This window comes from Natrix helvetica (genome assembly GCF_964273705.1).
Source record: "Natrix helvetica genome assembly, chromosome: 1".
Lineage (NCBI taxonomy): Eukaryota > Metazoa > Chordata > Lepidosauria > Squamata > Natricidae > Natrix > Natrix helvetica.
Genome location: NC_138548.1, coordinates 338,605,507 through 338,820,199, shown reverse-complemented (window position 1 = coordinate 338,820,199; position 214,693 = coordinate 338,605,507). Strand labels below are relative to the sequence as shown.

At 41.8% G+C, this 214,693-nt stretch overlaps 4 protein-coding genes across 12 annotated transcripts; 1 reads left to right on the top strand and 3 right to left on the bottom strand.

Annotated features, from left to right (window-relative positions):
• The first annotated feature begins 1,309 nt into the window (after positions 1 to 1,309).
• On the top strand, positions 1,310 to 23,560 carry KCTD6 (potassium channel tetramerization domain containing 6). Of its 2 annotated transcripts, none has more exons than XM_081939111.1 (3): positions 1,310 to 1,380; positions 19,314 to 19,421; positions 22,042 to 23,560. In XM_081939111.1, exons 2-3 carry the CDS (start codon positions 19,395 to 19,397, stop codon positions 22,726 to 22,728), a joined length of 714 nt encoding a protein of 237 aa, XP_081795237.1. In that variant the 5' UTR covers positions 1,310 to 1,380; positions 19,314 to 19,394; the 3' UTR covers positions 22,729 to 23,560. The 2 variants fall into 2 exon arrangements, with proteins under 2 accessions (XP_081795237.1, XP_081795238.1); XM_081939112.1 differs by lacking the exon at positions 1,310 to 1,380 and adding an exon at positions 17,961 to 17,992.
• A 3,554-nt stretch (positions 23,561 to 27,114) lies between these two features.
• ACOX2 (acyl-CoA oxidase 2) lies at positions 27,115 to 57,015 on the bottom strand. Of its 3 annotated transcripts, none has more exons than XM_081956475.1 (15): positions 56,788 to 57,015; positions 53,007 to 53,183; positions 50,647 to 50,809; positions 49,569 to 49,720; positions 46,932 to 47,039; positions 46,488 to 46,607; positions 44,471 to 44,586; positions 42,993 to 43,165; positions 40,811 to 40,973; positions 38,151 to 38,341; positions 37,078 to 37,239; positions 35,489 to 35,594; positions 33,774 to 33,991; positions 31,124 to 31,256; positions 27,115 to 30,166 (listed from the first exon to the last, which is right to left on the bottom strand). In XM_081956475.1, the coding sequence occupies exons 2-15, from the start codon at positions 53,164 to 53,166 to the stop codon at positions 30,104 to 30,106; spliced, it is 2,028 nt and encodes a 675-aa protein (XP_081812601.1). In that variant the 5' UTR covers positions 53,167 to 53,183; positions 56,788 to 57,015; the 3' UTR covers positions 27,115 to 30,103. The 3 variants fall into 3 exon arrangements, with proteins under 3 accessions (XP_081812601.1, XP_081812600.1, XP_081812599.1); XM_081956474.1 differs by having other exon boundaries at positions 56,804 to 57,014; XM_081956473.1 differs by lacking the exon at positions 56,788 to 57,015 and adding an exon at positions 56,668 to 56,763.
• A 7,149-nt stretch (positions 57,016 to 64,164) lies between these two features.
• Positions 64,165 to 150,478, bottom strand: FAM107A (family with sequence similarity 107 member A). 4 transcript variants are annotated; one of them, XM_081937223.1, is made up of 5 exons: positions 150,011 to 150,478; positions 110,438 to 110,501; positions 77,240 to 77,414; positions 67,861 to 68,011; positions 64,165 to 65,963 (listed from the first exon to the last, which is right to left on the bottom strand). In XM_081937223.1, the coding sequence occupies exons 1-5, from the start codon at positions 150,032 to 150,034 to the stop codon at positions 65,865 to 65,867; spliced, it is 513 nt and encodes a 170-aa protein (XP_081793349.1). In that variant the 5' UTR covers positions 150,035 to 150,478; the 3' UTR covers positions 64,165 to 65,864. The 4 variants fall into 4 exon arrangements, with proteins under 4 accessions (XP_081793349.1, XP_081793350.1, XP_081793351.1 ...); XM_081937224.1 differs by lacking the exons at positions 110,438 to 110,501; positions 150,011 to 150,478 and adding an exon at positions 104,099 to 104,334; XM_081937225.1 differs by lacking the exons at positions 110,438 to 110,501; positions 150,011 to 150,478 and adding an exon at positions 104,154 to 104,334.
• Positions 150,479 to 160,470: 9,992 nt separating this feature from the next.
• FAM3D (FAM3 metabolism regulating signaling molecule D) lies at positions 160,471 to 202,707 on the bottom strand. 3 transcript variants are annotated; one of them, XR_014173688.1, is made up of 12 exons: positions 202,444 to 202,707; positions 202,241 to 202,353; positions 194,314 to 194,387; positions 189,185 to 189,295; positions 184,843 to 184,866; positions 182,655 to 182,778; positions 182,472 to 182,530; positions 172,713 to 172,763; positions 172,000 to 172,084; positions 166,968 to 167,094; positions 164,619 to 164,916; positions 160,471 to 160,599 (listed from the first exon to the last, which is right to left on the bottom strand). XR_014173688.1 is itself a non-coding variant. In XM_081934367.1 (11 exons), the coding sequence occupies exons 3-11, from the start codon at positions 194,324 to 194,326 to the stop codon at positions 164,827 to 164,829; spliced, it is 684 nt and encodes a 227-aa protein (XP_081790493.1). In that variant the 5' UTR covers positions 194,327 to 194,387; positions 202,241 to 202,353; positions 202,444 to 202,707; the 3' UTR covers positions 164,492 to 164,826. The 3 variants fall into 3 exon arrangements, 2 of the variants coding, with proteins under 2 accessions (XP_081790493.1, XP_081790494.1); XM_081934367.1 differs by lacking the exon at positions 160,471 to 160,599 and having other exon boundaries at positions 164,492 to 164,916; XM_081934368.1 differs by lacking the exons at positions 160,471 to 160,599; positions 202,241 to 202,353 and having other exon boundaries at positions 164,492 to 164,916.
• Between the last annotated feature and the right edge of the window lie 11,986 nt (positions 202,708 to 214,693).

Below are 214,693 nucleotides of genomic sequence, written 5' to 3'. Positions count from 1 at the left end.
TCCAGCGGGGCTTAAAATGGCGCGGGAAGCGCGGGGATGAGTTGGGACGGCGGGTCGGGCGCTTTAAGGGAAGGGGCGAGAGAGAGAGCCCCGCGCTCTTGGAGAGCGGGGTGGAGGGCCAGGCAGGAGAGGGATGTGCAGCCCGGGCGCCCTTTTGGAGACCAAGGGAAAGGGAGGTCGGAGCTCCCGGGCTCTTCGCGGGGAGGGCGAGTGGGGGATTGAAACGGGGCAGGGGGAACTCCGTCCCTGGGCTCCTCTCGAGGAGAGCGAGGCGGGCTGGCTCTTTTCTTTTGCGGGAGGGCTAACTTGGAGCGTGGGAATGCGGACGGCGTATGAAAGGGCGAAGAGGGAGTTCTGCAACCTTGGATGCTGCTGCTGCTGCCGCCGCCTGTTAATTCCCCACCGCCTCTCGCCCTCCTTTCCCCATAGGGCGCTCGCTTTTCGGTGGACTTTCTCCTCCCTCCCCCGTTGAGGAACGCGTGAACCCGTCAGGGCGTGTGACTTTCCTACCTGTCACTAAAGAGGGATCCTAAACTTGCTTTTCAAGAAATAAAAAGTGCTTGAGCGAGCGCGGTTAGGAGAAAAGCAAGCCATCCATACATCCAGCGGGAGCCCTCCAGATGCGTGGGGGCTACCCCTCGCATTGCAGCCATCTGCCCCGGCGAGGAAGAGTCAGCCATGTACAGTATTCCCCCTTTGGGGACTAGGTAGGGCTAGCAGAATATGTGTCTATAAAGTTTAAACTTAAAAAAAAAACAATAAAGGAGAGCGTTTGAAAAAAAGTGGGTTGATTGCCTTGAAATAATAGGGTTGCCTGGAGGTTTGGAAGCTGGTGAGGTGAGGTGGAAGGAAAGGATGCATCCGCAAGGAATTAGAATCCGTGGTGTGCTGGCAGGAGATGTCTCAAGAATGTCTAAGCAGGGAAAGATGTGCAGAAGAAAAATGTGTGTTTTTCTTTGCAAATCCAACTTCCTCTGTAACAATCCTTGGTGCATTCCTTTTAAAGTCACAAGGTAGCCCATTATTACATTAAGTAGCTTTGAAGATAAAATAATAGGTTTTTTTTTAATTTGTTGCTTGTCAGTTGTGGTTTCCCCCATCAGAATATTTATTGCACTGCAGAAAATCCATTTAACATTCAAGTGCAGCACTCTTCACTTACATTTCACTTTCTTTTCTGCACTGATTGTACAATCTTGAATGTATACACCAACCTAAACTTGGCTTTTGTGATACAGGATTTCAGTAGTCTAATGCAGTCAAGTTATTTTTTAAAATGATCTAGCTTCATTTTTTATTTGCTTCATAGGAATAAAGCCTAAATCTGAGAAGAGCTAGTCTGGTTGATTTGTACATCAAAATAGAGGTTCAGATTGTGCAGTAAGTACTGATAGGAAAAGATCAGTTTCAAGCAAATCCTGATGCCTGGGTCAGAAAATTCAGATGGCAGCTCCTGTTGTGATGATATAATATTTAACACTAATTAATAAATAAGCAGCGAGTTGATTTTCCTGATGATTGACCTGAGTCAACAGGTGTTGTTTATTTCTGCTTAATGATAGGTTCAGACTTCTCAGGAAGAGGATAAGTAGATGTTGCAAATTGATGGATAAATTGGGAAGCTTTCATAGGTGTTGGATGACCAGAGTTCTTAATCAGTGACATTAAACTAATTTCGGTAATTCTATCTAAAATGTAGCAGCTTGGCATAAATTTTAATGGTCTAATAGTTTTCATATCATTCTCATAATTTTGACTTGGAAGCTTTAGTCCATTTATGACTCTCTTATGGAATTTGAAAGAGTGATCAATTTATTATTGTAATTTCTTTGTTGTGAACTGTCCAATAAATTGAGAATTAGGCGTCATACAGGTTTATTGATGCTAGAGGAATGATAAATGATAAACAGAAGGAAGTGAAATGTAGGAATTATTAATAGTGGTCAGTCACAAAAGTGTTTTTAGGTGTGACACAGATATTCACACATTTATGGCTGTTTATTTCACAGTTCATTCATTTATTATTCCCTCCCTATCAGCCATGTCCATACATGTTCCTTGTTCAGCATATTCTATGTATCCCTCATGCAAACTGCGTAAAAAGGTATATTGTAAAAGTAACAGCTATGCCCCTCAAATTATTTTGAATTTAAAGTACATTGAATTGAGGCTAAAATTGAAATATTTCCCTGAGGCTCATGCATGGCTAAACTTAGAATTTCAAGCAAGTTCCGATGCCTGGTCTTAGTGTTCTGTTAGACAGTTCATGGTTGCCTGCCAGTTAGAATACTGTTGAAGGTTTATAAACCTCTTTTCAATCAATGAGCTGTAATTCATAATTCATTTATGAATAAAAGATGTTATGGGTTTGTGAGATTCCATAAGTGATTGCTGCATATTCTACCTACCCAGGACTACTCTTTGGTGTAGGATTGCTAAATGCAGAAGTAGTAATGCATCCTGAAATACAGTGTTGAATAGCTATTAGCAATAGAAATATTGCAATTTTCAGTTCTCTCTCTTGGTTTTCCTTTCCTCTTTTCAAAAACCAACCTCTTACAGTTACTGATCAGCTAATAGGTTGTCGGAAAATCTGTGAGGGGTGGCACCATCGATGAAAGATTTTTCAGGATAACGTAAGGAGGAATTGCTACATACACGAATAATTGAGTATATCTAATTATTTTAAATGTACATGATCAAAAATAAAATTTGGGTTTCGTTTTGGTCTTCCTTGCTCTGTCAATAATTTTGAGTGGTTTTGCTTTTTTGCCTTGGGGTGGTTAGTATACTAAGGAAAACTCCCCCCCTCACACACACACACAAAAGCAGGACCTCTGATATATCTAGAGTAGCTGATTTTCTGCTAGTGATAATGGATAATGGTAAGTATAGCTGGAGGAACACTATCATTGCTCCTTTAGGAATATTAAATGTACCCGTCTCATTCCTCGCACCTATTGAAAAACAATCATACCTCAAACTATGAATCTTGGTATTTTTCCACAGGGATTTTATCAATTTAAAGCTGTGCGGCTTGTGAGCCAGAAAAAAATTCCTGGTGAGGCTATATGCTAGGAAAGACTTCACTGAGGAAAGAGTAGGAACATTGGGGAAAACTGACAATATGTAATTTATTTATTAAACCTACATGCTATCCTTTTCACTCTGCAAAGTGACTCTGGTTGACTTACAATTTAAATAATATATTTAATGCTTAATTTTAAGGAACCTAAAACTTAGTGAAACCACAAATGTATTCTAAAAAATTTAAATAAACAGCAGTTAAAAGTAGGATGCCCTTGAAAGAAAAACTGCTGGAAAAAGGAGTTTTAAAGATGGAGGTATTAAAAAGAAATTAGAAATAATTTACTGAGATGAAAAAATAACAGGAGAAGAAGCCAATGTAGTTACACGAAAAGCTTAGTGAAAACATAAAGCTGTAAGAACAAATATAGGAAATGGAAAGAGGTTTAGGTCACACAGAATTATGCAGACTCTAGAACTGTGAAGTTGGTACCAAGACAAATAATAATACGAACTGAGGTTAGGGAAGGAAACCAATGGAAAGAGCTTATTTTGAAATGTTCACATTAAAAGAGAAAAAAGAATTCATATATTGCCAATATACTGATACAACTGATGGCAATTGCTCAGTGAGTACAACAAAATAGTGACAAAAAGGCAGCACTAGATAGCTCTTATTTTGGTTTAGGTATTTTCTAACAAAAAAGTATGTCTTCAGAAAATCTGAAGCGCTAAATGAAAAGACAGATTTGATGCTTTGGAAAGGATAACAACGTGGCTTGGGAATGGCTTTTTGCTCTGAATGAATTGAATCTGCAATACAAATGTATTAGCTGCTGATATGAATAAAATCAGACAAATTCCAAGTTTGATTGCTTATTTGATTTGGAAGGTACCTGGAGGGGTAAATAAATTGTACTTATGAAAAAGATGTAAGAGTTGATTGTGAACTGAATATGAACCAACAGAATGATAGGGCTAAAAAAAAAAGCAAACTTAATTTTTGCGCCATATTCTGCTTTGATTAAATATCTATTTCAAATATTGCTTCTTATAAGAAGGATTCAGAACATGCAGCCAGAATGATCAGGAGACCAGAAACCAATATTTACAAAGAAAGATGGAAACTTTTGTATATTGGTATCAACATTTAACCTTGAGAAAAGATGATCCTGTATTTTTCAACCTCCATGCTTCAAAAACATCATGAAAAAAAAGGTCACGATCAGAATTTTTTTCTGGAATAGTGGATTTAAGCTACAGGAAAGCAAAATTTAACTGAACGTTAGATGCAATTTTCCAGCAGTGGTGAGATGACTTTCATTGGATGAGTTCAGGGAGAAGCTAAACAACAATCTACTTGGAATGCCAGCACTGAACAGGAGGCTGGCGGCAATTAATTCCTTCCAACTCTGTGACTTTAGAGAGACTGATTCAACCTTTTTGTGTCTGGGTAAGAAACACCTTCAAGCGATTTCCACAGCCAAATGCTATCTAGATCAGTCATTGGTCCTGTGTGGTTGAATGTTACCTGAGCACGAACCTCAGTTTTTGGAGAATAGGTCAGAAGGAAGGGCTGAGGATTAAAGCAGTGAACTGGCCAGTGGAAATCAGAGAGAAGTTATTTCTTCAAGACTATGAACAAATTGTTTTTGTTATTCTGAGTCTTGTTTACACATGTATGCCCTACAGTAACCCTTCCTTTCCTGGCTTTTCATCTTGTTGTACTCAATCTATCCTTGTACTGCACAGGTATTTCCTGCATTAGATACATGATGGGTTTTTTTTGCTGTCCATTTGTACTTCATAGATAGAAGTCGTGTCAACAAAACCTTGCTATTTCATATCCTCCATGGCCCCAGTGGATTTACAGATAGTGTAAACTATGTTGCTGTAATGATATGCAAGGTAGAAATAGTAGAATGGAGCTGAAGTCTTTTGAATCCTGAAGATTTAAATGTCTTGCTTGGAAAGGAATATTGTATTTTATTGTGAGGCAAGTTTATTGTGAAGAAAGAGGGTCACATTCCAAAATGTGGGAATGGCCACAAAATCTAAATCTGACTTCATTTCATTTACAAAAGAAGGGTTGCTTAACTATTACGGCATAGCTGGAATGTGCCACTACTAATTTTTGCTTCAGAGTAGATTCTGCTGCATCAGAATGAAGTCTGGATTGGACTTCTCCATCACTGCAGGCCAGGGAACATACGCCCCTGTCGTTCAGAGAGCTGGCTGTTGCATTTATACATCTGTGAATGTTAGTTCTGGCTAGGGAGTGCTTAAACAGCAAAGCACAGAACAGGAAGTCAGATCAATCAATCAGCATATAGGATGCACACCTTCTCACTATTTGCAGGTGCTGTTTGGGAGGTGTGTGCATCGGTCCATGTGCAGCCATCTGCAAGCTACTGTATTTTTCAGACTATAAGATGCACCTTTTTCCCCCCAAAAAGAGGGAGATAATCTGGGTGCATCTTATACATTGAATACAACATTTTTGGCCTCCCGAAACCTCGCCCCATCTGCAGAAATGGATGTGCACAGGGTTTGGGAGGCCTGCAAAGTGCTCCTGGGGGCAAGGGAGGGCAAAAACGAGCAAAAAAATGGGCCATTTTTTGCTCATTTTGCCTCCCCCCCCCCAAGCCTCCAGGAGCACTCTATAAGCCTCCCAAAGCCTATGCATGCCCTAAAAACAGGCCCGTTTTCACAAAAAAATGGGCCAGTTCCCCCCCCCAGCCCCCAGGAGCAGTTTGCAGGCCTCTAAACTCTGCATGCCCTGTTTTTCACAAAAAATGAGGCATGCAGAGGGTTTGGAAGGCCTGAAGAGTACAAAAACTTTTTTAAAAAATTTACCTCTTCAAAATCTTGGTGCATTTTATACTCTGAAAAATATGGTATGTTGTGAAAAATGGTCATAAGTCACTTTTTTTCAGTGCCGTTGTAACTTCTAAAGGTCACTAAACAAACTCTTGTAAATCGAGGACTACCTGTATTGTAACTTAAGGTTTTGGTGGTATATACCTTTGGTAGTAGAACACTGTTGCTGGTAGAATCATGTCTTTTGTTGTATGCCTGGACAGTTTTTTCAGTGTGTCTTTCAAATTTTACAGTCTGGAAGCCTAACAAAACTTCTGCCAAGTTCTAGGATCCCTCAGTAGTGAATCTCTATGGTTCTGCTAGTTAGCATTCTTTGCCTAAAATCAGCAGGACCTGGATAATCCGAGAGAAGGGGATCAAGGAGTAAGCTGTGATTTACTTCTCCCATTTGTGACCTAGTAGATCAATAATGCCACAGTATGCCCAAAGTCACCAGAATACTTCCTCTGTACTATTATTATATTTTGTACTAACTTTGATTCCTCTTGCTTTGAGAAGCTCTTTAAAAATACCTTTCCTCCTCCATCTCCTCTTACATTTTTCTCCTTTCTGTCTTCTTTCTGCCAAATTCTGTTTTGTAAGGGAAGAAATTCAGCAGAAATAGCACTGTAGTTCTCCTTGAAGCTAGGACACATGCTCCATCTGTTAGATATATAAAACATTTCAGTGCCAGAGGCAGGAAGCTTGGTATAATGGGATGTAATTGTCAGTCTGGGAACAGCTTGAGGGCCTGACAGCGCTGAGTTGTATATGAAGGTTTCAGCCTCTTGTAGGGTAAATTCTTTTAAAACAGACCTTTTGAACTTTTGGGTTTTATCAAGACTAAAAAGTCAAAATGCTTTCAATGTCCTAGATGGGTAGAAAACCTGCCCATTGGTGGCAAAATGGGAAGAACTATGCGCCTTGTGCATTCCATTTCAGGGACTTTTGGCTAAAAGGAACTTGGATAAAAAATATGGAAAATATCTTGCTTGAAATAAACCAGTGCTCTGAATTTACACTGTGTAGTAAACCATGGCTTTATGGTGTTGCCTGATCCAGAAATCACTTACAAACATGACGGGCACAGAATGCTTGAAACTAAAAAAACCACATTATGTCTTAGGAGTGTGAAAATACAGATGTAGTAATTCTTGCTTATTTCCCTTAAGGTCATTTCACTGATCTTTTACAGGTAATGAAAGAGACATTCTTATTTGTTTGGCCCTATATTTGGACGTATGAATTCATTCTTAACCTAAATCACATATCTATTTAACTTATTTCTTGAAGTAAAGGAGAGAAGAAGGACAATCTATCATTCCTAGAAACCAATAAAAATGTTTTGTTTAGAATTGTCCAAAAATATATAATTTTACTCTTTGTTATTATAATGAATAATAATAATCAGACCTATTGTTACTTTTATGGAATGAGACTTGGCACGATGTGACAATGTCAAATAAATATGCATTTTTGTATTACAGGAACCTGGTACAAGCAATTTGCTTTGTGCTGTGTTGTTCATATTAACATACTAACATAATGAAATTCAATGGTGAAAAAAATAAGGTTCTACATTTAGGCAAGAAAAACAAAATGCACAGGCACAGTATACGTGGTACCTTGCTCAATAGTGGTGACGGTGAGAGGGATCTTGGAGTCCTAGTGGACAATCACTTAAATATGAGCCAGCAGTGTGCTGCAGCTGCCAAAAAAGCCAACACAATTCTAGGCTGCATAAACAGAGGATTAGAACCAAGATCATGTGAAGTGTTAATATCACTTTATAATGCCTTGGTAAGGCCACACTTGGAATACTGCATCCAATTTTGGTCGCCACAATGTTGAGACTCTAGAAAGAGTGCAGAGAAGAGCAACAAAGATGATTAGGAGACTTGAGGATAAAACATATAAAGAACAGTTGCTGGAACTGGGTATGTCTAGTCTTATGAAAAGAAGAAGTTGGGTGACATATCTCAGGGGTTGCTACAAAGAAGAAGGAGTCAAACTATTCTCCAAAGCACCTGAGGGCAGGAAGCAATGGGTGGAAATTAATCAAGGAGAAGAGAAACTTAGAACTAAAGAGAAATTTCTTGGCAGTTAGAACAAATAATCAGTGGAACAACTTGCTTCCAGAAGTTGTGAATGCTCCAATACTGGAAGTTTTTAAGAAGATGTTGGATAACAATGAAGTGGTATAGGGTTTCCTGCCTAAGCGGGATTGGACTAGAAAACCTCCAAGGTCCCTTCCAATTCTGTTTATTCTATTCTATTCTATTTTATTCTTGTCCTATATGTACTATTCTTGCACTTCTACTCTGGAGACTGATTCTGCGTATTTTTCACATTTTCGATTTTAAGATGGCTATAGTTTATGTAGAAATAAGGCCTTTCAGGAATTCTTTTATTGAAAGCTGCAGGGGAAAAAAAAACCCAGGTGAAACAATGCCATTTCTAAATGCAGCTTTATTATTTCCAGATTAAAATTGTTGATCAGAATCAGCAGCCCTGCTGTGTTTTCTTGTACAAGATAGACTACTTGGTGCTTTTTTAGCTTTATGCTGCATTTTAAAACAAGGTTTCTGCACAGTTCTGGAAATCTACTTTAATCAATAAGGCTGTGTGTGTGTGTTTTGTGTGGGGCAGAGCAAATGTGTCCATGTGTAAAAGGGCTAGGAAGCGCTTGCCTGAACCAATTGCTTTAATAAATTATGCATTCTGATGCTGCACAACATTATTGTGATCAAAAGCTATCTCGTCTGCCACAGAGAAGACGGGAAGATGTAAATCTTTTCTACTTCCCCCATAGTTGTTGTTTATTCATCAATTTAAGGCCTTGGGGACATTAAAAGTAATGAAAATTGGTCAGTGAATTTAAATAGATTGGTCAGACTGCTCTATGTAGGCAAGGAGTGTACATGGGATGTCGGTGGACTTCCAAGGCCATCCCGTCCCATACAATGAAACATCAGTGAAATTCTATGATAGTTTCCAATAGGATTTTTTTTTAAAAAGAAAATATTGTTGCTTGTGGTAACCTTTCTCATGAATATGTAGTAGGTTCCTCGGTTTTGAAAGAGAGAATGAAGGCTACTAGCAGCTTCTACCAAAGGCCCCATTTGTTTTCCATTATGTGTTTATGTAACTGAAGGGATTTTCACATCGTCCATTCATTTGTTGTTTCTTTCAAGAAACAGCCTATTCTTTAGAAAGCATTTTTGAAGCATAGACTTAGTTGTTCTTTTCCTGTACGTATTATTGATCAAGTGAACTAACCAAGTAGTCAAATGTGATTGCACCTGAATTTGATTTACTGCCTTGAGAAAAATTAGGCGTTTACATGTTCAGGCCTCATAAACTTCTTTTCATATTAAAGGGAATTGAGAACTGAGATTAACCTCTGCAGTTGGCAGTGGTTTGTCCAGCCTAGTCAACAGATTTGTTTGAAAAAATATATATACTGAGTCTTGTCTCTGAAAAGCCCTAGATGGTTTATACCAAATCGTAACTTAAAAGGATCCTTCCAAATTATAGCATCGTATGAAACACAAAAACCCAGCAATCAAAATATTTGGAGTATTAAAAAGAGCTGGGTTAAAATGGTAACTTATAATTATGTTTAATTCCTTCTTATATAAATAATGTTAATTTTGGAAGATTATTGAGTCTGAGCTCCCTTCAAATGCAAGCAAGAATGGCTCCTTTATATATACATCTTATCACACTTTCTAAGAGGGTAAAATAGATGAAGGGACCTAACTAGATTCCTAATTCCTAAAGCTTACAAATAAATGGATTTAAATTAATAGTTGGGGTACAGTGAGAGTGAACAGTATAATTTGCAACTAAGTAGTTTCTTAACTGCTTTACTTTATTTTTTATGGGGTTTTTAAATAGGTATTTTTTCAAACAATGGCATTTATTGCATTTCATAATTTAATTATAATTTATCTTGTATTCTATTGCTTTTGGTATTGTATTTTGTGTAATTTAATCACTTATTGAAATATTAGAAAAGTTAATTTATTAGTAATTTTAATACATCTCTAAATCCATTGTTTATTTATCTGGTCCTTCACTTTCTGGAGTCTTTTTCTTCTTTTTATGTACATATATTTTCCTCAAGATCTTCAGTAAATAATTTATATACTACCAAAACTCTCATTGTATTTATCTGTTTGTTTTCCAGTAGAGTGGAGGGAGGGGTCACAGCAGGGTTTAACACAGCCTGATTGGTCCATTTGACTGAGAGAAAACTTCTTAACCTTCGCCTTCTCCCGTTGGTTCCCAGTTTCCTCTCAGTCAAGGTCCAAGACACAGGTTTGGTTCCTAGTAGTAGAGTTTTAGTGGGTTTTATTAGTCAGTGTTAGTGTTGTTGGCACCTTGAATTTGGAGTTTTTATTTAAAAATTTTTTTCTAATGGTCCGCCTTGCAGGGCTGTTGTTCGATTGCCCTCAGGAGGCTGAGATAGTCAGTGGGGGGGGGCGCTTCCTCCCCCTCTCTTAAGGGATCGCTCCGGACTGGTACCTGGGGTCTCGGGTGTGCCGGGCGATCCTACGTGCTTTAATTTGTCTTCTTAAAACTTTCCGGTGAGGCTCGCAGCGCGCTGGGGCTTTTCGGCGCGAAAGCGGCTTTTCGGCTTCTAATTTGAACCGCTAGCTTCCCGGGCCGGTTACAGCCCACGGCAGCAGCGCGGAATCGTTTTTCTTGGTTTGGAAGGCTCCTAGGGGCTTAGGAGCTCAGCGGTGATTTAGAGAGTGTTTTGGGAAAGCGAGCTTGCAGCTGCAGGCATTGGCAATAGGGGCGAGGTGAGCGGCCATTTTTAGGCGCGCTTTTGAAAGCACCGCCCAAAAGAAGCCGGCGGCCATTTTGAGTCACGTGTTTGGGGCTTGCAACACGGAGAGGCTGTAAAAAACGTGGCTGTGCTGTTTGCAACTTTACCGGAGGCCCGGAGCAGGCGATTCTCACCAGCTGAAGGGCAATTCCTACCAAAAACCTCGTTCTGGAGCACGTGAGTGGGGATGGCAGATAGAACTGAGTCCCAGCAGGCCGCGCCAGCTCAGGCAGGCGAAGATCAGGTTGAGCCCACTCCCCCAGCTAGGCCTCGGGTTTCTAGGCCTTCAGCTGAGGACAGGCCTTCGAGAGCTCTGCAAAGGGATGAGCTCAGGCGATCCAGGGCCATCGAGAAGGTCATTGAAAGGGCTGAGAAGAGACAGGCCAGGGATCCTAGGCCCAGATCCAGATCCCCACACGTGGCGGCTTCATGCCCTCCCCCACCGGTGGCTAGGGGGTTCAGCCCTTCCTCTTCCTCTTCCTCTGCTTCCCCATGCAGATCTGTTAGGAGTCAGGAGCGGGGGGCGCCTCGCTCTCCTTCTGCTTTCCCGGGGATTAGGGAAGAAGATAGGGGGGATCCATTGGAAGGTACCTCTGCAGGTCCAGTTAGGGGTAGGAGATCCAGCAGGGCCTATGTGGCACCAGACTATGATTCAGAAGGAGATGAGGAGGATCTCGAAAACCTCCCTGAGAATCTCAAAAGGCTTATTTCTGCAGCCATTTCTAGGGGCATTTCCCAAAGGGACAGACCTTACCACCACAGTCGAGTTACTCCCTTTAGTAGGTCCAGATCTAGGGCTTCTTCGCCTTCCCTCATGAGTGAGGTCTCCTCTAGGGGGGAGGCACGGAGGGACGATTGGGGGTTCTCTGAGGAGGAGGATGCGGCTCCTGAGCCGCCTCGCTCTTCCAATCTTTTCCTCCAGGCCATGTTCAAACCATTGCTTAAGAAGGCTAGGAGGACCACAAAGGTGGGCACGGGGGACCCCACGGTCCCACCGCCCACGGATCCGGACATGGTCATGTTCTCAGCGACGGCCACCAATAAGGAGGAGATTCCTGCCCCTCCTCTTTTCTTAGAGGTAGCTACTAGCCAATGGGCCCGTCCTTCTAACTTTTCCCCACCTGGCAGCAACGACCGTCGCGCCTACAACATGGAAAAGTCTTTTGTGCAGGCTATTCAGCTTCCAGTTATAGATCAGCCCATAGCAGCTTTAGTTTCCTCCTCTCCAGTAGTTTTGGGGGACGCGGCTGACAAACTTAAGGCAGAGGACAAGAGGGCGGAGCTCACTTTACGTAAAAATTTTAAAGCCTCAGCATGGGCGGTGCGGGCAGCGGCTGCTGCCTCGTACTTTAACCGTACTACGGTCATGTGGCTCCGCCGGCTCCAGGAGCGCATTCCGATCCAGGAGGAGCGCGCTCACCAGGATTTGGCTAAAATAATGGCAGCGTGTCAGTATTCGGCTGATGCGACCCTAGACGCAGTTAGATTTGGTTCAAGTGCTTTGGCCACCTCTGTGGCCTCTCGTAGACTTTTGTGGCTCAGGAACTGGCAGATGGACTATAAAGCCAAGTGGGACCTAGTAGCTGCCCCCTTTGAGGGTCCAAATTTGTTCGGGGCTTCCTTAGACCCGATTTTGGTGGAAAACAAAGATAAAAAGAAAGTTATGCCTACATCCACCAAGAAGGCGGAGTCCCGTAGTCATCCCTATCGCAGGCCCCAGTTCAAGTCTTATGACAGGGATCAGGACCAGCGATACCAACCGTACAGGCAGGACAGGTCATTTCATAGACAGAGTTTTCAGGACCGTTCTAGATATCAACCGCAGTCCAAGCGGCCCTTTCGTGGGGGGGGCGGCCGCCCCTTCCGCAGAGGGAAATGACTCGAACCCGAGTCATCCCATCGGAGGCCGCCTGGCACTGTATGCGGACGAGTGGGATCGGATCACGTCAGACGGTTGGGTCAGGGCGACCGTTCGCCACGGCCTAAGGTTAGAATTCCTCTCCAAACCCCCAAGTTTTTTCAAAGTTTTTCCCCCGGCTCGGGACCCGAAGCGTCGTCGTCTCATGGACCTCGCGGTCGCCCATCTTCTAGAAATCAGGGCAGTGGAGGTCGTTCCGGAGCCGGAGAGGGGTCTGGGCTACTACTCCCATCTGTTCGTAGTTCCAAAATCCTCGGGGGGTTGGAGGGCAATCCTCAACCTGAAACGCCTAAACCGCTACCTAGTATACAGGCGGTTCAAGATGGCGTCCCTGAAATCCATTCTGCAGGGCATTCGGAAGGGGGATTACATGGCCTCAGTAGATTTGACGGAGGCCTACCTCCACGTCCCCATCCTTCAGTCTCACCGGTGTTATCTCAGGTTCTCTCACCGGGGCAGGCATTACCAGTACCGGGCTCTCCCGTTTGGTCTGGCCTCAGCTCCGCGGACGTTCACCAAGGTCCTGGCAGCACTGGCGGCTTACCTGCGTTCCATTCCGGTGAGACTTCAGTGCTACTTGGACGACGTCCTCGTTCAGGCAGGGTCCCTCCCCAGGGCCAAGTCGGATCTTCGGCTGACGATCCGTTGGCTTCAGGCGTTGGGGTTTTCAGTGAACTTTCCCAAGAGCCACCTGTCCCCATCCAGGCAGATTCTACACCTAGGGACAGTGATAGACTCTGAGTCAGGGAGGGTCCGTCTGTCTCCAGAGCGCTTGTCCAGCCTTCGCCAGCTGGTCTCCTCTGTACAAAAAAGACGGTCTGTTTCCATCCTGACCTTGTCTCAACTTCTGGGGAAGATGGTCTCTTGCATAGGGATAGTGCCCTGGGCCCAGCTCCACCTGCGACCTCTCCAGTGGGCCTTGATCCCGGTCCAGAGAAGGATGATGAGCAACTCCTTGCGTCCAGTTCCTCTACCGGTGGAGGTGAGACTCTCGTTTCGGTGGTGGTTGTCCCCAGCACTGCAACAGGGGGCTTGTTTTTGGGAGCCCGAGAGAGTCACAGTGACGACGGATGCCAGCCTCTTCGGCTGGGGGGCCGTGATGGACTCCGACATGACCCAGGGACGTTGGTCTGCCTCGGATCTCCGCCACAACATCAATTGGCTGGAGCTAAAAGCCGCGCGGCTTGCTCTAAGGACTTTTCGTCATCACCTGCGGGGGCGCCATGTCCTCCTGCTTACGGACAATGTGGCGACGAAGGCCCATGTCAATCGCCAGGGGGGCACCCACTCACGTTCTCTCTGGCGAGAGGCGCAGTCGTTGGGCTTGTGGGCGGAGAGACACTTGGCCTCCATAGTGGCGGAGCACATCTCAGGAGTGTCCAATCTTCAGGCGGATTGGCTGAGTCGCACAACCCTAGACGATGGCGAGTGGCAACTGGGCCCGGAGTTGTTTCGGAAGATATGCAGCAGGTTCGGCACACCTCGGGTGGATCTGTTCGCCTCCCCCGACAACGCTCAGCTGCCCCGGTTCTTTACCCGGTTCCAGTCTCCGTCGGCGGAAGGAGCGGATGCTCTCAGGAGCCGATGGCCCCCGGGTCTCCTTTATGCCTTTCCTCCCCTTCCCCTCGTTCCCCGTACGATAGGGAAGATAGTCACAGAGAGGGCTCTCGTTATTCTGTTAGCACCATACTGGCCGAGGAGACCCTGGTTCGCGGACCTGGTCCAGCTGTCGGTAGCAGACCCCTGGAGGATTCCCCCGGGGGAGGTCGTTCTGAGTCAGGGGGCTTTACATCACCCAGGGCCTCAGTGGCTCCATCTGACCGCCTGGCTCTTGAACGGAGGATCCTGAGGGGGCAGAGACTTTCGTCAGGAGTCATAGCCACCTTAGAGGCGTCTAGGAGGCCGTCCACGGTTAGAATTTACAATGCCACATGGAAAGCGTTTGCGAAGTGGTGCATTCCTTTGGGGTTGGATCCTTCTAGGGCTACCGTCCCAGACGTGTTGGAGTTCCTCCAGAAGGGGTTGGAGGATGGCTTGTCGCATAATACGCTCCGGCGTCAAGTGGCGGCTTTGGCCACCATTCTGGGGGGGGAGGGTTCCCCCGTCCTTTCCCGGTCTCCACTGATTAAGCGTTTTCTGAAGGGGGCGGCTAACATCCGTCCGCCTCCGGTTCATAGGTTTCCGACCTGGGATCTGACCCTGGTTCTCCAGGCTCTGACGAGCTCCCCGTTCGAACCACTTAGGACGGTACACATGCGTCTGCTTACCCTTAAGGTGGTGTTTTTAGTGGCCATTACATCGGCCAGGCGCATTTCAGAGTTGGGGGCCCTTTCTTCACGCAGCGACCTGTGTGTAATACACCAGGACAGGGTGGTCCTTCGCTTGGATCCTTCGTTCATTCCGAAGGTGAATTCACAGTTTCACAGGGCCCAGGAGGTCGTGCTCCCGAATTTTTGTCCCAATCCCTCGAGAGAGCGGGAGTTGGTGTGGCATAAGCTGGACGTTCGCAGGGCTGTTCGCATTTACCTAAAGCGAACTGAGGGCATTAGGAGGACGGAAGCGTTATTTGTTTCTTTTCGTCCAGGCTCGTTAGGATGTAAGGTGTCTTCTTCCACCATCGGACGATGGATTAGGTTGGCCATAGTTGAGGCTTACGGGGCTTCTGGGAAGACTCCCCCATCGGGGATCACTGCGCACTCCACCCGCAGTGCGGCTACTTCGGCGGCTTGGGCCACCAGGGCACCTTTCGAGGATATTTGTAGGGCGGCGGCCTGGGCTTCCCCCACACCTTTTATTAGGCACTATCGTTTGGATACTTATGCCTCGGCTGAGGCATCCTTTGGCCGGAGGGTCCTTCAGAGGGTGGTGGCCGATTCTTCACCTGGGACCCAGTCGGCCCGCCCGGGGACGTAGCGTGGGTATGTCCCTGCTGTGACCCCTCCCTCCACTCTACTGGAAAAAGAACGTTGGTCTTACCTGAACGTTTTTTTCTGGAGTAGTGGAGGGAGGGGTCACATTTCCCGCCCTAGTTAGTTAGTTAGACAGGGTCCGGGAGGTGTAGAATCGGGAGGCCCCGGGGGGGCTTGTTCTTGTTTGTGTTTGACTTGCAGTTGTTGGCCGTGACATCGCGGAAACTGGGAACCAACGGGAGAAGGCGAAGGTTAAGAAGTTTTCTCTCAGTCAAATGGACCAATCAGGCTGTGTTAAACCCTGCTGTGACCCCTCCCTCCACTACTCCAGAAAAAAACGTTCAGGTAAGACCAACGTTCTTTCTTTTTAGTTAGCCCAAATGGTGTATTATACCGCAGCATTTTTTGTCTCAATGTATTTAAAATCCGCTAATATAAATGTAATGTAAAGAAGTAAACAATTCAGGATCCATTATACCCCTGTGGAATTGAAACTACAATGATATTCAAACCAGTTGTGGCTGTTGTAGAACTCCAGCAGTCATATTCCCTGCTGGTTTCCCACAAGCAAAATCAATGGGGAAGCCAGTAGAAAGTCATAATTGGACCACACATAGTTATTCTGTTTGGTCTGTCCATGCTAATTCTTTTTATCTCTTTAGGTTAGTAAATATTGACTTGTTATTGAAGTTGTTTTGCCACTACAGTATATATTTTTTATTTTTTAATTTTGTTTTGGGTTTTTTTTTTCATGGGCATTGGGGTAAAAAAAATACGAATGTTTATTTTCGTCATATCATACTACACTACTTTATCTCAGAGGATTGGCCAATGGGCCACAGGGTTGTCAATAATACATTAAAAAAGAGAAACGGATTACCAAGCTTAAGTGAGTCACCAAAAAGCCATGCCTTACGAGTTGTTTGGTCATAGAAAATATATGCATAGCAGAGGATCTCAATAGACAAATACTGTGCTTCCCTAAAAATAAGACAGGGTCTTATTTTCTTTTGATCCCCGAAATATGCACTTGGTCTTATTTTTGGGGAGGTCTTATTATTTTTGAGGTGCAGGATGTGGCGAGCATGGTCACCTCATGGCTGCTGCTGTGTTGCAATATTTTTGAAGAGGGCTTATTTTCGGGAAAGGGCTTATTTTAGCGCATGCGCTCAAAAGCCCAATTGGGTTTATTATCTGGGGAGGGCTTATTTTAGGGGAAACAGGGTAGGTAACTATAGAAGATGAATAAGGGGCATGCCTAAGCGCACCAACGTGCCTACCATCTCTGTCCTAATGTTTCTTTTTATTCGCATCCATTTCATGGATCCAAAATCATGTTTATACTTACATATGTTGTCTAATACATGTTTGACGACATAAATAAAAAATAAAATACATGGGAGAAGATAGCCATTTAAGTATTCTGACCCTAAACAATTTAGTGGATCTTAGCACTTAGAAATAGGGAGTCAGTTTTTTCAAACAAGGGAGCCATCATGCTCCATGACTCAATCTTGCTTCGCAATTGGGCTACTACACTATGGATCAACCGTAGTTTCTAAATAAATTCCAGTAAGGCACATGTGATGAAACTGAGACCTTGGTAAGATCTGCATCTTTCAGAAGTAAGAATAATTGGTAATGGACTTAATGACTTAAAACACATTTTCTTCTGCTGATACAACTTGCAACTTCGGATGTTAAATAGGCAGTACCAGAGATATGGGATGGTGCAAATGTATTGTACTGTGAATAGACAATATCTAGAAATAGGTCACCATTTTTAGATCTGGTTTAGCGGCTCTCTATTCACTCTTTTTTTCCTTTATCCTCACACTTTTTCTATGAAGATACATTTTAACTACATTTTTCAATATAGGAAACTTGTATTTTGGGGTATAATGAGATTTCTTTTTAAAAAATGAGTGTGACACTGCTGTTTTTAACTAAGCATTAAGCTTTCATTGATCTTTCGCTAAATATTGCAGAGGAGTCTTGTTCTGCTGTGGGCGTGGGTCACCATTTGGGATGATTTATAATAATTCCCCATTGTAAGAGGCAAAGAATGATATATGTGAACTTCTTTTTTTGCTTATGCAGTGTAATGAAAGGCAACCCATTACGTGGTACTAGAAACCATGGTTTTCCATAATAATGGCCAATTCCCAGCTTGCTATTTATTAGAGAGCAAAATTTTAGCTTTGGAGAAGAAAGTAACACCATCCAGAGCTGTAGCTTGGGAAATTTGTTAGGGATGTAGCCCTAGTATTGGGTTGGCTGTGTGTGTGTGTGTGTGTGTGTGTGTGTACATACATTATTTGCTATGATTGAAATAATGTATCTTCCACTTTAAATGCTCAAGTGAGATGTGATTGGATGCTGTTGCTTTAACCAGCCATAAAAGGGAGTAGGAACTACTATTGTTTGTTCCTGGTTGTTCCTGTATGTTCTTCGTGCTTGTTATTGGGGTTGAATACTGTATATTGGATGGTGGCTACACTGTATGTTAGTTACCTGTCTACATGGTGAATCGTGAGTTGAGCATCTGTAAACCAACGTGTTGTATCATAGACTGTGTATATATTTCAAGACTACTTATCGCTTGTTTTGGAGAATGTTTATCCTACTTTATTTTAGTTAACGCAAGTAAAGGTATCCTTGTTTTAACTTCGGCAGATGTGATTGATAGAGTGACTATTCAGCGGCACATTCCTTGCTACCTTCTGCTACTCAACTCTAGTCTCCAAAAGGAGATATACTTAACAAAATTAAAAAAAGTATTCTGGGGGAAGATAGGAATGATAGGAAGATAGGAAGATAGGATTTACTCAGCTGTACAGTTCTGTTAAACCTTTTTATCCTCCTTCGTATCTATTTATCTATTTAATTTTAATTGCTTAATTTTATAGTTATTTATATGATGTATTTTCGATATGGACTGTACACCGCCCCGAGTCCCTTTCGGGAGAGGGGGCGGTCTATAAGCGCTCAGTAAATAAATAAAATAAATAAACCATTTCCATAGAATATTGTTGCCAAGAAAAATATACAGACCATATTATTACCAGGAATTGAGCTCTACTTGAGATGGACTTTAGTCTTGCCCATCTCACTTAAACTTGAATGAAAAATAAAAGTTGTAGTTATTTTTCATATCAAAATCTTCTCATCTCTTATATGTTAGGCAGGAATGGCATATTGAATAAGAATACTAGTTCGTACTAGCATTCTTATTCCTATAATATTTTTGGGGATAGGAGTTTTGAAAAATCTGAATTGTTTCAAAAACCTTATCTGTGTTTGTTTCTAGAACAACCTTTTCCAGTAAAAACAACTAAAAATGTTTTAGACTAAAAGATATTATTGCAAAATCTTCTTGTGGACTTTGGACTCAAATCCATAAAAATGTACTTGATAATAAATGCTTTAGTAATTCGGGTGCTGTCATCTGGATTAGAACATTGTTAAAATATACGCTGAAATAATTTGTTTTATTATTAAAAAATCAGGCTGAAAACACATGCATAGTTTATGTTGAAATCTTTCTGTCTTTCCATTTCTCAGCCAGTTGTCGTATTTCCTGGGAGGCTGTATAAGGTTCAGAATAGTCAGGATGCAGAAGGGATTCTATCTTATTTGATTTAATTTGTGTTTCTTTGTAGCTGCCATCCAAGATAGAGACAACTTGCTTTTTATGTTTATTGTTAGTGCTCCTAATGTACAATGCTTTCTCTCCCCCCCCCCCCCATTCTCCACCAAACAGAGTAAGAGTAAGTGGTGAATTCTACATCTTTTCAAAAACACCAGATAAATCTAGATTTGTGTAGACCGTGCATTGGAACAGATGGATAATGGAGACTGGGGACATATAGTAAGTATTTCTATTGTTCAATAACATACATTTTTCAGAATATAAAAAAATTCTCATACAAAGTGGTGCTGTTATAGTTATTTTAATCCTAAAGCTAGGTTTAAAATATTAAAGATGTCACAGACCTATAGCAAAAGTTAATGTGCTAAGCTAATTAGAGGGAGAATTCAGAGATCCTGTTTATGCTAATTGGAAAGCCCTTTTTATGCATTGGATGAAGTTAGGTTATTTTGAAATGGTTAATCTGAGAGCACTCAGACTCTGTCAGTTTATATATAAAAAATTCTCGTTTCTCCCCTATGAGTGGTCTTCCTCAGTTTTGGATCCTCCATCAGATGCCTCGGAGTTTTGGGGTTTAGCACAGTATCTTTGTTGTTCCTAACTCTGCCATTACCAAACATTTGAGAACCAGTTTGGTCTAGAAGGTTAAGTCACTAGACTAGAAAGCAGGAGACCATAAGTTTTAGTCCCACCATAAAAGCCAGCTGGGTGGTTTTCAGCCAATCACTCTATCTCGGCCCAACTCACCTCATGGGGTAGTTGTTATGGAGAAAATAGGAGGAGGAAGATTTATTGGAAATGTTCACTGCCTTAATTTAGTTGTAAAAAATGATAAAGATAGGATATAAATAAGCAAATTAACTTCTAACTCACAAGAAGAATTGAAATGGTATGTGGGCGCACATGCACATATATCTAAGGTAAGGAGAGGACTAACACAACGATGCTTAAATAGTGGAGGTAACAGAAATTAAATGATATTAAGCTGAAATGGAGGTTCAAGAGGAGAAATTTCATGCAACCATTTTTTTCAGCAAAACTGACGTAGTGATCCTATTTTCAATTAATCTCTGCCTGCTAGAATGGCTGTTGTGAGGTGAAACCTCATTCAGTAAAGCTTATATTGGAGAATTTCTCAGTTGTCCTTTGGATGTTCTAGTTAATTCAAGTGAACATCTCTAGTTTCACAGCACTGTATTCCAAAAAATGTCTGTGTACTTTGGATTCTGCCCCATGTTCTTTCTGCATTATTGCTTTTTCAGTGAAGCAGTAACAAACTGCTTTCCAATTGTGTTTTAAGTAACCATTGCTACTTCAACTATTTCCTCCAATAAACAAGGAAATGTTGCAACTTGTTTACCTTTTCTAGAGCCTGTATGTCTTATTTAAAAGAACCTTACACGCCAGAAGCAATTTATACTTTCTCTGATGCACATTTCAGAATCACTGTTTTTCAGTGGTACAGTTTTTAAAATAAATTAATTGAGTGAGGGGTGGGTTTTTTTTGTTATTTTGAATAGAATAACAATGAAAAGGACCTTGGAGGTCTTCTATTCCAACCCCTTGCTTAGGCAGGAAACCCTATACCAGTGATGGCTACGTAACCTTTTTCTCTTTGTGTGCTAAAATCATGCGAGCGTGCCCACACCCATAATGCAATGCGCCCATGCGCATGCATGCATTACCCCGTGCTCCGGGCATGCATGCAACCTCCCCACGCTTCTACGCATGCACATGACACCCCATGTGCCCTGTTTTGGTCCTAGCAGGCCTCTCTGAAGCCTCCTGGGACCAAAAATGGGGCGCAGGGGGAGCACAGCACTGTCCCCCCCCATATGTGCATGCATCTCCCACATGCAATGCAGAGACCTGAAAATCAGCTGACCGGTGGGAGGTGCGCGCACATGCGTGGTGGAGCTGAGCTGGGCAACGGCTCGCATGCCTGGAGAGAGGGCTCCATGTGCCACATGTGGCATGCGTGCCATAGGTTCGCCATCACGGCACTACACCATTTCAGACAAATGGTTATTTGATTCTTCTGAAAGCTCCATTCAAATCTGATACATTGATCCTTCGACATTGCAGTCTTTTTAATATATTATTCAATTGGGTTGTTGTTGTTAAGCTATCCTGGAATTCAACCAACAGGGATACCACTTTAAATTGTGATCTATTGTATTTGCTTAGCTTTTTAGATATCTGAAAGAAGGTCAGTTAGAAGGTTAAACCTGTTTCCCATTCCAGAGAGATGGAATAATGGGTTAAAATTACAGAATGGCAATTTCCACTTAATGTTTGAAAAATACTTCTTAACAATAACATTAGTTCAAACTGATAAGGAGTTGTTGTTTTTTAATATGCAGATGAATTATGGTGATTTATTAAATAAAGGTAGTCCTCATCTTATGGCTACAATTCAGCCCAAAATTTATGTTGTTAAGTGAGAAATTTGTTACGCGAATTGGTTCCATTTTACGATTTCTCGCCCCATTTGCTAAATGAATCACTACAGTTCTTAGATTAGTTCAACGTTTGTTAAGTGAATCTGGTTTCCCCATTGACTTTGTTCGTCAGAAAGTCAGAGAAGATGATCACATGACTCCGGAACACTGCAGTTGTCATAAATGTGAGTCAGTTGTCAAGCATCCGAATGTAAATCACATGACCTTGGGGATGCTGCAGTGGTCACGTGTGAAAAATGGTCATAAGTCACTTTCTTCAGTGCCGTTGTAACTTTGAATGGCCACTGTTGTAAGTCGAGGACTACCTGTATTTAAAACCAGGTAACGTGCTCATATGAGAGTAAAAGAGTTCTGAAACTTACTTTTTCCTCCCTAAGATGACTGAGCCGATCACTCTAAATGTGGGTGGACACTTGTATACGACATCGCTTACAACTCTCACGAGGTATCCTGATTCAATGTTGGGAGCCATGTTCAGCGGCGATTTCCCGACTGCCAGAGATTCTCAGGGCAATTACTTCATTGACCGAGATGGGCCACTTTTCCGGTACATTCTCAACTTTTTACGAACCTCAGAGCTAACACTACCTTTGGATTTTAAGGAATTCGATCTGCTTCGGAAAGAGGCGGATTTTTACCAGATCGAACCCTTAATACAATGTCTGAATGATCCTAAACCTTTGTATTCCGTGGATACTTTTGAAGAGGTAGTAGAGTTGTCTAGTACACGCAAACTATCAAAGTACTCCAACCCGGTGGCAGTGATCATCACACAGCTAACCATCACAACCAAGGTCCACTCATTGCTGGAAGGCATTTCCAACTATTTCACCAAGTGGAATAAGCATATGATGGACACCAGGGACTGCCAAGTTTCTTTCACATTTGGCCCCTGCGATTACCACCAAGAAGTCTCTCTCAGAGTCCACCTGATGGAGTATATAACAAAGCAAGGCTTCACCATCCGAAACACGAGGGTCCACCACATGAGTGAACGAGCCAATGAAAACACAGTCGAGCACAACTGGACTTTCTGCAGGCTGGCGCGGAAATCAGATGATTGATTTTCCGTTCGTTCTCTTGTTTTTAATTTTCAAGAAGATGACCCGGCATCCTTAGAACAATGCATTAGGAATGGGTCAGGCTTTGTCTAAAACAGTATTGGAGGCTTTCTGTTCTTATTTTGCTATGAGTATTTATTATTGGTTTTTAAAGACTGAAGAGTGGACATGTGCTGGACTCTTCTGTCTTTTGTCTCGTGAGAAACGTATGCATGTGGCTGCTCTTAATATTATGACTTTTTGAAAACAAGGGATAAACAAGAGGACATCCTTTAAAAATATGGCAGATGATCACATTATAACATTTGTCTTTTGTTATGGTCATGGACCACAATATAGAATGATAAAAATCAGCCTCCAGGTTTAAACTGTTTAATCCATCTCCTTACTATTACAGTGTCTGGGAACAAGAGTTAAAGAGTTAAATAAGGAGTTAAAACTGGAGAAATTCCTTCTGGAATCTGGATTGTCCCCAGAAATGGCTACGGTTCTTTTGGAGATGAAATACTACCATCATGTAATCTAACCTTGTTTTTCCTTAATCAGCGAGTGAACAGTATTATAACAATTTAGTTACCAACAAACCTCCATTGCTTTTATTTTCCAAAATGCAGCATTTTGCAGTTAAGGCAACTGTTCCTTTCTATGCATTATAAATCAAGCAACCAAATATTATATCTGCAGCTATGAAAGTACAATTAGAAGTATTTATACTGGATTCTGAATGCAAATCCATCCTGTGGTAGAAATCCTTATTTTTTAATGCCATGTGCAATATTATGTCCAAATGTAATGCTTTTCAACAAAACGCTAATAAAACACAGTCTGGAAATTATATTTGCAAGCTGTTTGTTCCTATCTATTTTCCTACTTATTTGTTTTATACTCTAGGACATGTAATAATGGCAAAGGAAAGAACATTTAAAATAGAGACAGAACTTAAAATTATTGGCTAGGCTTTTCAAAGCACTTGTAAATGGAAAATAGGCTGGACAATGCAAATGACATTTTCTTAGAATAGGAGCCAATATGCCGTACCTCCTCTTCTGATCTCTGCCCCATCTGATAATTAAATAAGTTGGCATGCTATACAAAGCCCTACTCTCTAGTGTAGCGTTTGTTCCCTAGGGGAGCCTTTGGCCTCATGTAAGGCGTTCTTTGAAAATGAAGTGAGTTGGGGTGCAGGGAGCAAAAACTGGTTGCAGAAGCAAGTTCATCATTTTGGTTCTGATAAATTGCCTTTTTGCCTATGCCGTTTAGAGCAATTGTTTCATGAATAAGTATCTTTCCATGGCAATCCTTTGTTGACAATCTTCCCAACATGATCTCAAAATTCCAAGGATCCGTTCAGATACAGGCATATTATTCTTTCCAGTATAGAGTCTGAATACTTGGTCCATTTGGCCCAGAGCTCTTTAAAATTTCCAGTGGTTTACTTTTGCTTATGAACCTTGCATTACACTTTAGAACTAACCTTGATGAATATTTAAACAACTTGTTGATTTTTTCATAGTTTATAGCCAGAAAGCAAGAACTATGGAAACTGAAATCTTTCTTGTCTTCGTGGCCATATAGAGAAGATGGAAGTTTTCCTTGAGTTTGTCATGACTCATATATAATATTAAATCATAGTTTAATATGCGCAGATGTAGACAGTAAGTCTGTATGCATGTACTTTTCATATGGATTTGATTTCATAGTCATGTTTGCAATTTGGAACAGAAAAAGGCTATTGCTGACCGGCATCCTTAGGGAATTAATCTATGTAGCTATGAGTCCAAGCCTTTCTTATATATTTCCAAAGCTTTTACTAACTTGCCTAAATGTTCCTGACTTGAATACATAATTTTGAATCCTGGAACAATATTTTGACAACTATATAGAGCAGTACAGAAATTGCTTTAAAATACATTTAAGAGTATGCTATTTTAAGAGATGCACACTCAAGTTTAGCTGTTTCCTAAGCATGCTGATTCTAGGCTATTTAAATTGATGCACCAGATCATGGCAGATTGCCATGAAAAGTTAGTTTAATTTATTTTACAGAGCTTATAGGCTACAGGGCATTGGGTGGTGGCCGGAGACCCATAAATCTACCAAATTCAGACTAGCCTGGGACAATCTTGAGAGGCAAATACCGGTAGGAAGAGGGCATAAGGGCAGCTGCCATGCTGAAAAGCAAACCTCAGATTCTCTGAATGCCAGCAACTATTCCCATTTCACCTCTGTAAGTTTAGAAGGGTCTGGTTGTGACACTGAAACTGCTCAGGCTACATCCACTGTGTTCAATTCCTACCCCCAAATTGCAAAAGACACTTTATTGGTAGTGGAAATAGAAAAGAGGATGGAGACCTACAACAACTTATTATTTCAGGCCTACACCTTTCATGTTTTGAAACAGGAAACTAAAGTATCAGGTATCCTGGTATAACCTAACCATGCTATGTGCCGTTGCCAGCATTGCATAAGGAACAAAGCAAGAGCTATACTTCACTGAAAAAAACACGTTTCTCCTGAAAGAGGTGGCATCCATTCCAATGTGATCCCTAATCACAAAACGATGCGAAACAAGAGGGATGCATCATGCACAATGTAATTGACTATTGCAGTGTGCTGTCCTTGAAAAACACCCAGAATCTGTCAATTAGCTCAAAATGCAGTGGCCTGCCTGGTTTTGTGGGAGTCCAAATTTGCATTTGTGCCACTTCTTTTGCAGGAGCTGCACTGGTTGCTGATTTGCTTCCAGGTGTAATTCAAGGTGCTGGTTTTCAACTTTAAAGCCCTAGGTGGTTTGGGGCAGGTTAATTGACAGAGTGATTCTCCCCAGTTACATATCTCTGGCCCAACAAAACAGAAAGACAGGGCACATTGCCAGTCCCAACTATCAGGAAAGTACATCCGGTGGAATCTAGGAAAAGGGCCTTTTCTTTGGTGGCTCCCTCCCTTTGGAACATCATTTCCCTCATAGATAAGATTGGCCCCCACCTGGTTGCTTTTTTGTGAGGCCTTGAAGACATCCTTTTGTCAGTGGGCTTGGGGATCCTACTCAGAGCTGATCAAGTGGCTTATCTGGTTCTGTTGTCACTACAACACGGTGTGTGTATGTGGGGGGGGGGGGTTAAATTGTGGGTTTGAACCCCCTGGAATCACTATGTATTGAGCAGCTATGCAGCTAGTCCTCGACAAACAATCATTTGTTTAGCGACTGAAGTTATAACAGCACTGCTATAGTCACTGAAAAAAAGTGACTTATGACCAGTACTCACACTTATGACTATCACAGCATAATCACAGATGTGATCAGAATTTGGATACTTGGCAGTGGGCATGTCTTTCCGACAGCTGCGTTGTCCTAAGGTCATGTGATCACCATTTGCCAGCTGGCTTCGCACAAGCAGTCTCAATGGCCGGAAGCCAGATTAGTGATAGCTTTGGAAGCCATATTATCACTGGAAGCTTAATGATCCAATGATTCACTTAGCAACTGCAGTGATTCAGTTAACAACTGTGGTTAAAAAAAAGTTCATAAAATCAGGTATGATTCGCTTAAGCCAGGGGTGTCCAAACTTGGGAACTTTAAGACTTGTGGACTTCAACTCCCAGAATTCCCCAGCCAGCCATGCTGGGAGTTGAAGTCCACAAGTCTTAAAGTTCCCAAGTTTGGACACCCCTGGCTTAAGTTGTTTAACAACAGAAATTCTGGTCCCAATTCTCATAATTTGAGGACTACCTCTACAAATTAGCTTAAATACATAGATAAGAAAGACAGACAGACAGACGCATGCATACATACAGTACATATGTACGTATGTATAGAGACTAAGTGGGAGAGATCATACATTTCTGGGACTGGATCTATTCTTAGGAATTTTTACATAGAGAGCAAACGTTAAGTTTAAATATTAATCCGATGCAAACCCTTAGCACTTGTACTTTAATTGCATTAGAAACAATTTAGTATTTTTAATAAGATGAAATTCATAATGAATCTGGGCAAACAGTAATGTTTTGTACCAATTAAGCAGCTCATTTTAGAATTTGCAACATGGTACACAACTCTCAATGTTATTGGATTTGAGAAAAACAGCAGTTTTAATAAGATTTTTGTAAGCACTGAAATATGCAATGAAAGACAATGGTTTGGTTTTTGTTGTTGTGGCTGACATTGCAGGAAATTGTGCCTCTACTTCTGACCGAAAAGAATCTTTGTGTGGATAATTATTATTTTTGCCATTTCTTTTCTTTTGCTGGGGAGGGAAGATTATCTCTAAAAAAGGAATAGAAACTTTGAAATAAATGTTAAATGTTGTAGAGCAAAGTAAATCTGATAAAGGAAATGACTGGAGCAAGCTAATTTTTATTGTCTGTAAATCACAGGAGTCATTCATCTATGCCCAGCCCAGATCATAATTTATTAATTAAAATCTTTTATAATAAAATACGGTTTTTATTATTCATAGCACTTTGTCAAGATTCTGAAATATCACCTCTTGAACTTTAAAATTTCAATCCCTCATGACTATAGTAATTAAATCTTTACACTTGATTGCCAAATTTTAATTCATCATTTGATCTCTGTCTTTATTTTCTGTAATTCAAGGCAGCATATCTAATGCTTCTGATCCCTATTTGCTGCACAGCAATAGCTTGCAAGGTGGACTCACCTGAGAGAGAAAGTGGCCCAAGGTCACCTAGCTGGTTTTGGTACCTAAGCGGGCACTAGAAGACACAGTCTCCTGGTTTGGGCTTCTGGTTTCTAAGCCTGCACCTTCAACACTGTACCAATCAGGTCCTCAGTTGAGTGCGTCAAGAAACATTTTTAAATAGCTTTATGAGGTGAATTAAGCTGCCTTTATAACTTTTAGCAGCAGCCAAATGAGCCCCCTGGTTGTGACACCTGATCTGCCCGAATCCATCCTTTTCACCTGGTTGCTAGCCTTCAAGGGAACAAACCTAAGGCTGCTTCTCTAGGTATGTATTTTGTGATACCCATTAGATTTTTTTAAAAAGGAACCTTTTCACTCCTAATTTAAAATACATGCCTGATGAGCAAATGCTTTACACAGTGGAATGTTAAGAGGAGACTGTTTTATATTCAAAACATTTCAAGCTTGAAATGGGTTAGTCTGAGATGGTTGGAAATGTCCTGGATGTTCCAAGATGTTCAATGCTTGATTTAGAACTTGTAACTTCTCCAGAAAAAATAAAACACTATTGGAAACTTTCCAGAAAGTTCTGAACAATTGTCTCCAACTTGAAACAGGGCATGTTGAACACAGTTAAAAATATATATATAATGGCTGTCAGTCATTTTATTCTTAATTTAGCTAGATAACAAATATAACTAATCGTGTATTGTGTTCTTTTGTCCTTCAAAAGCTCCTTCGTAAATGGGATTGTAGGACGGAGACAAATATAATGTAACTGCCAAGCAGTAGCAGACAAATCCCACATTCCAGTTTAAATTTACTAGCTCATCACACAGAGGTTGTAAATGTCTTTGTAATACCTCTGGCTGTACCTAATTCCTTCTTTTATTCAATTCTCATCTATGTTTCAAGGTCACTATATTTCAACATATTCCTTTTAACTTCTCGGTGATTTTTTGTTACTTTATATGTAGAAGATAGAGAAATAGCAAATGTCCAAAACACAGTTGAGATGAGATCCAGTTTGAATACAGATCTGAATCCAGTGTTAACAATCGCAAGATAAAACGTCAAACATTTGTAATATGCGCTGTAAGAAAAAGCATCCCAAGTTTTGAGATTTTAGAAGGGATGGAAGGGAGGGGCAGCACAATATATATGATGTGTTTGGTTCTGAGAACGCACTCAAGTAAAGCAAAATTAGATTTGAGGTGAGTGTGTATTCAATCGGTAAGGACAGCTGGCGTAATTTTCTAATTGCCTCCCAGCGATACTACCTCAGGGTCATTTTGTGAAATTGATTTGGTCCATAACTCTAGTAAGCCTCCAATGGGAGTTTCACTAGGAACTTTTTCAAAAATTAAATAAGCCTTAAAACTTTTGTGTCATGATTAAGGCACCAGGCTAGAATCTGGGAGACTTGTGAGTTCTAATGCCAATGCAGGCATAAATCCAACGGTGGCCTTGGGCCAGTCCCTCCCTCTCATCATTGAGAGAAGCAGTCTAGAACTAAGAAGAAATTTCCTGACACTTAGATCAATTAACCAGTGGAACAACTTACCACCAGAAGTTGTGAATTCTCCAACACTGGAAGTTTTAAAGAAGAGATTGGACAACCATTTGTCTGAATTGGTATAGGGATTCTTGCCTGAGCAGGGGGTTGGACTAAAAGACCTCCAAGGTCCCTTCCAACTCTGTTACTATTATTGTTGTTGTTGTTGTTGTTGTTGTTATTATTATTATTATTATTATTATTATTATTATTATTATTATCCCAACCGCAAGTACTAGTCTAGGCAATTTCTAGAAATCAGCACTGACTCAAAAGCACTACCCCCAACTCAATTCTATGAACCCTTTCCTATTAGCACCTCATCACCACTGTTTTAAGGTAGGGGTCCCCAATCCCTAGACCTTGGACAGGAATCAGTCCACGAGATGCCAGAAGCTGGTCCATGCAAACAAGTGAAGCCCCATCTATAGGAGGCAGGCAGCATGTGAAACCACACCCCCTCCGGCCCATGGAAAAACCTCTTTCCATGAAACCGGTCTCTGGCACCCAAAAGATTGGGGGGTGCTGCTTTAGGGCATCCTCTTCTAGCTTACTGGCTCCCAAATGACTTGGGCTACAACTTCCCTGTGGATAGTTGCAGTCTAGTATATTTGAAGGGCATCAGGATGGATAAGATTCTTTTGGGGAATATGTATGACTTTTTCCTAGTTCTAACTGGATGGACTTCGTTTGACTGTATGCAAAATCTGTGAATCACTATCCGGTGGTGAAACATCTTTTGAAACATCCCACCATCATATGCTCTTTAGGAATCAGCTGCCTGCCTTTTGTATGACAAAAGAACTCTGCTGTTTATAGGGATTCTCAATCATCCAGGTCATGGTTGTCCCAAAGGTGTTTTTTCCAAAAGGCAACCGGATTTTTTTTTGTTTTTGGTTTTTTTTCCCTTTGAAAATGTTTTGCTTTTCATCCAAAAAGCTTCTTCTCTTCAATTCTAAAGAAAGACGCCTCTTGGATGAGAAACAAAACATTTTCAAAGGGAACCCCACCCCAATGTCCAGTTGCCTTTTGGAAAAAGCACCTTTGGGAGAATGGAGTCTGCTGCTTATCCAGCTTAAAGGCAGTCTGCAATTACATTTCATGTGCTTATTAAGGAAAACAAGAATGTTGCTTGGAAGGCAGTTTGGAAAAGAGTTTCCCCGTGCCAGACCCCTCTTCAAAGCTTGGAAAGAGCGTTCTGGAAAAGTGGCTTTAAGTATGTCTTGAAGACCCGATCATCCTGTTGGAAAGGGAGAGGGAAAGGGAAGGGAAAGCATTAGGCATATGACTTATTGGCAAAGACAAGGCAGAACATAATAGCTTGATTTTCTCATTACAGCTTCATAACTAACTCCATGTTTATGTTGTCACTGTGTTAAACTAAATGTAGTGAAACCAGGGCGCCTAAGTTCTTAATAGAAAGTAAAAATTTCCCCTCTCCAGTTCTGTCTAGGGAACGGTGCTCATTTCCAATTCACAGTTGAAGAGCCCATCATTGTCCAAAGATGCTTCTGTGGTTATATGGCCAGCATGACTATATGCCAAGGTGATGGAATGCTGTTACCTTCCCACTGAAGTGGTACCTATTTATCTAATTGCATTTAGATGTTTTCAAACTGCTAAGTTGGCAGGAGCTGGGGCAAGACTGGGACCCCGTCATGCAGTGCTTGGGTCTCAAACTGCCACCCTTCCAGTTGATAAGCCCAGCTAGACCAAGTTCTTATCCAAAACAAAATAGCGGTCTGCAAATAGTCCTTAAAAAACTTAAGACAAAGAAACCAATGCCATATAGGTCAGGAATCAGGACTGCTTTCACTGTAACAGTAATAGAATCCTACAAGTCAGGCTGTGCTTTCCCCTCCCTCGTTTTATCTGCGTGATCTGGGGAGGTTGTGTTTGATGCTTTTTCAAATTACTTTTTGGAATGGACACAAGCCCACTTATCTGACCATTGCTTTGGTAGTTCTTCCTCTTGTCCTTCAAGGCCATTCTCTATGGCCACTATAGCAAGGTAGCCAGGGCTTGAGTGAACGATTCCCCATCAATTATTTGAAAATGGACAAAAAGGTTGTATGCTACATTCTGAGAACTTTATAATAATTGTGGAATAAACCACTTAGACAGGGCTGGAAAGCCCTGTGAAGCAGTATATAAATCTAAGTGCTAATGCTACTGTTATTTCATTGATTCTTCTCACCTGGTGATTGGTTGGTGACTTCTTGGCCCACTCATAAAGCCTCTGATAGACATGGCCATCATAGCTTCCCAGGGCTGAATTTAACAATGCATCAGAAAAGTCAAAAGCATCCACCAATGGCACTGCATCTCTCCTGAAAGAGCACGGAAAATACTTTATGAGTATAATATCATCACTTTCATTTTTAATTCCATTCATTTTACTGGAGGCTGCTTTTTTACCCTTTCCACCCACTCATAAAAAACCTCACCTTCTAATTTCCCTCTACATTTTTTCTTAGTTTGCTGTTCGATTACGGTACATTCTTTGAACTTATACACATATCACTTCAACAAAACTAAAAATATGTGCCATAATTGTCTGCCAATATAACCAGGTTCTGCAAGCTTTATAAATTATATACACAGTCCATGTGTTTCACAATATGAAACACAATTCAGAGTTCTATTAACTCTGAAGATAAAGCAAGAAGCTTATTGGAGCTATGCCCTCTTATGACCACTGGAAATTTTTCTCAGCGGTTCCATTTACCCTGGTTTGCTCCCAAAACAAATCAGCCTTTTTACAATCTTAAAAGACTAGGATGATTTTCAGACCCCCAAAAGACATATAATCCTGTTTTACAGAGGAAAGGAATGGGTTTGGGGGGTGGGGGAGAATACTAGGATAGTATTTCAATGGTAGCAATAGAACACAAAATGAAAAAAATAAGTAATTATGGTTTTGTTTATAATAAGTCAAGCACATTAGACCTAGGCTGCTTTTTTACACTCTGTAAAAATCAATATGTCTTATCTGCTGCCAAACAGATGTTGCTTCTCCCATTTATTTTCACTCTTGTCAAACAAGATTTATATACTGCTAAAACTCTTATGTCTGTAACCTTTAACAGGGCAAAATATTGCGTCATAGGACAAAACTTTGTCAGCAAAGGTACAGTACTGGGCTAACTTATAGAATGCCAGGCCCCATTATTCCTGAGGGAATGAAATGTGGGAAAGTTGTGGCTGCTTCAGCACTGCTGGGCCGCTGCTATGGTCATGTGATCCTTTTTTAACAGGGGTGTCAAACTGGATTCCTTCAAGGGGCGGATCAGCATTGTAGTTCTCCTCTGTGGGCTGGCCAGGGGGGTGCTTAAATCTTAAAGAACCCCACGTCCTGTTTTGGCCAGCAGAATGCTGCAGTAGGCTGCCCAGGCTGAAATACACACACACATACACACACACACACCCTGTTTTGGCTGCCAGAGGCACCAACAGGCCAGTCTTTTGCTATTTGCAGGCCAGCTCCACGGGCCAGATTTAAGCATCCCATGGGCTGGATTCGGCTTGATTTTGACACTCCTGTTTTTTAATGTTCTGTGACAGTTTCCCAGCCATTTGTCAGGCCTGTAATTCTGTTCCTTTTAGGATCTTTGGCCTGCCACATAATTAAAACATATATATATTATGCTGGTATAGTAGTTGGGAGGGGGGAATAGAAAGGAGTAGGATTGTAGAATGTATTGTTATGAATTTCTTAGAAGCTCAAGGTCGTCTTTTGTCTCCGCACCTCGACACCTGGCCGGAAGAGAGGGGTGTACATGCCAGCGTGGAAGATGAAGATTGGACCATGTGATGAATTAGGGGGTGTGGGGATAGATGATGAACTTTTAACTTGGTGAATTCACCGGATGTACCTTAGAGTTGAAATTTCACCAGCTTAATGCCAACATGCCTGTCTTATTAAATTGGAGTTTTAAGGACTACTTTGCCTTGGACAATGATTTAATTCTGCATGATATTTGGAACGCTGACACCAGCCTACTGGGGAGGGGAGGGAAGTCAGTAAGTAAGTTTTCTGTTTTTCTGTTCAGGTAAGAAAGTATAGAGGAGGGAGGGAAGAAAAGGAAGGAACAGGGAGGAAGGGAGAGAAGGAAAGAAGGAAGAGAGAAGGAGAAAGGAAGGAAGGGAAGGAAAAAGGAAGGAAAGAAAGAGGAAGGTGGGAAGGAAGGAAAGGAATTTTTAACACTCATTGCCAGGTTCCCACAAGGAAAATTCAATGAGGAAGTCAACCAGACGTTTGAAGAGGCTGATCTACTGTGGACCTAGTGTGTTCCTCGGTGACTGTGGTCTAGAGCCAGTCTGATTTAGTGGTTAAGGCTATAAACCAGAGACATTGAGCTCTCGTCCCACTTTAGGGCACGAAAGCCAGCTGGGTGACCCTGGGCCAGTCACTGTCTCTCAGCCAAACTCTCAGCTCACCAACAAGGTTGTTATGGACAAAATTAGAGGATGAAGGAAGGAAGTATGTTCACCCCCTTGAGATATTTATAAAATAATAAAGGCGGGATACAATTAAATTGTATAAAAATAGACATTTCTTGGGCAAATTGGCTTTTGCTCAGACTCTGCAAGTAAACATTAACTCCATTTTCATATTCACTCACTCATACAGTGCCCACAGAAATGTCACATGATACAGTGAGTCTTGATAGAGAAGCACATGCAAAGTAGGTTTATGGAGAACAATAAGCAATATCAGTGCTTCTCGAAGGATCCCTGAAATGTGCCAACCTCCCTTTTTTGTTTATTCAAAGATTAGGCAATTTGTTAGATTTGCAAGATACACAATTAAATGTATTTTTGCAAAGAGAAGAAAATCACCTCACCGAATGACTGCTAAGAGGTCCAGGTAAGTTTCAGTCACCGTGTCAATTTGCTCTGTAGAAAAATACGCATCCTGCATAAAATCTCCTGCATTAGAGAAAATCCCATGTAGTGCAAAGAGATCACAGAGAGTTTTGAGAATCCTCCTGATGGCAGATCCTTTTGCATGTTTCCCCAACTCTTCAGTAAATTTTTGTACCACGATGTAATGGCTATGAGCCTGAAAAAGTTAACAGAGAGTCATATCCCTGATCTTATAAAGTTTGTATGTCAAAGATGGTGGGAAATATATCCATTGGAGAGATTCTACTTCTACACAGTGGAGTTTCCATTTCAATATCTGCAATAGCTGATCAAAGTGATTTTAGTAACTGGAGTCAGAAAATTTGTCTGGAAATATTTTTACATATCTGCGAGGTACATTTGAAAGGCATGTTTTTCCCAAACTGGTTAATGTCCCTCCATATTTGGCCAGTTTGAGATTGAAGGTGGGTGGCTCTAGACAAATCCCTATGTTTTTATTAGTAGGCCTGTTAAGCAGCATTAACATAAGTAATCGTTTGTGTCCCCCATTTTGAATTTACATTCACCTAACTCCTTAGAGAAAATATAACAGACCTTAACACATGCCGTGAGCTATTACTACAAAAAAGGAAAGTCAACAGAAAACTTAAGAAAGAACAAATTGGTGGACCATGCAGGAAACAGCTGGCCCTAACAGCTGCTTACTATAAGGTAGGACTCTGTTCTTCTAACACACACATACAGACACACCAATTTGACAATTGTTATAAGTCATGATTCACAGTCTGTCTTTGACCTAGAACAGGCATCTCCAACCTTGGCAACTTTAAGCCTGGCGGACTTTCACTCCCAGAGCAAGCTAGTTGGGGAATTCTGGGAGTTGAAGTCCGCCAGGCTTAAACTCCACCAGGCTTAAAGTTGTCAAGGTTGGAGACCCCTGCCCTAGAATATGACAATGCTACTCCAGCTGAGCCTGTGCTTCAGGATTATCAGCTTCAGAAATCAGTAAACCAGGATTCAGTGGAATCATTCACAAGCTTCTCCTGTTCAGCTGAATAGTCAGATGATAAGGCACAACCCCAAAACTCAGGTTTAGATGCCTATGGAAGTGAACAGAACAATGTTTTTCAGTGAGGCTTCTTGCTAAACAAAGGGTAAGATAGAAGTAAAAGCAGCCAGCTGACTCCAGATAAATTTTGTTAGCTTGTGTGTTTTTAGTCCTTGTTGGAGACAAACAGCTCTTGAATTATGTTCCTGCTTCATGTTTGTGCCTCTAGATGAAACTTGAATTAGGTAATGCTAGATGTAGTTAAAAATGTATGGGAATGTTAGTGATAGGATGAAGAGTGGAACTGAAGCAAATGTTATAAGTCCAAAGCCTACTAACTGCATAGAACCTGACTCAACTAATATATCTCTAATTTTGGATGACATATTTTGGGTCAAAAATTAATTTTAAAAGTTTCTTTTTAAAATAGGGAGAAGGCAGATTAGGAAAAAAAACTGGCACAGCTTAAAGCTTAAAAAATCAATGCCATCTTTCCCTTCCATTCTTCCTACACGAAAGGTGCTTTTTCAAAGTGTGAACGGCCTTATTTTCCTTGGCTTCATTGCCTGAGCCTAATTTAATTGGTGGATTCTCAATTCCTGGCAAAATAACTAATTGGGGGAAAAGCACAACGTAGTTACCAACCATTGCAGCTCTTGCTAGTTGCACAGTGCACTGGTTCCAGGCTTCATGTTGTGCTTTTCCTGCCTGAACCAACTGCTGAAGCTTCATCGCTGCATTTCTTATAAACCTGAGAAGAGAAGAATACAAATAAATATTAACGTTTGGGGGCGGTGCTCATCTCCGTTTCAAAGCCAAAGAGCCAGCGCTGTCTGAAGACGTCTCCGTGGCCATGGTTACATTTCAATTTGGGTTGTTTTTCTGTACCATCTGTGTAAAGTTCTGACTATGTGAGTATTTGGTCCAAGTGTTAATCAATGGAGATGATTGTGATGCTATGGGTAAAATATCTCAGTTGAGGTGTTTCATCAACAGTCCTGAAGTCATGGAATCTAAAAATATTGTATCCAATGACCTTCCCAGAAAGTAAGTTCAATAGAATCCTCTTCCGGCCAATTATTTATGAATGAGACAGGGGCATCATTTTGAAAATAGAGGCTGCTAGAAACAAAAGGATCAGCAGGAGACCAAATTGACTATGAACAGCCCTGCTAATAAAACTGGAGCCTTTGATTCTATTTACTCGGCTGGGAAAGCAGGCCTGCATGGAATCTGTTTGCTAAAAGTATCAGAAGGAGAGAGTAAACTGCATGCATGGCCATGCATGCATTCTTGTTTATGAGGTAAAGTGATGAATGATGGGGTAAATCACTTAATTTTATAAAGGGGAATCTTAATTTACTAGGAGTTTATGTTAGTCACTAGTTAACATTTTACTTTAATGGGACAATGGACAGAAATATGCACCAATATTTTCAGTATGGATTCAGCTGCAACTGGCATCCTTAAATGGACAAGGCGGGAAAAGGAATTTTACACAAGATTTCTATTTTTGAACACACACACACACCTCGGTTTATTCTTCCTTTGGAGATGAAGAATCATCCTCCTTTGGTAAGTATAGTACTGAATGAGAGGGTTTTTTTTAATGATGGTGCGCCATTAGCTGGTGTCAACTCTTAGTGACAACACAGATTTTCTCCTGCTATTATATTCATATGACCAATTTGTTTAATCCCAAGAATTAGGGGAACCAACTGAAAAACATATGAATTCTGGGAAGAAGCTTATATTAAGAAATAAGACCTTAGGCTAAAGTCTTCTGCCTCATCTTTAATTTTCTCTGATCTTTTACCATCCTACTATTGGATTGGCATGTAATAGATGTACCTGCAACATTCATTTACTGACGGTTTGAAGTTAAAACAGCACTAAAAAGTGTCTTATAACTGGGTCCTTGTATTGAGCAAGCATCACAGCATCCCTAAGATCATGTGATCAAAATTCAGGTGCTTGTTACTGGAATGTATTTACAACAGCTGCAGCATCCCAGGTACATAACAGATAAATCATCTGCAACTTTCCCAGCTGGCTTTTGACAAGTAAAGTCAGCAAGGGAAGCCAAATTTGCTTAATGGTGTCTGCATGATTCACCTAACAATTGCAGTGACTTGCTTAAGGACTGTGTAAAAAAAGTCATAAAATCAGGTGGAATTCACTTAGCAAAGACTACCTGTATATATTGAACCCTATTCCAGTTTCTTTATACCAACCTGAGGGCTCTATGCTTATAGGCATCTGTGTAAATATCAGGATTTAAGAAATCATTTTTTCCCTGGGCCTGACATTTTCCAAAAACCACTGAAGAAAAGTAGGCAACTGATGAAGGAAGTGGCTGGCCCATTTGTGCCATTCCATAGCATTTTATAAGAAATCTGAAAATAAAGAAGAAAAATGAAAACCAAGACACATCCTAAGACGAGTTGAATGATGACAATTATTTTCAGAGATGAACGATAGGGATGCAAAAAAAGATGGCTTTTGGACATCAGAATACAGAAAAGAACTTTACTATGTAATCTGTGCTCACATTATTTGCCCTGTTTCCTTATGAATGCTACACCACTATATTTCCTTAGCTCCTTAGTTCAGCCCTGCCCCTTTAAAGATAACCGCAACATTAAAAAGAAAGGGAAAAGTATTCTTTTCTGGAACCTTAGAGAGAAACTCAATCCAGCCAATTCCCCTCCCCCCTTCGTCACAAAAGCTGTAATTCAAGTATTCTTGCAGCTTTGTCTCCTAAGAAGTGGGAATGTTCTCGGATATTCTGTTCCTTAAGATATCTGGAGCCAATGAGCAGTAATAGCTCCCCATCTTTAAGTAAAGGAATATACACACTTAGAAGTAAGAATGCAAATGTAAAAGTTCTCCCTGCAGCATTTTCCTGCAGGAACTTCTTTCATAATATGCAAGTGCTGGACTGCTAGAGACCCCTCGTTTTATAAACAAGCTGCAGAAGTGCTTGTAAAAGGTATTCTGGAAAAGCTTTAGAATAGAATAGAATGGAATGGAATGGAATAGAATAGAATATTTGGGGGGACATTGGAAGTCTTCTAGTCCAACCCTCTGCTTGGGCAGGAAACACGCATTTCAGACAAATGTTTATCCAATCTCTTCTTTAAAACTTCCAGTGTTGGAACATTCAGAACTTCTGGAGGCAAGTTGTTCCACTGCTTAATTGTTCTAACAGTCAGGAAATTTATTTTTCGTTCTAAGTTGCTTAGATCTAGGATGTTTCTAGCAAGGCTTCAGAGATGAAAGTTAACATTTTTTTAACGGAGGTTACCTGGCTGTTTGCAGCAGGAGGACAGTATTTTCTCCCTCATAAGTACACGATGGGACCACTTTCATATAAATAGAAGGCAGGCCACTGAGAAGAGAGTAGCCGTGTCCCCCGCAAGCCCTTCGACATACTTCCACTCCAGCTGAGCAATACTCGGTAGTGATCACTTTTAGGCCTGCTGCCAGGGCGTGAAGCTGCGAAATGGCAGAAATTAAAATGGTAAGATAGATCCGGTTTGAGGTAGTGGTGAATTCATCAGACTAGAACTGGGAGATCATGAATTGTACTTAGGCACAGAGCCAGAGGTGGTATTCAGCAGGTTCTGACCAGTTCTGGAGAATCGGTAGCGGAAATTTTGAATAGTTTGGAGAACCGGTAAATACCAACTCTATTCTCTGCCTCCCGAGTCCCAGCTGATCAGGAGGGAATGGATATTTTACCTTCCCCTGCCACACTCACCAAGCCATGCCACGCCCACCAAGCCACACCCACAGAACCGGTAGTAAAAAAATTTTGAATCCCACCACTGCACAAAGCCATCTGGCTGACCTTGGGCCAGTCCCTCTCTCTCATCTTAAGGAGGAGGCAATGGCAAGCCACTTCCAAAATCTTGACAAGAAAACTGCAGGAACTTGTCAAGAGTAAACACAGACTCAAATACATTTTTAAAAAATGGTATATAACTCCAATACTTCCATTCAGAGTATGAAAAATAAATGATTAAGCAAGAACACTTTCTTTTTCTTATGTACATTTATGAGGTTTTACATCTGTTTCTATTTTAAATTCACATTTCATATGGTAAATTCAGACCAGGGATTAGAGGCTGGGAACAAGTACAGTATAAATAAATAAACATTATTTAGGTTAGTCTTCTCTAGCCTTCAAAAGTCTTGCACAGTAAGTCTGAGAACCTCCTATTGGAATGACCCTCACATCTGGAGGACATCAGCTTGGAAAATATTTTATTCGCTCAAATGTAGGCAAGAAATACTTACCAGTGGTTAGATCAAGTCCCACTGATTCATACTGGAGAGAGTTAAGCACACCCTTAAAACTCTCCCTACCTTCTTAAATCAATATTGCATCTATTAAAAAAGCACGACTGCTATTAATAACAGCATCCATACTGGACAACAGGTTTAAAAGCTCTTAACATTACTTGGACCATGCCCGAAGCCTTTGTTTTGTGGTTGTAAAACAGGCCAATGCACAAATATCTCTTGAAACCACAACTGTCCATTGAGCCAAAGTCTTCTGTTTCAAACAAGGAAAAAGCTCCAATCACATTCCTTCTGAAACTCTCTCTTTGGATTGCTTTTAAAATTCATTTTATTAGTGAAATACAGAAAACAATAGAAAATACATTTCAATTAAAAAGTCTAAATCAATCCTGCTCAAACTTGGCAACTTTAAGACATGTGGACTTCAACTCTCAACATTTCCCAGTCACATCTTAAAGTTGCCAAGTTTGAGAAACACTGCTTTAGATCTTACAGTTGATAATGTGTATGCACCAGTGGTGGGTTGCAGGCGGTAGACCCCGGTACGGGTGTACGGGATCCTGCCCGGAGCACCAGATACCGTTCCCGTACGGTGCTCCGGAGGGCCCACCCGCCCGCCCACACTCCTTACCAGTGCTTTATGCTGTTGGCGCTTCCGCGCACGTGCATGGCGCGTATGGCGCCTGCACGATGCTCTGCGGAGCAGCTGGAACATTGTGGAAGCTTGTGGAAGCGTCATTTGATGCTAGACCACATGTTTGTGCCACGCGCGTGCCTGTGGGTAACTCTGGGGCCGTTCCAACCGGTACGGTTGGAACGGAATCCAGAACCCACCACTGATATGAACTAAACTAAAAGGAAACTAAACAAAAGGGAAAAAAAGGATCCATATAATAATAGCAATAGCACTTAAGACTTATATACTGCTTTATAGCACTTTACAGGCCTCTCTAAGCGATTTACAGAGTCAGCACATTGTTCCCAACAATCTCGATCCTCATAATGATACAAATATAGTTAATGCCTAAGCTTTTAAATGTAGACCATATTGAAGCATATTGTTCCATCTTTTCATCTTTAGATATACATGACATCTTTAAAATCTATAAAGAGCACATATCTTGAACCTACAGGAATTGCTGCCGGAGTCTGAGTAATAGTGCCTGCATTAGAATTTGGAGTATATGAGGGTTTTCTATTTTATACTGTTTTAATATTTTAAGCATCCTTATTTGGTTTCTCAAGACATAGGACAGAGCTCAGTTCAACGGCAACTGACATGTAATTTTTACTGAAGACCATGAGATAGTTTTTCTGAGTGGATATGTGAAGAATAATTTTGCTGACTGATGAAACGGGCCAAAGGTTTTATAGCAATAGCAATAGCACTTAGACATATATACCGCTTTACAGTGCTTTACAGCCTACTCTAAGCAGTTTACAGAGTCAGCCTATTGCCCCCAAAAACCTGGGTCTTCATTTGACCAACTCGGAAGGATGGAAGGCTGAGTCAACTTTGAGCCTGGTGGGATTTGAACTGCCAGATTGCAGGCAGCCAGCAGGCAGCAGAAATAGCCTGCAGTACTGCACTCTAACCATTGCGTCACTGTGGCTCATTCTAAATACATGAAAAGATGCTATATGTCTCTTTCACATTACCTCTGGAAGCAAGTCAAATTTTCCTTCTTTGGTCTGGTTGTAGCATCTTTCGAAAGTCTCCTGCAGATAGTCACAACTAAAGTGAAAGGCATAGGCAGTGGCCAGCTGAGGAAATAGCTTCTGCTGTTGGGTCTGATAGTCCAAAACCTTAGACTCTGGATCACTGAGGAAAGGAAATATTGAGGGTTAACCATGATGAATGGAAACTTTGCCCACATATCTTCAAACTATCTTCAAAACAGAAGGAGCTTTCTACTTGATTACACTTTTGGCTTCCATTAGCAAACTTAGTGTAAACCACAAAATCTCAGCTTCTTTTCCCTCTTTTTCACAATAGTTATATTTCTTTATTTCATCTGAAGACAGCAGATTAGCATGAGACATTATAGCCATGGGTGATACAGTTTGGTCCTCCAATAGACTTGCCTCATCCCAAACTCAAACTTGAGTGTCAAACTCACGGCCCGCGGGCCGGATCCAGCCCTTAGGGTGCTGAGATCTCACGTGCGGGGCCAGCCTGGAATTAGCAAAGGACTGGCCTGCAGTGCCTCTGCTAGGAAAAATGGGGCATTGGGGGGGGTGCGTGCACACACACACCCCACATCCCATTTTCAGCCTGGATGGTCTCCTGTAGCACTCTGCCAGTTAAAATGGCTCACCAAAGTGCTGCAGGAGGCGTCCGTCCCATCTGCCATCCGTTCCGTCCCGTCCGTCCCCCCAGCTGGTCCATAGAGCACAACTACAATGCTGATCCAGCATGGGACCCTCCTGAGTTCCATTTTCACTGGCAGAGGATTGCAGGAGGCAGTCCCAGTCGAAAACGGAGATTGGGAGCCCATTTTTGCTGGCAGATGTACCTCAGGTTGATCCTTCGCTGTTTCCAGGGTGGCCCCATGGGCTAGATCTAAGCAACCTGTCGGCCGGATCCGGCCCGCTGGCCTTGGGTTTGACATACCTGCCCTAGACATAGATATAGTAAACTGATGTCCAGCATAGACAAATCTGAACCAAAGCAGGATATGCTACAAAGGGCATTAATAATAAATAGCCTTTTAATGGTAGATTCTTCAATTTCTATCTCATCCATAGCAATAAAATCAAATATTGCATTCAATTCTATGAAGTCTGCAAAAAAAAAAGCCTTTAAGGCTTCTTAGTATTTTTTATGAATTGTAAGAGTATAAATAATGATTAGGATTGAGCAATTTTCTCCAAATGCTACCTAAGGGTCAGTGAATACATCTCTGTCTAAGAAAAAATTGAAGCTGTTATTCCCATGATTGACAGCAAACTGTATTTATATTTTCCTAGCTCATTGACTTTTACTTACTTAAAAATAAAAAAAACGACTGCTTTGTTTCAGTCAGAAAGAATTGTATCAAAAATTACTTCCTGGAATACATAATCAACAACAGAACCCACCAATGTTGATTGAATTAAATAAATTAAGTTATCAATGCCAGGTGACTTCCTGGATTTATGCTAATATATTGTGGAAAAGATTTCTTTGGTAGCAGCAACATGGATCGAAGTTGGGAGAGTTGAGCTGTGACTATGGCATCCATGGGAAAATCAGATTGTACGGCATCTGGACCCCCCCAAATATTTCTAAAATAATGTTTTCCTACTTGAGCAGAAACATAGCAATTCTAGGCAATAGTGTTCAGAATAAGTGCTGACAATTGTAGTCTAGCAACATACAAAACAGTACCAATTTCCTACCCCTGCTCAAAATAAAAAACAATATTGTAAGAAGAGATTAGCATTAGGTGTATGTGTGTTCCCCTCGTACATATGTGCTAGTCGTTCCCGACTCTAGGGGGTGCTGCTCATCTCAGTTTCAAAGCCGAAGAGCCAGCGCTGTTCAAAGACGTCTCCATGGTCATGTGGCCGGCATAACTAAATGCCGAACGCGCACAGAACACTGTTACCTTCCCACCAAAGGTGGTTCCTATTTTTCTACTTGCATTTTTTACGTGCTTTCGAACTGCTAGGTTCGCAGAAGCTGGGAGAAGTAACAGGAGCTCACTCCATTACATGGCGCTAGAGATTCGAACTGTCAACCTTTCTGCTCGACAAGCTCACTATCTTAGCCACTGGGCCACCACGTCCCTTTTGTGGGTGTGTAACTATGGGAAATTAAGCATTCAGACAGAAGCATTTCTCTCTTTTCATATCATACCCTGGCTTTAACTCAGATTGCCGACGCACCACAGAGTATCGGATAGCAATAGTACAAGCCTTCATCAGACAGGGAATAATTGAACCCCGAAGCATGGATACCCGAATCACAATCATAGTCAAATAGTTGATTTTCTTAGATCCTTGTTTCTTATACTGACCATCTGGTAGAACCTGTAAGATCAGATTTTAAAGACAAAGATATTGGGGAACAGAGCTGATAGGCATTAAGAAAAAAATAATTGTCAGAATTTATTCTTAAATCCTGCATGTTTTGTGTCAGAAAGAAAGTGTAACATTGCCAGTGAAGACTTAGGCTGAGAAGCAAATATAGGCCAATTTTGCTTCTTCATCCTATATAAAAATTATGGGTGAATGCAGTATATTTAATGTGAACCAAAGTGTACTTCGGCTAGAGCAGGGGTGTCCAAACTTGGCAACTTTAAGACTTGTGGACTTCAACTCCCAGAATTCCCCAGCCAGCAGAGCTGGCTGGGGAATTCTGGGAGTTGAAGTCCACAAGTCTTAAAGTTGCCAAGTTTGGACACCCCTGGGCTAGAGAGTAATACCCCTCCCCCAAATATCCAAGGAGATTCTCAACTATCTAGGTCATGGTTGTCCCAAAGGTGCTTTTTCAAAAGGCAACTGGATTTTTTTTTTCTTGAAGACATTTTGCTTCTCATCCAAGAAGCTTCTGGAGAAACAAAGTCTAGTTGCTTTTTGGAAAAGTACTTTTGGGACACTCCCCCCCAAATAACACCGAAAAGGAAAAATCATTACAAAAGCTGAATGATTTGAGCATTCCTTTTTAAATGTATGTTTAAAAGGAAAATCAAAACTAGTTCTTCCACAAAATATTTCTGGTTGATAGGATGCTGTCTAGATTGAGTGTGGCATTGATATATATTTAGTTGATGATTGACTCCAGAAAGAATTGGAGAAAGTAACAAAATGCAAAGACCTGTTTGTAGAAGTAGAATGACTGTGGCAACAGAAAACAAAGATAGTACCAATAATAATAGGCGCCTTGGGTGGAAATCCCAAAAACCTCTGGAGCACTATTTGAATACTTTCGTCATTGACAAAATCTCCATCAGTCAATTACAAAAGGTAGCTTTGCTAGGAACCGCTTACTCCTGAAACAATGCCTTTAACACTATCAAACAACGACATGTCTTGCCCAGGTACTTGGGAAGGACGATAGGTGGATAAATATGCCAAATAAAGTCCAAACATCTGGCTGATTGTGCAAACAACAATACTAGTAGTAATAGTAGGTAGTGTATGCAGGGCTCAACTTTTTACATTTCAACCTTCTGTAGCCCTGGCTACTACAATTTCAGAGAGGAGAGGGAGAGGGGTGGGGAGAGGAGAGGAGAGGAGAGGAAGATTTATTAACATTCTGAACCAGATATCAGAATTCTGTGATCTTTGGTGCTCTGAAACTCATTGGAATACGTGAGAATTATCTATCTATACCTGAGAGAATTTGGCCAGCATGTTTTCTCTTGGAACATGGACGTTCTTCAGGATGAGAAAGCCATTGTCAACATTTTCAAAGCCCATTTTGGGACCTATATCCCCTAAAGTTATTCCTGAGGAATAAAAAAAAAGCAATGAGTAACATGATTTCATAAAATGGAAATCTTCCATTGCACAACGAGGATACAAAACTAATCTGTTAAAAGAAATGCAAAAGGGGGGCAAGTATGGGAAGGCTTTGTGGGGAAGACCTTAAAACCACCACTGAAAAAGTTGAAGAGGTGGTTTGGAGAAAGAGAGAAAAAATGTTTCAAATAAGCTTCTTTCTCATTTTTCTTTAGGTGTGGAAAGAATCTATATGAGAAGAAGGAAAAGTGTGGGTAGTCCTTAATGTATGACCAGTTGCTTAGCAACCATTTGAAGTTAGACCCAAAAAAAGGGAACTAATGACCCAGATCCAAAGTTTTAACGGTTGCCCCTCCTCTAGTCACATGACCACACTGGGCGCTCAGCAACATGGCCACATTCATGGCTATTTGCAACATCCTGTAGTCGCATGGTCTCATTTTATGACAGTTTCGCCCAAAATGGGCACTTGTAGGTTTTAGCCAAATTATGTCATAGTGAACAATGGGTTCCCTTAATGACTGCTGCAATACAATTAGATTGGTCACATGACCAACTATGATTTACAATTGTAATGGGCAGGCTCCATAATAGTCATAACTCAAGGACGACCTGTTTAGGCATATAATCTTGAACAATAGAAATGGTGTCGGGAAAGCAAAAAGCTCAGAATGAGCTGAGGTTAGAAAAAGTTGCTTTGAAGAGCAAAAAGGGCTTTTTTAGATGCATTCAAAATAAGGGGAAACATCATCATCATCATCATCATCATCATCATCATCATCAGGCAGAGCTATTTAATTCTTACATTTGTTTAGTCTTTCTCAACTAAAGGCAACTAAACCAAAGAACCCCCCCCCCAAAAAAGCAGAGTGTTGAGGCAAGATCAAACCTTTGAAATTGCTAGAAACATGGTAGGATGTACCTCTTCATTTAAGTCTCCAAGGTGGGATGAATTACACTTTAGGGCAGTGAGGGTGAACCTTTTGTGGCTCCCGTGCCAAAAGTGGGGGGAGAGCAGGGGGGTCATGCGCAGGTGTGCTACACCCATAATGCTATGCGCACAGCCTCAGAGCGCATGCACGCACAACCAGCACTCCTCCCCATTTTGGTGTGCTTTTTTTCGCACATCAAAGGCTTCAGAGGCTTTATAGGAGCCTGAGGAACCTTTAAGTGACTTCCGGTTTGCTCATAGGGTTGTTTTTTGCCCTCTGGAGCCTCCATGGAAGCCTCCGGAAGGCCACGGAAGGCTCCGGAGGGCTAAAACTAGCCCTACGAGCAAACCGGAAGGGTCATTTTTTTGCCTTCTGGATCCTTCAGGGAAGCCTCCGGAGGGCTAAAACTGGCCCTAAGAGCAAACCGGAAGTACGTTGCCGAACTTCCTGTTTGCCCGTAGGGCCAGTTTTTCATGCTCTGGAGGTGTCAGGGAAGCTCCTGAAACCTCCAAAGTGTGAAAAATGGCCTCAAAACAAGGCTGAAGTCAGCTGGCTAGCGTGTGCATGCACGCTGGCCAGCTAACACAGCAACGCCTCATGTGCGCAGAAAAATGGCTCTAAATGCCACCTGTGGCATGCGTGCCATAGGTTCAACATCACAGCTTTAGGGTAATGAAGGAATTAATCAATGGTTTGGCTGAACCTATGAATAATCCAGGAGAAATGGTGAAGTGCAAGATGTCTGAAGGAGAGCCCATCTTGACTCTGTCTTCAGAAAAGGGAAAAACAAAGATCTAGGAAATTACAAACTAGTAATTGGTATCTAGAAGATTCTCCAGAGATCAAAAAGAGAATATGGCATTCTTTGGTTAAGGGTGGCTTCTTCTTCTTCCTCCAGTGCCTGGCAGAATAGAAAGACTAGCTTACTCTTCTCAAGAGCTTCATAAAAACCTCACCTTGAAGTGGAGAATGGTCCCTGAGACTGCGGATTTGTACGATGAATGGATGCATGCCATAACAACGTCCTTTCAGATAAAGTTGAGCAAAAACAACAGCGTGACTTGCAGTCCGGCCCACTGCAAGAAGATGAGAAGAAAAGAAATTATCATTTGGTTAAAAATAATGGTCCAGAATATCCGTATCTTACTATATCATCTGGCTAACTGTTCAATTTAATTGTTAAAGTCGTCATAAGGAAGACAAGACCCAAACACTTGAAACTGACTTGAAAAGCTCACTGCTTGGTCCTGACTGATTTTGGAATGTGTTCAATGAACAATGATTCTACCAAGAAAGTTCTAACTTTCACATTAAAAAAAGGCTGGAGGGAAAAGAAAGAAGAAATGAATCTAGCCGTTCATTCCATTTAATTCCAATTCATCAGCATGCTTGGTACTTACGGTCTCCTGGCCACCATTTCATGGCAGAGAAGGTTGGTGTGTTTAGGATAAACTCCTGAGTAGCCACGTCAAATGTGGCCGTGGTCTCCAAGCCTTGAAGATTAGATCCTTTGCAACAAAAAGATAAAAGAGACCATTTTATGCATACCCGACAACTAGCAGCAGATTGAATATTTACTAACTATTCCCAAAAGTGCATTTTCAAAGTCCAGTTGCCTTTTGAAAAAGCACTTTTGGGACAACCATGACCTGGATGACTGAGAATCTCCATAGATGTTTGCTAGCAAGATTTAGCAATCCTAGCTGGTCTTTCCTCAAGAATGAAATTTGCGCAAAGTTTCTCTTGTCGTGAGCAAACTCCAACTTTGTAAAGATTTCAGTTAAAAGTAAGGTTGTAATATTTTAGACATATTTAATATTTCCTAACATGATTTTGGGAGTAGAGCTGACTTCGGTATAAGAACTCATTGAATGATCATCTCATTTTGTCTGGACTTCTAGGTTCAACTCTTAAAACACATGCACACATACACCAATAAATATGAGGTTTCTAAAACATCTATACAAAATCATAAAACCACTGTGGTTGGATTTGTCTAACAGCTTACTATGACTAATTTTTTCATTCCATCCTTCAGAGATCACAGCTTTGACCTAAAGATCGGCTTCAACCTTTGTGACAAAATTAGAATCATTCTGCACCTACTCAGGGGTGTCAAACTCAGGGCCTGGGGGCCGGATTCGTCCCATGGGATGTTTAGATCTGGCCTACAAGCCTGCCCTGGAAATAGCAAAGGATCGGCCTGCAGTGCCTCTGTCAGTGAAAATGGAGCTCGGGAAAGCCACACGCGGTGCTCCTAGCTCCATTTTCACTGGCAGAGGGTTGCAGGAGGCTGTCGCAGCCGAAAACGGAGCTTGGGAGCCTGTTTTTGGTGGTAGAGCGCTCGGGCCACCCCAGGCGACCCTCATACAAGTGACATTGAATTGGCCACACCTACCCTGGCCATGTCCCCCTGACTCCTCCCCCGAGGACAAACACAACCCTGATGCGGCCCTCAATGAAATCAAGGTTGACACCCCTGCTCTAGTTATAGGCTGGAAGGCTGGGTGCCTATCCAGGTGGACTTATAATGTAAGTCCCCAAATCACTTAGGGACCAGACAAAATAGATAACTGGAGAAAAGATTCTGCTTTCATTTTTGTTGACAGACACTGCCTCATACTACTCAGTGACTGTGAAGGACAACTGAACTGAAGGACTTTGTACTAAAAGTTAACTATGCAAAAGATCTTCTCTGGCAGTATCCAGAATGTAGAACTACTTTATATATACACTAGACTTGTATTGGTTTGGTTTGGTCAATTGCTAGGCTGCTTTACCTAAGCATTAGGTTATTCTCAAGCGCTTATGGCCAACTGGCTGGAAGATATGGAGGTATGAGTATTTCTTTCTTGAGTATTGGGTTATTCTCAAGTGCTTACGGCCAACGGGGTGGAAGAATGGAGGTTATGAATATTTCTTTCTTTAGGGTTAGGGTTACATTCTATTTGTATAACTATTTTTCAGTACAAAATTTGCATTGCAGTTGATTGTGAAGAATGATGATGATGATGATGATGATAATGGGATACTATTTGGCAATGGAAGTGGCCCTACAACAATGGAGAAAATCATAAATGAAAACCAATGAAAAATGTTCATGTTGATTCTGCAAATCAAAAATATAACCACTAACAATAACCAACTAAAAATAGTCATATTCACAAGAGCTTCAATTAAAAGAAGCCCACATATCTTAAACCCAAAGTTGCTTTTTTGGGAGGCAACTGGACTTTCTTGTTTTTTCTTTCGAAGACATTTCGCTTCTCACCCAAGAAGCTTCTTCAGCTCTGACAGGATAGTGGAGAATGGAAGGATTTATATTCCTTACAGACAGCTGGTAATTTGCATCCTTTTAGAGGGACATTGAAGTACTTGGAGGTTTATCTGTATCTCCAGGGTCACCTGAGCAGTGCTCCTGATTCCTGTAGTCTGCAATTTTTTCTCTGTAAATCCATTCCTACTCCCTCACCATTCCAAGGGTATTCATCCCAAATTGTAAACCTCTGTAAAGATTCTCTGTGATCCTGGTCATGGTTGACCCAAAGATAGAGAATCTCTAAAATTTTCACATATCTTAAAGTTGCCACCATTGAGCAAACCTGATAAAATCATTTTTTGGCTGCTGCTCTCCTACTTTCCATTACAGAATCACTAATCATTATGCTTACAGCCTCCTCCATAAAATTTCAGTAAACAACTTAGATATTAGCGCACTTGATTTGCATTTAGGTCAGCCTCTTAATCCAACCTTATTGGGTATGTGAAAACAAGAGAAAGCACTCAGATGACGATGCCACAAAATGGAGCAATTTCTCCTCCCTCTTGCTGTTCAGTAAGACCCAATAAAAGTCCTACTGGAAAAAAAAATCTAGCTTCTTTCAGCCTTCCTGGGTGTTGGGTGAAGAGTGTGTGTGTGTGTGTGTGTGTGTGTGTGTTGCAATTAGTTCATATCAAGTAATGGTACTTTATGACTCTTTGGCTTAGAGTTTATGAAATCAGAAATCTGGATCACGATGCCAGCCAAAGATACTCACCATGTCCCAATTCAGTCTGGGCGTAAGTCCCTATGATGAAATTCTTTTTTGCTAAAGGAACCCATTTGTCAATCTGTTCATCCGTGCCTAAAGCCAAAATGCTCTTCATAAAGATTATGTTTATGTTAAATGCCAAATCGTCACTAAGAAACCTGCAAAAACACAGATGCCATTATATCCCCTAACAATGACTCACAAATGTGTATTCAATATACTGGTATTTGATTATTAATGTAATAACTGCAGCTAGAATTGTATTTGCACAAAATTGAAAGATGGAAAAAATCCCTCCGGAGGGAGAGGTAATTAAGAAAATATTAGGGTGTGCAGAAATGAATAGATTAACATTGGCAATTAAGGGGAAGGAAGAATCAGAGTATTATAATATTTGGAGGAGTTTTTATCACTGAATAGAAAACAAATATAGACAAAAAGAGATATAAAATTAAACTGGGAAGGGAAGAAGATTTATAGGGGAGAAGCTAAATTGAAATGTAAATGAAATGTAAAGGTAAGCAGAGAGATAAAATTATATTAAAAATGATAGTAAATGTTAAATACATTGACACAAAACTGTACTCAGATGACTCACTGTTTGATTAATGATGTATGATTTGTTTAAATAAAAAATGTTTTTTAAAATGTGTATTTAATATACAATTCATTAGTAGACAGTGAGAGGGCTAGATGTTTAAAATTTCAGTGGATCAACCTTGTTTAGCCTCCATAAGTGAGATCTATTTCTAGATGTTGTTTTCTCCTTTCTGAAAATCATAACCCAAGCCACTTGATAAATCTTGCTAACCTTTTTCGAAAGCCGCATCTGCCTCTTTCATTATCTCTGCACACAGCCTCCAAGAAAATACTCAGAGCAGAAAGCAAAATTAATTCCTAATTGCTTCCAGTAAATCAATTAGTTTTACATTTCCACCCTAGGCATGCAAGCTCTACTGCTTCCTATAGGTCTCGTGGCTTGTAACATGGGGTTACAATTGCACTTCTCCAATTCTGTTAAGGAATACAATGTGTTTCTGAACCCGCTGGTTTAGAAAAAAATATACTACCGAATTAAAATTACTTAAAGCAGTAGCTCTGTTCTGGGCTATCTTCAATCCATCCCATTTTAGCCATCTTTTGTGAGAGGTAAACAGATTTTCGGACTGCACTTTCATATCTTTCATTCTGGCTCTGGAAATACCGGTTTTCTTGGCTAAACTCTGGATCAGCCTCGAGCACAGCCTCTGTTGAATATATAAGCATTCTTTTAACACATGATGACATGGGAAGAGCATTACAACATCTTCAATTATCTCCTCAGATTTTGCCCTAAAGAATTCCCAGGAGCATTGCAAATGACTGTAGGAATTTCAGGTTGTTTCTGCTTAGATGTTACTTCCAAAACAGATGCCTCTAATAGATAATGTTTTTATGTTGACCAGTAAGTACTTTTGAATAGAAAAAAGAAGTCCAATATAATGGCAAAGAAGTCACAAAATGATGTAACATACAATTTGTCAGTTTTATTTATAATGCACCACTTAATACCAAGAGTAAGCAGTGAAGAAGACATAAGCTACAACTAAAAATTATAGTATCTTTGACTTTAATGAGATCCTGTTGGTGTAATGGTTGAGGCATTAAGGCTAGAAAGTTGGAGATTCTGAGTTCTAGTCCTGCCTGAGGCTGAAGTTACCTTGGGCCAGCCATTCTCTTTCAGCCCTAGTAAGAAGGTAAGGGCAAACTATTCCCAAAAATCTTGCCATGTAAACTGCAGGGACTTGCCAGTTCCTGTTTCCAGGAGTCAAAACTGACTCAGAGTTAAACAGAGAGAGTCAACTACTGTATTACAAAAGATTACACTCAGAGTTAAAGAGAGATGAATTTGAGTCATGTGCCAAAAATATTGACTTAATTTATTTTTAAAATAATAGTTACAGTGACTTACTAAAGAATAAATTAAAAGTTATTACAATAACTGGCTCACTAAAGAATAAATTACCAGTTTCACAATGATATATGAGAGTCAAGCCAACTACTGTATTATAATGCACCACTTAATACCAAGAGTAAGCAGTGAAGAAGACATAAGCTACAACTAAAAATTATAGTATCTTTGACTTTAATGAGATCCTGTTGGTGTAATGGTTGAGGCATTAAGGCTAGAAAGTTGGAGATTCTGAGTTCTAGTCCTGCCTGAGGCTGAAGTTACCTTGGGCCAGCCATTCTCTTTCAGCCCTAGTAAGAAGGTAAGGGCAAACTATTCCCAAAAATCTTGCCATGTAAACTGCAGGGACTTGCCAGTTCCTGTTTCCAGGAGTCAAAACTGACTCAGAGTTAAACAGAGAGAGTCAACTACTGTATTACAAAAGATTACACTCAGAGTTAAAGAGAGATGAATTTGAGTCATGTGCCAAAAATATTGACTTAATTTATTTTTAAAATAATAGTTACAGTGACTTACTAAAGAATAAATTAAAAGTTATTACAATAACTGGCTCACTAAAGAATAAATTACCAGTTTCACAATGATATATGAGAGTCAAGCCAACTACTGTATTACAAAAGATTACACAAGTTTTCAGGACTTTTCACCAGGTGACAACATAAATAAAAAGGCCCTAAATTAATTTAGATGTGACAATTAGGTATCACATGAGCTATTCTTCAACCTTGGTCTAAGAAGGACAAATAGCAGACTGAAGGAATTTGTTACTATTAGATTTCAGATTCTATTTTATATCATAGGGCAAAGAAATAACTATTACCACTAAGAATTCCGTGATATTACATATCTCCCTCTTGAAAATATGAAGATAATATGTGTAATGATAATTTGTTGCAAAGCTCATAGGTTTAGTAAGGAATACTGAATCAGAAGATTGACGTAACTAATTTAGGTCCGATTATTGTGTATCCTCAGAATTTCAGAACAAGGTCTTTCTGGCTTAGACTGAACTTGGAATCTTCTGAATGTAAAATACATTTTCTAATGTGGAACCATGTTTTTATTTTTAGCAAGAGAAACTTTTCAGAACATAAAAATTCTTCCCTCAACTCTCAACCAAGTTACGGTTTCTTTCTGAATTCTAGATGCATGCTTTTTTGTGTGTGTTTTTCTCCTTAATCAAGGGACATATTTTTTTTCCTATTTTAAAACTGATAATTTCATGAACCAAGTTCCAAAGACTACACAGAATGTAGTTGGCCTGATTTTAATGTTTGCTGCTTCTTTTGGCTTCTGTAGCTTAAAATCAAAGAGATGATTCCAGTCTTAAAACAAACAAAAAAACATAAGCAATATTGCAATGGTGGAAGATGCCCACAGGATAGAGAAAAAGAAAGACATTGCATACAAAGAGACACAGAGGTATAGGAGTCAAATAAAAATAAATAAATAAATAAAAATTTAATTTGTCACGAGTTCTTTTATCTACTAACCAACTTCCCTCCGGAGCTTGGTATTGTTTGCTCCGCTGTCCAGTATATTAGTAAGATGCTCAATGGGGAAAGAGATATTTTTCCGTTCAATGTCGAGATCAGGGTTCACATTTTGTCCCAGAGGATTTGGAGAAAATATATTTGCCTTCTTTGCTTCCATTTTGAATACTTTAGAACCTGCGAAAAGCATCCAAAATTAGTTATCTTAGATTCTGAGATCTCATAAAAATATGTAACTAAGCAACGATTTGACTATAGAAAGGAGGCTTTCTTAGAAATGGGTCTAGGAGAGTGTCAAAACAATTTTATCTCTACTTTCCTGCTGGGTATAACCAATTTCAAACACAGTGGGATTTATTCTGAACAATTATTCTCAAGATTGTGCTATCAGTGCAAGAGTCTATTTGACTTGATATATTCTACTTAACTCCCGGGAATGAGCTTGTTCATTGTGATTACCAATAGCATTGTTATGTTCTGTTGGCAATGTGGAGCCACAGTTGCTAAATTTTTATATGCTGTAAATAAATAATTTTTAAATGGTCAAGATTTCAGTGATCTCACCCCTTAGAATTGCTTTCTAACCTTGCAGAAAACTTCAGACAGCTCAAGGATGCAATAACTTGCCACCAAGTTTATACTTTGCAGATATGAAGGTGTTAAAAGATGTGATAATTTTTCTGCAACAGATCGATACACTTTTGTAGCTCCACCTGTACAAAGCCTTTGGTGAGAAGCTTGTGAAGCAATTGAATCATTTCTCCAAATCTACTACCTGAAGATTTCACAAGCCACAACTCTTGAAGGGTTGGAGCCACCATTTTAGGGCTGTCTCCATGACTTCTGAGAAAACCTCTGAAAGCACGGAAGGCAGTTCCACTCAGATAAAGCTGTTGAAGAAATTCTTCGTATGCTTTAGATGATGTGGTGAGAACCCGAAATGACTCTCAGTATGCTGTGTTTTTCATCATATAATTCAGTACACAATGTCCTCAATTGTCCTTGGTTAACAGTGACAGTTGACTAAGTCAATTAGTTGTAAAGCATGTAAAGCATGAAGTCATTGATTATGCCAATTTATGGCAAATGTTTTGGCACTTTTGATTGTTAAGTATGACATCACATGGTTGCCATTTGCAACCTCCTGCTGGCTTCCCCATTGATCATTTATGACCTCCAGCCGGCTTCCTTGGCAGAGAAGGTTGCCAATGTTGATCACATGATGACAGGGACCTGTCAATGGCCACAACTTCCAGGACTGGTCATAGATGTTCACTGCCATCATAAATTCAAACAGTCACTGAATGAATAGTCATTAACCAAGGACTACCTTTACTGCATAAGGTCCTGAGTTCCTGTATCTCCTTTGAAAGTGTGTGTAAGTGGATTTATTACTGTAATAAATTCCACCATTACCTCTTCATGCTGGTCCAGAGTATTCACTACTAAGTCCCTAGACAGGACAAACAGGTTTCAAGGTAAGAGACCTTCACATGTGTTTCAGACCTTCATGTGTTTCGTAATCTGTAGACCAGTTCAAATGTGTTTTTGGCTTCTATGTATGTCCAGCTATAAAAATGTTCTATTTGGCTTGGCACTCTATGTGGATTTGTTTAATTGTGGATTATTTAATAAATGATTATTATTAATGAAATTCCAGCTTATTCTTTACCTTTAGGAATCTTTATATAATTACATACTGGTATTTCTTTTAGGAAGTTTCCTAAAATACATATTCACATCCCACAATGCTATCTGATAACCTATATAATTTTAGAAAAACATTTCAGTTCATGCTTTCTGTGACATCCGAGTAGAAAATATTATTTCCTATAAAAGCATATTAGAAAGACAGTATTATGAAGGATAGCCACTGAGAAATCTGTCATTTTTAAGTGGTTGTTTTTTTCCATCAGCCATCTCTTTCCACTTGACAACTAACAAGTATTGCACTGCACAAATTAACCTTTGCACTGTGCTATGCGTGACACATTAACAGAGCACTAAAAGAAAGACAAATGTTCACGGTAAAAGAAGAAAAATAAAGCCTTTTGTATATCACCTTCTGCTCTAACATATGTCAGTGAAACATGGACGCAAACATCAAAATCTATACAAAAGCTACATATGGTGCAAAGAATCATGGAAAGATAAATGTTCGGCATCACAAGACAAGACAAAAAGACCTAGATTAGAGAAGAAACAAAAATATATGATGTTATCAAGTGAGTAAAAGAACTGAAAGGGAAATGGGTTGGTCACATGGCAAGAAGAACTGATGGCAGGTGGACCAAGGCAGGCATAGAATGGATCCCACTTGACAAAAATCATCCACAAAAGAGACATAAAACAAGATGGATTGACGACATCAGCAAATATTGTGGGCCCAATTGGCAAAAGAAAGCTCAGGACTATATAAATTGGAAACATGTGGAAGAGGCCTTCATCCAGCAGTGGATAGACGATGGCTAAAATGATATCACCTACTTTACATTCCAAGACATACTTTATTTTTATTTTCATCATTACATGACTTCAGCAACAAGATCTCAACTAAAGCTATTTTTTTAAAATTGCAAAGTCTCTATTAAGAAGGTAATTAATCTAACTACAACTGATAATTTAATTGTGTATCATTTATCCAATCTATCCTTCACAGGAACCTTGGAATCCTTCCTTCTAACAGCCTTCTTGTAAAATTGCAAATTAGGAAAAATGGAAGGAACTAATGAATGGAGATGTTAACTTAGATGGTTCAATTTCTAGCCTAAGGCTAGTACCCTGACAGTACCCTGACAATATGATCAAAGCTCTACCAATGTTTAATGCAGAGGTCTCCAAACTTGGCAACTTTAATATACGTGGACTTCAACTCCCAAAATTCCCCAGCAGGACATGGCTGGCTGAGGAATTCTGGGATTTGAAGTCCACAAATCAAGACAACCTCAAAAGAGAGGAACACGTAGGTCAAGGAGTGTGAAACTTATCTCAAACACCTTAGATGACACAGAATTGAATGAGGCTTACTTACAGGAATGAAGCTTAAGCCCAGAGGAGAAAAAGCCTTTGCAAGGCCATCTTTCAACTTAGTAGAAAAGATAGGGTGGCGGGAATAAATTTATTAAACTAAAACAAACTCGAAGAGTCAAAAATAAATGAAATGAAGATCACAGGCAACCACCTATGGGAGGTTCAGTTATGAAGTTGCTACCTCAGCCACAAATTCATGGGAAGGTTTATCTGCCTAATTCGAATCAAAACTTACAGGAGTTTTCTCTGAATGCATTCCATCAAGTTAACTGGCCTTGTCTCTCAGCAGGCAAAACATTGCGTTGGCTCAGCACAGACTTCTTATTCGGGAGTTAAATCTCCAAAGATACAAACTATCAGGGAAGTGTGCCTCGAATCGCAACCCTGGTAGCATTTCCCCTCCCTCCCCCCCCCCCCCCCCCCGCTTTGAAGCCGGAATGCCTTCTTGGCAGCTTTACGCATAGCAAAGTGTTGTCAACCTTGTGTCGGTCAAACTCCGGCCAGCGAGCTGACAGCTCTGCAGAAGCAGATCCGTTTGCATCTCTTCGAGAGAACTCAATTCAACCTCATCCTAATCTTAGAAACCTAGGCAGCCCACCCAGAAACCTCAGAAAAAAGAGTCAACTTGGACAGTCGGTATCCTTCGCAGAAACTTTCAAGGAACTTTCAAGAAGAAAATAAATCGTTTGCATTCCTTTCGATCAGCGAACGGCGACAGACGCGTCCCGCTTGGCTTGGCTTGAATGCTCACCTCGGACCCGACCTACCTTGCAGGCTTTCCAAAAAAGGGATCCTAGCACGCTGCGGTTATCGAACTTCTACACTGGAGTAACCCTTCCAGACTTCCTTCTCTTCTCTATGATTCCCTGCTTTCTCCTTCTTTCTCTCTGGCGGAGTCGCTACTGCTTCCTTCTGGAGGGGAGGCAAGTTACAGTAACTGGTTGGGAAATCGAATTGGCTGCTTTGGGGAGGGGAGAAAAGAGAGCCGGTTTTTTTTAAAGGCAGGACAGAGAGAGAGAGAGAGAGAGAGAGAGAGAGAGAGAGAGAGAGAGAGAGAGAGAGGAGGAGGAGGAGGAGGAGGAGGAGGAGGAGGAAGGGAGGGAGGGAAGGAGGAAGGGAGGGAAGGAAGGAAGGACTGGTTTAGCAGATAGTACCACATGGGAGCCTTACATAGAAAAGTTACAGAGTCACTATAGAGGCAAAAATTGGTAGTCTGGTAATATCTTTTCAGACTAGTGTATCTTACATAAAAGGTGTAGGCTTTTAAATAAAAATCTAAAGGACTGGACTTGTTTGAAAAAAACGCAGCAGCACTTTTTCATGCGGCTGTTGATAAAAATAGGATCGCCAACATGATCTTCAACAATGTCCAATGAGGGATATGGCACAAGAAGAAGAAGGCTTTTAAAGGGGGAAGGAGGAAAGAAGAAAGGAAAGAAGGTGTTGAAAGAAATGTCCTCCTGGGTTCGGCTCCAAGTGGGGAAAAGACACTGGAGACCTGGAGGCAATCAGTGGAAAATTCAGCTTTCCTCCTCCAGGTTAGGGGCAGGGGGAACCTTCCACTCAGGTGGTTCGCTCCCTGTTGAAAGCTCCTGCGCGAGCGAACACGTGCAATTGATTTTTATTCCCTCTTTTGCCCAATCTAGTTTGCAAAATGCTTCTTCAAGGCAGGCTGATATTGTTTCACCTTGTTCTATCTTAATTTCCACTTTAAGTTCATTAAGGCAAAATGTCGTCATTGTTTTTTCATATATTGATTGTAATAATTTTACTATGTAAGCAGTCCACCTTGGTTGAGCATTAATTATTGCTTGCTGGAATGCTGAGTCAAATGCCTTTTCATAGTCAATGAAAGCCACGCACCGAGGCATCGTGTACTCGTTATGCCTTTCAATGACCTGCTGGACTACCTGGATGTGATCCATTGTGCTGTAGTCACACTGTAGCCTCCACTGAATCACCATACTATATTAGGAAGTAAAAAATAAATCTCGGAATAAGGTGTTCTTGCATGGCACGTAAGAGTCAAACTCCTTTAGAGGGAGTCTTCCTGCTTTCAAGGAGAATCCTAAAGCATTATTTTGCTAGCATATGAAATTAAAGATATTTTGCAATATTTTTCACAGTCCATTAAGTCTCCTTTCTTTGCTTTCTTTGCATGTAGACCCACTTTTTCCAACATGTTGCCCACTGTGACATTTTCCAGATCTGCTGGTATAATTTGGTTAAAACCTTTATTCCTTCCATTGGTTTCTACTGGTTCGCACCGGTCTGGGTAATTTGGCCTGGGTCACAGAATCGGCAGTGACCCAGGCTGGCCACCCTCCCGAACTTGTTCCCTGGTCTCCACTGCCATTATGTTTTTATTAGCTTTTCATGGTCTTTGCGCATGCGCATAACAATTTACAGTGAACTGTGCATGCAATGCACATCTGGCTCGCACGCAAGTGAAGCACGCGTGCAGTGGTACCAACGCCATTAGGAACCCACCCCTGCATTGCTTGCTATGTTTCTCTTGCTCAACTTTAGTGTACACTTCCAGTGTGCTTCACTCCTCTCTCCTAAGAACAACCCCTGCCATGAAGAAACAGCACAGCAGGATAGGGTGTAGATGTTCTGCAGATACCTGTTAGCCTATCTGAAAGACATGTAACTGGAGAAGGTGTGTTAGGTGGAGAAATCATTTGATTTTAAATAAGCCTTCTTCTGTTGGTTAATAACACTGCAGGGCTTTGAAACCTGAGTTACACGTCCCACTAAATTATCATGTGGCCTAGTTACAGAAGTAATGTATTTTGAAGATTCTCAAATAATTGATCCATGAACCAATTAAACATTAAGTTCGTTTAAATTCTAAGCCACAAACAAAACCCTTCATCTTAGTTATTTATCATCAAGTATAGGATTGTGTACAAATAAAGTACCAGGTCTTCAAAACTGAACTGGGTTAGTATATTGTATGGACGCAGCTGCTTCATTTAGTTGTATGGTCCCAGCTATTGTGGTTTCTTCTGCAAGTTCAATCATGAACCATTGTTTAGTGCTATGTGTAAACTTAGCCCGGGAAACAAGATTGGTTGTAGATGTTCACTATTAGTTGCTTCCTCTGTTCTTTCATGAAGATATATTTGAAGCAGAATGGCCTGCTTGATCCCAGGGTCTGGTAGAATGCGGGGAACAAGAATTTGTGCCAAGGGAAGACAGACCTTCCATAAGAACCAGAAATGCAAAAGACAAAACCACCTCCCCCAAATGTTATATGATCTAGTGTAGAACCAGGAAAAGACCCATTCAGCTTTCAGGTTATATTTAACAACAAGAAGCTACAATACTTTCAGGTAGCATATATAGCAAAACTCTACCCATTCAGAGAAACAGTTCCTTACCATTATTTTTACCCTACTTTGATGAGTTTTCTGAAGTCGGATAAATTTATAATCTGACCCTTTTAACCACCCAGGTTATATCTCATATTTTTTTCTCCCCTGTAATTGGATCTGCTGCATAGAGAAAGTATAACCACCTTTTCTGGTGGTCCATTGCCGATTAATGCCAACTAGCTTAACTGTGATTGCCTTGGACGATGAGAGTTCTAGCCCAAAACATAGGAAAAAACAGTAGGGTGCATGTCAACTCGTGAAGCTTTCCTGACCTGGTCCCGAGTTGCCATAGGCAGAGGGATGGGAAATCATGCCTCGCAGCTGCACCAAGGAATTCACACCTCCGTCAAAACAAAACACCTCCTAGCCAGCCAAAGTCAAGGCCATGGAGACCCACAACAGCCGGCGGGAGTGACTTCTACAACCTGTAAAATTGCTTCGTTGGGGAATGTGACTGGTGACATACCTTGGGGGGAAGGGGAAATGGGGTCAGCGGCAAGGTGTGAACTGGTTGAAGTCAGAGCTGGCTTCACCTAGATTGTGCTGACATGGCACTCCTAATAAACAACTGGATTTTTGTTGCACAATGGTTTGAGGCTCCTGATTTTATTAGGGCATTGGTCAGAACCCTGACATTGCACAGGATTGTAATCTCCAACTGCAATTGATGTGGAAATTAAGATAACTTCTTAGTTGTGTTTCCCTCCCTGTCATTGTCAAATGAGGAGAATTGTTTTCAAGAATGATGATCTGTGCTTAATTGTCATAGGCCAAAGGTCCAAGGGAAATATTTCTCAGGATCAAAACTGAGGATACATTTACAGAATCTTCTTAACTTTAACCAAAGAAAATCCTGTTTGGTCTGTGGTGAAACCAAATGGTGAAACCTTGTGGTGAAACAGCAAACCTCAGGGCATGATTCCGATTGTCTATTTATGACAATCTATAATGAGCTGCAGTGGTGCAGTGGTTAGAGTGCAGTACTGCACGCTACTTCTCTTGACTGCCAGGTGCCTGCAATTTGGCAGTTCGAATTTCACCATGCTCAAGGTTGACTAGCCTTCCCTCCTTCTGAGGTGGGTAAAATGAGGACCCAGATTGTTGGGGGCAATAGGCTGACTCCGCTTAGAGAGGCTGTAAAGCACTGTAAAGCGGTATATAAACCTAAGTGCTATTGCTATTGACTTGTATAAGCCCAGTTCCATCATTTTAGTTTTTACAGTGAAGTAGGGTTAAGCCCTGGTGGTTCACCATCAAAAGTGCAGTCCTGGGGAAACAACAGACAAAGGAAAGTGCAATGGGGGTCAATAGGATAAAGCCTAGATGTCTCTTACGTTTCTCACTCTCTCTGGATCCATTGGGAATACAGTAGGAAGGAGGACAGTGATGAAAGAATACAATTAATCAGGGGTGGGATTCAAATTTTTTTACTACTAGTTCTGTGGGTGTGGCTTGGTGAGCGTGGGTTCGTGGGTGTGGCAGGGGAAGGATACTGTAAAATCCTCATTCCCTCTGGATCAGCTGGGACTCGGGAGGCAGAGAATAAATGAGGGCGAGGCCAGTCAGAGATAGTATTTACCAGTTTCCAAACTACTCAAAATTTCCGCCACCGGTTCTCCAGAACCAGTCAGAACCTGCTGAATACCACCTCTGCAATTCATGTTCTCTGATGACTTTGCGGTCCTCTGAGCATGATAAAAATTGTAGACCTTAAAAGACATACTAGTAGGAAACTTTAAATGCACCCCAAAAGCAATATAGCTGTACATTCGGATTGTAATGTGTTTGCAATGGCCTAGAAGAAAAAAAATCTTACACAAAGTTAGGGGCATTGGAGATGTTCAGCCTAGAAAAGTCTGCAGAAAAACACAGTAGCTGAATGGCTGTTGTGCAGAAGATAGGGTGGAGTTTTCAGAAGTGCCCAATTGTATGACTTTTTCTTGGCACCATTGCAGTGGTGGGTTCTGGATCCCGTTCCAACCGATATGGTTGGAATGGGCCCGGCGGCATCCACATGGCACAGTAAGTGCATGCATCTTAACGCCTCCGTGAGCCTCCACGATGCTCCAGCTGCTCAGCGGAGCGTCATGCAGGTGCTGTACACACTATGCGTGTGCGCGGAAGCGCCGAAGACTTAAAAGACCGGTAAGGAGCTTGGGCGGGCGGGCAGGCCCTCTGGAGCACCGTACTGGAACGGTATCTGGTGCTCTGGGCAGGCTGTGGTATACTTGTACTGGAGTGTACCGCCTGCAACCCACCACTGCACCATTGTTAAGTGAATCATTGCATTCGTTATGTTAGTTGCACGGTGGTTAAGTGAATCTGGCTTCCCCATTGACTTTGCTTGTCAGAAGGTCTCAAAAGCTGATCACGTGACTCCAGAACGTGCCAACTGCCATAAATATAAACCACTTGCCAAGCATCTGAATTTTGATCTTGTGACCACGGGGAGGCTGCAATGGTCATAAGTGTAAAAAACCGGTCATAAGTCACTTTTTTCAGTGCTGTTGTAACTTTGAATGGTCACTAAATGAACAGCTGTCAGTCAAAGTCTACCTGTAGTGAATTTATGTTAGAGGGAAATTGATTTTACTTGGACATCTGGAAAAACAGCAGCCAGGAACTATTGGAGGTGCGTATTTAGAGATTGGCTCCTGGACTTGCAGTGAACAGTGGGACATTAGGAATAAAGAGGAATTAAGCCTTCATTCCGGCTGTGTTGCTTCCATGCCCAGCCCTGGATCATCACACATCTTAAGTTCACTGAGGTTGAGAAACATTTCTCTGAAGAAATGCAAAATTCATGTTACTTCCTTCCCCCAAACATTTCCAAAATGCTAAACTACCCACGACAGTGGGAATGTTGGTGCATCTGTATCCTATTTCTAAGCACTCCTGCTTACATACTGAATTCATTGAGGCGGGATCTAATAGCCCAATATGCATGGCATCTAGCTAGCCAATTCAATGTGCTTGCTTCCAGTTATTTAAAGAGCATTCTGCTTTTGTTCCTTTTACACTGGAAATGGTTTTGGATGCTTGACTCTCTACATTGTGCTATGCTACAAATCAAAGGCCACATATGGCTCAGCGTGATTCATAGATCTTTGCAAAAATCCAAAGGATCATGAGACAGTAGCAGAGAAATATAGAAAACACACCAGCTTTCATTGTCTTTTGAACTCCTTATTTTTAGTAGTCCAGATACGATAGGCCTAGTAAGTTAGAAATGTATTCATTGTGTTTGCAGAGTATTTGCTGAGCGAATAACCTGGCTAATTGTGGCTTATTCTAAAAGAAATATGTATAAGAAAATCATGCGTGTACCCATCCACTCAAAGTAAAGGCTATTTTATATACGCAGAGCTTCAGGTCAGGTAGGAGGGGCAAATCTAAAGCCAGCAAACCTCAGGGCACACTTGACAATTAAATCAACAGTTAAGCAACCACCAAGTTTCAAGGCCATAGGCACTAGACCTGAAATGCCCTAGAACAGGAGAAAAAAAACACAGCAAGGTTCTGACACAGTGCTGTGTGTTTTTATACAGCTTCATCGCAGTATCCAATCAAGATCCCTGCTTAACTCTGCCACATCACACCTGTGAGGTTTTAGCTGACTTCAAGCCTGGTAGCTCTGCAACTTGAAAATCCAGGAATTTCTTCTTCTTGTTATGTTCTGCTTGTTTTTTCTCTCTCTCTGGAGCTCATCTTCCTATAATCCCATTTGATAAGTGGTGCTCCAATCTTTATAATCCTATCACAATCAGCTTCTCAGATTTCTTGCCATGATGTTGTGGTCCCAACACATCTCCATCAGAAGTGGGATTCACTTACCTTCCCTACCGGTCAGGGGTGGGTTCCTGCCAGTTGTAACCTCTTCTATAGAAGAGGTTCCACAAATCTACAGTGCCGTTTAGAACCGGTTCCAGCTCCCTCCCCCCGCCCATCTGCACATCATCAAGTTGAAGAGCGAGAGAAGGAATTCTGGGAGTTGAAGTCCACAAGTCTTAAAGCTGTCAAGTTTGAACACCCCTGGGTTTTTTTTTCTAAAGAGTTAGGGGTGCAAGGGTCTTGTAACTTGACAGCTTTAAGACTTGAGTGCTTCAGTGCCAGAGTTCCTGAGCCAACATGACTGGAGGAGGAATTCTGGGAGTTGGAGTCCACAAGTCTTAAAGCTGTCAAGCTTGAACACCCCTCGGGTTTTTTTTCTAAAGAGTTAGGGGTGCAAGGGTCTTGTAACTTGATAACTTTAAGACTTGTGTGGTTCAAATGCCAGCGTTTCTGACCCAACATTTTGGTTGCTCAGCAAGAGCGTTGTTAAGTGAATTTCACCACATTTTACAAGTTGGCCACTCCCACCCAGTCACATGTCTGGCAAGCCACTCCCACCCAGTCACATGTCTGGCAAGCCACTCCCACAAAGCAGGCCACACCTACAGAAGAGGTTCTAAAAATGTTTGAAACCCACCACTGCTACCGGTTCACAAATGTGAGCGTGCTGATCCGCGCATGTGCACCACCTGCGCATGTGCAGTGCTCACGCATTACATCAGGGTGGGTGGGCTGAGCCTCCTGCAGCTGCTGCTCCCGGTTCGCCCGAACTGGAAAGAACCGGTTGAATACCACCTCTGATCTCCTGGTGTCTCAAAAGCAACACGGAAGGCACGAGAAAACAAACTTGTTCCTCTTGATACCTCTGAAGGTGTAACTTTTTAAAAATAAAATCACAAATCACAACTTTATTCATTTTAAACAGTAAAATTAAGTTTATTTGGTTGTTGCCTGCTTCAATTCACAGAATATAGACTTCACAAAATATACAACTGCTCTTTATTAATAAGCCCCCCCCCCAAATAAAATGTGTGGTTACAATCAAGTCATATATGAATTCTAGATGATACATATAGATAATATGTGTTATATATTATTTTGGCTGGTCCTTCCCTGGTGGTCTTCTGCATCTCAGAGGGTCCACCCTACCAGAAAAGCTGACCATAATCTGTAATATAAATTGTGAAACTAAGAAAAAAAAACCTATTGTGGCTTTTGGTTATCTTCGGTTCAAGACTAAATGAATAATAAACGAATAACAAAGGCTTTAAGAAGTCTTTAGAAGAAGTCTCTTGTTTTTGGTGTAAAAAACACAGCTATCCTTCTGAAACCAAAAACGAGTGGTCCTCCTTTGGATAGACATGTGGCCTATTTTTGACTCCACCTCCAGAAAGCAGAACTGAAGAGGGATTGGCAACTCACCTTTTTTGCCTTCCTGTTATCATATATTTTAAAATCCATCTAAAACAGTAAATATCTGTATAGTATGCATATTCAGGATTTTAAAAACAGGGATGGGCACCTGGGAGGAGTAGACTTCATGTAGCTAAAGTCTATAAATAATCTTCAATTTTATTATATATGTATTTTAAAAAAGAATCTTAGTTTAATGTGTGTGCAAAATTCAGACGACCCTACATCTGCTATTGTTCTTTGACTTTCTCCCTAGAATTCTTTGCTGTTTCCCTTGCAAATCCCTTTTTTGTGTGGATTTGTCACTTGCTTTTTTGAGACATACATATAGATGTATGCTTTTTGTGTCGCTCTCATTCAGAGATCCTGCTTTCTCTGCAGCTCTTAAGGATCCTTTCCAGAAAGTATCTTATCTTATTACTGCTTCTCATTCTGGGCACAAGAACTAAATGCTGAAAGACTGGTGGACAATCCCACTATTTGGAAATAACTCAGAATCTAGTTGTCATAGTAAACTTGACTATATAACTATCATGGATGTTAATTTGTGACAAGAATCTTAAACATCATTTCATGTCTGCTAAATCCCCATAACGAAGAAATACGTATATTTTTACTGGTTATTGTTGATAGGATACAGCACCTAAGATGCCAGCCTAAGGTTGCTAAATCTTAGCTAGTACTTTCCTTATTGATTGTAACTTCTCTTTTTACCACCCTTTTTAGTTTCCCAACTTGCTCCTTCAAGCATTAATTTAGCTAAACTGAAGATTTCAACACCAGCAATAGAACCGCTCTGCTGTATAAACATCTGAATCCCAAATGTTTAGTAATTTCTCTTCAGACAACATCTCCCATTTCACACGTGCGCCTGTCCTGCTGAATCTCAAAGGATTAGCCAAGGGTTAGTGATGGGAAAGGGCACCGTATTATCTCAGTACTTGAAAGGAAGGTGAGGTCTCTATTACCTTCCCTGTCTTTTTCTCATCTGAGGACTCATGTGAACGAAAAGCCACCTTGTTTGGATGTTCTTCTTTTCCCAGATGTGAAAATGCCCCATTTTTTAAAAAAAAATTGGAGCAAGCATTAATGTACAGTAAGTAGCCCCCGAGACAAAACTTTGAATGTCCACTGTTTACCAAAATGTCAGCATGTAGGTATTCAAAGCAGAAGGTCTTAATCTATTTTGGTCTTAGCTGATGCTTTACTCTGCCCCAGGTAGCGTAGATGTTCTCCTCAGATTTTCTTTGACTTTAATAAATTCTGGTGCATTCTCTTCTTGCTTGTCATCTTCCCTTTCCAGCTGATTAAAAAATCAGGCAGAAGAAATAATTAGGTGATTTTTTTGGTATTTTTTAAATAATCCATGCAACATTTATGAGTTATAGAAATGGGAGATCAGACAAAACTTTTAAGGGAAGTTAATAGGCTATGTGATTTGTCACTCGGTGATGCTTAGACAACTGGCCTTAAGTGTCACCATCTGCATCCAGTCACCAAAACAAACATTTGTTTTTTGTTAATCACAGTTTAGAACCTAAAGGGTTATTTGAATTCTCAACCCTATATCAGGCAACTAATAGCTTATCAACTCATCAGCTTTGATTTTCAGTTCAATCCATATCTTAAGGTCGCTTCTATTTTCTTGATGCAATAACTATTGTAAAATGGAAAACTTTCACAGTTCAAAATTTGTCTCTAATTGTGCTCAGTAATACATAATCCTCAGGTAGCTGCATGCATGTTTCAAACTCTTTCTTTAAAAAAAACATCAATTCTTTCCTAGTGTTTAATTCTTTTTCTTCCAGACATGTATTAAATTAACATGTGTGCTATATTGGAAAATGTTGCTTCTTTTTCCCTCTTTTCTCAGCAATTTCATCCACAGCTCCTAGTCAAAGATATAATCTATCCTATCTATCCTATCTATCTATCTATCTATCTATCTATCTATCTATCTATCTATCTATCTATCTATCTATCATCTATCTATCATCCATCTATCTATCATCTATCTATCTATCTATCTATCTATCTATCTATCTATCTATCTATCTATCTATCATCTATCTATCTATCTATCTATCTATCTATCTATCATCTATCTATCATCTATCTATCTATCTATCTATCTATCTATCTATCTATCTATCTATCTATCTTCTATCTATCATCTATCTATCATCTATCTATCTATCATCTATCTATCTATCATCTATCTATCTATCTATCTATCTATCTATCTATCTATCTATCTATCTATCATCTATCTATCTATCTATCTATCTATCTATCTATCTATCTATCTATCTCTTTTTCATCATCATCTCTCCACCCCCCCCTCTTTGTATCCTTTTTTATAAAAAGGATTTTTTGTATCCTCATTTTTATAAATAATTCATGATCATGAAATATCCAGCACACTTTCCTCTTCCTATATTTTTCACAATAACAACATGTGAAGTATTGGGGTGAGATAGAATGACTAATTCAAAGTTACCCAGCTGTCTTTCATGGCTAAGGTGGGACTAGAACTCACAATCTTCTGGTGATTGGCCCAAAGTCACTCAGTCAGCTTTCATGGCTAAGGCGGGACTAGAACTCATGGTCCCCTACTTTCTAGCCTGATGTCTTAACCACCAAATTACCAAATGGACTCTATCTTCCTACCTGGGCAGATATTAGCTTTTAACTGATTTCTACAATACTTTAGTCCTGTTTCCTTCAAAGCCACCTCCCTTGCTCTCTATACTATAAGTAGTTCTCGACTTATGGCCACAACTGAACCCAAAATTTCTGTTGCTAAGCGAGATAGTTGTTAAGTGAGTTTTACCATTGTACAATCTTTCTTGCTGCAGTTATTAAGTGAATCACTGCAGTTGTTACATTCGTAACATGGTTAAATCTGGCTTCTCTGTTGACTTTGCTTGTCAGAAGGTTGCAAAGGATGATCCTATGACCACGGGACACTGCAACTGTCATAAATATGAACCAATTGCCAAGCATCCAAATTTTGATCACATGACCACGGGGCTGTTGCAATAGTTGTAAATGTGAAAAATGATCATGTCACTTTTTTTTCTGTGCTGTTGAAACGGTCACTAAACAAAGTTTTTTAAAGTCAAGAACTAATAGTATTGGAAAAAACCTCTCTGTCTTTTAAAGGAATTTAACCTAGTAGAATCCACAATTATTCCTACCTCATCAAGCTTCTGTTGCCTTTTCAAGAGCTCCTGTTCAAATGGAGATTTTAATTTCTTTGCCTCGTCTTCTTCTTTCCTCTGTTTCAACAGCTGGTTTCGTCGGCGATGTTCCAGGACTCTTTGCAGTTCTGGTTTACTCTCAACTCCTCTAAAAGATAAGTTAGACAGTGAACTTGAATGCCAAAAAGATAAATACTGCAGTAAAATAACGACCAGGGTAATCCTATGTATCTCTTCCCCCCTGTAAAATAAATTCAACTTTCTAGATAGGTTTCTGTTCCTAATCCACCCTAGTCTTAGAATAGAATAGAATAGCAGAGTTGAAAGGGACCTTGGGGGTCTTCTAGTCCAACCCGCTGCTTAGGCATGAAACCCTACACCTCTTGAGACAAATGGTTATCCAACATCTTCTTAAAGACTTCCAGTGTTGGAGCGTTCACAACTTCTGGAGGCAAGTTGTTCCACTGATTGATTGTTCTAACTGTCAGGAAATTTCTCCTCCTTGATTAGTTTCCACCCATTGCTTCTTGTTCTACCCTCAGATGCTTTGAAGAATAGCTTCACTCCCTCTTCTTTGTGGCAGCCCCTGAGATATTGGAATACTGCTATCATGTCACCTCTAGTTCTTCTTTTCATAAGACTAGTTATCCAGTTCCAGCAACTATTATTTATATGTTTTAGCCCCCAGTCCCCTAGTCATCTTTGTTGCTCTTCTGTGCATTCTTTCTAGAATCTCCACATCTTTTTTACATCATGGTGACCAAAACTGGATGCAGTATTCCAAGTGTCCTGCCATGCTGCCTCATTGTAGGGGGAAGATGTTCCTTGGAGAAATAAGCAAACTGCAGCGGGAATGTATGCCAAGAGCACATACTTCACACTCAACTCAAACCAACAGATGCTGGAGGTGGGTGATCATTTTAGTGACATCCACAAAGGCATCATTTCATACTGCATAAAAGAAGGCATGGGAAGCCATTTGATTGAGAAAATCAAATGGGTAGTCAAAATGTAGTAAATGTTGATATAGGCCTTTCAGGTTGGGTGCCGCTCAGCAGCCTATTTAAGATCTTTCAGAATGATAATGGTGTTATGACACTGCTAAATGAAAGCTTTCCAGATGGTTGCTAATGTAACAATGCCAGTAAAAAATAACCCGAAGCTGTAAAAATAGAATTATGGTGGGAATATGGAATACAAGAAGCTCAATACTTTGTCTGCATCTTTTTTCTTGGGGGTCATTCTCCATGTCACCCATTGGCAGGTCAGTTTTTGATGATGCTCCAGACAAAAAGTGAAAAAGGAAGTGAACGGAAAGACATAAACAATTGAACATAAGGAAGACCCAAGAAATGACAACAGGTGCAACAACTAGCCTTAGAATTCACAAGGAGGAAATTAAAGTGGTGGATAGCTTGTACATTTAAGATCAATAATCAACAGTAAAAGCTACCAGCACTAAAGAAATAGCCCACAGACTAGCACTTGTAGAGTAGCCATGAAGTCCTTGGAAATTATTTAGGGAATGTGTCTATACCTACAAAAATAATAATCATACAAGATATTCCCCGAGACACTCCATGAAAGCATAGGTTGGATTCTGCAGAAGTAGGATAGGAATATATTGATGCTTTTGTACTTTGGTATTGGAAAAGACATTTGAGAGTGCCAAGGGTAACACAGAAAACAAGCAAACAGATCAATGTCTGTGGAGATTCTCAGTCATCCAGGTCATAGTTGTCTTTTCAAAATGGCAACTGAACTGTTTTTCCAAATCAACTCAGAGTTCTCACTTGAGAAACAGATAACCAGGGTCAAATAATCATATTTTGGACAGATTATGAAAAGACCCAGCAGCAAAATGGATGAATTACAAAGCAATGGATGTAGAACTGAAAGTCTGAATAGGCCAAGTTGAGGAAAGGTCACTCTAGAAAAAGTTTATTTATGTGTAGAAAGTTTATCTACTGTATGTCTAGAGGAAAAATATCTATGTTTCTAAAAACTGACAGAATCAGCAGAATCCAACATAGAAGTTGAGGTTCAATGGAACGTCCAGGAAAGTAAACATCAGAATGTGTAAAGTCAAAGGACACATGAAAAACTGCTGGGATAAAATAACAAACTTCTTATAGTTTGTTATAAAATAACAAAATTTACTCAGGACCTTGGAGGTCTTCTAGTCCAACCCCCTGCCTAGGCAGGAAACCCTATACTGTTTCAGACAGATGGCTATCCAACATCTTCTTAAAGACTTCCAGTGTTGGGGCATTCACAACTTCAGCTTGCCTCCAGAAGTTGTGAATGCCCCAACACTGGAAGTCTTTAAGAAGATGTTGGATAGCCATCTGTCTGAAACAGTATAGGGTTTCCTGCCTAGGCAGGGGGTTGGACTAGAAGACCTCCAAGGTCCCTTCCAACTCTACTATTGTATTGTATTATTATTGTATTGCTTCATTAAAAGATCATTTCTTTTCATATTCCTAAAACGGGTTCATTTCCCCATTTTTCCATCCCCTTATGGTGGAGTAGAAGAAATCTGAAGCCTTGAATTTCCAAATGTCTCCAGATATTTTTCCCCCATTGAAGTTTGATAATTAATTGCAAAGAGCATAATCAAAATGGGTATCAGAGCACTAGAAGAAAATGTGAATGTGTACATTAACATGTTACTTTTATTAAATCTCTTTTTCTCCTTAAAAGCAAAACAAAGTAAAATATGAAACTAAACACAGATAAATAAAAATGCATAGTGGCCCACCAATTTGATTAAGGTATAGAATTGATAATACTGCCTGATGCAGGGTTGATGCAGTGATAATTAAAGGGTTGCTCTCATCCTTTTCCTTCCTTAATGAAATTTGTACTAACTGCCACTTGCTGGCTGACCCTACAAAAAGGCCAATTAGAAATCACTGCCTGAAGGATGCTCCTGCTATCTTCACCTGCTTGGGATTTGCACAAGAAGGCTTGGCTGGGGTAGGATGACATTGTAGGAAGCAGAGCAAAATAAGGCTTATGATCTTTTTTCTCACCTGAGGCATTCTTCTAGGTAAGGCTCATTGTCATCATTTTCACCCTTTAACCTTTTAGAAAAATCACTATTGATGCCTCTGGCTGCATTCAAGTGAATGTGTATGCATGTATGTGTATGTGTATATGTATATATATATGTGCTTTTATTGTACGCTGCCCTGAGTCCCTTGTGGAGGGGGAGCGGCTAACAAATTAAATTTATTAAATTTATTATTATTATTATTATTATTATTATTATTATTATTATTATTATTATTATTATTATTATTATTATTATTATTATTATTATTATTATTATTATTATTATTATTATTATTATTATTAATTTTTCCCCCTTAGTTCCCAGGAAACTTTATCTACTAAATTTATTTGCTGACCACACTGAAATGACTCTGGGTGGCTTACAGCATTAAAACATCAAAATCCTAATTATAAGTATTTCTAAAACAATAAAAACAGAATTAAAGAATTCATAGAATTCTATAGAAGGCAGGGGTGGGATTCAGTCAGCTTGGACCGGTTTGGGTGAACCGGAAGGTTGTTGCAAGGACCGGATGGTCCCACCCTGCCCCTCCCAGGAATCTCCACGTGGCCTGTTCATCATGCCAGTAGGTGCAGGGCCTGTGCGGAGACTCTGTGAGGGCGAAAAATGGGCCTACCGGAAATTCCAGAAGCGGGACCGTTTCTGGCTTTTGGAGGGCCTCTGGAGCCCAACAGAGGCCATTTTCGCCCTCCTGGAGGCTCAAGGAAAACCTCCAGAGCCTGGGGAGGGCAAAAATTCCCCCCCCCTACCATGAGGAGGCCACGCCCACCCACCAACCAGCCAGAGAACCAGTTGCTAAAAGTTTTCAATCCCAACCCTGATAGAAGGGCATATTGAAAATCCCTACTTTAGACCATTCTGAGTCAGATCATAACACTGAACAAGACAAGACCGACTTGGTAAAATATATCAAGCAAGGGTCCACAGTAACATTCCATGGAGGGAAAGCAAGGACAACTGGAGCTTCACATAATATGAGCCGTGGTGGCACAGTGGCTAGAATGCTCTGCTGACTGCCTGTTGCCAGCAGCTCGGCAGTTCAAATCTCACCGGCTCAGCCTTCCATCCTTTGGAGGTCGGTAAAATGAGGACCCAGGTTGTTGGGGGGGGGCAATATGCTAACTCTGTAAACCACTTAAAGAGGGCTGTAAAGGACTCTGAAAGGGTATAGAAGTCTAAGTGCTATTGCTAATATGTTTTGAACGGCCAATGTTAGGTTACAGAAAACAGAAAAGAGGAAGTGTTTTGCCCTTGATGAAAAACTCATCATCTTTCTAGTTTTCTAACTAGTAGAAACTAGCCTTTGCGGTAGCGTGAAGCAAAGAAGCCTTCAGTCTGCTTCCAACCAGCATTCCAATATAATTTAGGAAGTAGCCTTTGAAGAGTTGAATTTTTGACTTCTCCATCCTACTCTGTATTAGGAATACCTTCAGATTTTTCCTTGGATGTTGACCTATTTGTCTAGTCTGGGATTTAGTCAATTATGCTTGAGCCTTGGACTATTTTATGATCCTGTTACATTAGAACAGTGTCTCTCAACCTTGGCAACTCTAAGATATGTGGATATCAACTCCCAGAACTCCCTGGCTAGATGGCTGGGGAATTCTGGGAGTCGAAGTCCGTACATTTTAATGTTGCCAAGATTGAGAAACACTGTGTTAGACTATGGATCCCAGCAAACTACCGTGTTTCCCCGAAAATATGACAGGGCCTTATTTTCTTTTGACCTCTGAAATAACCGCTTGGCCTTATTTTCAGGGAGGTCTTATTATTTTTGAGGTGCAGGAGGCAGCGAGCATGGTCACTTCATGGCTGCTACTGCATTGCAATATTTCAGGGAGGGCTTATTTTCGGGGGAGGGCTTATTTTAGTACATGTGCTCAAAAGCCCAATTGGGCTTATTATCCGGGGAGGTCTTATTTTCAGGGAAACAGGGCACTTTGGAGCAGTATTGCACATGTCAAAAACATACCATATGTGCTATTTCCAAAAACACAATCTGTGCTTAACAAATTGTTACATCATCCTCTGACTGAATTGTTATCCATCTTGGTTAATGTTTGGGTCTGCTGCTTTACATGAGCTATATAATCTCAATTGCAATGTTTGTTTTTACCCTTTAATTTCATGTAAAGTATAGCACCTAAACATTTCTCATAAGCTGATTGGCAGCCCTGAAGTGCCAAGGAGGAAAACGGCTTATTTTGAAATAAGATTGCTAAAGGTCTGAGCACTTCTTCACGCGAAAGAGTGAAAACTTGGCGGAGTAGAGCTTCCTTGTTTCCATTTCAGACAAATGCATAACCTGCTGAATGTTTATGTATAAATACAACCTGCAAAAGTGCAGGAGAAGCCCAGGCAGAGAAGAAAGTACTTAGGTTTCAAAAATATATTGTTTCTTTAGAATTAATTAAAAGAAGACAAAAAAAATCTTCCCTATTTCCCCCCTTTTCCAGCAGGGGGAGTAATATAACCAACAATCTCATGACTGAATTTAGCATTAGAAGTTCTGGTGTGGTTTCCACCAAGGAAGATCTCAACTTTCACTACTGTATTTGCTAGAAGTGCAGTGAATTAATGGGCTTTCCAATTGCTGGCTTTAGTCACAGGGGTCAGATGAAAAAAGTTGGTTTTCTTAACGGGTTTCCTAACAACTAAGACAAACTATATCTTTTGGGGTTGTGTCCCATGTGGGACATTTCACTATCAATTACTGGGTTAACTCTTTTTATGTTTTCAAGCTCAGAGATTCTCAGTCATCCAGGTCACGGTTGTCCCAAAGGTGCTTTTTCAGGAGACAACTGGATTTTCTTGTTTTTCTTTTGTTGGAAGTTAAAACCCACCCCCTCTCCTAGAGAAATGAAATATTTTGGGAAACATTAAAAAGGCAAAATATTTCCCCTAAAAAGAGAGGTAGAAACTCATGAGAGGTAGGAACTCATCTCCCCCCACACTTTTGTCAATAGGCTATTAAGGCCTGAGCCAATCTATTCTACATAACAAGGGTAGGATTAACCCTCTGCTGATTTCACCACAGGGCACCTGGGAAGAAGCAATGCTCAACCAAACATGGACTCAAAGCACAACCTACAGAGTTTCCCCTGCATGGCCTCATGGGAGTCTGACAACCAATCAGAATACAAGATCAAGATCAAAGGCCAGAGAGGGCATAAAACCAGGGACTTTCAGCATCTCGGCCTCTTTTCTTCTTCACCCAACATCTGGAAGCATATGATTCCCCCCTTTCTTCTCAGGAGCTCAAGCCATGTGATCCTGTCCACCGTTAAAACCATCTTTCCAAGCAGCCTCCATGTTTCCAGTGTCTTTTTCCCCACTTGGAACTGAACCCAGAAGGACATTTCTTCCAGCACTTTTGAAGACGTTTCGCTTCTCATCCAAGAAGCTTTTTCAGCTCTCTCATCAGAGCACTACGAATTCCAAAGAAAAACCAGAAAGTCCAGTTGCCTCCTAGAAAAGCACCTTTGGGACGACTCAGAGCTTGATAATTTGATGGATAGCAAAGGAAGGATTCTATTTATAATTCCGTGGCCAACACTTTTTTCAACCTCTTTTAGATCAACCTAGGCATGTGCAGGACAGATTTTTCAAATCTCATCCCTAATCTTCCCAATTACAATGTCCCTTCAAGGCACAGGGAACTGTAACAAGCTACTTGAATTTTTTTGAAAACATCAACCTATTATTCTCAAAGGACAATTTCTTGTGGGTTATATATAACCTGCAGGGAGCCTGATGGAACCAGCTAGGACAAGAACTTTCTTATGGAGCACTTGATTTATGGGGTCCCTTTCTTGCAAAGTGCAGTCTAATCCCTTCCTGGCTGAATTCAAGAGGAGAACTGAAGGTTCAATATCACATTCAAGCCTTAGGATTTTTGTCTTTTTGCACAGATGTTTCACATGCCATACTGTAGCATGGTTTTGAGTACTGAGCTAATTTAAGGATTTTATACTGCAAAGTTTAAGATCTTGTCGAATTTTACTGATTTACTTGCCTCCAGAAGTTGTGAATGCCCCAACACTGGAAGTCTTTAAGAAGATGTTGGATAGCCATCTGTCTGAAACGGTATAGGGTTTCCTGCCTAGGCAGGGGGTTGGACTAGAAGACTTCCAAGGGTCCCTTCCAACTCTACTATTGTATTGTATTGTATTGTATTGTATTGTATTGTATTGTATTGTATTGTATTGTATTGTATTGTATTGTTTTGATTGCTCTTTTCGATTTATTGTGTTTACCACCTCGGTTGGTTAAACGTGGATGGCTTATAAATATGGCAAACAAACAAACAGCTGTGTGATTAATTATTACAGTAAAGTTAAGTAAGCAGTAAACAAACAGAAGGGTTCAGATATTGTACGCTGCCCAGTCACTTTTTGGGTGAGATGGGCAGTCATATTCCCATCATGTCTCCCCTAACTCTTCTTTTCATCAGACTGAATAACCCAGATTCCTCCAGCCTGTATTTATAGTTCACAATGTGCTCCATATACCATTATTTTCCCGATCTTGTATCTAGATTTTGTATACTTTTATATTTGCATTTCAAAATGCTGTAAGCTGCCTTCTTGAGGAGGTGGTATATTAAACTAGTAGCTGTTGTTAAAGTACAACTGTTATTAAGAAGATATAGATCAGCAGCCCTCCTTTTAATTTCAGAATTGCATTTTTGAGATTGTATTTTTTAATCAAACTCCCACCACATCAGGCCTTCTTTATTAGGTCTGGATGACTCACTCCATCTCCTACCTTTCTACTCTTTGCAAAGAAAAGTTGTGTTTCATAAAACTAATAACGCTAGCAGATATGGCTGAGAAACCAACAGGATATTGGCCCGATCGTCTCTCTCTTTTCATCTAGATAGCTCTTGACGAGTCCATCATTTGCCTTTCATCTACAGATTTATAGTATCTACCTTTCTGTGAGGCTTTGGGAAATCTCAGCTCGTTTCTGGTGTTCTTTGATGTTGCAGGGGACCAAATGAGGACAAAATGTTATCTGAATCACGAGAGAGCTTTTTTCCCCAGGATTAAGAACCTATGTATGATCTTTAATTAAAAAAAAAAAACTTCTTCAAAGTTTTATGTGGAGCTAAACAATATCATCACAGATACATGATTCACAAAAATGTTGGCATATGTATCTTATTTTGTAACAAATGCTGCCTTTGCATGATTAGCTGAATTATGCTTTTCTCAATCCATTTTTTGAGGTTCACAAAAGGCCTGGAAGCTATATCATAGGATGAACATTTGATGGTGAACCTTTTTGACACCAAGTGCCAAAAGGTTCGTGTGAAAATGTCGCGTGCGCGTTGCTCACGGGGGGGGGGGCTGTACTCTGGAAAAGCTGAACTTCTGGGTTCTAGAGCGCATGCACCCTTGACGATCAGCTGGTTGCGCAGGTGAATTTTCGGCACTGCCGTGCACATGAAGGGATGGCGCTCCAGAAAAGTTGAGCTTTTGGGTTCTGGCATGCATGCGCACCCAACAATCAACTGGCCGGTGTGCATGTGCACCCTGGTTTTTGGCACTGATGTGTATGCAAAGGGCTGCTGATCATCGCGCGCAAATGTGCGCCAGAAACCCGGAAGACAAACAGGCAAGGCCATTTTACAGAAGGCAAATTCATTAGACCGAGTGACATAGCATCTATTCAAGGTGTAAAGGCAGGGCTCTGAGAATCAAAATATAAAAATACTTATTTGAACCTAAAAGAATGGAAAGATAACTCCTTAATCAATTTCCAAACAAATACAGGCATTCAAAAACAACATAGAACACAGTCGCCCCAACAAATGTAACCTGTTTTGCAAACTTCTTCTACCTGTAAGATTGTCTGTACCTCATCTATGGCATAGGTGTCATCAGGTTAGTATTAATTTTTAGACACCATGTGTAGACAGATTTTCTGCAGATCAATTTATCACCAATGTGATATATTTCAGGGCCAAAAAAGGACATCCATCACTGCTTTAATTGCTGCTGGTTGTTTTCTTTGAAATATAATAATCTGAGCCTGGATATTTGAGTTTCAAGTGAGAATTCTGTGTTGACTTTTTCCATGATACATTGGGTTAATTTCTTTTGGTTCCCCTGCTATACTCAGGGGTTATCTCCAATGCCAAAGTATTGATCAAAGTGTCAATATTCTATCCTACTTCTTCAACATTCTTTTTCACACAATGTCTCAGACAAAACCACAGATGTCACAGCACACCTAATGCAATACCCACTCCATCCCTCCTAAGGAAGCCTATGGCTCCAACCTTCTGCTCACCTTCTGTGATTCATAAGTAGTTCCCGGTGAAGTTCTTGGTGGCTTTTTGAGGCTCTTACAGGATTGAGCAGCTTTTTAGGTTTGATAAGATCAGGGTTTCCATCAAGATAATCAGGATGAGTCATGATATTCCCAATATCAGGCCGCTCTGATTGTATTTCTGAATACATAGATGCTGGGGGAGGAAGAGACATCAGACAATGCATCACAATAACTGAAAGAAATTCTCAGAAATCAGGCATACGTCAAACTCAAAACCCTCAGATTTTAAATTCCTATCTCTGAAGAAAGTCACTCATTTATATTGGCAATCTTACACTTTAATTTAGAATTATTTAGGCCAGTGATGGGATTCATTTTTTTTTACTGGCGGTTCTGTGGTGGTGGCTTGGCGGGTGTGGCAGGGGAAGCATACTGTAAAATCTCAATTCCCTCCCCACACCAGAGGAAGGTTACTGCAAAATCCCCATTTCCTCCTGATCAGCTGGGACTTAGGAGGCAGAGAATAAATGGGGGTAGGGCCAGTCAGAGGTGGTATTTACCGGTTTTCCAAACTACTCAAAATCTCCGCTACCGGTTCTCCAGAACTGGTCAGAACCTGCTGAATACCACCTCCGATTTAGGCCCAAAAGACTAATTAAGTTAAATACCATTTGAACCCCTGTGATTTTGATTAGTTCAAGTGGTAGATGTGCAGGGACACTGTATTACTACTAGAATTTTGGAGAAGCAATCAATATCAGTTTCTCTCATTCTCTAATTTGTGTTAATATTTCAGTAATCAAAGTAAATCAATCTCTTCCATGCCTAAAGTCTCTCATGTACATAGTCATAAACGAATGATAATAATTCTAAATTGAATAAAAATTCTTCGGTTTGCAATTGGTTCCAGAAATACAAATTTGGAATTGCTTTCCTTCAAGTGCATGCTAAACAGATTTCTCCCCTCCCCTAGTCAGTACTGAGAGCCACATCTACCTGTAAATGACTTCTTTAACCTGGAAGCAGATCCTGCCTAGCTCAGGATCATTATGCACAAAGGTTTGTACGCTCATCAAAAGGCCACACTAGCTTCCTACAACCTGAAGTCCCCTTCATAAATTGGAATGACAACACCTAGAATCCCTGACCGGCGTGGCGAATGGTTGGTATGCTCATCTATTTATGTTTTCATCTGATATGTGAGATTTATGTGACAAGATTTAAACCCCATCTTTCCCCTGAGAGTTTATACATAAATTGAACAAACAAGAGGCAGAAAAAGTGCCAGTTTAAAAAAAATGTTTTGGCTTGATGCATGTTGAAAAATGTATTCCTTTTTAAAGAGTTCATCTGGAATGCCCACCAAACATTTCCTCTTCCTCTTCATTGCAAGTCCTCCTCTTTCATCAGTCTCCCATAACTGTAACCATGTGGGGTGGACCAGACTCTGCAAGTTAAGCAACTCAGCTAATCTATGGCTGAAAGTGGACATGGTTTTGAGTCTTCCTGGACAATCGAAAAGCTTTAATTGTCTGACTCCTGAAGGAACGATGCTGGAAAAATATACTTCAGATGGCCTTAGATATCTGGTTGACATGGCCATGGGATGACTGGGAGGCATTTAACAGAGGGAGAGAGAGGGCGGGAGAGAAGGAGGGAGAGAGGGAGGGAGGGAGAGGGGGGAGAGAGAGGGAGGGAGAGAGGGGGGGAGAGAGAAGGAAGGAGAGAGAGGGGAGAGAAGGAGGGAGAGAGAGGGAGGGAGGGAGAGAGGGAAGCATATTCAAGGAATGTTTATTTTGAAAACCTATACAGAGCTAAAGCAGCATTTGATCCACTTCCATGATGCTCTTCTGTTAGATATCTACAACAGTAACTATGGTTTCCACCAAGGTCCTCTGTTCCGGTGGGAACAGAGGTTTGATTTTATTGGTTGAGAGTCTGACAGCTCCCTATAAAAGGGCTGCTGTCAGATCCAGACTTTGCTGGATTGTTCACACTTGTTGTTGTTGTTAATAAAGAGCTGTTGCACTGTTAGCCTGTGTCTGCCTATCCATTGCCCGATCTAACATCTTCTACCTCTCCCTTTCTGATTGCTGGACTTGTTCTATTTTTTATTAAATATCTCCAGAGCCCAATAGGAAGCTGAAAGGGAGATGGGCACATTTAGTACTGAAAAACAGAAAACATTCATAGTTATTTTTTCTTTTGTAAAAGGAGAAAGTGAATTCATACCACCACAACTGTTCCCTCCTGCCTTGGTACAATGACAGGTCTCTGATGGCTATGGAAAAAAGACCCAAGCAAAGCCAACAGCCATGGATTACATCCCTATAATTGGGGTGAAAAGTTCAGTGCTACAATTAAGCACCACAGGAGGAGTAAGGGGGTCTTGTGACTCCTTTCACCAAGTACGAGTAGGTTTTATTACCATTTTGGTCCAAGGAAATTGCTAACGGTGTGGAAAGCCACAAGGGAGGTTGCCTATTTATCTCACTCCCATTTTTTCAAGAAAGATTTTCTGGTTATGCTTTGAAATGATGCGGACTATTTCTGTAACTTGGGAAACTCAACTTGGTTTGGGAGTCCACAAACTATAGGGGAGGGTAGCTGAGTCTAATATAGCTCCTGGAGAGTTACAGCACTAAGACTGAAGAATTTGCATTAAAAGCCTTGTGCTGTCAATACCTGGGAATAGCATTGAACTCCCAAGGCTATTTTAGAACAATTAAAACCAGAATTTTGCCTAGTCAAAACAAGCCCATTAATAAAATACAGGAATCAGGGCGGGTGTCCTGTGTCTTACCAATTCAAGATTTAGAAATGTTTGCCTAAGGAACATGTTTTATTTGCTTTTTCAGGCAGATGGTTATTTTCAAGATGTTGCAATACCTGATATTTTAAAGACCATGAGTTTGGGACACAGGAATGGGAGAAGAAGTTTGCAAGGGTAATACGGAGGAGACAAGATTCATTATACGAATTGTCAGGCCTGCAGCCATATTTACTTGTGGATCTTAGGCCTGCCACACCTTTCTATTATTCTACTATGCATTTTCTATTGTGGGAAAATGGGAAGGGGGATTGTATTTAGTTAGATGCTATGTAGCCATAACAAAATTCTTTCTAGAAAGCCAAGGTCATCCTTTGTCTTTGCACCTCTGCACCTGACCAGAACTGGATGGGTGGAAGCTGCCAGCATGGGCAGTGGGAGATTGGATCATGTGATGGGCTTGTGGGTGTGGGGGCAAGATCTTGATCTTTCAAGTGGGTGGGAAAACTGGGAAGCCTTCAGATTCGGGTTTTCCCAGATAAGCCAACATGGCTCTCTTAATGAATTGGAACTTTGAGCAATACTTTGCCTTGGACTCCGATTTACTTTTGAATGCTATTTGGAACCCTGACATGAACTTGAGTATGTAATACCCAGGCTCAAAACAATAGAAAAGTGAAGGAAAGCCAAACTGAATGCCATTTATGATGTATATCAAATAAATGATTCACAGTTCCACAGTTCATAGCAAACGCAGATGATGAAATGCTGCCTACCTCAACCTGGTGCCCTCCAGAGACCTTGGATCTGCATGAGAGGTTGCCACGTTAGTATAGTATAGCCTTTATTGTCATTGTACGTGATGTATACAACAAAATTGGTCAGAGACAGATTGTACACTGTATTCACTTTCCAACAATGGAAACATGCTATTCAGCCATCCATGGCTACTTGATGAAAAAGATGAGATCCCTTTCTTGGATCAGGCACGTAACAAAACTTGATGCAGAGGGCCAATTGCTCAAGAGGGAGGCTCTTTCTCCTTTAAATAACACGACTCCCATCATTCTCACTTCTGGGTAAGTGGGGTGATTGCACCCTTCTCCAAGAAGAAAAAAGATTCATGTACAGGCAGCAGAAAAACATCTGTGATGTTCTCCCTCAAATATGTGGGCAGCAAGTGAGGTGGTATGATTAGGGAAGGACTGGTAACTCAGCGATAGACCCCACTCTTTGCCCATGAAGGATTCCATTTTAGTTCCCAGAATTTATTTTTATTTATTTATTAAATGTATATGCTGCCCGTCTTGCCTAAGAGGCAACTCTAGGTGGTTTACAACAAAGCATCTCAACTTCGAAGTATTTCAGTCCGATATCCTAGAGCAGTGGTTGGCAGCCTGGCACGGGGGTGAGGGTGGGGGTAGAGCAGATGCTTTTGCATGAGGGGCAGGAAACACATGTGCGTGCATAGCTTCCTTTGAGTGAGTGGCAGGTGCACGTGCCCGCCGCTTGTGTGAGTGGGGCTGCATGCAGGAGCTCCCAGGGCTCAAGTGAGTGGAGCTATGCATGCGTGTGCCCTCACCTGTTGTTTGCAGGGCCTGGGTCCCAATGGTCTGTGGCCCACTCCTGGGCTGTGGCCTGGGGACCCCTGTCCTAGAGAGCTCCTGCCAACATCATAAATCACCATAAAACAGCTGAACCAGATAAGCCATGGAACTATGTTACCAAGGACTTTTGAGGCAGAATCCCTCAAGCACACTGAAAGGGGACTTTTCCTTCTGTAACTTACATTAGATGGTCTTCCTGAACCTGCAATTTGTTTCTTCTTTCCCAATTTCAATACATTCACCCCAGCCCTTCTGCAAGAAATAGTCTTCTTATGCTTCACCCTCGTTTTGTGTCCTCATCTCTGCTCTGAAAGGTAAATTGGGTTGAGATGAAGTCAGGAGTGGGCTTCAAAAATTTTAGCAAGGGGTTCTCTGTCCAGTTGGTGTGTGGGCGTGGCCATGGTGGGCGTGGCCTAGCCAGCCTCCTGCACCACAATTGGGGGGGGGGGCGTTTTTGCCTTCCCTGGGCTCCGGAGGATTTCCTCGGGCATCGGGGACAGCGAAAATGGCCTCCTCAGGTTCTGGAGGCCCTCTGGAGGCCGGAAATGGCCCATGGTAGGGCCATTTTTTGCCCGCTCCGAGCCTCCCTGCGCTTTCCTGCATCCAAAACGGGCTGCGTGGGGACTCCTGGGAGGGGCGGGGTGGGTGGGCGAGTGGGATTTGGGGGTTCTCCAAAGTGCAAATAATCTTAGCTAGAGGTTCTCCCGAACCCCCGTGAACCCCCAGCAGCCCACCCCCCGGATGCAATACTAGGTGTTCAGGCAGCCTCATGCCTGGAGATGTATATCTTCTGGGCTTAATCTGATGCTGTGATCAACATCTCCTGTCATCTCTCTCTTTTACACAAAAGCGCCTTTGGCAAAGGAAACTGCCTTTCTGTTAATGCACTGTTTGTCCTTGAATTATAGTCCTAGGGTTGTTTCAGACCAGATACTGCTATGGACAGAAATAGGGAGCGTGCTATGTTTTTCTCTCCCTGTGTGTGCATGTGTGTAAAATTAAGTCCCATTTTGTAAACATGAGATGAAAAGCAAAGTGACAGAGCTGAGGAATGTTTTTATGTTCCCTTGTTGCTTGCGATAACCAAGAATTTCTATTAAGACCTTTTCTTGTAAAATGAGAGGTACTGAAAGACCCAGTTCCTGGTCAGCTTGGCAGGAGAAGAAAGGAATAATTCAGACCACTCTTCTGTAAACTTTTTTCTAATAACTTTTTATTAAAGTTTACAGTTACAAAGATTAAAAGAATTAATACAAACTAAGAAAAATGTAAGAGAGTTAAAAACAAAAAGAAAAAACATAATAAAGAAAAAAGGGATATATAAAAAGATGACTCCCCCCCACTTCATCATAAGAACAAAGAATTTCATTAACTTACAACCACTGATTAGCATCAACAACAAAATATCTCTTCTGTGACCATTTTGTTCCTCAAAAAGGAGAAATACTTTTTTTTGCAAAAAGAGGTTGAATTGGTTTGTTACTTGCTCAGGATCTTTAAAATCACACGGCTTAAGGCCACATGAGAAAAATTCAGGGCTGGCATTTGCAGCTCCTTTGCTTATTGAAATGACTGCTTGCTAATTTGAAGCCGAATGAAGCAATTTTTATTTTAATGGTAGAGATGTCTCATCTTTCAGCTCCGGTTGATAACACTGGGGTTCAACCAGAGAACCTGGTAGCAAGACCAGGGGTAAGTAGGCTATGGGTTATATGTACTGTAGTTCCTGGTATCCACGAACAGATTCTTGGGAGCTTTGGTATCCCAACAGTGATGGAAAAAGAAATCCAGCTAGCCATTTTAGTGGGAATCAAGGGACCCAAAAGCCCAAATGAGGCCCTCACAAAGTGTTTCTCAACCTTGGCAACTTTAACATGTGTGGACTTCAACTCCCAGAATTCCCCAGCCAGCTGGCTGGGGAATTCTGGGAGTTGAAGTCCACACATGTTAAAGTTGCCAAGGTTGAGAAACACTGTCTTCATGCCTTACTTTCCTCAGAATTCCGACCAATTTATCTGGGGAAGAAATTGCTATGCAACCACGCCTAATTTTTTTTTTGATCTAGAACAGGGGTGTCAAATTCACGGCCCACAGGCCGGATGCGTCACAAGGTGGCCACGCCCACCTCCATTTTAATGAAGGGGGAAAAGTCACGATATGACACGTGACACTGCGAGTCTGACACCTCTGATCTGGATCTTGCCTAACTTCTTACACCACTTCACGTGTCTCTGACATAGTCCTACTCTGGATTTCAATTGCCAGATTTTTTTTTAGGCTGTGACATTTCTTTCTATCTTGACGTATTTTGAACTCCACCACCTCTGCAGATGACAGTTCTGGATGGGCACACCTTTCAGAGAATCATCCTTAAATTTTGTTGGCATTTTTTAACATGGTGAGACAAGGTCTACCACCAACAGACCTACCTTCTCGGCTTTTCTCACCTATTTGGGTGAGAAACCACCCCAACGAGGCTATCGAAGTGATGTCCCGGTGTTTGGAAGCCGTCGGGGTCTGGATGGGGGACAACAGACTCAAACTCAACCCCTCCAAGACCGAGTGGCTGTGGGTACCGGCGCCTCGGTTCAGCCAGCTGACACCATCGCTGGCCATAGGGGGCGAGCAACTGTCCCCTGTGGAGCGGGCGCGGAATTTGGGCGTCCTCCTTGACGCTCAGCTGTCAATGGAGGACCATGTGGCAGCCGTGGCAAGGGGGGCGTTCCACCAGGTTCGCCTGGTGCGCCAATTGCGCCCCCTACTGGACCGGAGTGCCCTGCGCACAGTCACTCATGCGCTGGTGACGTCTCGCCTGGACTACTGCAATGCCCTCTACATGGGGCTTCCCTTGGGACGCATCCGAAGACTGCAGCTAGTACAGAATGCAGCCGCGCGGGTTATCATGGGGAGTACACGTTACTCCCACGTAACACCGCTCCTGCGCGAGCTGCACTGGCTACCTGTGGCCTTTCGGGTGCGTTTCAAGGTATTGATTACCATCTTTAAAGCGCTCCATGGCATAGGACCTAGTTATCTGCAGGATCGCATCCTACCACACACGTCCCTGCGACCTATCCGCTCACACAGGGAGGGACTCCTCCTGGTGCCGTCCGCTAGGCAGTGTCAGCGGGCGACACCTAGGAGTAGGTCCTTCTCTGTGATGGGCCCAACCCTCTGGAATGACCTCCCCCCCGACATTCGAACCACCACCGACCTCCGTTCCTTCCGTCAAAAGTTAAAGACTCACCTGTTTCAATCAGCTGGCCTGGCACTCTCTTAGTTTTACCTCCCGGGGATTTATTTTAATTGGGTTTGGGTTTTAATTGGGGATGTTTTTAAGGTTTTAACTGCTTTACTTTAAGATACAGTCTTCTAACCTCCTCATTTAATTTAAGATTTGTGTATTTATATTTATTCCTATATATTTGTGTTTTAATTTGACTGTACACCGCCCCGAGTCCCTTTCGGGAGAGGGGGCGGTCTAGAAATCTAAATAAAGTAAGTAAAGTAAAGTATTGAGCAATACAGACGTAAGGTTGATGTAAGTAGGTTTAGCTGAAGCAGGAATCTTCTTAAAATAGGACCCTTCTTGAGGGAAGGTTTGTAGGCTCAATTTAAATACCCCCGTAAAAGAGGCACAGAACATGCAGAGGAAATTGATAGACATTTGAGCCTTAGAACATTAGGAGCTTCACATTGTATTCTGCCCCATTTTCAGTCTGCTGTTTTGCAGATTATAAATTCCAGATAAATCCTACAAAATTGTAGTCTGAGAGCTGTCCTAGTTCCTATATTCAATTCCAGACCTCCAGTTTTGATTTTTTTTTCCCTGAGAGAGAGAACAATTATGTAGCCGATAAGAAAAACCCAGAGTCTACTATTACTTCCCCCACCATGGCATTTGCTGCTCATTTTGCTTAATGGTAGGCCTGAACCTATTTTTATACAAAATCCCTTTCTGCTGTCCTATTTACTGCAACTGATTGTGTGAATTCTGCACCACATATTATGCATTTTTCCTTGCTCATTAATCATGTTCCAAAGAGCAGGAAATAAATTACGAATCCTATTACACCGGTATAATATTACATGTTCTCTTGTGTAAGGGAACAAATTTTTAATGCTCACAATTCACGTGAAGGTAAATCTTTACAAAATACCAAAAAGTTGCTAGTTAGAAAAATGGCTTTTACTTCCTTGTACTGCTTCAGTCACAGAAGGAACAAGTTCTCAGCTTTTCCACTTGAAAAGATCTCTAAATTTACAAAGTTTCTCAGAAAGAAATGTAGCTTGGTTTTAAGGCTTGGATACCCATTTCAAATTAAAAGAGTTTCTGTGTATTAAGGCTTCATCTGTCCATCTCCTAAGAAATTAAACATGGCTGCATTAAAAGCTGTAAAATCTCTATGGATATGGCAGTTCATATGTCAAGATAAACATTTACAGCAGATACTGAAGGCAGAACTTATGGCTGTCTATATCTTTCTGAACTATACATATTCTTTACAATTGGTCCAGTGGTGGGATTAAATTTTTTTTACTACCAGTTCTGTGGGTGTGGCTTGGTGGGCATGGCATGGCTTGGTGGGCGTGGCAGGAGAAGGATACTGCAAAATCTCCATTCCCTCCCTACTCCAGCAGAAGGTTACTGCAAAATCCCCATTCCCTCCTGATCAGCTGGGACTCAGGAGGCAGAGAATAGATGGGGGCGGGGCCAGTCTGAGGTGGTATTTACCGGTTCTCTGAACTACTCAAAATATCCACTTCCGGTTCTTCAGAACTGGTCAGAACCTGCTGAATACCACCTCTGAATTGGTCATGTTGGTTGAACAGCTGGAATTTGTAGTGCAGTGACTATTAGGTCAATAGTTCCACACCTTTAATTTAGAGTGTCTGCCATCTACTTGATGGATATCAGCTTGCATTTATTCATTTGTATCTCACCTTTATTATTTTTAGAAAAAACTCAAGACAGCAAACATATCCAGCATTTCTCCTCTTATTTTCCACACAAAAAAAAACCCACCTTTCCATGGCTAAGGTAGGACTTGAAGCCCTTTTTACCATCTCTGACTTTCTAGCCTGGTGTCTTGACCACTAGGTCAAACCGGCTCTCTGACATTATCCCTGTATCCCAAGGGTGCCAAACTAAAGACCCAGGAGGCCAGATCCAGCCCACGGGGTGCTTAAATCTGACCCCAGGGACCACCCTGGAAACAGTGAAGGACCTGTGGTGCCCATGCCAGCGAAAATGGAGCTTGGGGGTGGGTGGGTTGTGTGTCACCCTCCCGAGCTCTGGTTTCACTGACAGAGGGTTGCAAGAGGCCGTTGCAGCCAAAAATGCAGCTCGCAAGGGCTGTGGGCGGCACACTTAAGCTCACTTTTTTGCTAGCAGAGGGTTGCAAGAGGCCATTGCAGCTGAAAACGGAGCTTGGGAGCCCATTTTTGCTGGAAGTGCACTTGGGCCACCACAGCCACCCCTGACACGAGTGACGTTGAGCTGGCCATGCCCATGCCCATCGTGGCCATGTCCACCTTAGCCCCCCAAGGTCAAACACAAACCTGATGCAGCCCTCAATGAAATTGAATTTGACAACCCTGCACTACCCTGATGGTCAGTAGATTGATAAGAGTTTTAGGGATTTCTGGGAACTGGCCAACCAAAAATACATTAGAGCTTTATAAATGTTTTGATTCATCCATGTGTTTCCTTTGTGATTTCAAGCAAAAGCACCAGAACTTGCACACTTTACACAAGGGCCTTGGGGGAATATTGTCAGTAATGCAAATCGATAATCATTATATGCAAAGGCCAGAGTACATCAAAATACTATTAAAATGCTATTAAAAGATTGAAAAAGGGCAGAATCTTGATGCTAAAATTCCTTGAACGATTTCTTGAAAGATTGACTGGATCCCTGAAAGTTCACCGTGATTAAAGTATGTACTCCTACAACAGGTTGAGCAACAAATTTACTCTTGAATTGAAGGTGGGGCATCATAGCCTTTTGCTGGCGTGCACCTGCTCTGTCTCAAAGTTCATGGATCTCATTCTCCTCTTTAAATATTTTAAATTTCTCAAGAGCAGTGGTGGCGCAGTGGTTAGAATGCAGTGTTGCAGGCTAACTCTGCCCACAGTCTGAAGTTCAATCCTGATGAGCTTGAGGTTGACTCAGTCTTCCATCCTTTTGAGATCAGTAAAATGAGGACCCTGATTGTTGGGGCCAATACGCTGACTCTGTAAACTGCTTAGACAGGGCTGTAAAGGTGCGGTCCCCAACCTTTGTGGCTTGGCAGCCCGAGGGTGGTGGTGGTGGTTTGGGGGGGAGAACTATATGTCTCCAATAGCTGGGTAAGTCCACATGGTAGAGAAGGGTTCTAGAACTCACATGTAGAGAAAACCAGGTCAAAGGGCAAATCTTGTACTCCTTTTCCCACAACTGCCCCGCCCTTTGGAATGCTGATCCCGGTGCTGAGATATGTTAATTAGCAAAAAAAGAAGTTTATATTTACATTCATTGAAGAGAAAGAGATTGCAAGAGAGTAAGCAAACACACTGTGGGGAAATATACATGAAAGGCAATGCAACAGCACCGGCTGTTTGCCTAAGGTGCTTGCTGCCAGCCTTTTAGGAAGCAAACAAAGGTCTTTAATGTGAATCTGTTTAGGGTCATGTCAGTTTCAGCCAGCAGCTTCCAAGCACCCAGCTTCTAATCAATTAAGATCACAGAGCTCAAGTTAACTTTTCTTAACCTGAGGTGGAGAAAAACAGCTCAGGAAGAGAACTCTTTGTTCTGTGAGGAAGCCCCCCCCAAAAGGGGGGGAATATGCCTGGGCCAGGCACAGGACCAGAGGGGGGTTCCTACCAGTTTGGACCAGTTCGGCTGAGTAGGTAGTAACTTGGTCGGCCACGCCCCTGAACCGGTTCTATCAGCAGCGCCCTAGGTGGCACCATTGTTTTTTTACCTACAGGTTTTTACCTACTGCGCATGCACCTGTAGTGTGTGTGCCCCCAAAGTGCGTTCCTGAACGAACCAGCAGTAGAAGAAGCTGGAACGCATCCCTGCACAGGACAATGGTACTAACAGACTTTGATTGTGAACATGAGAGAGGCATTATTTGCAAAGTTACTTCTTTATCATTGTAATTGCAAACACTAACTGTTTGAGGCAATTGCTAACCGAGGACTACTCATCATGCAAATCATAAGTACTCTCTCCTGTGAACACTTTTAAAATCATGACAAGCTAGCATGTATTGTCAACAGTACCTTTTGCCTGACATCTCTTGATCCAAGGTGCTTCCGTTATAGATTGTGGAAATGCTGACGTAATATACCTTGATTTCATAGAAGTGTTTGATGCAGTACCCCATGACATTTGGATTCTCAAGCTACTTGGCTATGGTTGTGTAGCATGACAAGGAAGTGGCTATATATTACTGGTTGAAAATTGTGCTCAGAAATATTTATCAACTGGAGGGCGATACAGAGAACGTCCTATTGATTTCAGTTCTGGACCTTGAACATTTCAACATTTGTGTTTATAACTTGGAGGAAGAGATGGAGGGAATGCTTATGAAATTTGCAAATGACATAAAATTTGGAGGGATAGCTACCATAGTACTAGAAAACAGAAATAAAATTCAGAATCCTATTACTGTATTTTTCGGAGTATAAGACGCACTGGAATATAAGACGCACCAAGGTTTTGAAGAGGCAAATTAAAAAAAAAGGTTTTGGAATTCTGCAAACCCTCCCAAAAACGGCTTGTTTTTTGCGAAAACGGACCCGTTCCCCCCCCCAAAAAAAGGGTATGAAAAGCCTTTAGGAGGCTTGTAGAGTGTTCCTGAAGGGGGGAGCAAAAAACAAGCAAAAAATGGTCTGTTTTTCGCAAAAACGGGTCCGTTTTTTGTCAAAAAGAAAGGACAATAGAAAGCTTATAGAGTGCTCTTGGGGGCTGGGGGGGGGGCAAAATTGAGCAAAAAATGCCCTATTTTTGCTCATTTCTGCCCTCCCCAGCCCCCAGGAGCTCTCTGAAAGCTTCCTACAAGGTATGCACAGCCATTTTGGTGGAGGGGCAGGGTTTCTGGAGGGAAAAAATGCTGCATTCAGTGTATAAGACGCACCCAGATTTTCAGCCTCTTTTTTGAGGGAAAAAGGTGCATCTTATACTTTGAAAAATACAGTAATAAGTTAGGACAGTGATGGTGAACCTTTTTGGCACCGAGCCCTCAAACTGGAACGTGTGTGCATGTGTGTGCATGTTCACACACTGGAACATTGGAAACCCAAAGACCAGCTGCCCAGCGCACACATGCCTGTTTTGGGGGCCATTTTCATCCGATTTTTTGGGCTGTTTTCAGGCCGTTTTCATGCCATTTTTGTAATGGTCTTTGCGGGCCCCGGAGTGCCAGAAAACAGCCCAGAAAACAACCTGGGTTTTGGCAGTTTTCAGGCCATTTTTCTGGTGCTCCAGCGCCCATGAAGAGCAGATGGCGGTGGCGCGTACACACAGAGAGGGCTGTGTGTGCCACCTCTGGTAAGTGTGCCATAGGTTCGCTATCAGAGAGTTAGGATATGGACTGAAACTAACAAGAGTTCCATTTTATAGAAATTAATGCAAAGTTCTTCCCCTGGGAAAAAGAAGTGAAATACATAAGAATGGTGAGACTTGTGCTTGTGAAAATATGTAAGTATGGTGAGACCATGCTTGTACTTGTGAAAAGTCTCAGAATAGTAAATTACAAATTGAGTATGAGTCAGCAATGTGAGACAAACAGGCAAGAAGAAGTTCAGGACCTGTTCAGAGGACATGGCACAGAGACAGGGATTTAAGTTATAGGAAGACAGATTCCAAATAAATGTTGAAAAAATTTCTTTCTGACTGTAAAAGAGTTTGATAGGAGAATGACTAAGGGAGCTAATAGCCTCTCCTTAATTGGATGTGTTCAATTGGATGCTAGACATCTACCTGTTAGGATTATTTAATTTGGATTTCTTCATTGAGAAAAGCTTTGGACCTGAAGATCTAAACAGTGGCTCCCAGTTACAGGTAGTCGTCAGTTTAGTACCAGTTGCTTAGTATCTGTTTGATTTATGATAGACTCCCCAAAAGATTTTTAACTAGGTTCCAAAGTTCACGTGACTATATTTTGGACACTCAGCAACCACCCCACATTTTTACAGCTGTTTGCAACACCCATGCTCACATGACTACAATTTACATCTTTGCTGAAAATTACTTCCAATTTTCAGAATTTACTTCTGATTCCCAGAAAAAAAATGCTCATAGTTAACAATGGATATGCTTAACAACCATGGCATTTGCTTAACGACCTCTGGAAAAACAACAACAGGTCAATCATCATCATCCAGTCAGAGCTAAAGAAGCTTCTTGGATGAGAAACAAAACGTCTTCAAAAGAAAAACCAACAAAAGAAAAAGAAAACCAAGAAAAGTCCACCTGGATGATTGAAAATCTCCGTAGAATTTTAGCAAATCACTTTGGGGTGAGCACCCTTTAAATGGTGCAGGAGCTTGAATGGATTGCCAGAAAAATTGCAGACTACAGGAACCATTTGCACTTCTGTTTGAGATGCAGACAACACAGACTCATCCCTAACAGGCTGTGCCTCTCTTCAACAGTGAAGGGACACAGGCAGAAACCATCTGCAGCCAAGAAGGCTTCACACACATTTGCACTACTCAGGTGACCCTGAGGACACAGATAAACCTCCAAGTGGCCTCAATGACTCTGTAAAAGGATGCAAATAACCAGCTGTGTGCAAGGAGTATAAATCCTTCCATTCCCCACCATCCAGTAAGAGCTGAAAAAGCTTCTTGGATGAGAAGCGAAAAGTCTTCAAAAGGAAACAACAAGAAAGTCCAATTGCCTCCCAAAAAAGCACCTTTGGGCCAAATCAGTCTTGTGATGACTTGCTTGTACAACCCTCATGACTGATGATCATAATTGCCAGGCTCAATTACAGTCGTACGTTGAGGACTATCTATGTGTCTTCCCATTCTCATATTCTTCTGAAGGACTTGAAGATTTAGTCTCACCATTCACTCTCCATCCTCAGTATCCACCACCTCACTCTCATGTTGAAGGAAACAGTATAGTCACAAAGGTTAGAATGCTTTCTGAAGTGGGAGCAAGAGAGTGAATGCAGTCGCTTTGTGGAGGTGGCCTTAATTTATCCTCCTGAATTTGCATTATATAGATAGACTACTTGAGAGCCACAGATAAATATTTCATACACATTCCCTGAACCACACAGACTGACCACTGCATAGTTTTCTAGTAGTAGCCATAGCACTTAGACTTATATATATCTTCATAGACTTATGTTTATCTTTCGATCTTGTGCCCATTAAAGATCCCATCATCCTATAAAGGTCTCAAATCCATTCTCCCTGCAAAAATTGTACTTTATTTCAACGAGCAAATATAATACGTGCCTGGGAAAAGTAGCATTTCTCATATTTTGCTACCTTTACTCATGGCAGTTGCTACATCAGAGAAGCTGACATCATCATGGTCCATTAAACAAAGCTTATAATTTTGCTTGCCAAGTACAAATATCAAATACAAAATAGGGTTGCCATACCAACTCAGTTTCTCCCTTGTTAAGGTTTCATTCCCAAGTCTGATCTTTGACAAACTCTTGTGTAACAGGAAGTTGAGTAGTGGTAGTGGGGAAAGGCTACATAAAAATATTTTAAAATATTTTTTTAAAATTCCACGCAAAGCTAGTCCTTTTAAAAATGGACACTATCTTTCACGTAGATTTCCTCTTAGGTTAGGAGGGCTACAGTGAAAGAAACATGTTCTTTTTTAATCATTTGACTTGAAAAGATGGGGCATTAACAGGATAAAACAGTTCCTTATCTAATTCTGAACTAACACTAAAAATAGGCACTATGGCGATTGCTGGGGTGAAATATGAAGGCGTTTGAGGAGGATTTCACTATTTTAAAAGTCTTCTAAAATCCAGCCCAACTAACTGTTAGGAACGGCTGATTTATTCTTTTGATGTTGCAACAGGTTGATGTGGTGATCCCATTGCGTAGACTAATTGGTTTAAAAGCTTTATCGCCCCCACATTACAGATCTGGTAGAAAGCACTATAAATGTGGATGACTCAAACTTTTTTGCTACCAATAGCTTTGAAAGAGAACTGGGTTCTTAGAAGAGTTTATAGGAGGGGTGTTCAACCTTGGCACGGTTGGTATGACTGGCTGGAGAATTCTGGGAGTTGAAGTCCACAGGTCTTAAAGTTGCCAAGGTTGGACATCCCTGGTTTATAGAATTAGCTTGAGAATATTGCAGCAAGGGCTATATTCATGTTACTATCATGGATTTGAAAAAATATCAATTTAACTGAGAAGCATATCCAACCACTATGGCATATCAACTGTCTACTTATCTAATTTTATAGGCCCAGCCTAGATATTGTGGGGTCTAAGGACACTTAGTGTCAGTGGACATTTTCCTTGGTGCCCACCAGACTATCTAAAATCTCTGACTTCACTGCTTTTTGATACTTTTTATGGCATTTAACAGCAAGCCTAACTGGTTAATTAAAGGTACAATGACTTACAAAATTTATAAAATGATAAAATCCTCAATGTGATACAAATTATTCCTTCAAGTTATCACAGCAGTTCGGGAATAGAATAATATCTAAAAATGATCACCTGTATGGTGGAAAATGTCTATACGGGAACTGCATGGTCAAGTTACTCGAGAATAGCAGCTCCATGTGCAAAACCGACTTAAGCACATACATGGGAGAGATTTTTAGGTTTAGATGAAGGACAAACTGCACGTCATATGCTTTAGAAGAAACAATTGAGGCAGCAGAAGCAAAGAAAGAAGATAAGAAATAAACATTGTTAGCAGTAGATAATGAGTATTCTTTGGGAAGGGGAGAAACAATGTCTTGAATGCTCAGTCCACCCAAATTCATGGAACTTCCTGAGTTGCAAAATGACTTCTGGATGAAATGGTACAATATCCATAATACAGCAAATGGTAACCAGCTAAATATTTTAAACTATATGTCTTATAGTTATAGGTTGGTTGAAAGAATCTCAGGCTTAACTATCATGAGAGGTTTATGACTAAACTTATACCTGATTTCTAAAGTTATCAGAGTTGATGAATCGCCTTCTTTTTCAACATATCAATTTCCTCCAAAATTACGCAAATTGAAATCTCATAAGAATATTTTACTAGTCCACATGACAAGTGAAATAAATGTAGAAATCATATAATTCCCTGTAAGCAATTTTGCCATAATTTTAATCCAATTGCACTGCTTCAAAAAACATGTGAATTATTCAGTCTTGTACATCCCTCTCTAAAATCTTTTGCCCTCCTAGCTTTAGCAGAAGTGCACCCTTCCTCATTGCTTTATAGATATAAATAATAGTTGTTGCAATTTGAATGCTTCTCACGTATAAACCGTTTGTGTGAGATGATAGCTGTGGTTGTACAATACAGTATGCTTATCTGGAAGAGAGTATGTGACGTTTTACTAGTTTTAACCTTCATTTTGGCCATATTTGATATAGCATGTTGTATTATGATTAATTTATGGTTCAAGGTATTTCACAGATTCAGAAAAAAAGATTACTCAGGTAACCAGATTAAGTGAGTTAAGTAAAAAGGATATATATGCATTTCACTAATTTTTAATGCTGTTTTCTTGCCTATTTGCTAGGAACCTTTTGAAAGGAGTGGTTTGCAAAACATACTGGCATAGGTAAGGCATCTTTCTGATAAGTACAAAAGTAGCCACTTTCTCTGGAAAGTTCAGTGTGACTTCTTTGTAGGTTACCCCCAGTTTTCTGCCCTTTTGTGGCTATTTCATGTCACAAGGAGTCCCACTGATAGCTATCAAAAACAGTAAGCAGTAAGCCAAGAATTCCTTCCTTGAAACATTACAACACAAGCTATGTCCACTAGAATTTGCACTGCACTAATTGCAGTCTCACAGTAATGCAAGGTGCAGACTTGTTTTTGTTTTCCATCAGCTTGTCACATCAGGCTTTGTTTTCCATCAACTTGTCACGCTCCTGATGCTGAGTTTGGGCTGAGAGGGAATGACTGGACCAAGGTCACCCAGCTGATTTTCATGCCTAAGAAAGGACTATAACCTGAGTTTCCCCAATCCCACTCCAGCATCCCTACACCACACCGATTCTCTAGGTTGAGGTTAAATGAGCCAGAATTGCTCCTCAACATGGAAAGCTGAGAAGTCCCTTGGTGAGGGAGATGGGCGGTTTCCAAATTGGATAAATGAAAACAAGCAAAGAAACAAAACTTCCAAAACTTCTAATGCAGGAATTAGAAATTTCTAACTAGATTCATCTTGGGACACTTAAGTTAAGGATGGCATAGTTAGTATATTCATATTATAAAATGCAGAGTTTACATTTCATCAAACCAAAAAGCATATTTATCAGTGGTGAAATTCAAATTATTTTACTACTAGTTCTGTGGGCGTGGCTTGGTGGGCATAGCTTGGTGGGCGTGGCAGGGGAAGGATACTGCAAAATCTCCATTCCCACCCCCCTCTGCTGGATTTCACCCCTTGTATTTATCCTCAGGCAATAAAAACAGCACAGAGAAGGAAAAGGAAGGTTAACCCTGACAGAAGACTCCCCCTTCCAAGTTTTTTATTTTTTATAAATGCATCAAATCAATGCGCGAACAGTGTGGCACCTGGGTGTCATACATTCTAATACAAATAAAACAAATAAAGTTAATCATAATTATTACATTCAGCCAACATATATTTCTAATAATAATACGCATTTACATTAGGTTGCAATCATTGTTCAGTTATTCTACATTTTTTATTATTACTTTTATTATTACTCACCCTTTATTAAAAGACTTTTCCTTTCTTTCCTATCTAACTTCTAATCACGTCAACTACCTAAAAAAAGTGATAAGCAAAGAGAGAAAAGGAGAAGCAAATCAAAACAACAAAAAAGAGGAATCATCCATCATCTCTTGCCTGCTTCAATACTTTTAATTGCTATGCTTTAAGAGAAAGAGAGGGAAAGGAAAAAGAAAATCAAAACAATGATGGGGAAAAAATCATCTATCCATCATCTCTTGCCTGCTTCAATACTTTAATTGCTATGTTTTTTGACTTGCCCTCCAAATTCCCCTCTTAGCTCTTTATCTCTGTTTACGTCTGCTTCTTGGATGTTCAATCTAGGTATTCCACCCACCTCTACCCTCTTCCATTGCCTAATTTCTAAGATTTCTACACAGATCCCCCTGAAAGAAGACTCTTGTGATGAGTTTCTTCTAGGCTATTTAGGATTTCTCCTTCCTCCACTGTTGAAAAATTGGAGAGAAAATCTCTCTGGGTCTCTATGCTCCATGGAACCTATAGAGCATTTAAACTTATTCTCTGAATAACCAGTAACCTCACCATCATTGTCTTTAGAATGCTGAGATACGTACTATAATATAAGGAGGGCAACTAGGAGACCCTCTAGTTTGGTATTGGTGCTATGTATGTTAAAAATAAATACATTATTTTAGGCCTGAAATATCTAACTTACATCAACTCTTGTCTCTCCCCAAAGCCCCAACCATAAGAAAAAAGTCTAATAGAAGAGAATATATGTAGTTTAGGGTTGAACTGTGGAGTGCTTGGTGCTATCTGGACTTGGTTTACAAAGTAACTAGAAGCTCTCCGGGTTTGATTGACCATTGATTTTGATTGACCATTGACCATTCTTGGTTATGTATTTAGAACATCCTGGCCAAAGATACCTGATCCAATTCTTTCCTAAAACAGGGAAATCACTGCCTTTCCATACATTCTTCCACTTGAATTGAAAGTATTCTGTCCTCCAATTTTTCTACTTAAAATCACCTTGACGTGAGAAAGATGGGAGGCCCAATATCATCCCATCAACCTCTGACTGAATATGGAGTTAACTCTGAGCCTTCCTGGTCTTGGTCCAACATACTAATTCCTACCTTATTTTGGATTATTTGTGACAGTCACTGTCAGCTTATCTGTAGGATGGTTTTGAGCAGGGGGAGATTGTCCTAAAGATGAAATGTGCTACCTTTAGCTCTTTGAAGAAGGAATAGGATCATGAATGGTTTTTCTTGCTTTGTAAAAGAAGAGTTATATCACAAAGCATTGTCCTTGGCCATCTAAAACTGCAGAGTTAAAAAAAAATAAGAGTAAGAAATCAGACACCAGCTCTTAGCAGTATTTTTAGCATGGAATTGTTCCTGTATCCCTGTTCCTGTATACAAAATCATGTGGTTTTCCTTTAATGAATGATTAGAGAATGGAACATAGAGCAGAGCGCATAGATTTTGATAAGAAAATCTCTAGGTACAACCATTTACATCATCAAATAAAAATAGGAAGTTTCCTGTCTGGAAGTAATTGTCAGTCAGACTACAGACTAGATGACTAGCTCTAACTCATATGAAGCCTACTTTTATGTTGCTAAAATGGGATTCAGAAAAAGAGAACAGTCAACATTTCAACAGAGTTGGGTTTATTTAACAACAAGAATAAGGTGGACATTTGAAGAGTTTTCACACCTGACCTTAGTAGAGAAGATGACTAAGCTACCCCTACAGAGCTTGTTGGAAGTGGACTAGATGACCTTTATGATTCCTTCTAGCCCTATGATTCTAGTTGGACAATCACACTCAACACGTCTACATTATTGACTAACCATGAGGTTAGAGGAAAGCCTTGGATGGATTTCTTTAAACTGATTTACATATGGATACATGACTTGGGTGAAGGCTTGGTATTTATGATTATCAAATCTGAAAAACTCTTATCAAAGATCAAATGCTTTAGGGCAGGGGTGTCAAACTCAAGGCCTGCAGGCCGGATCCATCCCATGGGATGCTTAGTTTGCGGGGCCGCCCTGGAAACAGTGAATGACTGGCCCACAATGCTTTTGCCAGTGAAAATGGAGCTCGTGATGGCTGTGCACGGTCCTCTTGGGCTCCGTTTTTAGCTGTGATGGCTTCCTGAAGCCCTCCGCCAGTGAAAATGTAGCTCAGGACTCCCAGGCTCAATTTTCACTGGCAGTGGTTGCAGATGTCAAGCTGGCCATGCCAACCCCAGCCATGCCCACTCAGCCCCCCCCCCAAGTTCAAACACAACCCTGATGTAGCCCTCAATGAAATCGAGTTTGACACCCTGCTTTAGGGTCTACTTTGACTGATTTAATTAAAAATTTATACTTGGATAAGCTTCCATGAATGCTCCACAAATGATAAGTGTTATGAGTGCTAACAAGTATTTGAGACACTGAAACAAATGTGTTGGTTATTTATTTCCACATAGTCACCGATGATTCAAATACAGAGACAGGTGCAATGTTGTTACAGGAATATGACAATTTTTTCATTCTTTTTAGAAAGAGTGCGCTAAGGGTGAGTGAGACTGGTTTCCCATTAAAAAACTTTTCCTTCCATAAGCCACACTAAACCACCACGCACCCTAAACTGCTACACAAAGGAATTTTGTCTCACCGATGCTATATTACTAGATTGCCTTCTGTGATTTTTGGAAAAATTAGGCAGTTGAGTTGCAGGTCCCAAAACCCCTTAAATATTGCCCACCTAAACTAAACCTTTCCAATGCTGAATCTGGTGAATAGTAGTTCCAACATATCCAAAGGGCTTCATAACAGCAGGGGTGAGCTGCTGGGGGTTTGGGAGAACCTCTAGCTAAGATTCTGTGAAGTTCGGAGAACCCTCAAATCCCACTCCTGGCTGGCTCTGCACACCCCTCCCCTCCCAGGAGTCCCTACATGGTCCATTTTGGATGCACATAATACAATACAATAATACAATAGCAGAGTTGGAAGGGACCTTGGAGGTCTTCTAGTCCAACCCCCTGCCTAGGCAGGAAACCCTATACCATTTCAGACAAATGGCTATCCAACATCTTCTTAAAGACTTCCAGTGTTGGGGCATTCACAACTTCTGGAGGCAAGCTGTTCCCCTGATTAATTGTTCTAACTGTCAGGAAATTTCTCCTCAGTTCTAAGTTGCTTCTCTCCTTGATTAGTTTCCACCCTTGCTTCTTGTTCTACCCTCAGGTGCCTTGGAGAATAGTTTGACTCCCTATTCTTTATGGCAACCCCTGAGATATTGGAACACTGCTATCATGTCTCCCCTACTCCTTCTTTTCATTAAACTAGACATACCAAGTTCCTGCAACCGTTCCTCGTATGTTTTAGCCTCCAGTCCCCTGATCATCTTCGTTGCTCTTCTCTGCACTCTTTCTAGAGTCTCCACATCTTTTCTACATCGTGGTGCCCAAAACTGAATGCAGTATTCCAAGTGTGGCCTTACCAAGGCATTATAAAGTAGTATTAACACTTCACATAATCTTGATTCTATCCCTCTGTTTATGCAGCCTAGAACTGTGTTGGCTTTTTTGGCAGCTGCTGCACACTGCTGGCTCATATTTAAATGGTTGTCCACTAGGGACTCCAAAATCCCTTTCACAGTTACTACTATTGAGCAAGGTACCACCTATACTGTACCTGTGCATTCCGTTTTTGTTGCCTAAATGTAGAACCTTACTCTTTTCACCATTGAATTTCATTTTATTAGATAGTGCCCAATGTTCAAGTTTGTCAAGATCCTTCTGTATCTTAAGCCTATCTTCTGGAGTGTTGGCTATTCCTGCCAGCTTGGTGTCATCTGCAAATTTGATTAGTTCCCCATTTATTCCCTCATCCAAATCATTGATGAAGATGTTGAAGAGTACTGGGCCTAAAACAGAGACTTGGGGTACTCCACTGCATACTTCCCTCTATATAGATGCAGTTCCATTGAGGACTACATGTTGAGTGCGGTTGGTCAGCCAGTTACGAATCCATCTGGTAGTGATGCTGTCTAACCCACATTCTTCTACTTTATCTAGTAGTAGGTTATGGTCTACCTTATCAAATGCCTTACTGAAGTCCAAGTAAACTATATCGACGGCATTCCTCTGGTACACTAATTTTGTCACTTTGTCAAAGAATGCAATAAGATTAGTCTGGCATGATCTGTTTTTGACAAACCCATGTTGGCTTTTGGCTATTACTTTGTTTACTTCTAGGTGTTCGCAAATTCGTTGCTTGATTATTTTTTCCAGAATCTTTCCTGGTATTCAGGTCAGGCTGATAGGTCTGTGGTTTCCTGGATCTATGTTTTTCCTTTTTTGAAGATGGGAACCACATCAGCTGTTTTCCAGTCCTTTGGTAGTTCCCCGGTGCTCCAGGATCTCTGAAAGATATAGTTCAGTGGTTCTGAGATCTCGTCTGCCATTTCCTTCAGAACCCTGGGTGTAATTCATCCAGTCCTGGTGATTTGAACTCATCTAAGTAAGTGCAAGGTGTGCGCGGAGGCTTGGGGAGGGCAAAAAACGGGCCTACCCGAAGTTCAGAAAGGCCGGAAACTGGCTCATTTCCAGCCTCCAGAGGACCTCCAGAGCCTGGGGAGGCCATTTTCGCCCCCCCAGAGGCCTGAGGAAAGTCTCCGTAGCCTGGAAAGAGCAAAAACACCCCTCCCGTCATTGTGCAGGAGGCTGACTAGGCCATGCCCACCATGGACACGCCCACCCAGCAACCAGGCAGAGAACCCCTTGCTAAAATTTTTGAAGCCCTCCCCTGCATAACAGGGAAGACTTGACACTATGCTGTCCCTCGTTCAGAGGTTTAATAGTTGAGTCTCACTATCTCAGAGAGAAAACTAGCAAATGTTCAATCATAAACAAGAATCTAAACTTCCCTGCAGTCAGAATAGTCCTAGTTCAGATTCATGGTACCTTTGCAATAGAGCTGCAGGCATTTAAGAGATCTTGTATCTCCCACTGCATCCTTGTTGGAGATGGTTTGACTTCTAGGTTCACTTACATAAACTTTGCAAAAATCCTGTGGACTATTTTATTCAATGTATCACCATGTAAGCTACTATGGACCACAGCACAATCCATCCAATTAATTGAGCATGTTTCCAAGAAAGGACTATTGCAGGAACTCTTGGTGGCAAACAGTTAAAACTGAACATTGGACTTCATGTCTGAATGGAATAATTGATGCTGCCTGCCCATTACCTGTTGGACACTGGTATTGATCCTTCAAGCCCTAATGGTTTAGGACCAGACTATTCCAGACAAGGCCCGACAAGGAACAATGGATGGAAACTGATCAATGAGAGATTCAACTTAGAAATAAGGAGAAATTTTCTGACAGTGAGAACAATCAACCAATGGAACAGCTTGCCTTCGTATGTTGTGGGAGCTTCATCAATGGAGGCTTTCAAGAAGATACTGGACAGCCATCTGTTGGAAATGATATCTGTCAGAATGATATAGGGTCTCCTGCTTGGGCAGAGGGTTGGAATAGATGACCTACAAGGTCCCTTCTAACTCTGTTAATCTGTAATCTATCCGAGAGACCACCTTTTTCATTACAAGCTTGTTTGGTAATTTAGACCAGCAAAGGAGATCATTTCTAAAGATGTCCCTGTAATCAGAAGCTCACTTATAGACCACACAGGAAACAGCTTGCTTCTGTGCAGCTCCCACTCTCCCAAGCTTTCAACCAACACTTGATTTTAAATTCAATTGTACTGATGGTATTATGTTTTATATACTGTACCTTGGCTTAACTGTGGTAAGCTTCTTGAGTAGTTATGCAACCATGAAATTGCAGTATATTTAATATTGCTTAAAAATGGAGATAGAAGCCAAGAGAAACAACCCAATTTATTCTTTTCAAACTACTGCACCTACAGGAGAACAATAAAGAATAGGTGGCGCAAACATTCTCTGCCTACTGGATTTTGACATATCTATTTTTTTTTTAAAACAGACCAGTTAAAATACTTCATTTCTTGCTCACAACAATGGTATAAGCTGGATTCCTAGGAGATTTGCTCTGTCAGGTAGCTTATTTTTGTGAAACGAACCATGAAGACTTGAATTTAGTACAGGAGCCTCTCATGTTGTGGCTTTTCCAGCCGCTTTTTAGGCAAAACAGCTTCCGGCAAACATCTGCATTATTCCTAATAATGTAAATATTGCAGCACTCTTGGCACCTTCCAAGATTGTGGGAGCTTCATCACTAGAAGCTTTCAAGAAGAAACTGGGCTGCCATTTGTCAGAAATGGCGTAGGGAAGTGGTGGCTAACTTTTTTGTCCTCACGTGCTGAAATTGTGCGCACGCCTCCATCCACAATGCAATGCACTCTCCCTGGACACGCATGTGCAACACCGCCCCGTGCAAGACACTCAACCTCCTGCACCAGCCTTGGGGGGGATGTTTTCATCCTCCCCAGGCTCTGGAGGCTTTCTTCGAGCCTCCGGGAGGGCAAAAATGGCCTCCCTGGGGCTCCACAGGCCCTCTGGAGGCAGGAAACAGGCCCGTTTCCGGACTTCCAAAACTTCAGGGAGTCTTATTTTTTGCCCTCCCCAGGCTCCAGAGGCTTTCCTCGAGCCTCTGAGAGGGTGAAAACAGTCTCCCCTGGGCTCCGGAGGCCATCCTTGAAGCCTCCTAGCACCAAAAATGGAGGGGGGGGGGCATGCCATAGGTTTGTCATCACGGGTATACGGTCTTCTGCTTGGGCGGGAGTTTGGACTAGAAGACCTTCCAACTCTATTAATCGGTTATCTGTTAAAGATGGATTGGGACCACAATTCAGGCGTTGGAGTTCTTATTAGATCAGGGTTAGACTGACTCCAGGACTAAGCACAATTCTTTCTCAGTAACAACTATCACAATTGATTGTCTAGCCAACTTTTGCCATACCCGTTCCATAGTGTTCTCTCTTTAAGCACCTGGGACATAGTGCAATTTCTTTATCCGTGGTATGTTTGCTTCAAACCTTTGGCGCGTGCGGCAATTCCAACATCGTGACTTTGCTTACCGGAACCAAGCATAGCATAACTTTAGATGTTGCTTTCTTTGTTTGTCTATTGCCCAGAGATGGGATTCAATTTTTCTTACTACCAGTTCTGTGGACGTGGCAGGGGAAGGATGCTGCAAAATCCCCATTCCCTCCCAATCAGCTGGGACTCAGGAGGAAGAGAATAGATGGGGGCGGGGCCAGTCAAAGGTGGTATTTACTGGTTCTCTGAACTACTCAAATTTTCCGCTACCGGTTCTCCAGAACTGCTCAGAACCTACCACCTCTGCTATCGCCCATCCTCATGCAAGGCACCTGGAAGCTGATTTCATCTTGGGTATTCAAACGTCTTCCTCAGATTTCTGGAGTCAATTCGCATTAAATTCTACAGATTATGGAGCTCTCCAATGAATCTCTTTGCTACAAAGACTCATTCCTGATCATGTACATAGTAACCCACCTGGAAATTAATACAGAGGTGCAACTCAATTTTTGATTGACTTAGTGGAGCATGCCCTGCTCCAAAATGAAACTGAATTTTAAAAAGTGGTCAAAAGATTGTAGCCAAGTAAGTATCATGACGCACATTTATTCCTCTCCCCAGTAAACTATTTAAATTAAAACTATTAATTAAAATGCCTTGCTAAAGGGTTAAGCACGCTACAATTCATTACTCCAATAACAAATTACCTTTCTAAAAATTATTGGGGGAGGGGAAAGGAACAACAATGCTGATTTCCCCCCCACCCAGCTGTAAGTATTTAAAAATTATTTGTGGGAATCCAATAACTGGTGCATACATATTATATTTTGTAAATAAAATCCTAATGAGTTTAAATAGTGATAAGCGCTGTGAAACTATGTTATCACCACACATCTTTAATCCTCTGCCTCCTCATTTCATTATTAGGTCATCATTACCCACAGACTTGTCATAAAACAGCCCCCCCCCCAGTTACACAGTTTACAATGTGAGACAAATGTCAAAATGTGGGTTAACGTCTTGGCTGCCTTTCCACTGAAAAATGTCTTGCAAACCTCAGCACAACTCATTTCACAGCTTTCAGATTTGGCCATGGAAGGGAAGGGAAGGCAAGGGAAGGGAAGGGAAGGAAGAATAGAATAGAATAGAATAGAATACTTTACTGTCACTCTGAATATAAACTAATCGGCATAAATCAAAACGAAATTTCTATATGCATACAGCTCTCAAAGGATCATCACCTCTAATGTACACTACATAAACATGACAAAATAAATAGAAAATTGTGCATATGTCCACATAAATTATATGACAGAGAAACAACACAGTCTAGGAAGTGAGGAAGGAAGGGGACAAAGGGGAAGAAGGGAGAAAGAACGGGAAGGAAGGAGCATTAGGAAACTCAGCAGTGAAAGCTCAAGGATGCATTGGAGGTGCAAGGGAAAGAGCACACACTCCCATACGCACATCTGCAAAGAAAAGGGGCGCACCACGTTGGACTAGGTGGGCAAGCTCCACCTTGCAAAGCCAGCATTGGCTTCTCCTGCTGTTCAGTCAATACTTCGCCCCCCCCCCCCCCGGGTAAATCCTTACCTGATTTGACTAGCACCGCTCTGTACAACCCCGTCGCCCCAGGTGGGATTCTCACCTGGTCGCCCCTCCTCTGGCTCATCACGCCGGCAGGTGGCTCTTGGCGGGCTCCCTAACTCTACTCCGGCTGCGCCAAACCCCTCTCTCTGCCTTCTGCGTTATTGCGGCGGGGTTTCTAAGTGGGCATGACTTTGGGGCAATCGGCGGAGAAGCCCTCTCGCTCCCGCACGGATCTTTTTCTGAGGCGGCGAGTCACGTGAAAGGCGCCAGCGGCCGTTCTGTACAGCCGCCGCCTCCCCCTCCCCTCCCCTGCGAAACCTTTCCCGCCCCCCCTCGAATCCTGTAACGTGGCATGAGTCGCTGTGAAAAATCTGTGCAAAGCTCGCACTTTGGGGAAGGTTTGGGGGTGGGAAGCTCGCAGACGCGTTTTGTGCCAGGCTTTGCTCACTCCTGCTGGGAACTTTGGTGACAAACGCGGTGCGTGCAACTTTCGGTATTAAGAACGAAGCTTTGTGTTTCTTTCTGGGAGGTCTACCCTTCCCCCCCCCCCCCCATGCAATGTTAGCAATTAGCCAGCACTTTGACGAGAAAAAGAGACCTATAGAAAGGGACCTCCTGCTCCGACGAGCTGAGCGTGGAGTTGGTACGAAACGGGAGTGAAGGCAGGCAGGAACATTTGCTCTGCGCAACTCCTACGCTGCGAACGGCAGGCGCCAAATCAAAGCTGGCGTCATCGCCATCCTCAGCGCTCAGGTTGCAGCGCCGTTTAGAAATGCTTGCAACCCCCCACCCCCCAAAAAACCCCACGCTGGGCACTCAGGTGACCCTGAGGACCCAGATCAACCTCCAAGTGCTTCGATGACCCTCTAAAAAAAGAGGATGCCGGTGACCAGCTGTCTGCAAGGAATATAAATCCTTCCATTCCTCCGCCGTCCAGTGAGAGTTGAAGAAGCTTCTGGGATGAGAAGCGAAGTCTTCGAAAGGAAAAAGCAAGAAAGTTCAGTTGCCTCCTGAAACCCCCACCCCCACGCGTTTTGGGACAATCTGGTTGACTGAGAATCTCTACAGACTTTTATGCTTAGCAAAACCCAAGATCAGAGGTGGTATTCAGCAGGTTCTGACCAGTTCTGGATAACTGGTAGTGGAAATTTTAAGTAGTTCCGAGAACCGGCAAATACCACCTCTGACTTTCCCCACCCCCATCTATTCCCTGTCTCCCGAGTCCCAGGTGATTGGGAAGGAATGGGGATTGTGCATTAACCTTCCCCTGGAGTGGGATGGGAATGTGGTTTTACAGTATCCCTCCCTTGCATGCCCATCAAGACATGCCACGCCTATTAAGCCACGCCCACAGAACCAGTAGTAAATTTCTTTTGAATCCCACCACTTCCTAAGATCCTTTAAGAGCATCAGATAGGGTTCTATGGAATCCCGTTCCTCTGATTTTTCTTAACTCCCTACTGATTGAATGAACTGCAATTGGGGGGGGGGGGTTTGTCATGTCACAGGCAGGCAGGATTCAGTCAAAACGCTGAGCCAAATGTGTGAATGTTAGTTGCAGAGATTTTTGTTCCTTGGTGGTTGTTCTGGCTTGCTCCTTAGGTTGACAGAGCTCGGTTGCCCAAGGCTCACTCACATGACTCATAGATCTTAAAGAATGATATAAGACTCCAGCAAAGATCGCAAGCGATGAGTAAGGAAACTTTAGCTTTAATGGAACTCCGTGCGATGAATTTAAGAAGAGGAGGATAAAAAACAACAGTGGTGCATTTGTGTCATTAGTGTAACAAGGCTATTTGGGCTAATGTGCACATGCGATTATGTCATTTGCACAAATTGTATCCCCGGTGCGCATCGTACATTCTGATTTTAACAAGACAATCAAGAATGATGGATTCTTCCTTCCCCAATTAGTCCATTAAGTGGACAACGAGGACAATCCATAAATCTAATTAACAAACAAGCCGAACAAATAAATCAAGATTTCATGGTAGAGGAAGAAACATTTCTTCAGATATTATCCTGTTTCCCTGAAAATAAGCCTCCCCAGATAATAAGCCAAATCAGGCTTTTGAGGTCATGCGCTAAAATAAGTTCTCCCCAAAAATATTGCAACACAGCAACAGCCATGAGGTGACCACACCCGTTTCCTTCTGCACCTCAAAAATGAGACCTCCAAAAAATAAGGCCAAATGCTTATTTTGGGGGTGAAAAGAAAATAAGACCCTGTCTTATTTTTAGGGAAACACGGTATGATTTCCAAGGGCATTTTTTTATATCAGTGTCAGCCGTTTTAATGGGGACTGGAAATGAATTGGGAGCCAATGCAGTCTAGTCTTTGCATTACAACCACAATTGGGACCAGAATTTCTGTTCTTAAGCAAGGTGGTGTAGAAAGTTAGCACCCACCCCTCTCCTAGAAGAATGAAATATTTTGAGAAATAAAAAAGCAGAATATTATATTTCTCTTGATTAGAAATGAAGAAACATGTTTTAGAGGGAGAAAGCAGCCCCGCCTTTTCTTAGTAGCCCACAGCAGATGTCAGCAGTTAAGACATAAAGAGATAGATTAAGAGATAAAGAGATAGATAGTTCTATTCATAAGCAAATACCCCACCCAAGATCCAACACAAGAAAAAGCCATTAAGCCATAAATAGGAATTACTCAACATCAGGGCTGTCAAACTCCCGGCCACACCCATGCCTGGTTTAGTCAGGGGGAAAACGTCCTGATGTGTCACATGACACCGCCGTGCTGACGTGAGTTTGACACTCCTGTCCAATACCCTTTAAGAACACAAGCCTCTTCAGCCTCTTCATTGCATCATCTCAGTGGTCCAAACTTCAACCAAACTTGGGAGCTCAGACATCCTTTAGAGCCAGCTATAGCAATAGCACTTAGACTTATATACTGTTTCACAGTGCTTTATAGTCCTCTCTAAACGGTTTACAGAGTCAGCATATTTCCCCCAACAATCTAGTTTATAGCCCTCTCTAAGCAGTTTTACAGAGTTAGCGTATTGTCCCCAACAATCTGGATCCTCATTTTACCCACCTGAGAAGTTTGGAAGGCTGAGTCAACCTTGAGCCTGGTGAGATTCGATCTGCCAAACTGCTGGTAACCGGTGATCAGCAGAAGTAGCCTGCAGTACTGCATTCTAACTAGTGCACCACCACGGCTCTATGTAGCTCTATATAGCTATGACCCCTACATAACCCCTACAACAGTCAGAATACATGTTCTTGCACAGGAACAGGAAGTTCAAGTGCAAAGCCCAAAGAAGGTATAAAATCCACCCACTCTTAACTCCAAGTGGTCAGATGAACCCGAACCACAAACATATGGTTCTGTTAATCAATAAATGGACCCTCTTTCCAATCAGCTTCCAGCCTCCATTTTGTCTCCAGTGCCTTTCTCCTGACTTGGAACTGAACCAGATGGATATTTCTTCCCACGGTGGTTAGGTGAGTTGCTCCTGATTTTATCTTCATCCAAGATATCTGGTTCTAATTAACTGTCACTTGTTTGAACATTTTGTCCAGGAAAGGAACGTTGAGAAGCTTATACATATTCAGAACTTCTCCGTCCGAGTATGTTATGTTCCAGACTGTTCACATTATGATTGGCTTTAATGAAAATGAGATCATTTTTTAAAGGAGCCATTTATAAGCTCCTTAATCAAGGTGAATATCTCTGTCATATTAAATGTAATAAGCCAAGAAGAGAAAGATTGAGTAAATAGGTAAAATGGCCAAACTCTATTAAACTAATCTGAAAGGTAACAAAAACAAATCAGATTAGCAGGTATCGTAGACATACTTTAGAAGATCAACTGCCAATACTATAGAATGAGGCATGATTAAGATGATTAATTTTACCCTGAAAGTGATATGTTTACCCAAATGTTTGACACCAAGCTCCCAAGGGTTCTGAACCAGCACCTCTCAACCTTGGCAATTCTAAGGAATATGGACTTCAAATCCCAGGTTACCCCAGCTTGCAGGCTGTCTAGGGAATTCTGGGAGTTGAAGTCCACAATCTTGGAGTCAACAGATTTGAGAAATATTGTTCTAAATGGTCATGTTGGACCACTTCAAAGGGCTTTGTTGGGCAAAATTCACTGGGAGAGAAAATTATTGGCTTCGTCCCATTCACTACCTCAGAATAGTCTTATGAATCCTCTAGATCAGGGGTGTCAAACTCATCACAGCAGCATCACGGACTTCCCCCCCTTTACTAAACTGGGCATGGGCGTGGCCAGCATGTGACTCATCCAGCCTGCGGCCCAGGAGTTTGACAGGCGTGCTGTAGATGATTAACCACTTGACATCATCTCCCACCTTGGGATTTAGTCTTTCTCTGTGGATCTCATAGAACTGTTCTAGCATTATTTGTTGGAAATCTGTTGTATGTCAAAGTCACAGAATATAAGGTTACCAAGTATTAATACACAGTGTGAATTGGCAAAGACAAACACGGGAAATTATCTCACAAAATGGAGGAAAACATATCCCAGATCATTGGTAGATGGGGAATAATATCAGAAACTTACTTTTTGAAAAATCTTTATATGTATGTATGTATGTATGTATGTATGTATGTATGTATGTGTGTTACAACCCCTGGTATGCCTAAATATGGGAGGAAGGTCACTACTCCCTCTTTCTATCCTTCGGCTCATCACAGAAGACCATGCAGGCAGAAAACCATATTTTTATTTTTAATGTTGCCTTTTTATATTTGTGTTGTATTTGTACTGATAAATAAATAAAGGGAGACTAGTATAGATCTATTTCGAGCTAATTAGCTCTCATCAGCTAGCCATACCCTTACTGGGATTTGAACCTGGGCTGTATTATATCTTAGGCAGGAGTCTTAGCCACTAAGCCACAGGCTCGCCTCCTTATCAGTTGAGCCAGGGAAATAGGTATGTATTTGTGTTACAACCCCTGGTATGCCTAAATATGGGAGGAAGGTCACTACTCCCTCTTTCTGTCCTTCGGCTCATCACAGAAGACCATGCAGGCAGAAAACCATATTTTTATTTTTAATGTTGCCTTTTTATATTTGTGTTGTATTTGTACTGATAAATAAATAAAGGGAGACTAGTATAGATCTATTTCGAGCTAATTAGCTCTCATCAGCTAGCCATACCCTTACTGGGATTTGAACCTGGGCTGTATTATATCTTAGGCAGGAGTCTTAGCCACTAAGCCACAGGCTCGCCTCCTTATTAGTGACCTTCCTCCCATATTTAGGCATACCAGGGGTTGTAACACAAATGCCCGCAAAAGCCCACCCCTGTTCCATTCCCCAGCATTCAGTCAAAACTGGGGATGCTTATTGGATGAGAAACAAAACATCTTCAAGAAAAAAAAAAATCCAGTTGCTTTTTGAAAAAGCACCTTTGGGAACAGCCATGACCTGGATGACTAAGAATCTCCACAGACATCATCATCATCATCCTTCCTCCCAGAAGACTGGAGTGTGTGATAAAATAATTGAAATACAGTTTAATTGTACAAGAGTTCAAAAGAATATTTGTTTAACAAGCAGTCTGTTCCTGGAACATTGGTCATCATGTGGCTGTCAATTTCTGCATGAATAAACATATCTAATGCCATTTTGGACTAAATAGTGGGAGATCCAGTTGTGTTTCCCTGCAAAGAGAATTCCACAATCAGGCATCATACCTGAGAAGGTCATAGTCACCATACTTTGAATCAAACCCAGTAGTAGGATCAAAAGCAGAGCTGATCTTATCATATGTCATTTTTGCTTACCAAAATGTCTACATTTAAATGAGACAATAAAAAAACAAACAAAAAGGAAACCAAAAGACCAAAACATCTCTTCAGCAATAATCAACACCCAGATGAATATAGGTTAACACCACTACCACCATAGACGAACAAGCGAATAGTAAACAACAACTTAATCAAGGAACCACCAAGACCATTCCCACCAACACCAACAGGGCAAGCCACTAGTATATATAATGAGAAAAAACCCTCTCCCCTCTAGCATTGATGATGTTACCTAGTTGGGTAATGAAATGTCTTCAAGAAAACAAGCCAGCTCGGACAGCACCAAGGACCCCACATAATATCAAAATTAATAGATTTCAAAAATGAAATCCCCAATTGCAGCCACTTACTGTTGATTGCAATTGAGAGGGAAAGACAAGAGAATATGGTTCTTCTTTTGTGAGACATCTAAGGAAAAATATTTATTTGTACCTCATATTTTTCTGCTGCCAGAATCCAAAATTATAAAAGAATTTCAGCCTGAATATTGTTACAGTTTTCCTCGCTAGGATTTGTATCATTTCAGAGACTCACCTGTGTGACTGCTAACATGTTTTCTATTTCTCTGGCGACAGTTGGACCGAGGAGAGTATTCTTTCTAGGAAAAAAAGTGGGAAACAGAAAGGGCCATGAATTCACAATTTATCATTATTTCAATTCCTAATGCTTGTCTAAAGCTTACAATTTTTTTTTGCCAACTTGAATACCATTTTTCTCTTTGTTTTGTTATGGGATGTGCTCCAGCCTTAGGTTGTGTAACCAATGCAACAGCCAATAGGAAGGTATTATTTGGATAAAGCATCTCTCATTGACCGGCAGTTGCATTTTTGCGCCACTTCTGGTTTCTAGGTAGTCTTCAAAAATGACTGCAAGTGTGATGCAGTAGTCTATCTTTGAGGTGTTAAGGACATGAGTTAACATTGTCAGGTCTTACTGTTCCAACTAATATATCAGCTTGTCTGTTGCTTTCACCTCTTGAGGAATCATGGGCATAAATCTGAGAGGACCCTCAATTTACAGTCCTCCTTCTGGGGTAGTATGATCCCACCCAGAATCAGCCAAGGACCCAGGATCAAGCCAAAATGGTTATGTAAGAACTGTACCCAAAGGTAAACACTTTCACTGCATCTCCGATTGAGCTTGTAGTGACAATGTATCATCAGCATATTGATAGTACCTCACCCCAACCCATGCACAATATCACTTAGCAATTTCACGCACTGTAGATGCTGAATTGCACGAAGGTGGGAGTGAATTCTTAGACCAACAGTGAGAGCAACAATTTTTAAAGCAATGTGTATTCAGAGGTCTAAGCATTAAATCCCACAACGGGAGAAAGATCTGAGTCCTATAGAATTCACAACAAAGAAGCCAGAAGTTTACTGTTTTTCTTCATTAACTGTTCATTGAAAATGTTCAGTCAAGAAAGAGTGGAACTATCATAAAACAGCGTCTCCCAATCTTAACCCTTGCAGGATGTCCAGAACACACGCACACACGCCCACACGCACGCACACTTACACACACACTTTTAGAGATCTTATAGGCAATTCCAATTATGTATACAATTCCCACTCTGTAAATTGGATGAATACAACTGAAAATACAATGGCTACAAATTAGAGAATATGTGGCAATGAAAACATCCACCGTGTAGCAAAAATCTAGCCAAATTCAATATGGAAGGATGGAGGCATAGCTGAGTCAAGTGATAAAGTAGTTATACCATTGCTACTTTTAAGGAGGATGGCAGCACAATTTCACTCAGTGATGATTTTACTATTGCCTTAATTTGTGGTGTCACATATTGCTGAGAAAGGTTTAATAGGATTACAACTTAATAGGGCTTGTTCCATCTAGGGGTCATGAACGTCATCCACTAATGATTAGTGCTGTTTCAGTCTCTTTTCCATATCTGAAATGAATCCAGATAATCTACTTTTATGTAGGAATCTATGCTTCACTACCATCTTCTGAATTTCCCCCCTACAACCTGCTCAGAGAAGAGATGGCTCAGAGTAGAAACTGTCTAATGAGATTGGACCGAAAGAAGACCTCTTCAGCAGAAGGTGCATCTTCTGCTTAGTATATTTTCTCCAAAAGAAGAGTCCAAATACACAGTCACATAATGGCTGCCTGAAGAAGCTCTGCGGATTGTGGATTCATCTCAAAGCTTTGCCTATTACTATTGAGAGTTATTCTGGAGACTCCACAAGTGACTTTTTATGTTGTTGTCCTAGTCTCCTTATTTAACTCTGTGCAAATAATGGCTAAGGTGAAGCCAATGTGATTTGATCTGCCAAATATCTGGAAAACAGGTCAGCAGTCTAATAGAGTCTTACTGAATAGGCTTAATGCTGCTTTGAAAAAGAAGATGACGGGGAAAAAGGATCTGATGTCATGACGGTACGATGTGCGATCTCGGAGCTCCAAGATCGCAGTCAACACTTTTGCCGCTGGATGGTCCATTTGGGCCTAAACCGTCCTGAAGAGACGGTGACAGGGAAGAGTACGTCTTGCTGATCTCAGGGACACTGCAAAGTCCCTAATTGATCCAAAATAATCTCTTCTTGCCAGCGACAATAAGCACAGCCTCAAGCTGCTGAAGTTGGGACAACTCTGCAACAGGAGGAAAGCGGAAAGAGAAAGTGTGTCCATCTGGTGAGGAAATTTTATTTTTATAAAAGACTGCCCAAAAAAGATTGAAGTTAAATTAAACAGGTAAAGAAAAGGAAATAAGCGGCAAAATTAAGCATTGTTGGACAGTGTGTTATCTTTTTTTACTTTATTTTTTTCTATGGATGGAAGTTTTGAAAACATTTTTTACTTTTTAAAGTGAAAGTACCAGATTTTCTTCTTCTACTTCTTTTTTTACCTATGGATTAAATCTTTTCCTTTATTTCTACAATACTGGTTTGGATGGATTTTTCTTTTTCTTTTGTTCCATTTAAGAATTTTGTTTCTTCTAAGCCTGAAATATAAAGAAGATATAAAAGGAATATAAAGAGGGTAGTAATCTTAGAGGGAAAAGAAGTTACACTGCCACTTGGAGGTTGGAGGTTGAGACCTGGAAACATTGCTTTTTCTTTTTTCCTTTTGATCATTTTGACCTTGCACTTCAAAGGCTTCAGCTTGTTTATAGAGAAGAGCATGGGTTGTTTACGCAGGTGCTCTCTGGATGGTTGTTGCTAGCTGGAAAGAAGTGAAAACAAGAGTGGCAGTGTTTACTAATTGGAAGGATGGCACGACATCAAAAAAAACCCCATAACACTACAACAGGTTATGTCTGGAATTCAAAAATTATTAGAAATAACAGAGAGAATTGAGAAGAGATGGGAAATATTGAAAATATAAATTGTAATGTGGTAAAACCTGATGGAAAAATGGAAGATATCCAGCAAATGGAAAAAGTGGAGGCTAGAGTCCTAAAACCCAAGGGAAAAATGAACAAAGAGGCAAGATAACCGTGGATATTGACAGTGAACTGAGTGTGGTTGGAGATGGAAAGAATGGAACAAGGAAAGGGAAGATAGATGGAAAAGTGCTTTACCCCAGATTTCAAGGTATAGAAGAAGAAAAAAGAGAAGATTTGATGGACTTTGGAGAGAAACTTTGACAAAAACACTACTGATAACCAAAGATAAGCTGATTAAAGAAGCTGATGGAGGGTTTCGAGATTTTACAAGATATGTAACAAGCAACAAGTTACAAAGAAAAGTCCAAACAAATTTGATTAAGGAAATAACCAGAAGTTCAATTCCACAAATGGCAAAAGAAATAGGACTACACTATTACTGGAAAGACACATGTTGAGATATGAAAATTAATAATAAAACACTAGTTAAATTTAGAGCACTAGTTAAAATTAGAGCATTATGTTAAAAATGTAGTGATAATGAATAAAGTTAGATAAATAATTGATAATGATAACAATGTATACATATGCATTGGTTTGATAAGAGGAAATTTGGTATAAATTTTAAATGGTGAAAAAAGGGGAAAAAGTAAGTTAAACTTAGTCAAACTATTGTTGAATAAATGACTGATAATGATAGTAATATAATAATTTGTATTGACATGTTAAAGGGGAAATTGGATATAAATTGTAAACAATGATTAAGAAAAGAGGTCTAAAAATTTTGTTATTAAACATAATTAATTTTTATTTTGAATGTGTTATAAAGATATAATGTGGTTGGATGATATTGAAAATAGATAAGGGAATGCCACTATGTGGTTTTGTTTTAAATTTTGGAATGTTTGTTATAAAGGGATGTTAAAACAACTGTAGTCATATATATAGCAATATATATAAATATATTTGATGTAAAATATATAACTTGATATGAATCATAGGTGATGACTGTGGAAGAGATGCACGAAAGTTCTTTGTAACCAATTGACACACTTTCTACAATTTGTAATGGAAGATGATTTTAAGGTGTTTGTGTTTATTCAAAAAATATATATATATGCTGGTTTTGTTGTATTCGGGTCTTTTCCCCTTACACGGGAAAAGACCCGAATATAACAAAACCAGCATACCTACACCCGTGAAAATCTACGAAAACAAATATATATATATATATATATATATATATATGTATGTATGTATGTATGTATGTATGTATGTATGTATGTATGTATGTATATATATATATATATATATATATATATATATATATATAATGTGTTGTATTTGTGGTGATAAAATAAAGGGAGACTAGTATAGATCCATTTCGAGCTATTTAGCTCTCATCAGCTAGCCATACCCTTACTGGGATTCGAACCTGGGCTGTGTTATACACTAGGCAAGAGCCTTAACCACTATGCCACAGGCTTCTCCTCCTTTATCAGCTGAGCCAGGGAAATAAGTATGATAAAGGAGGAGAAGCCTGTGGCATAGTGGTTAAGGCTCTTGCCTAGTGTATAACACAGCCCAGGTTCGAATCCCAGTAAGGGTATGGCTAGCTGATGAGAGCTAAATAGCTCGAAATGGATCTATACTAGTCTCCCTTTATTTTATCAGCACAAATACAACACAAATATAAAAAGGCAACATTAAAAATAATAATATGGGTTTCTGCCTGGATGGTATTCTGTGATGAGCCGAAAGGACAGAAAGAGGGAGGAGTGAGCTCCCTCCCATATTTAGGCATACCAGGGGTTGTAACACAAACACACACACACACACACACACACACACACACACACACACACACACACACACACACATATATATATATATATATATATATATAAAAGAAAAGAAAAAGAAGATGACTATAAATGGTTTTGTTGGAAGAAATGTCCTTCTGGGTTCAGTTCCAAGTGGGGAAAAAGACACTGGAAACATGGAGGCTGCTTGGAAAGATTGTTTAATGATGAACATGACCACATGGCTTGAGTTCCTGAGCAGAAAAGGTAAACACATGCTTCAAGATGTTGAGTGAAGAAGAAAAGAGGCCAAGATGCTGAAAGTCCCTGGTTTTATGCCCTCTCTGGCCTTTGATCTTGATCTTGTATTCTGATTGGTTGTCAGACTCCCATGAGGCCATGCAAGGGAAACTCTGTAGGCTGTGCTTTGAGTCCATGTTTGGTTGAGCATTGCTTCTTCCCAGGTGCCCTGTGGTGAGATGGGTAAAGGGCTAATACTATCATGTCTTAATTCCATCACTCTGGAGCTGAAGGGGGGTCTTTGTTATGTAGAATAGACTGACTCAGGCCCTTTAATGGACCATTGACAAAGGTGGGGGCTATTGAGAATGAGTCTGTTTCCTGCCTAAAAACATGTTTCTCCATTTCTTATCCAGGGAAATACAATATTCTGCCTTTTCAATATTTCTCAGGATATTTCATTTTTCTAGGAGAGGGGTGGGTGCTAACTTCCTATAGCCTCTCCCTGTAAAGCTAAAAAAATTTTCTATGTCTAATTCAGTCAAGTATCTGGGGCTACTCTTGCCAATCCAGGTATCATGAAAAGTGGACAAATTAGCCTGTGTATATATCAGATTAATTCCATTGGTTTGCACAAAATAACCATGTTAAAGGAAATGAGGTATCCTGGCCGCTTTAATCTTGGGCACCAATTAATGGGATGACTTTCACATCGAGATCCAGTTTTCCAAAAGTTATTTAGTTTAGGCTTTAGCTTGGCATCAGAATTAAGAAACAGTCCCAACCTGTCCTCTTACAGATTTCTGCACAAAAAGGCTTTGTTTTTCTCCATGGCTCCCTGAAGGTTACCACATGTCAGTATAACTGGTTGCTAGGTGATGGTTATCTGGAGCTGTTCCTTTGGACATTGTGTCTTGTGGTTAAAAAGAAGACTTTTCCTCCCACAACTGTACTTACAAAAGTGAAATTCCTGCACGTGACACCCTGAGATGATGACATTTGCACACATCTCTTCTCCAAAATCAGTTTTTGCAGCATTTTAACTCCCAGTGGACTTATCCAGCATGGTATGTTCCAAGAAAGTTTCATTCTAAATCAGAAGAATCCTGGAAATCAGTGGGCTATCATGTAGTATGATAATTCAAAAATAATGCTGGCCCTAATACCTTCAGAAGTTCTGGACAAGGCCCAGTTCATTTCTCCGAGAACAGGGCTGTTCTTTCCTCCATTTATTTTGCCCGGTTTTTCTCAACTTGCCATTCCCCGGATGAATGGGTACCCATAATTCTTGAATTCTCAGCCAACATCCACGGAGAGGCTCAGCATATGTGTGGTGGGGAGATGAAGATGGGAGGGCATATGGTTGGTGGGTGAGTGGCAGAGGAAGCTGTTTTCAATTATTAACCTATTTGATGCAATTTTATTCTAGTCAAGTAGCAAAAAATCCTAAAATTAAGGCCATAAAAGGGTTGAACTTTAAGCAGCAGGTGGCTACTGATTTATCCAGATGCCCAAATCCCATCTTTATAACATAGCTTATTAGTTTGATGAAGTTTGATAAAGGTTGGCAGGCAGTCTTTCTTTGTTTCCCTATCTGCTGTTATTCAGTTTGGTGAAAGAGAATTTGATTAAGAAAATGTTCACATGAGAACTCTGGAGAAATTATCCCGGGGAGGAATCAATCAATCACAATAGAACTAGAAAAGACCTTGGAGGTCTTCTAGTTTGATCCCCTGCTCAATCATTTCAGAAAGGTGGCTGTCCAGTCTTTTCTTAAAAACCCCCAATGATGAAGAACCTACAACATCTGAAGGCAAGCTGTTCCACTGGCCAATTGTTCTCACTGTTAGGACATTTCTCGTTAATTCCAGGTTGCTTCTCTCCCTGGTTAGTTTCCATCCATTGTTTCTTGTCTTGCCTTCCATGGTGCTTTGGAAAATAAGTTGACTCCCTCTTCTTTGTGGCAGCCCCTCAGATACTGGAATAGTGCTATCATGTCATCCTTAGTCCTACTTTTCTCTACCTTAGCCATACCCAATTCATCATATTTTTTCATATATCATTGTACTATTTTTGTACTTGTTTAGTTATGAGACTGCCAAGAGGTCTGGGTCAGAATGCTCAGTTCTTGATAGTCGTTTCTCCAACAATCTGCAGTTTTCTTGGCTTCCAAGTCTTCTGCTGAATTTCATGGATAAACACTATGGTGCAATAAAGCCGACGGATCTCATCCTATTGGTAATGTTTCTTCTTCAACTCTGAAGCTGGCCTGACTGAGGCCATCTTGGAGGCTTCCATGTTGCCACAATGGTGCTGAGGGATGGGGGAGGGGGATAGAGATAGTTGGGGTTTTATAGCCAAAACAAAATAGCTTCCCCTGAGAACCAAGGACATTCCCACAGGTGGCTGAAAGACGAGGAGCAACCGGACAGCACCTTGATTGGACCATGTAATTGATTGTTTGGGAAAGGGGGAAGAAGTTTTACATTTAATTAGGTGAAAACTGTGGGAATCTTTAGAGTCAGTTTTCACCAGTCTGTGCCAATATGATATGTCCAATAAACCTGTCCTTTGAGGTATCTACTTGCCTCAGAGTTCTGCTTGCTCCCGGCATATTACTTGGAACCCTGACAAAATGCTGCTCTTAAAAAACGTGTAGAAAATCTCCATCCACCAAGAAAAATTTGTAGCCATTATATGTTTGGGCTGAAATGTCAGCCATTTTGACCTTGTTTTAATTTATAAGTGGATAGCTGCTGAACATGCTTTTTTGTGATTTTTAAAAACACATCAAGTGATGTGACAAAGCACAAGGGCCTAATCTAGCCTTAGAATATAATGGCTCAAAGGACTTTATGTAATGTTTTTTTTTAGCAATGTTGTATCTTCACTAAACATCTCAGCAAAAGGATATTGAACAAAAGGATACTCTCTACTAAAGATGGCACATAAAACACATTTATCATTTCAGGTCACATATGGGATGAAATTAAATCAATCCTTCTTCGCCAGAGAATCTTATTTTTAAAACATAGGAACATTGTTCTTGATCTCAAAAAGTTTAATTGTGGCTTCTTTTTGTGCCTTAAATGTTTGAGGCGCCTGTGTTGAAGACCTGAAAATCTAAATTTCTCACACACAGAGGGGTACAGAAAGAGAAAAGCAAAAATCTCTTGAACAGAGACAACTTTATTGTTTTAAAACTTTTCCTATTTTTTTTTAAAAAAACAACAAAGGTAAAGGTTCCCCACACATATGTGATAGTCGTTCCTGACTCTAGTGGGCAGAGCTCATCTTCGTTTCAAAACCAAAGAGCCAGCGCTGTCCAATGACGTCTCCATGGTCATGTGGTCAGCATGACTAAATGCCGAAAGCACACGAACGTTGTTACCTTCTTACCAAAGGTGGTCTCTATTTTTCTACTTGCATTTTTACATGCTTTCGAACTGCTAGGTGGGCAGAAGCTGGGACAAGTAACAGGAACTCACTCCTAGGGATTTGAACCGCTGAACAGCTGACCTTTCTGATCGACAAGCTCAGCATCTTAGCCACTGAGCCACTGTATCCCTAATAAAAAAACAATACAACCATCTTTTTCTTAAGAAACATTTTCTTTCTTTTTATTCCATAAACTACTTTGTGGCTGGTTCTTTTTTTCTTTAAAAAGTCAAAAGGTAGCTTTTAAAAAAACCACTTGGATCTAAATCACAAGGGCCAAACTATGATGAAATTAATAAAATATAAAGCAGGAAGAAATACAAGCTGTGTGGGAGGCCATCCAACCATTTTATTATTCCCTTCTATCATCCCTATCTTGTAACCTTGTTTTTCTCAGAAAATTGACATTTCAGATTTCCTTTGCAGAGTGGTACAGCGTGACACTAAGGTGGCATGACACCACCGAGCCATTTTGCTGAAAATAACGCTCCAAATGACATTTGGTTACGTGTCTCTTGGGAACAAGTTAATCAACTGCCTTCCAATCAGGATATTACATAGAATGTAATACAATAAACTCCCAGGATCAGTCTATATGTGGTCATCGTGTATATTTCCTGTTAAAAGCAGAAAAAGGAAATGAAAAGCATATTATGATTTGGAGCAGGTATTAGACACCCCTGCTTTTGCCCTGAAGGATGGACTCATTTAATCAGTACCAAATAACACAGATCAAGCAGACTTTTTTTTTTAATTGGGGTTGACATTTGTTCAACATTAAAGTTCCCAGGTTCTTTCCAGCCTCAGTTCAAGATGCTGGTCATTTTTTTTAATGCAATGCTAGTTACGTCTTTAGAATAAATTTTGGGATTGCATCCCAGGCACCTATTGCTAGAGGTGCTGTATTTACTTTCTTTTTACCATTGTCCTTGCAGGTCTTTCTATTATCTGGTTTTCTCCTGTTGTTTCTCTTTTGCTCTGCTGATTCCAGGCACCACAACATCCAATATCCAGACCCTTTTTGTCTTCCATATCAACAATTGCTAAGTCTAGGGAGTAATAATCGGGTGCTGGTTTGTCTGAATTCTAAGGCTCCAAGACACTTCGCTTCTTCATTTTCTGTCAATTTTGGGGATCCCATCAATTCTTGCTTGTAGGCAAATGGCATTTCTTATAGATGTTACACTGCACCATTGTTGCTGCTTTGTTAGGCCGCCCTTTGTAGTCAGTATGTGTGATCTTACAGCATTGATTAGGAGATCCACTGTTTCTTCAGCTTCTTTGCAAACAGAGCATTTACTGTCTGTTGCTGTTTTCTCAATTCTAACCGAGTATGCATTGGAATTAGCCCCATCTCTTCAACTTTCCTGCTGTTAGCCATTGCCTGGTCTTGTCCTTATCTAGTTTTTGGTGAATTGGACATGTAATACTTTGCCTTGTCACGTCTCTTTTCTATTCTTCATTTGGTCTTTCTCATAGGCCACTTTGATCTCTCCAGTACCCAATAAGCCTTCATGGTGTACTAGTTTCAATGCCATCTTCTTCTTCACCATCCTTCAAATATTATTCTAATGCCCCTTTCCTCCCTTCCACTGACTGGTATTCTTGTGACATTCCACTCACCTTGATCAAACAAATTGTTATTATGATCATAGACCACCCTAGGAAGGTTCTCCATTATCCCCCCCCAATAATTCTGGTGACTAATTCTGTCAGAATTCTCAACCGTACTCAGAGTTCCCGAGTAAAGAGAGTGGCATTGAAATGGGTGACATTGAGATGCCCTTTGACATTTGATCAAGGCTCCTGCTATTCACGGAACAAGGAAGCTCCATTATTCTGATCCAGCTCACTGATCCATTGCGCTCTTGATGACTGGCAGCAGCTTAGAGGAGAGAGAAATCTTTCTCTGTTTGGAGATTTCTCTCTTGGCAGCTCTGAAGGCATCCTTTCTTGCCCTTTCAGTCCACCCTCAGCATACCTCAAACTCTAGTAAGGATCAGGGGATTTTAGCCTATCCTTCCTAGGGGTCCACAAATGGGATGCATATATGAGCCCCCAAATGGGGTGCACGTGTGAACCACAAATCTGAGCCACAGGTTTACTGGCTTAGTTTAATGTATAAGTCAAGCCACTTAATGGTTTATGTGACATGTGAATCCAGGACTTAATACTTAGCATCCCAACTCAATACTCAATCGGAGATGCCAATTCATATCATGCTTTGTTTCCCCCATTCATAATCAAATCTTATAATCCTTGTCTTATGTCTAATGTCGCCATGTATTTCTGTCCCCTTCATCCCCTTCATTTTCATCTTAAACTCTCGGAATCTTCTGCTCAAGAAGCTAAATAAATCTGAGATAAATGATTCTTTTCTCCATATAATCCAAACCTTAACACAAGAAATAGAGGAGCAATTTGGCAAATTGTTTACACTAAATAAAGTTTTTTTTTAAAAAAATATTATTTTAGAAGTTTATTCTAACTTATCAGATTTTAAATTAGCTTTATAGGATATGTTCTTCCTAAAATTATCTGCTACAACGTCCTACCTGTCAATGACTCCTTCAGCTTCAATCACAATAATATATGGGCAAACAATAGATACAAACTCAAGGCAAACCGCTCCAAACTCGATTGCAGAAAATACGACTTCAACAACAGAGTGGTCAATGCCTGGAATGCACTACCTGACTCTGTTGTTACATCCTCAAACCGCAAAAACATTAACTTTAAACTGTCTACTGTTGACCTCACCCCATTCCTAAGAGGTCAGTAGGGGCGTGCATGGCTAACATCTCTGTCCTAATGTCCCAATTTATTTGTACCCATTTCCTGTATTCTTATTCATGTTTATTCTTATTCCTGTTATCTTGTACATGAGTGACAAAGTAAATAACTAAATAATGAAATAAAGAAAGAAAAGGAAGGAAGGAAAGAAGGCAGGCAGGAAGGCATTGACTGGGTTTATCCAGATTGTTTAATACAGTTTATGTGGTTTTGACTTATGAAAACTGCATTACTTCAAAACCAAATGACTGACTGTGGCATTGTTAATGTTTGGCAGATAAGCCTATTTATTTTCTGGCTCTGTAAGTATCCAGGATGGCCCTAAAAATGATATCCCAATTGAAGCTCTGCAGAGATTGAGGGCTGCCTATTTTCTCCTCAGTGGGAACTTTTTCACCTCCTTATTTCTTGGGCTTGAGACATTTCCCCCCTATCTGTAGAAGTTCTGCTATTGTATTTTATAGGTTTGTAAATACAATAGCAAAATTTTTAAATACTGCTGAGGAAGGCGGCAGTGATATTTCTGCAGCTTCTCTTGTCGTAGCCATTCAGTAGGGCCATAGTGCTTTGGTGTGCCTTTGAGATGACTGCCTGGATAAATCTCTGCAGTTTTCTTGGCAACATTTTCAGAAAGAATTTGCCACTACTTCCTTCTCAGGATGGAGAGAGAGGCTCAAGGTCATCTAGCTGGCTTCATGCCTAAGGCAGGATTAAAATTTATACTATTCTGGTTTCTAGCCTGGTGCCTTTAACCACTACTCCAATTTACTTCTGGGGCCTGACAGTTTCTGCAGACCCTTTGCAGGTCATCTGGATTTTTGCAGCAAAGATATGGTACCAAACACCCATCCAGTTGTTGGGAGAAATCACCAAAGGAAGCAGGTTGCTAATTAAATCTCCTACTTGGAGGCTAATTTTAACGAAGGTGGTTGCTACTCAGCTTCAAATTGCTTTTGATTTGGGATTGAAAATCATACTGTTGCAGGAGTGATAAACTATGTGAATCTAGATACTGCAACTTCTAAATCATAGCCAATGTCTCAGCATGTTAGGGGATTCCATCAGTGGTGGGTTTCCAAATGTTTTACTACTGGTTCGATTGCACACTCTCATGCACTTGCACTTGGGTGCAATGCTTCTGTGCATGCACATAAGCTTCTATGCATGTGCAGAAGCATCCGGGTGGGTGGGAGGAGCCTTCCTCTGCCGCTACTATCGGTTTGCCCATTTCGGGCCAAACCGGGAGCAACCCACCTCTGGATTCCATCCAATTGTGGTTTAGTCAGTAAGACATGGTTTGTTTCACTATGGCCTCATCCATGGAGCACACTAAACTACAATAGTTTGGGCTGAGAATGATGAGTGGATTTGGCTATTGTCTCAGCTTTCCTCACAATGATGCTTTAATATTCGATTTATTCTTTGGCTAATATGCTATGACTTTTTCTATTCGTCCTCCCTGTTTCTTGGACAAATGGTAGGCAAGAGATTGGCTCATTTTTTAAAGCAGTGGTTCTCAACCTGTGGGTCGGGACCCCTTTGGGGGGTCGAACGACCCTTTCACAGGGGTCGCCTAAGACCACCAGTAAACACATATTTTTGATGGTCTTAGGAACCGAGACACCAATTTTATGGTTGGGGGTCACCACAACATGAGGAACTGTATTAAAGGGTTGCGGCATTGGGAAGGTTGGGAACCACTGTTTTAAAACAATACTCAACTATTAGATTACCTTTGTTCCTTTCCCTCAGCACAGTTGGTTCCAGTAGATATCACATTGCATCTTAAGAGGGATGAGTGCTTGTGGTTGTAACACTGCCCTATTACTATTTTTTTTTAATTTTTAGAGGAAAATCTTAGCACAATTTCCATGCTGGAAAGAGAGAGGTGCAGAAAGTACGGAGTGGGGATATTTATGTAAAATTATATTTTGACTGACCATAACAATGACGATGAGTTCTTAAATTAAGATTTTGTGTCAGCATCAGTCACATTGCTCATTAATATGGATATTATCACAGGCTTCTGTTTCCATGGTGTAAAAAAATGAGCCATGAAGAATGCAAACCATATGCAATACTGACTTGGCAAAACTTCAGTAAAATTAATTATATGAAGAATTGGCCTTCTAGTGGCGTTTTGAGAATTTCTAAAAATGATTGTGTATTATAATATGGCCTTTGATCTTATCTTAGGGACTCAATTGAATGTGTGGTGCTTCCGGCTCTTTTTATTATATTTATGCACACATGAAAATGAGAATCACACTGTAATAATATATGAACCATTTTCCTGTCCTAAAATTATCATTTCTGGAAAGCTGCCAGATTAACACATTCCATTGGGGGGAAAAGTGGAATATTCTCTTAGTGAGCTGCTGAATTTGGCCTACAACTACGATAACCATGCCAATAAGTATCAACTTAGAAAATTGTAGCATGTTGGGAGCAAGATTAACACAGAACATTTCTTCCTTTGAGATGGGGCTGTGAGTTTTCCCCCATATTCACATTTAGTCTAGTGAGCCCCCTATTAAAGTTTGAAATAGAACAATCCAGGGACAAATTTACCTACTCAAGGATAATATCCTCTCTCCTACTACTTGAAAGAATGTAGACCAATGGTTCTTAATCTTTTCTTCACCCTCTTTAAATAACTTTTGTGGCCACGGACCTTCAAGACTTAACTCATTGGTGAAGTTCAATTTTTTTTGCTACTGGTTCTGTGGGCTTGGCTTAATGGGTGTGGCAGAGGAAGGATACTGCAAAATCTCCATTCCCACCCCACTCCAGGGGAAGGATATTGCAAAAATCCCCATTGCCTCCTCAATCCTAGGGGAAGGATACTGCAAAATCTCCATTCGCACCCCACACTCGGGCCAGCCAGGGGTGGTATTTGCCAGTTCTCCAAAATACTCAAAATTTCTGCTACCGGTTCTCCAGAACCGGTCAGAACCTGCTGAATTTCACCCTTGACTTAACTCAAGATTTAAATCATAATGTTCCTCCCAGCCTTCACAGACCTCCTGTGATGACATCATGGCCTAGGAGGGGTCCACGGACCACAGTGGTTAAGAACCACTGATGTAGAAGATGTGCCTGAAATGAATGAGTAGGCAACTTGGTGTTCTTCCAGAAGTTTTGAACCAAAAACTCTCCAATGTAGTGGCAATGTGGAGGACCATTGCTATTGCGAGGAGTTAGTGACAGATTTTGACTTCTCCTCCATATTAAGAAAAGTCTGGGGAGTTTAGAGCTCATTCTGAGCCACCCTGTTTGTTTTTCACCCTTGCTTGCTGAACAAAGGAGAAGGTGAGGGAATCTTAATGTAGATTCAAAGTTTTTTTCTTCTCACTGTGAGGTCTCAGACTTTTAATTCCTATCCCAGAATCACATGCCAATCATTCAAGGTCAGATCTTGCAGTCTCCTGTGTCAGGGGAAATTTCACCCTGAGCTGACGAGGTGTGAATCGACGGCTTTCCAAACAGCATATCTTCAGAAGAAGCGAAAATAAGACCTGATAACATGTTCTAATTAAAAACAAAATTTAATATGAAAAATAAGAATAAACAAATCTATCTAATTGTTACATTTTGGCAAGAGCAATTGTCGTCCACCTTCTTGGCAGACGAACAGAAGAACAAAAGTACAGAAGTCTCTGGAATGTGTGATGTATTAAGAAACGTGTTAAGAAGCATGCACAGTAAATCATTGTCAGATAAGGCCTATGACCTGCGCAGTAACTATTCAGTTCAGCTAGCAAACAATTAACGCAGTGACATCCTGACCATAACAGGATCATGAGAAGTTATGGTGCCAGGTTTTGATAGAAATGGTGGGGTTGTTACTGTTATAGCGGGAGCTTCTGCACAGAATCTAGCATTAGGTACTGTGTGGAAACTGGCCATCCATGGGGTATCTCTGCTGTCATTATTAAGGAGCTCCTGGCAGCTTACAAGAGATTTGGGTGACATCTTGCTTGGTATGTATGTTTTTTATGTTCTGCTTTAACTCCGTTTGCTTGAGCTAATAGTACAGCTTAAAATCCATTTATTTAAAGGTGTGCTTATTATTGTCTCTAGTTTGGATCCAAAAGAACCAATTGCCCAGGTACCTACCTGATCACTATACTGACATCTGGCAAAACACCAACTCTCTTATCTTTGATCATGCTGGCCAAGGCTGATAGCAATGAAAGCTCAGAAGGATGCCAAGCTGCCTTACCCTGTTTGCAGCTGGACTTTTCTACCTTTCAAACCGAGGAACAGTGGAAGAATTAGAATTAAGGCAAAGTTTGCATCCTCACAATTTTTTTTTTATGTGTACAAGGAACGCAGTATTGCAAGTGGATCCTGGAGTTCGATCCTCATGGAGCTTAAGATTGACTCAACCTTCCATCCTTCTGAGGTCAGTAAAATTAGGACCCAGATTGTTGGGGGCAATATGTAAAGAATGCGTACATGGTAAACGGCCCAGAGAGTGATGTAAAGCACTTTGGGGCAGTATATACTGTAAGTCTAAATACTGTTGCTAATGCTCTATTGCTAACTAGCACAAGCGGTGGGATGGGTTGGGATCGGAACAAGGGAGCGTTGCCATTTTGTCTCTACCATTCTCCTAATTTCAGTTTTTCCCAAGACAGTTTTTTCCCCTTGTGTGATCACTCTGCTGAAGATCTAATTCCCACAGTACTGTCTTATGTCTGAAGATATTTATTCATGTAGTATGGCTGTGTTACTACTATCCTTCTCATCTTTTGTACCACCTTCTCCTATTGGTATCTTATGATTATATTACTTTGTTGTTTGTCTGTACGATGAGAGCTTATGCACCAGAGAAAAATTCCTTGCAGTTTCCAATCACATTTGGCCAATAAAGAATTATTCTATTCTATTCTATTCTATTCTATTCTATTCTATTCTATTCTATTCTATTCTATTCCATTCCATTCCATTCCATTCCATTCCTATTCCTATTCCTATTCCTATTCCCTCTGATCAGTGGTGGGATTCAAATTGTTTTACTATTGGTTCTGTGGGCATGGCGTGGCTTTGTGGGAGTGGCAAGGGAAGGATACTGCAAAATCCCCATTCCCTCCACATCCCCCACTTACCTGCTTCTCAGCTCCATTCTCCTGTTCAGGACAACAAAAGAAGATCAGCTGGGAGGCTGAGAGGCAGGGAGGCAGCAGGGGCGGGGCCAGCCTATTTGCTGGTTCTCCAAACGACTCAAAATTTCTGCTACCGGTTCCCCAGAACCTGTCAGAACTGGCTGAATGCCACCTCTGCTTCTGATTTCCTATACTTGCTATTTAAAAATGAAAGAAAGCCTTAAACTTTTGCTCCCACCCTTGTTGCCCTTGGAATTGCCAAATGCCTACTAAAATTGCTAGTGCCAGTGCACATTCTCCATTGGAAATACGTAGTAAATGTGAATGACAGGAGGGGAGGAATTCTAGCTTGGATTTTGCTCTTGTGCTAGAACTCCCTACTCCTCATAGGAGGACCCTAATCAAACTAACACTCCACATTCTCTCTTTTTGCAAAATGGAAAACCAGAGAAAATTATGTTAGAAGGGACACACTGTAATAGTATCCTTTTTTATTCTTCGATATGTAAACGATAAATTGGCTACAAACAAAGAATATTTTAACTGTAGGAGGTTTTTCCCCCATAATTCCGTTATTTACATACAATGTCTACACCCCACAGAACAGCCTTTTTAGTTTAGTATCATCTTAACCTAAACACATTTTCATTAATGCAGAAATGGTAAGTTATCCAAGCTAGCTAATTTAGGCAGGCTGGCCACAAAATCATATTTAATCCAAGGAGTAGGAACACCTGTACAAATGTGTTTTGTGTAATAGTACCAGCGTCCAAGAAAACAAACACATGGATTATGAAACAAATCAATCCAGAGTTCTCACTCAAGCCACAAACGACCAGGCTCAAATTATACTATTTTGGACATATGATATTAGGATCCAGTTCTCTTGCTGGGAAAGATGGAGGAAAAGAGAAGACCATCAGCAAAGTGGATGGACTCAGTTAGTGGCCATGAGTGTACCATTGGGAGGAACACATCACCATGGAGAATATCTATGAAGTTGTTAACAGTTGACACTGTTGTGATGGCACACAATAAAAATAATACCAGAGTGGAACATGCTGAATTCAGAGGACTTGAGTTAACAAGAGTATCATTTGGAACAGTGGTGGGTTTCAAAATTTTTTAGAACCTATTCTAAAGGTATGGCCTGTTTTGTGGGAGTGGCTCGGCGGTCATGTGACCAGGTGGGCGTGGCCAACTTGGAAAATGTGGTGAAACTCACTTAACAATGCTCTTTGCTAGCAACCAAAATTTTGGGCTCAATTGTGGTCCTACGTTCTCTTTCTTTCTTTCTTTCTTTCCTTCCTTCCTTCCTTCCTTCCTTCCTTCCTTCCTTTCTCTTTCTCTCTCCTTCTCTTTCTTTCTCTCTCTCTCTGTGTCTTTTTGTCTGTCTGTCATTCTCTTGCTGTGTCTGTCTGTCTATCTCTCTGTCTCTCTCTCCTCCCTCCCCCATCTGTTACTGTGTGTGTGTCTGTCTGTCTGTCTCTCTCTCACAGGCACACAGGCACACATACTGTGTTCACCTTGTGTCCCAATCACAGGTTAAAAGTACCTGGCAGTGGCATTTTTCTTTTCGGGACAGGTCCTCTTCAGAAGGACGAGGCCCTGCTGGTCGCCCTCCCATTCCTCGTCTTCCGGCTGCGGCTCCACGCCATGGAAAACATAGGTGCGCACACGCCCTGCACAATTACAGCCCAGAGCAGGAACAAAGCCCCTCTCCCAACTGTTTCCTGCCATTACAAAGTCTTCGATGCTGTAATTTATGGGGTGTGCACATGCGCCTATGTTTTCTATGGCGTGGAGCCACGGCGAGGCTCTGCACGGCTGGCGATGACTCCGGACCCCATCCGGGAAGATGCGGAGGGGGACCTCTCCCCCTGCGGATGAGCTCTGGGCCAGCGGAGCCTCGTCCTTCTTTTTAACCAGGTAACTGTCAAGAGAAAAGGCTTGTGATAAAGCACCTTCAGCCTCGACTATTGCATGCTTCCTTTCTCCACCCGCCCGAACTAGCAAAGAAGGTGGGCCACTAAATTGCCTGCTCACCTGCATTCAAACCAGCCCGCCTCCTCTCTTTCGGCATGGACTCTCTGGAGGGGGACAGAAGGTCTCTCCCAAGACCTGCTTCCCTTACCTCGCAGTGCAGTTCCGGGACAAGTTCAGACAATTGGGGGGGGGACCTTTCTCGCACATCTTTGGAGAAAGAAAGAAGGAGTGTGAGAAAGCCCCCACTCCACTGCCCGAACATTTGAATGAAGGAGGCTGCAGGCTCCTTTGCCCTTGGCTATGCGATCTCCTTTCGTTCTCTGCTGCCCGAACGAGTGAATGAGACAGACGGAGAATGAAAGGAGATGGCGTCGGGCGGGGGGAGCGAGCCAAGCATTCCAACTGGTTCTAAATGGCATGGTAGATTTGTGGAACCCCTTCTACCGAACCGGTTAGAACCGGCAGGAACCCACCCCTGATTTGGAGCCACGGTGGCACAGTGGTAAGAGTGCAGTACTATAGGCTACGTCTGCTGCCTGCTGGCTGCCTACAATTTGGCAGTTCAAATCTCACCAGCTTCCCATCCAAGGTGGGTAAAATGAGGACCCAGATTGTTGGGGGGAATCTGTTCACTCTGTAAACTGCTTAGAGAGGGCTGTAAAGCACTGTAAAGCAGTATATAAGTCAAGTGCTATTGCTATTTTGTTTTCATTTTATATTTTAGCAAACAAGGAAGTCTTTTAAGCACTGAGCAACTGAAGTGCCTTTTGTTTCTAGCTGCCATTTGAGAGGTGACATTGAAAACAGCAGTGAGGTGTTTATGTTTGTTTCTTATTTGTCAATCACATTTATTAGCCATCTATATCACCAGAACAGATGACACCAGCGTTACAGTAACATTATATAATTCTAAGTTAATTGTTAAACATAATTGATGCTTTCTGGTTCTGGTAACAGGTTGAATGAAGATAGACCAACTGAAAGGTAAGTTGGTTGGATCAACAGAAAGTTTGCTGGTATTCAGGAGGAAGTGTTGGGAAGGAATCAAGCTCCCTAATAAATTTTATTTTTTATTTTAGGAAATCATTGCTGCTATTAAAGAGCGGATTCAGAGACTCAATGAAATTTGGCGCCCCCCCTCCACTAATCCTCCTGACCACTGAAAATATGTTCCACAGAAATGGGGAACTGCTGGAAGAATGGAGAGAGGGTGGTGCGATGGAAGTTTAAGAAACCAAATCTGAGATACTTCTTCAGAATGGAAGGACTTCTTTGCATATGAAAGGTACAATGTAAGAATGTACAAGAGTTCCCTCCTAATAGGAACAATGAGGAGAAGTACTTGAGGAAAAGCCTGTTGCTTAGTAGTAAAACATGCTTTGCATACCAAAGACCTCAACTTCGGGGAGGAAGGGAAAAATAGAAAAGTATTAAAATACAAATATACAAGTAAAAAAAATGGTACAAGTGGATTTATTATTGGAAAGTAAAATGTTGAAGAGAAAATTATTTTTTCATGTAAATATACAGTCGGGATCACCGGAATGCCACCCCGGGAACCCATCAGAGAAAGAAAATAAGTAAGGGCAACAACGGAAAGGAGGGAGGATGAGGAGGGAAAGGAAGAAAGGGCAAAACAGAGAAAGTAAGGGAGGGGAAACAAAAGGAGAGGAGGAGTGGGAGAAAGAGAGGGGAAGAAGAAAAGAGTAAGGAGAGGAGGAAAGAAGAAGGTAGAGAAGGGAGGTTGAGAAGAAGGAAGGAGTAGGGTTATTGCAAAGATGGAGGTACCCGGTGGCAAGAAAGTGACCCCAACTGTGTCTCCTATATTTGTAAGAAGATAGTGATAAATGATAAATGTTAATATTAGTAGATACATGTTAACAGTATTTACAAGAATGTATATTTGTGAATGTATATAAAAGGAAAAAATAAAAAACTTTATACCAAAAAAAGACCTCAAATTCAAGCTCATTCTGGGCTCAGGATTTCTTTTTTTGTCAAATCTGTAAGAACTCCCAGAAAGGCTTCCTTCTGAGTCCTCCTCTTCTCTAAGAATCAAGTTGTATTTACAAGGAACCAGGTCTTTCTTATGGTTACTCCGATTTTGTGGAATCCATAGCTAGCAGCATTTCCAGTTGTCAGGTGTAAGGTGAAGACTTGGCTCTTTTTAGCTTTTCCTGCTTGAAATTTCATTGACCTTCTAGCAAGGTCTTGTATTTTTGACTGACGTATTGAATCGATGCATTGTATGTTTCTGTGCCTATTTCAATGTAACCTTAAGTGTATTTTCAAGGTGAAAAGCAAGATAAAATAGAATTAAATTTATGATTACATATTGCGACTGCTCCAAGATTTCTTTCCCATTTAATTAATGCAAAAGTTTAGCAGAATTTCTGTGGGAAAGCATTTGATTTTTTTTAGTGAATTGTAAGCAGCCATGTAAACCTGTTGTAGGAAGGGAGGAGTTTTTTTCTGGAGAAATTCTAAGTAAATTTATTCTTATTATTTCTGCTGCTTGTCCTAGAAGCGAGGGGGGTCAAGTATTTGAGTGGAGTTCTTTTTCAAGAGGCAACTGGACTTTTTAATTTTTCTTTGAAGATGTTTTGCTTTTTATCCAAGAAGCTTCTCTAGTTCTGACTGGATGTTGGGGGGTCCTTCCTTTCATTCCCCATCATCCAGTCAGAGCAGAAGAACCTTCTTGGATGAGAAGCGAAACGACTTCAAAGAAAAACTAGAAAATACAGTTGCCTTTTGAAAAAAGCACCTTTGGGACAACCATGACCTGGATGAGAATCTCCATAGATATTTCAGTTGGAAACTTATTCTCCTCTCTTTGAAGGATGTACACCCCAAATCTAAAATTACAAAAAAATAGAGAAAAAGAATTTCCATAATAGCAAAGTATAGCATCTTCTAACTTTCATCCAACTTTCGTTGTGATACCGATAACAGATGTGCAAAGAAGGTTGCTCTAATTTTAGCCATGGTTGGGCAATTCCCTAAATATGCTATAGGCCACTACTGTAAAAATGACTCAAATGTCAAATCCTCTTTCAGGGGGAAGGCAATTCCTCTGGGCCCTACAAATACAGAGAGTGATCCCATTCAAAATATAGTTTGATATTTTAAGCTGTCCGACGAATTGATACTTTTTAGCTGATCTATTAACATGTAATTTTAAGAGTAGAATTATAATTAATTATAATTCTAAATATAAAAACAGTCAGTTAAAATAAAATTCTGAATTTCTAACTTACATCATTGTTGTGGCCCAGCAGGAGCCGTTGCAGCTGCCACCAGACTCCGAGAGTGAGGGTCCCTATGAGTCGGCTCAGGAGGATGTGGAGGACCCTGGACAGGGTTCCGACTCTGAGCAGGGATCGGAGAGTCTGGTCGGCCACCAGGAGGCGCCTGAGGCATGGAGCAGCGGTGAGAGCCAGAGGAGGGGGGCTCCTGATGTCATGCCTTGGAGCAGTGGGGAGGAGTCATGAGACAGTGAATCAGAGATCAGCAGGGAGTTCTTGGACGCCCGTTATCGCCGCGCCCATAGACGCAAGGAGTGTGGGCGTAATTATCGGCGGTAAGGGCTCTCAGCTGCTGATCAGTAGACTCCTCTTCAGGCTATAAAAGGGTTGATTGAGCATACGCTTTTTGCAGCAGTCAACAAAGAACTCCTGTAAGAAGTTTTGGTCTGGAAAACGTAGCAAGCTGGATAGCTGCTTTCGTGTCTTGTCTTTGTGAGCTTTGTCGTGGTGGTTTACTGCCACGGAACTTTCTGTCTGTCTGTGAAATAAACCCCGTTACTTCGTATTGTTCCGGAGTGTGTTCTGTGTGGGCGAAGGAGGAAGGGGGGTCAGAACACATAATTAAGTTCAAAATCAAAGGATTAAAAATACAGACTAGAGCTACCATACTTGGACTTTCAGTAAATGACAGGAAAGAGAAACAACCTAGATCAGTGATGGTGAACCTATGGCATGCATGCCACAGGTGGCACACGGAACCATTTGTCAGGGCACGCGAGGCGCTGCCCTGTCAGCTGGGCAGCGCGCATGTGTGCGCTGGCCGGCTGAGTTCACCCTTTTTTAAAGCCATTTTTCGCCCTTCCCAGGCTCTAGAGGCTTTATAGGAGCCTGGGGAGGGTGAAAAGAGCCTCCCCCGCCCCTCCAGAGGCTTCATGAGCTTCCCTGAAGCCTCCAGAGCGCAAAACACCAGCCCTACGGGCAAACCGGAAATTCAGGAACGGACTTCCGGTTTGCTTGGAGGTTAATTTTGACTGCTCCGGAGGCTTCAGGGAAGCGTCCTGAAGGTCCCTGAAGCCTCCGGAGGGCTTGCGGGGGGGAGGGGGGAGGGGGAGGCTGTCTTTGCCCTCCCCAGGCTCCTATAAAGCCTCTGGAGCCTGGGGAGGGCGAAAAATGTTATTATTAAATGTTATTGTTATATTAATTGGGGTTTTTTGGGGGGATATTTATCTAATTTCCTTTTAACTTTTGTGTTATGTGTTTTTTAATGTTGTACGCCGCCCTGAGTCCTTTGGGAGAAGGGCGGCATATAAATCCAATTAAAAAAAGCATGCAAAAATGGGGGAGGGTCGCGCTTGTAGTGTGCGCATGCGCACTGGGGGGAGCGCATTCCGCACACGACCCTCCTGCGCTCCTCCCACTTATGGCACGCGAGCCAAAAAAGGTTCACCATCGCTGACCTAGATCCTCTATTTAATTGCAAAGTAATGTTTATCCAATGAAATATCCAGTAATATCTCCTTGCAAAGAAAGTAGAGAAAGAGTATGAGAGTTCATATGAAGCCATATTATATTCCCCACTAATGAAGATCTTGGAAAAAAAACTGAACAAGCAAACTAAAGTTGCCCAGCTATCAAATGGAGAGATCAAACACACCACCTGTTTCAAATTTCCACATGACATTTATATGTGTCATATAATTCTATTTCATTCATTTTTAAGCATATTCCTGTAAGTAATAAATGCAATGTGCAACCTTAAGGCAATTGTAGGGAGCCATGGAGATGGCCTTGCAGAGGGCATCTAGAAGCCACAAGGACAACAATAGGTACTGAAGATGTATGCATTAAACCCCCCAATAGAAGTGGAAATTATGAGGGGGAAAAAAGCAGGTCTAAGACGGGTCTAAGATAGAGGAAAAAGAAAAACAGGTGGAATAACAAGATTCTGCTACAATAGCCTATTTCGATGAAGATAGATCTACTCTTCTTTTGAACTCAGTTTCCTAATTTGGTCTCTAATCTCACATAGGACTGAGAGCAGTCCACATTTCATACTAATTGGGGCATTTTCTCCCTCAATTTAAGTAAAGTAATAGCCAGCCTAGGGCTCATCTATGTGTCATATTTACCACAGCAAGAACATGCCTCACTAACTGTTTCTGAACGACACAACCTCATGACATTACCTCCGCCTTGACTTCTAAATACTATTGACATCACCCCGAATTGGCTTCAGTTGTTTCAGTGTGGAAACAAGGCTTTAGGTTTTTCTCAGTATGCAAAGATTTCCATAAAAATAATCTAGAATGACAAACCTGGAAATGACACATTGAAAGACACTGGGCACTACTTTATGATAGAATTTCTACTTTATTTTTATTCGGACAGAGATAAAATAAATGGCACGGTGATCAACCCATCAGTACTCCAACTAATAGTTTTATGTTAATACTAAATCAACGGCCGTCAGCTGTTGGAGGAGGGCTAAACCAGGAAACTGACTTCATGCATTTGACTGCAGCTGTATTTATTGGTACAAGCTACAAGAGCAGAATCTTGAGAGACTAACAGAGTTTTCCTTTTCCTGTTTTATATCTGAAGGAGTTAGGGTAGCACCGAATTGAGTTTCTTCCCGATCATTTCTTCTTCTTGGGCTTAAAGCAAATGTACATATTCTCCACATAGCTTCTCCCAGGTAACTTCTCTACAGCCCCTTTTTGAGATACGATGTGTCAGGCAGGCCTGCAGCCTTTTTTCTTTCAGATCTTTGGTTTGCCACATTTTTTATTATTCTACTATGCATTTTCTATTGTGGGAAAATAGGAAAGGGGATTGTAGGAGTGAGATGCGATGTAGCCATAACAAAATTCTTTCTAGAAAGTCAAAGTCCTCCTTTGTCTTTGCACCTCTGCACCTGACCAGAACTGGATGGGTGGAAGGTGCCAGCTTGGCAGTGGAAGACTGGACCATGTGATGGACTTGTGGGTGTGGGGGCAAGATCTTGAATTTTCAACTAGGTGGGGAAAACCGGGAAGCTTTCAGATTTGGCTTTTCCCAGATGTGCCAACATGGCTCTCTTAATAAATTGGAACTTTGAGCAATACTTTGCCTTGGACTCTGATCTACTTTTGGATGCTATTTGGAACCGTGACATGATGCTTTTTTAAAAATTAAATTTTATTGATTTTCTATTAATTACTTTTCTTAGTGCTTAATAAACATCGTGTTGTCTGGGTATTTAATTTGTTTAACAATACAAATAATTCTTACTGTCCACCCCACTTTCCCCCCAATGACTGGTAAAATACGTTTTTGAGATAGGATGCTTTTGAGGCATACCAGGAAGTATGTCTCTTGATCTCCTGATAGAACATGATATTTCAGATTTAAGTAGATTGACAGATCTTTAATGGGGATTTCTTGTGAATGGGGTTGGAGAACACCAAGATTTTTACTTAAACCTTCTTTTAGAAGATATGGCTTTTACTACACTTAAAGTGCAGACAGCCTACAGGTCCTCTAACAACAATGTAATAAATGGAGTCTGAGAGATTAACGTTCCCATGACAGGCAAGCAAGCAAGCAATAAATACATAAATAAGTAATCTTGCCAAAAATGGGCATGTTATTATACCTTCGGAATGGCAAAAAAATAAATAAAATGCAGCCTATAAATAGGAATAAGATGACCTGGACCTTAATGACAAACAGGAGAATCTCCTTTGCTAGGCAGCTGAACAAATAAGAACAAATAAGAATGGGAAAATGAAAAACATATTATTTCAGCTCTTCTTCGCAACTAAATCAAATCTAGATGTTTGTACATTTGATATTGTAATCCCCTAAACCTGTGATGTTGATCCTATAACACGTGCCAAAGGGGGCACGTGGAGCCATTTCTGAGGGCACGCGAGGCGTTGCCCTGTCAGCTTCAGCGCGCACATGCGCATGGTGGCCAGCTGATTTTTGGCCTTGATTTTCGGCCATTTTTCGCCCTTCCCAGGCTCGTAGGAAGCCTCTGGAGCCTGGGGAAGGTGAAAAACGGACCTACCAGGGCTTACTGGAAGTCGGAAAATGGGCTGTGGGGGTGGGGGAGATTGTTTTTGCCCTCCTCAGGCTCCAAGAAAGCCATGCGCACATGCGCAGGGCAACGGGGTGGTGGTGTCATGCGTGCTTGATCAGGGGGCATTAAATTAGGGGTGGGTGGGCATGTGAGCACATGCAATAGTTCGCATGAATGTATGCTTTTGGCACCCGAGCCGAAAAAGGTTTGCCATCACTTTTCTAAACCTTTGGATTTCTTGTTAGTGCAGGATTCACATCTTCTTTGAGAGTTCCCATAGTTGAAACACAATCAATTAAAACAGTTAAATACTGAGAATTACATTCTGGATTGATAGGTGCACACCCATCTATAAAAAAAGAGTCTCAAAAGATGTAGCATCAACTTTCCTTGATGCATTTGTTCTTTTTGAAAGCATATGACTTGACTGGCCAGAAATCTTCCCATTGCAACATAGATGGTAATCTTCAGATAAATTTATCTGGGAGAACAGGTTTGCTGAAACCCAAGGGAGTTGTTTCATCCAGAGTTGGAATATTAGGTGGAGATGTTGAAAACAATAAGGGCTGTTGTTAGAAATAATTTGGCAAGGGACTTTAGTGAGATAGCTTTGAAAAATACCATTTTTACCATGTCAATATTGACCTTCAGCTATCCTTCCAGAAGACAGAAACCATGTGACAAGCAATTGATTCATCAATCAATCAGCAATGACCTATAGACCCTTTTAGGGAGAGAGAGAGGGGAGGAAGAGGAGGAAGAGAAAAGTAGAAGGAAGAGGAAGAGGAGGAAGGAGAAAGAGAAGGGGAAGGGGGGGAAGAAGAAGAAGAAGAAGAAGGAGAAGGAGAAGGAGAAGGAGAAGGAGAAGGAGAAGAAGAAGAAGAAGAAGAAATATTCCAAGTGGCTTGCTGTTGGAGTACAAGAGGAACATGAGATGAAGCACCTGGAAGCACTCTGTAATTTAGAAGAAGGGCTGGTAGGTTTTTTTAAACCTTAGTATGTGATTTTGGGGATGAAGGGAAAGGGACAACATGGAATTGCAAGATTGCCTACTCTTCTTGCTAGTATGAAGTAGCTGTAGGATCAACATGCTCTTATTTTCCTCCCAAGTTAAGAATGGGGAGAAAGGTCATTGATCCAGTCATGTGTATGAGCCTGTGCTGTACATGTAGTTTCCCCATATCCTGGAGGGGGTGGATTGTAACTCTTAACACCGGTAGAACTATCCAACCTTCATCAAATGATAGAGCTGGTGAAGCAAGAAGAATGAGCCACATCCACCTTCTTGATGTCTAATGATGATATAGGTTGCTTGGCTAGAGAGCTTCTCAGTTTCTCCATCTCATTCCTTTGTTCACAGTACTGATTTGGGCACACATGGTCTCTTCTGCGGCCCCGTATTACAGTCCAACCCCCTGCCTAGGCAGGAAACCCTATACTGTTCCAGACAAATGGCTATCCAACATCTTCTTAAAGACTTCCAGTGTTGGGGCATTCACAACTTCTGGAGGCAAGCTGTTCCACTGATTAATTGTTCTAACTGTCAGGAAATTTCTCCTCAGCTCTAAGTTTCTTCTCTCCTTGATTAATTTCCACCCATTGCTTCTTGTTCTACCCTCAGGTGCCCTGGAGAATAGTTTGACTCCCTCTTCTTTGTGGCAACCCCTGAGATATTGGAACACTGCTATCATGTCTCCCCTAGTCCTTCTTTCTCTTAAGCTAAACATACCCAGTTCCTGCAACCGTTCTTCATATGTTTTAGTCTCCAGTCCCCTAATCATCTTTGTTGCTCTTCTCTGCACTCTTTCTAGAGATGTAGGCTGCTTGGATAGAGAGCTTCTCAGTTTCTCCACCTCATTCCTTTGTTCACAGTACTGATTTGGGCGCACATGGTCTCTTCTGCAGCCCCATATTGAAAGGCTATTGTCCCTTGTAGGGCTTAGCATCTTGCTGCCTCTGGTTTTGCTTGACAGCATCCAATATTTTCCTTGCCAGCATCCTGCATTCAGGGCTGTCCAAAGCCCTCATGCTCCTAGAAGCCAGCAATGAATACTTCTCTCCTCCTGCAATTAAAACCCTAGAAAAAAGGACAAAACTTATCCCTCTCTTGGTTCCCCTTGGCTGGCAGTAGCTGCTGGAACAGGCCTCTTCACAGCCTAATAGGTCTGGGCAACTGCCCAGGTTGCCCAGCTGCTGCTGCTGGCTTTACCTGTTGCTAGGCCACGAAAATAATATTTGCAATGTGTTAAATGCTCAACCAGGGAGAGCCAAACTCTTCTACACTAGCTGAAAATTAATTATGAATGAAGTTGAACCTACTTTCCCATCTCGGTTATGGGGGAGATATTATTTTCAGGGTCAACCTTTGCCTTGAAGAAGAGGAATAGATAAAAGCAAGGGGAATGGAGAAACCTGAAGGGGGTCTAGCTTTTCATTAGGGCATCCTTCCCATTTCTCTGGAAGAAAACATGGGGTTGAACTGTCTAAGTGGCCAGCGGAATATGCTCACCTCTGGGAACATTGGACATCGCCATTAGCCTCCTCCATTGAATGGAAAGAGGCCTTTCCTCCAGATGTGATAAAGCTTTCCTCTCTTCTGCTAGACTCATATATTGTGCTCTGCTTGCTTGCATTAATTCTGTCTCTCTATCTTTTTCTTCCAACTCCCTTGATAAAAAGATACAGTAAATCGAGAAGAAGCAAAAAGAATGCGGAATAAGTATCCCAGAGGAAATTGCAATGGAAAAGGTACGACTGAAAAACTAGAAATGGTTTGATTTATCCCCAGGAAATACTAGACCATCTTTTTTAGACTTATAAGCAAAAATCCTCGTGAGATTCTGCCACTGTCCTCCCTGAGATCGCACGAGATTGCTAAAATCTGATCTCATGTAGGAGTGCTAAAATTTCTGTGAGATTTGGGTCATGGAGTTAGATTATGTCTGAAGTTCTACAGATGGTATATGCAGCAGTTTGGTGCTTGAGGGGCAGATACATTTGATTTCTTACCAAAGGGAGAGAAGGACATATATCCCTATTGGATATGACCTTCCCAGAATTAGGTCAAGAATCAGAATCAGACGGGATATTAATATGGTTCTATGAGACAGTAAAGGTTGGTGCTCTCCAGAAGGCATGAGAACTCGTAGAATCTCTAGCCCCGTGATGGCAAACCTATGGCACACATGCCCAAAGTGGCACGTGGAGCCATGTCACCTGGCACACAGCATCGCCTGTTCCTCTTCTGGGTTTCTGGTGCACATATGAATGCAATGATCAACTGGCATGCATGTAGCAGTGCTGGAAACCGGAAGAGCTGGTCTTCTGTTTTCCAACGTGAGCATGCGCACTGGCCAGTAACTGGAAGACTTGCTGGCTGGTGCGCTTGTGAGCACCAGAAACTGGAAGTTCATTTTCCAGCACACGCAAGCCCCCTAGGCAGCTTCCCTTCCTGGTTGCGGCTCAGGTGAGAGCGCACGGGTATGCAAAGCATGTGTGCACGCATATGCGTATATGCACAAATGAGAAGTGCTCCCATTTCGGCACTCAGTGCTGCTTGCCCATGTGCATGCTCCCTTTTTGGCACTCGGTGCCTTAAAGGTTCGCCATCACTGCTCTAGCCATTATTGTTAATAGTTTTAGATTCTGGAAGATGTAAATACTTCTGGATAGCATCATGATAGGCAGAACTGAATTTAGGTCATGTGCTTTATATATGCCGAAACCAGTGGTGGGTTTCCAGGAGGAGGAGCCAACATTGCAATGGTATGGATGTACGGTCTTGATGTTCCAAGACCGCCGCTGATACTATATATATAAAAGTCTTGAAAGCTAGAGTGGCAGTAATTTACAATTTGGAAATATGGATCAATTTTCAGAGGAGGAAACTTTAACTTTGCAAAAGATTTGGGATGGAATTCAAAATCTATTGGAGGTAACTGGGAGAAGTGAGAAGAGGATAGAGTTTATACTAGAAAAAATGATGGAGATGGAGCCCCAAAAATTGAAGAGAAAAACGAATACAAAGATAAGAAAACTAATGATTTGATCTATGGAGTGGTTGAAAGCGGTTGAAAGCGAAAAAATGGGAGTATGGAAAAGGGAATTTGATGGACTGGAGCTTTACCTCAAATTTCAAGGCACAGAAGAAGAAAAAAGGGAAAAATGATGATTTTAAGGGGAGAAACTTTACCAGAAGCACGATTGACAATCAAAGATAAATTAATTAAAGTAGCAAATGGAGGGTGCTGAGATTACCTGAGAGATGCAACAAGCAACAAGGTGCGGAGAGATGTCCAGAAAAACTTTACCAAAGAAATAAACAGAAAATTAATTCCACAAATGGCAAAAGAAATAAGAGTATATGCCTTCTGGAAGGATAGAATTTGATATATGAAAGTTGATAATAAAAAAGTAGCTATGTTTGGTGATTAGTAAGTAGGAATTTAGTAATTTTTAGATTGCTTTGTTAAATAAATAGTTGATAATGGTAACAAGGTACATATTTATGTTGGCTGGAGATGAGGAAGTTGGATATAAGTAATAAAATGATTTTGTTAACAAATATTAATGATAACAATAATAATGAAATGATAAGAGATATAGTTAACGACATATATGTGCACTGGTTTAATATATGGAATTTAGATATAAATTACAAACTGACTTGGGAAAAAAGGCTTAGAAATTTTGTTAATTAATTCTTATTTTGAATATGCTATAAAGGTGTAATGTTATTGGATATATGAAAGTTGATAACAAAAAATTAACTAAATCTTATAATTAGTAATAATTTAGTAACTTTTAGATTGTTATGTTAAATAAATAATCGATAATGGCAATAAGGTACACATATGTGTTCATTTGATATGATATAAGTAATGACTGTGGAAGAGATGCAAGAAAGCTAATTGTAATCAATTGACACACTTTCTACAAGATGTAATGTAAGATGATGATTTTTTTTTGTGTTGTTTGTTTAATAAAAATAAAAATGTGTTGCAAAAAAATTTTTTTTAGAACCTCTTCTGTAAGTGTGGCTTTGTGGGAGTGTTTTGCCGGCCATGTGACTGGGTGGGTGTTGCCAACTTGTAAAATGTGGTGAAACTCAATTAACAATGCTCTTGCTTAGCAACCAAAATGTTGGCTCGGAAACTCTTGGTATTTGAAGCACGCAAGTCTTAAAGCTGTCAAGTTACAAGACCCGTGCACCCCTAACCCTTTAGAAAAAAACCCCCGGGGTGTTCAAACTTGACAGCTTTAAGACTTGTGGACTTCAACTCCCAGAATTCCTCCTCCAGTCATGTTGGCTCAGGAACTCTGGCATTGAAATGTGCAAGTCTTAAAGCTGTCAAGTTACAAGATCCTTGCACCCCTAACCCTTTAGAAAAAAACCCCCAGGGGTGTTCAAACTTGATAGCTTTAAGATTTAAAGATTTAGATAGGACTCTTAGAGGTGGGTGGGGTGATTGGTGAGCCAGCCAATCAGTGAGCAGCGGGCGGGGCAAGCATGGTGCAGATGGGTGGGGGGAAGGAGCTGGAACCGGTTCTAAATGGCACGGTAGATTTATGGAACCTTTTCTATAGAAGAGGTTAGAACTGGCAGGAACCCACCCCTGGCCGAAACAACTACCATAACCACAGAAATAGTTTTTTCCTTTCTGCCAACACTCTGCTGAACACCTAACTCCTGTACCATTGTCTTATGCCTATGGATATTTACCCATTGGTAGTGTTGTATTACTACTATTCTTCTAATCTTTTATTGGTATCTTCTGATTATATTACTTTGCTGTTTGTATGTAGATTGAGAGCTTATGCAACCGAGACAAATTCATTGTGTGTCTAATCACACTTGGCCAATAAAGAATTCTATTCTATTCTATTCTATTCTATTCTATTCTATTCTATTCTATTCTATTCTATTCTATTCTATTCCATTCCATTCCATTCCATTCCATTCCATTCCATTCTTAGTTTGCCTTTGAAGAATTACCCCAATTTTAAAAGGCCTACAAATAATCCATCCAAAGATAGCAGACAGTTGATTCCCTGATATTTTTGTACATTGCAAGTTACTCTAATTTATTACATTTGCACTGATTATCAATTTGCTTCCAGTCCCAATTCACAGTAATGTTTTTGACCTTCAAATAATGTAGGAACATCGAATTCCAGGTCAATATTTTGGCATTTGATTTCTTTTGTAACAAAGTACAGCGAGCTCAGGATAAAACACTAATCTAACACAAATAAAAGCATATCTAGACAAATGAGCTAGAACTTGTTTGAGTACTTAGAGTAAGACAAATGTGTTATGAATTTATATCTGAGCCTGACTTTTATTTTAAGAGATCTATTTTTATTCCTTCACACTACTTTAAACAAATGTATATGATGTTAAATATACTTTTAGTAGAGGCATCATTCCTAGAGCCTCATTATAAATTACAATGCCAACTGCAAAAAAGTGGATTCAATTTTCTACATGCTCATATAAATATCCAGTTAGAACACTTTATTCCTGGGCATTTATATGGGTCTCTCAAATACCTTAGTTACCCCAAAGGTAGGGTATGGTTTCCTTCCATTCCAAGGTTGAAAAGACATCCTGTGCAATCTAAAACAGTTTCTGTGGCTTTATATAGTTAACAAAGAAACGTCACGAACGAGGACAAAAAAGTCAGTACCCCACAAAGAATATTCTAGCTCTCAGTAGTTTTGTGACGTGGTCCTGCCCACATCACCACAACCAATGCTATACTTTTCTCCCCCTCAAAGTGAAATGTGGCCCTTGCTAAAAGGTTGCCCACCCCTTCCTTTTGGGGAGCATGACACAAGGCTGAAGCAGTTCTGGCTGGGCTTTTGGGATGCTTAAAGCCTTCTAGTCCTCGTCAGGCAAGAATTGTAAACAAGAAGGAAGACACCAGACAATGGATTAGACTAGATTAGGAGGCAAGCTGGCCAAACTAATAGGCTTTGGCTTAAAATAACTCTCTCCCTCAGATAGGAGAGAGGGAGGCTGGATGAAGGGAAAGGGCAAAGAGGAGAAATGTAAAAGAGAAATCAGAACTGGAATCATTTGAAGGAAGCTTGCTTTGTTCCCCCCCTCCCTCCCTTCCTCCCTCTCTCTTTCTGTGTGTGTGTGAGAGAGAGAGAGAGAGAGCGAGAAAGAGAGAGTGAGAGAGAGAGGGAGAGAGAGAGGGAGGCAGGGAGGGAGGGAGGGAGGGAGGAAGGCCCTTGCTGGAAAACAGCAGGGATTTCCATGAATCACATAAGCAAGATGTAAGATTTTGTGAAATAAAATTCACCTCACTTACTTGTCACTGTCTCCCAGGTGCCCTAGGACCCTTGGCAGGATTGGGGATGGGGGGGGGGGGGGGAAGCAAGGAGGCATTTTAACATCCATATAGGAGGGAAGAAGGCCATACCTTCATTCCAAAACTTTTCCTTCGTATTTTGCTGCCACAGATTCAAACTCTTGTACTTTTAGTTTTAAAAGCCTGGTGGAAAACTATCTACTTGAGAATCTGGAGGATTGTTGCCGGTCAGAATGCATCAGTCTAGACTATAGGGACAAACTGACAGTTTGAAGGCTGTTTTCAAATGCCAGGATAATGAGGAATAATTTGATTTTCTGGGACTGCAAGGTATGTTTCATTAAATGTTGCAACACTTTCCTATCTTTTGGGGGATGAAACTACTGTCCTGTACGGCATTATAAAATATGAAAAGTGTCTTTGCCACAGCTTCATATCAGAGCACTTTGGTGCTCAGGTCAAGCCTTCAACTAAACTCAACCCTACATTTCCTAGGACAAGGCAGATGGCTATTCCAATGTTAGAGGAGTTCAGCCAGACAGAGAGTCTTACAGCAGCCGGCCCATCATAGAGAGCACTCCTAGAGCGGCTGATGCTGGAAGACTCGGCCCCGAGTTTTGGAGTTTGGAAGTTATGTTCAGAGCGGGACGGCAGCGGGCAGTGGTGGGCAGCAACGGCCAGCGGCGGTGCCCTGGGAGAGCTGCGCAAGGGCTTGGTGAGGCTGCGGGCAGAACAGGTGCTAGCGCACCTCCCCTCTCCAGCCGGGGAGAGCTCCATGCACTGATCTAGGGGGTATCCCGAATATGCCAAGCCGCGGGAGCTGAGGGGTGGGCAGAGCGCCACATGGCTTGGCACCTTAGGGATACCCCCTAGGTCAGTGAATGGCACTCTGCCCACCTGGAAAGGGGATTTGCTGGGCGGCTGCTCGTGAGCATGGTTACCTCATGGCTGCTTCGCCCCTGAGACTGTGCCTGGCTCTTCGGGAGCCAGTTCACAAGCAAGCAGCCGACCGGCAGCCCCAAAACAATAAGCCCTCCCTGATAATAAGCCCAAGGCCATATTTCGTGGGGCAAAAGAAAATAAACCCCTGTTGTATTTTCGGGGAAACACGGTATATGTGGGCGAGAAAGAGAACAGCAAGGACTTAAAACTGGAAAAGTTAAATAGCAGCTGTTAACAATGGGAATTAAAAGTGAATGTGAGTATTGTAATAGATCCCTGAACTTTGTAACAAGAAGATGCTGGTTAGAAACTAAACAATGAGGAAGAAAAGAATGTTGGGCTGTAAATGACTGTCACGGAGGGGGGGGAGGGAGGGGGGGTTTGTATGTTTAAAGCTGTATTTGTATGTCTTATTAAAAAGAAAATGTATAACCAATAAAGATTACTATAAAAAAAAAGAAGCAGCAACTTCGCACCCCTGACATCCGCCTACGAGATTACCAGAGGAATCGGATCCCCATCGTGGGCCAAGGCACCTTCCAGGTGAAGTTCAAGCAGTTCAGCAGGAAACTCCCAGTGACAGTGGTGAGCGGCAACCTGCAAAGCCTCCTAGGGCTAGATTGGTTCCAAGCCCTGGCCTTGAAAGACGATGGCGCTGAGGCCATCTTTAAGGAGTTCGAGGATGTCTTTGGCACCGATCTGGGTAAGTACGTGGGGACTCCAATTTCCTTTAGTTTGGACCCCAACCTAGCCCCAATAAGGCTAAAACCCAGGAGAGTACCTTTTTCTCTCCGCCCCAAAATTGACAGAGAGATTGACAAACCAGGGAATCCTAGAACCGGTCGAACACGCATGCTGGGAGACCCCTATAGTGACACCTGTCAAATCTGACAGGTCTGTCTGCAACTGCGTGGACTACAAGTGCATAATAAAAATGCGCTACAACAAAGCACCTACCCTGTACCCATTGTACAGCACCTCCTTCATTCATTAGACCTTGGAAAATTTTTCGCAAAATTGGACATGGCATAGGCATACCAACAATTGCCTGTAGATGGCGCTACAGTGGAGACTCAAACCATTGTGATGCACAGGGGTGCATTCAAATGTCACCACCTGCAATTTGGCGTTAGTATCACCCCTGGACTGTTCCAAAGCGTTATGGAACGGCTTTTGCAGGGGATTCCAGGAGTCATCCCCTATTTTGACGCCATCTTAGTATCGGCTGTAAATGACGCACAACTTTTCAAACGTGTACAAACAGGTTTGGCTTGAATTAGAGACAAAGGCCTCTGTCTCAAAAAAGAGAAATGCCAAATTAATGTGCCAAGGGTTGAATTCTTAGGGTACCTAATCGATGGCTCTGGGATTCACCCAACCACACAAAAAATCAAAGCAATTCAGGACGCCCCCACACCTTGAAATTATACCGAGCTGCAGGCGTTCCTTGGGCTCCTTAATTTCTACAGCGTCTTTCTTAAACAGAAAGCCACCATTGCTGAGCCATTACACCATCTCCTGGCTAAGAACACAAAGTGGTCCTGGGGCAGAGCCGAGGCTGCCGCATTTGCCGCGGTAAAACGACTCCTGTCGGTGGACTCCTTTCTGGTACAATACAACCACACCCTGCCATTGGTGCTGACCTGCGATGCTTCCCCGTTCTGCATCGGCACCGTCCTCAGCCACTGCATGCCCAACAGAACTGAGGCTCCTATTGCCTTTTACTCCAGGACCTTGTCTGCTGCAGTGTGGAACTACAGCCAGCTGGACCGTGAGGCTTTGGCTGCAGTTGCTGGAGTAAAGAGGTTCCATGAGTATCTATATGGCCGTGACTTCAAACTGATTACAGACCACAAGCCGTTGTTGGGCTTACTGGCTGGGGACTGACCTACCCCAGTGTCATTATCACCTTGAATGACCAGATGGACCATCTTCCTAGCTGCCTACTCCTACTGTCTCATCCACCGACCAGGCTCCACTTTGGGGCATGCTGATGCTCTAAGCCGCTGCCCGCTGACTGAACCTCTCGCTGACCCTACCCCTGAGATGCCTGTCCTCCTCATTGACTACCTTGAGACTGGGCCTGTCTCATCCAGTGACGTTGCCCATCACTCTGCAAAGGATTCCACCATCAAACAAATTTTGAACTGGGTGTAGAGGGGGTAGCTCAAGGGGCTTGTTGGGGCTGATTTCAAAATGTATTTTGCCAAACGCGATGAGTCATCGGTTGTAAATGGCTGTCTACTGTGGGGGGACCGGGTCATTGTTCCACCCAAACTGCGCATTGCAGTATTAGAGGCTTTACATGTACGGCATCCTGGAATTGTCAGGATGAAGTCTTTGGCTAGGAGTTACATGTGGTGGCTTAACATAGACAGGGAGATCAAAGAATGGGTGGCTACCTGCACACCATGCCAGGAGTCCAGACCAGCTCCCCCAGAGGTGCCTGCTAAGGAGTGGGAGCGACCTCAAGCACCATGGTCTCGGGTGTACATTGACTTTGCTGGCCCAGTTCACGGTCGGACATTTCTCGTAGTTGCGGACGCCTATTCGAAATGGCTAGAGGTAGTCCTGATGATCTCCACTAAGGCAGAAGCGGTCATCACGGTGCTACAGAGACTTTTCTCCATGCACAGCCTGCCCGATGTCTTGGTCTCTGACAATGACCCCCAATTTACAGCCATGTAATTTGAGACCTTCCTAGAAGCTCAGGAAATCAGGCATGCCCTGGTCGCACCATTCCATCCGGCCTCCAATGGTCAGGCGGAGAGAATGGTGAGATCTGCAAAAGAGGCCATCTCTAGGATGGGCCCGGGAGATTGGCAAACATGGGTTGACCACTATTTGCTAATTCAGCACATCACACCCAGTGCCACTACAGGGAGAAGCCTCTCCGAGCTTCTCATGGGTTGCCAACTAAAGTCCCACTTAGACAGGCTACACCCCAATTATTCTGCCTCATCGCCCCCAGACTCCACAAGCAAGATTCGGACATTTAGCATAGGGGATTCGGTATACACCCACAACTACACCGGGGGAATTCTGTGGATTCCTGTCACAGTGATAGGCATCACCGGCCCTCGCACTTACCTCTTAGAGTTCGAGGACGGTAGGAATTGGAGAAGGCACATTGACCAACTCCGTGGCCTCCTCTCCAACTCCACTCTTAGACAACCAGAAGTAACTCCTGCATGAGTTACCCAAAGCCCTACCCAAACAGAGCAAACACTCACTCCTTCCACGGCCAGCTCAAGGGAATTTATCTGGTTATGTTGCAGACCCGTAGCAAGCTCTGAGCGTACGGCATCCTGGAATTGTCAGGATGAAGTCTTTGGCTAGGAGTTACATGTGGTGGCTTAACATAGACAGGGAGATCAAAGAATGGGTGGCTACCTGCACACCATGCCAGGAGTCCAGACCAGCTCCCCCAGAGGTGCCTGCTAAGGAGTGGGAGCGACCTCAAGCACCATGGTCTCGGGTGTACATTGACTTTGCTGGCCCAGTTCACGGTCGGACATTTCTCGTAGTTGCGGACGCCTATTCGAAATGGCTAGAGGTAGTCCTGATGATCTCCACTAAGGCAGAAGCGGTCATCACGGTGCTACAGAGACTTTTCTCCATGCACAGCCTGCCCGATGTCTTGGTCTCTGACAATGACCCCCAATTTACAGCCATGTAATTTGAGACCTTCCTAGAAGCTCAGGAAATCAGGCATGCCCTGGTCGCACCATTCCATCCGGCCTCCAATGGTCAGGCGGAGAGAATGGTGAGATCTGCAAAAGAGGCCATCTCTAGGATGGGCCCGGGAGATTGGCAAACATGGGTTGACCACTATTTGCTAATTCAGCACATCACACCCAGTGCCACTACAGGGAGAAGCCTCTCCGAGCTTCTCATGGGTTGCCAACTAAAGTCCCACTTAGACAGGCTACACCCCAATTATTCTGCCTCATCGCCCCCAGACTCCACAAGCAAGATTCGGACATTTAGCATAGGGGATTCGGTATACACCCACAACTACACCGGGGGAATTCTGTGGATTCCTGTCACAGTGATAGGCATCACCGGCCCTCGCACTTACCTCTTAGAGTTCGAGGACGGTAGGAATTGGAGAAGGCACATTGACCAACTCCGTGGCCTCCTCTCCAACTCCACTCTTAGACAACCAGAAGTAACTCCTGCATGAGTTACCCAAAGCCCTACCCAAACAGAGCAAACACTCACTCCTTCCACGGCCAGCTCAAGGGAATTTATCTGGTTATGTTGCAGACCCGTAGCAAGCTCTGAGCGAACCGGCTCCAGAAGCTCCAGCCGCGGCCTGTGAAAGATTCCAGGTGCTTCCACTAAGCGGAGCTGCGGAGCAAACAGATCCGTCCGACCTGTCCAAGGAAACCCCTCCTACTGAACTGCGCAGGTCTGGCAGAGCTACCCAAAAGCCCGCCTACCTGCGTGACTATGAAACAAGTAGGATTATTCCATCCAAGAGGGGAGGGGTGTTAGATACTTGTTCTAACTATAGTGGTTTCCACCAAGGTCCTCTGTTCCGGCAGGAACAGAGGTTTAATCCTATTGGTCGAAGGGTCTGACAGCTCCCTATAAAGGGGCTGCTGTCAGACTCAATCTTTGCTGGATTGTTCTCACTTGTTGTACTTAATAAAGAGTTGTTGTTACCGTTGAGCCTGTGTGTGCTTATCCATTACCCAATCTAACAATAACATTCCAAGCTTCAGATTGGATAAAACCAGATTGGGTTGGAGAAAAGCAGCTGGTAACTCCTCCCTTCCAAGGACTCTTTCCATTAGCAGCCACTTGACCAGATTCCAATGGAAGGAGAAGTGGGACTAAGTGCTACTTGACTTTTCCTCTCCTAGAACAGCCCACTGAAGTACTCTTAGGAGGTGCACTTGAGTTCACCTTCCTCTTTCTACTCCACCCTTTTCCCTTGTTGTACAATGTCATTGTGAATTGCCAGTGTAAATGTATTAAAAAATAATTTTCAGAATCATACCAGGATATGTTAGAGAAGCTTAAGTTTAGTGTAGAATATTCCCTTCCCCAGATTCTCCCATTTTCTACCACATTTAGCCACAGAGAATAAGATAAAAATCTTAACAGGGTTCCAGTTGATTAAAGTGCATATGGCTATGTTAGTCGGGTGTCTTATTGGGAGCAAAGTAATTTTCTTAGCAGGCATTCATTAAGAATATCTTTAAGGAGCTTTTCAAAATGGATCCCCAATGATGTCCAATATTTCAGTAATTCTTATTGTGTCCCCTTCATTGCTTTATGAAGGTTGGTTCTCTCGCACAAATGTGCCAGTCGTTCCCGACTCTAGGGGGCGGTGCTCATCTCCGTTTCAAAGCCGAAGAGCCAGCACTGTCCGAAGACGTCTCCGTGGTCATGTGGCTAGCATGACTAAATGCCAAGGGCACACGGAACATTGTTACCTTCCCAACAAAGATGGCTCCTATTTTTTCACTTGCATTTTTACGTGCTTTTGAACTGCTAGTTTGGCAGAAGCTGGGACAAGTAATGGGAGCTCACTTCATTACGAGGCGCTAGGGATTTGAGCTGCCGAACTGCCAACCTTCTGATCGACAAGCTCAGCATCTTAGCCACTGAGCCACCGCGTCCCTATGAAACTTTCCTTCCAGCCCACCAGACCTGCTCCCCCCACTTGGATTAAATAGAAAGATTCACTCTATCACAAGTTGACCCATTTCAATGGATGAATCCAACCCAACCCCCCCAACCCCTGCTGGCTACACCGTGTCTTCTTACCCAACTCCAAATGCAAAATAGAAAATCTTTACCTTTTTCCCTTGAGTTGCGCCCATGGTTTTAGTAGTTCACTTCTTCCCCCTGCAACAGTTTGAATTTCCCTCCAGGGTTTTGTTGCATGTGGACGAGCCAGAAAGCCAGAACACACCAGCCCTATATATGGAGTCGTCTTATTCTGCCAGGTTCAAAAAGTCCAGGGCACTTTTCCCAGAGAGATGCCTCCGGTCTTCGGTCTTGCAGAGAGTGATGTTATGCAGCTCCTTGCACTCCCATTTACTCATCGCGTAAGAAGGGTCAGAAAATATCAGCCAGCGGTTCAAGGGGACGAGCGAAGCAGTTTCCCCTTGATTGCTGATTGTGGCATGTAAAGAATTCATTTTTTGAATATACCTAACAACTGGCTTGCATGCTGCCCGGGGCTACATACAAAGGCAGCTTTCATGCTGGGGATGGCCATCTCCTTAACAGAGCTCGCTCTCTTTTGTGTGTGTGTGTGTGTGTGTGTGTGTGTGTGTGTGTGTGTGTGTGTGTGTGAAAGCCTCTTGAAGATTAGATTAATCAGACTTGACACAACAAGATGTCACTGGGAGCAGAGCTGATCAGAGGAGGAACCCAACCTGTGCCACACAGCTGGGTCGCAGCAACGGGAGCCCTTTTACTTGATCAAGGATTTGTGCCATCCTTCCCTCCTCCTCCTCCTCTCCCCTCCCTCTGCCCTTAATTTGCTCCTCACTTCAGTGCAGCCTTGGGAAAAACAACAGCAAGGAAATCAAAATCCCAAGAGCCGCTTTAAGAAGGAAGAGGAGGAGGGAATCTGGATGGGCTCTCGGCTGTCTACAAATCCTGTATGCCTGACTTTCAGACTCCCAACTGACCTCATAGTCTGACCCATCCTTTTTCAAAGAAGGGCCCAAAGCATGGCATTGCTGAGTAGAAATGTTGCAAAACATCACAGTGGACCAAACGGTCCCAAGACGGCCCCAAGGAGCATCAGGGCAATGCTCTGCTGTTGCATGTAGCTTGATACAAGTTCATTCCTCTTATTGCTTCCAGTGTCTAGAATTTCATCTACCTGCCTGGGTTATGTGATAATGACTTTTGTGGCGTGATGGATAGAAACATAAGGAGAGTATTTGTAGCTCGGGGTTGAAATAAGGAGTCCTTGGTTGATTGTTTTCTTGCAGACATTTCATTGCCCAAACTAGGTAACATCAGTGGTGGGATTCAACCGGTGTAACAACCAGTTCGCTTCGTGTGCCTACATTGCATTTGAAATCAACTTTTCCTGCAGCCCCTGTGAGTAAAACAGTAAAAGCAGTAAATCTGCTGCGCCGATCAGCTGGGCTTGCTCAAACAAAGGAAATATAGGACAGAGTAAGGCATGGGCGGGTAGGCAGGGCCAACTGATCATCGTAAATACCGGTTTGCCTGAACTGATCCGAACCGGCTGAATCCCACATCATCAGTGCCAGGATAAAAAAGCCTATTGAGTAAGCCAGATTTTAACCACAGCCATTATTGTTACAGCCTTAGCTCAAATTAAGGAGGGAAAAAAGAAGAGGGCTCTTTCAATCCCCAAATCATTCACTCAATTCATTATTGTCTCCCCTGGCATTAATTCTATCTATCTCACAAATTGTAAATGGACAGATTCGACAGAAGAAGATGTTTGTAGGCAGTGCTTGGTACCATGGCAGCAATCTTCTCCTAAGCCTCTACTTTCCCACAACTATCATTTACCACCAATGGCCAATTGGTCACCACAGAACAAGGTCACATTTGTTATTTTATTCAAACAGCTTTATAACTCTCCGACACTATGCAGAATCCAGGGCACTGGATATACTTTCAAAATGTTGGATTTCTGGGAGGACCTAACGCAGGAACAAGAATGTGGAAAGACTAGATTTGCCAAAGCATGCAATGACAGTTTTCTAGCAGTCTTGAGAACATGAAATAATATTCGAGATGAGAAAATAGCTCAATGTCAACTTCATAATCCTTCAATAAGACAACCACCTGGCTAGAAGGTGACCTTACCTGGAGACTATCTGAAATACTGTTCTAAGCAAAGGCCTCAACTTCATTGGCCCTGTAGCCAACAACACAAAACCCAGGTTGCACAATGTACCTTTCGATGCATTTTAATGCATTGACTGTTGGCCATTGCAACCCTCTCCTTCTGATGGTATTGCAGGAACACAGCTTTTGAGAAAAAAAATCCCACTCAAGCACACCAGCAGTGGAAGAGGCAAGTCCAGTGTATGTTTTGCTGCAGTTGCCTTCCAAATCTTTCCATTCCCCTGTAGAAAGCCAGCCAGAAACCCTCAACTGGAGCAGAACCCCAGAGTTATCATGACGTAGATTGGGACTGTCAAGGGACAGGTGTACCACAGAGCAGGGGTGGGTTTCAAATTTTTTTTACTACTGGTTCTATGGGTGTGGCTTATTTTGTGGGCGTGCCTTAGCAAATTTATGTTTCAGATTGGAGATGGGAAATAAAATATGCTGTAAAACCTTTTTAAAAAGGCCAAAGAAAGCAGCAACCCGAGCCGCGCCGAGCTGAATGCAGGAGAGCTGGAGGGTCTGGAGAGAGTGTGGTTTTGTTCGCTGCCTGTGAACTCCAGGGGGGGCAGCAGCTGAGTGAGCAAGCCAGCAATCTGCCGGCTGCCGAGCACCCTGCTTATGAGCAGGGACGTGCGGTCAGAGGAGGCAGGGGAGGCAGAGCCTCACCGCTCTCATCATGAAAAGAAAAAAAAAGGGGAAAGGGAAAAGGCACACGTGGTCCGATTCCCTGCCTTCCTGAGTCAACATGAAGGGGACCACGGAGCGTGCTCCGCTGGCTCGCGCTTCGTGGTCCCCTTCATGTTGACTCATGAAGGTGGGGAATGGGACCACGTGTGCAGGAGGCTGAGGCAGCCTGAGCCTCCTGAAATGTGGTCCCATTCCCTGCCTTCCTGAGTCATCATGAAGGGGACTGCGGAGCGCGAGCTGTGGGACCGCGGAGCCTCAGCCTCCTGCACACGTGGTCCCATTCCCCGCCTTCCTGATGACATCACCAGCCTCACCAGCCATAAACCTCACCGCACGTCACTGCTCATGAGTAAACTTGCTCATGAGTAAACTGCAGATTAGAGGCAGCTGGCAGATCCTGGCATGCTCGCTTGACTGCTTGCCCCCCCCCCCAGATCTCGCAGATAGCAAACAAAACTGCTGCCTCCTGCCTCCATGCATCGAGGAGGCGGGTAGGCTCAATCCCACTTAGGAGGCGGTGGTTGCGAAGCCTCGGGGCTCCCTGAGCAGCCCATGCTGCTTACCTGTGTGTAGGCACTAGGAGGCAGTTGTGTGGATGCATGTGGTGAAGACGAAGCAGGGCGAGTGTCGGAGTGAGCTGGTCCACTAGTGGAAATTTTTTGTAGTTCGGAGAACCGGCAAATAGGCTGGCCCCGCCCCTGCAGCCTCCCAACCTCCTAGATGATCTTCTTTTGTTGCCCTGAATAGGAGAATGGAGCTGGAAAGCAGGTTAGTGGAGTGGGGAGGGAATGGGGTTTTTGCAGTATCCTTCCCCTGCCATGCCCACAAAGTCACACCCACAAAGCCATGCCCACAGAACTGGTAGTAATTTTTTTTTAAATCCCACTGCTGCTTCTTAGGTGACCCTGAGAACACAGATACTCAGCTGACCCTGAGGATACAGATAAACCTCCAAATGCTTCAACAACTCTCAAAAAGGATTCAAACAAGCAGCTGACTGCAAGGTATAGAAATCCTTCCGTTCCCCACCATCCAGTCAGAGCTCAAGATGGTTCTTGGATGAGAAATGAAATGTCTTCAAAAAAACAACAAGGAAGTCTAGGTGCCTCCTGAAAAAGCACCTTTGGGATCTACCAGGAACCATTTATTGTGGTATCAAGCAGTCACACCTTGTATCTTCTATATTTATAGAAGACTTGGGAGGGTGGAGGGCTTTGAATCAATTGCACTGAGCCTTAGAGTGGCTGCAAATAATTTGTGTCTTCAACAGGTTGATCCTGAGGAGCAGTTGGGCAAATCAAGGGCCTCTTTGGTTCATCTATGCCTAGATCTAGGTTTCCCCCTTCCTTGGTTCCCAGGATGTATCAACGTCTACTAGTATTTTTGCTTTCCTATTGTATTGTCAATCCTAAAAATTAGACCAGACTAAGAACCCAATGCCATATTCTGCAGTAATTCCGGGATTACTTTCATTGTGCATTCACATTCAATTCTGAATGTGCTTCTTCCCTCCTTCCCTTTATCTACAGGTGAAGTAGGGAGAGGCTTGTATGAGACAGTTTTTCAAGATGCTTTCTTGGCCATGGCTCAAATCTCTCTTATCTAACCATTGCCTTGGTAGGAGATCTTCTTCCTGTCCTTCAGGGTTATTCTCTCTGCCTTTTCTGTATATTGACTGCTAGAAAGTAGTATGTGACAATTTTTATCCTTACTGGGAATTGCCAGGTTGCCTCTTCAGAATTGGTACAACAAAAACCATTATATAGGATATACACTATATGAAAGGGATGCAGTGGCTCAGTGGCTAAGATGCTGAGCTTGTCTATCAGAAAGGTTGGCAGTTCTGTGGTTCGAATCCCTAGCGCCTTGTAACAGAGTGAGCTCCCGTTACTTGTCCCAGCTTCTGCCAACATAGCAGTTCGAAAGCATGTAAAAATGCAAGTGGAAAAATAGGGACCACCTTTGATAGGAAGGTAACAGCGTTCCGTGCTCCTTTGGTGTTTAGTCATGCTGGCCACATGACCACGGAGACATCTTCTGACAGCGCTGGCTCTTTGGCTTTGAAACGAAGATGAACACCACCCCCTAGAGTTGGGAACAACTAGCACATATGTGTGAGGGGAACCTTTACCTTTTACAGTATATGAAAATAGGGAAATCTCCCTGTCATCTAAAAGGATGATTCCTTGAAGTTGTATCACGTGTCAGAATGGTACACCTTAAGCCATTTCCCCATGAAGTTGTGTAAAGGCTCATAAATGGGGCATGACTTAATATCACATATTCCTTTTTGCAAAATTTAAGGAATGTACCATTCTTATATATTTTTGCTTTCTGAAGCTTTGATTCTTTCCCTCTCCTTAAAAGTTTCTAGTACCACAGTCCGTACTATTGAAAATAAAGCAGAATTGGGTGTTTATGGAGGAGAAAATGACGAGGGTGATGTGTTATGTCCTGAAATGAATATTGGAAGGTTTTCTGAAAAATATATGCTAGGAGGAAAGGCAGTGTCAGGCCTGCAGCCATCTTTTCTTTTGGATATTTGGCCTTCCACCCTTTCGATTATTCTACTATGCATTTTCTAAAGTGGGAAAACGTGACAGGGTTTATACGGAGTTAGATGCTATGTAGCCATAACAAAATTCTTTCCAAAAAGCCAAGGTCATCCTTTGTCTCTGCACCTCTGCATCTGACTGGAACTGGATGGGTGGAACTGCCAGCATGGCAGTGGAAGATTGGACCATGTGATGGACTTGTGGGTGTGGGGGCAAGATCATGAACTTTCAAGTGGGTGGAGAAAACCGGGAAGCTTTCAGATTCAGGTTTTCCTAGATGTGCCAACATGGCTCTCTTAATAAATTGGAACTTTGAGGAATACTTTGCCTTGGACTCTGATTTACTTTTGGATGCTATTTGGAACCCTGATGGGCAGTGGACTTGATCCAAGAGAAATGTCCCGATAGACGAATTGTGGGAGTGTGTTGATGATCTGGAAGATGGCTATGAGGAAGGGCCTCAGGAGAGAGGGATAATGGAGAGTCATGTCAAAAATGGGGCAAATCAACCTGCTGATATCTGTTTGCCGCATATGGGACTGAAATGCAACGTCTAAATATGCTATAAATAGAAATGTAAATTATATGCACTGATTTTAATATAAAAAGTATGGACTGCATTTCTGCATCTTCAAATTATTGGGGCATGAAAGAGCTTTGTTTGGGCTAGCACTTTTGTGCCCATTCAGGTTTTGTCATTTGAAATAGAAGTCCCTGGATTTAAAGAAAGCAGCCTAGGACTATAAAGTTCCAACATTTTCTTTCTTTCTATTTCTTCCTAAGGAAAGATTTCCACCTGCTGGTTATAAGACGAAATTGCAACTTGTTGCTTTATCCTTGGAAAAATTAGAAGTGTAGAAATGTTTGCCTCTGAAGCAGTCGGTAGGAGTGAGGCTAGCCAGGGCAGCAGCTTTGTCTGAAGGTCCTGTTGCAAAGAAAGTTTATTATATTTTACACCCACCCCCACCCCCAAATACAGAACAAAGCTATAGGATGGAATCACAAGTGAGCTATTTCAAGCTTCAGTCTGTGGATTTCTGGAAAACCATGATAGTGCAGGGGTGTCAAACTCAATTTCATTGAGGGCTGCATTAGAGTTGTGTTTGATCTCTTGGGGCTAAGGTGGACATGACCAGCTCGACATCACTCGTGTCAGGGGCGCCTGTGGTGGCCTGAGTGCTCTGCCAGCGAAAACGGGCTCCCCAGCTGCGTTTTTGGCTGCGACGGCTTCCTTCAACCCACTGCCAGCAAAAACGGAGCCCGTGAGGGTCACCTGCAGTCCTCATGAGCTCTGTTTTTGGCTGCGACAGCGTCCTGCAACCCTCTGACAGGGAAAATGGAGCTCGGTAGGGTCCCCTCCTGAGTTCCGTTTTCCCTGGCAGAGGCACCGTGGGCTGGTCCTTTGCTGTTTCCAGGGTGGCCCAGCAGGCCAGATCTAAACGCTCCGGGGCCTTGAGTTTGACACCCCTGTGATAGTGGTTCCACTTATTTAACTTATTTAACTTCTTCAAGTTTATCTTTATAGTTTTCCACTCAGGGTTTTGGGTTGCTTTGGCCCTGCCTTTCTTGAAGTTGGCCCTTTCCTCAGGCCTTGGGATGAGGAATGGCTTTCTTTGGGAGGCTCCTACAAAGATGAGAGGATCAAACTATTTTCCAAAGCACCAAAAAGTGAGATGGGAAACAATGGGTGAAAATTAACCAAGGAGAGAAGCAATCTAGAACTAAGGAGAAATTTCCCAATGGGTGATAGCAATCAACCAATGGAATAGCTTGCCTTCAGAGGTTGTGGGTGCTTCATCTCTGGAGGCTTTCAAAAAGAGACTGGACAGCCACTTGCCTGGAATGGCTGAGGGTCTCCTGCTTGAGCAGGGGGTTGGACTAGAAGACATCTAAGGTCCTTTTCAACTCTGTTATTCTATGTTCTATAGTAGTCTTATATTAATTTAATGAGTTTTTATTTGTTTGTTCAGTCATGCCTTCTAACAGATTTTTTTAGTTGCTTAGTAAACCAACCAGAGTTGATCGACTTGGGTAGCTCTGTAACTCTGATAAAAGAAATAAATATTAAAAAAATGACATGAGACCTTGCACATATCTTCCAGGACTAAGATTTTATGACTGAACAAACTAGACCCAGAATAGAAGAGATTTATGGAAGTCAAACTGGTTGGACAAGACTGGCAGGATCCATTATTTTGTTAGGCAAATTCAGCCAGGTATCTCCATGAGAATCAAGAAACCAGAAGTAGTAGTGTTGCGGCGGTTCCGGGTTCGAGTTCTGGGTTCGAGTCCCTGCGGAGTCGCCAGAAATGTTGCGGCGGATTGGGGCCTAAGACCTCAATTCGCCAGGAATGGGACGTGAGACCACAAGGTTCGAGAGAAAACAGGTTTATTGATGCATTCGAGTTCAGAGCGTTAACACAGCAAAGTCTGAACTGTCCTGGCTAGGCCCAGGACAGGGGTTTTGTACCCACCTGATTTTAGGGGGGGTTTACACAGGCGTGTACTTCTGAGAAAAGGAGGTACTTGGGGGAGTATCAAGGGAGGTTACATACCATATTTGATAATATTGCATAGTATACATAAAAATGTGGAAAGCACCCTTTGGAAAAATACATAAGCAGAAGTGAAACCGTTGGCATCAGCACCCTCCTAATGCAACAATTTATTAATACACAAGCTGACAGATTCAAATCTTGTGCAAGTCACATCTGTTTCCTTTGTCCGTCTCTTGAAGCCTTTTGCAACGTCTTGTTTCCGCATAATTTGTAACAGTTACTGAGTAGCCTAAATCAAAGGTTAATAATATGCTGACTTGAATATCCTTCTGATCTAAGGGGGCCTAAGGGGCTCCCCTACCCTTCAGGTAAGGTACCTATTTACCTGCTGCCTCAGTAGGACATTTTCTATCCCCCCCCTACCTAAAAAGAGAAGACAAAACAGTTTTCTGAGCATGAATGACTTGAAGGATGAGATATTAGACACTATCAGGAACAACGGCATTTTGGAGAATTGATATGGGTGAAAGACGTGGATTGAAGCATGAAAACTGAGTAGTGTCAGGCTTGCAGCCATCTTTCTTTTGTATCTGAGGCCTACCACACTTTTTCTATTGTGGGAGAATGGGAGTGGGGAGTGCATGGAGTAATTTACTGTGTAGCCAAAACAAAATTCTTTCTAGAAAGCCAAGGTCATCCTTTGTCTCTGCACTGCTGCACCTGACCAGAACTGGATGAGTGGAACTGCCAGCGGGGCAGTGGAAGATTGAACCATGTGATGGGCTTGCGGGTGTCGGGGCAAGATCTTGAACTTTCAACTGGGTGGGAAAACCGGGAAGCCTTCGGATTTGGGTTTTCCCAGATATGCCAACATGGCTCTCTTAATGAATTGTAACTTTGAGCAATACTTTGCCTTGGACTCTGATTTACTTTTGTATGCTATTTGGAATCTGGACAAGTAGCTTCATTGGGTTCAATACAGTGGTGGGATTCAGCGGGTTTGCATTGGTTCAGGTGAACTGATTGTTAAATTACACCCCATCCCCTGCTATCCAAGTGGATCCGGGGTCCTGTGCTATGATGGAAAAAAAGGCAATGGAGTGGCAGGTGCGAGGGAATGAGAAGGCAATTTTCCCTCTTTCCTCTCCCTGCTCCTCCTCCTCCCCTTGTGCCAGCTGCTCCATTGCCCATTTCACCCTTGCAGCACAGCACAGCACCTAGGATCCACTTTGATAGCAGGGGTGGGTGGGTGGGTGTAATGTCACAACCGGTTCACCCAGAGTCAGACTGGCTATCATGGGAGGCTCGTCCCACATGTATGACCGATTTGGAGGATGGGGATGGGCCATGCCTCCCATGACAGCTAACCTGACCCTGGGAGAACCGGTTGTTAAATTATTTGAATCCCACTACTGGTTCAATCTATATATTTTATAAACAAGCACAAATATTTCAATGTGTCAATAGGTGGCAGAAGGACTGGCAGACCAAGGTGGAGAGGTGAAAAGAGGGAATCAACCTAAAATCCCTATGTAGCCACAATCTAAGTTCAACACCCCCCCACCCCCCGAGTGCCATTGACCCTTATCCAACTCGAACCAAGTGCTGATTGTTTGTTGACAAGATTCTTGCGCCATTGGCTGTTTAGCAACAAATCATTTAAATTGAACCTTCATATATGGACCTGGTCTTTCACACCTGACCCAGAATATTTTCCAAAGGAAATAACACCAGAGTACATAATATATTTTTCGAATGCTTGACAATTTAAAAAAAGGGATATGTGATGTAATAGTTGGGTATTATGAAGATTTTGGGGTTCAACCTTTTTTTAAAATATAGTGAAACTCTGATTTATCAAATCTTGATTCAAGAGATTTTGCATATAATAGACAAAATTTCCACATTGTTTTATGTGCACACACTATAATGATATCATTACACAAATTATATAATTGACATGATTTGCATCAATGTACTTATTCATATAATGACATTATTTTCCTAATTATGCCATCATGCCAAATGTCGTAAATGAATATGAATGTCGTATCATACCACTAGTTTGCAATTTAATTCAGTAACAGTCTTCATCTATTAGACATTCCCAGATATTTGTCTAAGTCAGTTTCAGAGCTAATGGCTGCTTTTACCCAAACAGCAAGTCATAATTTCATTATAATCCTGGTTGTTTTGGTAGCCAGCATGGTGTACTCAAAATTGGCAGCTAGGTTTCATGTTATTTTGAAGCACAAATATATCACAAAATTGCAATGGGAGATTAAAGCAGAATTTAAACAATGTAAAACAAACCAAAGAGAAATTCAAAAACTGTGCTTTGTCCAACCTCAACTTCCACTCCCAAATTCCTGAGCCTGCCAGTCTTTGCTTTAGCTGAAATATTAAATGCGGCTCCCAAGAATGAAACAATGTCCATCTCTGTCCTATGTTACATATATCTTCACCTCCAAAAGCTGTTTTTGAAGGATTTGCTCTTGTATTTGTGAAGTCTAAAATCATCACAGGACTTCCCAAAACAGTTCAGCTGGAAGTATAGGTCTGTAGTTCTTCATAACTCGTTACTTATATGTCAGAGTAGTGGTGAATGGGCTCCTACACATAGAAAAACTGACCTTTTTTGTTAGATTGGGTAATAGATACACACAGGCTTAACGGTAACAATAGCTCTTTATTATAAAACAACAAGTAAGAACAATGCAGTGAAGGTTGAGTGTGACAGCAGCCCTTTTATAGGGAGCTGTCAGACCCTTCGACCAATAGGATTAAACCTCTGTTCCCGCTGGAACAGACGACCTTGGGGGAAACCACTGTGGTTAGTATGGATATCTAACATCCCTCCCCTCTTAGATGGAACAGTCCTACTGGTAACGTAGTCACGTAGGTAGGCGGGCTTTTGGGTAGCTCTGCCTGACATGCGCAGTTCAGTAGGAGGGGTTTATTTGGACAGGTCGGACAGACCTGTTTGCTCCGCAGCTCCTCTTGGTGGAAGCTCCTGGAACCTTCCACAGGCGGCAGCTGGAGCTTCTGGAGCCGGTTCGCTTGGAGCTTGCTGCGGGCCTGCAACAAAACCAGATAAATTCCCTGGTACCCTCGGGCTTGAGCTGGCCGTGGAAGGAGTGAGTGTTTGCTCCGTTTGGGTAGGGCTTTGGCTAACTCATGCAGGAGTTACCTCTGGTTGTCTAAGAGTGGAGTTGGAGAGGCGGCCACAGAGTTGGTCAATATACCTTCTCCAATTCCTACCGTCCGCGAGCTCTAGGAGGTAAGAGCGAGGGCCGGTGATGCCTATCACTGTGGCAGGAATCCACAGAGTCCCCCCGGTGTAGTTGTGGGCATATACCAAATTCCCTATGCTAAAAGTCTGAATCTTGCTTGTGGAGTCTGGGGGCGATGAGGCAGAATAATTGGGGTGTAACTGGTCTAAGTGGGACCTTAGCTGGTGACCCATGAGAAGCTCGGAGGGGCTTCTCCATGTAGTGGCACTGGGTGTGATGTGCTGAATGAGCAAATAGTGGTCAACCCCGAGACCAACCGTGGTCCTAGAGAGGGCCTCTTTTGCAGATCTCACCATTCTCTCCACCTGACCATTGGAGGCCAGATGGAATGGCACGGTGTGCAGGTAGCCACTCATTCTTGGATCTCCCTGTCCATGTTAGGCCACCACACGTAACTCCTAGCCAAAGACTTCATCCTGACTATTCCAGGATGCCCTACATGTAAAGCCTCTAATACTGCAATGCGTAGTTTGGGTGGAACAATGACCCGGTCCCCCCACAGTAGACAGCCATTTACCACTGATAATTCCTCGCGTTTAGCAAGATACATTTTAAAATCAGCCCCAACAGGCCCCTTGGGCCATCCCCTCCACACCCAGTTCAAAATTTGTTTGATAGTGGAGTCCTTTGCAGAGTGACAGGCAACGTCAGTGGATGAGACAGGCCCAGTCTCCAGGCAGTCAATGAGGAGGACTGGTGTCTCGGGGATAGGGTCAGCAAGAAGTTCAGGCAGCGGGCAAAGGCTGAGAGTGTCAGCATACCCTAAAATGGAGCCAGGTCAGTGGATAAGGCGGTAGGAGTAGGCAGCCATGAAAATAGTCCATCTGGTCATGCGGGGTGATAACGATACTGGAGTAGGTCGGTCCCCAGCCAATAAGCGCAACAACGCTTTGTGGTCAGTAATCAGTTCAAAGTCCCATCCATAAAGGTACTCATAGAACCTTTTTACTCTGGCCACAGCAGCCAAAGCTTCACGGTCCAGCTGGCTGCAGTTCCACTCTGCGGCGGATAGGGTCCTGGAGTAAAATGCAATAGGGACTTTGGTTCCGTTGGGCATATGGTGACTGAGGACGGCGCCAACGCCGAACAATGAAGTGTTGCAGGTCAGTACCAATGGCAGGGTCTGGCAGTACTGGACGAGGAAAGAATCTGCTGACAGGAGTCATTTTACCGCGGCAAATGCAGCAGCCTTGGCTTTTTCCCAGGACCACTTTGTGTTCTTAGCCAGGAGACGGTGTAGGGGCTCAGCAACGGTGGCTTTCTGTTTCAGAAAGATGCTGTGGAAATTAAGGAGCTCGAGGAATGCCTGCAGCTCGGTTTGATTGCGAAGTGTGGGGGCGTCCTGAATTGCTTTGATTTTTTGTGTGGTCGGGTGAATCCGAGAGCCATCAATTAGGTACCCTAGGAATTCAACCCTTGGCATGTTAATTTGGCATTTCTCTTTTTTGAGACGGAGGCCTTTGTCTCGAATTCTAGCCAAAACTGTTCGTACTCGTTTTAAAGGTTGCGCCTTGTTTGCAGCCGATATCAAGTTGTTGTCAAAATAGGGGACGACTCCTGGAATCTCCTGCAAAAGCCATTCCATGATGCTTTGGAACAGTCCAGGGGCGATACTAATGCCGAATTGCAGGCGGTGACATTTGAATGCACCCCTGTGCGTCACAATGGTTTGGGCCTCTGCTGTAGCGCCATCTACAGGCAATTGTTGGTATGCCTGTGCCATGTCCAATTTAGTGAAAAAATTTCCCGGGCCTAATGAATGAAGGAGGTGCTGTACAATGGGTACAGGGTAGGCGCTTTGTTGTAGCGCTTTATTAATTGTGCATTTGTAGTCTGTGCAGATGTGGACTGACCTGCCAGATTTGACAGGTGTCACTATAGAGATCTCTCAGCATGCATGATCAACTGGCTCTAGGATTCCCTGGCCTACGAGCTTGTCAATTTTCCTGTCAATTTTGGGACGGAGAGCAAAAGGCATTCTTATTGGGGTTGTGTTGGGGTCCAAATTAAATGAAATTGGGGTCCCCACATATTTACCCAGACTGGTGCTGAAAGCATTGAATTCCTTAAAGATGGCTTCCGCGCTGTTGGCTTTCAAGGCGTTGATGCCGGTCATTTCTAGGCCCAGGGCTTGGAACCAATCTAGCCCTAGGAGGCTCTGCAGGTTGCCGCTGACCACTGGCACTGGGAGTTTTCCGCTGAATTGCTTGAAGTTCACCTGGAAGGTGCCTTGGCCCAGGATGGGGAACCAGTTTCCCTGGTAATCGCGGAGGCAGATGTCAGGGGTGCGAAGGTGCTGCTTCATGAGGCTAGGGGTAGCTTGTTTCAGGGTAGACCACGGTATGATGGTCAGTGATGACCCAGTGTCGATCTCCATCTCACATGGAGAGCCCTTCAGCTTTTTTGGCCGCCTGGTGCGGACTTGTCTGATCAATGTGTGGTGGTTGACTGTTGTCACCCTCTAAACTCCATGGTGGCTTCTTCCAGGCCCCTTGGCTGGGCGTCTGCTGGTGCCTTGGTGCGCCTCTAGGCTGCCAGGCAGTGGCAGGGAATTTGCTCCGGCACACCTTGGTGATGTGCTCCCTTTGCTCACAACGCTGGCAGGTTGCGTCGTGGAAATCGCAAGCCGATCTGGCATGGTCTCCTCTGCAGCTAGCACAAGGCAGGAGATGCAGTTTGTATTTGCGCACCAGCTGGGAGCGGCTACTGTGCATGCGGCAGCTGTCATCTTCCTCGCACTCTGAGCTCTCGGGCTCTGCAGCCTTGCGATGTACACTTGTACTCTTTCGCGCGTCTTGTGGAGTGCTTTGGTGCTGCAGAGTCTCAGTCGATTTGACGGCTGATTCTGACACCCTGGCTTTGTTCAAGGCAATTTGCAGAGTGAGATTTGATTTTGCGAGCAACCTCTTCTGTAAATTAATGTCCCGTACACCACATATTATGCGGTCTCAAATCAGCTTGTCTAAGTCTCTGAATTCACAGTATGCTGCGGCCTTGCGGAGTGCAGCAACATACTCGTTAATCGACTCACACGCCTTCTGATTCCTGATGTTGAATTCATACCGGTGAACGTGCTTGGATGGCTTGGGCATGTAATGAGTCCTAAGCATCTTCTGGAGCATGGACCAGGCAACTGATTGGAGTGGTGTCAGCTCAGAGAGGTCTTTTGCCATCTCGAACACTGGGTCATACGGAGTTGGTGGGGCGTGCATGACCATTTTGTGTTCAGAGGGCATTTTGAGTTTGCCGCTCAAAAATGGCTGCTCGAAGCTGCGCTGAGCTCCAGGCTGGATGTACTTGCTATGCTCTTTTTGGTTCACCTAGTTGCCTTCCAATCCCACCTTCGTCGCCTTGGAATGTCATTGTTAGATTGGGTAATGGATAGGTACACACAGGCTTAACGGTAACAACAGCTCTTTATTATAACACAACAAGTAAGAACAATCCAGCGAAGGTTGAGTCTGACAGCAGCCCTTTTATAGGGAGCGATCAGACCCTTTGACCAATATGATTAAACTCTGTTCCCGTCGGAACAGAGACCTTGGTGGAAACCACTGTAGTTAGTATTGTTATCTAACACTTTTGGTTACTCCATTTGAGACCAGCAGGTTGATGTGAATTAGAATTCAAAACCTCAAGGATTGAAAACAGTCATTTCAAATTCACTAACCCAGATTGTTAGGCAAAGTAAAAAAAAAATCTGTTTGATAAGACCACAGTTCATTCCTGTGCCAAAATTCATTTTATGCTACTCCATCTTCTTAGGGACGCAGCCCTCCATTTCCAGAACTTCGGGCCATCCATCATACTTGTTTGTCTCCTTATTGTTTTTCAAATGCTGTAGAAAAAGAAAAAAAGAGAAAAAATGAGGCACTTGCTTTGGATAGTTATACTTTTCAACAAATAGGAATATGGATTCCACAAAACCAAAGCATTAACTTCTTCATCTCAGTAGCTAGTAGATATTTCTTCCTAAGAAGAGGTGGTATTCAGCCAGTTCTGACAGGTTCTGGAGAACCAGTAGCGGAAATTTTAAGTAGTTTGGAGAATCGGTAAATAGGCTGGCCGCGCCCCTGCTGCTTCCCAGCTGATCTTCTTTTGTTGCCCTGAATAGGAGAACGGCGCTGGAAAGCAGGTTAGTAGGGAGGGGAGGGAATGGGGATTTTGCTGTAAACTTCCCCCAGGAGTAGGGAGGGAATGGGGATTTTGCAGCATCCTTCTCCTGCCATGCCCACAAAACCACACCCGCAGAACCGGTAGTAAATTTTTTTGAACCCTACCACTGTTCCTAAGTATTACACTAGGTAGTCCTTGATTTATGACCACAATCGACCCCAAAATTTATGTTGCTAAGTGAGAAATTTTGCTCTATTTTACAACTTTTCTTGCCACATTTATTAAGTGAATGACTGCTGTTGTTAAATTAGTAACATTGTTGTTAAGCGAATCTGGTTTCCCCCTTGACTTTGCTGGTCAACTGGTTACAAAAGGTGATCACGTGACCCCGGGACACTGCAACCGTCATAAATACGAACCAGTTGTCAAGCATCCAAATGTAAATCACATGACCATGGGGATGCTTTACCTGTCATAAGGGTGAAATACGGTTTATAAGTCACATTTTTCAGTACTGTTGTAATTTTGAATGGTCATTAAATGAACTGTTGTAAATTGAGGACAGCCTGCAGTTTTAAGAGCAACAGGTTGCTAAAAACCCAGATTACAATCACGTGACTCCAAGGTGGTGGTGTGGCATTTTGGGATGCTCGGAAGTGCTTTGCAGGCTATAAATTACTCTTTCTGCGGCCATTGTTAATTCTAACCTTTGTAACTGAACGGTCGTAAACGAAGATTACCACCAGAGATAAAAGACAGAGATAGAGGAAGAGCAATAGAGAAACTTTAGCTTCTACGAGAAAGAAAAAAGCAGGAAAGCCAGCCACAGGGCAATATTGCTGAAAATCTTAATTCCAGAGGGGCGAAGGAACGTGGGTTGGATTCAGAGAAGCAGAAGAATAAAAAGTAAAAGAGTTATAAAAAATACCCGAGTCCTAGGAAAGTACAAAGTATAAGAAAGGAACTTGAAACAACACACCTTGATTGTGCTAGGTATACATTGAAACAGAGGGGGGGGTCCTTGGACAGATTCTGCTACCGTACCGTAAACCAGGGGTGGGCTTCAAAAGTTCCAGCAACGGGTTTGCTGCCCTGTTGCTGGGTAGGCATGGCCATGGTGGGCGTGGCATAGTCCGCCTCCTGAACCACGGCCGGGAGAGGGGAGGCGTTTTTTGCCCTCCCCAAGCTCCGGAAGCTTTTCTTGAGCATCTGGGAGGGTAAAAACTGTTTTCCCCAGGCTCCAGAGGCTGGAAACAGGCCCGTTCCAGACTTCCGGAACCTCCAGTAGGCCTGTTTTTTGCCTCCATGCAGGCCCTGCACTTACCTTGTATGATGAAAAGACCACGTAGAGACTCCTGGGAGAGGTGGGGTGGGAGGGATCAGGTGGGTGGAGCCAGCCAGGGGTGGCATTTGTGGGTTCACTTAACTAGGCAGAATCTTAGCTACAGAATCACCTGAACCCGTGTGAACCCCCAGCAGCTCACCCCTGCCCTAAACCACATGATAGTACATCCCAAAATACTCTTGTTTTCTACCTTTAGCTAAATCTAAGGGCTGACAAGAATACCTGCCAAGGGAATTTACCCAGTTTCGGGAGCTGACATTAACAGAGGATTTCCTCTTTGCCAGGAAAGGGGATTTCCTGTTCTGCCGTAGTCTTAATAGTCAATGGATTGGAGGGGGGTTAGGATTTTTTGGATTCTGCCATTTTCTTAAGTAACCAAATAAGATCACTTGGGATTACAGTACACAGCTATTGTTACCACAACGCACCTGTTCAAATGGACTTTTGTTTTTGAGTCCGCTCCCACCAAGGAATATCCAGTTGTCTCGAAAACCCATCTGGGAAGCGTATTTGCTTCCTAAGTCAGAAAATAACTTCCGGGCTTCATCATTTAGCCTGAGAGACAGAAAATCATTTTGTCTTTAATACAGCAATTTAAAGTGTGGAGGATAACAGCAGCAGAATTAGCAAATTGATCAATTCAACACTTCACAATTCAGCTTTTCAGAAGATGGCAGAAGAAAATGGTGGGATTCAAATAATTTGACAACTGGTTCTCTGCCCTAATGACCAGCTGGGTAGGCATGGCTCGGTGGTCATGTGACTGGGTGGGTGTGGCCAACTCAACATCATCCATGTTGATGGGTGCTTCACCTTAGCTGTTACAATGTAATAAGGGTTAACCGGAGAGTCAGTTTCTGTAAGCAGGGGAATAAAGATTAGATTAGAAACAACGCCAGAGTGCTTCCTTTCAACTGGTTCTCCCAAATAGGTGCAAACTGGCTCAATCCCACCACTTCACCCATCTATACAATGCTAATTCAGACTGCAGATAGTTTCTCCTTATTTTCTGTCGACCAAATCTGTTGCATAAAATATTTTCTCTTTTAGCTATTTCCATTCATCCATGCAACAACTCTGTGGTTCCCAGAGCCAAAGGTTTTAGGAGCTTCCCTCTCCATCCAGGCAGGCGGAGAAGAGAAACACCCTTAAATTTTCCCTTTGTAGGCTGTCTGTCTCTTTTTCTTTGATATTTTGCAGGAAACTATCAAAACAGGATGTTTTGAATTGAGATTCTGAATCAGTGGTAGGTTTCAAATTTTTTTAGAACCTCTTCTGTAGGTGTGGCCTGCTTTGTGGGAGTGGCTTGCCAGAGCCAAACCAAAGCCCGGGATGTTACACCATATCCATCTGATCAGGACATTACACCACAGAACTCAGGAGGTTACAACGCAAAGGTTCAGGATGTTACAACATAGCCAACACCCCAGGAGGTTGCAGCCAATGTTCCCTCTAATTTTTTTTCAGTGTGAGCAGAAAAGTATATAGTGTTTGAGCGGCACATTTTCATGCCTGAGCAGCACCTGAATTCTTTCACAGGTGTCATCTAAGTCAACAACGAAATCTGTATTATTTGAAACTCAAAAGTTATGTTTATTCAAGGTACCCGCTTAATTAAAAGTGTTATATAGTATCACTTAACAACGCTCCTGCTTAGCAACCAAAATGTTGGGTCAGAAACTCTGGCATTTGAAGCACGCAAGTCTTAAAGCTGTCAAGTTACAAGATCCTTGCATCCCTAACCCTTTAGGGAAAAAAGCCCCAAGGGGTCTTCAAACCTGACAGCTTGAAGACTTGTGGACTTCAACTCCCAGAACTCCTCCTCCAGTCATGTTGGCTCAGGAACTCTGGCATTGAAGCATGTAAATCTTAAAGCTGTCAAGTTGCAAGACCCTTGCACCCCTAACCCTTTAGAAAAAAAACAACCCAGGGTCTTCAAACCTGACAGTTTGAAGACTTGTAGACTTCAACTCCCAGAACTCCTCCTCCAGTCATGTTGGCTCAGGAACTCTGGCATTGAAGCATGTAAATCTTAAAGCTGTCAGGTTGCAAGACCCTTGCACCCCTAACCCTTTAGAAAAACAACAACCCAGGGTCTTCAAACCTGACAGCTTGAAGACTTGTGGACTTCAACTCCCAGAATTCCTCCTCCAGTCATGTTGTAGCGACGTCATATGCGTGGATCTGCTCCATCTTCGGTTTTTTTCACAGGGGGCAGGGCTGCCGCTGAAGATGCCGATGAGCCCTTGCCGCCACCAGAATACCAGCTGCCACCTCCTCATCCTCCTCCTCCAACAGCACCACCACATTTGGAGTAAAGCCGCCAAAGCTCCCGCTGGCGCCCCCGCATCAGATATTCCGGTAGCGGCAGGGGCTTTGGGGGTTTATTTTAGCCACAGCGCCAGGCGCAAGCAGCTAGGATTGGCCGCCCACAAAGGACTTCCCCGGGCTTGCTTTCCTGAACTCAGTAACCCCGCGCTCATCAAAACAAGTCCGGGGAGGTCCTTTGCAGATGGCCAGTTCTAGCTGCCTGCAAAGGACCTCCCCAGCCTCCGGCGCCTGTGACAATACAAAACACTGTGCGGCAATTGAAAACTGCTGCATGGTGTTTTCTTGCCACCTGCGCAGCCGCACAGCCGCGCACCTTAGAGGGAACAGTGGTTGCAGCACAGGACTCAGGATATCACTGCAATAGAGCTCAGGATGTCATCACACAGCCCATTACCCAGGTCGTTACAACACAAAATAACAATAGGCACACAGCCAGTACCTCAGCCACACAGGATGTTACGAAACAGCTGACTAATCAGCAAACACCAACTCCATCAACTAATCAAGATGTTACCACACAGCCAACCGATCCGCTTACAGCAACAAAGCCAGCATTCCACACCCACCCTCCAATATTTATAAAAAGACAGCAGCTCTGATCACATTTTGCTCGCACAAGCATGAAGCTGAAAGCACCAGCCTGAAAATGGCGAGTGGAACCTTGTCGAAACGTCGCTAAGATACTCTCAATCTTACATGGGAAAACACCCGAATATGCCACGATCTGCATACCTGTATCCATGAAAATCTACGAATACATACACACATACATATACACACACACACAAATTGCCCATAAATTGCTTTAAAAGTAATGCTTATTACTTTTCTTTCTGTACTATATAAATAATAAGCAGAGCAACAAAGAAAAACACCTCTGGAAATTACATTATAAACAAAGGAATTCCATCATAATTGACTGCATTTTTTGAAATTTGTCCTTTTTCTTGCTCCTTTGTTGAAAAAAAAAAAGACAAACCGAAATACAGATATGCAACACATTATCAATAATCTCAAATGCTGCCAAAAGTGAGTACATATCATTTTACTTTCCAGTTTTGTTCAATTATTCCTTTAGCCAAATCCATGCTGCCAAGACCTACAGTGCATGCCATCTTGATCAATTTTGGAACTGTGGCTCTAGCTAAGAGCAATGCAAGCACCTTTCAAACAACAGTTGATCTAGAGTCATAGTAATAAATCTGCCAAGATTAGTCCAAAACATGATGATAATAGGACAAGACCAAAACAAGGAGTTAACGTTCCTATTCCTGAGTTAGACATTGAGTAACAGTACAGTATGACTAACATTTACTAAGCATTTTTTGAGATATCCATTATATTTCAACACTGTTATATTCATGTCCTGTTAAGATCCTGGAATCATATTTATGTGGTACAATGCAATCCTTCACTGCTTTATCAGAACAGGATATTCAAGTTTGTTACTTCAAAGGCCACGGAAATAGTATAAATATCCTTGATTTCCTTTGACTGTCTATAAATCTGTTTCTGGTTTAGGAACTACAGAATCTCCAACTACTTCAAAAAGTCAATTTATGAAATTTATTCCATAGTTTGCATGTCAATTGAAAGTAATGTGATTATTCAACATTATTCAAGATGGACAGTGATTAATATTTATATGTATGAGTATAGGTATATACATATGTATGTATATAGCATGTCTATATGTGTGTTATGTATGTGTACACTTTTGAAAGCAGGCAACAGAATTTCATTTTTAATGTGTGCCAGTGTGTCTTTAATAAAAATGACAATAAAGGTTATCTTACCATGTTATCTCTTAATAAATAAAATAACATAGTGAATACGTTCTCTCATAATATATGTCAACCTTGAGGTTGTATTCATCTTAGTTGCGTTCATGTTATTTCATATTGTTGGAATTCATTGTTGCAATGTATTTTTGTATAACAGCTATAATAGTATTCAGCCAGTAGATGGCAGTGTTTACAAGTTTGAATCTATGATATATACTCTATGTTCTTTTGTTCTAAGTAGAGTTTCCTGTTTCCTGTTACAGTTAAAATGGTTAAGCAGTAAAACACCTGGTGACTGTACACTCTGTTTGAGCTGTGGTGCTATATATTGAAGGAGTGTATGAATCAATATTGGCTAGTTGCTTTTATTATGAATTGCTTATGTTACTATATAATTTTTACTAATTAAACCAATATTTGCCGTTTGCTTCTGATATGTTATACTGCTAGAAATCATTTCTTAAGAATTAAGCTTTGTTATTGGCTTCTGCTTATATTATTGTATACTGTCAGAAATTAGTTGTTTTCTAGCCTAGCAAATTGTAACCTTAATACTGGATGGCATTACTGGAAATGTTATGTCATTGCTGCATCTCGCTTCTATTCTTGGCTTCAAAGCTAGGCACATCCTTGAAAACATAGAAGAAATTGTACACGGGAATATCAGGCTGCATAGACAAAGGAACCAAACTAGGGAATTCTCCTGGCTCATAAATCCTTAAAGCATTCTGCCGAAAAACAACTTGGCAGAGGGGAGCTGCCACCCCCTATACAAGGCTATTGGAATACTCCATAGATAAGGTAGATAGAGACAGGAGCTTGAACAAAAGAACACTTTAAAGATTAGGTTGGTAATGACTCTTTGTATCTAACTGGATAAACTTTGTTTCTACCTGCCTAGAATGTATATAATAGTCTGAGCCACTCTTGCAGTGTGTGGCTACTCCTTTACATGCATTTGTTTGTATGTTTTGGATAAAGTTTGTCACCCAGCTTTTGCTATGACCATAAATAAAAGTTGATACTTTTTGCAAGCCTTGTCTGGAGTCTCACTCTCTTTGGCATTTTAGTGGTTCGGGGAAATCGCTGGAACCTTACAATATAAACAGAATTTGTAGCACATATTCAATATACAAGGGAATTCTAGACCATCTGTTTTGTTTTCTCTGCATCAGAAGGATATTAACAATTGAGAACTTGGTCTTAGTGTATTTTGAGGATCACATAATGCTTACATCACTAATAAGAACTTTTAAATATGGATCTCCTTATGTATTATTTCTATGTAAATAAATTACACCACAAGATTAATTAAATGAAAGAAGTACTTCAATGGTTTACTTACTTTGTTGCTGGGTCATCATAAGAGGCAAGGAGTATAAGGGTGCCTTTGCTAATTCCTTTCATAAAATCTAGCAAATGTTTAATATCTTACGGAGAAACCAAGAAAAAAACTTTGTAAATTACTTGTGAACTTCTGACATATATAGATACTATAACTAACAATGGAGATCACAGTCTTTCTTAACAAATAATGTAATACTCCCCCCAAGATATAAAGCAACCAAATGCTATAGGTCAACTTGTGCTTTCCAGATGTTGGCTACGCTGTATAGAATTCTAGAAATGGCATCTGGAGAAGGGTTCTGTATACAAGAATAATCCCATAGACTGATCCAACCTGCTTTGCTTTGAGATAGGCATAGTAGACTACAATGGAAATAGGTACAATAGACTACAATGGAAATAGTACAATAGACTACAATGGAAATAGGTACAATAGACTACAATGGAAATAGTACAATAGACTACAATGGAAATAGGTACAATAGACTATAATAACTATAGAAATCCAACCTGGAGGTTACCCAGTTTATGAGTTTTAGCCTGTATTCATAAGTTACAAGGAACTACAGAAGTATAATTAATATTAACCAATAATATAAACTAAACATCTCAACAATTTATTTGCTTTATGGAAATTTTCTTGAACTTTCAACTCCCCTTAACTCTCAGAGTTCCACTATTAATACATAACGGATTAACAAATTCACATACCTCCAGAATACATGTCAAAGCTATCTATTTTGATGAGTTGTCCCGTGGTTCCTGGAGATTTTAAATGAAACACAAGTTTAAATGAAACATGTTTATAAAGTACCTGCACTTAGTTCAGTCTCTGGAATGATGGAAAAATGAAATAAAAATGTCAAAGGGTAAAATTAACTGCTTTTCAAGAGTGGAACGTGTTTTCAATATGAGTGGAAGTATATGATAAGAATTTTTTTCCAGTATTCTTTGCATTGTCCCTTTTGTCCTGTTGCTAAAACTGCTAAAGACAGGTTTTGTGCTTGTTCTTGGAACATGGCCAAAATCTACAAAACGGATACAGATCATTTTAAAAGAAATATGCATTCAAAGTATGAGGAAACATGTAAAGAAGGATGATAAGTTTTCCAGGATGTTGAAAACAACTAATGAGAATTACTTCTTATGGGCAAACAATTCTCCTGCTTTGCTTCTAACCGAAAAATCTTGTAGATTTTTGAATCAATACTCAAGTGACACTGAATCCCAAAGAAGGTGAATATGTAAACCTGAAAATGTTGCCACTTTTTTCTAACAGTATTTGAATCTTCCAGTTATCAGAATATAAATTGTGTATCCTTCACGAAAGTAACTCAATAATCAAATACTGCAAAAGCTGACTTCAAGCAATTTGTGGGAAACTCTAGTAAATATTTAACAATATTAACTATTGCTACAGTCACGCCTATGGACAATTGCTACAAGCAGGAGCTGTAGGATTTCTTCCTCTTCAAAATGGTGTTTGTTAAATTGATAATTATTTGTAAAATGTCATATTTTGGGCCCCAAGGCTGCATTCTCCTCCCTTCTGTGAATTCAGAGGCCTCTCCAAATTGTACTAGCGTAAGTGTCAGACCTGCAGCCATCTTTTCTTTTGGATCTTTGGCCTGCCACACTTTCTATTATTCTACTATGCATTTTCTATTGTGGGAAAATGGGAGGGGGGATTGTTAGATGCTGTGTAGCCATAACAAAATTCTTTCTAGAAAGGCTAATAGAATGATTTAGAATAGGATATAAAAATTTCTTTATTATTGGATATATTGAAGATGATATAATGAATCATTATAATATAAATGGATACATATTTAGAATATCTTGTTTAAAATGGAGAAACAATAGTGATAATCAGACAAATGAAGTATAATAATAATATCAGTGACGTGCGGTGAGGTTTATGGCTGGTGAGGCTGGTGACGTCATCAGGAAGGCGGGGAATGGGACGTGTGCAGGAGGCTGAGGCTGCCTCAGCTTCCTTCCTGCACACGTGGTCCCATTCTCTGCCAAGGATTTCCTGGGTCCCCATCCTAACCGAAGATTAATCAAATCTGACCCCCCCCCCTCCGCCCTTAGTTTTCTTGGAATCAGCCATGGCCTTCTAAGTGCTACGTTCAATATCGCATCACAAAATAATAATTGTAAAAAAAATACATCTGCTTTTTCTCTCTGTCACTTTCAGCAGCGCAATTCTTAACAAGGCGCCAGCCATGACTCGGTTTCCAGGGTCCTTTCGCGAGCGAGCTGGCAGGGAAATGGTAGCCGCCAGTCCGAAAAGTCCATCGCACTTTCCACTTTTGCGAGCAGCTTCCTGTAAACCCGCCGTTGCTCAGTGCGAGGAAGGGAGCTGCTCGCGCATGAGCATTCGCCCTGGAACCATGAGCTTCGGCGTCAGAACCCGACAGAAGGCGGGGAATGGGACCATGTGTGCAGGAGGGAGGCTGAGGCTAGAGGAGCCTCTTACACCTCCCTCCTGCACACATGGTCCCATTCCCCGAGGCTCCTCAGCACTTTTTCCCTTTTCCCTTTTTTTCTTTTCATGATGAGAGCGGTGAGGCTCTGCCTCCCCTGCCTCCCCTGACCGCACGTCCCTGAATAATATATACAAAGATATTTGATTGACAATATGTGAATTTTGATAAAACGCAAGTAATGACTATGGAAAGGACATAGAAAGACCTTGTAACCAATCGACACACTGTATGCAGTTGAATAGGTTTTTATGCTATATGTTTTGTGTGTTTATGTTTGTTTGAAAATAAAAATAAAAAATCTTTCTAGAAAGCCAATGTCATCCTTTGTTTTTGCATCTCTGCACCTGACTGCAACTGGATGGGTGCAACTGCCAGCATAGCAGTGGAAGATTGGACCATGTGATGGACTTGTGGGTGTGGGGGCAAGATCTTCAACTCTCAACTGGGTGGGGAAAACTGGGAAGCTTTCAGATTTGGGTTTTCCCAGATGTGCCAACATGGCTCTCTTAATAAATTGGAACTTTGAGCAATATTTTGCTTTGGACTCTGATTTACTTTTGGATGCTATTTGGAACCCTAACTGTAGGGCTGTCAAACTCCCGGCCCATGGACCAGATGCATCAAATGCTGGCCACACCCGTGCCTGGTTTAGAGAAGGGGGAAAAAGTCCCCAATGTGATGCTGCCGTGACGATGTGCATTTGACACCCCTGACCTAGTGGACATTTTGAAAAAACTCTTGAATGAGGAATACTTTAAAAGTTTGTTTTAAATCCTGAAATAGATTTCATACAAGTTCAGAAACAAAGAGAAAACACGATTTCAGAAATAGGAAATATCAAAGCAGGCCCACACACTTTGCATCATTCCCCATTTTCCATTTTGGTAAGGCCTTACTAAAAAAAAATGTCATGCTGCACACCCTCAGACCAGCTAATAAAGACTGCAATTCTCTTCTGCTGAATTTTGCATCAGTCGACTCAGAAAAATGTGTGGCAAACAACGACAAAAAAAAAGCATACTGCTATATGCATACTATAAACCCCCTTTTGCACTGCAGCGACTACTTGAGAAACTACTAAAGGTATGAATAAAGCGGGTGACCTATTTGTGATTCGCCCATGATCAAAATCGCACACAGCACAGCCACCTTTGTTGCCAGCTCAGATATGCTTTCTGATATCTAAACAACAGTGGTGGGTTCCGGACCCCGTCGCAACCAAGATGCTGCACGCGGGGCCAGACATCCTAGTCGGGCACTTGCACTGCACACGCATGCTCACACCACCGCCCTGCGACACCCAGCTGCTTGGTGGAGATCACGCAGGCACCGCATGCTGTGCACAGCACGTCCCTTTGGTCGGTCATGTTATAAACAGTAAACAGTAGTTGCTGCTACTACTGGTATGGCCGTACCTGGTCGTACCGCCCGGGACCCACCACTGGTAGACAAGATGGTGATAATACTGGTGATGATGCTACAGTATGTACAATTCCACCACATATGTATGCATCAGGCACATGATCGTTTATATCTAGAGATATACTTTTTACTACTCCTTTTAGAGTAATTAGGGCAATTGCTCTTTCCGTACTTCGGCTGCACTGTATCTCACCCATTCAAATTCTGCTCATTTATTTCTATTTATGAAGCTATTCCAGTCTTAACTGACTCAGAAGGATATGGCTTTTTTTTGCCACTTGCGATCTTAGGGCCTTCTAGGACTTTCATCCCATGTATAGATCTTGAATAACTACCAGTTCCTTTTTATCTACAAAGACATCTTATATCTGATCGGACTTTCCTTTCTGGTCTGCAGTCTCACAGTAGGAGACGGCCCAGGGATTTTATCTCATTAACTATATCTGTTGCTCCTTTTCTTAGTATTAATTTTTATTGAAGGATCTTTGTACAGAAAGTTTGAATTTTTTATCCTTTCAGTCTGCTTAACAGTATATCGCGGATCCCTTCTTTCCACTCTCTATCCTTTCTAATCATTAAAACGAAGTTTGCTTTATTTTCCATTTTCAGCAACAACAACAACAAAAAAGGGGGGTGTCTGTCACTTGCAGATATATTGTTGTCTTGTCCCTAATCAAAAAAGTCAATTTTGACATCTCTGCAAATGCTGTTATTTTCACCAACCCTTCATTCATTCCCTCGTTGTGAAAATGTATGATTAAGCTACGGATAAAGTTTATGAAGTCTTTAACAGTGCCAAAGTCTATTGAGCTTGCCAGATGCCATCTATTTTCTCAAGGCTAGCTTAATTATCATAAAAATGATATCATTCTTATATTGTTTTATGATTTCCAGAATATTGTCTGTTTTCTCTTCTCTTTCATAATCGGAGCAGCCCATTTTTGAAGGGTAGAAATCGATTACGTTGGAGTCCTGGGTGTTTCATTACCAACTAGACATCATTTTTAATGCACATCATCATCATGAGTTGGTAACTGATGATGATACCTAGTTGGATAATGAAATGTCTGCAGGCAAACAACCATGCTCAGAGAGAGCACGAAGGACTCCATAGTTCAGTGATGGCGAAACTTTTAGAAACCGAGTGCCCAAACTGCGCATGCATGCATGCCCAAACTAAAGGATGTGAATGCGTGCACGAACATGTTCAGGAATGCAGGGAAATGCATGCATGTGCAGCAGAGACCCAAAGACTAGTTGACCGGCGGGAGGTGAGCCATCCCAACACCGGCAGCGCGACGAGACCTTTTTCTTTCGTGAGCTTCTGTTTCATCGTTTGCAGGGAAACAGAAGCTCACGAAAGAAATCCCACAGAAATCTAACCTGGGTCAACGGCGCATGTGCCAGAAGAGAGGGCTCTGCGTGCCACTTCTAGCACACATGCCGTAGGTTATCCATCACGGCCATAGTTCAACCTTGGTCTACATATATTCTCTTCTATTGGAATGAATTACTTTGTTCTTCACTCACGTGCCTCCCAATGTAAATGTGACCTTTGGCATTTTAAAGCGTGCTTTTCCTTCTGATGTTGCCTCAGCTGCTCTTGTCTCCTTTGGTTGGTGCATTTCACTTTGTCAGAGCTAATTCCTGCAGTTCATTACATTTCACAGGGGCAGGAATAAACCACGTATAAATCAATGATTAACAGGATTTCTAATATCTTCTAATACCTAACAGCACAATGACTATCATACTTGTCCTATAAATAGAAAGTTGCTCATTTGAAACCTGGCAAAAGCATTGTCCTTTACCCAAAAACAACAACATTATTTCCCCCATGACCTACCTACTTTTCCCTTTCCTTTAAAAAAAAGTATTAAATAAATTCAGTGGTCTACCACTTCAATATTTTCCTAGTCATTTGGAGCAGAAGGGTTTCAGCTGTATTGCCCTGTGAATTAGCCAACAAACTCTTGGGGTTAGCTTGTAATGAAGTGAAATCAGGGGTGGGATCCTACCGGTTTAACAACTGGATCGCTGAGCGTGCGTGCATAATTTACAGAGAAATCACCTTCCGCGGCAATCCACTCTGCTGTGCCTATCAGCTGGGCTTCAGAAAATGGAATATAGATGAGTATAGCGTAAAGGTGGGCGGGTGGGCTGAAAGTGAGAGCGAACTGGTTCTCTCCCAGCTGATAGTCGGAGCTACTGGTTTGCCCAAACTGGGCCGAACCGGTAGAATCCCACCAGTAGTGGGTTCTGGATCCTGTTGCAATCGTACCCCGGTGTCCCCACATGAATGCTCGCAGCGCGCTCATGCATCCTTACATCTTGTGACGCCTCTGCGAGACTCCACGATGCTCCAGCTGCTCGGCGGAGCATCGCACAGGCGCCATGAGCTCCGTGCGCGTAAGCACTGAAGAGCTCAAATACAGGTAAGGAGCTCAGGTGGGCAGGTGGGCCCTCCGCAGCATCGTACTGGAACAGTACCTGGTACTCTGGGCAGGCACCGGTACGCCCGTACCAGGGCGTACCGCCTGCAACCCACCACTGAATCCCACCCCTGAGTGAAATACATCAACTAACTTGGAAAGGCATGCCTATGGTATCATAAATGGGAAAGGAGAATCCTAACCATTAGCAATGGGGTGATAAAGTGATGTTATCTCTCCCTGAACAGGTGGCTCACCCAATTCAGTGATGAGACAATTGTGAAAATGGGGATAAACTCCGAGTGAGAAATACTGAAATATTTCCTAGGAGGGAATATCCAATTAGAATGCTTGTCCCGGGATGCACAGGATGATAGTGGTAGTAGTACTTTCCTCAAAGTTGTAGAGCAGCTAAAGTATTTTCACTGGTTGCAGTGAATCAGCATTTATTTGGAAATAGCACCATGTGAATGACATAGCCATGTCCAGTAACAGACAAAGGGAGAAATCGTCATATGTCAACAGTCTTTAAGACTGGGCCCCTTAAATGGCAAGCAAATCCATTGGTTCTAGAATATAAACTCAGATCATTTCGATAGCGTACAGAAAAATTTCCCTACTTGTTGAACTAAGTCTTTCTTGTGGATAGTAACCCTCATCTCTCTTCTACTGTGAATAGGAGAGAAATGTGTTTGATTAAACCCAAGTCTACCTCACTTTGCATTTTGGAGCGAATGTGAATCAAAACATGCTTCTTTGTTCACAATCCATATATTTCTGAATTCTGCAACACAATTTCATTTTACTTGCAATTTTTAAACAAGTAGAAATGAGAGGAAAACCTATCATCTTTCTCTCATCTCTTTCCCTCTCCCCCCTCTCATCTATCTATCTATCTATCTATCTATCTATCTATCTATCTATCTATCTATCCATCCATCCATCCATCCATCCATCCATCCATCCATCTAATATCTATCTATCATGTATCTATCCATCATCTATCTATCTATCTATCTATCTATCTATCTATCTATCTATCTATCTATCTATCTATCTATCTATCATGTATCTATCATTATCTATCTATCTATCTATCTATCTATCTATCTATCTATCTATCTATCTATCTATCTATCTATCTATCTATCTATCTATCTATCTATCTATCTATCTATCTATCTATCTATCATGTATCTATCTATCATGTATCTATCATTATCTATCTATCTATCTATCTATCTATCTATCTATCTATCTATCTATCTATCTATCTATCTCCTATCTCACTAATCTATCTAATCTAATCTACTAATCTATCTAGCTATCTCTCTATCTCTCTAATCTATTTTATCTATCTACCTAGTAGCTAGCTATCATCCTCATTATCATCTGTTTCTGATAACAGTGAGCAGCAATGCATTATTCGTAGCAGCTCCTGCCCTATGAAACATTTCCCCCCTTGAGTTCTGGCAGGGCTCCACCCTCTTAGCTTCTCAGAAAGTCATTAAGAGTTGGCTCCCTCCCACCACAAGGCATTGGGGAAGCAAAATTGGAACTCAGGGAGGGATGCTGGGTATCAACTTTTCATGTTTGTTTGTTGACTTGTTATATTTTTGTGTGTTTATTATTGCTGTTAGCCACTCACAGTTATGTCTCACAAGATGGGCAGTCATATAAATCCAACAAGCAAAGGAACAAACAAGAAAACAAATCCTAGGGAAACTGCACAACAGCACCAGCCATCTGTTTGTAAGTGCCTATGATTTTCCTGTATAGTTTGTGCTTTGCATGGCTATGTGACCTCTCCTGGGATTTAAGCAAAGGAACACGAAAAGTGCTCTGCATGCAAATGCGCACTTTCCCAAAACCATGAAAGCAGATTTCTTCTGGAGATGGCTAGAAGAATACAGCTGTTCTACATTTCTTTCATGCCTTTTTTACAAAAAAGATTTCTATTAAATACATTTCTTAGTACTTAATAAACATTGTGTTGTCTGGTTATTTAATTTGCTTAATAATACAAATTTACATTCTTAATAGCCACCCCCTTTTTCAAACCACTGGTAAAATAAATCCCATGTTTGATAATATTCTACATCTTCTTTCTGTTTAATTTTTCAATGTCAATCTATCCATTTCTGCACAATCTAGTACAGTGATGGAGAACCTTTTTTTGTCTCGGGTGCAAAAAGCACATGCGCACGCTATTGCACACATTCGTGTGCCCACCCCCATAAGTTAATGCTCCCCCACGCCATGCCCCCTGCACATGCACTTGTGACCCCCCGCTGCTTCTCGCATGCGTGCACGTCTTTCTTGGAACCTGGGGAGGGCGAAAACGGCCTTCTTTCCTCCCGGAGGCCCTTCTGAGGCCAGAAACAGACTGTTTTCCAAATTCCGGGTTGCATCTTGAGCCATTTTTCTCCCTCCAGAGGCTTTAGGAGGCTTACCTAAAGCCTCCGGGGGGTGAAAAACAGCCCAACACGCAAACCGGAAGTTCAGGAGCGGACTTATGGGTTGCCCGTTGGGCCGTTTCTCTCCCTCTGGAGGTTTCAGCAGGCTTCCCAGGGAAGCCTCCAGAGGGCGAAAAACAGCCGAAAATCAAGGTCGAATATCAGCTGGCCAGTGCACGCATGCCATAAGTTCGCCATCACGGATCTAGTATCTTCCTGACTATCTCTTCATCTCGTGATGTACCTTCATTTTTCCAGTATTGTGTGAATATAATCCTCGCTGCTGTTAAGACGTGTAATATTTACATAATAATAATAATAATAATAATAATAATAATAATAATAATAATAATAATAATAATAATAATAATAATAATAATAATAATATTTAATGCTTCTAGACCGCCCCCTCTCCCGCAAGGGACTCGGGGCGGTGTACAGTTCATACAAAATATAACAGGATACAATAAAATTAAATAAAATATGTACAGTTGACAATTGACATGGAGGAGGTTAAAATGTAGTTAAAAGAACTGTACAAAGCAGATACAAAATAAATTCAAACCCCTAAAAACAAATACAGTAGATTAAAAAACCCCTAAAATAACCAGATATAATACATTTGCCAGGAGGGACAGTTGAATTATGCCAGGCCTGCCAGTCGGAACAGGTGGGTCTTCAGTTTTTGCCGGAAGGAGCAGAGGTCAGAAGTGGTTCTAATGTCGGGGGGAGGTCATTCCAGAGGGTTGGGCCCATCACAGAGAAGGCCCTACTCCTCGGTGTCGCCCGCTGGCATTGCCTAGTGGACGGCACCAGGAGAAGTCCCTCCCTGTGTGAGCGTATTGGCCGCAGGGATGTATGTGGGAGGATGCGATCCCGCAAGTAACTAGGTGCCGTGCCATGGAGCGCTTTAAAGATGGTAATCAGCACCTTGAAACGCACCCGGAAAACCACAGGCAGCCAGTGCAGCTCGCGCAGGAGAGGTGTTACGTGGGAGTACCTCGTACTCCCCATCACAGCCCGCGCGGCTGCGTTCTGAACTAACTGCAGTCTCCGGGCGCGTCCCAAGGGCAGCCCCATGTAGAGAGCGTTGCAGTAATCCAGGCGGGACGTCACCAGCGCATGAGTGACCGTGCGTAGGGCATCCCGGTCCAGTAGGGGGCGCAATTGGCGCACCAGGCGAACCTGGTGGAACGTCCCCCTTGCCACGGCTGCCACATGGTCATCCATTGACAGCCGGGCATCAAGGAGGACGCCCAAATTGCGCGCCCGTTCCACAGGGGGCAATTGTTCGCCCCCTATGGCCAGCGATGGGATCAGCTGGCTGAACCGAGGTGCCGGTAGCCACAGCCACTCAGTCTTGGAGGGGTTGAGTTTAAGTCTGTTGTCCCCCATCCAGACCCCGACGGCCTCCATACTTTTCTTATTCATTTTTTCTGATATTATACCTGATAAAAACAATAGTCATGCCTTTTAGATGTTATGACAATTGTATTTTTCTTCTAACCAGACCAGATTCCCATATTTAGTGGGAAACAATGCATTAAATAGTAAAAATATTTGCTTCAGAACAGCACTCCAACTGGAAGCCTCATTGATTTCAGAAGAAGCAATCAAGGAACCAGGACAAGTCACATGGAATATGATTGAGCCTTTGGAAAAACTCACCATTAACAAGTGCAATGTTCAAACCTCGACCGATGTTATTTTTCACATTGCTCATTATCCTAAAAAATGCAAACGAAGACAGAGATTGAGAGTTGAAGTTCCACCAGCATGACTGGTAAAGACAAACACCAAAGCCTATGAAATGAATATGTACAACAAGTACACCGACTGCACCAAACTTACATGTTGCCATCAAAGCATATGGAAGGACCAACCACATTTGCTGCACCACTGATGATTTTGAATGCAAAAGTATATTCGGGACATGGTCTTCTGTTATTGCACTTATTTGGTGCTAGTGGTGTTTCTGGCAAGAAAATTAAGAAGGGATTTTTAAAAAAAGAAGGTATCCCGTAAATTATATTATGTGAGAGATCTCTTCTGTTAATTGGGACCCATCTACCACATCATTAATACAAGTTCTGTACAAGTAAGTCTCTGACTTATAATCATTAAGCAACCATGCACAGTTACCATGGCGGTGAATTTTTTATTTTTTTGCGACCAGTCCTTCTAGCAGGGGTGTCCAAACTTGGGAACTTTAAGACTTGGGAACTTCAACTCCCAGAATTCCCCTGCCTTATAGTTATGATTATCACAGAATTCCCCACAAGTCACGCAGTTTCCTTTAAAACGATCTGCGCATGCGCACAGCACTACACAACAAATGAAAATTACATTTTTAAAATGAAGATTGTTCTGCGCATGTGCAGAACAGAAAATCAAGGCGGCATTGCCGATCATAGAACTGGTATGATCACGTATCCGCCGGAGTTGCTACCTATTTGGCTGAACCGGACTGAATAGGTAGGACCCTACCTCTGGTGTGTGTAACATATGATCATCATTCATGACCTTCTCAGCTGGCATCTACCAAGAGAGTCAATGGGGGAGCCAGATTCCCCAATCACACGATTCAGTTACCAACTACAGTGATTTGCTTAAAAACCATGGCAAAAGAGATAATAAAGTTGATCCTTGCTTAGCAATGGAAATTCTGCTCCCAGTTGTGGTCATGTGTCAAGGGCCAGCCTGTACATTTCCCCCAAATATTTCCAATCATTTTATGGGTGCACGGGACCAAGAATGATATTGGCCATCTGTTGAATGTCCATTTTGCTTTGTGATAGCCTTCCTTGTCTGTTTCCACCCATTAATGTCTCTCTTTCTGAATGGTCAGAGCAAAGCCTAGTTAGTAATTTTCTGTTGGAAACTGTATCAATGACCTTAATTGCATTGAGATACCAGCTGACAGGGTCAAGGCTAGAGTTTGGCTGTCTTAGGTCCACTACTGATGTCGACAACGTATTCCATTTGATAGGTCCAGTTGGACAATACTAATTGGAGCACTGCCTCCAGCCAGAGGCAGCCAGATAACTCTGCCATGCATCATTGATAGTAGTAAGGATGCCAATGACCCCTCCAAATGTGGAGCCAGCCCTGCATCTGATGAGGAAAAGAAAGGAACTAGGTCTCAGACATCAATAGGTAAACTCTATTAGCATCAGTGATCATGTCTGAGCTTCAACTGGTCCTGGGGTGGGTTTCTGTTGGCATTGCTGCCGGTTCAGTGTGGGTGCGATTTTGCCTATAAATAGATCTGCGCGGGTGCAGAACATTTAAAAAGGTCAAAAAAAGATATTGTGGCGACCAGGGAACCGGTTTGTGGGTGTGGTGAGAATGCCGCCCCTACCGGTTCAGAGACCCAGTTGCCATTTCCACTACCAGTTCCACCAAACCGGTGCGATCCGGTAGGAACTCACCTCTGAACTGGTCCTAAAAGTTGTTGGGGTAGAATTTGTTAGTTTGGATTAGACAAAAAAGGACCAGACACACTAAGAAGGATTTCTTGGACCTCTTAATCTAAGAGACCAAGTATATGGGCTCCTTTACTTTCTGTACCAATACATTTGCAAGGAAAGGAAAGGAAAAGAAGCCATTTTGTCCTGGTTCTTAATCAGGGGTGAAATCCAGCAGGTTCTGACAGGTTCTGGAGAACCGGTAGCAGAAATTTTGAGTAGTTCGGAGAGCCGGCAAATGCCATCTTTGGCCCCAGAGTGGGATGGGAATGGAGACTTTGCAGTATCCTTCCCCTGCCATGCCCACCAAGCCTCTTAATTGAGGGGAAAATATCACGGCAGCTTTGTCTTCTCATCTTTACAAGAAAGGAGACAAAGGTGTGCATGGAGAAGAAGGCTGGCTGGAACAAGGAGGAGGAAAAGTAGACCTTGGACATTCTGGGGGTGACCAATGTTTATTCTCAGGGGTTTGGTCCTGAGGGGCTTTGTCCTAAAATTATAACCACAGAAAACTATGGTTCTGATAAAAAGATAAAAAGAAAAAGAAAGAATACTGAAAGAAATGTACTCACTTGTACTTGATCCAGTGCGTGACTCTGCAGAAGCCATCAGAAAAGACAAAACAGAGTATTTTAAATCAGATTAGAATCAGCTCTCTTACTGATTGTTTTATGAATGGATTTGAGAGCCTCCAGAATAAAAGGGACCAAAACCTTTTGGTCTCATTCATTTAAAAGTTGACCACTGAAAAATATGCTATGGGTTACAGCAGGGGTGTCCAAACTTGGGAACTTTAAGACTTGTGGACTTTAACTCCCAGAATTCCCCAGCCAGCATGGCTGGCTGGGGAATTCTGGGAGTTGAAGTCCACTAGTCTTAAAGTTCCCAAGTTTGGACACCCCTGGGTTACAGTATAGTTCCTTGTCCCCACAAAAAAGAAATCTCTGAGGTAATCCTCATGATTTGAAAGCAAAGCAAAGCTTTGCCTCACAAAATCCTAGGTTTTTTTTCTTTTTTCTTTTAAGTGAGAGATAACAGAAATAGATATTGCATGCTTCCATGATTCATCAAAATAGATAAAATGAGGTGTGGAAGGTAGCAGTTTTCCCTCAAAGTCTAGTGGCCTAAAAGAATTCATTTTACTCTCTATATTTAAATAAGATGTTATCACTAGGACTCCTAAAGGAGTATTTATAAATTAAAATAATTTATCACTTTAATTTCCCACTTGTTTCCTATAATTGAGTGAACTGATAAAGTGTAATAATTTAATTGCATAACATGGCATGAATACATATGTGAACAGTTTTTATTGTACTTGAAAGATGAAGATTTTTTTGCAGTTTTTTCCCTTTCTTTCACTTCCTTCTCTTTTATGTATACAATAAAACATATGAAAGAGATACTATTGCAGTGAAATTTGACTAGTCTGGGGCTGGCTATTTTAGGCTGTGTTGATGAAATTCAGCAGAACAACTGAATGCAATGGTGCAATTGCCTATCACCTGAAGATTAGAGAGAATTGAAGAGAAGTGATGGAATTAATGGGTCTCCAAAAGATTTTCTATTCCACTGTAAAACTCACAAAATTTGCCTCAACACCTGCAATAATATTACACACTCACAGCCCACTTCAGTCTTCAAGAAGTTCAGGAGGCTGAGCTATGACTCCTGAACTGCAACAGTTACCCAAGTTTCATCTACTACAAAACCCAGTTTGACTTTGGAGACCAGCAATAGAATTATGCAAGACTTCAGCCTTCTAATCTGATGTCTGAAAGCAGGGACGAAGACATAATTGTAGTCATAAACTCTCAAAATCCTCTCTGTGCTTTACGTTCCTAGGTTAAGTAAAAAAAAAATGCCCAAAGGATCTTCTGTTTGTGCTTTTGGGATTTTAAATAGAACCAACATGTACTAGAGAAAGTTATTATAGGAAACTTCTCAATTTGGTGAAACTTCTACTGATATTCACAAGTGGAATCTCCATTAGATGTTTCTCCTTGACTTGCAAGGGTGTAAGTGGATGGAGATTAGAAAGTGGAGGATTGAATTTGCATGTAAAAAAGAGCTTATATCTCTAATAACTTTTAGCCCTAAGATGATATGAGCATACAGAACATTTATTAACTCACATTTCTACCTGGCCACAATCCAAAGACTCCTGGGGACTAACACAAGCAAATATTTGCCTTTTAGGTGGAAATTCAGATGACTGATTTGTTTAACGTTTTCTCTACTGGTTCCCATTAAAAGAAAATATCAAAGCAGTTTAATCAGTACAGAACAATATAAAACAGGAAAATAAGAAGGAACAAGAATATTATGAATCTGAAACATTATCTCTGTACTATGCTCTAGCAGAAGCCAGAAACGGCATCTGATCTTAAGGTCCACACGTGCCCCCATCAAGACAAATAATTTCAGGGACAAATGTTTCAGTGAATGAAACTGTTCCCATGTTGACCCTTATTTTCAGTCACCCTCTACCCTATCTTCCTCTGCTCTGGTGGAAGCTATTACTATAATCTTCTTCTGCAGAAAGGAAGTCTTTTTCTATTTAGAGTAGAGAGAAAAGACAGCCCTTCCTATTTTTTCCTAGAGGAATGTTCAATCCCAGTCACATCTTAAATATGGAAGGAAGACTTGATCTTTTCCTGCTCTTGCACTCTAAGAACATGAGCCTGGGGAAATTGTAGGAGAAGAACTGCTTTACCTTATGGTGAGAAAAAAAACAGGAGTCAATACAATAGCAGAGTTGGAAGGGACCTTGGAGGTCATCTAGTCCAACCCCCTGCCTAGGCAGGAAACCCTATACCATTTCAGACAAATGTCTATCCAACATCTTCTTAAAGACTTCCAGTGTTGGGGCATTCACAACTTCTGGAGGCAAGCTGTTCCACTGATTAATTGTTCTCACTGTCAGGAAATTTCTCCTTAGTTTTAAGTTGCTTCTCTCCTTGATTAGTTTCCACCCATTGCTTCTTGTTCTACCCTCAGGTGCTTTGGATAATAGTTTGACTCCCTCTTCTTTGTGGCAACCCCTGAGATATTGGAAGACTGCTATCATGTCTCCCATAGTCCTTCTTTCTATTAAACTAGACATATCTAGTTCCTGCAACCATTCTTCATATGTTTTAGTCTCCAGTCCCCTAATCATCTTTGTTGTTCTTCTCTGCACTCTTTCTAGAGTCTCCACATCTTTTTTTACATCATGGTGACCAAAAGGCAGGTGGGAAATACTTGTTTCCCACCTGTGCCCTTTCATGATCTTTTGGAACTCTAGGGAGAACAAGAAATAAGGATTGCATCATCTGAGTACATTGATTTTATGATCTTGCAGCCTGCTAAATTGAGGGCGTTGTTGTCAGATTTGTTCATGGATTCAATCACAACGTTAATGAACAGATTAAACAGGGAAGGGGCAGCTGTATATTTATCAACCAGAGACAGGGATGGGTTTCAACCCGTACGGTCCGATACAGCCGTACTGGATGGTGAAATTTAGTGTGGCTTCCCATACCCATTGGTCAGGAGGCCCTATACCAGAACACTCCTTCCCCTCATTCGCTCTTTCACTTGCCCTGCCCATCCTCACCATGCTGCTGAAGAGTTCTCAGAAGAAGAACCAGAAGGAGAAAGAACTGGTGAGTGGCCGGGGTGGGGGAGGATGTTGGGGAAGAGGGAAGAGTCAGAGGGGCTGCTAGAAGAGTGTATGCATGTGCATAGGCTGTGGGTTTTAAAAAACACCTGAGTGAATCTAGGAAGAGGGAAGAGGCAGAGGGGCTGGAAGATACTATAGGAACACATGCTTCCAGCCCCTCTGACTCTTCCCTCTTTCTGGGTTCACTCAGACGTTTTTAAAACCCACAGCCTGTGCACAGCCCTCACTCTTCCAGCCCCTCTGCCTCTTCCCTCTTCCTGGATTCACTCAGACATTTTTAAAACTCACAGCCTGTGCACAGGACACACGCTTCCAGCCCCTCTGCCTCTTCCCTCTTCCTGGATTCACTCAGACAACTTTAAAACCCACAGCCTGTGCACATGCACACACTCTTCCACTCTTTTAAAAATATGCAACAAATCCAGTCGTGAAATTTCCTCGCTCCTAAATATTCCACAATCAACTGTCAGCTGTATTACAGTAAGTTCATATGCGAGTAAAGGCAGGTGAGCGAATATTTTTGGCAATATAGTATATTTTGCACCCATGAAGAAAGACTGGGCCATCCTATCTTCAAAACAAAAGACCTTCAGCTCCAGGGTGATAGAATTAAGAACAGGATATGATCCTTCAGGTCATAATAGGATTAACCCACCACTATTTAGCAGAAGACACAGAGCTCACTACATTGCACAATCTCCTAAGGGTATTTCAGTCATTTCAAACTTCAACCAAATTTGGGAGCTCAGACAAACACCTAGGATTTGCATTTTCTCTTCTGCCTATGGAGCCAGCTATGACCCCTGCATAACCCTACATCACCCCATGAGAGTCTGACAACAGCCAATAGAATAAATGTTCTTGCCCAGGAACAGGAAGCTCAAATGCAAAGCTCCAAGAAGGTATATGAACCCATCACTATCAACTCCATGTGGCCAGCTGATGAGAGCCACAAACCCATGTGGTACGACTTCATCAAAAAACATGTTTCCTATCAGCCTCTATGTTTCCAGTGTCTTTTTCCCAACTTGGAACTGAACTAGATGGATATTTCTCCCAACAATGTCATGCAGACAATCCATTCTTCCCAGGACTGCAGTTTAGATGGAAAAGATGGAAAACAGCAAAAGAGACTCTTTTCCTTTTATTTTTTTGTGGCATTAAGCTGGAAGAGCCTAGTGGGCAAAAGAAGAAGGAAAAAAAGATGGAACGGAGCCGAGATGAAAGAAGTATCATTTATTATAACTTACTCAGCCACGTCTTCACATTGATTGAATGCACGCTTGTGTTCTTCAAATAGGTGCTGGCAAAAAGCCAGGTTGCAACTAAAGTAAACAGCACCACCACAATCCTCAGCACACCTAGGCCAGATGGAAGACAGAAGGTCAGGTACAAGACGAATTGAGAAAGCTGGGTGTGTTACCAAATAAATTCATAACAACCAATTTTTGCTCTGCAGCCTAAATGTCAACAATATCACCAATCCTTTTATGTGTCATCTCATTTTCATTCAATCTATTCAACAGTCCATAGTTAAAGTAATCCATGGCTTATGGCTTGTTCAACCTCTGCCAAGATTCATGTTGTTACTTGCAAAATCATGTCCGACCCATCCTGACTCCATGGATAACGTTTCTCCAGGCCTTCCTGTCCTCTACCATCCTCTGGAGTCCATTTAAGCTCACGCTTACTGCTTCTGGAACTCCATCCAGCCACCTCATTCTCTGTCATCCCCTTCTTCTTTTGCCCTCATTCTTTTCCAGCATTAGGCTCTTCTCCAGTGAGTCCTTCCTTCTCATTAGGTGGCCAAAGTACTTGAGTTTCATTTTCAGGATCTGGCCTTCTAAAGAGCAGTCAGGGTTGATCTCCTCTAGGACTCACTAGTTTGATCGCTTTGCAGTCCAAGGGACTCGCAGGAGTCTCCTCCAGCACCAAAGGCCTCAATTCTTTGGTGCTCAGCCTTCCTTATGGTCCAACTTTCACAGCCATACATTGCAACTGGGAAAACCATAGCCTTCACTATATGCACTTTCGTTGGCAGGGTAATGTCTCTGCTTTTCAGTATGCTGTCTAGATTTGCCATAGCTTTCAATCCCAGGAGCAAGTGTCTTTTAATTTCTTGGCTGTAGTTCCCATCTGCGGTGATCTTGGAGCCCAGGAAAATAAAATCTGCCACTAGCCAAGATTCATACATTCTACCAAGTTGCACTGTGGTTTGTTTGGATTTTGTGAATTGTAAACCATGGCTTATGGCTTGGGATGACATGTAAAACCAGCCACCGAGTCATTATGCAGCCAATAAACAAGGATGATAATATAGAAAATGAAGGATCCTCTGAATAATGGAGGTCAGAATGTTTGTTTGTTTTGTTTGTTTTGTTGGATTTATATGCTGCTCTTCTCCCAAAGGACTCAGGGCAGCGTACAGCGTTAAAAACACATATTACAAAACTTAAAAGAAAACTTAAAAGAATGGAGAAAATATGCAAGACAAAGCTAGGTGAGGGCAAATCCAGGTGCTGAATTCAGTCCTTTCAGTCCTCACAAAATTACTTTTTGTGAGGAAAACTTTCCTCACAAAACCCTGGAAAATTAACAATGATGACCTGTTTTTGGAAGGACTATCATAACCAACTTGTACAATGACAGAGATAGTGAGGAGGAGGAGGAGAAGTGGCCACAGATTTCTGAAAGTGGAAATAATAAAAGATTAAGGTTTTGTGCACCTCATAAAACCTTAATCTAAGGAAAATAATACAATACAATACAATACAATAGTAGAGTTGGAAGGGACCTTGGAGGTCTTCTAGTCCAACCCCCTGCCTAGGCAGGGGACCCTATACCATTTCAGACAAATGGCTATCCAACATCTTCTTAAAGACTTCCAGTGTTGGGGCATTCACAACTTCTGGAGGCAAGCTGTTCCACTGATTAATTGTTCTAACTGTCAGAAAATTTCCCCTCAGTTCTAAGTTGCTTCTCTCCTTGATTAGTTTCCACCCATTGCTTCTTGTTCTACCCTCAGAGGCCTTGGAGAATAGTTTGACTCCCTCTTCTTTGTGGCAACCTCTGAGATATTGGAACACTGCTATCATGTCTCCCCTAGTCCTTCTTTCTCTTAAGCTAAACATACCCAGTTCCTGCAACCGTTCTTCATATGTTTTAGTCTCCAGTCCCCTAATCATCTTTGTTGCTCTTCTCTGCACTCTTTCTAGAGTCTCCACATCTTTTTTACATCGTGGTGACCAGAACTGAATGCAGTATTCCAAGTGTGGCCTTACCAAGGCATTATAAAGTGGTATTAACACTTCACGTGCTCTTGATTCTATCCCTCTGTTGATGCAGCCTAGGACTGTGTTGGCTTTTTTGGCAGCTGCTGCACACTGCTGGCTCATATTTAAATGGTTGTCCACTAGGACTCCAAGATCCCTTTCACAGTTACTACTACTGAGCAAGGTATCACCTATACTGTACCTGTGCATTCCATTTTTGTTGCCTAAATGTAGAACCTTACTCTTTTTACCATTGAATTTCATTTTATTAGATAGTGCCCAATGTTCAAGTGTGTCAAGATCCTTCTGTATCTTAAGCCTATCTTCTGGAGTGTTGGCTATTCCTGCCAGCTTGGTGTCATCTGCAAATTTGATGAGTTCCCCATTTATTCCCTCATCCAAATCATTGATGAAGATGTTGAATAGTACTGGGCCCAAAACAGAGCCTTGGGGTACTCCACTGCATACTTCCCTCCATGTAGATGCAGTTCCATTGAGAACTACACGTTGAGTGCGGTTGGTCAGCCAGTTACGAATCCATCTGGTGGTGATGCTATATAACCCACATTCTTCTACTTTATCTAGTAGTAGGTTATGGTCTACCTTATCAAAAGCCTTACTGAAGTCCAAGTAAACTATATCGACAGCATTCCTCTGGTCCACTAATTTTGTCACATTATCAAAGAATGCAATAAGATTATTGCATTCTTAATAACAAATATTAAGGCCCCCAATAATGTAACTTTTCAGTTCATTCGTTGGATCCCTCTCTAAAACAGTATGCTTGAACAAGCTAAAGCAAATTCATAAAGAGAGAAGCAAAGACAGATACAACGGTTTTAGGCTGTAGCAAAGTTTTGTTTTAGAGCCTGAACCTTGCAATCCTACAGAATAAATTTTGTATCAACATAGATTTGAATTCTCCAGGTCAAATCCATTCTTCCAAATCCATGTATTTGATTATTCCAGCTGGGAGCATTCCTGCAAATTCCCATGCTAGGTGATATCAACTTTGGGAGTTGCACATTTTACGTTTCTGTTTTAATTACTCTTGCATGCTACAAGGTAGGCCATGGGTATTGCAGTTTAGAGGTCAAACAAACAATCAGATGTCTGTTGGTAAGAAAGGCATGAAATGCCATTTTCTATTCATTTGCCAGTCAGGAGATTTAAAATATGAATCTGCCCATCCAGGCAGGCTGGCCACCAGCTTAGCAGAGAGAACAGTGGCCAATATATCACCAGGGACTACAATAAGGACTGCTAGAGAGGACAAAGTATAGTTCTTTTGGGTCAATAATTCACTCTCAACTTGTAATGTTATGGAGAAATAACCTTGGGAGATGGAAAAGAGCTGCAGTCAGTCAGATAAGAGGCAGCTTAGCCTGCAGCAGGAATGTGATTGTGGTAAGTGGCATAAACTGTCTCTAGCTTCTTGGGCTGTTAAGAAGAGTCCAAGAAGTTGGGCTGTTATTGTGTTGCAACAGGGGAGAAATCCACTTTCAGATTTGTGGGATTCTGTTAATGTAGCCTTACAATAAAGTAGACTCTGCTCATATTTCCTGCCTAGACCCCCCCCCCCCACAAGGCTGACACAACTCCATCTAATTAATATGGTGGTAGGGAAAATGGGAGGAAAATTAAGCCAACCCTACAACTGTAACTCAAATCCTCTGCCTGCTTGTTCCTTCCCAAGATCTTTTATCTGACCCTGAAAGAGAAGGAACTTTGAAGTTGGACAATGTCATAGATCTTTACAAAGCTGCTAGACCAGTTAGTTCCCACACTCTGGGTGGGGGACTCAGAAACTTTCCATGTGTAGTCAGTGCCTCAAATGAATGGGCAGCCACTGAAAGGAACATTCAAAAAGCAGGATGCTGCTGGACAGATTGTTACTCTGGTGGCTTGTTCAAAGAAGGATTTATATCTACCCATTGGGGAGACATGAAGTATCCTCCTTTGGGCCACAAAGCAATCTTTTGTCCCATAGGAGTATCTATTCTTGTGCAACCAGTGAGAAATAGACATTACGTCTTTAGTTGGCCCAGAAGTTAGTCTGGGTCTTCCTCAAGTATAGAATATAGGAGTCCGGGATCGAAGTATGACTCCATGGGGATGCATGAAACAAAGAAACAAACAGCTTTGCACAAACAGTCCAATGTTAGATTGATGGACATCCCTTTCATGATATTTATTTTCAAAAGGAAAAAAAAACTGTATTGCACCTGTAGACATTCCTATGTGCAAGTTAATTTTTCCCCTCCCTATTTCTGCTTTGGTGTTTTGATAATGATGTTAGATTTACTTGAAACATCTGTCAGTTGTCATGCTGGCAAAAGTTTTTTTCTGATAGAATCAGGAATATCTGCTTTATCTAAAGAGCCGAAATCTAGGAGCTGATGACATCTGATGTTATGGACTAAAATATCCAAAAATATCTGGTGGAAGATGAATGGCAATGATCAGCTGTGAGAACTAAAAACATTGCCGTCCACTAGGCAATGCCAGCGGGCGGCGCCGAGGAGTAGAGCCTTCTCTGTGATGGGCCCAACCCTCTGGAATGACCTCCCCCCCGACATTAGAACCACCTCGGACTTCCGCTCCTTCCGTCAAAAATTGAAGACTCACCTGTTCCGACTAGCTGGCCTGGCATGATTATAAATGTTACATCTATGAACTCCTGGTAGTATATTCTCATCTGGTTATTTTAAGGGTAATGTTTTAGTTTTAATTGTTTTTAGGGCTTTTAGCCTCATATTTATTCTTCTGTACAGGACTCTTAATTTTAACCTCCTCCACATACATACATATATTTATAGCTTTATTTATATTTGTATTTTATCTGTGATTTATTGTGGACTGTACACCGCCCCGAGTCCCTTTTTGGGAGAGGGGGCGGTTTAGAAATGTGATAATAATAATAATAATAATAATAATAATAATAATAATAATAATAATAATAATAATAATAACTTTTGAATCTTTTTTCTTTCCCTATCAGAGCCTCTCAGTTTCATTCATTTGCTTGTTCGTTCGTTCGTTCGTTCATTCATTCATTCATCGTATTTCAACCTTGCTCATCTCTCCTAAGTAACTCTGTTACTTACTTGTTGCTCGCATGTTTTTATTCCAGTGCAGTGAAAGATGTATGGAAGTTTATCACAAAAGGACACCAGCTAACCTGTTAAAGAAAAAAGACCAAAGAACTTACTTGGAAGAATGTTAACTGCTGTAGAATTAAACAGTATGTAGTATGATGTGGAGAGAGTTATTTTGAGATGTGAACAATTCAAACATGTTCATAATTCCTCAGCACGAATGATATGGATATTTACTGCTGCTTGATAAACAACAGAAATTATTTTTATTTAATACACTGATACCTCAACCTTCTTCAATCTACAGTATCTATTGCTTTCTATGCAGTGGTGGGTCCCGGATCCTGTTGCAACTGGTATGGTGCAACGGGGCCTGGCGTCCACCACATGAACACGCGCAGTGCTGGAACGGTACCCAGTGCTCCCGGCAGGCACCGGTATGCCCGTACCAGGGCATACCGGTCATAACCCACCACTGTTTCTATGGGGCTATAATGAAGATTAGTTTAAGGACCGTTGATGAATTTCATGCCTGATCAAGGATTTCATGCTAACCACTCTATGATTGAACAATCACACATTGCTTTGAATATTACTAAACTTGTGATGACTGGAATCTGGGGAGGCGACAGTTTAAAAATTCAAGATGGCAGCTACAACCATGCAAATGAAGCACTGCTACCATTTAAAGCATATTGCTTATGCAATGCCAATAAGAAGGGCTTTGATTGTAAATGTGCAGCTTGATAGACACACACTGTAGATGTCTTGGCTTTCACAGGATCATCTCAGACAGCAAACAATTATATGCTGATCTCATACAGATTAAAAGAAAAAAAAACCCCCACTATGCTGCCTAAGAGCAGCCAGGCATTGTTTATTGTTTCTAGTTGTTCATAAGTTTTATTGTACTCTCATGGCAATTTTTTCTCTTTTTTTAATCTCCCAGCAAAGCACTTCTGTTTTAACTTCCATTAAAACTAATGAATAAACAAAAAGTAGAAAGGGGATATTGAAACTTTTTTCTTTCCTTTTCTTTTCCAATTCTCTTTTTCTTTTCCTATGGGCCCCCTTTCCACTATGGGCCCCTTTTAAATACCTTTTGTGACCACGGACCATGGCCATGGACCAGAGGTGGCAATAAGCAGGTTCTGACCAGTTCTGGAGAACTGATCTGAATTCAGCTCCTCTACCCTTAGAATGCCTACCTGTATAGCTCAGCTGGTTACTTCAGATTAAGCAAAAGACATTATAGAATTGCAGACCCCAGATCATTGTTTTTTGGGCGATATCCTTGGAGAAAACCCTACTGCCACCAACTCTACAGAGCAAACCACTGTCAAGTGCCAGAGAAATCAGGGGATTCAGGCAGTTCAAATGGGTAGTCCAAGCAATTGGTGGTAGATCAAAGTACCGGGAATATTCAAAGTGGGCTGAACGTAAATCTTTTGTGGGCGTGAAGGGACTGATGGCTGATGACGTATTTGATTCCTCCATCAGGATCAGCCTGGTCATCTCCTACATAAAAGAGAGAGCAAACCTCATTCCTTCTAGCAGTGAAGATGTTGGTAACGAAAGATCTGCAAGAAGACCATCAAGTTGTGATGAGAAATTCAGTGACGTTCTGAAAGTTGATGTGAGCTGACCAAGAATGGATGTCCTGTTTCACTGCATAAGTACTTTCTCTACTGGACCTCAGTTTTTTCTGGAATTCAGAGCTTTAATTATATCCCAAGATTCTTCCATGGAGCTTTTTCAAACTGAAGAGGATCGGCAGCTTAACATCATGCACTGCAGTGGAAAAATGTCACCAGGAAACACTGTGCCTAATCCAGCCCCTTTACTATTTAACCCAAACCATAGCACAGGCTTCTAAAAGCCAACAAGAGATTAGCTCTTTCTATTTTCTTTTTCTTCCCCTTCTGCTTCCTCTTTCTCTTCCCCAGAGAATTGATTGTAACTGTTTCGCAACACAAAGGTGGTAAGGTGGTTTACCGGAGATCCGGCTTCACTTTGATGCCTTCAGCTTCAAAGTTTAAAGAGATAAAATAATTGAGTTAAGTGCGCAATCAAAGAACTGCATACAAAGGTAAACACAGCTGTGTAATCCACAAGTCGAAATTCATTCCTTGTCTAAACAAGGATGTTGAAATATAAGGAACAAATCAAGGAATAAACTGTAAGGAACAAATCAAGGCTACAGTATTCATCCAGATCATTGCCCTCCCAAAGTATAACAATATGCTTTAAGTTGGTGACATTTGCAATTAAAATTGGGAGAAAGCTACTTGGTACAGTGGATATTTCAATAAATGCATTTCATTTTGCATTTGAAAATTCACATACAACTCACAGCTCTGTGAATTTTGCATGCTGTTTATTAATCCTCACACCCTGAGAACGTTTATTAGGAAAATATCTGCTCAGAAATAAACATTATGATTAAAATAATTAATAAAAATGCAGTGTAGCACAGAAAATGACTTACATCATCCAGGCTACTTTCTTATTACTTGTATATCCCTTTTAGTTGTTAAGACAATGTACTTTTGTATGCACAGTTAAATGTTTTTTTTTTATGTCTCTTGTATCCTGTCATTTTAACATCCACTTTCAAATCAGTCTCAATAAATGAAATAAATAAAACAGATTCCTCTCCCATAACATCTTTTAAACAGAATCTATTTACAGTATATAGGCAGACACTTTTTAAATTAAAGTCTGTCCATTGTTTAAAATATCCATCAGTGTGTCTAATATTAAAATACTTTTCTTTATTCTGTATTTTTAAGTTGAATTTAAGTATTCTTCTTTAATTGTAAGAACAACAATTAAAGAATTCAATTTCTTGTAGTTTTCACTAGTGTTGAACTCCCAAAGACTCATCCTATCTTGTTTTTCAAAAGAGTATTCAAAACAAAAGCATGTTTCCCATGGGAAGGTATCTTATAATTAATTCCAAAATCTTATTTCAAATGTGTTTAGATCCATTGTCCTTCCTAAAATCAAAGCGGTAATCATTCTTTTGCTGTTAATTTCTTCCCATCCATTTTTTAAAGTCCCAAAATTGTATTTAAAACTTCTTTCACTAAGGATTAACAGAAACTCAACTGATGCTATCAAACCTGTCAATCAAAGATAGCTGAAAGGCAGCTATTAGTAATATTTTTAAGTGATTAGAAAAAGAAGTATGCAAACTTAGTATCCTTTTAAAGGCATCAGTTTGAGCAAGATGCTTATCCCCCTATCTCCTTGAGCAATAAAGCCACCAGAGACCAATGTTCTGTGGTCTCCTCATGAGGAGCAAGTGTTCCGGAGCACTTATGGGTGGTCTCAAGTCCTTTCCTTGTCACAAGAGGAATGGCAAAGATCCAGGCTATTTGCTGGCTCTTCATTCCATCCCAGTTGTCAGCTGTGATTCTGGCGGAGTCAGAATCTTCTGTCTCCCATTTCTTCCCTGGAAGTCAGAACTCAAAGTTGAACTAGATTGATCTACTCTAGTAGAAATAAACCTATAGTCAAAACAGGGCAATGTAAGCCCGTGGCTGTAGGCCCAAGATATGGGTCCAATTTTTGCATGCTTTCTTCCACAGTGTAAGAGCCGTGGTGATGCAGTAGTTGGAATGCAGTATAACTCTGATCACTGCCAGCAGTTCAATCCTGACTGGCTCAAGGTTGACTCAACCTACCATCCTTCCAAAGTTGGTAAAATGAGGAGCCAGATTGTTGGGGGCAATATGCTGACTCTGTAAACCACTTAGAGAGGGCTGTAAAGCACTGTGAAGCGGTATATATAAAACATCCTACCTGTCAACAACTACTTCAGCTTCAACCTCAATAGATACAAACTCAAAGTAAACCACTCCAAACTCGATTGCAGAAAATATGACTTCAGCAACAGAGTGGTCAATGCCTGGAATGCTCTACCTGACTCCATTGTTACATCCTCTAACCCACACAGCTTCAACCTTAAACTGTCAACTGTGGACCTCATCCCATTCCTAAGAGGTCCACAAAGGGGGCATGCATAAGCGCACCAGCATGCTTTCCATCCCTGTCCTACTGTCCCCGTTTATTTGTACTCATTTCCCTTGTTCATGCCCATCTTATACCTGTTATCTTGTACATGCTTGACAAACTAAACAAAACAAAATAAAAATAAAATATAAGTGTCAGGGTGGCATATAAATCTAAGTGCTATTACTGAGTGCTTATCAAGAAAGTTTACCATTGCTGGATGCCCCACTCTTAGTGCCCCTGTCAACTGAAGTAAGGCTGCTGGTTGCAAGTGAGTAAAATTAATCATTTTAATTTTAATTTGGGGGGAGCCATTCGGAAAACAATTTCTCTTAGAAATAGAAAAGCATCTTTGTAGCTTTATAGGGAAATCGATTTTAAGTTCCCACTCTGCATTGTGACAGTGGATTCCATGTTTTCTACCATTTAGAAAAAATGTTATTTTATTATTATTATTCTTTTCATTTCTTTTATGTTGTGTTTTTATGTCCTTGTAAGCCGCCTTGAGTCTCCATGTGTGGGTAGGCAGCCATATAAATTTTCTAAAGAAATAAATATATTTAATTGCACTGCGCTCCTTTAATTGCATTGTACTGTTTTGATGTTTTTCTTTTAGAAACATTTTTAGAAATCTGTAATGCTTTAAGTCACTTTACGATCTGCCCAGGGAACTTTGATCATTAGATAATTAAAAATACAAGAAAGAATAATGAATAGTAATGACTGCGCTGTACAAGCTAAGCCCCCCGAATTTTACATTAATACAAATATAATTCCCAAATGCAGACATTCACCCAAGCAGACATTGCTAACGGCAAGATGGGAAAACATGGCTGCCCTTCACCACAATGCCGAAATGTAAACCAGGCTAAACATTTGATAAATCAGGACATTTTACTGCTAAATGTGAGGAAAACCTTGTGGACTAAGTGTGGGGGTAAGCAAAAATGACCGTTGTAGGACATGAAAGTTTCAGAGAATTCAGGAATGTTCAAATTCTCCTCTGGACCGTCAGATGTGGCCATTTCAAGGCTAATCAAAAAGTTTTACAAAACGCAATCTTCTGTAGCCTGTGATGCCCCAGACAACTGTTGGTTTCAGACCAGAATATTCGTGTCCAGAATATTATAACTGGTTTCCATTCAGTAATGGTATCCTCTTTTCTTCACTACCAGTTTGGAGCATGCACAGAAGGTCCGTGATGACGTCTGGGTGGGTGGGCGGAGCCTCGCAGCGCCACCGCTACCGGTTCACCCGAACTGGTACGAACCGACAGCATACCACCTCTGTTTCCATTTCAAAGGACAGGCTTTAAAAAAGCTGCTGGACCAACGGCAAGGAACGTCAGGATCTCAAAGACCATCCCATTCCCAGCATGGTAACTGATATACATCCTAGTCAAAATAAGTGTTAATTCTTGAGCAATGATGAGATATGGGTGTTTTAATGCCAACATAACAGGAAATCCTGGCACTGACTGCACGAAATAATTAAGGCAGATGTGATGACCAATGCAGGTAGTCCTCAACTTATGACCACAATTGTGCCCCAAATTTATGTTTCTAAGTGAGAGACTTGTTAATTTGCCCCATTTTATGACCTTTCTTGCCACAATTGTAAAGTGAATCTTTGCAGTTGTTAAATTAGTAGCATGGTTGTTAAATGAATCCGGTTTCCCCATTGACTTTGCTGTCAGAAGGTTGCAAAAGGGGATCACATGACCTCGGGATACTGCAACCGTCATAAAGGTGAGTCAGTTGTCAAGCAGCTGACTGTAAATCATGTGACCACAGGAATGCTGCAACGGTCATAAGAGTGAAAAATGGTTATAAGACACTTTTTTTTAGTGCTGTTGTAACTTTGAATGGTCACTAAATGAACTGTTGTAAGTAGAGGACTACCTGTATATCCAAAATTCGCAACCATCGTAACCAGGGCAAATACTGGGATTTATAACTGAAACACTTTCACAGGGTGTCATACTGGAATGGTTATTCTTTGTTGTTGTTAGTTGCGAAGTCGTGTCTGACCCATCGCGATCCCATACACAACGTTCCTCCAGGCCTTCCTGTCCTCTACCATCCTCCAGAGTCCATTTAAGCTCACGCCTACTGTTTCAGTGACTCCATCCAGCCACCTCATTTTCTGTCGTCCCCTTCTTCTTTTGCCCTCAATCGTTCCCAGCATTATACTCTTCTCCAGTGAGTCCTTCCTTCTCATTAGGTGGACAAAGTACTTGAGTTTCACCTTCAGGATCTGGCCTTCTAAAGAGCAGTGAGGTTGTACTGAAAATTACAATAATCTATAATTGGATTTCAGGTAGAGACTACTAAACCTTGAAATATATGCCATTGCAATATTTGGTCAAATCTGACATCATAATTATTTGTTCACTTCAGCTTGCAGAACAAAACAGAATTCCCGAATTCACTGCCAGCACAAAGCTAGCTTGTAATTTAGTCATATCCCTTTGCATTCAAGTCACTGGATAATTTTAGTTGAAAACCCTTTATTCTGCTTCTAGCAGAATAAGGCTGAAATTGTAAACTAGATGAAGGCAAAGCTGAATAAAGAAGTTCTTTGGACTTCCAAAGTTGCCTGTGACTGGTAGTCCCCGATTTACAACAATTCATTTAGTGACCATTCAAAGTTATGACGCTGAAAAAAGTGACTTATGAACATTTTTTACGCTTATGACCGTGGAAGTATCCCTTGGTCACGTGGCAAAAATCCAGTTGCCGGGGCAACTGGTTCATATTTATGATGCTTGCAGTGTCCTGGGGTCACGTGATCCCTTTTTGCGACCTTCTGACAAGCAAAGCCAATGGGGGAAACCAGATTCACTTAACAGCTGTGTTACTAATTTAACCACTGCAGCGATTCATTTAACAATGGTGGCAAGGAAGGACTTAAAATGGGGCAAAATTCACAACAAATGTCTCCTTTAGCCATAGAAATTATGGGTTGTAAGTTGTAGACAACAATTATTATTCTACACCAGGCTGGCAGCCTTTTTTAAATTGAGAACTTTGTTTCCTCAGGAAAAAAATCCACCTGGTTTACGGGATGAGCAGGGATGAAGCCTATCATGCAACAACCTGGAGTCAAATTTGTATGGTGATATCCCCGCATTCCCCTGTTCTGTGCCTCTCATCTATTCTTTCTGATCCCCATTTCTCTCTAAGGCATGCTGCGGTGAAGATATGCCAAATATTTGGAAATGATTTATAGCCTGGAGATTTGACATTATGCGAAGGTTCCTGTGAATATCAGCCTAAGGGCTGAATACGGAATTAAAGCTCCAGGGAGCAGATCCTGCTCTGTCTAAATTCAACCCAGAAATACAATGATGAAGAAACAAAGACAGTGAATGATGTATATCAGCTTCCTAGGAACCTTAAATCAGCGACTGGGTTAGGAAAATAGAAAGGGGGAGAGAGGGAAGGAGAGATTATTTAGTTATGCTTTTAAAAAATGATTTTTTGGGGGTAAAGTATCGATGTGGCTCTGTTTGTTTTTTTTGTATAGGGACGGATGAGTGCATAGTAGTCACGAGTGTTGTTTTGCACGCAATTCAGTTAAAAATGAGTTTGATTAGTTCTTATCACAAGAGGTATTATGGCAATGCACTTTTTAAAACCTTTTCTTTAATATTCTGCGCTACTAAAATGGTGCACCCTCTTCATTTTGAATTCTTTTTCTTTTTGTGTTTTAATTTTTTTCTTTTAGAACTATCTTTGTATTTCTTGACTGGCAGACATTAGTGGTTTGCAGCAATTAAAGATCTGGGCACTTCTACTTGCACTATTCCGGTGTCAAATCTATTCAGCAGCACCTGAGTTTGCATTCTAACGGTACCTTGATAGAAAACGACAGGTGAATACATTCATAGCAGATCGATAGATAGATATGTCCTCACCTCTGGCAGTTCAAGCTGTAGGCAGGGTAACACCGAATGGCTGAAACGCTGACCACTGTAGCATTTCACAAACCTCCTTCAGTTCACTGTTCAGATATGGGAAAGCTTTTATTCTGCAAATAAAGTACCATTCGGCATAGCAGTTATCCACTGATGCACCTGTATAGGTGTGCCACTGTCCTCTGAATAAAGTTGAAACTCACCAGGACTAATGCTCCAGCATCTACCAATATTCATCCAGCATTCCACCTGTTCTTCTTCCTACTCAGTAGACTTTTAGTTCAGTTGTTCTACAAGGATAGGTGTTTCACAAGCATCTTTCACTTCCTGGAGATTATTGCTGAATGGGGCACGATACTTGGAGAACCAGAACGTAACAAGTAAAAGGCGGGGCACTGTTTATGACTATGCTATAAATTAAATCCTCTGGCAAGCCCAACCTCACTGAACATATGCCACAGCAAACAATTTCCTCAACCCAAGCACTGCGCAGCTCTCTTAGGAAATGTCAAACAAACTACAATATATTAATCAGAACAAGGAAATATTTCAGGTGCTGATGAGAAAGTCCAATGAATGAGAATATTGGTGTGACTAAAAAGTGGCAATTATCCAATGATTTGTTCGCTTGTTCTCTCTATAAAAAGAAGAATATTTATAGCTCAGAGTTGAAATAGCAATTAGCACTTAGACTTATATACCACTTCACAGTGCTTTATAGCCCTCTCTAAGCGGTTTACAGAGTCAGCCTATTCCCCCCCCCCCAACAATCTAGGTCCTCATTTTACCCACCTCGGAAGGATGGAAGGCTGTGTCAACCTTGAGCCGGTGAGACGCGAACTGCCAAATTGTAGGCAGCCGCCAGTCAGCAGAAGTAGCCTGCAGTACTGTATTCTAATCACTGCTCCACCAGGAATCATACTGGAAATTAAAGATCCTTGGTGCTCTCTGAGCTTGGTTGTTTTCTTTCAGACGTTTCATTACTAGCACTGCAAACACTGAGGATGTTACCCAGTTTGGATAATGACATGTTGATGTTTTCCTTATAGTGATCAGTCATTCCTTGAGTTTCTTTCTCTAACATCACCTCTAGCTCTTTAGTCATCAAAATCGCCGATTTCTTTTTGGTTTCCAGTTCTGTTATCTGGGGATTCTGAGTGTATCATCTAACACAGTGATGGCGAACCTATGGCACGCGTGCCACAGGTGGCATGTGGAGCCATTTGTCAGGGTACACGAGGCGCTGCCCTGTCAGCTGATTTCACCCTTTTTTAAAGCCATTTTTTGCCCTCCCCAGGCTCCAGAGGCTTTATAGGAGCCTGGGGAGGGCGAAAAGAGCCTCCCTGCCCGCCCCCTGGAGGCCCTCCGAAGGCTACAGGGACCATCCGGAGGCTTCCATGAAGCCTTCAGAACGCTTAAAACGACCCTCCGAGCAAATCAGAAGTGACTTCTGGTTTGCTCAGAGGGTCGTTTTGAGCGCTCCGAAGGCTTCAGGGAAGCCTCCGGACGGTCCCTGAAGCCTTTGGAACGCTTAAAACGACCCTCTGAGCAAATCGGAAGTGACTTCTGGTTTGCTCAGAGGGTCATTTTGAGCGCTCCAAATGCATCAGGGAAGCCTCCGGACGGTCCCTGAAGCCTTCGGAGCGCTCAAAACAATCCTCCGAGCAAACGTTCCGAAGGCTTTAGGGAAGCCTCCGGACGGTTCCTGAAGCCTCCGGAGGGCCTCCGGGGGGGCGTGGGAGGCTCTTTTTGCCCTCCCCAGGTTCCTATGAAGCCTCTGCAGCCTGGGGAGGGCGAAAAAAGCATGTAAAAATGGGGGGGTCACGCCTGTTGTGCGCGCATGCGCACTGGGGGGGTCGCACATTGCATTATGGGTGTGGCATGCCCACACACGACCCCCCTGCACTCCCCCCACTTGTGGCACGCGAGCCAAAAAAGGTTCGCCATCGCTGATCTAACAGATTTTGGTGGAGGCCTCCAACCAAGATTAATTGCACTCAATCCTGCTTTATTATGAACAGTCATTAGGAGTTGACAGGTCAACTGTCACTAGTTACTAGAATAGAATAGAATAGAATAGAATAACAGAGTTGGAAGGGACCTTGGAGGTCTTCTAGTCGAACCCCCTGCCTAGGCAGGAAACCCTACACCACTTCAGAGAAATGGTTATCCAACATCTTCTTAAAAACTTCCAGTGTTGGGGCATTCACAACTTCTGGAGGCAAGCTGTTCCACTGATTAATGGAAGAAGGAAAATGTTAGGTGACAAGCAGGCCGAAGATACCTATAGCTACTAACTGCTGGTTTTATGGTTTCCGAACTGTCCCAAATCTGTCAAAATGTAGTGACCAAATGGAAATAATAGTACAGGATTGTCTAGTAAGACATGCTAACCCTCTGAAAAGTTTTATATCCAAATAGATTTTATTCATTATACTCTTTCCATCTTCCCTTAAAATATTAACAGAATCCACAATGTATGAGAATCAGTGTCTCCACTAAATAATTGACAGTCAAAATGAAACTAAGAGAATAAACTAAAATGAGCAAACTTCCTCAAATTCCCAAATAAATTACTTGGACCTAATCTACATATCAAAGGATACGGTCTGCAAGCACAAACAGAGTTAATTAGAGCGGAACTGCATCTTCACAATAATACACACACAGACATACACACGCCTCTCAGTTGCTGCCACCCTAGAATCAGCACATAAACACTTCCACAGCCCGGACAAGCTCCCCCTATGAAAGTTGGTGCTATACCCCATTTGCTTTACAGCTGCCCCTAAAGGCAAACTGTTTTGCTTTTAGGAATAAATATTTATTTTTTCTTCACAGCTGTCTGGATCTCATTTTTATTTATTCTTGTGCAACCTCGGCTTGAGTTGCAACCCCAAATTATTCTTCTGAGAACCCTCTAGTACAGTGATGGCGAACTTTTTCAGCACCGAGTACCCAAACCGGAAACGTGCATGCATGCGCATGCATGGACATGCACTGGAGCACCACAAACCCAAAGACAAGCTGGCTGATGTGCATGGTTGTGCCGGCCAGCTTGTGTTTGGGTTTCCGGCACATGTATGCGTGCCAGCCAGCTGGTCTTCCTGCACGGCGGAGCAGCGGAAACCAAAGAACAGTTGGCCGGCGCATGCCTGTATTTTGGCCATTTTGGAAGGCTGTTTTCAGGATGTTTTTCAGACCGTTTTTGGAAACGGCCCGGAAATAGCCTGGAAAGTGGCCCGAAAAACATCCTGTTTTTTGGACATTTTTCAAGCCATTTTCAGGCGCTCCGGTGCCCATGAAGACGAGCTGGCTGGGAAACCAGAAGACCAGCTGTTGATGGCACACGTGCCCACAGAGTGGGCTCTGTGTGCCACCTCTGGCACATGTGCTGTTTCCCATCACAGCTCTAGTAGACTTAACATATAATTAATTACTATCTATTTTTAGTCAGGCCAAATGTCTCCCTCATTTTCTCCAATCCCACCATTACACCACCTTTTCCCTATTTGGGGTCCTTGGTTTCTGGAAATGAATGAATGAATTGGTGTCTTTCTTCCTACATCCAAAGGCTGGAAAAAAAAATCATCCTAGTTTGCATGCTGGCTAACTTTTAATGTAGTTGCTTGACACTTCCTTCCTCTGTTTGTGGAGGGTTGCAATCAGTTCAAGAATATTCCAAACTTGAATATTTCACACAATCATTAAACTTGTCTGAACTGCAACAAATTATTTCATGTTTACTGGATGTCGTCCTCTGTTTCCCAAAGAAGGTGTGCCTGAATTATCTACTCAAATTATCTGGGACAGAAGTGACCTATTTAGTCGATGGCTTCCCTGTTCAAGTCACTTCCTGAAACAAATCATTGAATTCAAATGTCACCCACTTCATCTAAAAATATTAACCAGCAGATCCTTTTGTACGGTGACTCATAGAGGTAGTGCTCACTTTAGGACTCTAATTCAGCCAAGAGTTACAACTATCGGTCATGGCAGTGATTAAGTGGCTCACTCTGTGACCACAACCAATTTTTACAACCTTTTTTGGTGGCAGTTGTTAAGTAAATGTTGCTACATAAATCCATTTTCCCCAATGGATGTTTCTTTAATAGACACTGGAAGTAAATGCTAGAAAGCAGCAACACCCCTCCCCCCCCAAAAAAACCCCTATGGTAATAAATGTGAGCCAGTTCAGTTCTGTGGCCGTGGCTTGGTGGACGTGGCAGGGGAAGGATACTGCAAAATCCCCATTTCCTTCAGATCAGCTGGGACTCGGGAGGCAGAGAATAGATGGGGGCGGGGCCAGTCAGAGGTGGTATTTACTGTTTCTCCAAACTACTGAAATTTTCCGCTACCGATTCTCCAGAACTGATCAGAACCTGCTGAATAACACCTCTGATATGTGTGTGTATTTGTGCCTACAATAATTGAAACTTTGAAATCAGGTATCTTTTTAGGGGTCCGTCGTACCTTTGAACAGTCACTAAGTGACCAGTCGTTAAGCGAGGACTATATGTAGAGGGAGTCCTCAAGTTAAGACCAAAACTGAGTCCCAAATTTCTGTTGCTAAGCAAGGTAATTGTTAAGTGATTTGTGAACCCATTTTACAACCTTTTTGCTGCAGTTGTCATGTGATGATTAAGGGAATTGGGCTTCCGCCATTAACTTTTCTTGTCAGAAGCTGATTGGGAAGATTGGAAATGGTGATAAGATGGTGCCGGGAACCAGTGCAACCATCATAAATAATACATACCAGTTGCCAAGAGCCTGAATTTTGAACAGGTGACCTTGGGTGTAATGTTTGAAAGTGTAAAAACAGGTCTTAAGTCACTTTTTGCCAGTGGCATTGTAACTTGGGACAGTCACTAAGCAAATGGTTATAAGTTGAGGACTATCTGTAATCAATCATTTTCATATTAAAAAGTATCAAGACCTTTTAGCCCCAATTATGTTGACGTACACAGATCTGAAGTCTGCCAACAGAGTATCATGATTTAGAATATAACTAAATCTTTATATCATAACTTCCTCAATTAGGTTTCCTTAAGAGGTCATTAGCTGTTTTGGGGAGGATTGCGATTGAAAAAAAGTAAACTTAAAAAAAATATCTTGCATCTTTTTACAGAGGCATGATTGAGAGTGTTTTAACAAACTGCACCGCTGTTTGATTTGGTGGCAGAAGTGCCCCCAATAGAAAGTCCATACAGAGAGTAATAAGGAGAGCCGGGAAAAGTATAGAAAACTCACTTCCTGTTATTCAGGATACTGCTTATAAGCGCTACGTGATTAGAGCATTGTCAGTGACCTCCCCCACCAACTTCACGGTCACCCAACATTGGAAGTCTTTAAGAAGATGTTGGATAGCCATTTGTCTGAAACGGTATAGGGTTTCCTGCCTAGGCAGGGGGTTGAACTAGAAGACCTCCAAGGCCCCTTCCAACTCTGCTATTGTATTGTATTGTATTGTTTCTGTTGTTCCCCTCTGGGAAGAGGTTTTGAAATATTTCTAACATGACTACAGTACCAGATTCTGTAACAGCTTTATCCTTATGCCAACTGTCTGATAAACTGGCAAGATTTGTTTTTCTCCCCATGTACATGTATACCTACAAACTAGACTGTGTTGTTTCTCGGTGTCATATAATATATATGGGTATATGCATACTATTGCATTTATTTATTTATTTATTTTGTCATGTTTATCTAGTTTATATTGGAGGTGGTGACCCTTTAAGAGCTGTACGCAATGAATTCGATTTTAATTTATGCCGATTAGTGCATATGCAAAGTGACAATAAAGGTATTCTAATTTCTAAGTCCAAGTTCTAGGTTCCTATGATGCAATCCTAATTCTTTATATGCAAAACTATTCTTTTATATTCTATTCCTCATTAGCATCGTGTACAGTGGAACTTTGTGAAATTACTTTGAAGCCTATAAAGAACGGTTGCTGGAATCGGATATGTCTAGTTTGATGTCTAGGGGAGACATGATAGCAGGGTTCCAATATCTCAGGGGCTGCCACAAAGAAGAGGGAGTTAAGCTATTCTCCAAAGCACCTGAGGGCAGGATAAGAAGCAATGGGTGGAAACTAATCAAGGAGAGATTACCGCATTGTGGATAAGAGCATTGTGTATTGTGAGCTGTAAATAGAACTTTTAATATAGTGAATCCCTGGGCCTGGAATATAATTTCAAAGATTCCTTTAGGGGTGAGAAAAATTTGAAAGTCTGATTTAGAGGAATGTGTGAACAACACTGTAGCAAAAAAAATTTGTGCTTAGCCTTGATTGACCTAGCTACAGTCTTGGCATCATGTTGACTTTTAGGCAGTCCCTGGAACCTGTTTAATTCTTGTTATGCTGGTTTGACTCTCCCCTTACAAAAATAACTTTTAACTGCTCCCAGTTTGTCTGCTGAATATTTTTCTACCTGCATGTATGGCCTGCTTTTACCCCTCTGAAGAAAAGTATTTTAAGACACTATTTTTTATCAGTTGTATGAAATAGAACAGAATAGAAAATAATAGAATAACAGAGTTGGAAGGGACCTTGGAGGTCTTCTAGTCTAACCCCTGCTTAAGCAGGAAACCCATTTCAGACAAATGGTTACACAATCTCATCTTAAAAACTTCCAGTGTTGGAGCATTCACAACTTCTGGAGGCAAGTTGTTCCACTGATTAATTGTTCTGACTTTCAGGAAATTTCTCCTTAATTCTAGGTTACTTCTCTCCTTGATTAGTTTCCACCCATTGCTTCTTGTCCTGCCCTCAGGTGCTTTGGAGAATAGTTTGACTTCCTCTTCTTTATGGCAGCCAGAGATATTGGAACACTGCTATCATGTCTCCCCCTAGTCCTTCTTTTCATCAGACTAGGCATACCTATTCCAGCAACTGTTCTTTATATGTTTTAGCCTCCAGTCTCCTAATCATCTTTGTTGATCTTGTTGAATACTGGATGCAGTATTCCAAGTATGGCATTATAAAGTGGTATTAACACTTCACGTGATCTTGATTCTATCCCTCTGTTGATGCAGCCTAGAACCGTGTTGGCTTTTTTGGCAGCTGCTGCACACTGCTGGCTCATATTTAAACGGTTGTCCACTAGGACTCCAAGATCCCTTTCACAGTTATTACTACTGAGCAAGTTACCACATATGGCATTAACAACACCAGATAAATACTACGAAAAAAAAAAATCAAAAGATGGTCATCGAGTCATCACTAGGACATGCTAAGCCCACATTGTATGTGAAATGTATAAGGAAACATCCACCAATAAAGAAATATTGGCCATTGCAATCAATTAAGTATTAAAAGATTTTTGTAGTGAACTGCCATGTCTATCACTGGTCTTCTTCTGAGGCTCTTAACCACAAAGATATATTTTGTTACTTGCTGACTTGCATGCAAACTGTGTTTTCCAGTTAGAAAGATACAGGTAGAAAGATTTAAACCATTTGTTTGTAGAGGTGAATGGATGTGGCAGACAACTATTCATCTCCCTGCTGGTCCGCCATTGATAGCCTGTACTTCAGAATCCTGTCTGGGAATTATCAGAATTCCTCTTGGAATCTGCAGCATCTTCTGAATGTGTGTGCGTGTGTGTGCGTGCGCGTGTGCGTGCGCGCGTGTGTGTCTGCTGCTGGAAGAAAGTGAGAGCACCTTCCAGGATTTCCTTTGCAAGTGTGGGAAGAGAGAGACAGAGAGACTCATAACCAGCGGTGCAATCCTCTGAAGTCTGCTACCGGCTCAGTGAGTGTGCTACCGAATGTGCGTTTGGCGTGCCTGAGGCGCGGCTGTGCAGCACTAAAATTTTTTTGAAGCCTTCCGAGTCTGCAAAGGTAAGTAGAACAGCTGCGGGGGGGGGGGGGGTCTGCTCTGCGATTTAGATTAGCTAGAAAGCAGGAAATCTGATGATTCTAGCTAATATAAATCCTGTGTCACAGCTGATCGTCGCTCAGCTGATCGTTGGAAATACCGGTTCGCCCGAACCGGTAGCATTTTTTACTACCAGTTTGGCCGAACCGGTCCGAACCAGTAGTGTTTCACCCGTGCTCCTAACCCTCAAATATTTATTGTGTGAAGATATTGTGAATTCCCCATCATCCAGTCAGAGCTGAAGAAGCTTCTTGGACGAGAAGCGAAACGTCTTCAAAAGAAAAACCAGAAAGTCAGATTGCCTTTTGAAAAAAAGCACCTTTGGGACAACCATGACCTGGATGACTGAGAATCTCCATAGGCATCTGTGAAAATAATTTAATAAATACAACTTTAACTTGAAGTACTACAAATAATAATAATAATGAACAACTGACATTTTATGATGATGCATTTAACACCATGTGACAACATTAACCCTAACCCTTACTCGATCCCAGGTCCTCGGGAAGGATGTGACATCTGGACACAAATTCCAAATTCAGTCTAAACATCTGGCTGAAAAACCATAAAAAGTCCCCATTGATCTTTGGGGGTCAAGATTAACAATTTGGTGAAGCTGAATTAGACCAATTCACCTTACTGAAATTTCCATTTTGATTTGTGTTTTCTCATTGGCATCCAATATTGCAACACAAAACAGGATGCTAGATTACTTATTTTATTTTATTTATTCATCATATTTATATAGCCTCCCATCTCAAAAACAAGTGATTCCGGATAGTGTACACCAAAGTATAATACTTCTTGGGATTCTTCTTCTGAAAAAAATAGATATTCTGAAAACAGTCTGGGATTAAATAAACCCAGGAGGCTTTGAGATCTCTCAAGAAATAACCTTGCTATTTGTTTAGCTGCTCCTGGTAAGAATCAGCGCAGCACGTAGCAAACTGCCTTAATGCTGCAGGGCCTCTGCTGCCTGCCGACAGTGGCCAAGAGATCTGTCTGGGTGTGAAGGCAATAATTAGTCAGCTCAGCCTGTACTGAGCCTGAAGCAGCCTTCCAACTTTGTAATAACATGTCATTCCACACAGGGGCAAGTCCAGCCAGCTGATTTTGCAAGCATCTTTTACTAGCCGGAGGAGCAAAAGTCTCATCTTCATGATCACCCAAGGAGGCAAAAATGAGAGTGAACATGTGGAGGGAATAGAGAACAGCCTTGAAAGACAGTGGGAAGATCCATTACTGAGGCAACAATTAGCCAAGGGTGGCTTAAATTGATCCTAAGAAACTAACTCGAGGAAATGGCTTCAGGTGGGCTTCTTCCTCATTCATACAGTGTGAGGAAGGAAGGAAGCCCATCCCATCTTGCAAGATTCTATTACTTTATCTTTATAATAAAAGTAGTTTTAGACTTAGATGGCATTGTTGTCTTAGCCTGATCCATCTTATAAGGTAGACAGTTTGGGTGATATGGTGAAGGCTATATCTATATCTATATCTATATCTATATCTATATCTATATCTATATCTATATCTATATCTATCTACATCTACATCTACATCTACATCTACATCTACACCTACACCTACACCTACATCCTATCTATCTATCTATCTATCTATCTATCTATCTATCTATCTATCTATCTATCTATCTATCTATCTATCTATCTATCTATCTATCTATCTATCTATCTATCTATCTATCTATCTATCTATCTATCTATCTATCTATCTATCTATCATCGCTCTTTGTGTGTATGTTCCAGCCTCGAGCAATTTCAACCAAATTGAAACCCATACTATGGGGGTAAGACACACCTTAAAACCTCTCGGGGTGTGTGTTCTGTAGTTCTGTTGTGCTTTAAAATGGCTTCTACTGTACTGCTGTAAAATGGTTTCTACTGTGCAGCACAGTGGAGTTGCCATGGTAACGGCTTCACAGTACTCCGCAAGGGGGTTCCCTCTGGCAAGGGGGAAAATCCAACATTAGAAATTACATTTGGTCCAGACATTTCCCGCCCTATAAATAAATACATGGGCAATGCCAGGTTATCGGCTAGTGTTAGATAAAATGGAAAAGTGGTTGCAGATAGTGGCAAGATGAACAATGAAATTGGATGTCTGTAGAGATTCTCAGTCATCCAGGTCATGGTTGTCCCAAAGGTGTTTTTTTCAGGAGGCAACTGGACTTTCTTGTTTTTTCTTTTGAAGACGTTTCGCTTCTCATCCAAGAAACTTCTTCAGCTCTGACAGAATAGTGGGGAATGGAAGGATTTATATTCCTTGCAGACAGCTGGTCATTGGCATCCTTTCTGAGGGTCGTTGAAGCACTTGGAGGTTTATCTGTGTCCTCAGGGTCACCTGAGCATTGCTCCTGGTTCCTGTAGTCTGCACTTTTTCCTCTGGAAATCCATTCCTACTCCCACACCATTCCAAGGGTGTTCATTTTGTATAGCTAAAATTGTATAGCTAAAAGTCTGTAGAGATTTTCAGTCATCCAGGTCATGGTTGTCCCGAAGGTTTTAAAGAAAAAACAAGGATGTCCAATTGCCTCCTGAAAAAGCACCTTTGGGAGTGAATTGGGGAACAAGGCCCATTTATAGGAGCAAAACTAGTGCCTTAAAACTCAAAATGCAAATCAAGGACTCAAAGCTTTTGGCCCCACCTACTCTGCAGTACTTTGGGTGGGGGGGTTCAAAAGAGGTCCTAGCGGGTTACATGTGGCCCCAAATCTTCGTGTTTTGCACCTGTTTTAAGTCATGAATGTAAAAGCTTAAGAACTTAAAAACAAATGACTTTCTTGCAAATAAGGCTAATATCAGGCTTACAGCCAAAAAAGAATAAATTACAGAAGTGGCATTTCAAGGTTATGTCAAACCTAATATGCTAAAGTTTGACTTTAATAATGTTTTACTTCAGTAGTGTCAAATATATGTCACTTGTATTATGATAAATAGGTCTATAATCCAGAACAATAGATCTTTATGGATAGACACAGGATCTGAAAGACTCAAAGATATTATGGATGTGAAGGCTCAAATTATGGGCAGAGGTACAGATCTGGACTGCAAAGCATCTGGACAACCACTACATGGTAGCAGAGAGATGCATAAAACCCCAGGCTCTGTGTTTTCGTATCTAATATCTGATATCCCTAGCTGTGCCTGTGTGTGCTCTGGGATGAATACAGACAGACAGATGTAAATGAAAAAGCCTTGTGTTAAACGGAAACTTTCAAGTGCTTTAGGATGAAGAAACATGGGGGGTCAGCAGTGCTTAAAATAAAAATAAAGAGTTGAAGTGATTCTCAGAAGCAGGAGATGTGCTGCATGTCTGAAACCTCCTGGGATCCTGGCTTGTTCACGCAAGAGTTTGATGCAAGAACATAGCCACTGGAAGTGGGAGTTTGAGTTGTACTTAGACCCGTTTTTTATTCCAGTTAAAGAAGAAAACAGTAACATGAAACTTTGATTGGAGATCAGAGAAGGAAGGTTTGTATTAGCCTAAAACTCAGCGCTGTCTTGATAGGGTCTTTTCTGCTGGCAGCAATGAAGGCCTTCTGTTCCCCAAAGCAGAGTGATGAATTCCTTACAAGAAAATAGCAGGCAGGATAAGAATTCTGAGTGCTGTCTCGATCTTTAGCAAATGTGTGTAATTCTGGAGTGGTGGAAAATTCACCGACTGGAGACAATGGTTCTCTGCCCAGTTGCTGAGTGGGCATGGCCATGAGGGTGTGGCCTAGTCAGCTTTATGAATCACAGTGATGGGGGTGAGCTTTCTCCCTCCCCAGGCTCTGGAGGTTTTCTTTGAGACTCTGGGAGGGCGAAAATGGTCTCCCCTGGGCTCTGGAGGCCTTCCGGAGGCCGGAAAGGGACCTGTTTCTGGACTTTCGGTACTTCAAAAGGGCAATTGTATGCCTCCGCGAGCTCTGGAGGTTTTCCTTGAGCCTCTGGGAGGGTGAAAACGGCCTTTCCTGAGCCATAGAGGCCCTCCGGAGGCCGGAAACTGTCCTATTTCTGGACTTCCAGTACTTCCAGTAGGCCCATTTTTCATCATCCCTGCACTTACCTGGCATGATGAATGGACCATGTGGAGACTCCTGGGACAGGCAGGGAAGAATGGGCAGGATCAGCTGGTCCTTGTAACTACTGGTTCGGTGAACCAGATTAAAATTAACATCCGGTTCACCTGAACCGGTTTGAAACAGCTGAATCCCACCCCTGCTTATGGTGTACTGGAAGCCCAGTTAGAAGACCCCTTGTGTCTAGAAGGCATCCTCTAAGTCAAATGTTTCATTTACATGCACACGCACACACACACACACACACACAGCATTTGTGCTGATAAATAAATAAAGGGAGACTAGTATAGATCTATTTCAAGCTATTTAGCTCTCATCAGCTAGCCATACCCTTACTGGGAATTGAACCTGGGCTGTATTACATATCAGGTAGTTATATTAGCCACTAAGCCACAGGCTCTCCTCCTTTATCAGCTAAGCCAGGGAAATAGGTATGTATTGTGTCACAACCCCTGGTATGCCCAAATATGGCTCCTAGAGGCTG

Bases quoted from the DNA above. Each gene is read 5' to 3' on its own strand.
- ACOX2 (XM_081956473.1), bottom strand. From the start codon at position 56,728: ATGCAAACGATTTATTTTCTTCTTGAAAGTTCCTTGAAAGTTTCTGCG. The intron at 46,608-46,931 runs GTAAGTACCAAG...ATCTTCTTGCAG, and splicing joins GAAATGGTGGCCAGGAGACC to TGGGCCGGACTGCAAGTCAC. The intron at 30,167-31,123 runs GTGAGAAGAATC...CCTTTCCAACAG, and splicing joins AGTCACCAACCAATCACCAG to GATGATCGGGTCTTCAAGAC.
- FAM107A (XM_081937223.1), bottom strand. From the start codon at position 150,034: ATGGGCGCAACTCAAGGGAAAAAG. The intron at 110,502-150,010 runs GTAAAGATTTTC...TTTTTTTCCTAG, and splicing joins GCGCAACTCAAGGGAAAAAG to AAAGAATACTCTCCTCGGTC. The intron at 65,964-67,860 runs GTAGGAATAATT...TTTTTTAATCAG, and splicing joins GGCAACAGAAGCTTGATGAG to CTGGAAAGGGAAGATGACAA.
- KCTD6 (XM_081939111.1), top strand. From the start codon at position 19,395: ATGGATAATGGAGACTGGGGACATATA. The intron at 19,422-22,041 runs GTAAGTATTTCT...TTCCTCCCTAAG, and splicing joins ATGGAGACTGGGGACATATA to ATGACTGAGCCGATCACTCT.
- FAM3D (XM_081934367.1), bottom strand. The intron at 182,531-182,654 runs GTAAGTTTGGTG...TGCATTTTTTAG, and splicing joins ATATGCTTTGATGGCAACAT to GATAATGAGCAATGTGAAAA. The intron at 167,095-171,999 runs GTAAGTAAACCA...TCTGTCTCTCAG, and splicing joins TATGATGACCCAGCAACAAA to GCTAAATGATGAAGCCCGGA.